Genomic DNA, 209,941 nt, shown 5'->3' with positions numbered 1-209,941 from the left:
GAATTTACTAAACGCATTCGATACGCGAGTCTGGAAAATATCTTCCTCAAAAACAGCTTCGACGAACGAGAGTCGTAAATTACGTGGGCCGTTTGCACGAGAGAAAAACTTTCCCATGTGCGCACGACCGGTCGCTACATCTTTCACAGATTGTTGACATTCATCAACTTTTCCATACTTTTATAAATGTGTACAATATATAATAAATATGTTCTATACATATACTATCACCATAGACGAGGTAAGTACACGAGTAGACCTTTCACCTTATGGACTTTCGCGGTCGAATCTGACTGCCATACCGACCTGAAAATTCGGAGCTGATTTTAGCGGCCTTTTCTCATGGATGGCGGTCAGTGACCGTCAGTTGAGAAACTTGTACCACAGACGAGGTATATGAATAGACCTTTCACCTAATGTAATTTTTCGGCCGGAGTTTCTGGGGTCCCGGGACCCCATTACCATTTTCGTATCACTCGCAACGTTATCAACAGATTTAGAAATTAACACAAGAGGAAGTGAGACGGAAAATAAAATTACATAAATTTTATTATTTTTTAACGGAATGAAAGCTGTATGGTCCAGAATTGAGCATCGATCGATTAATTTCATTGGAATAACCAATCGATCGAGATTATTTAAAGATTTCAAAATTATTAAAATACGTAAGGATCTCATTGATAAATACACCGCAAATCCTCTATTTTTTATTGTAAATTGTAATATATTATTTATTTAAAAACTAACTCGGCAAAAACGTATTTGCGACTCGAAATCAGTGTTATTAGACCGCACACCAGGACGAACAAGGTATGTGGAACTATAAGAAGAACGCAGCCATTAGCTCATATTATTTCCTATGTAATTAATAATTGTATTAATTACATACTAAATAATATGACCCAGGTCTCACCACGTGGAGGTTGCTGCGAGTGGAGACCCGAAGGGAGATAGATGGAATCAAAGTTCCATCGATCTCCCTTTTAGCTAAGCTTAGCTACCAAGTAATTATTTCGTTTAAAAAGGGATGAAGCTAAATTATGGGATACGCGACGCGATGCTGAACCGTGCAGCAGATCTTCGGATCGAATCAACACTGCCCTTGGTAGATTGATTCCTATTTCTAGCAATCGATCTATCATGGGTAGGCGACTAGATCTTTCGGACAAACTGGACGGCCGATCACATGTTTCGATCGATGAAACAGCGGTGATCGAAGCTAGGAACCAGAGAACGAGTCGAGAGAAGCTACTTGTTAAATAATTACTTGGAAATATTGGGAGACGCGTACGATAGGGACTTAAAATTAACGTCGAAGCTCAAGTATAGTCAAGTTGAAACTAAAATTCGGACGATAGAAGGAAACAAAGTTCCTTGGATGTACCAAGCAATTATTTGGTTAAAAAGAGGGACGAAGTTAATTTGAGGGGCACGCGAAGCGACGCGACGCGACGCTGAACCGTGCAGCGGATCCGAGGATCGAACCTACTGCCCTTGCTAACTAGATCTCTACAGGATAACGGACGGCTGCGACTCCGAATCTAAGGTCTCCATTGCTCCAACGCAACCCGCCGGGAGCCCGAAGGACCCGACTCAAGTTGTCTGACATAGAGAGAGTACCTCTGTTTCAGTGTCGACTTCCGCTGGAAGGTATGCGTTTCCGCAGGATACGGAAACTCCACACCTTCCAGCAGAGTACCATTTTCCCTGGATCGAGCTACCAAGGGAAGGCGGTTAGATCTGTCGGGCCAGCTACACGGCCGATCACATGTCTCAATCGATGAAACAGCGGTGACCGAAGCTAGGAACGAGGGAACGAGCGAGAGACACAATCTACTTATTGAATAATTGCTTGGTAGGACACGGAGACACGTATAATAAAGAAGGCTTCGACTTTAATTTTAATACTCGCGACGAAGCTTAAGACTAATCAACTCGGAATTAAAAGTCCCTCGGCGGGCGCGGCGTTCTCCCTCGGTGTCCTTGCGATTAATCCAAATTTAAACTGAAATCAAAACTAATATTTACATTAGTGAGACATGGTAGGAAATTTAATAAACACTTAAAAATAATCTATCACCTAGCTAAAGGGGCTAAACGTAAAAATAGAAATCTTATATTAATCAGTGCCATCGAAACAAATATGGCATATCCATCGACACCATGTTTTACGTATCAAACCGAACATTCTTCTAATGATCACTATCATCGAAACGAATACAGTATATACATCGACACAATGTAATACAACTCAAAACGACCATTCGTAACAACGATAGGAACTTGGATCGAGACACCAAATTGAATCAACACCAAACAATCAAACGGAATGGAAGAATCAAAGGAAGTACCTCCGCAGAATATTACGAGAATTCGAGCAAGAAGGTAAAAATAAAAATTCATGGAATCGTGTAGAAACGAATATAGTATATGATTGAAAACAATACTACATTATTATATCCTGCAATACTATACGTATCAAAGCATTCGCATAAATTCGACAAACAATGTAAAAGTAGAAACATAGAAAAGGAACATTCGTAATAACCAAATAAAATCAGATAGATAAATACAGTTGAATACACATCAAACAAACAAATAAAAATAATAAAATATAAATAAGTGGAGTGGACTTACTACTTGTTGTCAGTACATAGGGTAGTTACCATAAGGGCCAGCTGTAAAGTAAGAAAATATTCATATTATAGCAACATCAGTTAGATAAACAAGGCAAAATCAGTTCATTGAAGCAAAATTGGCATCAAATGATAGAATAGAAGAGGGGAGAGAATTTTTAAACAGTTCTTACCGTTGGTCATCACCGTCCGGCACTGGTCAGTAGTGGTCAGTAGTGGCAGGAACGCGAATCAGCACTGGTCAGTAGTGGTCAGTATTGGTCAGCCATGGTCAGCTGTGGTCAGCGCTGGCCAGTAGTGGTCAGCAACGGTCCCCGGTTCGCTTTTGGCTATTTGCCCACTCCCGAATTCGCGACGCGACTGAAGAAATCTTCGCAGTGACCCTGCTTATATGACTAAGGTGATGAAAGGGTGGGGAGACCAGTCAGAGCCAAAGTTGAAGATAACAGGTAAGACTGTCTCGTCTACAAAGAAACTATTTCGATTGGTCCCACCTCTTGACCATTTCTGGCTCTTCACTGGACCGCTGACCTTGATGTCCACCTCACTGTTGACCACCAGTGACCATAAACTAGTCATTGTTGATCATCGACCCATTAAAACCATTACGAAGATTAAAGCCTTCTTACGAGGATTCCCTTACAATTTGATGCATGATCTTTTTAACATTTTGTTCCATTTTGGAAGAGTGTATCTCGTTAATTTTTGTCTTTTTGTACGTCAGTTCGAACAATTGTCATACTGAGCGAAAAATTCGGAGGTGATTTCAGCGTCCTCTTCTCATGGATGGCGGTCAGTTGAGAAATTATTCACTGAATTAGTATTGATAGGCAAACAGCTGTAGTTTTGCGTAAATCCATGTGAGTTGGCTATGAAAGGGATTAAAATTCATTTCTAAATCTGTTGATAACGTTGCGAGTGACACGAAAATGGTAATGGGGTCCCGGGACCCCAGAGAAACGGGCCGAAAAAATACATTAGGTGAAAGGTCTACTCGTATACCTCGTCTGTGATATTACGAACCCGAGGGATGCCTCAGGTAAAAACCGCGGTTAGACTGATTTTAGCAAATTATTTACAACTTTAACTAGTCAAGGAATGCCGAATAATTCGTACTTTTCAACTCGTATGCATTTACATGCAACTAGCTGCTGCCTATCACACTAATTCAGTGAGTTTCTCAACTGACCGCCATCCAAGAGAAGAGGCCGCTAAAATCACCTCCGAATTTTCAGGTCGGTATGGCAGTCAGATTAGGCCGCGAAAGTCCATAAGGTGAAAGGTCTATTCATATATCTCGTCTGTGCTTGTACCGACCAGCGGCCATTGTTGCCGGCGGTCGACGCGCCATCTTACGTCAACTAGGTTAAGTTAGGTTAGTTGGTTTCTAGTCATAGGTTAGAGATTTTAGAATAAGTAGTTGGTAAGCCTAGATAATAAGACGCGCGCTTCGCGAAAAACAAAAGGAAGCGTTGTTCAATTATTCCTCGCGGTATCGTCGGTTAGCGAAAGACGGGTAGCACGGAAAAATAAAGAGTTTTATTCAGTGCAGCAGTTTGCATATTTATTCCTCCTGGAAGACAATGCAAACCACCACAAAACCAGTTGCAAGTTTAGCAGTTGGTATCCCTGGTGGGTATCAGACATGTATAAATATGGTGGATCACCGCGTATTGCGCCCCATTTTTCTCGAGTGTTTTTCTTCCTCGGACTGTGGTATACGGTTACGTTGAACTGGAGTTGCACGTGTTTAAATGTAAAATTAGAAATATAAGTTTTGTATTCAAATTAATTATGTGTAGTATTTGGTGTGACACAACCACGCTCTGCTACCAACGACCACGTGCTGTGCAGATCTCGCCAGTTAACAGAGATAAATAACAATATAATATAATTTTGTTTAACATAGAAACTTCTATTAATATTAATAACAGAATTTATGTTATAAACAAGAGATATTTCGGAACATTCCTATTTCTTGTTTTTGAATGTATGTACATACATATGTATAATATAATTTGGAATCGTCGAATCTTTTATTAAAAATGTTATTTCAGAATTAAAAAAATCGAATTTTTAATTAATAATGTTATTTCTAAATATTTAAATAAAATTGGCACAGTAAAAATATTAATCTAAAGTTAATTATTTCAGGAATCTGAAGACGGAAGAAGAAGCCATGATTAAAATAGAAAATAATTTAACAAATATACCTAAACAGGGGCGAGTAGCGTAAGGGTAGGCTAGGAGCGTGCGGCGTGCGAAATGAGAGAGAGAGCGAGTAGCGTAAGAGTAGGCTAAGAGCGTGCGGCGTGCGGAAGGAGAGAGAGGGGGAAAAGCGGCGGAGCGATGATGTAAGAGTAATGTAAGAGTAGGATAAGTTAGGTTAAGGAAGAGCTGTAAGTGTGAGGCGAGGAGGATGTGTAACCCTAAGGGGAAACAGTAAAATAAATCTATCTATCTATCTACCTAAACAGGGTTCTTTTGATATAAACAATGTCTTACAGTCTATTTACTTCTTCAGTTGAGTAGGTTAAGAGTAGCGTAAGAGTAGCGTAAGAGTAGCGTAAGAGTAGGCTAGTAGGCTAAGTAGGCTAAGAGCGAGCGGAATGAGAGAAAGGGGGAAAAGCGTGCGGAGCGGTAGTGCAAGAGTAGGAGATAAGTTAGGTTAAGGAAGGTTTGTAGAGAAGAGTGTAAGATAAGGAGTGCTTGTAACCCTAAGGGGAAGCAATAAAGTGATATTACACTTCTTCAGTTAATAACATTTTACAATGGTTTTATGTATTTTAACAACAAAAATAAATCAAATTCTAGTACCTCAGTTTTCTATATTTTTGTACTTCTTCGTTTATTATTTTATGTTAACTAGGATTATGCTAGCATAAGAATAAAACAGTTTTAATACCTGAACAGAAATTACTAATATTTCTGTTTTCGAATCTAAAAAAGATTGAAAATCTAAACACTTAAATAAAATTATTTAAAAATTGTAAAAAATATGCCACAAATATTGGTTCTTCCCCCTCTTTTTTAAGAAAAGCTACAAATATTCGAACCAGTAATAGAATAATTCAAACAATTCCAAATATCAAGATTGGATAATAATGAAAAAAATTAACAATATACCCAGAGTTACGACTTTAAAAAAAGAGACTAATAAAACATAAGCCTAATAGTTAATATTTTTATAATTATCTTACTTTTCAAACCAATTATTTCCCAAAAGTTTGAATGTTGGATTATTCTAATAATCGTAACCCTAACAGACGAACGTATGAACTAGCTATATTTACATTTTTAAGTAATCTAAATCTGTTAATATCGTCTAAACTGTAAATTCGTATAAAAAGAAAATTAAAATTCTAAAAAATTCTTACTTTTAGTTTCCATTCATCGTAATTAACTTTTAAATGGCGAATGGCCTTTCATCGAAATCGATTTATTACAGATAAGGCTGCCATCCACAGTATAGTCGGCAGAGATTTAGAGGATCCCGAGCTTGTTGAATGAGCCTTTCAACTTGGCCAGAAACGCTGGAAGCCAAACCTTCTTCTGTGCCTTGAAGCTTCTGTTCTATCCTTAATAGAGCCTTTTCTGCTGTTTTATTTGTCACTGTAGAACCTAAACAAAGTATTTTAATTAACACTATAGAATATTAGAAATTGTTTATTTTCCAAGATATGAAACTCTGCTTTTCGTTTTTTAAAATTTGTTTCGTTATATAATTTTGTGACGAGAATGCCATCAACTATCTATTTTCAGCCAAATCTAAATTAAAGTTTCCTTTAAGATTCCTAGAATTTTTATTTAACTAAAATAGTAAGTGGAGGCTGGAAATATAACTTGTGTATATGAATATGTTCTAATCTAATGGTTTCTCGACATATGTAGATAACTACTTTTTTTTTGTAGAGAATAATTATCTGGATTAATTAGTGTATTAAAAATTGTTTCCATTTAAAAAACAAAGGTGATCCTGTAAAAACTTTACGCTATCTCATGCAACCCTCGAAACTGTCCGAAACATTTTTCGATATTCTCAAAAACAACCAAGTCATACCAGGCAAGGAGTTGTATAGGGACACACACACACACTATTTATTATCTTTTTATCACAAATATTTCAAAATTAATATTTTACTAATATTTATGGCAAACGTAGGATTTTAGTAAATTTTCCAAGTGACTAAATAATTTTAAATTGTACTAGTAGAAATAATATATTTACATTGGTTGATTTCTAGTGATCCCACGGAATTCCCACATTGAATATTATGTGCTCTGGCCGGTGTGACGGTCCACGTGAACAATGGATCGTACAATAGTACTTGTAGAAGCGTTATAATTACTTGTTTTTGGTCTCTTAACACGTTTAAAGTCTTTTCACTGCAATGTCTCATTGTACCTTCGATACCGGACACACCCATCGCCGCTTCTATATTTTGTGTCAGTCGAAAGGGAATTGTTTCCGGTATAGGCAATACTTTTCCCTGCTCGAATGCTATACCTATTCAAATTAAATTTTTTCATTATTTTTATTGTATTACAAAAATAATTTCAACATTCTCACCCGAAATCTATTTAAATAAAATCATATAATTATTTCTATTTCATTAAAAATAATAATAATAATGAGTATCATTACCAAAGTCTATATGAATAACTTCAGCTGTTGATTGGTCGATTAAAATATTGTTTAGGTGTCTGTCGCCTAATCCTAGGATATATCCAGCCATAGACGTGGTTGCTATACTGTAAACAGATATAATTTATATATTTTACTTAAAGTAAAATATCTTATCTTTTATACGTAAAATGACACCAGGATTTAATTTATGAACAAAAATTTATAGGGTTTCATTTAAAAAGAATAGTGAAACTGTATTTTACAACTGCACTTGTGCATCTGCGAAAATGAGGTTGTAGTCGTGTAATAGAGCAGGTCAAACAGTGCAATATTTTCCTCCACAATTTTTTTCTAACTTCAACAAAGACAGAGTTATAACTTGCCCCACTTACTAGAACCGCCCTGTATAACTATAATTGTTTGGTAAAATAATTACCTGCGCGTGTAGGCTAATCTTCTTTCAAACCATGTTTCGGGCGACGGATACTTTTCGGTGAAGAAATGATGCATAACTGGGTGCAAATGAGTACAGCAATTGGTGAAGACTTTTAATTTCACTTCCGTTGATGATTTTTCTACAGCCTAGCGAAAATAAAATAATTAGCTACGGAAAATTGAAATTGCAATGCTTGTATTAAGAGAAATGTAAAATACACTGCACTATAAGGTATGACATTGCAATATTTATATTAGAATCTGTATTATTTTTATCATAATTTATTATATTAGTATTGTAGGGGTAGAAGTTGTCGAATGAGGATGCCCGAATCCGTTTTGATCTATTTGTTCAGAGGGTTTCTGAGACGTAAATTGTGGCCGAGAAGCCTGGTCGACAAAAGGTAACGCTCTGCGTAGGTGTCACCAAGTAGGGAGGTAGGAACTCGAAGACCTCAAGTGAGTACACATACACCACTGGATATTCCATAGTTGAGTCGTTCTCGTTCGGATTTTGTGAGATTGCATGATGTGTACCGACTGAGACTAAACTATTCGAATTTGTTCGAATGTTTTATTTATACTCAACAGGATACTATAAGAATATGGGAATATGGCGTCCCAGTATTTTTGCAGGAATACCTGAGGCTAGCGACAGATTGGGAAGTCAGCAGTCGTCGGTTGAGCGTCTCGAGTTTATGTATGTCAATATTATGTATCATCGGTGATGGTGTATATGTGTGTGTAAAATAAAAAGGTGGAATAAGTACGCATTGTGGCAAAAGGTTGTATTTAATAATGGAGAATACGTTTTAGACTAAAAACGGCAATTACTTATGACTCAACCCAATAATTCTATTTAAATAGAAACTTACTGCCAATTTCTCCCTGCAATAGCTTGCTGTGTAATCCCTCGGATAATATTTCTTTTGCAGCCCGCAAACACTATTCGAACCCGTTAATATAGTCATAATGGGAATTGTGTTATCGCACCACTCTAAAATTCCAGATCTCTGTGTTAGTGGTACAACCTGAAAAAAATTAATAAACAGTTAGGCGACCTTAAGCACATAATATACAATATTCAAATAACTGACTATATCTAAATTATAAGATAAATATTTTTTTTAAACGTCTTAGGTCAGCTAATACAAGCTTTGTGCTTGAAATTGTTTTGTTTTGAAGTTTGTAATCTTGTTGGTCGTATTTGAAAATATTTCTAAAGGTTTTTTAAGAAACAAATTATTTACACAAACATATGAAATTTGGAACAAATTGGTAGCTGTTTATTAGCTATCGTATGGCTCATCGCAAGTTAAACTTTATTTGCAATTAAAATTAATAATTGCTATTAAATAAATAATTATCAGCAAATTTTTGTATCCCATACACTAAAATCTGAAATATTTTAATTCGCGTTTATTTTCATCTCAAGATGCTTGGAAAAACTTGTGAATTGAATGGAAAAAAAAAGAAATTTGAAACCGAAAATTGATTTTATTTAATTACCTTGTAGGTCCTTATCATCAGTTTCCTACGTTTAGTTTCTTTGCAAGTTTTTAATAATATATTCATTACGTTAAAAACTTGTTGCATAACAGCATCCTGTCTTAAATCGTCTTTTCCCTGTACAAATATATATACATATATTTAATTAATTATAAATTCAATATTTGAATAAAAATGAATTTCTCATATCTATGAATATTATTATAAATAGTTGATATTTAACGATCAATTATTATGTGAAATTCAAACTAACCTTTATTAACTGATATCTTTCTATTCCATCCATACCGATGCAAATTAATTTTTTAGGTGAATTCATACCTCCAACAGTTTCATAAGTTTCTTTGTATTTGAAAATACTAATAATATCACTGTAATCTCCGGAAGGTTTCAAATCGGTAGTTAACGTTGGGACAAGTACATTTTCAAAATTTTTCACACTTAAAATCTCTTGGTTTTTAGGTATCTTCACTATAGATCCAGCTGTGCACAGACAAATTTCTTAGAAAATTATTTTGAATTATTAATATAATTTTAAACGTTTTATTTTATAATCGTGACTAATTTAAAATATTTAAAATTAATTTTTAGTATTTGAATTTCAGAAAACAGATTAAAATTTACTATGAAATTTTCGTTTCAACTTTTAAAAATTGTTTTATTAAGAACTCGATGAATATATTCAATCAGATTTCCACTTAAAAAATTATACTAAACTTACGTTTACTAGAAGAAGTTGCAAGATTGGCCAACATGACTAAAGAATGTGATAATTTATCCATTTTACAGACAATAGAATTTATATCAGACTTCATTAATTCCTGCAATAATTTTCTAGCTCCCAACACTCTTGGTTCCAAAGTCCTATTTTTCTTAACAACATTGTATTCGTAGTCACCATAAAGATTTTTCAAGGCTAATAAAACTGGTAAAGTATGATGTGGGTGTTCCAAGGCACAACGTTTCATAATCTCGTAAATTTTTTGAGAAAAATCGTCGAAAATATCATTCATGTGAGCAGCCAATTGTGGAGCTAAAGGAATGAATTTGAACGACGAAATTTTGTTGAAGTTTAGTTGCAACAAATTATTCACTTCCTTTTTATTAACATTGTCCAACCATAGAGTTACTATCCTGAATATTAATAGATTATAGTTCTCGCTCTGTTGAAGTACTATCAAATAATATCTGGAAAGAAACAATTCTTATTATAACAATGAGGAAAGAATATATTTTAATAAGAAATAAACTTTATACTGTTATATATAGAGTGAATTAATTAGAATTATTTTTGATTGTATTGTACTTCTATTTGTATTAAAAAACATTTTAAATGAATTTTATTGCATTGAGGGTGGTGGAATTAGAAGAGTATTATTAAAATTGAAATATCTTTGAAACTGTTAAGGATACTAAAAAATGGTTTCTACAAAAGTTGAATAGTTTCAGGGAATATATAACTTGATGTAAGAAAGATTTTCCTAAATACAGGGTGGTACTAAAAATGGTAATAAAAATATTTGCATTGCATGTGCCTAAATCTACTGTTTAGATCCCTTTTGTTTCCACAATTCTGCGTATACTTAATAAAATCTTACTTGAGTGCCAAGATTAGATAATTATCCTTTTCCTTTTCTATTCTTTCCAGCTCAGCAGCATCGTTTATATTCTGTCTCTGGTTCAAAATCAATGCCTTCCTCACATCCTTGTCTTTACTGACTGAATCTACGCTGATTCCTTCGCTCGAGTACAGAATACACTCTTTCAAAGTTTCGAATTGCGGAGATTTCATGTAAGAACATATTTGTTCAAACTGAGCGTCCGCAAACCGAGCTAATGCCACTTGTGTACCATGTAAATTCTTAACACTATCACTAGTTTCTTCTTCTATGGAAGTGCTAGTGTCTATAGACTTCAAATAATATTTCTTTATTACAGCCTGAGGGGAATACAAATAGATTCAACAATTTTTAAAATAAGAAACTTGTGCAATTCAATTTGTGTCACGCGATCTTTCTAATAGAGAGAAATTTGAACAATTGGAAAATTTGGAAGTGATCTTCCGATTGTAATCTGATTGTATATGCAACAATAAAATTACGTCCAATCACACTGGAATTGCGCTACAAAGCAATTGGACTGTAATTATAGCAATTGAATGTAATAATCTTGATAAATTTAATTAAATTACAAATTTTCCAAACTTTGAAACGTACAAATTGGTTCTATTTTTCGAAAATTATTTGTTAAATAAAAAAGTTTAGTCGTTAAAATTTGGATCATCTTATACATTTCAGAATTTTATAAAATTGAACGTAATTAGATTTATTATGATTAACACATTCTTCAAAAACTATTTAATAATCTAACAATTCTAATATAATTATGTATAGTTTGTTAAATTTAATATAAACCTCAGGATTCTCCGATTTCATTTCAGCCATCCAGTCTCCATAAACTCTTAAAACTTGGGCTCTTAAATTTTTGTTTAAATTCTCTTTGTTCATCAAATTTTTCAGAAGAAAACGGCCAATTTCCAAATCTTCTCTCACTCTAGCCAATAGTGATTCCTGATATAGTAATTGGTCTTCAATTTCAGATGGTAAATCTTTTTGTTTCGCTAACACAGCTTTAATTGAAAAAAAACAACAATTTATTATGTAACTTACATAATATAAATATTAAGATAATTGTACGGAAATTTTTATTTAAAATAGTAAGAAGATTGCAATGAAATTTTAATATTTATATCTAATTGTATGTATACCTAAAGAACGAGTAGCAATGTCCAAATTCTCCTTATCGACGGCCATTTTAGAAATTTCCAAATAAGCATCAAACATTGCATTTTTCAATTTTTCGTTATTGGTTATACGATACATAATTATTCTTTGAGTCAAAATGGGTTCCAAATACTGAAATTCTTTCAAATTAGTCGAATCTTGCTCCTGCCATTTTTTTAACAGCTTTTCATAGTCTTCTGGTTTACAAAAACTTAATTCTTCGATTTCTCGAATTAATTGCAGCTGCATTAATTTTTCGTAAATAGTTTTGCTGCTTTCTAAAAAATAAATAAATAATTATTGTTACTTAATAAATTTTAATAAAATATTTAATAAAAAATTTAATAAATTTTACCTAAACTAATGTTTTTTAGAGCTTTTATGACACTTATACGAGCATTTTCGAGTGCAATTTTTATTCCAATCTCATTTACTTCGTGGAAATATTTTAATGCTTGATAATGGTAAAACTGATAATCGAATTCTGTTATGATTGACTTGGATTCGCTTTTTAAGAATAGTGATTGATTTGTTTCGCATAAATTCCAATTGCTGAGCCGCCAGGCACACTCATACTGAATATTTTCGTCCATTTCTTCGGTCTCCTTCGATAAAAATGAGACGAAATTGCCGAGCAAGTATTGTAAACCTGATTTATACAATCCATTCGCCATTTCTGCAGACAAATAAACAATTATATTCCAAAATTATTATTATAAGTAAAAATAGAATTTTCTTCCTTTGTGTACGTAACATATGATTACTTAATTGTCTTCTCTTAATAAATTCTACAGAATCTAATACGTATTCATTAGAAATTTTGTGAAATTTCTTGTGTAGATTTTTTTATGAAATACAAAATAATGATTTGTTTTAAGAATCTTGATATTCGAATGTAAAATTTTGATTTTTAATTGTTAGGAAATATTCGAAAAAATTAATACATACAAACTGATGAGAAGAATGAAAAATTTTCAAAATTTAGATGTGTTACAACTGCCGAACTATTAAGTGTAGAGCTTAGAGAGCTATTAAGCGTACTATCTCAATAATTTTTTTTTTAATTAAATAATTGCATCGAATGGTGGAATAAAAATTGTGAAAATTTAAAAAAAGGGCACAGTTGCATTTTTTAAACGCATCGACGCACAAAAATGAATACAATTATACAGTGAAAATTAGATATACATATGCCCGAACTAATCTGCACCATAAATGCCCGGATGTTTCTTCTCACCACTAAGGGGAGATTCCCTACCACAATGCTCGCCAGCTAAGAAGGATCTCCTTTCCTCTTTTACGCGCCGTGTTTCCTACGTTTGATAGTAAATTTCTGTTTCTATAATTAGAATCGATCCATTTATTCCATAAACGCTCGATTCAAAGTCCCAATTTCCAGGTATACAGAATGTCTGGCCACCCCTGGGAAAAATTTTAATGGGAGATTCCAGAGGCCAAAATAAGACGAAAACAAGAATACCAATTTGTTGATGGAGGCGTCACTAAAAAGTTATTAGCATTTAAATTCAAAAATTTCAAATCCTTCTGGAAAAATTATTTTCGGTTGCGGGGGTCAATTACAATCATTTTTAATCATTACACATACCCCCGAAATCCTGCACATTTTCGAGAAAAAAATTCAGTACGGGCGGAACTTTAAACGTTAATAACTTTTTAATAAAGCCTCCATCAACAAATTGGTATTCTTGATTTTCGTCTTATTTTGGCCTCTAGGATCTCTTATTAAAATTTTTCCCAGGGGTGGCCGAACACCCTGTACATCCAACATTTACTGCATTCCGATTGTGCATCATTCGATATCATTAATTAATATCATTTCACCTTATAACATCTTTTTGAATTTTTATCGGTTTCAAATATATAGCTTGTTCTCCAGTCGAATGGGACACCCTTCCCCACAAAATATGCAAATTAATCCTTTTTCTGTGTACCTTTAATCACACTCATGTTCCCAAAAGACAGCTCTACGTCCTGTGCCAGTATCACTCTATTCCACTCGTGGCTCTGGACGTAATGCTGTATTCTAGTCGCATGATCTTGCAAATGGGACGTCCCGGTTCCATGAATCGCGTCGAAGTCTCCTATTTTCGTATAGGCATCCCTCAGTATGTTTTGAATCACTCTTCCTCGTTCCGGTTCCAATTCGTAAACGCAATCTACTTTTGAAACATTACTAAACTCGTTAGAGTCGCTCAAAATATTTTCGCAAGCCATTTCTGCATAAAGGATCGCAGTAAAAAACGCAGAACAATATTGTGCCGCTTTTGCAATGTACATATAGTTAAATTTTAAGTTAACATTATCAGGAACCTGTATCCTAACATAATTAACGACATTTAACATAGTTCTAACAATTTGGTGATCACAATTCTTAATTTTTCGCATTGTAGGTCCCGTAGTAAAATTAAAATGATAGTCGAAGAATCTATTTACACACAGACATATTTCGGAAGTATACTTAGAGTCTATATTAATCAATAAAAAAATAATTCTTGGCAAAATTATTTCACAGATATCAGTGCTTAATTTACAAACTGAAATTAAACTTTCTGAATAAAATCCTATAAAACATTCTAAAATTTTGCAACTTATCTTTATGATCCAATCAGAGTACAGACCATCAGACAAAATAGTCCAAACACTATTACATGGATTTAAAATGTCATTAACTTTCACATTTATATTAATCTTCTTAGGTTTTAAATTTGTCGCGATTGTGAAAGGTTTAATGTAGTAAGACGGCAATGTTACTTTGGGTTCGCCTAAATCGGATTTTAAGCAATTCGTGTACTTTGTGTCGGATAATCTGTGTCCCCAAAATGTCGTTAAAATAACATGAAAAGCATCCACACTGACTTTTTTAAGATCCACATCACTTTGATGCAAAAACTGAACAAGTTTTGTTACAACTTTGTAAGATAATATTCCTAACAAATCTGAAGTTTCTTTAGCATAACTTTTTTCTAAATAAAGTATCATGGAACTCAAATTGTTGGGGCCTAATTCTCCCAAGCATTTAGAAGCTTCCATAGAAATATTTGGATCTGAAGATGCTGTTAATCTGATTAATTTGCATATCAAACAATGCAAAGCACTGGAAACACAATCTTCAGAAAATCCCCGAAGCGATTCCAATTTTTCGTACAAAATTCTGAGCTCTCCTTTCCTTTTAGACAATTGCAAACGCAAGTTGGAAATGTCTTCTGCGCTGCAATTTATATTTTCATTCTCAGAAATGTTCAAAAAATGATGCACCTCTACTTCCAGGCTGCGAATCTTCGGTTCCTGCGAAGTTTCGAGTTTTTCATACAAAGTTCTTAGCTCTTCCACTTTGTGATTTATATTTTCGTTCTTTGAAGAATTTAAGAAACCAAGCACCTTATCTTTTAAGTTGCAAATCTTGGTTTCTCCGCAATGGATTGATAAAAGACCCAAAATTTTCAAAGTTATGGGTACTTTTCCTCCATTTATAATTGGAATAAGAGTAACAACAGCAAAGCTAACTATTCTCTTCATGTCTTCACTCCTGAACTTCGAAACTTGCTCAGTAAACTTATAAAAATATCCACAGGCAATCTCTAGAAGACAATCTTGCAATTTTATTATATGAAGCAGACTGTATCCAATTTCCTTGATCAAAAACGTGGACAAATCGTTAAAATATTCTTCTTTTAAATCTTCCATCATCAAATCACAGAAGAAAACGTATTGATAAAAGGATTTCATCCTATGTTCTGCAAATTTCTTCTTGTGAACGTCCTTAATCAAGTTAATTAATATGTTTTGGAGTATGTTAGGACAACTTTTTACCAGAACAAACTGTACAGAAGTTTCTTGCTCAAAGAAGTTTCGTTTCATATATTCCAAACAATCATGAACCTCTGATTTTTTTAAATGAGGGGGATCCGACATTACAAATGAAGTTTTTAGATTAAAAATTGCTTCAAAATTGTCCTCGTCGTGTAGACGGTGCACCAAATATATTAAAATGTCTTCGAATTTCTCGTTAAACAAGTTAGAAAACTTTTTCATTCGCAAAAATTCATCTTCATTCGAAATTAACTTTCGAAACATTTTGTTTGCTAACTTCTTCTGGGCACCATTTTCTTGGATGTTGTGCAATAGCCAGATTAGGATCTCTGGAAAGATATTTTCTATCATCTGTTCCAATGGCAAACTCACATAATTGCAGAAGGAACTTATACTTGAAATTTCGAACTTTTGGAATTTTATAAAAGCGAATTTTCGAGCATGAATTTTATAAAATTCGATTTCAGAGTTGGAAGGCGTTATTTTCCAGGGAAATGGCCGCGAAGAATAGCTGGAGTCAAACCAGTACGTTATTAGAAAGCTCAAATTCTCTTCGATTAGGATTTCATAACTTATTTTATCAACTATAGTGTTTAAAGATTTGGGAATTAATTCAATTTCTACGTTTTGATCTATAGTGAAGCGTAACATACTTAATAAAGCCCGACTTTGGAATGTCCCTGTGGCAGATAAAATGGCGGACAATACTAATAGTGAACTTGCTATAGCAGACTCCCTTTCGTCTACTATAATAGATTTATTTATTAATTTTTCTATTTCTAAAAACAGAGATTCTTTTAAAATTATTGGGATTCTGGGAGAAGAGAAAAATTCCTGCACGCATTTCAGTGTTTCCAACCTTACGATCACTAAGGGATTAGCTAGAGACGATAGTATAGCATCGATTATTGGCGATGGATTGTTTAATAATAAGAAATTTAAGCGAATTATTTTTGAAAGACATTTAGTAAATTCAACATGAATTTTAAAACAAAATTTTTTTTTTAATCCAAAGTTTAATTTAGAAATAACGGCCATTGTTTGGTCTGAATCATAGTTATGATCTATAGAATACCTAACAAAGTATGGTAGAATATTAAATAAATAAATAATCTTAGTTTCGTCTAAATAACGTTCATCACACAAAGTTAGAAAATTTTTTAAAAGAGTTTTCCCATGGTTTCTCCACAATTCTCCGCCATATTTGTTCAGAGACTCTAAAACTACGACGGCCATCTTGAAATCCACCGTTTTAGAAAGATCGTACATTTCTATTTTCAATAAATTTTCCATCAATTTTGTTTGGATCTCTAATTTTTCAATTTTCATACAACAGAAAAAGGCCAGAGCTTTGGCTGCCAGAATCTTAATCGCCCCATTATGGCAAAAATTGCACTCCTCGAACTCTCTGTCCGAGTACCTCCGTCTGTTTTGAAAGGATCCATGATCTATAACCGATCCACGAGTAGAAATATCATCTTCTATATTCATAAAACCAAATATCGTTTTCAACATTTCCAAGGTAGTGGAAGAAACTATTATTTCCATCACGTTTTCACTATAAGAGCTTTCGTATAGCACAGTTAAGACTCTTATCACACTCTGGAGATAGATATAATTGATCCTGGATGAATCTATACTCGCTAAAAGACTATAAACGATTTTTAAATAATTTTGTAGAGTTTCCAAGAGTAATAATTCCATGGTTTTTGGGATTATGTTCAATTTCTTCATTGTGGAGACTACTTTAGCTACTATAGTGATTTTCACTATCATAATATGTAAATCACTAGTATTTGATTGGTTCATTATGTCACACAAACTGGATGTTAGATAATTAATTATGTCTTGCATATATAATATACTTTCATTTCCGTTTTTATTTTCTTCTTTTGAATCTTCTTCCATTGATATATTAGTATTGTAAGATAATAGTAAGTAGCAATTTTCGATTTCTTCGTAAGATTCCATTTGTAGGTTTTTTAAACAATTGCAAAAATTATTAATATCTTCCATGTTGAACTTTATATGGTTTTGAGATCTTGATTTGGAGGAAATGCTGATTAATAATAAAGAAAACTCTTCGATCAGAATTTTAGTAGCCACTTTCTGCCAAGGGACGTCCAACGCCCATTTTAATAAACATAATCTAACAGAATTTGAGTTTATGCTTGGTGAACAGCTGTTTATGTTCACCATTGTGATGTTGGTTGGTAATGGAAGATATTCGCATAGAATTACCAGAGTTCGAATACTCATTACCGACCATTTGATCACGTTTGTGAGATAGAGCTTCAGTAGCAAGTTTGGATTTGTTATTTTGCTGTTTATTATGAAGAGCTGAGTCAATTTGTGGGTTGATTTCTCATTCTGGTTTACGTTTAAGGACCTGAAATAGATATTTTGACCTCAATTTGAAAATCAGGGAAAGACAAGGTTATCCTTCATGTAACCTCTGCTGTGTTTAGTTAGGAGAAATTTATTTGCATCAGATTATAATATTCCCTGAACCCATTCAACTTTAGTCAAAAACATATTTTTAAGTAGGTTGATTCAAATAGGACTCTGTATATGTAGGATGTCCTACGCAACAGGGACATGCTATATCTCTAAAACAGTTAGAGATATAAAAAAATGTCATAAAGTAAAACGAATGATGTATAAACTGAATGCAGTTAAACAGTCGATCCTGTCAAAAATTTTCATTTTCCAGGATTAACTAAAAATGTCCGTTTTGTACTATCCTCCTTTCGGGTTCATTTTTCTAATTGAATTTTAAACTTATTCTTTCATATTTCTGAATGTTTGTGTTTTATTGAAATCAAATAAAATAATATAATTAACAAACTTCTTACCTTAGTAATATATCCCAAATTTTGTCCCAATAAATGTTACAGCTTTCTACATCTGCAGTGGAAAACATTTTTTCATTCACTAATAATACTGCAGTCAATTCGTATATATTGTCCATAATAATTTCGTCTTTACAAGACAGCGTTAAGAGATCTACCAAAGTTTTCAAAAATGCAGTAAGGTCTTCCGATTTTAAACATTCTGGATATTGTTTAAGCAATACTGTTAATATCTGTATTATTGGCCAAGCTTCTACTGAATTATTGTCCACAATCATGTCCACTAATCTGTCTATTTTCATGGCGAATTTTCTTCGTTTCGCAGGTTGGATATAATCGCAATCGTCCAACGATCTTTTGCTAACAATTATGTTCGAATTTTGTAGCATTTGTTTGAAAACTAAAATAATCAGATATCATTATGATTAATAGTAAATAAAATTCGCACAATTTTAAATAAGACTGCTCTCATTAGGAATGTTACAAAATAACATATCATTAAATTATCAGAAATTTTTCGAATTTTTACACCAGTCCAATATGTTTAGTTTGGTAGTTACCAACGGCCAGCAATTTGCCACGAATTTTAAAATCGTTTGCTTAATATTTGTAAAATTTTGAAGAAAATTATATTGTCATTAGAAATTATATAAAATACAATTACCTTCGCTCGCAAGTTGAAGGAAACTCTTTGAAAGTACCTCCGCTTTAAGATCTTTCAAAACCATCAAATACATGCTCGTAAGTATCGTGTACCACTTCTCCCAATCATCAGCATAAGCTCCGTCACAAACATTATACAATCCTTTCGGATGATGAATCTTAATGAAAAGCAAGAACAATTTATATTTCTCCATCGAACTCTTCAGACTAATTATATTTGGCAAAACAGTTTCGCTAAACCGACATAATTTAGTTCTACATTCTGTTGCTATCACTCGACAAATTGTGTTTGCAAGTTTGTAAGCAGATTCTGCCAATATTTCCTCATTTACTTTCACATCAATAAAGACATTTTCTATAATTGGAGATAATTTATAATGTCAATATATGATCAAATAATAAAATTGACGGATCTAAAACTTGTTCTAGATATTCTTTTTCATACCTAAAAATAACAATGTTTCTTTTACTTGTGGAAGTAGATCCGAGTGCTGGCAACCATAGTATGAAATCATCTGCAAAGCTTCTAAGATGGTTCTTTTGTTTATAAAGGAAGACACGTTTTTATATAAATTTATACATATCTTCAACAATTCTGCCCACTGTTCTGGTAACATCTTTACCTGATACACTCTAAACGGAAGTATATAAGATACCAATATACCCATGTAAGTTTCATGATAGTATTCATACACTCTTGTTCCCAAAATTTGCAAGATTAATGGCATAACATCCTTACATTTCAATAATGGCACTTTATAACAGTTTGCACACTGAATTGTTTTTCTTACCAATGTACACATCTTTTGTCTTTCAATAATTGTTGCTTTATTTTTCATATCCTTATATGCCAGTCTATCAGTTTCCTTCAACAACAAGAAATCCACTATTGAATGACATAAAAAATAATAATTTTGAAGGATTCTTTAATCCTTTCATTGTCATGACCCTTTGCTTAGAATTTAAAATTAGTATCTTTAAAAATCTTAAACGAGGATGCTGGTAAAGTTTCTTTAGAGAAACGAAAGGATGCTGCAGTTGCAAAGCAAAGAGTTCCAAATAATACATTTCAATTCTACATTATTGACAATTTATACAAATTATAAAAGTTTAAAGGATTTATAGTTGAATATTTTGCTATACTAACATCGTATTATACATTCTATTAAATTTAAAACAATACATCTAAATTGCATAGTATTAAAAATTTTACGGATTTATAGTTGAATTCGAAACAAGTCAATGATATAATTCTTCGTTAAGAAATAAGAAATTTCTTTGCAAGAAAACTATAGAAAATTAGTTACAGCTGTGAAAAGATTAAAATTATTATACTTACATTCAACAATAATTTATGAACTGAATGCATAATGTATGACCAGTTTACAACACCCTGCACATTTTCTTCCATGTTTTTGCATATCTCATCTATGGCTTCCTGGTTTTCATACAATTCCAACAATTCCACAACACACTTCTGAAATAATTAATGTTAATTACAAATCTTTTCATAGAAAAATTATTAAATAATTAATTTAAGGAAATGATAATTATTAATTTTAATGATTCATTGAAACTTTATTTGAAATTATCGAAACGTAAAGTTTGATAATATTGTTTAAAAATAAGTTAAAATTAAGTAATATATTATTGAAAAGATTTTTCATTGTTAATTAGTATAAAAAATAAATTAAAATTAAATATACTATTATGAAAACATTGTTGTTTATAATAAGTCACGAACCCTTTTATCCGTAATTTTTTTACTAGTTGCATATTTCAATATCTCCTGTACTCGTTCCGAATATTTCGACATTTTAATTACAATTTGAAACGAACTATTTTTCAAGTAACAATCTTCTGCTAAAACTTCTTTCAAGAAAATTACTAGATTTATAGAACGATGTTTGGTTATTTTCAATATGGCAATTATGGCATAGAATAAAGTAATATCAGACTCTGTTCGTATTAAGGTCGGTGGTCGGTTTATATTGTTCTTTCGAACACGTTCCGTTGCCGAAGAATAAAGTTAGTAAAAAGAAAAAAGATATACATAATACCACAGCCGACTCTAGTTGTGGTATTATATTATAATATGGTCTAAAAGTTAAAATAATGTTAACATAATTTTCTTATTAGGAGAAAGAAAATAGATGTAAGTATAAGTTTTATTTCTCATTGTTTCAATATTAGTTTCATAAATGTGAAATTTTTCAACAAAGTAATGTATACGCAAAACTAACCTGTTTGTAATTTTAAATTCTAACTTATATATCTGGTTGGTATTATAATTAATATTTTATAGTCAAATGCAAAGAATTATATACAGACTATAATAACAAAAGTAAATATGAATTTTAAATATCACTCTTTATTTCATGAACTTTTGCTCGTAATTATTAACACGTTCGCTATGTACTTATTTAATAATCCAGTGCACTGTAAAAAATGTTACTAAATAATAGATATTGATTAATACAATGTTGGTATTCATTGTAATAAATCACTATGTACTGTAATTTCTTTTATTTTAAATTCAAAAAGTGAACAATTCACGAGTGTTTGTTCTGTGAAGTATACAACATAAACTATTATCCAGATATTCGACATTTGACTTTTGGTAAGTAATATTTAGTGTAAAAAGATATACTATTTCTGAAAACGTTTCATTGTATATTATTTTATCGGTGGAATATATTAATTAGGTTATGTGTCTTTGGTGTTTTGCAGATATTGATGTACTACACAACAATGTTGAGGATATTAAATTTATCTCAGAGATCCAATTTGTGCCCATTAAGATTGCAACAATATTTTAAACGTTATAATTTTCATTCGCAAACAAATACAACACTTAGAAACACAAAATATGAGATAAATTTAGTTCAAGACGAATTCAATAAATTTCAAAATGGACAAGTTATCCATGGCTTTATAGTGGAGAAAGTCGCAAAAGTAGATGAAATACATTTAACTGCAGTGCAGTTGACTCATTTGGGTAGCGGAGCACAATATTTACATTTAGCCAGAGACGATAGTAACAATGTCTTTTCAGTTGGATTTCGCACAACTCCAAAAGACTCCACAGGTTTACCTCACATTCTGGAACACATTACTCTTTGTGGTAGCGAAAGGTATCCATGCAGAGATCCATTTTTTAAAATGCTGAGAAGATCATTAGCTACCTTTATGAATGCTATGACAGGACCTGATTACACTATATATCCATTTTCTACGCAAAACTTAAAAGACTTTCAAAATTTGCAATCTGTATATTTGGATTCTGTGTTTAAACCAAATCTGCGAGAATTGGATTTTAAACAAGAGGGTTGGAGATTAGAACACGAAGATGTTAATGATAAAAATTCACCCATTATTTTTAAGGGAGTAGTGTTTAATGAAATGAAAGGCGTTTTCAATGAAAACCAAGCCATATTAGCTGAACGCGTACTGAACAGTATTTTACCGAGTCATACATATGCAGTAATTTCTGGAGGTGATCCTCTTGTTATCCCTAATCTGAGACATATGGATCTGGTCAATTTTCATCGAACTTATTATCATCCTTCTAACTGTCGATTTTATTCATATGGCAATTTTCCTTTAGAAGATCATTTAAAATTCATTAATGATCGATACTTGTTTCTAATGGATAAAATTGATACATCTTTGTCAGTAGTTCCTCCGGAGAAGCGTTGGGACAAACCAAGAAAGGAACATATTACATGTAGACCAGATCCTATGGCTGCAGATCCTACTCGACAAGGTACTATAGCTATTGGTCACTTGTGCAACGACATAATCAATATACAAAAAACGTTTGAAATGCATGTTTTATCTCAGCTACTTTTAAGAGGTCCAAATTCAGCATTTTATAAATCTTTAGTGGAATCAGATTTGGGAGTTGCTTTTGGTCCAACAACAGGTTATGATGCTCATTGTAAAGATACAATGTTTGTTATTAGTCTACTTGGTGTTAAACCAGAAAATTTTGAGAAGGTAGAACAAATATTTAATAAAACGGTTGAAAGAATTATTGAAAATGGCTTTGAGAAAGATCATATCGAAGCAGTTCTGCATAGTATCGAACTTCAAGTAAAACATCAAACTTCTAACTTTGGATTACAATTACTTTTCAATTTGACACCATTATGGAATCACGAAGGAGATCTTATACAGTCAATGAGAATTAATGAAGCAATTAGAAAATTTAGAAAAATAATGGACGAAAATCCTAAATACCTCCAAGAATTAGTGAAAACATACTTAATGGATAATACTCATAAATTAACATTAACAATGTTACCATCTGAACAATATGATTATGATAAAATGATTGCTGAACGTAAATTATTAGATTCAAAATTAAAACAACTTTCTGAATCAGAAGTAGACCAAATTTATGTAGATGGACAAATTTTACTTCAAGAGCAACAGAAAGAGGAAGATGTAAATGTTCTTCCTACTTTGAAAATGGAAGATATAAAACCAAACGTAGAGCGATATAATCTTACGGATTCAAAGGTTGTTGGTGTTCCATTACAAATAGCTCTTGAACCCACAAATAATGTTTGCTACTATCGGGGAATTCTCAATACACAAGATCTAAGCTCAGAATTAAAAATCTTGTTACCACTCTTTAATAGTATCGTTGCCAAAATGGGTACAAAAAGGTACGATTACAGAAATTTTGATCAGATGATACGATTAAAAACTGGAGGTTTAAATTTTATGAGTCATATTGTCGAACACAAAAGTAACTTATTACAATATGAAGAAGGAATACTAATAGAATCATACTGTTTAGATCATAATGTAACTGATATGTGGAAGCTGTGGTCAGAAGTGTTCAATAACGTTGACTTGTCTGATCTTCAGAGATTTGAAACACTTGTGAAAACAATTGCAGCAGATTTGGTAAATGGAATTGCGGATTCAGGGCATATATATGCAATGAGCAGTGCAGCTAGCTTAGTTTCGCCGATTACGAAGTTTAAGGAATCTATATCAGGTCTGCAATTTGTCTCAAGGATGAAGAAAATAGCACAAATGCAAGATTTAAGTTCCGTATTAAATCAAATGCAAACGATATCTGAACACGTTTTGAGTAAACAATATTTACGATCAGCAATAAATTTATCTGAAAACAACAAAGACAGCATGTTAAATAGTGTAAACGAATTTTACAAATCATTGAAAGGCACGTCTAACGTCGCGCATATATTTACACATGAAAAAAATATTGAAATGGGAGAGAATGCTATCCATTATGTATTACCATATACGGTAAATTATGTAGCAAAAGCAATTTTTACTGTTCCATACATAGATTCAGATTATGCACCTTTACAAGTACTTTCTAAGTTAATCACATCGGTTTATTTACATCCAGAGATTCGTGAAAAAGGTGGAGCTTATGGTGGTGGTGCAAGATTATCATCAGATGGAATGTTTATATTTTATTCTTATAGAGATCCTAATTCTACTCGTACGTTAGATTTGTTTGATAAAACATATGACTTTTTATTAAAGTATTCTTTGTCACAAAGTGATATTGATGAAGCAAAATTGGGAATATTTCAACGTCTTGATGCCCCGATTTCTCCAAGTAATCGCGGGATGATTAAATTTACACATAATGTGACAGATGATGATATTCAAGAACAAAGACAGCAATTAAAAGCCGTAACTAAAGACCAACTTATGCACGTTGCTAAAAAATATTTACAATCTGGTCAAACAGACGTTAGAGTAGGGCGTGCACTGATAGGGCCAGTTAATCACGATTTATTAAATAGGCACTCAGAAAACTGGATAATACAAAATCAAGAAGAGGAAACTCAAGCAAGGGCCGTCGAATAAATTTTTTGTTGAAATAAAAATTGGTATAATTATTTACTGTAATTAAAATTTGTGTTATGTACGTAATAAATTAATAAATGTAATTTTCATACAATAAATTTCATAAAAATTACAATTTTGTGAGTCATAGATATATAATGCCCAAATAGATTGTTTCTATAGTTAAAAAGTAAAAAGTTGATATTAAAGTATCGTTATTTTCTTTCAATTAGATGGCGTGTGTAAGTGAACGTGTACAAAATAAGTATTTCTCAGATGCCTTGAATTTATTTGCCGAAACACAGTGGCTTTATAACACTCCAGTCACAGATTTATTAACCAAGGGATTACTTGATTTTTTTCCAACAGACTGGTTGAATGTTTTGCAAATTTTAGAAATCCAAGAACTTAACAACATGGTTGTAAAGAAAACGACAAAGGTTGGTAGATAAATATAATTACTTATGTAATGTAAATTTGTTTTAATAATATATAGAATATTGTTTTATTTTTAGCCACAATGGCCAGAGACTTTAAAAGGTTTTGTTAAAAAATGTAAAAATTTGGATAGATTACCACTTATAAATACTGTATTGTCAACAACATTACCAAAGAATTTTCAAATAGGACTTAATGATAAAAAACAACATGAAATAATGCATTTGGCACATTTAGTGCATAAGCAATGCGCACCGCACGATATTAACGTTATTATTGATTTTGGTGCAGGTTTGGTAAGAAATATATATTTATATAAATTTATTATTTCTATTTTAACTTATTGTGCGTTTTTATTATAGGGATATGTTTGTCAATTATTATATCATTTGTATGGTTACAAAGTTCTGGGATTAGAAAGAAACCAAGCAAATGTAAATAAAGCTAGAGACAGACAAGTAAAAATGTATCCTGATTCATTAGAATATGTTAAATATAATTGCTGTGATTTAACATGTGACTCTGTTGAAATAATAGAGACTATTTTACGTACTGAATTCCAAGAAAATTCAAATGTTTGTTTAATTGGTTTGCATGCTTGTGGTGATCTTAGCATACATGCATCAAAAATATTTCTAAATATGAAAGCAGCACAGATTTTTATTATGATCTCTTGCTGTTATCATAAACTATCAATATCGAAAAGGATACAAATAAATGCATCGACCGAAAAACAATACTTTAATAACTTCCCGTTATCTGAGTGTCTTAAATCCGTAATTCTCAACACTGATTTTGATATTGGTCTCTTCTTAAGGCAACCGTTTTTACGATTAGCGTGCCAAGAACCAGCAGATAGATGGAATAACATGTCTGTTGAAACTCATAATCAACATTCTTTTTACGTTCTTGCAAGGGCAGTCCTTCAATTATATGCAACTGAAAGTGAGTATTTGTTTCTTTCTTTTTGGAAGTAATTATTTCACTTTGATTTATAAAGTAAAATAATATTTCAGATGGTTTCCTTCTCAAGAAATGTACTCGTAAAGGAACAAGAATATCACAGTGTTTAAATTTTGAAACTTACGTTAAAGATTCATTAAATAGATATATTTTACAACCGTTAAAAGACGAAAAAATCGAAGTACAAGGTAATATTATGTATTATAGTTACACATTTTTCTTCGCTATTTTTAAAATGTATTCTATTAATTTACAAAGTTATTAAAGAAGTTTTTTAAATATACGTACTATATACAATATAAGCAAATTCGATATTCAATATCTTAATGACATTAAGAACATCAAATTAATATTTTTTAGATATACAATCCGATCTTGATATACATGAGAAAAATATAATAGAACTGTGGAAAAGTCATTATAATAAACTAAAAGTTGTAGAAATTTATACCGCATTACAATTGATGTTACAATCAGCGGCAGAGTCACTTATCCTTCAAGATTGGTCATGTTGGATACACGAACAGGGTTTAGATGCTACAATTATTCCAGTTATGAACAAACAGTTATCTCCGCGGTCATATGCAATTGTATCTTGGAAACGATAATAAACATCGTAAAACTATTTTTTCAACGAGTATGTTTGTATAACTCATATTTTTATTTATATACCGTGTATGTATTTCTAGTCATTTGTTATCAATTTTAATAATAAGAATGCGAAGTAATAACCCGATAAATTACACGCAGAAAAAAATGAGTGGCAATAATTTTTACAAATCGAAGATACTTTAGTTGAATGGGAAACTCTTTTTTTAAATAGATATGGTCATATATATTATCTGTATGGATGAATTTGCGATGCTGCTTTTATATTAGTTTTGATTGTACTTGGCGCTTTACTAATTTGTCCCACTATAAATATAAAAAATATGTTTATTATAATTGTAAATATAAATTTGAATTGTAGAGTACTATTGTTACCATATAATTAAATAAATTGCAATAGGTATCTTACGAGATGGATTTCCAAGAGATCCTTGTCCTGGAGTTTGTTGCTGATTTCCAGGCCTACCTACCATCATTCCACTAGGTACAGAATTCACTCCGGATTGAACCATTTGAACAGAATCAGACTGCAATAAATAAAAATGTATAACAAAATCTACGTGCATTTAATTCAATAAATGTATATACATAGTGAAATTTACCTTTAAACCTTTACCCATACCTACAGCTGCTACGAGAGCATGAGTATCTGCTGTACTACTAGTTTGAGCTTGAGTTGCTCTAGATCCAGCTTCGCTTTCCCATTCTTCACGTGCTTTATTTGCTATATCCCATATATGACTGATTACTTTTGTGTATTGTGCAACTTGTTTCTGAAATGTATAAAGTTCATAGATATTTTAGAAAAACGAGACATTTGGTGTTCCACTCGCTAAATGGACCGATTACAAATTTTGCTCGTATATCGTAAACTATTGGAGGAAAGTTACTTTCAATAAATTATAATTATAAAACGTGTATAAACTTATACATAAGAACATGTATAAATGGTATTTTATGTAGCTATAAATTTAGTTTTTTCAATCAAACATCATATGAAAGTATAAATTCTTATAAAGAATTTATAAATAATATATTTGGTTATAATTTCCTCTAACAGTTTAATGTTAATTGGTAAAATATCTATTGCAAACCGTTAAATATGCTCATATAATTATAAACAAATTTATAATTTATAATATCAAATACAATAATATATATCAAGATAAAATGTACATTTTTTTAAACACATGACTGTAGAACATAAAATGTATCTTTATGGAATGTTGTTAAAATATCAAAATTACTTAATATGCAATCTGAAACTAGTTATTTCAATTTCAGTCCAAAGCGAATGGAACTAATAGAAGCTGAAAGCTAGCTGATAGTAGCTTACATTGCAGTCCTAGTTGTTGTTTAGTTAGCACATTAACAGAGAAATAGAACATCTTAAGTTATTCTTAAGCTTCTACAATTACACAATACAGACATATAATTGTATCTGTGTCTTCAAATATTCTTAAAAGTGAATTTGATGAAATTTTTATGTACTTAGATACATTATTATACAAGGAAAAATGAGATTTATGAAAAGTATTTCTTAGATAAATTTTGTTACGTATGTAGAAAATAAATAAGACATATTTTATCTTACATGTGAAGTCTCATAATTTAAATTCGCAGCCTTTGCTTCAAGCTGTATCATTTTTTGTTCAGCTTGAGGCTCCACTTTGGTTCGTAGATAATCTGGTACTAAATCATGAGCAAATGTAGAAATTCTACCTTCGGTTAATCGAAGCAGTTCTTCATCTTTTTCAGGGCATAATCGCAATGGTAGAACTGTTAAATTTCTTAAGTTTGGTGCTTTGTCGTGTCCAAGGATTTTTGATAAGCTAGTTAACTATAAAGTTTTATTTTAAATAAAATTAGTTACTATGATTTAAACAAATATTTATTTGATAAATGTAAGAATTTAAAAAATATTTAACGCGGGTATATCAAATACATTTTGGCCAATTTGTTCTTTGTCACCGTGTTGTGGACCATAGTTATACATTTAACACTAATTACTTAACACATAGGAATACATAATATACTCCAATGAGAATATGGGAGACCATGCGTTTGATATTCCTGATTTAATATTGATATTCTACTCAATTTGAATGATTATTTTTTATCACTATTTTATTTTGAATTAAAATAACAGAGTAAAATATTTGTTTTAATATTACTTACATGTCCTGAAATAAGGGCAAAGTTATCAAGGAAATTAGGCCAATTTAATGTTTCGTATTCATGTTCCAATTTGAATATCATTGCAGCTATAGCTGTTTTTAAGTCGTTTATTCTCATAATAATAGCCTCTAAGGCAGAATCCAATTGTTTTTCTTCCCTTTGCATATTAAATTTTGCTAAAATAAAAGGAAAATATTAAATTACAATACCGTTATATTTTGTCATTTCTTATTAAAATAATTTGTATAAATTATATACAAAATTGTATTAAAAATAATCCATTTGTATTAAACATACATTTATTTGGCCGAAAGTAAAATATTCACTATTCTGTATACAAATGTATACCAAAATTTTCAATCGTTATTTATTAACTGCTTTCATTGTAATAAATAAAATTGAAGAAAATGTCTATGCCAGATATGCCCAATTCACACATCCTTACACATTACAATTACATATCACTGATCCATAATGCTCAATGACACTACGCTGCATTCCGCTAGTACAATGAGTACAAATATGTATTCAGTGTTACCAGATGGCAGACCGGTGCTCAGAGGAAACTACCCCTCCACTTACCTACATTAATGTACAGCTATATGTATATAAGTTCCGATGTTTCGGGGATTCGAAAAAGAAGGTGAATGTGATCCTTTCCTTCTCGTTCTCGAAACAGCAGAAATTCAACTTGCGTCAATCAGCATCATGATTTCGAGTCTCGATTGCTTAGATATTTCTATTTTCCGATCTATGTATACATCATAGTACAGAATAGGTACAGAATAGATCTATTGTTTAATGGGACTTCGTGACACATGAACTATAATTTAATATACCAACCTCGTAAAATATTAGTATTTTTAGAGCAATTTTTTCATTTAAAAGGCGGTAGTTTTAGAAACTGTAGTTAATCGAATTACTGAAATTGATAAAGCTAGCTAACGTAGAACAGTCTTTCCTTACACGATGTACAGAGTTGCTATTATTAACAATTTTATTCGAGATTTAATGAAACTGTTTCAAATTTTCTGCCATTAGCTCGATGTTACTCGCGGCGAAGGACTTTCGTTCGAATTTATATACGTATATGGTGAAAAATTCATCACAAATAAACATATTTTATCGACTAGGCGATGAAAGACCACAGACGAGGTATACGAGCAGACCTTTCACCCAATATATGTATTTTTTAGCCCATTTTTCTGGGGCTCTAGAGCCCCATTACCATTTTCGTGTCACTCGCGACATTACCAACAGGTTATACAAATGAACACAAGAGGAAGTGAGACAAAAAATGAAATTACAGAAACATTTCTGGCCGCATATAATATTTTCGGTAAAGAATTTTTTATGAAAGGGCGTAGGATTTTTGGGGGTATGTGTATTCATTAAAAATGATTCTAATTGACCCCCGCAACCGAAAATAATTTTTCCAGAGCAATATGAAATTTTTTATTTTCATTGAAAAATTTCTGCACCTATCTCCTGTCGATTTTTCTTTAAAATTTGTTTTTCATTTTAATTATATTTGTTTGACACTCTACGGAAATGTTGTTTAATACTTTTTACTACGAGGTACACCTCGTCTATGGAAAGACATCGAAACATTTGATTTTTTCATAATTTTAATATTAATCTATGTTAATAAACAGTTGAACGATAACATAAATCATGTGTTTCATTCGAAATGCAAATATGACATCAATAAAACCGGTTTAAATAATAAAACTTTTTCCATAAGAAAAATTAAATTGCGATTCATGATTCCGTTTGCAAGTTTGATCTTAAGAATCGTGAATATTTTATATTTTTTGAGTTGATATTAACTGATCAGCGACCACGAATTTTCAAGTTTTCGCATTTTCATGAAATCATTATTTATACTAAAGAGATTTTTATTTATAATAGAACTAAAACATGGGAAATTATTACATATAAGACAGGACACATAGCGTTCACATTTAACATAACACCAGTGTATATTGTGTCACAACTGGGATACATAATATTACAATGGTGCATAATAAAATTCTATACATATTTTGTTCTATCTAAAGTAAATTATATTTTGAATGCTCTCTTTCACCATCATACTTCGCTTTGAATCAAAGCGTTTTCAAGATTTTTATTATCATCGAAATGATGCGATCGTGACAGGATGTAGGAAAAATTGCATAAAACAATAGGTACGTATGTTAACGTAAAAGTAAATATAATAGTATCAATCATCCCGCTCGCGTATGTACTTACTATAACTGCATTAAGTCGCTTCGATTCAAAGAGAACAGCTGGATCTGATATTTGCTTGCTGTTTTTTTAAAACAAGCACGAAACTAAATCTCTTAAAAGCATGAACCAACTCTTAATTTTATTTTTGTAACGTATATTATTAATAATAATAATTCATATAAACATTATTTCTATTTATTCCTTGTTAAAGTTTTTTTTAGCAAATTGCAAGGAGCGATGCCACGATTAAATTGCAAAGGAATTCATTACACGTGCCATTGGACACATTTACATGTTCCAAGTATGTTCGGTACTGCATCACATTTTTCATATCTTTTCAAATCGTGTTTTTTTTTTATATATACATAATGTATATAAGCGCGAGCAATATATATATTATACATATATAGTTTCCTCCTTTATAGACGTATCTTTGCACTAACTTCGCGTTTCTTTTTTTTTTTTTCTTACGAATATAGTGAAAATTTTACGTTCGGTATGTGACAGATTTATGTCACCTCGTACAGTGACCCTGCAGTATAATTAGTTTTTTTCCCCCTCGTTACTTTAAATAGTATATGATATCTAATTGTTTGAATATACTTAATAATATTTGTCGTAATATATTAATCTAGACTCCTACGGAGTGACGAACATTATCGCACACGAAAGTCCATTTGTCACATGCACCCGCGTTTATAAGTTTCTCATCGTCTTGTTCTTGTCTATTCAATAATTATGAATATCATACATAATCAATATAAGCTTGGTAATGCGGCAACCGGTAAGACGCAGTTGCGAATTTTTGTAGAGGAATTGAACGTACGTTTTGATGTCAAGTGCTCTTTTAAATACGTAGTATATTTAGGTAACTTAGCACGACAACGACGTCGCAGAACCAAGCTTACGATTTTATCTTGTCTTAAATGTAAATACGAAATACATGGCCTTACAAGACTGCTAGAGTCGTAACATTTTTTCTTTTGATATAGACAATAGACAAGCACTGTTAATTATTTTAAAATTAACTTTAAAAACCAAAAAAATTCGAAACAATAATTCGAGTACAGATAAACGCACTGAATTCCTATCGTTTGTCAATTTTTTCTTCCTATTTAAAATCCGGTGTAATAGTGGTATTCAATGCAGACGTCTCTTAAGCGAAATCAGCATAGTTATATTGCACTCAATTATAATAATTATGATTAAATGAAAAACAATAATTATTGCTAAAAACGGGCAATTGATGCAGAATTGGTATACGCATAAAATATAAATCTTTTTTTTAAAGTTAAACATAATTTTCACATTAAACTAAACTGCACGCCAATTGGGTAAAACATAAAAGTAAATATTTAAGTAATCTGAAAATTATGTGTTATTAAATATATAGTAGCTTTCTCAGTCCTATTTACATAGATTTTTTTTTTATGAAAATAATAAAACATTTTAATTTTTATCGTGTCCGATTTGTGTGTACTGAAAAACGAAATTTCTTATTTACAATAGTCCTCGCTTGTATACGATAATTTTTCACCCGCTTAAAGGCAACGATATTGATTCCGTTAATGTTTTTGTTTATTCAGAGTAAGCAACTCGATGACTAGCGCGACCGTCGTACAATTAACCAATTTTATTAATGCGTCTAAACACCACTGAAATATCGAATTCCTGAGAATTACAGAAAGTTGTTTAATTCTTAAAACATTGTAAGGTAACTAACTTCCTTGAAATTATATACAACCATGAAGGCAAATAGTCTTCAAATTTGGCATGAACTTGGTACAAAAGATAACAAAATATTTCTCCTATAGTTGATTGATGGAACATTTTTTTTAAAAGACTGGTATATTTAACGTTCGACAGATGTAAAGCAATTATCAAGGCTCATTGATACTTACAAAGTACTAAATCATTTTAAAATAAAAGTTTAATGTCAAGTTATTATTTATCGACAATAATTAATATTGTTTATAGTCTGAAAATTTGCGCTAGATTTGACCAAAGTATATAGCATTTATAAAATCAATAAAGTTACGTTTATTTTGATTTATTTTTAGCTGTAATAAATTTTTTTCTTTATTGTAAATGAAACCTTCAATGTTCATCAACACGGACAGTTACTGCTCATTCGTGAATTAAATAATGCAATAATTAAAATTCTACTGTACATTACAAAATCCTGTTTTCATATCATTATAAAATCTGAGATGGACGCTAACAACGAACGATGGCATACTGTACTCTTTTATTTAAAGACGCAATTAATGTATTTATCTGTATTCGAGTCATTTTCAATAAGAATTTCTCACAAATTATTCGCAAATAATTCGTCATCACTATCATCGTTATATAAATCTATTTTTATTCATTCGAATAAAATTATATACAACTATTTACATAGAATTATATACGACTATTTAAATGCTTTAACAAGAAACAAATGATTGCGACTATCTCGTTCGAATTGAACGCGAGACTAAAAATTATGATAAAACGTTACAAATTTACCGATAAACGAGACTAGCAGAAAAATAAAATAAAACAAATAAATTTAGATTAAAATCGAAACAAGTGAGAGTTTTATTCCAGTGAAATTAGATATATGCCTACATTTTTGTTTTTAATAGCTAAGGCTGAATTCTTGGTACACCACAGTTTTCATAAAATCACCATATTTGTACTATTGACTGTATGTATATGCGAGGCTAGGCCTCGGCTAGGGATGAAAGAAATACCGACCTTTGGGGGAAAAAAAGAATTGCCTTTTTCAGATGTACGGAAACGAGTGGAAATTCAGTTGCATACAAGCGAGAAACACTGTATTTTTAAAGTAAATGTATAGAATGATTCTAAAATCTGGAACAAATTATAGTTTTTTTTGTAAACATAAATACAAAAAGTTATACAGGGAAAAGTTTAATATCTTTCAATAGGGACTATTGTAACATGAAACATGTAACAAAAGTGTACAAATAAGTGCATGTGCATACAGTACTTGTATCGTTGCACTAAAATGAAAGATTACATTATATCAATTTTGTGTATATTTACTTGGACGAGAGTTACCAGTTTTTAGAATCACACTCTATAGAATAAGTGAATTCGTGTGTAGGAGCCTAGAAAAAAGGGCACGGACGATGAAATTTAAACTAAAAACCTTCGATTGTGATTGTTAACCGGCCGCTTTATCACTGTGTCGTCGATGATCCTTCGATATCCTGGTCTTTAGAGCTCCTTTTCTTGAATTGGAGAATCCGATCCCACGCGTATAATATCTTTCGCAAAAGATATTTCAGAACATATCAATTAGACACACTTAGTAAACGTGTACGCCTATCAACATATTCCGACTATAAAATTAGAAATACCACTCTGAATCTAACGAGATCACCTAATATTATAAAAGCGACAGCACAAAATGTAATTTAATGCAAAATTAACCACTGAACTACGGCGGTTGTAAATAATTGCTTCTGCGTTTAACGTTACAACTAATTTGAAAGGAACAACTTTCGTGAAACTCGAAGAAATAAACGATGTTTTATAAAACGATGCGTTCATTGTATAATTTGAATTAAAAATACATTTTGTACTTCAAGCAAACATTTTGATAAATTCTTCAAATTACGATCATACTATCCGGAATATATCGCACGTTATATATTACGCCAAATTCTGCCTTTTCCCACTGGGTAGATACGCTTATTTTGTTTTATAACGAAATTATTGTATAAAAGTAATACAGCGACATATTGCTACTACAATTAGCGTCTAATTGTAGTTTAATTAACAGCGAAATTTTCTGTGTGCCTATCACTGAATCGCATAAGTCCTGAGTTTGCATAGTAAGTGGAACGTGAAAACGTCGAATATGCTTCCTTCCATAAACAATCTACTAAAGGTATTATACAAAAAAAAAAAAAAAAAAGAAACAAAGAAATTCAAACTTTGGATGATACACTGCTATTATAACAGCGGTTACTGTTCAATGTTAAGTTCATATGAACTTCTTTGCACATAGCTACAGGCGAATATTGCGGCAAACGTTTTGAAACGAAGACAATGTTTGTAGTTACAACATTCACGATGATACTACTGCGATGCGATAACACTTCTTTTTTTTTTTAATCAACTTTCATGGCCATAGAAACCACAGGTCTTTAAAAACTGAATGACGCACTTTTATAATCAACAATACAAACGTTCATTATGTATACACTCACTTTTTCTTTCATCAAATGCTTTCACATCCTTTCTCTTGATTTGGTTTAGTAGGAGGTCAATACACCGGGTGGAGTAGGCACAACGACCGTGTGTTGTGGTACTACTGGAGGCGGCGCTGGCGGCGCCAATGGATGCCCGACCAAAACTGCCGCCGCCGGGATCGGCAGAACGCCAGACTGAGGAATGGCCGACGGTGTGCTAACTTGTGTCGGTGGTCCTTCGGCTGCATGCTTTCTCAAATGTCTCAACATATTGCCCTTCTCGACAAAAGTTTTCCCACAGTCCGGACAGCTGTGCGGTCGCTCGTCCGAATGCGATCGCCTGTGGGACACCAAGTGCCCTTTGCACATGAAGTCTTTCGGACAAAGATCACAACGGAATGGCCTCTCGGCATTGCTTCCTTTATTATGCGAACGCATGTGAAAAAGTAGATTGCCCTTTAGCGGGAAGCTTTTACCACATTCTGTACATACGAACGGACGTTCACCAGTATGGCATCGCATATGATTTACAAGATGTTCCTGTAACAAAATGAAACAAAAAAAAAATCTTGAAAATCGTTTTATCGCATCAATGTTATTTTTTTTTAATTTGATTAATTCCAAGATTTTGTTATTGCAATTAACTCTTCGACTGTGATGCTTTCTGATCCAGAACCAGAGTCTTTGTACTGATATCATTGAATTAACACGTTGACTGCCAACTTAGAACGACAAAATTGTTTACGAGACCAGAACTTTGATTTTAGACAATTGTAAACTACATAACTTAAAACTTATCATAGTACCAAGTAGAAGCCTATTAAAATTTATTTTCTTTAACATTTCAACTTGAGAATTAATTGTTTCTGTTCCACTGTTAAAAGTTCTGTCACCCATATATGGATGACGTGGCAGTCAAAGTGTTAAAGGCAACGATAATAGGAGTCATTTAGAATTAAAGTGACAAATCCTCAGGTTCTTTAGAATATAGAGCCTGTCTTTAGACTAACTTCTAATTTTCTCTTCATGTAAAAACGAATGGAATAAAAATTTCAGCGGATATATGATTTTAGAAGTATTTTCTAATAGAAAAGTTAGTAGTCAAAAGAATTACTGTTATATTAGAACTAACTAAAAATCTTATAATGTGGCAATGATATAAATTTTTAAAACCAACGTACCTTTCTTGTAAATGGCTTAGAACACACGTTACAACAGTGCGAGGAATCTCCGGTATGTTGTCGGAGATGATTATTGAGGTGTTCTTTCCTAGTGAACGTCCTCTGACAGAATTCACACCGGTGGGGTGATTCGCCGGTATGGATTCGGACATGATTCGTCAAATGCTCCTTACGAGTAAATGACTTGGAGCAGAAGTGGCATCGATGTGGCGATTCGCCTGTATGTTGACGCACGTGATTTGTCAAATGTTCCTTCCTCGTGAAGGATTTGGTGCAATACTGGCACTTGTGCGGTGACTCACCCGTGTGTTGTCTGACGTGGTTCACCAGGTGATCCTTCCGCGTAAATGCTTTTGGACAGTACTGACAACGGAAGGGCGTCTCTCCTGTACAGTTTACAACGAATTCCGATATTTACTGATTATTTACACAACGAATTATCTTGCACAAGGTTTTTATTGCAATGCTTAAATAAGGCATATATCGAACCATCCATTATGAAGTAAATTTTGTTTATAGGCTATGGCATAAGACAGTGGTTCTTAATTTGTGGCCAACGGACCCTAAGAGGAGGCCATAGATGGATTTGTGAAGATCCACGAACGTTTATTAAGAATTACGAAATATTTTTGTTACGTACATTACATTTTAAAATATTAATATAATCCTTTCGGTGCTTCAAAATAGCTACAGCTATAGCGATAAATCTGTTAATGTATATTTCATTAATTGAATATTATAAATGTAAGCCGTTCGAATACTTTTGCGTATGAGCGTATAGAAATTTTCAAACAATTATTAACTTTTGTCGATAAGTGTATGCTTTAAATCGTGTCGTGTTTGGTTTCATTTTAATCGGAATAGTTTCATTAGCACGTTACTAAAATTTGTATTAATAAAAATTTGGTAATAAAAGAGTTTTATGTTGACACTCAAAAACATTTATTTAAATAATGAGTGTTAAGAGGGGTCCACGGAAAAAAGAGTTAAGAACCACTGGTCTAAGAGATGATCTTAAAGTTATAACAGAATTTTTATCAAAAGCAAAAATAAAAATAAAAATACAGATTTTTACAACGTCCGTTTCATCAAATATAAAGTGGGAATATAAGGAACTAATTCGATATTGCCATCTTCGTACATTGCACGGGAGGAAAATTGGATTGTACAGCAACAAATTTACCGAAGATATAGATCAATATTTAAATGAAATTTTTAGTTTTTGTAACATTGCATTTTTAAAACGAGATTATATCATAAACTTTCTCACGGTCAAACTAAATAATATAATGGTACGCCACCTATGAGATTGAATGAAAATGAGAATGGAACTATATACAAGTTTTAAAAATGATAAGAAGTTCACTGAACGTCTTTGGAATGTAAACGTATTGTGAATGTTTATAGCGATAGGATTCTGAAACAGTTAATAAAAAGCATGTATGAGAGCGGTGTATGAGGCAGAACAGTAAATGTCTCTAGGGATTTAATGAAATGGGATAATAATGATTAGATAACTAATTGTTACGTAGACACAATGTGACTTTGTTATACACGCACAATAAACGGATTATTCCCGGTATCATTGTAAATGAACTTCCTGACATGTATGTATACATGATCGCATGTATACGTTTCGCATGCAAGTATTGCAACTCAGAGTTAAACATCCGTTAGAAGCAAAATCGAGGATTGCGTCCCGAAAGCAGGGACCGAAATCTTTCTAGAAATAACCTGTTATTAACTGTTATATAAAGGCTTCGACCAAAATAGTTATGGAAAACCAGAAATAATACTTTAACCGTTACGAGGGAAAAACAGTTTCAATAAATTACCGATCACGGTTCTACAATAATATCATATTGGTTCTGAAACAGTTCTGTCTGTCGGGAAAGGTTCTATATTGGCTACATGATAACATTGTTTGTAAACAGTTGAACGAAATGAGCATTAGGTTTGGTTCACGATTGTTTTTCCACAGTATCGGTACGTAAAAATGATACTCGCATAACAGACAAGGGAACCGATATTTCTGTAAAACTGTAACCACAATCGATATTTACTTGGAATCTTTTTCACTCGTAACAGGTATAATATCATTTATAGCTGTTTGGAGAACCGAAACCTTTGTTGTAACAGTTTTCAGTCCCCGCCCGAAAGCACAATTGAACGTGATTGATTCTTGGACGAACACGAGCGTTTTGGTGTGTGTTACATGACATTATGAAAGGTGACTCATCTCCCTAACGTGTTCCTTAACTAAATAATCTTCTAGCCATGGTATAACTACTCTTAGAGACAAATATTACAATCGGTTGTCCGTGAAGTGGACATCTGCCAACCGCTCTCACCTGTGTGTTGGCGGATGTGGTTAACAAGGTGTTCCTTTCTGGTGAACGATTTGGAGCAGAAGCCGCATCGGTGTGGAGACTCACCCGTGTGCTGGCGAACGTGGTTCAAAAGATGCTCCTTTCGCGTGAATGTCTTCGAGCAGAAATCACAGCGGTGCGGCGTCTCACCCGTGTGCCACATTATGTGGTTCGTGAAGTGCTCCTTTCTCGTAAAAGACTTACCTGCATTAGCAGCGTTAAACAGAACGAAAAACACCAATACTTCATTATACTGTAATACGAATGAAAAATATAAAACTGTCGTTTGAGTACATGTATGGGACGATTCCAAGACGATTAATTCGCCAATAAGAAATCTTTTTAAAAATGATCTTTTCCTTAATCAATTTACCTATAGTCAAAAATTATATTATCTTCTTTTATCCCCTTTTTACCAATGACGAATAATTTTTTACGCGTTAAAACATTTAAAATCTTAGAATGACCTGCTCGAATCTAAGATTTGAAACGGTATAATGCTTCTCCATCGTTATTGATTGACATGTGGTTTCAAGGATTCAGGAATAGTAATATAGTATTTCGTGAAAATACTGTGAAAATTTGGTAACCAGTATGTCGATGTATATTCGAGTCGTTATTAAAGCCAAAGACTGGTGGATCAAATATTAAGTTTACAAAAACTCAAGAGTTTATTGAAAATCAGTCGTGGTCCAAAACTGATTTTTATAAAAAAAATTTGTATCAATACGAATTTAATATTTTTCGTACGAAACCAAAGTGTTATGTATAATGCTACGTATTTTATATTTTTGCGTTCTATGCTCAAATATTGTGTATGTGTTCAGTTTTGCTCTTTTCTATAAAATAATTGCAATGTAAAATTCAGAAAGTAATTCTTTGATTGACGTAATTTGCGCGGACCCTACATTTTCATATGTCGCGGGCGATAGCAGTTAACGCGAGAATAACAATTACTTTATTTTGTGTATGCATTTTTACGATTAACGGTAGGAAAATTCTGCTTACGTATCTTTAGGTATGAAGTCTTCTTCTTGATATTTATTTTATAATACAACGACTTTGTTCGTTTTTTTTTTTTATAGCGATTTTGTTAACATATACGAAATAGAACTTCATTTGTAATCTGAATTGGTATTGGAAAAGTGAATCTGAAAACGTAAATCTAAGGGAACAAAGTGTTTATCTTAAATATGACAAATAATGTATAATTTATTATGTAAGTTGTAACAGTCTACACGGCGTATGTAAATTTAATTACCGAATAAAAACTATTAACACGCGATTTAAGCTGACGAGAGTTGTTAAATAACACGATGCTAATTTCAACTTATGTCTTATCATGTTTCGAAAAACGAGAGATGTTTTTTTCGGAATTTATTAGAGAGCTAAATGTGATTTTATAGAAGGAAAAATGAAACAAATGAAAAATCTTCCGTGATTTGTATTAGTTGAACGTGAATGTTAATTCTACGATTGATTACTATTTGTAAATGTTAATGGTGAAAATCAATGCCAAAAAACGACATTACTTGTGGAATGACCTAGCATAACCGCGGTTCGGTTGATTTTTGGTTGACAGAATGTTGTAAGTATAGATCACGTGTCACAAGACCACAGAATACCTATGTTTGAAAAGTGTCGTAAGTGCGGGACGACGTGAAACAAGGTACGCCTGTACTCACTAAAGAACATTCAATTAAATACAAACTATTAAAAGCAAAGAGCTATAATTTCAATATAATATGTCAATATCAATATAACAAAATAGCTAAATGGCGTAACAAACGTTTTCGAATAAATATTAAGTATTTGAATCCAATGTGCATGTATAACCCTATTTTACTCCAAATCGTATATTTTGCATTTTAAAAAAAATATGGAGCGAATAGAATAATATACTATTTAAAGTTTAAATTATCGCGACAATGATATAACAGTGTCAAACTAATACTGATTGTTGGTGTAAATTTCGAAAGTAAAACCATATCTTGTTTACATGAAAATAAAACGTATAGCAATATGTACCAACCGCTTATATTTACGAAATAGTAAGTCATGTCATCAAAGTTTGTGGTGGAGAGCAGATGCAGTATCCCGAAGGTGTACGAAACAGCAACAAACTTCCCGTCACAACAATAACCAAGAAAGAAATAATACACGCCGGCCAAAGACTCTGGCAATTCTAAGGTTAGAGAGGCGCTTTTATAAAGGAATGCGCGCGACCTGCGACAGGGGGTAGGCTAGTTACGATGCGCGATCAATTCTCACGAATTTTATTTCAGTTCCATAAACCTACAAACCGGCGTGCTTAAAGTACATTTGCAGTAACTTCGAGGCGCAAAACGCAATAAACAAACTCTATTTTTCGCCTGACGATAACAACTTGTACATTAAGCTCGATCATTTTACGCCATTACGATTTCAAATTTGTAAAAATCGTTTAAATAAAAATTAAACATTCCGTAATTGAAATAGTATGGTTTATTTACCACTGGTCAATAAACTGTTAGCAATAGGTTGTATTCTTTAGAATTAAACTGTCGTCCCATTTATTTTTGTATTATTGAGATAGGAAATAACAGGAAAAAGAATGAAATATTCGACTCTGATTTGAAAAATATAAGGTTTCGAGCGCAGTAAATTAAAGTATGCGTATGTTGAAACAGAACACATTTTTTTTTTAAATTTAATACGTAGAGATACGTAAAAAAAAAAATTTACTAACGAAATTAAGAATAAGTCATAGCCAACATGGAACATAAATCTTAATTTCATTACTAATTTTAATTTTGTATAACCACTAATGATTTTATGATATTCTGGAATCGTCCCATCATGTTTTATGTTTAAATTATTATATATCCTTTCATAGGTATACATAAATGCAGTTTTCTTTGTGGCTACAGATTTTTAGATCAGATCAAATGTTTTGATTTCTTTTGTTACATTATCAAATTTCAAAATCTATGTATGTAACAATTATACAGTTAGATAAATGCTTTGGGAATTACGACTAATGATTTTTAGCGAATCCAACAAATACTTGGACTTTTAAATTTAATACTTTGCACTGTTTTCTTTGAAGCAGTATGACAAGCTAAGTCGTAAATTCAGTTATACAACGTGCTTATTTAAATGTATTATGTGTGGCAGTTTGAATTCAAAATAAAATCTTTATGTATATTTCTTTTGTTTCTATAAACGTGGTATTAGATATTTGTTTAAAATATATTTCAAGATATAAATATAATTTGTATATAATTATGGAATGCATAAGATCTATGCATGTATGAAATTTGGTCAATGGATATATATAAAATAAAAAGCATTATTTTAATTTCGTTCTACAATCGCTTAATAACTTTCATCCCTATTTTTACCTCTATCCCTAGGATTGCACATAAATAATATATATGTATATATGTATACATATACATATATATATTTGTTAACACAATTGTATCTAAACGGCTCAATGGATTCCAATGAAACTTTATATTTAAGTTCTATGTACTTAACTCGAGATCTGATTGGAATTTTAGCAAAATTAATCCATGGATAATGGATTAGAAGGATACCTTGTGTAGTTTTTTGCTATATATATATTCGTTATTAATAAATTTTTTTTTAAATGTTTAGAATAAATCTTAGAAAAAATTAAATGAAACCTGATGAATTCATTGCATACAAAACCACATTAAGAACAATACACTATAAATATTGTAATTAAAATATATATATATACAATGAAGTTAACCTTGAGATCTCTTCATCTACAGGAAAACAAAATTTTAAACTGTCATAATACGTTTCTTTTTATACTGTACAACCTTTGTAAACAACATTTTTTTCTATGTCTAAAAAGGACAGAAACATCTCAGGTGAACGAAGATTTTGTCTAAATCTGTATAGTGCAGATATTATTTTTATGAGAAAATGTATTCATTAAGTATATTATATGTCATATTATGCAAATATGTAGAAACAGCGTGTCATAAACATAATACTTCACGCTAATGAAAAAAATGGACTACTTACCGCATATTTCACAACGAAATGGTGTATCATTGGTATGTGAACGCATATGGTTTGCAAGATGTTCTTTACGTGTGTACTTCTTGCCGCAGGCTTGACAATGATGAGGAGTTTCTCCTGTGTGCCACATAACATGGTTCATAAAGTGTTCTTTGCGGGTAAAACTCTTTTTGCAAATATCACATCGATGCGGTGTTTCACCCGTGTGTTTCCGAACATGATTTACCATATGTTCTTTTCTGGTAAATGTCTTTGAACAGTATTGACACCTAAGACACAATAAAAGAATCAAAACATTAAAATTGTAAAAATATTAAAATTCCTATAGCTGTTTCGTGAATTTAATAGGTATTCTTATTATTAGTACAAAGAGTCAATTTTCGTTGATCTACTTAACCGAAGAATATTATCCTAATTATCCTACATGAAACAAAATAGATGCATTTACCTATACGGTGTTTCTCCCGTGTGACAACGAGTATGATTATCCAAATGTTCTTTCCTCGCAAAGCTCTTTCCACATACTGTACAATTGTATGGTTTGTCGGTAGCGTGTCGTTTCATATGACGCTCTAATGAAGGCGCATTTGCAAATACATGAAAACACACTGTACATGTAAACATGGATCCACCCAAGTGACATTTACCATGGCGTGTTAAATCGTTCGCGTTCAAAAATGCTTTGCCGCATACCTGCACAGTTCAATGTATTCCACATGTAGTAAACGAAAATCGAATATACAAAAAATTATACGAAAACTACGATTTCTTACGTACCTGACAAGTAAACGGTTTTCTTTCTGTATGATATCGACGATGTACGATAAGCTGATAGCGAAATTGAAAGATTTTTCCACATATTTCACAAGCATGGCTGCCAACTGATACGGGTGACGCACTTGGTCCGGGCGTAGCTTCGCCGTCGCTCGATTTAATATCGAATTTATTTAATTGAACTTGTTGTACGATTGGCGTTCCATTCTGTATAGTGGTAACTGTTTGAGTAGGAACAGTACTTCCGACTAAGGTTGTACCAGCTGCTATTTCACTTTGTAACTTTCCAAATACTTCGTGATATGCCAAAAGCTGATTGATGTCCTCAACATTCACCTGAAAAATACAATACAGATTTTACAATTAAACATTGTACGTTATTGTGAGCGTGTCACGAAAAAATTAATAGAAAATTGAAAATGAATTGGAGTTTCTATTATATAAGATGCGCCACAGGGTGTCTCACGCAAATGGGAAAAGGTATTTTTATAAATATATTTTTAAAACGATTAGAGATACGAAAGACTGTTAAAATACTGCTCTATAACGTGTTATAATGTTGTTTACCTTATACATATTTTGCACCATTTCAACACCAAGAGTCTTTGCTAAGTCTTGCTCGTTTCCAGCACTGATTTTTACAACTGAACCATCGGCTGTCCTTACATCCATCATATGACCTCCTGGTTTTAAATCTGGCACTTGAAATCTATACAAACATTGTAATATCGTTTGTTACGTTATAAAAAATTATTATATTCAATATAGAAATAAACCATATAAACGTACTGTGTCATATTTAGTTGACGCAGCTCCTTTTCTTTTTCTGGTTTTTCCGAATTGCTCTGACTTCCACCTTCGGTCGAAGAATTCCCACTTATATTTACGCCAATTTGTTGTTGTTGCTGTTGTTGTTGCATAAGACTTTGTTGCAGATCTTGAGACGTTTGTAACTGAAGATCACATTGTACTTGACAGTGAACTTGATTGTCGCTACAACGTTCAGTTGTGCAACTACCACCTTCATCTTTTACTTTGTTATCATCTCTCTGTGCGTTTTGATTATGTGTAGTTGGTCCATTATTCTGAGCATTTTGATGATTTTGCATTTGATGGTGAGATTGCTGTTGTTGTTGTTGTTGAGGTTGCTGCTGCTGCTGCTGTGGCTGTTGTTGCTGCTGATGCAGCTGTTGCTGTTGTGCCTGCATTTGTTGTTGCATTTGTGCATGTGCTGCCTGTAAATGACTGACGCTGGCAGGTAAATGTGGTCCATCTAAATTAAGGCCTGGCAGAGAAACTGGAATCTGCTAAATAAAATATAAAAAAAAAAAATATTACAAAATACTTTTTTTCAAATAATGAATTATAATTTCAAAAATCAAATGACTAAAAACATTAAGAATTTTAATCAAACGCATTTTGCATTATATATATATATATATATATTTTTGTTTGTTCACTAACATACCGTAAACTGGATTACAAACATAATAATAGTAAAAATATTGTGTCAGTAATAAAATGTACACTACATATTTTATATAAATTACAGCAACTAACATACAATAATATGCAATGAAAAGAGAATATAAAATAATAAACAAACTTTAATTAAAGAAGCCATATTTCAAATTATAAACGTAACATTGCAAATACGTCCTACATATTTAGTACAATACATACTTTTCTACCTACTCACACTTACATTAACTTACATACAACTTAGTATGTTACCACAATCCCTGAAAAGAAGATTCTAATCTGGATCCTCTATAAGCTATACTCAATAACTAGACTTGCATACCTCTAAATAAACAAACCTGTGGATTTGGTTGTAAAGAACTATGATGACTGCTACTGCTAACTGAAGGTTGATGATGATGATGTGTAGGTGTTGACTGATGGTGCGAACTGGAAGTCAACGCCATTTCTTGATTCAATGAAGAGGCTGATTCTTTGGAAGATGCCTCTCCACCTCCACTACTCCTATGTGAGGAGTTGTGGTGGGAATGGTGATAGACTGAGACCTGAGGTAGCGGTCCAGGAAACAGATTGGTCAGGACCCAATATTTAGCTACCGAGGAGGCTAACGCTACGGCTGTACCTACACGCAGGTCCGCGGATGAATGGGGGGTACTCCCTACATTGCCAAGACTAGTTGTAGTAGCCAGACCACCTGGGTATGAAGGACGACCACTTTGACCCGCGTTTACATCCTACCAATATACATTCAAACATTTGTACAACATTGATAGGGCATGCAGCAGCATGCACCAGGCTCAATCCCAATTTACAAATGCGCTACTTTCCAGTTTTCCAATAAATTTGCATAACCAGTACCAATATCAAGATTCATTATGTACAAGAAACGTGTGCCAGCAAAATAAACCTTTGACCCCATTTGCAAAGCTATTGAAAATATATTTTAATGCTCAAAAATTATATATTATTTGTACTAACTATTTTTATACAACTCACTTGAATTTTATAAATATATTATGCATATTTGGAATCCATTATTCTTAATATACAAAAATATGTGCTTCTGTAAATATTTCATATTATGAGAAGTACAAGTAAATATAAAATATTCAAACGTAAACTAGTTTATTTGAAAAAGCCACAAGCAATTAAATTTACTTAGAAAGTACCATAATTTAAACACGAGTTTCATCATTTATATAAAATTTTGTTTTATACTGCAAAATGTGATTAAGTAAAATATTAAAATAATGTTAAATGAATAAAACTAAATTTGAAAAAATAACTGATACAAATTAATGTACCAAATTTCATAAATTACTAACGATTATAATAATAATGTTAACCTACCCTATGATATTTCAGGATTCTAATTTTAATATAATATATCAGTTACGCATTTGTGGCTTGGTAAATAGCCTGCTTCAAATGAAAATATTCTTACCTCTTGTTGTGCCTGCGTAGCCGCTGGCAATGCATGCTGCTCACTATTCATCTTTGTTCACTGGAGAATACTAACTAAATGTTCCTGATATATTTCGTTTCTCACCCTGCAAAACAAAAATTAATTCAACAATTACTAATTAATAATAATTTATTTTCTTATACAAAATACAATATTCCATATCATATTTATGTAAATCTTATGTTACTCATAAAATACTAACGATTATTAATAAACTATATGTTCTTTAAAAAAAAAAAAATAACATTACATATGATTAACAGAATAGCTACGTTGCCCTTTGACCTGTGGGAACAGGCTGGCAAAATAAATCCTACAATTTAACCTCGAAATCAATTAGTTTAACATCGATAGAAGAAACGATACTTCGAATATAACGAATTCAAACGAATTCGATAGGCATAAATTTATTATTATATAATGTTGATACGGTAGGTTGATATCGCAAAAAGAAATAATCGACATACTATAAAAATAAGAAAGTAGTTATTTTAACCTCGCAAATATTTAAGAGTTTTTTGTCGAGTGAGCGGGAAAAGGTGAGTCATCTGATACAATCGTTCAAAGATGATAAAGACAAATAGTGAAACACTAAAATGGTAGCGTACCAACGGTTTGTACAAGTACGCAGCTGTGTTCCCATATTTGCCAGGACTTGCCGCAGATCCCCCCGCACTTACGAGAGGATTCACGGGCACCATCTTCTGGTGTCTTAGGCATATGACGCGTCAATTATCGTGACTCGTAGAACGAGGACAAGAGGTCACAAAATGGAGGTTCCTCGGGATTCGGGGTAAGGGGTTTATAGAAACCGAACGAGAGAGCCAAAGCGATAATCGAAAGAGTTCGGAGGGTGGACTCACGTGGTGTACGGTGCCATCGGCGGTTCTGGCATCTCGCTTCGTCGGCCCTAGGCCGTCTTGTACACAGGGCGACACGCGTCCCGATGCAGGGGGGGACGCCTTTCGCCGCCTCTCGACGTCTCACCTCGCCATGGGTACCCACAAGCAAATCCCTGATAATGGCCACGCGCCCTCGCCCTCCACCTCCACAATATATTTGAAGCAAAGTCCGCGAAGCTTAGGAAACGGGGCTGCCAATTTTTACTCAGATGGATGCTAAACGGCGCAAGAATTTCACGAAAACGCTGGCAAGAGCCTACGTGCTCGCGGTTAACAGAAAATACGACGACTGTCATGGCGTCCCTCGCCCACCCCGCAGGAACTTACGCGCTAGCAGTATCATTTAGTCGGCCACCTTCTGATCACCTCCTATGCAGAAATCACTTAACGAATAAACTTGCCACAATGAAAAATGATTTCCTGCCGAAATTTTATGAAAATAAACCGTCCGATTTATAATACGAGAAAATGAAATATGTCAAGTGCTCTTTGTTATTTCATTCGGTATGCGCGCGCAACATCCGGCTGCGTGCGCCATTCGATCACTTCCTGTATCAAATCCCGCCAATTTGAAAACATATTGATATCAATGTACTTACATTTTTAGTCTACTAATTTCGTTTATGATTGGTTGAAATATATTCGAGGATTTCGATAGTTATAGTCAGAATTTATAAATTATAAATTGTTTTGTTTTTTATAATTATCACTACTACGTACTTTAGTTGAAATGAAAATTTAATCAAATGATATCTGATAATAGATTAGTTTTGTGTAGTAAAAATAAATATGTAAATACATATATTTATAATGTTATTTGTCGGAGGCAAGAAATCCTTTATTACAAGTTCATATTTAAGGAAAATGTACTATAAAGGAAAAGGGTTACAACAAAAATTAATTTTTAATTTTTACATAGACATATATTATATTTAACATTTTCTTAGATTTACTAATAAATTGTCAATATTTACATCAATTTGTACATACAACTGACCATTTTGGTCTTTATACATAGGATGAGACATATAAAGTGATTTATGTGATTACTTTTAAAATTCGAGGTCATATTTTAAAAATTATCCATGTAGAAAATCTTTAATTAATAAACAGATATCGTAATAATCAAACAATTATTTTTCATGTGTAAATGTTGAAAATATTTAAGTATTTAAAAATGGAAGCTATATTATCTTTTAATGTATATACATGAAAAAGTACCATGAAAAATTGTCAGCCACATCAGTTTTTGATTTTATTGAAAGATAAAATATATAACATAATTAAATTGTACAATTTGCACGTGTCCTCAAACTTTGAATACAATCCCATTGATTAATTTATAAAAATCGTCTCATATAATAACATACAAATATATTTGTATACATGTATTTTTCGTGCAAAGTGTTTTGAAATATTTTGTTTTGGTAGTGGTATGTTGGTACACCAATGAAGAGTACTTTCATGAAATGTTTAAAATTGTTTTTATAAATTCGTTTCAGATATTTATGATATGAAGATATGATTTTATAAATCATATTCTTAGATAATAGGAAATATTGACTAGTATAGTAAATTATACAATAGTAATTATTAATTATACATACGATAGAAATTAAATAAAAAAATATCAACATATAAACGTTTACAATTATTTGGTATCATTATAAATATATCTACTATAGATATGCACAAGAAACTTAAGGTTTTTTTTTTTGGATCCTATATTTTTTTTGTTTGTAAAATATAATATGATCGATTGTTGGACAGTGTTTCATGTTGGAATACTTATCAACGTATTGTCCCTACTTAAGAAAGAAAGTAGTTTGTACATTCTATCCTTTGTTCATGTGTCATTATACTGTACTTCTTTTAAAGAAATATAGGTTCTATAAAAAAAAAACTTATGTAATCTTGAAATCGAAAAAATTGGAACCTTAACTAAATATGATTTTTACCATATTATATGCTCCTTTCAATCAAATATACGTCTATCTTCAATATTTTTCCGTATTATTAAAAACAACAGAGATATTTAAAATTCCAGTCTTAGGTATCTCACCTTTTATATATATATATTTATAATATATACGTTGTTGAATATTTAAAAAAAAATAACGTTAAAATTATACATGTCTTTTTGAAAATTATAATTTTATGAAAATGACTGAAAATGTGATTTCATAAAAATACATTAGATACAAATAAGTTATTATAATAATATAAAGGTGCATTCAATTTGTAGGTACTAATTTTCAATACAATAGAATCTCCATTATCTGAATGTTCTACTATTTCTATTCAAACATTCTATTCTTTACATATTTTATTATCCGAACGGAACATATCCTCATATAATATCTCTTTTTTTTAAGAATATTCTTTTATTATGGTAAAAATTAACTTTGATCGTAATACAGTATGAAACTTGCAACGTATGTTTTAATTAAAATAACAACGTGTAGCGTTAACTACAGAAATACAACAAGAATTTTAAAAACATTGTAATATGTGTTGTAAGTACTATAAAACTAGTTATATAACGTGAACTTCTCTTTCCAGCCGTATCTTAGATACCAATTTTTCGTGTGAACTTCATCTCTGAAGACTAAATCAGCTACTCTAGACTAGAGTAGCGAATTCTACCGAAACTTTGTTTCCGATCTTATGTTGGCTTATTTTACACTATGTATCCCGAAAATCTGTAGACTTGAATTACACGTAATTTGGACTTGGGCTTAATAAAGAAAGTCTCTGAATCTCATGAACTTGGATGTAAACTTGCGAAACCTCGACTGAATTTTTGACAAGAAAAAAGGTCCTTTTATGGCACTTTCGATAAGTATCGCTACCTAATTAGAATTTTTTCAGATCTTATCAACAGGGTTTTATTGCCCTTCGTACCTGGCTAGCCAGAAATACGTTGCTTCTTCACATCCTACCCTTAACCTAAAATTATATCTACAGAAATATACTATCTCATGTTGCAGTAACAATATAAGACATTGGAGAAGATATGATTATTAGCATTAAAAATGTCTCTATAAATATCTTCAATGCATTTGTGCCTTGAGGATAAAAGACTTCAATTGTTCATAATGCAAAAAGAATGTAAAAGTATTTAGACGATTTAACAATCAAAAATATAGAATTCGTACATTTTAACAAATTTGTACGCGTATACGTATTACGAATGTGTTCCATTTGTTATTCGTATTTACATTATTCAAAAGAGAAACAAATAGAATGTTCAACGTTAGAAAAGTGAGCATTTTATTTTCTAAACGATCACATATCACTTATTATTCAGATAAAACAAATAATGGAGGTTCTTCTGTGTGCAGACTTTAGAATCCACAAAAACATTGACAACGAATTAAATATATACAAACTGTAAAATAGAAAAAGTATTTTTACAAGTAAATACTATAAAGAAATATTCATGTTATACATATTATAACATGTTATTTACAATTCTGTAGTGATTTCATCTTGTGGTCGAAAACCAAGTATTGTAAAGTCATCAATGAGGTATTCACGAACCCGTGACCAATCAGATAGAATAGTATAGTTAGCAGCCTCTGTAGTACTTTGAAATTCCCATTGTGGGTTTAATTCATGATCAAGCCCATTTCCTTCACACTCATCTATTGCACAAATTGGTTCTGTTAAAGTTGCACCGGTATTATAAGTATGATTGAAAGTTGAAATGGCAAGCTCTTGAAAATGTGTACTTGAAGGTTTCAGTTGTTTTTGGTTGTCATACACTAGCGGAGTTGTCTGTCCTATACTAGATCCATTTGGGCTAAGTTTCTCATTGTACGCTCCAGAACTGTTTTGCCCGAGGCTAGAACTTACAGGGCTGTCCTTTACATATCCAAGGCTGGAGCTTGCAGGACTGATACTTGACTTATCACTTGCTTGAAATGTTGTAAGTGGTACATTTGCTTGGAATGTAGTCAGATTAGTTGGAGTGGTTCTCAGCTCATATGGCTGAGGTGATTGTGTGATTGTTGTTTGCTGCGGTGAATTCATTTGAACGGATACTGTTGATTGTTGCAAGAATGTCACAAGCTGAGCCACCTTAAAGAGTAAAACAAATATTCGCTATAATATTTTCTTTGTTTAAATTCATATAAAACGTTGTATTTTTTATTGGTATATGCAACATTTCAACTTCTTTCATCTATATACACAGAAAAGTAACTACATTAATTATGCTTTCAACGTGTATCACTCACCAAAATGTTTTAAAGACTTGCATGAAAAAGAATTAAAATATAAAATATCAAGCTGTTTGAAATCAATTCTTTCTAAATCGATGTTTAAATAAATATTTAACTTACTTCAGGAGAACTGTGCCTCTTATAACGCCTCAAGAGTCTTTCTGCCCATGAAAAGAGTCTTTGCCAATCATCTGGAGGAACTGGTATTTCATCATCTCTTCTGTTAATAAGAACTAGTATCCTTGCCAAATCACGTAAAACTGGTCTGTAAATTGTATATATGTATTTAAAAAATTTATTAATTAAAATATTGTATTAAGTACATATATAAATAATTATACCTATATGCTTGTATTCCAACAGCACCATCCCCATTGTTTCCTGAATAATATAATTCTCTAACTTGTCTTCTAGTATCGTTGAGCATAGATAGAAATGTATTACCCTCTCCCCTAAGTGTTGCAAGGTGTTTTAAAAATTCTCTTCTCTCTGCACTAAAACACAAGTGAAAACACACTCTTTCTTTATAACTAATATTGTCAGTTTTATAAATTATAATTGTAATATATTAAAAATATACCTGTCTTCAAATTGCTGAATAAATTTAGCAGTTTTTTTCTTTTTTCTATGCACAATTATAGCTCCGCATAATATAATGAGGATACATATTGTTGCTCCAGAAACAACTCCTACCAAAATGGCTACCTGACTACCAGTGAATCCAAACATATATCCAGTTTCTTTGCAAATTCTGCCCATATATTCATCTCTAGTCGACCAATCTGCAATGTGACCTGGTGGACAAGTATCGACACAAGTTCCCTGATGTAAAAGTACTGCACATCTAGCACATGTACCATCTCTGCATCTCTTGCATCCTCCTTGCCCTTCGATACATTCTACAACTATAAAAAATGTACGTTTTACTTTTTTCTGCACAGAATAATTAAAAAAACATATACTTGCTAAGACTATAATAGAATTCTATAAATTACTATTCTGAGAACATATGTACTTTAATATTCCTCTTATGTACATATCTTAATTGTCTTTACACAGTTTCAAAAGCTCTTAACAGATTTATAATTATTGTACTAACTGTATATTTACCTTCTTTTTCTTTTTTTATCTATTCTTCTTAACCATTTAACTATTCTATTACAACTACTTCTAGTTAAAACTTTCTTTTTATTAAATGTTTCATAATTTTTCTTGCACAAACATTTTCTTCTGTACTTTTCATTTAAATACATACTTTTTTACTTTCTTATACAATTTAGTCCTTATTATTAATTTTAAATTATTATCCTTTCTTTAATTCTAAAAGTATCCTTGTGTTAAACAAGATTTAATGTATATTGAGGATTAGGAGACATTGTCTCTAGATGGAATTCATATTCAGTGGTCAGGATGTTTGAAAAAGGTTATTTTATTATCGGTAATAACATTGCTATCACAAAAATGTATTTCATGGATAAACAGAGAAATTGTTCTTACATAATGAACATTATTCAGGGATAATCTTTATAAATCTGAAATATTATTACATAGAAGTTGCATTAATAATATGCAGTACATATATCCAATGTACAATTTTTAAAAACAATTTGATTATAAACTATATTTATTCAATATATTTGTAAACATATCTAAACATACAAAGTTGCTATAGGTATTACAATTATTATTTAATGCCAATTGAAGCATAAATATACAGTTACTTATGTCTCTTATGTATGTCGACCAAATAGTACCATTTATGTAGCTTTATTACTTACATTAAGGCTTTTTTATACGAAACAAATGCAAGACATTACATGCGAAATTTATTTGATTTCATTTAAACGCATACGTTTCACGTGATCTGTTTTTCTTTTTAATTATTAATTATCGAGGTTAAGTAAAACGCCTGTCGCCTCTCCTTAAAGTAGATATGTTTCCAGGTCAACAAAACTGTGATAGCACTGTCTCAAATTATACATCAGTTCTATTCACAGCAGTTCTTGAGAGCAGAGCAATTCCGCTAGTTTCTCTCCGTTATAATAGTACACAAATAAAGTTTTAAAACTTTATGTAGATACATGTATATACTTCGTCATAAGTCGAGCTCATTGTCAAGAATGATATACACTGCTATACACTGAAAGGGACTGAAATATTTAATTAAATTTTAACATTGTTATATGCACAAATTCAAGTGACCGCTTTAAGTCGCATCCTCGACTGTCTACAACTGAGAATGACGTCACAAACTATGTTCTCTCTACCGATACCGCTAGATGCCTTCATGTTTGAAAGATAGACAGCAAGTTAGTACGAAGAAATGACAGAGTAACTGAACGGATATAGTGGGGGGTTGATCTTTCAATGGCCTTGAGTTGGTGAGATTAATTTTATTCCGATATAACATATTTGAAGGGTTCGCTGTAATAAGCAGCTCCACTTTTAACATATTGTTTTGTTATTGTATATCCTATTTAATTAATAAAACTGTGATGTTTCACTTCGCGTAAACAGGAGTTAACTTCAAACAATAAGTATACTCTTTCTGCAGCAGATCAGCAAATAATAAAAGGAAACAAATATTTAATTACGAAGTACATTTATACACGAGAGTGTTTATAATATTCGTCTAATGAAATCATTAAACTGAAGCATTCGATATAATATAATACGCATAACAAGAGATGGGTCTTAAGACTGCGTAAATGGAATTAGAAAATAATGCAACAATATATACCGTTTTTAGTGGATAACGATCGCTTTCGCTTGCGACCATTATACAGTAGCCAATTTAATTTAATTCTTCAAAGTAATAGAATTATTTTGTTTCACTTCCACAGTTTTTAATTCAATTAAAAGTATTTATAACAGAATTTTATTTCATGAATGCAATTTTTATTAAATCTAAAATAAGAATATTAAGCCAGTTAAAGTAACTTTATTCGTTCTTGGAAACACTTAATTAAAAAAATAAACTTTTCCTTTTAATAATTGCACGTTTCGTGTGTTTGCTAACACGCATTAGTACACTTTCGTTAGTAAGGAATATTCAATTTTAATCAAATGTAAATATAATATTACGTTTCGTAATTTTATGATCTTTAAGATTTCGTCGTAAAACAGTAATAGTCTGTTTCACATACCTACCACTTTGAACATAATTTTTGTTTTTTCACGCGTTTCCTACTTTCACAACGATTTTATGGCACTTAATTCTTGCGGCATCCATTTTTCTTTTTTCATTTTACCAACTGCAGAAAGGTACCAGGAACCATAGAAACAAACATTTCATTCCAAACTTCGAACATCGACACAATATCTATTTGTATCAAATTTCTATGAATTGTTGATGTTACTATATTTGAAATTTCAGAAGTCCCCTCGACTGACAAATTTTCTTTGTTTTCTATTAAATTACAAATTTTATCCTCGTCAATTTCAGAATATCGAACGGCAGGGACTTATGGGACGACCTAATACTTTGATCCACTGACTACGGTGGATTTCACTGTGACTGCCTCGTCGGTAAGGCCCTTGGCTGCTCGTATTTCTATCAATTCACTTGTTTCGGGAGCTGAAACGTGTAAACTTTGACACCTGCTCGAGTTTACGACCTCGCTATATCGTGGCCCGTACTATACATAGAAATTTTTTGACGATCACCGATGAATTAATTAAAGCAAAATCGTTGGATTGTTATCGAAACTCGTGTTAAGATATTTGTGGAAAAGGTGTTAACATAAAACCGTTAGTTTTACGTGTAACGTTGGATGCGTTACACTTACGGTGTAAATGCGCATGTGCGTCCACTAGTCATGAGCATCTGCTACCCATCCGGCTCTATTTACCAATTGTGCTCGTTAATTTCACGACACTCTGTTTCTTCGTGCTAATTGGACGCTTTAATAGATTTCCTACGGACCAAAATGTTCGAAAAAGAAACGAATTGTAACAGGATTGGACGCAAGAAGATGGCACTTGACGCTACCAAAATGTATTTTCGTATGCTATTCAACATTTCATACGAAGCCGTCAATTTGACGGATGTCAGGTTCCATATTTAAAATTGCAGAACGCGTAAATATTATTTTTTAACAACTTATATTGAATTTGTTTGATGCAATGGCACGAATACATATTCTAATTAAAAAAAAAATCGTGTTTTAAGGTAATCGTCAACATGAAAGGTATCAATAAATATACGTGCGATCAATGCTCGTAAATCTAGTGTTATGAACATACCATTAATGTATAATAATACGAGATTCATGTTATTTTCTATTTCTATAGTAGTAAACGTTAAACATTTTAATCCGTTCACATTCTGATCTGTGAGTACATAAAGAATATTAAAATGTATCATAACAAAACTTTTGTAGTGAAACCACTGCTCGCGATACTCCTTGACCTGTTTAACCGGCACAGCGAATAAAAGATAAAAAAAAGAGTCAATTTAATTAGTAGCGCGAAGAAATTTATTTTACATTTACCAATGTTCACATTTACCGATTTCGTCTTCTATTACGCACGAGTTTTGCTTTCGCAACGGAGTCGTTGCCTTTGCGGCTTATCGACCTCCCAACGTCCTTACAAGTAATTCTTAAAAGGACACTGTAATTCGAACATTTTCCAACAGGTTAACAGATAAGCAAGAATGGCTAAATGAATGAATAAATGTGGGGAAAAAAACCATCGGAAGAAAAGATTTTCTCCATACGATGAATTATCGATTATCATCCGATGTTTCAGAATTGTTTGATAAAACTAGAAAGATTCTACGTCCGGATACAGTTCGTTGAGCGTTAAAAGAAAGTGGTTGCAATGGTAGACTGCTTCGTAAAATGCTATACATAAATAAAGAAAATCGCAGAAGAAGATTGATATTTGTCAAGCACTTTGTTTCTAAAAATCAAATCAAACTGTTGGCCACTGTTACATTGCGTGAAATACTGTATTCAAAATATTCGATTGGTCTGTTAATCTTTATTTGTATAGCGTGGTCTGTGACGTACGATTTTCCAACTTTAACGAACGTGTTAAAAATATTGTCCACAAAGAAAGGCGAACATCTTAGAATATGAGCATCGTTGCAGCGTGTGCTGGTATGAATCCAGAAATTATAAAACGTGCACGTGACGTGGCGGTTCAAAGGCCTGCAACAGTGCAGCGATGATAATGGTCTACATTTAGAGTATCTATCATAACGTAATAATTATTATTCTACAATTATTCACGACCTCCCGTGATCTTGAACGCGTTGAAATTATTAAGACTTATCAAAATTTTCGTTCGATTCGAATAACGTTCTGTGCGCCTCGTTCTTAGCTTGCCCCAGTTTCTAGAATCAGTCCACGTACAGTATTCGTATCAAAAGGATCAAGATCCACCTCGTATCTCCCATTTATTCATTTGAGCTGACTTCTTGCTTTCTGCCATCGGTCTATGATATCTCAAGCCACGTTTCCACACGCGCAACGGACGCCACGGAACATAATTATGACGCCTTTTCGATGCGCGGTGCCTTTACGAGTGACTCTTTTTAAGTGCTTCAAGTGTGTTCAACGACGCGCGTAGTACACTCTGTAACACAACCCTGGGGCACACAGTACGTTTAGATTATTAAAATATCTACCACGTTGGGGCTGGATCGGACTTTTCTAGATATCGCTGTCGCGTTCTTGTATTACAGACTGCACTCTAAAACGCAGTCTAGGATCTAAGCTAGGAAACCCATATTGCTAAATGTCGAACCACGATTACGTTTCGCCGGCGTCAAGCGCATAAGTTACATACTATACTGTACCACCACATGAATGCATTGCATCATCGGTGCAAAACTTTTGTACGACGATCTTGGTGATCATTGGGCTCGTTTGATATAAAAGGGAAGAAAGCCGAGTCTTACACGTCCGTGTATCGCGTAATACAGTTACTGGTAATTAAATATTCATACCACAATTAAGCGGATCATTAATTTTTATTACATGATGTAATTACGAAGATTCTTACGTAGAAAACATTCAGGATTAAAGGAAAGGTATTCCTTAAAAAATTGCAAATATTACTTATTAAATTTAAAAATATTACTTACGACAAATAGACTGATGATATTGCCGTTAAAATTATTTATGTTTCGTAAACAAAATATAACTCAAGTCATTAAAATAGATGTAAATTATTAAAGCTTTCGTTTATATTATAATGCAATTAGTAGGAGTAATTTGTTACGTACACCAATTAGCAAAGTATTAAAATGTTCGATTCAGGCAACGGAATATAACAGTATTGATCTCGATATTTTCGAGATATTTTCAACGAAATATAAGTTTATAAAGGGCGAGTTTACGTACATTTTCAGGATAGATTACACTACCATTAATCGTTGATATTATAATTTATGCTGTTAACTAATGGAACGATGTATGAATATATGTATAGGAACATAGCGTGAAACTCGCTTTCCAGTATTCTGTCTGCATTCGCAGTGACGACTGGCAATACATTGGGAGAAAGTCCTGGTCACCTTTTACATTTCAAGCTACGAGTTCGTAGAACTACATTTTACGGTTTTTCTACTCGCGGAATGATCGGTATCTTTATATTTTAAGCAATTATCATTCCTAGCAAGAAATTTAAGTAGTTATGCAATTTGAATATACATCATAATTCCACGTCGGTAATAAATAGCTTGTGGAAACGAAATCTGATGCATAAAAAGTATATTAATTAAAAAAAGTTATTAATTTTAATATTAGGTAATTTACGTTATAAATATGTGTTGGGTTCTTTTTCAAAAGTTTACAGTAGAATACTCCGTTAAGCCATTTTCATAATAACCGGCACGCGCGTGCACGTATACTTGCAAAAAGTAAAAAATTGTTAAAAATAAAATTCGCTTTAAATATTATTAGGGAACCTAATTTTTGTTATATGTAATGCATCGATACACGGCATTCCTTGTTCAATCGATAAAAGAGAAATTGCCGTTTAACCACGTATGAGAACTTTCCACATACCCACGGTCAATTTAGTTATGTAGCACGGCAATCTGCATCAGTGACAAAGTAGGAACCGAGTTCTCTCCTAAACGTTTCCTTATTGCGGAATCCGTCCTCATTTCGCAAAGTGGAAGTTCGTCGGTCACCGTGTGACAATATAAATGTAAAGTGGGAGAAACTTAACAACGTCGTTGTTACGACTTTAAATAGAGCTGGTCGAAAAGGTATTCGTATTATTTGCACGATATCGTTAGAAAAATATTAAGCGTACGAATACTTTTTTCGAGCCACTGTAACACGTCATACTCGCTTTACAAATGTTCCAGAAAATTGTTCGATATATCAGTTCTGTAATTGCAAACAAAATTAATTGACACAATAGATATCTTTACATACAGGGTGTTCAGCCACCCCTGGGAAAAATTTTAATGGGGGATTCTAGAGGCCAAAATAAGACGAAAATCGAGAATACCAATTTGTTGATGGAGGCTTCGTTAAAAAGTTATTAACATTTAAAGTTCCGCCAGTACTGAATTTTTTTCTCGAAAATACGCAGGATTTCGGGGGTATGTCTATTCACCAAAAATGATTGTAATTGACCCCCCCAACCGAAAATAATTTTTCCAGAACGATTTGAAATTTTTTTTTTCGTCGAAAAAAGGCACCTAATTAGATTTTCAGTAAGGAATTTTTTTCTCGAAAGTGTGTAGGATTTCGGGGGTAATTGTAATGACCAAAAATGATTGTAATTGATCCCCACAGCTAATAATATTTTTTCCAGAACGATTTGAAATTTTTTTTTTCCGTCGAAAAATTTCACACCTCGAATTTTTTTCTCGAAACAGCGTAGGATTTCGAGGGTAATTGTAATGACCAAAAATGATTCTAATTAACCCCCGCAACCGAAAATAATTTTTCCAGAACGATTTGAAATTTTTTTTTCCGTCGAAAAATTTCACATCTTCTCGAATTTTTTTCTCGAAAGTGGATAGGATTTCGGAGATATGTGTATTCATTGAAAATGATTGTAATTGACCCCTGTAACCGAAAATAATTTTTCCAGAACGATTTGAAATTTTTGAATTTAATTGTTAATAACTTTTTAACGAAGCCTCCATCAACGAATTGGTATTCTTCATTTTCGTCTTATTTTGTCCTCTAGAATCGTCCATTAAAATTTTTCCCACAGGTGGCCGAACACCCTGTATATTAACTGGAAGACAGTTAAATAGAACGTAAGTTTAGACGAATAGAGGAATTAATTAGTTAACGATCTTATACAAGTGGCAAGCTTGGAGAATTAATTCGAATGATGAATATATAACAAAAGGAACATATAATGAGTATCTGGTACATAACAGAAACAGGGTTAAGCAACGGCTAAGATGCCAGTGCTCCGTTAGTACGCCACTTCTGATATGTACCAAGATTTTATACCCGTTATTGTCATTCGTATCTAATTTCTTATGGCCTTGAACTATTATCGTGGTATACAGTGGCGGGCATATACTCACGAACACTTCTTAACGTTAGTATCTCTCGTTGTAGAAACGATATTGTCAGTTGTTTGTTTGTATCAGTGAAATGTTCCTTACAGAAGAGTTTATTACATTCTAAAGAATAATCGAATAGTTCCTAGAAAAAGGGGTACGTTGCATTGCATAAATTTGAGACTATACTGATAAACGGTTTACTGTTCACTGCAGTAACTAAGAAGCAGTTGGTGCAACGTTACACCATTCTTTTATTTTAAAAAGTAAATTATAATCCACTAAGGAGAAAGTGATTTGTTAACTACGAATCACATTATGCTGACCACAATTCCACGATAAAATAAAATTCGAATATTCGTAACGTACGTCCTTTTTCCAGGGAGCTATTCAATTATTGAAATTATGGTCAGTATTATAAAAACACGGTTCACCGCAATGCGGTATTTTTCACGTAGCCGCACGAAACCTGCCCAATTATCGGGTCCATATTAATATAGGTATTATTTTTAATATTTGTATAATTGTCGAAAAACACAGAAATGGTCGGTTTCGAGTTACTTAATTTTTTGCCCATATCTGTTAGCTGTTCAATACGAACGATGTTAGCCAGTATCGTCGCTCGAGTTTCTCATATTTGTACAAATAAGTAACTGTACTTCGTAATTTACCCGTGATCCCGAAGCGACCGAGCGAATGGTCGGTGCACGAGAGCAACAGAGAAACTCGTACACCGAGAATTCGTTCTCTGAGAGAACCAGTCATTACGTAACTTTGTTAATGCCAGGACCTATCCTGCCGCCAGAAATATACAGTTATAACTCATGGATTCCGTGAAACGTAAGTAAACTGACTAAGAATGTGGAACCTCGAACAATATACGCGTTTGGAAGGTGGGACACACGCCGCCACGTGAAATGCACCGGTGACCTAGCAACGAAGTCCGCATAACAATGATATTGAATCTTGCCTCGCGATTTCGCAATCATATTTACGAATATTCGCGTTTTAAAAATATTCAAGAGATCGGAAACACGATCGAAAAATACAGGGTGTTCGGCTACCCCTGGAAAAAAATTTTAATGGGAAATTTTAAGGGCCAAAATAAGAATATCAATTTCTTGATTGAGGTTCCGTTAAAATTTTTCGGCGAAAAAACAATTCTTCAAATCGTTCTAAAAAAATTATTTTCGGTTGCGGGGGCCAATTACAATCATTTTGGGTCATTACAATTACCCCCGAAATCCTAAGCATTTTCGAGAAAAAAATTCGAGTGAGTGCTAAAATTTTTCGGCGAAATTGAAAAATTTCAAATCGTTCTAAAAAAATTATCTCTGGTTGCAGGGGTCAATTACAATCATTTTTTGTGAATAGACATATCCCCAAAATCCTAAGCATTTTCGAGAAAAAAAATCGAGTGTATTAAAATTTTTCGGCGAAATTGAAAAATTTCAAATCGTTCTAAAAAAATTATCTTTGGTTGCAGGGGCCAATTACAATCATTTTTGGTGAATAGACATATCCCCAAAATCCTAAGCATTTTCGAGAAAAAAAATCGAATGTGTTGAAATTTTTCGGCGAAATTGAAAAATTTCAAATCGTTCTAAAAAAATTATCTCTGGTTGCAAGGGTCAATTGCAATCATTTTTGGTCAATACACATACTCGCGAAATCCTACGGATTTTCGAGAAAAAAATGCTTTACCGAAAATATACCGTGTGGCCAGGAATGTTTCATGCGTATGCCTAAAAATCATAACTTCAGTACAGATTGGAGGATTTTAATATTTTAAAAGGCAAACAACGCATATTTAGGTGAAGAATATGTAGAAATTCCAAGACTATTCGAAAAGTTGTCACTGACATCCATTTGTGTTCCCAGTAAATGTAATTAAACAATGAAAAGAACCGTAAAATTGAGTAAACTTCGAGGAGACTAGAAACCGACACGGTAAGAAAACTATGCGGTCATGGAACCACTGCATATGCGCATTGAAAAACCGTTAACATTGTGTAAATCTCAAGGTTCATTTTCTTAAGACGCGAATCGTGCACATTTAAATGTCGTACCGTATATCTCGTATCTTCGATCGAGAACATATTTAGAAATAAATTTTTTTATCGAAATGTAAAAAATATTGACGTTTCTAAAAATAAAAATCATCGTACAGTTTCATATACATGATTGTTTTATTAAATTTTTAATTTATTAGTAAAATTTAACGGTTTTTCTCGATTAAATGGCAATTGAAATAATACAGAAATTTACTTATTACAATTACAATCTACTCTTGGGTGGATCTTTGTGTTAAAATTCTCTTCGCGGAAATCCAAGACCAATGTTATTTTATTTTATCGCACGAGTATTGTATTTCGAAACTGTTCTCATCGAATTAAAGTCCCTTATAGAAGGTAACGAGATAGCCGAGGATAAGAGGAACAGAAAATGACGAAGGAAGGGGCAGGAGAAGGATGCAGATGTTTCGCTGACGATGAGTTACCAGAGCCAAGGCGGAAGTTGTCAGACCGGATGCCGATAGTAAGATTGCCGTGTGCTTTATAAAAACATGTATTTGGACGATAAGGTTGCTGGGTCTCTTTAAAAATTTATGAAATTATACCTTATTACGTATTTAACTGCAAAATCATATTTAAAGGTACGAGCTTTCTTTTAATTAATTTACAGGATTATTACTTATTATCGTGCATATTATCATACCTAAAGTTAGTCATCGGTTCAGAAATAATGTTCGATGTGTTACGTAAACATACTAAAACATAAAATAGACTTTCTTTATTTAGAAAAGAATTCGAACGTTAAACAAGCTACGAAGTACTAAAACAAGCATCATCACAATCGATGTAAATCACAGTGGATATTTCGAACGATGAAAGTGATTTTACTCCAATAAGAATATAAGTTTGTTGTGACTGTGTAGTAGAGAGTGACGATAAATAATGTCGTTAAAAATGTTCACTATTAATAAAACATAATTGTTTTCTTTTTTTAATACTAGTTTATTAATTTTTTTACCGTGATAATTTTTAATTATAAATTGAGCTAGTATAACTGATTGTACTAAATAGTTTATACGCGATGTTAGATAACACCTTATTTTCCTTAATGAGAGATTAACAGGTCAATTTCGTATCATTTTCTTGTGTAATCGTTTGCGCGAATTATTGGAATAAGTTCCATTAGACGTAGTACGTCACATGTGATTTATGCATGACTGTGCAACGTTTCATTTCAGTCGAGTAGCCAGACAGTTCTTCAGCGAACGATTTTCTAACAGATGGATGGGTTCCTGCGGAACCTTTACCGCCTGACCTATTCATCCGGCACATTGAAATCTGTTCGACTTTTATTCCTGAAGCTATTTAAAAGCAATTGCTTATTCAAACGTTGCGTTCCTAAACAGACCGGTATTCCAAATATGCCGCGCTTCCTCTGCTTTCTGCGAGGTTTCGTACAATAGTTAAGTGTATGCGTAAAGAAGAAAAATCCAAGCCTGAAACCGGCGGAGTCGAGTGTGCGTAGAAAATGCGGGTCTCGTGCGGTACAAGTTGGTTTACTCTGCATTGGACACACGGATCAGGCTAGATTCGTAGAAGAAAACGGTACCTTGGAAAATCAAATGGGAGTTCGGCACGGAGACTACCGTTCCAACTTCCCTTTCTACTACCAGTTCTCTACACCGTACGCTACTCGAAAAAGTCTAGATTCCGCTTACCTACGGTGCCTTCGAGATTGTTGACGTGTACAGTAATGCATGGCTCGCGCCTCGCAGTAATACAATTTATGATCTGGACGTAGAAAGAATGGTGTTCTTTGAGATTAAAATTCACTTTAGGATGATCAAACAATTAAACCAAAGGTTCGAACAAAACTGTTGAAATTTTTAATTACTTAAAAATAATCTTTCTCCTTGTTTGTTAATTAAACGTAGAAAGAATGGTGTTCTTTGAAATTAAAATTCACTTTAGGATGATCAAACAATTAAACCAAAGGTTCGAACAAAACTGTTGAAATTTTTAATTATTTAAAAATAATCTTTCTCCTTGTTTGTTAATTAAATGAAAAACGCGATCACAATCTGCAGCGATGTTAGTAGAATTGTTGTGCATGTAAAGTCTGAGGCATCAATTATTCCGAGTAATGCTTGTACGAAACAATAACTATGAGAGAGAAACGGTACGATTCTCCTAATTAAAAAAGACTTGAGTAATCTTTTCATCTAAATGATAGCTATGGTACCATATTGAGCAAGTTGCTCACAGGATGCTACCGCTTATCGAACTATCTAGCGATGCGCTCGTAGCACGTGCATACGATAAAAGACTAAACGTATGGTGTTAACCCCGGACACGGCCGACGAATTATAAAGAGCATAATGTTCCAATAGGAAAATGAACTATAATATACGTGGACGAAATTTCCATAAGAACACTACTATCTCGAATAAGAATAGCAAGAATTTTGATAATAATATCAAAGAAATGCTAAGCAATAATAGAAAGCAGAGAACCAAGAGAAGTTTAGACGTAATTAAAAGTGATTACCATTCGGAGAAAAGTTTTTAATTGAATAAAACTTTCTTTGAAAGTTAGCGATTCAGAATGATGTGCCTGTGTTAAAACTGTTATTTTATTGTGTATAAAATAAAGAAAATAGAATAAAATACATAACTTGCTGTATACATACCGAGCAGTTCAACACTATAAAAGTGTTACGGTAGAAATTGCTAGTAATCTGGCTGGCATAAATACTAAGTACCTGCTTTCTACTTGTAACACGATATAAAAAGACGTTCTAAGGTATTCATGTGTGAGTTTCGCTTTCAACATAATCCTTAACAGCCACTACTATCTTAGAAATAAAGAAAAGGTAAAAACTAATGAATTTATGCAATCACAGACTTCTTATAAAGAAAGTATCGGAGCAATTAAACGCTTCCAACGAACATACGTTTAAAGATTTGCCATTGTTATTTACTTAAGCCATTTTTTAAATTTTTCGCGTCTTCCAAATAATATATCATTTACTATAATTTATTAAGTATATGTACCTCTCGAAGTTGAAGATATTGCTTGTACCGATTTACGTGTAAAATACTTTCTGTATGTGCCTTTCACCAAACCTCTGAGTTCATTTTTAAATGTCGTTTAACAAGTTTCATTAATTCATTCCAATATAAAATAGGATTCGTTTATATCGAAAATAAATAAGTATATAAATATTGTTTATTTTCGTTATATGCACGTATAAAATGAACAATAATTATGACACCTTTTTCAACAATTTCAAAATTTTTTTATTTTTCGGAACGTACGAAGAGTACCGTACGATACGTTGTATCTCTAAGTTCGACCATTTTCTTCTAGAAGATTTTATAGAAGCATTTCCATCCTAGAAGTAGTATACCTTTCCCTTGCATCTACGGTTATGCCCAGTGGTGATTTGTTCTGGTCAGGGCTGGTAGCGTTCTCTAACCTAGAGTAACTCACACACAATCGTGCCCCAACAACGCAAAAACGATTCTTGTCTCCTTTCACTTGCACAAACAAGCCGCAAACATCTACTTCATTTCATCCACCATGATTGGTCGCATAACTCGATTGTATAAAACTTTATTATTACCCCCCATCCGATAGAATAATTTTCGCACGTATCCTTACGTAATGTATAATCACATTTAGTTTTATTAGCGATATGTATTGTCTAACATTTTATCGTTGTCCTGTATTACATTAATTTCTGTAATCTACTTATTCACGTACGTATTAACTCGCCGTACTTTTCATATATTTACTCGTATTTTGATTTGTCAATATACGTAACAATAGTAAACTAATAACCATTCAATTTGAAAATATTGCTGATGAAAATAACTTAATCGCAAATACAATGTTTGATAAGTAAAACTGAACGCGTATTCGGTCACCGTAAAAAAATAAATATTTTCTTTTTCTAAAGAAATTATTAATAGGGTTATTTCTTTAAAAGATTATATATCTTCGTGTCAGAATCACTATACATATGAAATAAATGACTATTTTTCATTAATCTATCTTTTTACTGTTAAATATTTACGAATGTGTACTCGGAATATTAAAATTTAAAAATTCATAAATATTTATAAAAATTTTGCACAGAATGGTACATTTCATGTCATTATCTTCACTTTGTCTTATCCTTTTAAATATTAAGTATCGATTTCTCTTTTATACGTTCATCAACAAGCTGTATAATCCTAATTTTTAAAAAATACTAATCGTCGAAACTAAACTGCTTTGACAGTGTTTTTAAATGTCATATTTGTAGATATTATTCCTCAACAACTGATAGAAAAATCACTATTTAGTACAAGACTCGCGAAGGAAACACGGTTGACATCAAAAGAGGATTTCTGATATGATGCATGTGCAAACTGGCAAGCATTGTAGAACAATTAATTTTGTGTTGATGTTTTATACACGGTGACGAAATATTATTTCAAGTAGGTATTCATCTTTTACGGTTCGTAATATCGCACGATTAATCGTACGGAATAAATGTAAAAATAAAATCTTTACTTAAAAATCAATGGAGCACGTAATTTTAGAAAGAATAAATCTACAATTCAAAACTTTGTAAATTTGTTTACACGATACGATATTATTTTTATTTCTCCATTCATATGTTTATATCATTGTAAAAGTATAGCGTAATGACAATATAGCAATAGTAAACATACAGTTACCAGAAACTATTCGATTAATTAAAACTTATTAATCTGTATTTTATGAAAGGATTTGAACAAACATAAGAGCACCAAAAATAATAAAAGACAAAAGATAACATAGAGATTTAATAAATCGGATTAACCACGTGTGTTTAAAGTACAGGATACCATAACACAGTATAGTTCATTTTTATTACCTCGTAATTCGTTTTCAGCCCACGCATAATCCACAAGACAGGAGAAGAGTGCTGCACTAAACTTCACTACTGTTGATAAATTACCCATTTTGAGTCGACATAATTCCTATGCCCGCCGCAAAAGTCACAAAACTTCATGAAAAACTAAACCATCATTCAGTCACTTAATAACACACCCATCTCTCGCGACAGTCGGTAGCATACTGAAGAAACAAATTCTATTAGAAAGTGGGAAGGTGGAAGGTGTTTTCATTCCCCCAACCAGCGATGTGAAGATTAAAACCATTGATATATTGGAGATAAGATCCACAATGTTGCATACTTTACTTTGAATTTCAAGATGGCGCATCGAGCGCGATATAGTATAGGGATTTGTTGTGTTGTGTGAGTGTAACGTCCGCGTAGCGTACGTCTCCCCACTCTGGCCCTCGTCCCTATATTATGTATAGTCAGTTACCAGATTATAAATAACTAGACTTACAACATCACAAAACATTATAACTATTATGTTCATTCACTAGTAATTATTATATTCAATCGCTAGGTAACGATTGTTAGTCAGTTATTCATTGTGATAGACATGTCAATCGGAAGAAAAGAACCCGATTAATAGGCCGCGATCATTTGTGACTCTATTGTTATATACCCGAGCCGCGCAAGGGCTCCTCTTTTGAATAATAAACCAAAGTATCCAAATTTTAGTGGTGATTACTCAATTCGGCAATAGTATGTGCGTCAGAATTAAAATAGAGTCTTCAACACTTTCCCAGACAGTGGGTTAGTGAGCGTCGAAGCCCGTCTGGGAAAGTAGCAGCGAATTGTCGTACTTACAAAATTGAAATGCCTAAGAGAACCCGTCGTTCCGGTCGTCGTTGACAAAATTCGCCGTCGCGCGTTCCTTTTGAATCGGCCGGCACCCGCGGACACGCAATTACGCGGTGTTTAGGCTCCGCCAATGGAAATCGAGACTTCCGCCGCCAACGCGCAACGCCGCCTTGCCGCAGGAGAAACCACGCCACCACTTGGACGACTCATTGCAATAAAGATGCCACTCCAACGTCCTGACCGCGTCAACATTCTAGAGGGCGATTCACGACGACAGCGCTACGTGGAAATCTACCGCCAGATCGCGACGCCGCCTCCGGAGGAAAATCTAACCAAGTAAGTCTAAGGAAATCCTTTTTACCAATGCCGACGGAATCCCGACGTAACAAAGTGTGCATGATAATCATACGATTATGGTAACCCAATCTGTAGACCATACTCAGTATGAAAATATCAGCATCGTTGTTGTTAAAAACTAAAACATCGTTAATGGACAAAATAACTTATAAATGGTAATTCTTGTGATTTGTCGAATGACATTGGCGATTCTCAATTGGTAGACTGTGATGTTGACAATGTTGTTTCACCAATTGGATGCTTATTGCCATATATGCACCATGCTTCGCAACAGATCCAATGTCCTTCCCCTAATGTATATGCATAAGTAGCTTTGAGCAATATCATATTATTCGAGTAAACTGTTACGTCGGACGTTACAAAACTTTTAATTCTTACTAGATTTTTCCCCTAGATTCGTTCGGTTAAATTTTGATTTCAAAAAATCTGTTAAAATTAAATGCACTTTCAATTAAAGAGCAATAATTTAAGTTTTATATATTCAATAAATATTGAAAGTATTACAAAATTTTATTCGTTATAAAGCTGATTTACCTTTGAATTTTAAGTTTATTTTTAAGTTTTCCTTATTGCTTCCTTGTAAACTCTCCCGCCAAACATCTTTTGCATTCCTCAAATTAGGTAAATTTTATTCACGAATAATGTATAAAATTTTTAGATTCATTCGTAAACTAATTTACGTTTACATTGTACACGTAAATTAGAAATCATTAACGACTTTTTTAAATTGACACAATTAAACACAATTAAAATTTGTATTTATTATTCATGAATAAAAGATGCTCAACATTGCCCGCTACCGATACCTAAGTATAAAAATGTATACAATCTCGTCCGTTTTATTCTAAATATTTTACTCTTACATTTCATACATTAATAAGAAATACAAATTATTTCGGAAAATACCATACCTAAAATTATGTATCCGTGACATACTAAAAAAGCATTAGTCATTGGTATCGATGCAATATAAAAATACATTAGTTTGGTTATTGATTTATTGTATTTAAATATATTTACAAAGATTTTTATTACGCTGTATAACAAAACTTAAATGTGAACTAAAATAATGCCATATGTACTTCTATTAACGTAGATCAAAATGTTTGTCATGTGATCAAAATTTGCGTATTCTTTGTACTTTGTTAATGGAATCAAAGTTAGGGTAGGAGTACTGTAATTCTGTATTTTGTAAATTTATTACATGTACGTAATATTTAAAGGGCTATTTCGAAACTGTCCGTTATTCCGACTTGTGACATCATGATTTATTATTCATTATATTTATATTACACAAAGATGTATACGTAACTATATTATTGTATCGATTTTAAATACATTCCGCGAATTTTTTTTTTTATCGTTTCATAGTAGTAAGTAGAGTAAAACCGATATTTGTCCTACTACTTATTGATACTAAACCAGGTCACAAAAATTGCGTACATACATTTATAATCGACTTTGAGAAGGAATAAGGAAATAAAACAAAAAAAAAAAAATAAGAGAGAATTGAACAGAAAAGGAAGGGTAGATACACTATTTTTGTTGATTTTAATTCGCGATCATTACTACCGTACCTCTCTCACCACATATCACGATGCGACAATTTTATTTTACAGATCTATATTTTATACAAATTACTTAGGCATGATGATATTCAAGTTTCATTGCGCTTAATTATTTCGGTGCTTTAAATTATCTTTTCCGCAATTTACAAGCCAAATGCTTTCAGCATTTATACAAGACAGGTCGTGAAACGTTTTCTACGTCACTTTCAAAATTCGTTAAATATTAATAACCTATGCGTACAGAGAGGATTCTGAAATCTTCAACATTCTTTTGTATATAATATCTCGATTTTATTTCTCCACGAATGGACTAAGTATGTATACAGTACTAAAACGGCTTAATATAAAATTAAACTGTACATGGAGATGTGAGAAGTGCTCTATGTACGCAAAGTTAGAATGTAACATAAGAATATATTGGAATTATTCATCACACTATTCTGTCCAGAAATTTTTTGTATCACAAATATTAATATTACAATTACTCGCCTAAGATAGAATTTTGTTTCCCTTTCATACATAATTGTATATTATAAGCGTTTTGTTTACAATTCAATTTTTCTTATTATATCTAAGTAGTATTTTTTACTGTACTTGTTACTTGTTTTTACAAAGACTGCCCTTCACACAAGAATAGTGAGCCATGTCTCAAGGAGTTTAAGAAAAACTCAAATACGTTTACTTTTTATGTAAACCGCTTGTCGTCATACATTAAAACAGATATACTATGCTTCCCTAAATAAAATGCTTTTTTATGTTCTTCAAATTTTCTTTACAAGACATTTGTTAATATATATGCTATATATGTACAAATAATTATTTTCCCTTTGACAATTTAATTTTTGTATCTATATAATTAGTATTTAAAAATCATTATTTTTACTTTACTGTACTCCGTGTTCTAGGAAGAGTGATAATTATTTTTATCATATTTATTGATGTGTATTATGTATATTTCTTTGTTGTCTACTCAAATTAATGTTATGTACACTTTATTCTATATATTTTTATACAATTTTCCTGATATTTACTACTTCTCCCTGATACATTAAGAGAATCAATACTTATCATTGTTCTTACATTTGTTATTACAAAAACTTGCCTCTTTTACATTCTTACAAAATGTGATGAAAATGATAGTGACAGTAATGACGGCGCAGATGACTACAATAATATTAATATGAAAAAATTATATAAATCAGTAGCAATTACCATAAATTTTATAAGTAGCGATTAATTTAATCACTAAATCGTACAAGTACTATTAAATCTTAATTACTGGTTTCACACTCATAAATTATAGTAGACAGTGAAGTTATAATCGTTACACGCCAGAAAAGCAGAAGCTAATATTTATGGAACAAATGTACGTTCTCTTCTTGGAGTTGTTTATATTAATAACAATAATTACAAGTGTTACAAGTGTCCTCTTTAAGTAAACATGTGAGCCCGTTCTCTTTAGGTATGCAAATGATTTCAACACGTAATTATAAAAGACGAGGTGAAGAAATAAACAAAAATATTATATGAGCGAAATTCTATTTATTTACACCTATATCAGATTTATATGTCACAAATAATCTTCAAAAAACTATAATAGAAATAAGTATCATTACACTAAAATGTATTTTCGCGCAATAAAGAACACAACTACACATGCTTACTAAAATAGCATGATTTTTATAAACGGAAGAATGTCTTGTAGTATCATTGGAATTGTATAATAATATAATAGTCATTTTCTCACATAAGAACTTTGTTATTTACAGATGATTTCTTACATTCACAGGAGAACACTTGTCTATATGTTTCTTATTCACACTTCTTATGAAAAATGTTGATAGTGTTCAAACTCCAGCAATTTAATTGATTAATAATCCATCCCATTTTATATACATGCATATGATTCTTAACGGGAACTCTATGCTTTTTCATACTTTTGTCATATTCTGATTTTTTCTTCAAATTTTGGTACAATATGCCCTATATTTTATTCCGGCGTACATGATGTTTTAGGGGGAAATTTGTAACCTTTCAATGTTTCTTAAATATGAGTAAAAAAGCAAATACTTTTTTGATTAACATTGTTCCTCAGTAACGACTCGTCTATACTACAGATTTTAAATTAAAAAATCTTGCTTTTATATTAGGTCGAAAAGGCCACTGTTCAAGGCCACAGGCCAAGAAAATTAATTAAATTTAATTAACAAGAAGAACTTCCATTTCTTCATTTTCGTTTGTAATTCTTAAAGACAATAACAGCATTCGCGTTTGAACATCTTGTACATTGGAAGGTATTTCTGTCGAGCATATTGATATTTTGTGTATGCAAATTACCATATATCTGTTCTGACATTTATACTTTCACACTTCAAACACACTTATGCACCAAATGATGCAAAGCGTAATTTCAAAACGTCTCAAAACTGTTAAATGCTGAAAAATATAAATTAATCATCAGACTTAATTAGGTCTTCGACATCCATCAACAAAAATATTAATGACGCATAATAATGATCAATTTTATATTTTATCAACTTAAGCCATACCTTGTTAATTAATGCTACTTTCATTTATTAACAAATTTAAATGTCGTGTCTTATAAGATAGTACTCGTCATTCGATATTTCAAAGTTACAGCCGTACTTCGTGACATAGTAAATATAATTTATTTCATGCTATTCTTATAGACTCACCGAAGTTTCACGTAACTCGATGCAGATTGCACTTCGGTATATACTGATTAGTATCTAAGTGCCAACCTTTTGTTAGTGCACAAGGATAATGTGAAACTGCTTTGCAACCTCGTTTAACACAGCCAATATTTGCTCCTGTTAAACCACAAGAGTCACATATCGACTTCGCTGCATCCCACACTGCTTCTTGTAAACCTGTTACTCTGCCACCTGTATTAAAAATCACTTCTTTTAGAATCATTTAATGTTATGCATTTTAACCCCTTGACGCTGAGCTTCGTATCTTCTAAATTGTTCCACCAATTGTAAGTTATGAAAAATGTTTAGACATTTCTGATTCTCAAAGTGTTACTGACAACAGCAACAGGTAGCAAAAATCGTAATAGCAATTTTGTAACTGTTGTTGCCGTTATCGATATTGATAACAGTCTCTCATATTTAATAGTCGTCAAGAAGTTAATTTTGACAAAATTTTTTTATGACAATTATCAATATAGATAGTATTCTCGTTTATTATACCTGCCATATATACTCCAGCTGCCCAAACAGCACATTGTTCATGAAGCCACACTTCCCAACGTTGTTCTTCCCCCGGGAGTACAGTCATTCCCGTAAAAATGGCATTACTATTACTTTCAACGGAATTTCGTTTCTTTTTACCCATTTTTGCAGTGAACTGATCGGCTAGTCCAGCATACCGCAAACTTCTTTTGTTCTTACCACCTTTTTTTTGCTCTATAGTAATCTCTTGTTCATCGGCTGAAAGAATTCCATCTTCTAAACGTTCTTTACCAATTAAATAAGGTCCAAATAAATCACTTAAAACACCTGCTGGAACCTGTAATTTGAGAACAACACTGTTTATAAATGCTATTCATAGTTAATACTAATGATTCGTTTAAAAAATATATATATATAATACAAATGCTGAAAATGATTATAACGTACAGTGTAAGTTCCTGGTGCTATGTGAGGTCCAGCCAAATTAGGATGTGGTCGAGAAGGATCCCCAGGTATAACAGAATGAGGACCTTGTTTACAAAATACGCAAACCCATGTGGAATCTGTTGTATGTGCATCATAACGCGACGATAATGTTGAACTAAAGAGACCCGCTCTACTGACTTTACCTACATAAAATAATCAATTCAAATAATCAATAATTTTAAATTATTAAATATCTTAAATATGTATGCAAATTAAAGATTAAAACTACTTACCCCTATAGTCTAAATCGTTTTGATGACTGAGTCTCTTGCTTCTCCCTGCGCTACCATTTCCAACATTCTTTCGCTTTTCTTTACTTTTTTCCTCTTCCTCCTCCCTTGGTGCATTAACTACTTGAATGCTTAATGGACTGTCTCTTGGACCTTCAACATGAACTACCGGTCCGCGAGATCTAATAGAACTTGCATTTGAACCGGAATCATATGCCATTTCTCTTAATCCATCTATTTTTGTATTTTTTTTCGTTTTTTTTGAAACGTTTTGTTTTTTTGAACTTTTAGACATTTTCCTTTTTTTTACTTCCTTCTGAGGTATATCATTGCTTATAGTTCCGAAAATATTTTCGGAAGATCTTGATATTTTTCGTTTACCTCCTTGAACTTTGGCTTTCTTCCCCTTCTTCCCAGACAATTTTGCATCTACCGTGGATGAAACGTCAGTAGGGTTTACATTTTGTGAAACTTTCGTATGCAGAATATTATTTCCTAAATTTTCAGGTTTTGTCGTGCTTCCAGCTTGAAGCTCAGGCTCTGTAAGTTCTGTTTTTGATTCTTCCTTTTTGACATCTATCTCTGTCTCAACAATGCCAGCAAACATCTTCTCAAGTTCTGATTCAACTTCATTAAACGGATTTGTATTATTTACACCTTTTGGACTTGTTACTTTTGAAAATTCTGTAGCGTCGTCGCTAGATTTTCTCCGGACCCTTTGATTCGAAGGAGTTGAACTAGGAGGCGTACTTTCACTACTTCTCCGCCTTCTAATTGGTTGATTTTCTTCGCTTCTTTCTTCTATGCTTTCTTCTACTTTGTCAGGTATTCTCTGCTCCACCGAATCACTATTTTCTTCTAATTTTACAACTGAAGTTGCACTTGTTGCCTCCTCTGGTATTGGTTCACTCATTCTAGGTTCTGTTGGTTCCGTAGGCTCTAATTCCATATCCTCCACTTCCGTTTTGGAATCTTTACTAAGCCGTACAGGCTTCTCTAATTTTCGTTTTCTGCGTTGTTTAGTATTATCATTAGAATCGTCATTACTGAACGCTGGCGATACTACCTCGTCTTCTCTATTCGGGGATTTCGATTTTTGTCTATCCGGAGACATACTTTTAACACTCGATGTATCCTTTTCTTCTACTGGCATTACAATAACAGACCCAATATTTTCAGCACTGCCAAGTTTTTTATTGCCACCTTCTAATTTTTCTAAAAGAGAGTCAACACCCTTTTTACCTCTTTTTGGTAAATTTTTAGGTGACCTTACATTTGTTTCTTCAATCTTTCGATCTCGTTCTGAAGACGATTCTCTTTTTGGACTATCTGTTACATCTTTGTCCACTTTAGAGGTAAGATTTACAATAACAGGTAGAACATTTCTTGGCATTTGCGCAATAACACTTAATGTATCTTTACTTTTCATAACCTCAGGTTCTTTCTTGTCCGGAACTATCCTTTCGATTGTTACACTAGGTGGTAAATTTATAACTTTTTGCGTAAAATTATCTACATTGATTTCCTTAATCTTATCGTGAAGATTTGCGACACCTTTTAAATTGCTTTCAAAGTTTTTGACCGTTATTTTAGGTGTTATAACTTCTTTTGTCGAGAGTGAAACTGGCTCACTGACAGAATTAGGTGTTGGAACTGATGAACTAATTCCACTATCCGATGAAGTTTCTCCGTTCAAAGGTATCGGAGGAGAAATAATATTTCCATTTCTACTACTTTTATCTACGTTTCTTGCAGTCAAACTTATTGGAATATCTTGAGGTATTTGTGAGTAATTTTCAGGAATAATTTCAGACGTAGAAGATAAGTCTAACGTACTTTGCGAACCTGGTGAGTTTCTATACTGACTTTGATTCTGCCTATTATCTACCAGCATTTGTAAACTAAACAAAGGATTTCCTGGTGTGTTGGCTGGAGTAACAGTTTTTGAGGGGACAGTTGGAGTATGCCACGTTGGAGGTGCTTGAGTATGCGCAAGTTGAGGCGTAAGTTGTGATGTTATATGAGACGCCCTAGCTATAGATGGATGCGTATAAAATCCAGCTGAACTTAGGGCAGCACCCGACAGTGCTGTTGGATGAATATTCAAGCCTGAAACTGTTAAAACGAAAATTACTATTTATAAAATATGAGAATATATGTATATGATATCTGATACTTGAAAAATATTTGTAAATGAAAATTAGAAGTGATATTACCTTGACCTTGTGTCATTGTAAGATGATTCCAGACTGCCTGTGGTGGAGGTGTGCCAACCGGAGGTCGGCTATGACCTGGATACTGTCCTGACATTTCGAAATCCTCCCAATTACTTAATATTGGTTTGCAATCAGTTGCAAAATAGATGTTCTTTGACTTATTTGTATATTCCTCTGTAGAAGATTCGCTTTTAAAATTAATATCTTTAACACTCGGTGATAAATGTGTAAAAGAAAAGTCTGTATCTTGTTTCTCGCATAAAAGCAAAGTTTTACAGTTCAAGTATTTATCAAAAGTTTTAAATAATGTATTATCAATTTCTAAATCACGAGATGAACTTTCCAAATCTGAAAATTTTAATAAACCATAATCTATTTTCTTGCACTTTGTATAATAGCAGGTTTCTATGTTACAGGAATGATTTAATTGATTCAAGATGGCACTGTCCTTCAAAGATGCTTTTGTGCCTGAGAAATTGCACAGTTTTTTCTTATCTCTACTTTGTGTATTATAACAGTCTTTACTGTCTTCTAAGTTTCTTGATAAATTAAGTAGTTCTTCTTCAGAAGCACAAAGAAGGTTATAAGTATTTTTACACTGTTTCAATATGTTCGATAAAGCCTTGTGCTGTGCAATATTCCATGTATTGTTTAGGTGTTCCGACAAATAAAGATTTTTATCACGATAATCAATTTCTGTTTCCGTCTCGCACAAATTTTCACTGTTGTCTTTGCAAAACTGATAGATAGTTGTTGCTCTCTTAGTATTTGGTAAATTAATTGTTTTTACTTTGCTATTGTCACTCTGACAGGTACTATAACTTTCCTTGTGATTCTTAAACTCGTGTTTTGAAAATTCTGATAAGCAATTATTATCCGTTGCTCTCTGTGTATCAGAATTTGCTATTTTTCTGTTGTTTGTTGATTGTAAGAAGTTTGTAAATTGATTAACATATGTTGAGTTTGTGTCTGACACACCTATGATATTTTCCTCCTTCTGACATAAACCATGTATATCTGGCATACCACCATGTGCTACCAACTCTTGTATATAATCCCACTGCATGAAATTATTTGATAGCGCCCATTTTGGCGCAATTCCAAGTATGAATGGCCCTGTAATTGAAAATTTTAATAGGAAATTATGATTATAATTATAGGTATCTTATTTTATAATCAATGATTTGAAGTATGTTCAATATTTAATACCATTTGTTTTGAATAAAAGTTACTACTTGAAAAATGAAACAAATAAATAAGCTTATATTTATGTTATTAAGAAAACATTAACATTTATATAATTTTCTTCTTTATGACTAATGAGCGAAAGAGAATTCTAAAAGTTATGTTTACCATTGCTGGGAACAGTCCATGTGTTTTGACAAGTCACACCATAATGCAGATCTGGAATATCTATGGTTTGTTCACTAATATTTCGTATATTTTGACAAAATTGATGATTAATTGATAATTTATGTATGTCAGGGTTTTTAATTTTCCTTCCTTGTAATATGCTATTGTACGTGTTTCCAATTCCTGAAATTATTACAAAAACAATACGTAAAAAAATTTGAACAATTTGTTTGAAATAACACAATTGAGCACATGTTTCATTAATGTAAAAATAAAATATAATATGAAAATGATCAATTGATATCGCTAATAAACAAACATAAACATGCAAATACTATTATTACCAACTGTAAATATTAAAACTTATAAAGCTATAACACTTTATAAGCGCTAATACAAATAGAAAAAAATCATTTTTACAAAAAACAAGATTGTCTATAATGCTACATTATTTGATTCTAAATTAACGAAAACTAAATCATATTTTTCCTCCATTAAAATATTGATAGATAATTATTATGTTTCACAAAGCAGAAATCCTATTCAATTAAGATTTATAATATACATTGTTTACACTTTCATTATTGCAAACTATCGTAGAACTAAGCATTACATTGTCAATAATTTTTAAGTAATTGTATTTTATAGAGCATTAATATTATATTATAATACCAACTTGAAAAATTCATAAAAACTATTTGTGAAAGGAATAATCCTATTACTTTATCAACAATAGTATAATATTAGTACATAATTATAAGTACCCTTTCACATTGATTAAAGTCCAATAATGTATATAGAGCACCTAAAATACGAAACATTTGAGGATCTGTTAAAGAATATAAATATAATAAACAAAATTCACAAGTTTTGTCAGGGTGTCAACGTTGATACGTTTAGCAATTACTGACGTTGTTAACAAGACTAGATTTCCCCTTATTTTGAAAATTTGTCATCATAGATTTAAAGCGTCAATTCTTAAAGGATCTGTCAGAATAGCAGCGAAAAAAAATTCTAACGGTTTCCACAGAAGCACTATGTAAGAAATAACACTGTAGGTGTTTCATAGTCGATGTTACCCACGAGGGGAGCGATGAGCATGCGAGTGTAATACTGTGTGTCTCGATTTCCTCATCCAACAGCGTCGTAGCAGAACAGAGTTCGCGTGCTTTTTCGTAAATTCCGATGGCATGCAGTTTGCGTACAAGTACCGCACGGGAGCACGCATATACACGAAGAAAGGCACGTTAACAAACCCGCGCATGTACACCCGTAGAAAATACACACGGGTACGCGTATGCATACATACATCAATGACGTGTGTCGCGCGTGCACACGCCTATGCACGCTCAACGTGCAAACCGTGGAAAGAAGAAGACATCTAACCCTGTAAAACTGCACATACACACAAACGAAACAGCGAAGCAGGGATGTAGTTCCCGCACCTGGACACTATCATCGATAACGCGCGAGCCGCGTGTGCCGACACGCGGAACAACGTGCACCTATTCAAAAATTGCAAGTTACTCGCGGCAATCTCTATCTGACGCCTCAAATATCACACTCTCAACACACTCGGGCAATTTCAGTTTTCACTCCGGGCAACAGGATCTAGGATCGACAGATTGTATGTTGCGTGATGTAAACGCGTTGCATTGTACCGGCACGTATGCACGCACGTATGTCCCATGCACAATTCAGACACCGCACACAACACCAACACCCCGACAAGACACACGACACGGACATGGGTGCCTCTTTCTTTCACGTAAATCGATGGGCACACTCGATTTCACTGGGTTTTCCCGGTGGGCCCTTAATTGCGAAACATGCCACTGACGGTCACTATGGTTTAAACATAGTCGCGGGCTTATCACGGGATACGCACCTTCCGCACAAAGCCCTTGCCAGGGGCTGGCGAATTTACGATTTTTAGCCAAAAAATCGTCAGGGCATCAACCAAAGCAGAATTTCAACAATGGTGGCCGCTAGCGAGCGAACCGCATGCAATGCTGACACCTCACGGTGGCGGCGCGAATTACGTTTCTATCTTGCTCGCTTCAATATTAGTCTTTCTTGCTCATCTGTTCGCATTCGTACATTCTCCCTCGTACAGCCACGATCCTTTTTGATTAACAAACTACTACTTGCTACTTCTCTATACAGCAATTAAAATATTTAACTATTCCATTTTAATATAGAAACTTACTATTATACTTATAAAAATCTGTACAAACGTATAGTATTATAATTTGTGCACACGAAGTTGATCATACATTTCTACATAAGGGTTACATATACAGTCTCTTTGATAAGAGCGTGGACGTGATATTTTCGAAACTTGATACCTAATGAGAGGAAAATTGTGTTAGTTTAAACACTTGTAGTTTCCTTCGATATGCATTCACTCGTGTCCTTCAGTTTCAATTGTGTACATGCGACATACAGCCGTTTTCGAATATGCCGTATATGCTAAATGATTTGAAGCGGTCTTCTTGTGCTGTCATCCAAAACGGCTAAAAATGAGTGTTGAAAGTGCAACAAAATATATGCAGAAGTCTCGCGAATTTGTTAATAACTGGGTACAACGATATAAAAACAGTAGAAGAATGTCGATAACCTCCCTGATCGAGGATCAAAGAGGGCAACTACAGAAAAGCAAGACAAAGCGATCGTCCATCTCTTTCCCAAGAATCTGTCGCCTTCTTCGTGAAAAGGGCGAATTCTTTTAACAAGAAAAGGCGTAAATATTGGTATATTTTGACTATTCAACATCGCTTACAAGCAAATAATGTTGCATAGTGAATCACAATTGAAAACACGTCGAAAAAGAGACCAGCTTGGGCACACGAGAATCTTGACGTGTCGTGTTTAGCGACAAGTCTTTCTGAAAATGTTTTAATGTCTTTGTGTAATAAAATATAAACTTCGAAGAGAACGCAGTTTGTCACTCAAATCATTAAGTACAAAAATTCATAAGATATGGAGATCTTTTATCATCATATGCTGAAAAGTTGGTAGAAAGCATGCTTAAAGTTATCAAGAGATAATCGCTAATGGGGGGAGATTAGACCCATTGTTAAACAAAAGCGTATTAGATTTTGAAATATACTTGCGATTTGTACACAATTTTTTTACGAAGAAAATTATTTTTTTCTGATTTATCGCGTCCACGCTCTTATCAAACAGACTGTACTTATTCGGAATATCTACCTACGTTTGTTAAATCATGAATTACAACAATCATATTATTAGTCTGGTATTAAATGTATTTTATTTCATATACTATTTCAATGCTTGTAAAATTAGTATAATGAAAAGTATTTTAAAAAGTATAATTATAAAATTTTGTTGAAAATAAAATCTTCAAACATTCTGCGTGTACGCGTGTGTGTTTTGGAATTACAGTTACTATATATTTTCTTATTAACATATTAAAAACTAATTCAAAACTTATCGCAACTCCTAACATCGTCCACATTTGCGATTTTTAGCTGTAGGATTTCTTTTCATTAGAATTCTGCCCATATACTCGAGGCAATTATTTTAGGAATTTAACTTTTTATTGTTATTTAAGAAAACGGAATAATTTATTTCGAAGTTGCTATAAAATATACGAAAATTTTTAAGAACACAAGTTATGTGTTTGGTTATTAAACGTCTTTTGAAACCCGCGATACACACGCACAAATATATGTATATGCATATTTTTATTTTCTATGAACATGTATTATTGCTTCTACATTGATGCTCATCCTCGAATCTTCATAAATCTTTATAACGAATGTCATTATTAAATTTTAATTATGCATTAGATCACCACTATTCAATAGATGCGCACGATTTTTGTTCAAATTTAATGTTGTATTAAATTTACATAATTGATTGGTAGGAATTATGAAATTTACACGGCATCATAATATTTTTGTTTATTTGTAGTTCAACAATGATGTGAAATCAATATTTATACATTTTATATTATAATTCAATTATATATTTGTAATTTTTTCGAATTTACGTAAACTTATCGTCAACGTAAACAAACATTATAGTGACGCAACCCAACCAAACGACACTGGCCAACTACGTATCCCTAGGTACCTGTATACTTATTCGTGTGTATGCAACGGATTACAGTAAGTAGATGCCGAAGTAGGTATATTGCGTCACAGATGGCTTCTGCCAACAATATGGCGCCCATAAATGTCGTCTGCTCACTTTGACAGCTACATTTTTAATTAAAATATAAGAAATATCCTTTTTTTTCAAATAGTGGTAAAGAGTCTTCTTTAATTCTGTAATTTTATTTTTTATTGTGTTAATTGTACGAAACATTAACTAACCGAATATAAAATGTTATAAGGTGTATTAAAATATAATAACGTTGTCGTCTGCTTGACTGATAGCTGCGCAAGTTCAGTTATCAGCTCGAAAGTGGTGAATGATACAACATTCGGATGTGTGACAGTTCATGCGTAATAAGAACAATTGCTGTGGGAATAATAATTATAATGAAGACCATTACCGATTTTTAAAGAACATAATATACGTATTATGCCGTTTATTTCATTATTCATTTAAAAATGGAAGCGGAAGTTAGAGTTAATGATCGTTTGTCAAGTATTTTCAATCGCAATGCAGTTTGTTATGGATTTTGACGTGAATGACGTGTCAATGCATTGTCAATGTGAGATTCAAAGTCAAATTGAATTTCGTAACAATATAAGAGAAGTGTACGCAACATTAACGAATTCACATTTTTTATTCGACTGGCACAATGATTGTTTTATCGAATTTAATTTACAGCACAATATTATAGAAAAATTTACAACATTAGTTCCTGGGCATAATTAAGTATAAATACTTACATGTAAGGATGATGAATTTTGTGCCTAAGCAAATAAATCAAGGAGAGTTAAAAATTGAATAGTCATTCTAAATAGCACATTTACAATATGTATTATTTTCTTTTAGTCTAATTATTGCATACAAATTGTTCTATATGAAAGTGTTAAATTTATTAATATTTGAAGTGCAATTACTTATTAATATAATACTAAATGTATTTATTTAAACAAGAAATATGCTGATAATAAACTATTAACAAGATAAAATATTCTTTATGTTGACAAGATAAAATATCTTGTTTTATGATTCTAGTCCGCATTGTACAATAGAATATATGTATTAGAATTATTGGAAGAATTGCACATTGTTTCTGGGAAGACTGTAATACAGATATTTATTACAACCAAGAGTTTGTGCTATCAATAATCATACGCGATTAAAATGATCATTAGATATATTGTATATCATATTGAAAAAAAAGTGATTATAATTGTACAACAGACATCAAAATCACTTTGTAAATGTCTAACTCCTGATGTACTTTGTAGTAACATATATAAAACAGACCTACATTATTAATGTTTCCTATGTGGTATACTTTGCACAATTAACAATAAAATAATTTATTTATTCATACCAAATTACGTACTTATATTGTGTTCAAAGTATAAAATTACAAATATTACTATGGAGCAATGCGAAGAGAATGACATGTCTAACACAACAAATGCTGTTAAAGCAGAGATTTCTCCTAAAACAAAGCAAAAGAAAAAGTCTCTTTGTCGCATGCTAATGAATAAAAAAACCAAAGTTGGATGTTTGGAGACATCTCACAAAGATGGTAATTCAAACAAAAATTCTAAAATGGAAAATTCACAACATGGATCTCATACTAGTACAAAACTTTCATTGTGCTGTGCAATGACCGAACGCAGCAGGACACCACCGCAAAGTTTGACCGTCAGTAGATTATCCCCAACCACATTAAGTCGTACATCCGTCAAATCTGAAGTAGCTTCTGTTAATGGAAATTGTCAAACCAATGTATTAGTGGAAAAGGAAGAAATCTACACGTCAAGTGGTGCACGTAATGCTCAAGAAAATATGGAAAAGAATAGTATTTTTGTAGAGAAAGAACAACAACAAAGTACTTTTGTTGAAGGTAAGACAATTACATACTGTATTGAAAAATACAAAGTTTTTAATTATTTATCTGTGTCAATCAGAAACTATTTTTTACTAAATTAAATTAATGTATAACATAATCTAAAACATTGTAAAGTGATTTATTTTGTTCCTAAATTAAACATTAATTTGGGCAATTTAAATGTGAATTTCAATATATTTCATAAAAGATTATCTTCAATTTTCTTTACTAAATGATTGTTGCTATTCACTAAAGTAGTAAAAAATTTCTAGTGAGGATATAAACCTACTTGAAGTTCATTAAACTATATATAACTTTAAGTATTGCACTTATTACAATGTTTCCATTTTTGCTAATTGTGCAATCTGACTGAATGAGGTAGTGACCTTGTATATCCCCACTATGTCTTATTTCACATTAATGTAGAAAAGGAATTGCTTACATTGTATTTATGAGTAGAGGTGTAGGCTTTAATGATAGTCAGTTGAAGACCAATCTTTGACATATGAACGTGTTTCAAGTACTACTTTAGATAACACTCTTTAAAAAATGTCTAATTCTGATAATAAAATAAAGAGAACTTCTTTTCTCAATAAATTAATCCGATTATTCAAAAAAAAAAAAAGTGGCAAATTAACAGAGGAAACAACAAAAAATTTAAAGTTTGGAGAAGCTTCAGAAGAATGTACAGAGAATTTAAACATTAAAGTTCATAGCGACAGTTATTGCAGAAAGAGTATATCCCAACAAGAGGATATTAATGATGAATTTAATTTTGACAATATTAGAAACAGTAATCACGAAATTGATAAAAACTCATATGAGAAAAAATGTTGTGAAAAGATTAAAATTATATCTGATATAAACCGAAGTTCAAAGCACAAAAGTAGTAATTCTACTGATGACATACATGCAAATATCTCAGATTTTAAGACAGATAAAAAAACAGCAAGTCAAATAAATATTAACATGAATAAGGAAAAAGAAGAGTTTAGTTGTAGTTCAGATCGGAATTTAGATATGAAAGTTGCATTTTTGGCAAAGAATTTTAACATAGAAAATGTGTGTCAGTCGAATGATAATAATTCTACAAAATACTTAAATTCTCTCTCGAATATACCAAATTTAATTCCATATTCTAATATTACAAGTTGTCCATATAAAACACATAAATTTTTATTAAAAGAAATAAAAGTCATATCTCAAGAGAGTAGTGAAGATAGTGATTTTTCTGCAGACTTAACAGAAGATTTATTTGAGGAATCATCAGAAGATGAGAATGAACTTCTGATTGATTATGAAAAAAATGAAAAAAATGTCAAGGATGAATATTTTACAAAAGGAAAATATATCTCTTATTTCTTCTTGGAAATGGAACGGCAGTTTTACAATCCTCATGACGTTTATAGTATGGTTCAGTACCATGAATCTAATACTGAAAAACCAGGAAAAGAAGGTATAATAAATAAAGTATATCTGCTGCTTAAAGTTTCATTCTTGTGCTTCTTCAAATACTTTTCATTTTATTATTGTATAAATGTTACATTATTTCTTCTATTTGGCCACTTGTATAATATTGACAACTAAGATATAAATTCATTATATTAATGTTAAATCATTAGATAGCATTTCCTCTGTTACAAATGATTCGCACAATAAGTACTCTCAATTTATATATTATAAATAAAATTTATTTATATTTTCCCAAAAGTATTTCAAAATAATATTGGTACATGTATCTACAGAGTAAATCATGTAAACTGTTGTAAGCTGTCTTAATAATCGTTTCAACACTTAATTTAAGTTCTCTTTAATACAATAATGTTAATTGATAATTCCCAAAAATATAATTAATTAATGATATTTATGTTAATTTATATCATTGAAATAACTTCAGATGATTTATCAAGACATATACTTTACATGAATCATAGATATTCCTGCTACATTTTGAATAATTGTGTCAGAATCAAGAACACAATAAGAAGTAATTGAACCAATTTGGTTTCATTACAGATACATATTCTATTATCATTTATTGTTCTAATTTGTAATATTAAGTTCATTTCATCAAGACATTATATCGAAGGACATATGTATCATTCAAGTTTCACATTAGTGTCAACAAATTATATATTTTTTAATATAATTGTATAATACTTTGTTGTTTTAGGTGAAAATTCATCTTCTGGATCTACTTCACCAAGTGTTCCTGCATACTTAAGGCAAAGACTAATTCACAGACGGTCTGTGGATAATTTAGTAGCAAATTCGCCAACTAATTCTATGCGACATTCAAGTCCAGAGTCTATAAAAAGTGCACCTGTTCAACTTAAACCTCGTTCTACGTCTCATGATGCTTTGTCAAAAAAGAAAGAACGTCATCGATCTCAAACAACTGGAACATCTATGGACAGTTTAGCAAAACAGGCATTATTAGCTGCTCAAGTTCTTAATTTAATTCCTACACAAAAAGCACGAGAAAGGTATACAAATTTTAATAAAGCTGTAATTTTACAAAAAAATTAGTTATACCTATTAAGAAACGTTATACTTTTGCTGGTTTCTTACAGAAATTTTCTTCATGGAAGGATTGCTGCAAATTCATTGCTCGGGCCAGTAGAACTTGAGAAAGTATTACCAAATCGTGAACTGAAAATTTTTGTTGGTACATGGAACATGAATGGGCAAAGTCCACCAAAAGAATTAAATGATTTTATGTTACCTTCAGATATAGAAACTGTTCCAGACTTATTAGCAATTGGAACACAAGAATCATGTTCTGAACGAAACGAATGGGAAGCAGCATTACAAGAAACTCTTGGTCCTTCCCACGTACTATTGTTCAGTACTGGTTTAGGGACATTGCATCTTGCTCTGTTTTTAAGGAGAGATTTAATTTGGTTCTGTTCTATTGCCGAAGATGCTAATTTTTCAACTAGAACAGGAACTGCGTTTAGAACAAAAGGAGCAGTTGCCATAGCATTAATGTTATTTGGCACAAGTTTTCTCTTTGTTACAGCACATTTAACTGCGCACCAAGATAAAGTTAAAGAACGAGTAAATGATATTAAAAGAATAGTTAGAAATCTTGATCTTCCTAAAGATTTACCTACAAGACATAAAAGCAAAGGTATGGACAAAAAATTGTATTATCATCGCTATCATTATAAAATTATATATTATATAACAGATTTTATACTTCCAGATGTAACTCAAAACTTTGATTGCGTGTTCTGGTGTGGTGATTTAAATTTTCGTCTAGCTCAGCCAAGGGAAGAAGTTATCCAATGGGTTACAGATACATGTTTTCCTCAACAGTCACCAATAAATTTACATAAAGACCAATTACGAACAATTCTTAACGAAGGAGCCGTTTTACGTGGATTTGAAGAGGCATCAATTATGTTTCCTCCTACTTATAAATATGATCCAGGAACACAAAATTTTGATTCAAGTAGTAAACAGCGCACACCCGCATACACCGACAGGATTCTCTTTAAGGGAAAAGGACATTCAAGAGGATACATTCGAAGAGTTAGTCATGAAAGTACTAATTCACATAAAGATGGAATTATAGAATGTCTGGTATATGATTCTGTTCCAAGCATTTGTACTTCAGACCACAAACCTGTGTGGGGTGTTTTTAAAACAACCATAAGGCCTGGCATTGATACGTACGTATATACATATGCAACTTAAATATGATATTAAAATATATTATATGATTTTTAATAATTATTTATTATAGAATTCCTCTTGGTGGTGGTTTGTTTAACCGCGAGATATATTTGGAAGGTATAAAGAGACGAGCAGCTGCTATGGATGAATCCCATGGGACTTCGAAAGTATGTTCAATTCAATAAACGTAGATATAAATTTCGTCGGTGAAAAAAATGTCACATTGTCAAGTTTGTATAACACGAGTATTATATATTTATTTGTCCTAATTTTTTAATGCCAGAACGTGAGAACATAGCTATTGCAATTCTCACAACCAATATCACTTCTTTTTTGTATACTCTCTATACATATATAAAACATTTATAACTGTTCATAACTTTTTTACACAAATAACAAATACCGTTTTTCTAGTGCTGTTTATATAGCATGTTATTGTATAATATGCACTTTGTAATATCTAGTCAAGATAAAGATCTATGTAAACTGTTTATTCATGAAATTAGGAACTACAGTAGTAGGGTATAATAGTTAGGTGTACATGTTGAAATGAAAAGACGCTGACTTCTTTTGACACTTAAAACATATACAAAAGTTTGAATTGTACTCTAGAAGACATTGAATCTGTTGTGAGGTCATGGCGCATATGTAGCGTTAGGCTTCCGATTGGTGGAAGTACACTGAAAACATCACGTTCTACCACTTGGGAGTCACCAATGTCATTCCAGCAATTGGAAAATTTTACGCCCTGCGACAGATTCAATGTTTCCGTGTGTATATACCTACTGCTATTTCATAACTATGCTTTATACATTTTATGTATGCATAAATCATAATTCAGAAGAATGTTCAAAAAGTTTAGGGATATAAGCATTGCGTTAATTATATTTATTTGAAATATTCTTTATTCAAATTATTTCATTATAAATTTACACAATATTATAATGAAATAATTGATTAAATAATTCGACATTTATATTATAAATACTTATTTTATTTGTAAATACACATATAATTTATGTAAAGAAAATATGCAAGTTTCACGTCAAACTGCGTAAATGTAATACTGATTTTAAGATAATATCTGTCTATAGTGTGATATCTTATGGGTTGTCTTAATTATGATTTTATAATTTATAAGATGTTTAATTTATTTTGCAACTTTATTTATTGGGACCACCCACAGTGTTAAGCTAGAGAAAAATTTTATATTATTTAAAAAATAAATTCTATTATTAACTTTAAGCAGAATAAATTTTATTTTTCGTGTCACTAAAACTGCATAAATACGTACAATTTTCTTGTAAGTACTTCAAGAAGTTGATAATAAGTACTATATAAAGACAGTATTGTAATATTAACACATGTTAAAATATGTGACACATAGCTTCATAAATATTACTATTTAGTGTAATATTAAAGTAGTAACTTATAAATTATTTGAATAAGTAGTTCAATGAATCTTAACATGTTCACAGTCTAAGCTTATAAACATAGACCAACTTTTAGATAGATCATGCAGGCGATATTTATTGGCGTGAATTATGTATGATTTGTAGATTTTCAAATCAAATTTATCCTAGTTCACGTATAGATTATTGGTCATCTGAGACAAAATCGTACTGATTCGCATATGGTTCAGCAGACTGTGAACATGTTAAATACTATACATTGATATGGACTGATTGTCTATAACAAAATGATATAGAAACTATTGATGACTGCAATTAATGGCATTGTTTGCATTTATATACATACGTATTAAAAAACACGAGAAATGATTGTATCCTAAGCCATTTAATTATTTTTGTATGAAACAAATTAAATTGCAATTTTTTTTAATTTTCTTATTGTACGAAGTTTTGTTGAACATAGTACCTTATGCTATCTCAACTTTAAGTAAGAACAATTAAAATGCATTGAAACTTTTTAATCTGGTAATAATTACAAACAAAAGATGAAATATTTTTATCAAAATTTAAAACTTTTATTTGTAATTAAATGCAGATTAAAATGTTAAATTTTGAGAAAAATTTAATATAGCTTAAAGAATTAAAGCCGACTTATTATTTGCCTCACCATACACAGATGTAGGAATATATAATATTATATACATGGTGGTCTATTAGGGCAAACACACCTTAATACCATATTTTAAATAATAAGAAGTGTTGCTATCACAAATTGTATAACTTTAAAGTAGACATAATAAAATAAATACCATCAACTATGTCATACCTTTCTCAAAATCATATACTTTTTGTTGGCAACATTTATTATTTAATATAATAAGAAATTACAATGTTCTATTTCTAATAGATCACCTTGTATAAGTTTCTAAATCTATAAATGGGTTACTATTATAATGAAGTCTAAGATTTTGATGCTCAAAAGATCGTCACTATTTCCTATAAATTATACATAGTATAACAACAAATGTATTGTATAATTATTTTGTTGGAAAATTGAATATTTCTTTAAAATATTATATGGGTATTCAAATGTAATTATGTTTGTTTAGATATATACATCTATTAAAACCTTTAGACATTAATACATGACAGTTTAGCTTACTCTATTGTGCAAAAATGTCACAATATACAATGCCTAAAGCTAACTTTATATATGTTCATAATAATAACTTGATATTAAATAGGAAATAAGTTTTAAGTATAAAGCAATATATAGATAATTATGAACACATTAAGTATTAATATGTATTAACAAAATAAAACTTTGTTAAACAATATTCTATTACTGAAGTAATGTTTAATACATTTTAGTTTAAACAAGTCGCACGTGTGTTTTTTTAGAGCTCATAGAATGAATTGCGACATTTGCCATATTCAACATGTACTTTTCAAGCAATAGGTTAACATGGCAAAATGTATGAGAGACATATATAGTATGTGTTGATAACAGTTTACACTATGTTTCTGTTTTTCGTCCTTCGAAACTGAACGAGAGAGACGTACGATTATCAAAATTAGCTGTTTTTCCCACTACTTTTGCCAAATCAAAAATATCCAACACGTCTAAATGTTAGATACTAAAATAATTATTCATATACTGGAATCTTATTTACAATTAAATAAAAAATGTTTTTAATTTCGTTGAGATTGGTATAAAACTTAAAAATTATCAAGTTGAATGAAAGATTTAAAAACCTATTATTCCAAAGGATAATGAACGAAAATAATTATGGTCTTTATTAGAAACGTAAACATATATTCAAAATCTTTTTATTGCTTTAAAAAAGAAATGTTTCTAAATCCTATCCTTCTGGGTTGAATCTGATAGTTGAACTAATGAATATCGTTTTGTTTAGCAGATCCATTTGTCGTAATTAACAGTTCGATTACTATAACACTAAAGTTTATATGTCTTTCTATTTCATTGAATAACAATTATAATTCATAAGGTTTAATTTACTAAGTAATGTGATGGAAGTGGTTTCATGTATGTGGATACAATTGCCTTTATTTCTTTACTATTCATAGAAGGTTATAACAATGTAACGTAGCGTAACAATAAAGAAATCAGAATTCCACATTCCACATTTTTTATAAATTTATTTTTCTATATACATATAAGAAAAAGTATGTTCCTATTCCTGCGATTTTTATTCGTGTACAAAAGAAACTTTAATTTAGTTTATTCAGTCTCCCGTTCGATTAACGTTTGTTATGATGATCAACAAATTATAGGGGCACACGTTTGAATGTATTGGAATTAACATTTACAAATCTATATTTAATTATGGTTGGTTATATGTATGTCAAATAATTTTGGTTAGAATGTCAAGAGGCGAAACTCTTATTTAGTTTATATTATTATATGTCATAACATATAACAAATGATAATTGTTTACTAGCGTGATATTACATTATTAAAGAAGGAAATATTGCATTTTCTGCATAATAATAAAAAGTAGACTGATTGTAAATGCGAATATTTTAAATGAACAAATTTGGTTCAAGTTATTAAATTAATTAATTATTTTTGTTGGTAATTAAGAGGAAAATTATATGGAAAAATATATTTTCCAACCTAAAATGCATGTGTTACGACATACAATGTTGAAATTCGTTCGTATTTGTATGAACGAAACAAATGAATAGCATAATACAGACATCTATTGGTTGGTTTTCTAATTAATTTCTTTATTATACTTTATTTGCATTTCTTTATTGAAAAACTCATGTATTCGGTTTATAGAATACTTTAAGAAAAATGTAACGTTACTATTATTTACAAAATTAAAGCGCTGACATGTATTAACAGAACCCGCAAAGAGAGCATTGTTCTTAATTCATAACAATTTAAAAGACATGTGTATAAATTACTACAATTGTATCGCAATTCATACATAAAATATTATGATACATATTTAATTAATAATAATATATTCGTTGTATAATCTATTATAAATTTTAAATGTACTTTGTCCAGTGAGAAGGAAGTTCTGTAAACAAATCACGTATTTGCAACAGAATCTCATTGGTCCACAGTCTGTAACTCATTATTTGTGTTTTTTAATGTATTTTTATTTATATTATCTTATTCGATATCTCTACAAATATTTTCTTGTTGTCTCTTTCACTACAGAATTTTAATTTAATTATCATACATAAATAATATCTTGTATAATAGTTGTCGAATGTGCATCTATTTGAAGTACATTGCCCAACCATTTTGTTCTTGTGGCAAGTCGTTTATTTACACGAAATCCTTGCTATACGAAGCATATATGTGATTATGATTGATAGAATAAAATTGCAACATGCATTTGACCAATTGAAAGTTGAAGCATGTTGGTACTTTTTTTTTACATCTATTTAGAACCTAGAACAAATAAGATTTTCTGAGCTGAATATATACTTATAGAGATTTATGTTTTATATTTTATAATTGCTTATTTGTATGATTTGTATAATTACAATTATATATGAACGTATCAAAGATTTCAAACTTTATTTTGTATGCATTCCATATGTAAGTTTTTATATTTCCCGCGTCTGTGCAACAAAACATTTTACCGACTATGCCATCTGAAGTGTTACAACAATTTCATGGTCTGTAAGAATTGTATGCAGGACAGTTCAGACAGTTAAGCAGGCAGCAGAGTAGTGCGGTTTGTCGCCATTTTGTTTATTTTCGCGTAAGAGATCAGAGAGACGGTCATCCAAGCAGATCGTTCTGTCTTCGTCCGCGAAAACGTCAGCTGAGTGCATCTGTGATCACGTTAGAAACCTGGAAGAACTGGCAGAAAAACTCGTCTGCACGGGTGCCTGTTGGCAAAGATTGGAACAAATATTAAGAGTAAGACGTAACGGAGTCGAGGTTCGCAAGAAGTACGTAGGTTTCCCGATTAGTAGCGCGCCGGTCCCGCGGTGCGGAATCCGTTTCTCGGATCGGGCGAGAAAGAGCGAGGGAGCACAAGTTGAGAAGTGCAAGCAGGATAGTGCCACGAGAGTAAGAAAAGATACAACCGTTGCGACAAGAGAAAGAACAACGAAAGAATTACGAAAATATCGCACAAGGGTGGAATATATGCTGTGGGCGTCCCCCAAAAAAACGGGGGCACTTGATAGTTGCTGAAATTGGGCGCATCGCAAGCAAATATCAATCGTCATCGTGTGGTAAACCAACGTCGCTGTTAAGTCGTGGTGGTAGTGACGCGAACCTGGTTGCGATTGAAATCGGGCAGCCACAACAGAATTTGCTTCAGCAAAAGTCTTCCGTCCTCGACGAGAATAGTCAGTACATCGAACAACAACATATTTCTGCTCGAAATTCGTTTGTGGATATATCAATTAAATTACCATCGGAAGTAACCTCGACGGCGGAAGCCGCCTCCGAGGTACCCGGCGCAATCAAGACGACCATCAATATCGGCATTGCGATGAACCACGTTAACGACCAGAAAAACCTTAAACAGCTCGACCTGGCACCAGTTCAGTTCAATGAAATCGAAGAAATGGACACGCAAGAAGGTACGTTTCACCTTCACTGTTTGATTTCATTTCGTTTTATTTTTATTTTTACATTAGTTTCATTTGTTTTTATTTCTGCCTTGAAGGTTATAGAAATTATTTATAATTTTGTGACAATATATGATTGTTTTGTAATAAATTTTTGTTTGCATATAATAGTATTCTTCTCAAAACTTCAGTTTATTGTTTTGTTTTGTCTGTTTGATGTTTAATTGAATGCTTAAATGTTCAAAAAATTATGTTTATTGCAACCTTTGCTTGTAATAAATTATGCATATATTAGACATCTACGTACACAGAATAAAGCAAAAATCAATATATTACATTAATATGACTAAGAAAACCTAAAATTTTAAATAAATTAATATTTAATTATATTTTGTATGTATATTTATTTTTTATATAGTAATAATATTTAATATTTTAAAAATTTAAACAAAACTTTAATAAAATGTTTGATGTCTGGGCTTTTATTGAAATTGTATTGTGTGGAAATTTAAAAAATTAATAACAAGTTATATGCATAGGGTTACGTATAGTTCTTCATTTGATGAAAATATTCATTTGTCTTTTAATCATGTCAAAATGATTGCAATTTGACAACATTTATATAAATTACTATATGGATACTTTTATAAATTCTTTTTTTTCCCAAGATTATTGTTAAATACTCGATAAATTGTGCATTTTATACACACTATAGGTAATTACAAGCATTATAAGTATTTAACCTTAGATTAAAGTTAGAATATTTCTTTGATAGTAAACAAGAATTATAATATAGCAAATCTTAAGTATAGTTATGTTAATATTTTATTTGTTCAATGGAAAAATGTATATAAGATTTATATAATTTTATTTCCTCAAAACATTTACAAAATTTAGATGGTTTTTGTATTGAAGAAATAATTTGTTTCATACATGTAATTAAGAAGAAGAAACATATATTAACAAATATTTTGACTTTGTAGAAACACCAAATGATGGTGGAGGAGATGGCAATGATACTAGTCCTATGAATGGAGAATCGGAATTAGGTTGTATAGTCCAAGACCAAGAAATGCAGGAAGGTAAGACAAAAATGACTTTATGTCACTTTATTAAAATTATAACTCTATAATATTTATTTGTTCAGTGTAAACATTGTATAAAATATGTACAAAAAAATACAAAATTTTTATTCTGAATTCTTCGCAAAAATTTTGAATAATTTTCAACAATTGATATATGTATCGATATATACTCTTTTTATTTTGTCATTAATAATTTAAAAACTGCTGGCCAACATGTATATTGTCTCTTTAAAGTTTATTTAACTCTGCTACCTCAAAATTTTAAATAATAGATGGCATTTAAACTGTTATGAATGTCAGGAATTATAATAATTGTAAAAATTGTAAGGATTTCATTATTTAATTAAACCAATTTAAAACCATGACAGTATATTGGAATTCAAACTAGAGACTCATTTTCATTATGCTACCCTTTATTTGCATTTTTCATATTACATGTAGGTACATGACTAATACATTAAAAGTACAATATTTAAAACATTTATTATAATAACATTTTTATAAAGTTTTGTACTACATGCCTTATGGGTTTAGTATATTATTATGTATTAGTAATTCAAATATTTTTTAAAGAGATTTCAATGTAACCCTATTAAATTGAAATAAATTTTATATATAATGTTATTATATCGTTTATATGCTGCAATAGTTATATTATTTGAAATGTTAGTTTTTTCATTGTTGGTATAAAAAGAGATGTTCTTGTTGAATTTATGGCATGGAATGATGATATTATAATATTATTGTCTCAATTCAATATCTTGTTATACAAACTTGTTTTTGTAAGCTAATGATTTTCAAGTCATGCTATCATTGCAGTTTATCAATAATATGTTAATGATACTTTCATTTATAAATAGACGAAGCAAGATCGGAAGCAACATTTCGCTACACAGTAGAAAATGTTTCTAAAATGAAAGATACACAATTGTCGCCGCCATGTTACGTTCGCAATTTGCCATGGAAAATAATGATAATGCCAAGGTCAAGTCAAGCACAAGAAAGACCAGTTCAAAGATCGCTTGGTTTTTTTCTTCAATGTAACGGGGAAAGTGAATCAGCATCGTGGAGTTGTTATGCTGTTGCAGATCTTCGATTACTTTCTTGTAAGGAAGGACAGGAACCATTTAGCAGAAGTTAGTATACTGTAATATATATCAATAGTTTACTTAAATTAAACATTGTCACATTTTTCATTTAAACTTTAATCTAATTTCTTTCATGTTATGTTATAACACTTTGATAATATGATTATGTATCTTTATATGTATTAAAGTATATACATTCTTATTTTAGAGATTCAACACCTATTCTATAGTAAAGAGAATGATTGGGGATTCAGTCATTTTATGACATTGCAGGATGTCCTGGATCCTGATAAAGGTTTTATTAAAGATGATTCTATTACACTTGAGGTAGGTGATCTGTAATATTGTATAGAAAAACATGTGTTTACTTTTTATTTCATGAAAAGATTTAAGATTTTTACATTAATTAAATATTCTACGTTAACTGTTGATTTACACATTGAACTCGATTTATTCAATATGTAATGTAATTTCAGCTGATTTCCCAGTTTCTGTATAGTTTAAGTAAATCGTCTGAAATTGAAACATTAATTTTTCATTTATTATAAATATTTTTAGTAAATATTTATATACTTATGAATATTTTTTGAAATAGGTTCATGTGATGGCTGATGCTCCACATGGTGTCAGTTGGGATAGTAAAAAACATACGGGATTTGTAGGTTTAAAAAATCAAGGTGCTACATGTTACATGAATTCTTTGCTTCAAACTTTGTATTTTACCAATCAGGTAAGTTGAATATGTTAGGAGTTCAAAAATGTGTTGTATTGATAAATTAAGGAATTAAAGAGTTTGTTTGATTTAGTTAGGAAAGTTCAATTGTCAGTACAAGTATATTACATATATTGTACTATTTATTAAAAACAAAACATAATACAGATATGAAAATGTAAAAAAATCCCAAAATTGATAATGAATTTACACTATGTGGTATCTGGATTCTTTGTTTGTGACTACAATACAATTTTTTAAATATCTGTATTCTTGTTTTTAGTTACGCAAAGCAGTCTACAAAATGCCAACAGAAAGCGATGATTCTAGTAAGAGCGTTGCTTTGGCTTTACAAAGGGTCTTTCATGAATTACAATTTTCTGATAAGCCAGTAGGTACAAAAAAACTAACCAAAAGTTTTGGTTGGGAAACATTGGATTCTTTCATGCAGCATGATGTACAAGAATTTTTACGAGTGGTATGGAAGTAATATAATATATTGCTGATAATATTTTGATTGAATTTATATTTTTTTTACTAATAACTGCTTCAGCTTTTAGATAAGTTGGAAAGTAAAATGAAAGGAACATGTGTTGAGGGTACAGTACCGAAATTATTTGAGGGCAAAATGGTGTCATTTATTAAATGTAAAAATATTGATTACAAATCAACCAGAGTTGAAACTTTCTATGATATACAGTTAAATATAAAGGGCAAGAAAAATAGTAAGTATTCGTAATCACCGGCGAGTTCATGTAAACATTTCATGTTTATGATAATACGCATAATTCCGTACCACATAAAAATTATAATTTTTTTAGTTTATGAATCTTTTAATGACTATGTAAGCACTGAAAGTTTGGACGGTGATAATAAGTATGACGCGGGAGAACATGGATTACAGGAAGCAGAAAAAGGTGTTATCTTTTCATCATTTCCACCAGTTTTACATTTGCATTTAATGCGATTTCAATATGATCCAGTTACAGATTGTTCTGTCAAATTTAATGACAGGTAAGCAACGTAACATCGAAGTAGTATTTAATTATTGTACTGAATTTATTTATTTATATTTCGTTTTTAAAAAAATGTATCTTATATTCAATAAAGGTTTGAATTCTATGATAAAATAAGTCTTGGCAAATATTTACAAAATAAAGAAGCAACAAGTGCAGATTATACATTGCATGCAGTCTTAGTTCACAGTGGAGATAATCATGGTGGACATTATGTTGTATTTATCAATCCAGCGGGTGATGGAAAAGTATGTGGAACTTGCATTAATATTTTATATATATCTATTATTTAATTGTTTTGATTTTGAAGATTTATATATAGTTTTGAGTATTACATTTTGTAAAATATAAATGGTTGATGCATACATATGTCATTTATCACATACTTAATTTCGAAACAGTGGTGTAAATTCGACGATGATGTCGTCTCGAAGTGTACAAAGCAGGAAGCCATTGAACATAATTACGGTGGTCAAGATGAGGACATATCTATGGCTGTGAAACACTGTACGAACGCCTATATGTTGGTGTACATAAGGAATTCTGAGTTGGAAAACGTCTTGCAAGAAGTAAAGGAAGAGGATATACCTCAAGAGGTCAGAAACGTCCTTCAAAGAGAATTTTCCCAGGAGTTGAGCGACCTTGAACGTGACAAAGACACGACTGACTCGATTAAAGACTCACACACAGAGACTACGACTCTTCGTCCGTGCACGCAAAATTCTCGAAATCCAAATCTCTATATTCATGATTTTTAAGTAATAATAATCGTGCAAAGAGCTGGAAAGAGTTGTAAATCGTTTGCATTGTTCTTCGATAAAACTCTTCCCATTTCTTAAATACGTTTTAAGATAATTAACTCATAGCATATGAGGTCATCAAATTCATAACATATTATATCAAGTTAAATGCAAGGATGAAATGAGTTTAACAAGGTAGGAACGTATTTGAATAGATTCAATATTTTGGACATGTGAATTAATCAGAAAATAAGATCTACAAATTAAATTTAATAAATTAATATTTTTTTTAGCATCTATATATACATACACATATATTTCCAAATATTTGTTATAAAATTTCTCTTAATATTTTTTATGAACAGAAATTTATAGTGTTATCAGCTACAGGCTGTTATATCACCAAATGTTGATACTAAATACATTATGTCCATTTTCAGGTACGACATGTTGTATGTAATACTTCACATTTGATCATTTTTAAAGTGTTACGCGCGCATTACTTTGCTGAAATTCAATACACGCAATGAAAGATAAATGTATCATTTATATCGTATTAATATAAAATATTTAATGTAAAATTTTGCATCGCCGTTATATAAAATTTATATTACCAGTGAGATTTTTAATAATTCGTGTTATATAGAGATTTGTTTATTCCAGTAAAGATATTTTCGATTTTTTTACAGAGGATTTTTTGTATGGACGATTGAGTCGTGTAAAAATGAAATTTTTGTTGATTTTTTTAACTTATTTTTTTGTTACTCAAAAATTTTATATTGATATATTTATATTGATCATATATTTTATATATCTCAATATAAATATAATGTATATATATGTACATACATATATATATATATATATATATATATACATATATTAATTGACTGAAAGTTATACAGCTATAACTAATGTACGCGTTGCACTTCAGGTACTACAAAACTACAATCGGGTTGACATAGGATCTGATTATTAGGCTACTGTCATAATGAGCCTTAGAATCGTTTTGAAATGTTTATTGTAATAAATATTGTACAATATTATATCTAAAACGAATAATTGTATTGTAGTATTTTAAAGCTTTGGGTGAAGAATGCACAGACATATCGCAAATAGGTTGGAAATGTGTGAATAACTATATGAAGAATAAGGGCAGGAAAGACTTATTAGTTAACATAGTGAGATAATTATTAAAAATCTGATTTGAAGCAGTGAGTCTTAACTCATGAATAAATAACGTTGAGGGAAAAAAGAAAAAAATGAACAATAAGTAGGATTTATTAATAATGTCGGCTTCTTCCTTAATACGTCTTCTACAGTGTGTTTGTTATTTAATGAAGATCGTTCAGTAAGTGAGGTGAAATGTGATTTATATTATCAAAACCGTAATTTTCGTGAATTAATACTTTGACTCAACGTGGGTAACAAAGCTAGGATGTTAAACCTGATAAAAAGGTCTGAATCAATCAATCAAGTCGTTAATCATTAAATTTTGTCAATGTTAATAGTCAGTATGACCATCAACAGATGCTACCTATTTATTTGTTACATATTAATAAATAGAAAAAAACTCAATGCATCATCGACAGAGTGAATATTTCATAATAGCTATAAAGTACCTATAAATACTATACTAATATTTTAGACATAAAAGAAATGAAAAAGTATGGAATAAACTGTTGAGTACTAGAAACTTTCAAAGAATAGAATTTACATTAGTTAATTCGTAACCACTTTTAATTTTGATTTATTGAACATTTGCAGCTGTATTTTTGTTTAAAACATATCTATATAACAACAGTTCAAAGTGTAAGGCATCTCCACACTACTATGGTTATATATTACATTTTTATTATTATTTAGCATAAATGATGGTCATGTACTTAAAAAAGTACTTCTTACATGCAGGTATGATACTTTTGAATTTACAAATAATACTGATTGCTAGAATATTGTAATTCCTATTTAAAGAATATTCAAGAAAAAGATCTTTAGAGAAAGATTTATCTGTCATATAAATTCAAATGTAATTTATATCCAATTATAATGTAAAGGTTTTATGGAATTTGTAGTTATTGTTTAACAAGAATCGTTTATAAAAATATCATCCCTGTGTATAAAAGTAATAATCTTGTTTGCCAATGGAGTATATAAATTTCCGCAAAATTTATCTACAATAAATCTAAAGTACGGTGCATGAAATCATCATTCACGGCTGAATAATTTTCATTGTGTAATTGTTTGACTTAGTAGTCTGTATTGCGGCAGATGAACAAAATTAAAATTACGTAAATGAGAAACAAAAGTCATTCTTTTGATGTTTCGAATACTATCTGTTCTCGAATATCAAAAGCATGATACCAGCACACTGCTTTTCTAAAAGTTTAAATTTTAGAAGACAGATGAGGAAAAAAAAAATTACGAATGAGATGAATTTAGTATACATATGGATAATTTTAATTTTGTTGGTCTAGCTGGTGGAGAGGCTGCAAGAGGAGAAGAGGCTGGAACAAATAAGAAGAAAGGAAAGAACAGAAGCATACTTGTATATAACCGTCAACGTCCTTCTTGAGGATAACTTTGACGGTCACCAAGGAAATGACTTGTATGATCCAGAGCATGCTTTGTATCGTGTATTTCGCGTACGTAAGCAGTGTACCTTGCACGAGTTTCTCGAATTGCTGAGTGATAGCTTGGTAAGTGTAAACTGTTGACAAATTTCTCATCCTATTACACATGTTACTATATTGAAATTTTATGTTAATACCGATACATCCATATATTTCAAATTATGTAATGTTGAAATATTGGTGTGGCTTTATAATATGTGCTACTAGTTTGGTTATATACTATAATGTGATCATCTACAAGCACGGTAGGTGATTGAAAACACAATATTTATGAATGAATCAAGTGTTCTGTTTCAAATAATAAAATTGGTTTCATTTGAATGTCTAACGTAGTGGAATTTTTTCTACAGAAATATCCAGTAGAGAAAATTCGTTTATGGCCACTGAACGTACGTTCGAACCAGACCTGTAGACCGATGCCACTTGAACTAGAAATTGATCTGCAGAGATCCATTTATCAATGCTCAGAGAATCCAAATGTTTGGAACGTGTTTGTCGAACTTGTTCCTCCAGATTCAGATTTAAGAGCATTACCACCTTTCGATAAGGATACCGATGTTTTATTATTTTTTAAATTGTATGATCCTAATAACAAGAAAATTCATTATTGTGGCCATCATTATATGCCTGTCACATCTAAAGTCCGTAAGTTCCATTTAAAATAACTAGGAAGACGAAAGAAATTAGGTCAATTTATCTTAATCGAATTCTTTATTCTGTAGCATTGTGCAAAATGTTATTGATACTTGCATATTTTGTAATTGATGTTTTCTGTAATACTACTTATAGATCCTCTGGAAGTATTTATTGGTATAGAACGTGGTTATTAATTGTTAATATAAACTTTTCATTTTACAACAGTGAAGAATAATTGTTATGACGGTTTTGTGCAGAGGAACTTATACCAATTTTAAATGAAAGAGCTGGATTCCCGCCGGATACAGAATTAGTACTTTATGAAGAAATCAAACCGAACTTGGTAGAAAAGATAGATAACTTAGCAGAGCCATTAGAAAAAGTCCTGGAAGAATTAATGGATGGAGATATCATCGTTTTTCAAAAAGAAGGTGATAATCAAGTCTACGAACTTCCAACATGTAAAGAATATTTCAAGTAAGTTATAGAAATATTTACAAACATTCATTTTATTACAAAGAATAATATGAAAAGTTTTCTCGTATTTCAGGGACTTGTTCCATAGAGTAGAGGTAACATTTTTTGATAAAACAATTCCTAATGATCCAGGCTTTACAATGGAACTTTCATTGAGAATGACATACGATCAAATGGCAAAAGCTGTGGCACAAAGGGTTGGCACAGATCCATATCTTCTGCAGTTCTTTAAGTGTCAAAAGTAAGAACATGTAATCTGCATACGTATCAATATATAATATGTATAATGTTTATTTTATTATGGTTATAAATATTATCTTATTTGTAGTTACAAAGATTCACCTGGACATCCATTAAAATGTACATTCGAAGGTTCGCTTAAAGATTTGGTTTCTTTTGGTAAACCGAAAGCGAAGAAATTGTACTATCAGCAGCTCAGTATTAGAGTAAATGAGCTTGAAAACAAAAAGCAATTTAAATGTATATGGGTTGGTCCATCTCTTAAAGAAGAGAAGGAAATCATTCTTTATCCTAATAAAAATGGAACTGTGGCTACTTTGCTCGAAGAAGCTAAGAAACAAGTGGAATTGTCAGAAAATGGATCTGGAAAGTTGAGGATACTAGAGATCAATTGTAGTAAACTTTCGCCTGGACCAAAAGACGAAGTACCCCTAGATAACTTAAATACATCAGGCACAAAATTATACAGGATAGAAGAAGTTCCAAACGATGAGTTAAATTTAGCAGAAGATGAAATGTTGATTCCCGTTGCACACTTTCACAAGGATGTTTTCTCAACATTTGGTATTCCCTTTTTCTTTAAAATTAAGCATGTAAGTATAATTGAACATGTGATGAAATTGAAAAAAAATAAACACTTCAGTTTTCTAGTTCTAAATGTTTTGATCGATTGTGTGTTTACAGGGTGAACCTTTCCCAAAAATGAAGGAAAGATTATTGAAGAAATTAGGAGTACAAGAAAAAGAATTCGAAAAGGTAGGCATCTTAATCTAATTTTATTTGATATTTTATGAGAATTCATAAAAAAACTTTGAAGTTTAAGTTCGCGGTGGTGACAATGGGTAAACCTCACTTTATTATGGATTCGCCAGGATACATTGTTGATCTTGCTGACTTCCAGACTCATCCAAACCAGAGTAAGTGTATTTAAAAACACAACGTTTCGTTAGTTGAAGACAGTAGAAAATGTAGCACATATTCTTGTTAGTATAAATTTTAAATTGTCGCTGATGAAGAATAAATTTTGTAGTTTATCCACTTTTAAAAGCAGGCACATCGCCACAGAGGCCTTGGCTTGGTTTGGAACACGTCAACAAAGCGCCAAAGCGTTCTCGCATCAACTACCTCGAAAAGGCCATTAAAATTTACAATTAAATTTTCATCATACGAAGAGGAATAAAATTAGGCAGCCACTCATATAATTTATACAACTTTATAGTAAGAAAGCGACGTCTGACACAAAATGGAAATGCGTTTATGTTTTCGGTTCTTCAGCCAGGTTGTGCGCGGTTTTAATATTATGACATGTTAACGAAAGGTAAATCTATGCTTTGTATACGATGGATTAAGAGAGTGTAATGAACATGTAATGATACTTTGTGCATCATGGAACTTCTCCCTTTCGAATCGACAGGGATTTTACGTAGTGGCTGGATCGATGGTACTACGTCGATTTCACTGTGCATCAACAACGGATTAGAAACTTCTATCTGTGAAATCAATTTTTGTATTTATAACTATTTTGCCGCATTATGGCAATCGTTTAAAAAGTATTTTCGAAGACAGTGTTTTGAATGCATTCAATTCTATCAAGAGCAAGAATTTCTTTAAATACGTATTTCATTACGAATGTAATTATGGATTGCAACTGCAGAATGAAGAGAGCTCAAGTAAGGAAACAAAGAGGTATTTATAAATGTAGCATAATATTCATTTTATAGAAAGGCTCATTTTTTTCGAAATTTTGGTTATTTGATCCTGCCACGTAAAATCTTTGTGTTGATTTAATAAGATCCAAAGTGATGCCTATATATTGTTCTACATGATGTAATACTTAACGCTCACTATCAGAGAAGAATTGTCTACATATACCTGTTTTATATTATATTCAGGATGTTTGAAACGCAGACTTACAGTTAACCTGTAATCTTACATGCTGCACACTGTGGTATTTTTTACGAAAAAATAAATGTTAACATTTTGTTCATAACAGCTCATTTCTTATAATATGCATTTTTGTTTGTACATTAAAATATCGTTGTCGATCCTTAATTTAAAAGCAATCTAAACAAAGAATTGTTGTCCATTGTTATATCAAAATTTACTATAAAACACCAATTAGGGTGATTTATTAGTAAAATTTTCTGAATTGCCTTCCAAACACCCTGGAATTTTTTGCGTTTGAATATATTCTTTTCTGTGTGTGTTTTATACGCCTATTCCTATATATTTTACCGAGACTATAAAATTTTGCAAATATGTAACAGTAGACTAACATATTAATGAGGCAGAATTTTAATTTAAAAAGAAAAGAAAGCGTCGAGCATAGTAAATGTTTAACTCGTCGCGCATTGAATGTAAGTAACTATATTAAAAATACAGAGAGGTAAACTATTATTTAAAAAGGAAAATCATTTCACAATTTCATGTTTATCGTTATTTTAAGTTTGTCTTTTTATTGATTAATATTTTACAGTTCTTTTTTTTTTTTTTTTAATTCATTACATGTTTCAAATCTACTTCCGAATATTTTTCGCATGAAGACTTGCCACGATATTATACGAGATCTCCTATTATTTATGAATCGTACTTTATTCAGTGTTTCTCCTGCCTTAACTGTGATTAAAGTCTTTCTTCAAGACGTGTTTAAACTTCGTTGCTCTGAAATACCCAAGAGTGTTATTAAATATTTGAAGAAGATGAAGCAATTTATTCAATTTATTTAATAAATAAAGTTTGTTTGTTTTTCTGAGAGACTAGTTTGTTACGATTATTAAATGGAGCGAAGGTTCTAAAGTTTAAAGGAAAACTTAAAGTATATCAAGTTAACAAATTTAATTCAATTAAATTAGCTGTTAGTTTGTTAGGGTAATGAATTGCTGCAACTCGATTGAAATTATAACTTATATCAATATTAAGTATATAATTTAAAGAAGCATGTCAAATCTAGTTATTATAATGAGAAACAATTATCGTGTTTCGTGATGTTACATTTCTTGAGCGCATTCCAAGATTGGCGAATATTACTATAAATGAACAATACATACGAAACCTATGCGACGTGCAGTAATATATATGAAAGCTGGACATACTAGTTGTGAAGATGTGTTACAATAGTTTGTAAAAATCCAAATGTGATTGTACAGGTAGTTTGGCTACTTAACAATCATGATTTAAATGATATGCGTATTTAAAACATTATGTCATTGTACACCCAACTTATCACTAGTTACTTCTATTTTCAAAATTAATTTTAATATATTCTACAGTATCATGGATGATATTTTCTTTGTGAAGATATTTATGTAAAAAATAGAATTAATGGAAATTTACAGAGTTTAAGACACTCAAAGTACTAAGGTATTTTTTAAATACTGAAATTTAAAATTTTTTTAAACGATATTGAAATAATTGCGGATGTTCCTGACTACATTTTTATTAAAATGTAAAGACAAAACACCATAGACAGAAAATGTTTTCGTTAATTTACATATGAAAATGACAGCCTTTAATTGAAGGAAATCAAACTATCATACATGTTAACTTGGGAACTCTGGAAATATGGATTACATTTTGTAGTTCGTATATACATATATATATAAATTGTATACATATATTTCGTTACTACGTTCCTTGATGAATACCAATAATGATTATTATGATCTTGAAGTTGAAGCTATTATGGATACTTATGACGATATTAATAGTAACTGTGTATTTTTTGCACGAAAACATAAAAAGTTTATTGGAAGAGTCGTTTAAGTTATTGTACTATACTGCAAAATGAAAGTATCAGACTCATATGTAATAAATGATCCGCAAATGGGACGCACTTCTGATACATAATGCTTGTAATTAGTTCTAGCGCGTTTCTGTGTTTTTGTACAGCTAACTTTGTAGCAGCTGCTCAATTGCGATTGTAAATTTGAACTATAAGTTTTTAGTAGTTTTTTTCTATGCAAATAAACGCAAACTGCAATGCAGACATGCATCAAAGAAGTAATTGATAATAAAAAGAAAAGAACTAATATTTTATGATTTTGACTGATGTTTTGCTTGGCGCGAGCAATTTTATTTTATGTATTTGAATTCTCATTAATATGTATATTTTAATATTACGTTCTTAAAAGAAATCAAATAGATACTAGAATAATTAATAGAATAAATTTTTAAAGGTGAAATATGAAGGTATCAAGTTTATGGCAGTGATATTTTATAAACTTCATTAATCGATCATATTAAAATATTACAAAAAACTTAATATTTTATACCTGCAACATTTGAATAAGAATCTTATGCAAGACCTTATTCCTAAGTAAAAGTTTTGTATATAAATATTAAACGTAATTAAATCGGTTTTCTTCTTAAATAATACTAAAATTGTAAATATGTTGATAACATAACATTTAATATTTCCTTATAAAGTGATCGTCGAAATTATTTGTTATTTATTTTGTTCAGATTCGTTGTTATCGAGCAGTCTAACCGTATTTTGTTTATCAAAAGCTTTTTTTTTATGTGCAATGTTTAATAACACCTTGCCATTCATAAAACGTTTGTTAAACATAATGGAATATGAAAATAGTGATAACTTTAAAATGTTTAGATATTTTTTACAAATTCGTTTTTCATCAATTATGTAATATAACTTGATTTTGCAAAAGTTAATACCAACCATTTATAATGTTTAATTACGTAGCAGTGTATTAAACATCATTTATTATATGATGTATGATATATTATTATATAGTGCTCTGAAAGTTTTAGATCACCTGCAGTAAAATGAAACTACAATATTATCACAGACATCAACTACTATGTTTTTACATTTAAACAATATTCACAATAACTTCTGTTGAAGAACATTTTCATAGAGATGGTAATTATATGAAAAAGAATCAATGTTTTGTAAGATACACTTGTAGTCGCGATGCTATGCTATCATGTAATTTTTTAAATAAATTCACTAAAAATTGCCTCGATTGAAGTTTGAGTTGAAAAATTTCAATTAGCTTGTCTGCGTATTTTTTCGTTTTCTTTCTTTCCTCGTTTCAATTCAAATTTTTGTCTATCATGGTCTTGTAGTCGCTTATAAATTAACTGTTTGTTGAACAAGAATGTTGCTAAACGAAAAAAATAATTTCGATTTCAAAGGAATAAATTGCGTATTGAGAACAAATTTTGGTTAAACTTTATTTACAACTGTAATTATCTTATAGAAATCTTCATATATTAATATTAAAATTTTATTACGAGTAAAAAATAGAATCTTAGATTCAGCATTTTACTTTTAATTTAAAACTAATAATATACAGTCTCGTAATTATAATTTTACGATCTTATCGATATTTTTAAACTGTCATGCTGAAAAATATTAATTTAACAAATAATTAAGGAAATAATAATAATAATAATAATAAAACGTAATTATATTAAATATCAGTTATTTGTTAAGAAGTTATTATTGCCGAGTAAAGGAAATATGTTTGTCAAGTTTGCTTTTTACATTTTGTTTTGACCCCATGCCGTTCTGTAATCTTTTACCACGTATTGCTAAATATCGTATTCGTATCAAGAACTATATAAACAAAGTGTGATTAACATGTAATGGAAGACAGGCATTTGTAAAACGTGTGAAAATATTATTTTGCGTACTTTAATAATTCGATTATTCACAGATAACTTGTTAGTTGTTGTGACGATATCGAAGTTATTTTAAAGTATAGAATTAAAGTGTCATTTAATAAATAAATAAACTAAGTAAAAATTTTAATAAAGTAGTTAAAATACGTACATTTTTTTTTTTAATTGTAATGCCTAACTGTCGATGTACTTTGGCTTTATCTTTCTACAAGCTTGGTTATTCCTATGATAAAGAGTAGGCTGGATTTTAAGGAAAGGAAAAGAACGAGTTATGTTCAGTCGGAATTATTAAACGAAGAAGTGCAATCCAAGTTTAGTCTCCGAATTTTTCCATGTAATTATATCGATGGTAAAATACCAAGACGTACAGTACGTTCAACAGATTTTAAATTTTCCTCTAATGAATTTGTAACAAGAAACTCTGTTAGTAATACATCAATTTTTTAAACGATAATCTTTCCGATTATAACTAAAAATTGATTAAGTTACATTTCAAATTGTTTCGACGTTTTGGGGCCTATGACACAGTACAAAAAGCTGTTTAAGAAAACGATGTATATGAATGCAAGACTAATTTCAAGATTTTGTTATCACAGAAATAAAAGTTACATAAGATGGGATAAAATGCGCGATCAACAAGCAAGATCGTAATAAAGAATAAGTGAAATGTGGTTTCCTCAAATAAATATTTCAAGAATATTGAAACATTCATTTTTTTATTTATCAAACCATCCTTATATTTTAACGTAATTGTATGTACTTGGACTTAGAATTTTTTAAATAATTGTTTTGGTTTGCATATCCAATACTATTAATTCGTATTAGTCTTTCATTGAAGAGCAATAAACAAGAAACCCCCCCAGAGTTTCGAAAGGTCGTGATAAAAATGTCGACTGGTTTCGTTGGTTTGAAAAACGATAGACATAACAATTTGTACGTAACCGAAGAAAGTTGTACATATTGATCGTGAACTACTTTCGAAGCAGTGCTGTTACAATCAAAGCGTAAAATCTGTTACTGTTGTTCACTATTAGTAAAGGTATTGTAGTACATACTAAATTATACACTGAAGGCGTAAGGCACTAATAAATATCGTTCTTTAGAAATTTAAATAAAAACGTTAATATTTTTAACAACTCTATAAACGTTTATATTGATAAGTTGTTGAATTATGTAGTAGTAAAATATCGTAATAGGAAGTTCTATTAATAAGAAATTTCATTTGTTTATCGTAACAATTTACATTAAAAATGGCATTGACCGAAATGCCACAACATTTTAATTATAATTTCAGTTTTTATCTTTGTTGAAAATGATGTTAGTTTAGTTTAAAGTTACTTTACATTTAAGCATAACTTTAAATTAAATAATATTTGATAGTGTAATGTATAAAGTTTGATTCGTTAGTTACACATTTACTTATAGATCTGTTACACTAATTACGAGGAATAATGTATGCGTTTAAAAGATATAACGAACGCAATCATGCATTTTTGTTGTTCGTTTCATATTGACCCTCTAACATATTGTTTATTGGGTAGGCAAATATTTTTCAGTGTTACATATACAATGGATTATTAAATAAATTTAAATATTAAAAATTAATTCAATTTGATTTACTGTTAAAATATGCTTCAAATTAAACTTGAAAGTTACATGTATCACATATTCGTGCTTTGTAGCGGCGATGATTTAAAATTTTCGTTCTCGAAGATTGTTAGGTTAGGCAGCATGATTGAATGTATCGTTGAACACGTGATAAGACTGGATTTTTAGATAGTATTTTATAATATGTAACATTGCATTGCGCATTTAAAAAGTATCTACATGCACATGAATTAGGAAACGCTTCTCAATGATTCGGTGTTGGTCGAATTTAAATCAGCGCGGTTTTCAATTTGTTGAAAACCTGTTAACCACTCGAGCGCACCGTATAAAAGATAATGTTGTCCAAGGACAAATATCAGAAGTGTTTCGAATTTCAAATCGTAACGTACGCTTTACGGCCACCTGTTGCACACGCGAACTTGTAAGTGTCTTTATAACTTAATTTAATTAGTAAATTATGTTTGTACAAATCACAATCTTTATACGAATATTTTTTTATTATGTTTTCCAATCTAATGAACGACCTCAATAGTATTGCGTTATATCAATATTATTAAAACGTACCATTTTTTTTTCATTTAAATATTACAATTTATTAATCAAAGTACATATATAAATGAATAATAAAAACTCTTCGTAAACAAACTCTGTATCATGATACTATACATGGGGTCATCGGTTACAATTATTCGAACTTTGTGAAAATAATAAGTATAAATCGTTTCGTAATATCTCTGTCGGAGGAATGTATTATTTAAATAATAAAAAAATATATTGTATACGTAAATGTGTTTATTATTATTCGATGAAATAAACATATTTATTCAATAGAATAAATATTTTATATAAGTTTAAAAAGTGTTATCCCTTGTATAGAAAATGGTGAGCTTAATTCAAAAAAATCTTTGGGAGACAGACCCAGAACTTTTTGATTTGATGGAAAAAGAAAAAAAGAGACAAATATTTAGCCTTGAGATGATTGCTAGTGAAAATTTTACATCTCTTAGTGTACTTCAGTGTTTGAGTTCTTGTCTTCATAATAAATATAGCGAAGGTCTTCCTGGCCAAAGGTATGTTTTGTGTTGTTTATTATTTAGTATTTTTCAAGTATTGATACAGTTTTTAAAATAGCGTGTCTATTCCTATTTAGGTATTACGGAGGAAATGAATACATCGATGAAATTGAATTATTGGCACAGAAGCGTTCTTTAGAAGCATTCAATTTAAATCCAGAAGAATGGGGCTGTAATGTACAACCATACTCGGGCAGCCCAGCTAATTTTGCTGTATATACAGGTTTAATTGAACCTCATGGACGTATAATGGGACTGGATCTTCCCGACGGAGGGCATCTTACTCACGGTAATAAAAATATTATGAATTGTTATATTGTAATTTTATTAATTATTTTATGTGTTTTGCAGGTTTCTTTACAGCAAATAAAAAAATTTCTGCAACGTCAATATTTTTTGAATCAATGCCATATAAAGTTAATATTGAAACTGGTTTAATTGATTACGATAAATTAGCTGAAACATCAAGATTATTCAAGCCTAAAATTATAATAGCAGGTGTATCTTGCTACAGCAGATGTTTAGATTATAAGAAATTTAGAGAAATAGCAAATGAAAATAATGCTTACTTGTTTAGCGATATGGCTCATGTATCAGGATTGGTTGCCGCTGGATTGATTCCCAGTCCATTTGAATACAGTGATGTTGTATCAACTACTACTCATAAAACTTTAAGGTAATTGTTATTACGTATAGTATTAATAAAGAATCAATATAAATTAGATTATTAACAAAACAGTACTATCTTTTTATCTTTTTATTTTTTAATTACTAGGGGACCTCGAGCTGGTGTCATCTTCTTTCGTAAGGGAGTCAGAAGCGTTAAGAAAAATGGACAAAAAGTTATGTATGACATAGAAAATAAAATCAATCAGGCAGTCTTCCCAGGATTACAGGGCGGACCTCATAATCATGCAATCGCGGGGATTGCTACAACAATGAAACAAGCTAAATCACCAGAATTCCTTACATATCAAAAACAAATAGTGGCTAATGCAAAAAGGCTGTGTTCAAGTCTTCAAAAATGTGGCTATAAAATAAGTACTGGTGGTACTGACGTTCATATGTTATTAGTAGATTTACGGTCTACGGGTGTTACAGGAGCTAAAGCAGAAAAGATTTTGGAGAGTATTTCTATTGCCTGTAATAAAAATACAGTACCGGGCGATAAAAGTGCATTGAATCCTAGTGGCATCAGATTAGGTACACCAGCGTTAACTACTCGTGGTTTAGTCGAAGAAGATATTGATAAAGTTGTTGACTTTATACATAAAGGTATTATAATAATGGATTGTGGTATAAGTAAAAGAGTAAAAGTAATATTAAAAAAGTGTAATAAATATTTTAAATGTATTTCAGGTTTATTACTTTCCAAAGAAGTATCTGACATTTCTGGCCCTCAACTTGTTGATTATAATAGAGTACTGAATACAGATGCTCGTATAAAAGAAAAAGTTGCAGCTTTAAAAGAAGAAGTAGAAACTTTTTCCAAACAATTTGCTATGCCTGGTTATGATACATATTAAAGATATATTCAACATCTTATACAAATTTGGTGCGAAATATGTATTTATATAAGTACATAATATTTTTATAAATATAAATTACTTAAAAAATGTAAGTACTTAAGAAATTAAATATAAAACAATATATAACAACATTTTTTAAAAGTATTAGATTGTGGATTATAATGTTGTATTTCTGTAGATAGATATGTAGATAGCATACTTTTTTATACTAAAATCTAAAAATTTGTACTTGCATGCAGATGTATTCTATATGTATATGTGTGACAAATTTTTACTTCCAATTGTAGTTTATTTTTATAAATTACTATTAACAGAATATTAAAATTTTTTAAAAAATATAACTTGTATTATATAAACAACTATTTAAACTTTACGATGAGATTGGTGGAGAGGCTGAAGTGGGATATGAAGTAAAAGAAAATGGTTCCACCGAATCAAATAGACTTTAGGAAAGGAATGGTGACAATACATAACGTATGTATTAATCCTTTGCGAGTCTTTTTACTAGAGGTGCACGAGAACCCGAAATATCGGGAATCCGACCCGACCCGACCCGACCCGACTCGACTCGACTCGTCCTGACCATCGGGTTCTCGATATTTCAAGTTCTCGCACACCCATGGTAAAAAGACTTAGGCGGCTGTTTGCCGACACTCGTCCTCAAAGGGTTAAACTATCTAGTAATTAAGCAGGGATATAGAAGGGAAAAATGGGTGGAAGGTTAACAAAAATGTTAGGGGGTATATTGGATGATGAGGAGAAAGCATGGAATAGGGGAACAACGGATGAGATAGGATGACAAGGGTAATTGTGTGTATGAGAGAGAAAGAGAGGGAGAATGAGGACCAAAATTAAGAGATAAAGGGGAGGAGTAAGAAGGCGTGAATGGGGAGGAACATGAGGGGTGTATGAGTAGGTTAGTTAGTGAGTAGTAATAAGTATTGAGGATTAAGTAGTAGCAAGTATTAGGTATTAAATAGAAATAAATAAATAGAGGTGGAAGAGGAGGATTGGTTCTAAGAGGGATTATATATAGAAGGGCATACAAGCCCATGTAATCCTAAGGGGTAACTAATAAATAAATACATACATACATAGATATTTAAACTTTACTTCCTTTTTCCTACACTCTTACATATACGGAAAGGATTTGTAGTTACTCATAATTGAATTACCATATCTTTCTTTTTTAAATTCTATCTGTTATTGTATTATTTATCAACATTTCAATATTTTCATCGTTACTTGCGTCGTAGCAATTCTAAATAAAACATTAAATTAAATTGATTAATAATTATTAATTTCATATGTAACTATACCATACTATCATAACCCTACTCTTTTTTATGTAAAATTTTATATTTGTTTTATAATTGAAAATCATTAATCTAAAGCTAATCAATGTTTCAGTAAAATTTTAAATAAATCAATATGTAATGACACATTAATATCAATAATAATAAAGATTTAGCAACATATTAAAGTTTATAATTAACATGTAGACAATGATACCATGCATCCTGTTGCTAAGTAATGGAAATTGGTTTCAATTAGGAACATAATAACTGATAGAATTAAATAATGTTCATAGCACTTATTTAGTTTAATCTCCTTGATAAGTTAATTTTTAAAAGGTATAAATAATATACTTGTTTATGTAGTATAATTCGTCTTGTTAAAATAAATTTCAAATAAAAATTGTTCTATTATTATAGATAATATGAACCTTTTATTTGTACATTATTTTTCTTTGACTATTGGACTGTATAAAATATTTATATACTCCAAATACTTTACATTTGGATTTCCTCGATGCTTCATTGTGAAAAGCTTTTGGAGCAACAATGCGACCATATATATGTACTAACATCAGTACGATATGATCTTAGTAAATCAATCTTCTTACTTTTCTCTGATGTCTCCTTTTTAAATAATGTACGAAAAATTAAGCAATTTCGTAGTATTCTTACATACAGTGCAAAAAGTTTGAATTTTATAAATACAATTATATTCTTTTGAACAGAAATTTGTTTCTAATATGGAACTTAATCATACAAATTTTGACATTTTGAACATCCCATATTTATACAATATTTATTGCATCCATAAACTATGAAAAAATAAGCTTCTATACCCACAATGAAAGGATATTCTGTGTATACACAAGTACTTTTATAAGAATACATATACAATATATGTCTATATATGTATATACTTATTATAAATCTGTTTATAATTATATTGGTTCCATATCTTTTTTTATTCAATACACAGCAAAAGTATATTTTTCTTATTAATAGTACTAAAAAGTGCTTTGTTACAGAATCATGGCAATTAAATTTTTTAAATTAAATACGTAATCTCTTTTCCTACTGAAATTTTAAACAATATTAATATTTTTTATATTGATGTAGAGTTGAATAAATAAATATTTTACTTGTTGCTACATTTATCTATGCACTATTCGCTTGACCACATTTAATAATTTAGCAACAAGTAATATTATTAAGTACTCTGTTTTTGAAACTATAAGTATATATGTCAGGTTTATTTGTCACACGAATAAGTTTATATAAAATAAATCTTCGTTTTAGCAATTACACTCAATTACACGTTTGTTTTTAAATATATGTATGTTATATACGAATTGTAATTAATGCAAGGATTTTGTTCAAAGTTTAAGTTTAAGGAATCTGTTAAAAATAACGATGTTAAATAATTTTGTTCAAATACAGAATTAAAACAGACATCAGTGATGAAAAAAGAAGCTGGAAACTGTTACCTTTCTCGGATGCCTTCTGTTTTTTGAAGACCTTCGAAAATTGAGTTAGGGAATTGTTTGGAACTCGCACAACTTACAACTTTGAAAAATTCCTCTGGTAATGTATCCCGAATATTTTTATTTTAAATAATTTTATCTATACAATATATTTAAAAAAAATAATTTCAATGTACTATTCTTTTAAAAATTTGAAAGAATAGCATAATGTAATTTTTGAAAATATGTGAAACACACGCGTATAAGTTCATTGCTTACTTTCATCACTTTGCACAGTGACAGACAACCTTTAATCAGTCAAGTTCTTGTGCTGTGTACGAGGTTGAAGCTGTATTTCTTTGTTCATCGTCTGAGTCTTCGTCTTCGACGTCATTAAAAAAGGATTGTAAAAAAGAACTAAATAGCCCTTGCTTACGAGGTCGCGGAGATGGAATATTGAAAAATAACTGCCCTATTTTATCTAAGTATTGTCGATAACATGGGTCTCTGTTTAAAGATATTTGATATTGTTCACAAAGTACTGTGAACACAGCAAGTTTACCACTGAAAAATATTGATTATATACTATATATAATCCTCATAAATTAAAAGCTGCTATTTATAAAAATAAATAATTTGAACTTACCATTCAATTGTTTTCAATAAAAAAAATAAAAAGTTCAACAATGGAAGAATATATGGTGGGCCGCTATTTATTTTCGGATGCCGTGAAGTATAAGAATTGAAAACTTCCTGCGCAGCTGCTGTATTTTGTAAACAGAGATATCTGAAAAAATTTATACCATTTCAGGCTTTACATAATTTTTAACGAATATTACATTACTAAGTAGATTACTGTAGCGTATACTTACTGCAAAACTGCCTGGGCTATAAAAAGATCTACTTCATTCGTGTAACCACGTTGCTCATGAAGCTCAACAAGCATTGCAGCACATCCAGAACCATCTCTACTATATATGAAATGTTGTCTTGCCATTATGTAGTTTTTTTCTAAGAAAACAATCATTATGTACTCTTAGTTATAACTATATGTTCAAAGTTTCTCGTCCCCTTAGTCGATTACCTCTCCAAAATACTTGTGCTATTTTTTTATGTAAATCAGGGTGACCCGTCTTATATTCTGTATTCTTTATACTCCATCGTAGGGCAGATTGCACAAAAACATCTCTTTCGGGCGATAAAGGGCTCATTAAACTAAATAAGTTTATAATTTTTTCAAAATAGTTTTGAGAAGGTTCTGTTCCTGACTGTGTTAAGACACTTATAAATAAAATTCCTAGGTCAGCTCCGCTAACATACTGTAATGTAATTTATCAAATGATTTATTTTAATTTTATATGTACTTTTTGCACATATACATATACATGTATATACACATATGAATGCAAATTATCATATAATAAATTACTATGTGGCATTAACAAGTAATGTAAAACATATGATATAATTTATTAATATTTGTAATATATTACATACTTTCACTTATTGGAAAAAGGATTTGATGCATTACAAAATCTTGTCAATGGAAATAAATGCAAACTATAATGTGCATAACGATAACTAATAATAAACTTTAAATATAGACCATTTGAGAAGGAAGTTTGTAAATAACACTTGAAAATGAATAATATGACGTCAGTTTAAAGTACTTCCCTCGGTAATATATACTTAAAATTTCATAAAATTAAAAATGCTAAAATGCGTTACATACTTGTTCGTGTTTTAATAAAAGGGTTGAACCATTATACAGTAATTCTAAAAGTTCCGAATACTTTTTCTGTCCAAGATATCTAAAAGAAGAGGTTAAGCAGGTAATATCGACGAATACACTAGAATAACTATTTGACGATGTTGATTAAGTGGTCTCACCTAAAATACAAAGTTCTATACATTTGATGAGCCTCATAATAATTTTCCGAATTTATGGACGCTTCTAATTTTGCTAAAACTCGCTGAACACCGTGATTGTACCGCGAGGCCATGTTTACGATCTTTGGAATATTTCTTTTTTCTGCTTTTGTAATTGGCACTATTGTTTTATAAGCAATTTAAATTTGAATCTTTCTCGAAGTTGAATTTTAACACGCATTGATGTAAGAGGATATTAACGTACAAAATGCCACACTTTGTAAGAAATACTATTAGCATATACGAATCATCATCAATTCAGACGATTACGTTATTTGCGGCATTTATAAATACACAAAATTTATTTATAATAAGGAAGTTAAATTAATGAAATACACATACATATTCGAAACTGAAAACATACAATCAACAAACTATACAAAATGTCAAATGTGTGTTCTGGGTACATATATTAATTACATATTCGGAAATGTCTCTATAGCGGGCGAAACGGGTTAACTCGTCACGAAAATTTAAATATCACACTCATACAGGAAGAATTGTCATTCTATATAATTTTCACCCTCACTACGAAGACATACTTTTCGATGTTTCTTCGATTACGGTAACAAATAACTTTATCTTTTTGCTTTCATCTCGTTCGCATTATTTTTGCCATATGAAGTAAAATAAAAATTCATCTTTTGAATAATGACATTTTGAAGAGAATTTATATTTATTTATAAAGCTCTATCTTTAATTTTGTCATTATATTTATATTTGAAATAAATGAAACATTAACATTTAATGTAAGCAAGTCCCTTATACACATATACATCGGAAAGTAAAAACGCTGGGACAGTCGATACTCGAAATCATATACCAATTGACGTCGAATTTCGGCTGATGGAAGAGCAAGAAGGAAAGGCTCACACTCGCCTTCTTTCTCGATTTCCCAAAGTTGCGCCAAGTGCCGAGCTCATGTACACACGGCCCATGCGGTAGCACACATATGCTGCTTTCCCCACTACTCCGTTAGGCACTAAGGAAGTTCGTCGTTACTAGTATCGTCGTCAATGCATTCAATTATGTATATCAAATCTGGTCACACTGCACAAAGTCCATAAAGTGTAAGGTCTAGTCGTATATTTGGTCTGTGAATATAGACTTATCATTTAATTTATTTTCATGTCGCATGCGAAATTACTAATTCGATCGAGATTCGATCACAGAAAAATTAATTTTATTATCGACAGAATTATGAATAGGAATATACTAATTGCATTTTTCTGTCAATTCGAGTTAAACCGTGGATTCGAAAATATAACTCATGTAAAAACTATTAAATGCATTCGTCATGTCTTTAAATGCAATTCCACCATTGATAGCAAATTATGGTGGTGCTGTAGTTATGTTTCGCAGTGTACGTTCTACTCATTCCTGTTTACCCTTGTGTGCAGCACGACTTCTTGTCATCAAATGTATTATAGATAATTATACAAAATTGATGTACTATTGGAATGTTATTACAAATATTTTTAAATTTAGCTAGGTCGTATTAAAATTATATTATGAAATGTCTATTTTTTGTTGATTTGTTGAGAGACGTTCAAAAGCTGGTAGGGGATATCAATTGTAAAAAGCAATATTGATAAATGCGCAAAGTGGCGTCGCGTAAGCGCCGAAATGCCGCTGTGCCGTAGGTCGTAGATGTATTCATACGCGACGGACGGATACGCTAAAAATTGTGAAGGCGATGCGCCCCTGGCGGTCAGCGACGCAAACAATCGTTGCGGAAATAATTATCGCGATTTATGTTATTTGTAAATGTGAGAAGAATCATTAATGAGGGTGTGCCAAGTAGCGGCGATTAGGGTGATAAACGGGCCTTGTAACGTTCCCGGTCACACTTCGAGTGAGTGAAAATTGTGCTCGGTACGGGGTGAGTGTCCAAAACGTTCATTCCCCCCGCTTTAAAAGGGGGGCGGTGGCTCGCATCAGTGTTTTTTTATCGTTTCTTTAGACGTCTTCATCCCGAAAATAACAATGGCCGGAGGATTCGAATATGCATGGATTTTTAAAATGCCAAGCTTGCTACCCTGGCAACCTACATGCATTTTCCTGACCCTTTCTTATTACATGTGTCAATTAGCATCGGTACGGCTACTGTACATCTTAATTTTTTTTTTTTGAATTATTTTTGTGTGAGTTAATTACTCAGATAATAAAATTTTTTTCTTATTTCGATCGCCATAAAATTATATTAGTTTTCTACATATTGATACAATTACATTATACCTAACCGTTTATTAATTTTTAATCTTATTTTCCGTCGATGAATGGTACTTTTTAATTTTCTTAATTTTAGAGATTACAGTTTTTTGTGTGCGTAAAAAGTTTTAAAGTAGATGGTTCCATTTGTACAGAATGGACTTGGCAGAAACTATGAAAAACATTGTTGCCAAAGGTATGCAAACCGAAATGGGACCACCAGGCGGAGGTTCTGGTTATCCTGGTACGCCAAGTAGTGCTGGTTATGTTACTGAGAAGATGTATATGTTATTACAAGCCTATCTTCAAAATAAAGGTTGGAATGCAAGCATAGAACTTCTGCAATGTTTTTCCGAATTCAAGGATGCGTCTATGATCCCAAGTGCTGCTTATTTGCAGTAAGAATGCACTGTTTTACATTTATGTATAAAAAATATATTTTAATTTGTCATGAAGTACATAGTTTTTGTGTATAAAATTTTCTGTTCTTTAATATACATATTTTAATGTATAAATAGAATGATGGCATCTAGAATAGCATTGGACACTCAGGGGAGGCTAGTGCTTAGAGAGAATGGGAAAATAATATTGCCCTATGAACATTTTGCAAATGCTGTGATGTTGAAGCACATGAATGGTCCACATGGTCTACATTTAGGCTTAGAAGGCACGGTTAGGGCTGTTATGGAATCATACACAATTGGACGAGAATGTTTTGGTATGGAGAAAGAATTTATAATTGAGGTGGTGCAAAATTGTCCAAATCCTGCTTGTCGTTACTACAAAAATCAATTGGAATTAACCCAAAAAATGGGACATATGGCGCCAACTTATATTCAAGATAGCGAAACAACAGCCTCCCTTCTACGTAGTAGCTTTCCTCATAATACTGATTTTCAAGCAGTAAGCATAAGTGCATTGATATTAATTTATACTCATTTTTGGTTTTCCTTTACAAGTATCTAAATTAATTATACGTTTTATTTACATTATAGAGTTTAAGTGGTGCTAATCCAAATACTCATATGGGTGGAGGATCTACAGCAGATTTATCAGAAATTAGAAATGCTGGAAACCAAATGAATCTTCAACGTCCTCCAAGCCGTCCATCATTAAATATACCACATCGGCCTGTGTCACAAGAAAAGAAAGTAACAACTGGGAAGCAGCATTATGAATCTTTAGTACCTACTATTTCAATGTCTGATCATAAATTAACAGATTTTTTAAGAACAAATTTGGATAATTTGGACAATCTCGGCGGGCTTGGTTTAGGGAACTTACAAGGAATAGGAAATGCAAATAAAGATCTGTTAGCATTACATAATGGAGCTTGGCCATTGGAAAATGAAAAAGGATCTCGCTCGTCTTCAAATTCAGAAGGTTTTTTAAAGATTGCATAATCTTTTCGGTACAAAATTGAATTTATGTATAATGATGAAATTTTATTATTTTGTAGGTGGACAAGAGAAGATAGTGAGGGCTTTTGCAGAGGTCATGAAGAATATGGCAAGGATGAAGGCTTGTGTACGTCCTGCAATGTGCAAACCATATGGAAAGCAATCAGAAGCTTTGCAGAAAAGTAATAAAATACTTCATTTATTATCATCCGTTTTTTAATAATTTATTTAAAGTGTCATTTGAGAAATTGAGCCGTAGTATACGTATACGTGACGAATTTTGTTGGTTATGCACATGCTTTGTATGTCCTACGTTCAGAGTGGATTACAAATTATGGACAATCGATTGGGGGGGGAGGGGTTGGGGGGGATTCTACATGTAACAATAAGTTGAAAAGAAAAAATACAATTGTTTCGAAAAATTAAAACCAATAACATGGTTGTCAATTCATAAAACACAGAATCTTACAAGCAGTGTCGATCTGTTACTTTGATCATTACTAAGGATTACCACGTTCTCTTTTCAAGAAGAGGTTAGTTTTCGAATATTTTAATCGTGACAAAATGATTAACATCATTTTATTCAAATTTGTTTTAATAAATTTTTAACAATATGGTTAATTTTAAATGATATGCTTTTTCATATAAAAATTTTATTTACCAGGGCACATGGTTCTTTCATTTATTAATATATACTTTAAAAGAGTTTTTATGTTTCTAGTCAATTTGACAAATTAAACCAATTGCTGTTCTGAAAAGTCTAACAATTATATTTTTCAAATGTTATTATTGATAAATTTACAACATATAGAAATAATAAGTTGTTTATTTTTTTTTTAAATTTTATTATATCGTATTATGTATAGATGTCAATTTCTGTTATAAATTAATTACATTTTGCATAATATCATATTGACACGTAATGTTGTTAAATATTAAATACTATTTTAACAATTATTTAGCGTTTCTCTTATCTTTCTTCGTTAGTGAAAACACTGAAATGCATGTCCATTTTGTTACAGCGCTAGTGGATACCATACAGCTTGTGCAGTCATTAAGAAGTTTCCTGCCACCTCCACATATTCCTGTATCAAGCTGGAAAAATGAAGATAAACATCGATTAGATCATACGGGTACTCCTTATCTCCCATCATTGTAAGTATTTCTTATGGTTTATATTTTAAGTATACCCTCGTTACATGACTAGAGATATCAAATAAAGAGTTATAATTTTTATGCAGAAAGACTGGAGGTTTAGAAGAGTTGTGCGAACAACGCAAGTTAGACTAAACAATGTCTTCGCTTTCTAAGTGTTAGACCAGGTTTTGTCTTTGCGCTCTATGATGTTCTAGTCATGTGGTGTTTATGGGTTAGACGGGTGTTTTGTATTTAAACAACCCGAAGGATTGCTCAAATGTTGTTGGCGTTTAGGACCTCAGAATACTAAGAGACAAAATGAGTCATGCGTGGACTGTGATAAACGTGGGTAGTGAAAAAATTTATATATAGTCAATCGAAACTCACACCGTTATTTCAGATTTAAAACAAGCTTTATCTTTTTGCTATGATTTTTTCTCAAATCTTTACAATCTGCCTATGGGGCTTACTTAGCAATAGCGGTCAGATAATTTTTAAGTATCTGCCACGCAACAAATAATTAGCTTACTATACGTATTATAAAACAGCATTTATATTTTATTATTATATATTGATTTAATAACTCACCATTTGTGTTCTAATGATTACCTGATTAATAATGTATTATAAAGTTTCTTTATGAGTTATATAGATAAATTTTATGAGTGTGCTGAAAGTTTGAATGGAGTATAAAGACTAAATTGGTCTTCTATAAAAGTTTGAAATGTTTGGTAATTAAATATTACTGTGGATATTTTAAATATGGAGGCGTAAGGAATCATAATTGTTATCATTTGACCTCGCACTATATAATTTTTTAATATTCTTCTAACGTTTATTACATAACTGATATATCGTTTTGATTTAAATGACCAAAGTCATAGCAAAGTTGCCTAGTTGAAGTAAATATTCAATTTGTATGTTTATATATATATGTATAGTTTTCTTTAAAATTACATTGAATGCATTATTGTTTATTTACGAGAATAAGTCAAGCATATATTGTTGTTATGTCTAGTATTATTCGCAATCAAGAGTGAAAAGTGTTAGAATTTGCAATAATTTATAAGCTCCATGGGCAGTGACATGCGGTGTGCACGTGAAAAAAAAAAAAAATAAATCATTGGACAATTTATAGATATTTTTCAAGAGCATGTTACAAGAACAAGTTACATTATTAGAAAAAGTTTTAAAGTGTGATTCGCACTGACGCTCAAAATTTTCCCTGTGCACTAATATTACTTAAAAGCGATATTACCTCTGCGAACCGCGAAATTCGCGATAAAATATTGTGTAATCTCGATCGATATCCCTCGATGGAATGCATTTTATTTTGATTGTAGAAGTAAAGTCGTTTTAAACTCGATTGTTATACGCATATCTGCGATGGTGAAATGTTTCCTTCTTGCTCGATAATATCAAATTACGGATTATACGTTTCTGAATATAAACAATAAATTTGTGTATCGAGTGCGTGGAAAAAGGTATGAATGCGTGGATCTTGTTTGTACGCGGATTCGATGAACATAAAGTTTCGGCTATGAAATAGCAAAATTTTATATGGACACGTACGAATGCCTACGTATGTTTGTGTATAAATATCTTTTTACAGGCTGTTGACAAACAAATGTTTAGGACTTTGGAAATACTTAGTTACAGACTAAATTTAGTAAGAAATCCTTGATCAACGCAGGTTGAAACAAATTAATTAGGCACAGTTAGTGATTTGCGGTTTCCGTGGTAATCGTCATTTTTTTTGTTTCTCTTCAAGTTAGATAACATTATGAATGAATTCACGTTACAATTTGTAATGAACGGAAGAGAGCAAATTAATTGCATGCAAGATTATTTCTCAGCCTGCATTGATCAAGTATTTTTTACTTGGTATAGTGTAAGTAATATGTTCTCTCGGTTCTAATATATGTCTTCTCAACAACCTGTCTAGATGTGTCTGTTATAAACGCATGTATATTTATTTACAATATCTACAAAAAAAATGTGTCGATCGATTGTTAACAGGACTCAGATTTTCACACCGGTTTCATTCATACTCGTGAACGTGTCATTGCCAAACGGAAAATATCGTGTTTCGCTTTTATTTTTTGTTTTAATACTCATATTTTAATTAACATACATATATGTAAGTGGGCATATTTTGTACAGTACCTTAAATTGAAAAAATCGAATCTGTAGGTACTGGAGACGATAACAAGCTTTCAAGATCACTTGCATATATTTCCATAAATTTGAAAATACAATGCGTTTATTAGTACTAGTTAGTTCTATAATCGAGGCATTTAAGAAAAAAAAAGTTGCAATATTATTACGAATTAAATTCTCAAAATTCGTTGAAGTTATAAAAAGTAAACTAGTTGTACGTTAACTGGAAATTTGATTATACTGGACTTTAACGAACGGGGGCAGACAATTTTTAGTTATCCAAATTTGGCATTTGAAATTTTATAAATTGCTCGAAATCATTTTCTTGAAGCGTTAAAAATCACAGAAATTTGAGTCCTGTATAGCCCATGTTTTTGTTATTTAATATATCTTAATATAAGGCTACTGCAATATCTAAGTAATTCGACAATTACTACCTGTTACACACCAAAGTGTATTTACAACAACTAAATGGACTTATTTCTTCTAGTAGCTATATAAAACTAATGCAAACGTATTATCGTTTGTCTTGCTGTCGGAGTATCGACATAACTAAGCATATCCATGATTAAACCGCAGCGTGCAACGTGTTTTGCTCAACCTGATCACTTAAAATATTTTTGTTACTTTGATGGTATATGAAAACATCTAGGACGGTATTTGTTTGTTTCGAAGGGGCAAAAGATATAACGAATAATAGTTTATCGTTAAGGTAATTTTTTGTTTTTTTTTTTTTTCTTACCATGCAAATGTTAATTTTGTTTTGTTTAAGTGTATCTTGAGATCAGCGGTACGCATAATTAAATAAGTAAAGCTTGATATTGAAAAATGCGTCGTTCTATGATCTATATGATCTTGGAAATGTCACATTTCGCCCTTTCGAGACAAACCGGTAGCTACATCAGGCACTTACCTGCGCCGCAAATACTGCAATGAAGATATTTTCTGTGACCAAGTTAGATGAAATACATTCTACATGCCGAACGAAGTTGAGGTTAGCGCGGAAACAAAGTCTGACGAGGGTACAAAAAAAATCAAGTATCGAGGAGAATTAAACAATAGATGTGTGATGTAAGATCGCACGTGAACCGTTTCAGAACACGTTTCCGAGTTTTTATTGCTCTCGCGCCATATTTATACCATAGACCGTGTACAAGTTTCTGCACCGACTTTGACAGTAAGATCGTTGTAAAATGCGCACCGTCGTTTGTTCATTCGTCGTTTACAAATGGACAATTAATGATACGATACACACCAATGCTACCGCTGTATCTGCACATTAAGCTCGTTGTCGCTTGCCAGTATTGCTCTTCTGTATTCTTGCATAATTCTGATTCATGACAGCAATCAATTAAAATGTTTTTACAAGTGTGACTTGCCTGCGTCGAACATTTCCGATCACGTCCAGTTCGTTCGTGCACGTTGCCACCTACCACGGCTCTCCGTGTCCGTCCACTCGGAGGCGGAATAACGCGAGGTGTCCTAAAAGTTTCTGGCGTGTGAGATTTTCGAAACGCTCCCGATCGGTAATTCGCAGGATTGTGTACTAACGGGCTGTGCCTCTAAAACGAAAACCACGTCGTCGAGAAAATAATACGCCTGGCCGAGATCGCCCTCGCAAAGGTAAGGCAGCTTGCTCCACACGAGGCACCTTAAGCCCAACGGCGCGAAAACTCGGTCGACCAGGCTGGCGATCTGACCTTCCAAACCGTTCCCTTTCACCGGCAAATATTCCGACGGTTTGTGATCGTCCCTTGCCCCGCACTCGACGTAAGGGCAGAACGGAAGTACCAGCGCCACGACGAGACGTCCACCGGGAGCCAGGGATGTTCTCAGACGTCTCAGTAGAGTGTTCGGTCTGTCGCATCTGTCCAATAAATTTAGACAGAGTATGGCGCTGAAAGGGCCGGTTTCGTGCCACTTTTCCACGTCGAGCACCCTAAAACATTACGTAAATATGTAGCTTTTTTTTTTATAACAGTGCTCGATCAAGAGATAAAGAGTGACATTAACACTTTGACGGCCGCTGTCACGTATACGTTTGTTGAGGTTAGAATTCCTTATAATAATATTCCTGGCATCTTCGTGTATCTCACTTTGGTGTATAATATCAGTGGTGATACGCGTGATACGCGCGGCCATTAAAGTGTTAAGTCAATCAAGAGGTAAGAGGTAAAAACCTGAAATAAAGCGTACTTTTGCGACTTTTAAGTAAGAGGATAATAATATTCAAGAATGTTGAACAAAAAAATTTTCTCTTGCTCTATATTAGTATAGATGGAGTCCATACGTAGGGGATCTTAATTTTAACATTATTTATTGACAAATGATTGCCCCATTTTTTGTACAAAATTGAACATTTTACTTCAAATGCTCGCCAATCGCACAGAAATTAATGTTTCATAAATCCCCTACGTATTTCTTCAGCTATACTCATGCAGATTAAGAGAAAATTTTTTATTTTTTTCCAGATACAAAGGGTATAGTCGAAAACCTGTCGAATGACCCATCGTTCGTTCAATTCGGCTGTACCCTTTACGTTAGTTACACTGAGTGCCGCAGAGAATGGCGCCAGCGTCGTCATTTTGCACTATTTTTGAATAAATATATTTTTTTTAACACTTAACGACATGGTTAATAACATTCTTGAATATTATTATCGATTTACTTTTCCATCCATCCAAAAAAAAAAAAATACGCTTTATTTCAGGTTTTTACAGTGGTCTTACCCGTTAAAAGTATTTTTAGAAAGATAATATGAAAAATACGAGAAGTACAATTTTTTATATTGTACATTTTAGTTTCTTTTTTCTTCTTGCATTCCAGAGAACACGTAAATATTTACGTACAGACTGGAGTAATCAGTTGACGTAAATTTCCTTGATATTTTATTTATACGTTGCAGATTTTCATTCGCGATCAAGTTACGCGCGACAAAACATGTTTAGAGGGGTTCAGGCTCGTTTGAGAAAGACCAAACGGATTTCTATAAAATGTTACGAGCGCCCCGTACCCCTGCAGAGACTTATTTAAAATTCGAGCAATTCGAGCAAAGCAACCGGGGTCTGTCCGTATCGATGGGGAGACAGCCGGGGTGTAAAACCACCGTAAACTTCTACTCCAATCAATTCGGCGCAATAAACTTGTTACTAGTGCACCACGGGGCATTACAAACCAGCGTGTACCATTAACAATAAGAGCATCGTTACGCTTACCCCTAATTTTCGGATGACAGTGAAATTAAGCAGCCTGGTAATTTCAAAACAAGTATCGATCATTTTGGTTGCATTTTCTTAAGTTATACTGTTCCGAATGTTTTGTAAATTTTGACAAAATTAACGATCTTATAAAATGTTTTCCAACTTCTGATAAGTCGATTATATTAATTTTAAAAAATTTCAAATTCGTGTTTATAGTATACTTAAAAAAAAAAAATTCTACAAAGGACACTTTTTCGTTTCAGTGTCGGAATGAGAATGCAATCGTAAATGGATACGAGTAACTCTTTGTTTGTCGTTTTAATTTCGTATTGCAAGGTGGAACGAAGCTTACGTAAATTTCCTTTTGGTCAGAGCCCATCTCATCGGTGGCGATATTTCTGTGGCGTAAACTTTTTCAAAGAGATGTGCAACGTGAGCGGTTGTGGCACCGTCGCCCGCCCCCAAGTCCACCAAGGAATACCATGGTCCTTGGAAGCCACTCGCGTCCATCAGCTTTTGAAACTGTTCACAAGAAAAGACGTGCATGGAACCACGACCCAGCAGCCTGTAAAAATTGTTTCATTACGTTTGAACTTAAATCACAACCGCCTTCTACGTTTTACCTCATGCAGGGATGTTAATACAAAAAAAAGTATCAATCCACAAATTGATTTCATTTAACACGATTAGCTTTCAAACTGCAACCCTCTCAAGTGTTTCACTCAAAGACATTGCGATACCGTTAGCGTGTCAGGGATGTTGCACAGACATTCGTACACTTTGTCAACGTGTTCTGTGGTCCAATTAGAAAAATGTCATATAAACGATCATAAATTTTCAACAAAGTATTTATGGTTCTGCGTTTATACGACATTTTCGTTTTATTTTTAGCTAGAGAACACGCCTACAAAATTTGTACGGAAATCAGTGCTACATCCTGTATAATGTATAAACGTGTCTCAACAGAAAATATCTGAGCGATTTAAATTTGTTTAAACAGACATATTTATGAGTTTTGTGCTTCTTGAAAAATTTGTTATGCTCGTACCAGATTACTTAATATTTTGGAAATTATTTACGTGAAACCGTCGTACTTTCGATGCGACTTTTGTATATTATTTTAAACGCTATTTTTAATGGCAACGTTAGGAAACGTGAATGTGAGGTACACTCGATCATGTTATCTTACATAGAATTTAAGTACAGCAGAACCTTAAATGTACGAACCTTCGTGATCCAAATCTTCTACCATCGGAGTGCTCTACTGTGCGTAAAGAATATACACTTATAGAGGACCCGTATTCTTACCGAAACATTCTTTAAAATACATGTATTACTATAAACATAGTTGGTTCATCGAGCAGTACATACTATCTTACAGATTAAGTGAATTTTGTGTACGATTCTAGGCTAACGAGTAAAAAATTGGGTCGGAACCCAGAAGCTACCCTTCGTGGAAAGAAGATTCTCGCGCATGGTGGGATCGAAGAGGAGTAATTCGTTGTGAACTGCTGAAGCGTAACGCGACAGTTACAGCAGTGCTGCGCGTTGAACGATTACAGACCAGGGAACAAGGAAAATTGCAACGGAATCGAGCAGTGCTCGTCGTTGCACGGAAAGGGCCCAGCAAGCTCCATTAGACTGCCGAAAGGGGTCTGCGCAGAGAAAAAAAGGTAACGAACCACTGCGTTAACTCGTTAAATCATTCGAAGGCAAGGTCGACCGCTACAAAGGAGTGAATCGAATAAGTCAATGCAACGGTAACGCATATTTCAACATCTCATTGCGAGAGTCGACGAAACATTCATGATCGATGAACGGCAGGCTGTGTATACATAGAAATCGAACGTCTGACAGGTTTAGCCGGCAGAATTCGATGATGCCGCGCGGAGGGAATCTGTTTGGCCGATGGCGGGCTTGACGAGGAAAAAGGGCGGGTTCATTTGAAAATACCAGTGCCACCGCGACGCGGCGGACGGCCGCGGCGATCCATCAATGCCGCGGAACGCGGCATTTTGATCGTGAATTCGGTTACCCCCGGCGTTATAAATAAGGCGATGGTGGTCCCGTGGTCCCCTTCTACGGGGAGACCCACCTCGAGTTTTCTCCCTCCCTTTCTCTGCGTTCGACCATAGCCGGTGCCATCAATTAACGAGCACCTCCTGGCCTCCATTGAATAATAAATAAAAATAAAAAAAAATAAAAATAAAAAAGAGACAGAGAAGAGGAAGGAAAGAAAACGAACAAGAAGAGAGATACCAGGGGACAAGAGAGCGAAGTGAAGAAGCAGAGGAGGACCGACGCGGGCGGGGGGGACACGAGGAGAAGGGGAGGGGAACGCGGGGACCGCGGTCGCCGCATTTTTCGTAGCATCTTTCAGTTTCTGTACTTTGTTCTTTCTCCTTTCGATGGTTCCTTGACGATTCTTTCTCTTTCGCGTTTTCCTTTTCTTTTGCCTTTTTCTGCTCACCATCCCGCTTTTGTTTCCTGTTCCTTCTGCCCCCCCCCGCCCTCTTTCACCCTCCATCTTCCGTGTCTCTCTTTCTCCGGTTTGTTTACTCTGTCGTTCTTTGTGCTTGTTTCCATTGTCAGTCTCCATCACCATCGTCGCGGCCTCTACACGGGTCTTCTTGTTGCCGGCGGAGACGACGAGCGAGAGGGGAAGAACGAAAGGAATGGAAAGGGAAGAGGACCGAAGGAGAAAATGAAGGAGTAGGGGGAGAAAGGGAGGAGTTGAACGGGGAGATACACATACGATATACACGCGTGCGGCTCACAAATCAGGCTTGCGGATCGTAGCGGCTTCGTCGGCGGCGCGAGCGACAATTAATTCACCGCTTTTGCTCTCGGCTTCTCTTCTTGGGCCCCATTGTGTGTACGTACTCGTTCCTCCCCCTTCCATCGGTCCCAATGTTTCTCCCCTTCGGAATCGTTCCGGGCCCATCGGTGCTTCCAACGTCGCCCTGTTTTATCGAGCGATTCCGATCCCTCTTCGCCTTCCTTCTTTTTGCCTTCCACGACTTCGTCGGGGGCCCCGTACCTTCTAAAGCCGCGTCTTTAATTTCGACCCCGGCGTCACGCGGTCTAGAGAACTCCGATGCGCGCGGGTCCAGTGTTGCCAGCTTTAAAAAGCCGATCGTGCAATAACCGTGGCGTTACACGCATTTCAACCGGGGAGATAACTTATCAAACGTGTATTCTGTACGCGTCGCGACAAATGTGTTACGACTTGACTAGCCGTGTCTACGGTAAACATGAAACGTGCTATTTGCATTTTACGCAGTTGTTACAATAAACAGGTCAAAATGTACTCGGAATCCGCTGGTCAAAGGTCAACAATGAAGAAGCGATCTCGGTTCTCTGTACCAGTGTATCTCAAACTGGGGTCTGCGAATTGTAAGAAAATAAACGTTAATTATACGTACGTTAAAAAAATATTCTTAACCGTGTCTTTCGAACGAATGTTTCAGACCGTTATCTTTAGAACACGAGCTCGATAGATATTTGCAAAACGTCGTTAGTGTTTCCAGTAACGCAAACCGATCGTGGAGTTTAGTGGTATGGGATAAAGTTATAGTATCGAATAACTAGTCGAAGGGGAAAGTATTTTCAGCTCCTGGCATCGTAAGTGACTGCAAGGTGTCTCGAGCGTTGGCAGTCGGCGCGGATAGAACGGTACGGGGGTATAAATCCGATAAGAATCTTTTTCCAGCAATTCGGTCGATTATTTACAATTCCAGCCACCCACCCGCTCGGTCCAGGCGGTGGTTCAATTTTTGTCTACCGACAGACGGCGCTGGTACAGCCGACCACGGGGCTCACAGCTTTTATCGGTGGGGGCCTCTCGCGGTCGCTCGTAAAATACCTCGAAGGGCGAGCGCGTAGTGTTAAAGAGGCGCTCGAAGGACCGTTTACCTAATAATAGCAATAATATGTAAATGCGATGCGTATCAAGCCGCCATCTAAAGAATCCACCCTGCTTCGGGCCTATTGTTTGCAAATCCCCGTTTCAACCGTGCTGCTCTCTGCCGGATTACCGCGGAGCTCTCGATACACCTATTCCCCTCTTTTTCTCTTTCACATTCTTCCTTTGATTTCTCTTTCTCTTTCTCTTTCTCTCGATAGCCGTCCCGCAAATAATCGAAGGTAACCTGGCATTACAAAAACACACCTAATGACATCAACACGGAACGCGTCTGAGCTTTCTGGGTCCTTGTTTTCTAGTTCCGATTCCGATACTTTGAAAAACTGGAAACTACGTTGGACCAAATCGTCAGACACACCGCTACGACTGTCACTATGCACTTGACAAAGAAGTTTCTAGAGCATACATCAGGATGTAAACAAACAGAAGGTACGAAAGAAACATTAACCAATAATATGAGATTTTTTAATTAAAATTGTAAGATATTGCTACGAGTTATATTCGCGTGTATTATTGTGTAAATCTTCAATATTAACTCCGTTATATAGAATATATAACCACATATACCACGTGACAAATCATTAAACTTGGAAGTAAACGAAGATTATTTAAAACAAATTTCACTTAAAACGAATACGAAATTCTCAAAATTCCGAAGAGAAGAAGAGATTGGGAAGACCAACAACTTTTTCAAGAAACAAGAGAGCAGTTTTAAAGAAGTGCATTGGAAAGCGCCATTTTACGAGAACCAACACAAACATGGCCTACGCCATTATGATTCTGGACCCGTCAATTATTAACGACGATAGTTTATGTCCTTGCAGCGTACAGATTACCATACAGAGGACAAAGAAAGAGAATACATTTTTGTATTTCTGAAATTCGTCGAAGTTAAAACGAACGCTATCAAATTCCACACGTGGTAAAATCTGTGAGTGGCTTTACGCTTATGGTATCCGGTTTTCAATGCGTTAATACAGTTACGTCGCGAAAATAACAAGCACGTATTTATAGATTCAAACTTTGATTTAGCATAAACCGCTTTAAAAGGTACATCGACGCGGTACAATTATAATTTGATTGAATCTCGTCACGCTCGAGATTCCTCGCGTTCTGAATGCCATTACATATTCACGTCGTTACATCCGTACGAGTGTAACTCTGTAATACAACGTGGGACTTTTCGGAGTACACCCTGAATGGATTAATGAACCGAGTGACATGGGATCTGATTGGAGCAACGCTTAAGGAATCTATCCAGTCATCTTTACCTTCGTTTGCCGTTCTGAACGAGCAACGTGGTATCCTGACCTTTCTCTTCCTTTTTTCCTACGTCATCTTTCTTTCCCCCTTCCCGGGACGCGTTCGAAATCTTTCGTTGCCCGCGATCGTTTTTCGAACTCAGAAAATCATCCCTCACTGTTCACCTAAACCCCAGCAAAAGTGGCATTAATTAATTATGAGAATCAATTTGCGCTTCGTAGTATCGTTTGATGGAATAAGAACTACACAATAGGAAACTTTTTAACTTTTCAAACTTATATAAAATCATTGACTTCCACTCGAATTGATGTTTATAACAAACGTATAGGCAGTGGTTACATTCAGTTTAATTGCCTCGTTGCACACAACTCGAAAAATCGTATCGTTTATGGGATAAACCAAATAGCATTGCGTGGCACGTAAAGCAAGATACCAACAGATTAATGGTAGAAATTAATAAAAATGAGGAGAATTACTCGTTTTGCGTTTCTATAGCGGGGTTGGATTACTTTGTCTAGTATTACGTGTTTGCTACAAGTTCGAATACTAATGTTTACTACAATTACGGTGATTTATCTTTAACATACTCACGAAGTTCAGTTCGATCGTTACTTATTATCTAATCACGGAAACGACCAACGTATAGAACAGTGAACAACGACAGAGGCATCCCCACGTTATGCTTAAAATCTTCGAATTCGATTCGGTCAATTCTATAGATATTACTCTCCTTGGTTGTACTCAATCAATGTCTGCCAGCCTGAAAAATTTATTTTGAATTGGTAAGAAGCAAGGAGGTCATGGGAGCTTGAAAATTTTTGCGGATAATACGCGAACTTTCTTGGAAGAAATCTTCCTATACGATTACAAATTCTAATCGATCGCGGAACTTTTAATTTCAGTAAACATTCACAGTGAAAATAAATATTGAAAATTTCTACGGTTTTCTTAGGTTCCACGGTCAAGGAACCATTGTTTTATGTAACATGGTAACAATGTGCAACTATATCGGTTCTCGGGCAAAAATGAATTTGACATGTTCGCTGTATAGATTCCGCGTACGAGGCTGCAGTCGATTCGGTCGGTTCCATCGTCATCAGGGAGTACGAAAAAGAAGAATACTCTAAAAAGTCCGAAGACTATGCGAAAGAAAGCGGTCGAGGAAGCGGGGAGGTCTTTCGTTTCGATATCATCGGTCCTCATCCTCCGCCGGGTTCCCTTTCCTTTTCTTTCTTCTGGCACGATTATACAATCGACGCTTTAGGTCCGCGTACGAGGAGCACGGAGGAAGAGAAAGAAATACGTACACAAACGAAGAGGGAACGACACGCTCGACGCAGCGTGCGCGCAGCTATAGTGTGCGTCCGTAGCGACAATGTAAAGAATTCTCGGACTCGTTCGGTCGTTTCCGTCGACGGTCGTGTATTTCTACGCGGCGGTGGGGGAACGCGAGCTTATTTCACGAGAAGTCCCCGCCGGAGTGGGGGGACATCGATATGGTGGGGAATCCAAGGTGGAGAAAAAGAGAGAGAGAGCGAGGGGAAAGAGGGAACGACGGTGTCTCGAGGAAGGAAAACGAGGGGAGCGAAAATGGAGGAGACAGAGAGGAACGTAACGTCTATTTAACATTCCCCCCTGCCCGTGCGACGACTTCTCGTTAGCCGGCTTTTCTCTCCTCCGAGCGTTCCCTCGGCACCGGTGTATCGAGAGCGCGAGTATGAGAGATTGGAGAAGTTCCGAGGGGATGCGAGAAGGAAGAGAAAACGAAGAGAAGAGGGGAAGGCAGAGACGTAGCACGGAGCTGGGGGGATGCTGGGTAGGCGTGGACCACGGACCACCCTGTCCACGATTTCTGGAGGGGAGGCCACGCCATCTGTCCAGGCGGCGGCGGGAGGACGGGGAGAAAGGGTGAATAGGAGTATCCGCGGCTAGTAATTATTATTATATACGTCGGAGTTTTGCAAATGCTGTCCTCCGACCGGAGGGGAAGGGGGGGGGGAGGAGAACGAGAAAGACGGGGGTGGGTGGCGAGCAGAGCACGAGTGCCTGTTATTTCGCCCGGTTTCGTTGGGAGTTAAGCGGGGTAAAGGCTCGTCGCGCGGGAGGGATGGGGAGGGATTCTTAAACGGGATCGTTATGCGAGTCTTTCGCATACTCTCTTTTCCTTCTCCCGGCTCGCTCTCATCCCCTTCGATTTTCTTGTTCTCCACCCATTTCGTCTCCTTTCATCCCTCTCCTTTATCAGACTCGAAACCCCTTCTTCAGCCCCCCTCCTCCACCCCGGATACGCGCCCATCTCTCTTTCTCGCGCGCGCGCGCGCGCTTTCCTCGCGTCGGTGATGTTAGTACGTCACGACTCGACGAGTGTCGCGTGTATTGCGCGTGAGCGTGTCCGGAGCGCCGTGGATCACGTCTCGCATATATCCGTTCGAACCAATTCAACCTCACCGCCACCCCCTAGGTCCGCGGGTTTCCGAAGGGCGCGACCGAAGTAATCGCGACGCTCTTCCTTTTCTCTTGTTTCCACGCGTCGGTCTTTAGAGGGTTCGATGCACAGCGAAGAACAAAAGTATATTGTCACTGTCAAGAGTAAGAAAACCGACCCGCTATACTTGGCGGGTCGAGAACCATAGTGGTGCAAGTTCAAATCCCCCAAATTCGAGTTAACAGGGGATTTGAAACCTTTAAACTGTCCTCTATTTATCATCAAAACCAATTTACTTGTAAATTCATACTTTGCCGAGAAATGGCGAAACTTTCGTTTGTGGCTAAACAAAATTAGCATAGCATTTGGAACCATAATGGTGCTAGTCTTACATATTGTATTATACGTTATATTATTCATTATTAAATTTTCACTAATATGTTTCCGAAATTTCACTCCAGAATTTAAACATTATACAATTATTTTCACAAAGATATTTTTTAACACTTTTCTACACTTTTAAATGTGTTTTTGTAACGTTAATATTTATCTGGAATCATTTCAATTGACGATTGCAAAATATTATTTTATGCGAAATAGCTAAAATGTGACTTGCACCACTATGTCTCTCAACCCTGCGTTTTCGAAACGGTGGAATAAGTTCATCTCGATGGTTATTTCACTCCAGAATTTAAACATCCTTCAATTTTTATATAGAGTTATTTTTTAACGCGTTTCTGAGCTCGTAGAGGTGTTTTTGTAACTTTAATATGTGACTGGATTTTAAACCCTGGCTCTCAACCCGCCATTCGTTCTTTGTTATAGTTTGGCAATTTCCAGTTGCGACGTAAGGTATTAGTCTTCTAATTTCGGTAGAGCTTTAGGAACTTTGTTCGAATACTCGACGTGATCGTCACGGGAGGTTATGGGAGCTGGATGAAAGCACAAAGTGGACTATTCGCGAGGGAAATACACACTTTTATAACTCTTTTCTCCTCGACACCCACCTACGGGCTGCAATAAATCCTTCTTTTCCTTCAAGACGTTTCTGAATTTTAGACACCTTAAATACCGCGATTCAAACGCGATTGCTAAGTTATCGCGTCCTAAACAACAAAAAGTTAGACGAACCACTATTTCGCTAGAAGAATGTATGTATAGATCATACAAACTAATAAAATAGAAGTTCAGCTATTAAAAGGGACTGCAAACAGTAATTTCGAAAATTTTAGATTTAGAAGAACTTGTAAAACTGATTTCATAACAAATTTACGTATCATTAGTATTTTTTATTCGATTTAAATGTATAAATCTCCGGGGGGAATGTTCTCCTCGTAACAATTACTCGAAACATAAAAAGACGCGAATAACGCACGAACGCGTGTACCTTTTCTTCGATTTCAGTTTCCTTCGATCGCCGTGTATAAGGTCAATGTATCTTCCCCCACCGGAACCTTTCATTTTATCGACTGTAACGTATACATAATAAGTTACACATCCTCTCCGAAATGCAAGTTCTTCCCGAACGTGTTCAATGTATACAATGAACGTAACACACCTTTCCTTGGTATAACTCTCGCGATCGAATGCGATACGTAGATATCGGTGGCGCTGCAACTCGAATGCAACCGAATGCATTATGCACGGAGAGCACGGAGTCGTTAATCTAAAGATAAAATATCGCGTAAAATATTACCATCGGCGGAGCACGAGTAATTTTTATCAGTTCAACGGCGCTCGAAAACAAACATAATACATAAAACGATTCGCGTATTTAACTCAATTACGCTGATCATTTTCAGTATCGATAGATCTTTTTGGCTCTTCCTAAAATGCGTACAATCATCTCAAGATCAGTTTCTTAAATGGAAGTCTACAGTTTCTTTTCAGATTTTAGAAAGGAAAGGATCATTTGAGACGAATAATTCAACGTTGTTTTGCAGCAGTTTTCTGCAATTTGTATTATCAATATTTGACGATAAGCGTCGAAAACAATCAAAACGATCGACGATTAAATTAATCCGTCATACATGACGGGTCCATAGAACGCGATATGCGAATACTCGGGAAAAACATACTGTTTACATACGAATTTCGTTCTCACCTCGATCAGCCGTTTAATACTAGATTTACGGAAGTTGTCAATTTGACGGATGTTTGATTCCATATTTAAAATTGCAGAATGCGTAAATATTATTTTTTAACAATTTATACATATTCTAATTAAAAAAAAAATCGTATTGTAAGGTAACCGTCAACACGAGAGGTATCAATAAATATAGGTGTGATCGATGGCGGTAAATCTAGTGTTAATGTTCCCGTTTCTAAAGTTGAATTTGTCTACGTTCCACGGTAACGATACCGCGTGTGCTCGTAAGGTTTTCTCGCGTTGCTGGCATATATTTACAGAACAAGTGGTCTTCTAGAAATTTCGTCCGGCGTAATAAGCGCGCGACGACCTTTCGTTCCGCCGCGTTAGCGAATCTTTTGATCGTTGGCGATACGCGGAGGTGTCGATGGCGCTGCGGCTCGAATGCACCGGCATGCATTATGTGCACGTAAGTGAGTATATAGCAAGAGACAGAGGGCAGTCTAGCGAGTTCAGAGTCGAGCTGCGCGCGCGGTTCCGTGTAACTCGTTGGGTATCGAGGTACGTGGAATCGGCGAGGGCTCTCGCGTTCGTTAGTCGAATATCTGCATGGAAGCGAGGAGATCGCGCCAGGCGCGATCGGTTTTTATTCCGGCGCTAAAGGCCACCTCTAATTGGTGGCCGGGTTCATATCGTTCGATTTATGCGACGCTGGCCCGAGTTACCCGCTACTCTACGAACAACTATGACGTGCATGTGTAATTCGTAGAGTTAAGAAGGGGAAAAAGGAGACGACGAGGGGGTGGAGAAGGAGTTAAAAGAGTAGAAAGGAGGGGAATAACTGGAGTAAGGAACAGGAGACAGGTAGAAGAAGGAAATAGAGAATTGAAAAATTAAAAAAATAGAAGATAAATGGTGTTACTACGAAGCACCCCCAAAAAATAGAAAATAGAAATAGAAATAGAAATAGTAATTCGTAGAGTCACGACGAGACGCGGCCATTCTTACGTACGGGCGATGTTGTGATCCCTCGGGGAAATACCGGTTTATACCGATATACATATACGAGGAGGATGCGTTCGTCACGCTGTACAACCGATACCGACACGGTATCGCAAACAGACGCGATTTAGAAGCGAAAGTGTCCAATTTTTTACCATGATCATTTTACTTCAGGTGTTCGTTAACTTTACGAATCCTTGAGAATCTTTGAAACATTCGTTATCCCTAGAAATTGTTTAAATAGGTTAATTTTTACTCGAAAACTCGACGTTTCTATTCCTCTTGGAAATCTGTTTATACAGTTCATATTTCTCCCTCTAACGATATTACGATGATTTCATTTTGTACCTTGTGAATCTTGCACAGGAAGGTAGACACTTTATTTTGGTATAGAAACAACTGATAAAAATCTATTATAATTTTAAGTACGGTTAATCAAAAAGAATCAACTTATATGTATTTTATACTTTATGTTATTTATACCGTATGAATCTTGCACAGGAAGGTAGACACTTTATTTTGGTATAGAAACAACTGATAAAAATCTATTATAATTTTAAATACGGATAATCGAAAAGAATCAACTTATATGTATTTTATACTTCATGTTATTTATACCGTATGAATCTTGCACAGGAAGGTAGACACTTTATTTTGGTATAGAAACAACTGATCAAAATTTATTATAATTTTAAATACGGGTAATCAGAATGAATCAACTTTATGTATTTTATGCTTTATGTTATTTATACCGTATGAATCTTGCACAGGAAGGTAGACACTTTATTTTGGTATAGAAACAACTGATAAAAATTTATTATAATTTTAAATACGGATAATCGAAAAGAATCAACTTTATGTATTTTTGACCGTAAGTGGTAGTCGAGAAATTATGTCGAAGCGAACAGTAATCGGTGAGTGCGTTAATTTTTGGGTTGAAAAGGGTGGTAGCGCGCTCGACCAGTCATTGTAATAGCCAGATTTGGTACTCTACGACTACTTTTTCTTTCCTACATTCTAAGAAAAGCGGCTCGACACGATATCGGACCCTCAAAAGGCTACGACCGCTTCTTTTTTACGCGATCTTCGAAGTAGGCAACTCAGGGACGTTTTAACGTTGACATTCTGCAAACGTTGTGAGACGCGTATTCGTACAGGATGTACGTTTAATAATCGGTAACAGAAGCGATTAGCGTTTTATGAGAAGGTATCGATCTTAAAGTTGCCGTGTTATTAAATATTCGCGAAGGTATTATTGTCATCGGGTTACAATTCGAACGGAAAATTGCAAGTTAGTTATTCGCGGCTAAATGCATTATGTAGTTCGGTCTCGTACAGGTGTTCCACCATTGTTTCCGTCCATCGCGTGCATCCCTAAGGGTGCATTTTAAAAATCCTTATTCTAATCGTGATTCAATCGGTTCTTACCTTTTTACGAGTCTGATGTTTCCCATGGAACGTAGTTAATATGAAAGTAACAAGGGTCATTACTACCCCACGAGTAGAGTAGCGTCCATTAGTGTTCCGCGGGACAATGTCCACGAATCTTGACTTACCGACAGACGTGTACATAAAAAGGCGTTGAACTTGTGGTATCGATCGGTTATTATTTAATTTCATCGGTAAACGAAATCGTTAAACATATGGCGAGTCTTACGTTCGCAAGATTGCCAGAGACGAGCTTTTGCTTAAATCGTACCCCCTGAGGAACCTTTGCTATTGCGGGTTAAGGATTTTTAAACGTTGAGAAGTAGTGAAAAGTTTGTTACTCGACAGTTCGAGTGTTGTTAATTCCACATCGTTCAGAACTGTTAATTATGCTTAGTGTTGCAACGCAAACCATAAATGCAGGGTTTCACAGCAGTAGGAAGTGGTATATCTAGAATATCCTAAACATACCACGGGGAGTCCTGTGCAGATTTCGCGCCAAAATACTTCGATCGATGGTAGTTGTAACGGAGACTTGAAGGGGGGAAAAACACATCAAAACACGCAGGATTCATCACTCTTGTAAGTGTAAATAGAGCAAACAAATAAAACACAAATGTCAACGTTTTCTTCGCAAATCAAGCCAACTATCACTTTCAACGTTATCACTTACACTTACAAGGGACGGTTATCGAAGTGTCCGATGGCCGATTTTGTTCTCCTCGAAATACATCGTTGATCGTTAAAATCTAAGGGGCACGAATCGTTTTATCCGGGCCCAATCTCAAATATAAGGGACGAAACAGCCCTTCGAAAGCTGCGTGAGACGAATAGGATACACCCCTTTCATCGGTTTGGGGACGTTTCGAGTTTCCTCATTGAGCATGCGCATCTCGCGAAAGGATTAATGAGTAATTAGTACAGCGCAAACGCGTGACTGTACCAATCGGGGATAGCTTCGATATACAGAAACGCCCATATTTCTAATTACGTTACGTCTAATAACGAGGGGGGCCTGCTGGTACATCTTCCTACGGACAAACATTATTCATCCTCTATAAAAACAATGAAGATACAAATATTTATCGAAACTAATAACAGTCGAAACGTTAGTTCGTTTAGTTTGATTTCACTAACATTTGCACGGTTAAAAAGATGAAATATGAGATTTGATTAGAGATGAAACTTAATTCTTCTAGTGGCTCACCTGACGCTTCTTTAGTCGAAACGCTATTGATAAGTATTTACGTAGATACGTTAATTCGTAATATCATTATCGAATTTCAAAATCTCTTTTGGCTGTCTCGTCGAGTGTGGTCTTAAGATATTTGTATTTGTAAAGATTTACTTCGTCTCTTCGAACTGATTTTCATCGAAGAGAAGTTTTAGATAAACTTGGCCATTACTTATATGTTTTGTGCAGCAGCACAATGTCACACCAACTTAATTTTGGGGGGAACTGTTTGGGGGGATATGTTTGAAACCCCCAATATGATGTATCCGCCAGATGAAGTCTTCGGTCTGTTTGTTCGTGTTCTGTGCTCTTCTCAGTGTTGGTTTGATATTTTGACTCAATCTGCTCCCTGGGCCAAGGTCGCCCAAAAAGCTAACCTCGCCATGGGCGTACCCAAGGCCATGGAAGGCAGCATCGGTCTTAGTTTGTTCATAAATTGCCAATATACTGGCCAATCATTTTGGCGGCGAAGTTGATCGATAGGAGGAGGCACGTAACGGTGGTTTTTAATAATTTTCCCTCGTCTGGGTTTTTCCGCGAGGGGGCTACGGGCCCCTGGGTCAGCGCTTGGTGCCCAGATGTTTCGCGCGGTACCTGAGTCCGGTCATAAAACATCTGGCATCGATCGTCGATGTTATTACAGGTAGTAAAGTCATAGAGCAACTAGATTTCGAGGACCACGCAGATTTTAAGTGAATTTACTAATTAAATAGCCACCTTAGGGGCACTAAGGAGGGGGGAGGTGAGCAAAAACCTTGATTATTTATGAAAGGTGTGACTCTATATCCGCTGGCTTTATGAATTTACTATTACGCTGCAACATTATACTCATAATCTCAGAGCCTTTCAATAATACTTATAAACGTTAAGGAACATTTTAGTTTACCAATGATTTTTGGCTTATCAAGTAGTAATAGTTTACTCATCGAATATTATTCTCTCAGTGATCTATACGTGTTTTAATATAAGTAAGCGTCCGCGTAAGTGGGTCACGTTTCTTAATTCGCGAGAATACCCTTTCCCAATCTTTCCACGTACTTTTCTCAGCGAGCAACTTTCCTTTCCACGGTCCAACCCCCCGGGCTATTTTAACTCTTCCTCTTCCGTATCGTTTTCGTTCCTTTCTCCGCAGCATCCTGCGATTGGTCAATAATTATCATTAGCGCGTTTGCGCGCCCGGACCGCGCACTCCGGCTTTCCTTCCGATTGGCAACCCTCTCTGTAATTAATCCCGGGGCGCAGGCGCGAATTCTCGCGTCTAATGGAAAAGCGTGTGGGCGCCGCCTCGTCGACCTCTTGAAAACGATTTCTGGCTTTCTCTCTGTGCCCGAGCTATGACCACTAATTATAACCGAGGGGCGGCGCCCGAGGGTTTAACGTACACCACCCACCCTCGGCGAAACCACCCTTCTCCGAGTTTGCGCCCTGGTAATTGCTCATTAACCCTTTCCCCCGAAGCAACGCCAACTCGGAAAATGGTTCTCCATTCTTTCACTTTTTAAATAGCACGACTTTACAAAGATCAGGGATACAAAAGTAATGCCTAATTACGCGCAAACTTAATGTAATTTTAATCGTTTTTGTCCATTGATGCACCTAAAAAAAAATGCAACTGCATCTCTTTTTTTTTTAAACATAACTCCACAATTTTTATTACGCTATTTTATACAGAATTCGAGCAATTTATAGAACTGCTTTCTGTAAAACTAGACGCAACTCTTGCAAAATGTGTACACTGTTATGGAAATCTTACGTTTAGCGTCACAATCGACGGACCCTGTTATCATCTTAACAACATGCCTGTCCTTTTGCCTTGCTACGGTTAACGACCACGAGGTAGGAGAAAAGAAAAGGGAAGGGGAGCCTTGGGTCTGAGCCTTCTAGGCAATGTAACGAGTCCTGCTTTAGACGTCGAGATATTTCGGATCGAACGTGGCGCGCGATAACAGGGACAGATCGAGTGCTTGTGAGAAAGCTAAAGCGTAAAGGTCGAGCGTATCCCTCTGTCGGAGAGCGCGGGAGGCGCTACACCTCTTCGAAATTGGTCGTACGTTCAATTTCAACTTGTAAATCCAACCGACAAGCAATTACGAAATGATTGATCTTTGGCCAACGTGAAAACGAAGTGGAATGTAACGGGTGTGCTTCCAGGCGATATAAAATACGCTAATTATAGCATCCGCGAGCCTTATTTATTTTTATTGTAAACGTTCCGGCCGTTGGTTCCCAGTCCATTCCCAAGGCACAGATGTCCATTCGCTCGTTTCTATTAATCATTTCACGCGTTGCACGAAATCTTATTAAATAACGAGCAACGGTTTCACGATATTTTTCATTAATATTCACGTTCGAAATAGTAGGTGCCTTTAAGAAAATTCAATTTGTCGTACAACGTGAACGCGTGTTGGTGAAATTAATATATTTATGAAAATACTGTTTCATTTACATGATTATTATCTTCGATGAAATTAGTATTAAAGCCACGTGTTAGTCTATTCGTCTCTGTTAATTATTACATACGTATAATTTCTTCACGGTAACATATTTTTCACGAATGTTTACGGAAAAAATGCCTTTTCGGCTAGCTGTAATTAGGAAAATCTTGGATCTCTGATTTCTGTTCACTCGTTGAAGTCGTATTTATCTTACAACGCCCGTAAACACGCGCGACCTTGTCCAGAAATCGAAGGATCAGTTTATCCTTCAGTCTAGTACAACGCAGCGAATCGTACGATCAGTGATTTCGAAACAGTTCCGAGCAGCGCGTCTCCAATTCATATCGTTACAGTAATTATTTTCCATTTTCAAATTTCGTCGAGTCACACATCGGTGGATACATCAAATGGATCCGATAACCATCGCCAATCTGGACATCGTACGAGAAACGAAGTTAGGTATCTGGTCACCCTACGGGAGTTCGGGTTATGTGGACAGAGGGGAGGTCGAAGAGGAGGCAAGAAGATAACAGGTGGCACACGGAACTAAACAGCCCCCTTCCTCGATCGTCTTCCTCTAACAGGTACTCACGGTCGTTTTAAAGTTCCGTACATGGTAGGGCCCGGCACAAAAACTGGCTACTGGATTCCGTCTAACTTTGGAGCCAGAAAGATCTCCATCTTCTTGTCTGACTTTGTTGTCCCCGACGCGAAAACGTACACCTCTCTTATCGATTCGTTTATTTTCACTTCTCGAAGTGCAATAGCGGCGTTTCTAATTCCTAGATTTAGCTCTTTGCCTCTGATTGTGTGTTAGATGCTCGCGAGATCGTAGATTGCGTAGATTTCAGAGAAGATCGGTGGATGTTTATTGGAATTATACAGGGTGGTCCACGCAATTTTTACAGGTTATAACTCCGTTATTATTGCATTCCCGAAAAAATGCCAAAGCAAAAAGATAAATGGTTCGAAGAGCACTACTTTAGATGCGGCAGTGCATGTGCAATTAACAATTGCATCATTTCTTTAAATAGAAATGCATATTTTTTTTTTATACAGATCGATTCTTTTGTTCATTCTACGTAAAAAATAATTAGGGTACCATGGTCAAGAAATTATTAGATCTCGAGATATTTTCAAAAAATATCTTTATCGAAGAAGATGCTCAAACGCTTCTCCATTACATTCTAAACACTTCTGATAACGGTTTTTTTATTGTTTGCATAACTGCGTTTAAATTATCTGCAGTTATTCTCAGATTCTCTACAGAATCTATGGAATTTGAATAAATTCTATCTTTCAAATAATCCCACAGAAAAAAGTCAAGGGGACTTAAATCAGGTGAACGGGCTGGCCAACGTATCGATGTATTTGTTGCGATAACGTTATTGCAAAACTTATTTTTTAGAAAGTTTCTGTTACGATAACAATATTGAAAGGGTGTTTACCTCTACAACATAGTCATGAAGTGTTCGTGTATCTTCTTCGATAAAGACATTTTTTGAAAATATCTCGAGATCTAATAATTTTTTGGCCATGGTACCCTAATCATTTTTTACGTAGAATGAACAAAAGAATCGATTTGTGTAAAAAAAAAATATGCATTTCTATTTAAAGAAATGATGCAATTGTTAATTGCACATGCACTGCTGCATCTAAAGAAAATTTTAAGGCCTACAGATGTAGTGCTCTTCGAACCATTTATCTGTTTCCTTTGGCATTTTTTCGGAAATGCAATAATAACGGAGTTATGACTTGTAACAATTTCGTGGACCACCCTGTATAGTTATAATTCCGTTCAAAATCTAGTTATCGGTCCTATTAGAAGGCAAACGGTACGTTCAAAAAGTGGAGTTCTAAAAATGATATTAAATATTATTGCCTGCGTATTGAAAGAACACCCCCATAGGAGGTAACTTATAGCGCAGAAATACGGTAGCCAGGGGGAAACTTTTGAACGGTAGTGTACATTCAAATGTTCCGAGAGAATAATAGGATTAGAGCAGAGGCAGTGACAGGCGGACTATAATTATTCCGTGTTTCGCGGAGCAAACAGGCTCTAACAACCGAATTTGGATCGAGATACTATCAAAGAACCGTGGAAATAACAGAAACTTGTGGTTAGAGGAGAACATTTCCGGCCGACAATTAGAAGTAATAACCATTCGACGGCGACCAATCATTGTTAATTGACGTCAGGAGCTGCGAAAGGATTCGTACGTGGACACCTGCCCATTTGTCGAAAATTGCGCGCAATTTGCCCCGAAAATAAAATCAGGATGGCGTGGAGTATTCGAAAAGGCCACGTCGAGACCCTTGTCGAGGAGTCAAGAGCGGATGCACGCTTCGAGCGGCTGATTTTCTTTCGTCTCTTCTTTTTGCTCCTCTCTTTTTCTTTCGTTCGTTTTTTATCGCGTCCCGTCTCTTTCCCTCGCGGTGGACCGACGGAGGACATCTCGCCGCTAATTATGATTAATTTGTGAGATGAGCGAACGGGCCTCGAAGCCAGGAGCTACCAAGACGTAGGGGATCGGCCATAAGGGAATGTAATGAATATTCTCAGCGGGAGTGTGTCGTAACGTCACGTGAACGTCATCCAGGTGACTTCTTCGTTGTTCTTCCCATCCTAGTTTAGACCGTTCCTTTCCACAGAAAATTTGTCGCGAATATTGTATAATAAAGCTTCAGACGCCGGTTTCTGATCGCTGTTTGACTCGAAGCGAGTCATCGCGTTACGTTTAGCCGTCTGTGCAATTATGTTTCGCGTTCGTTTGAAATTTTGATCAATTTATAATACGCGTGTTTGTTTGTTTGTTTGTTTTTTTTTGGTTGATCGAAACGACGAAGATAATCGTTTCCGATGATTGATCGTGTCAAAGCACACGCACATCCGATATTATCGAATTAGGCTACCGTAAGTTACTGAACGTTGCGCCGATCGATACCTATCGTTCGATACAGGAAACAGTTTATCATCGAACGGCGGAGTGGTTTAATCACGCGTGTCTTGAGGACACACGCGATGACTAAGATAAATAGAAGACCGTTGGTAATCGTCTAAATTCTATTTATGTCGCTTATCGATATTAGTACGGATTCGTGGTGCACGTTTTGTGTGCTTGGTAATAGTTACGAATTAGGGAAATAAAATCATGTTTGGTTATTCAAATGCACTTCTTGATTAGTCGTGGCGAAATGATTACAAAGTAGATAACTAGGAGATTGCACTATGAAAGATAGTAATTTGTCAATAATGGAGTGAGTGATATTAGAACCGATTTCTTCTAATTTTAAATGGGAACATACTTTTAGTAGGAGATTTGATAAATTATTATAGCATTTTACCATCATAGTAATTCGAGACTCGGGAATGTAGCAATATATCACGCTCTGTTCCTAAAATAACGGAATAAAATCCGAGATTGTAAAAGTTAAGAGATTAAAAATGACCAGAATTATCTGATATCGTTGAATTACTATTTGGATGGACGAAGATTATCTGAGTATTTCACGGCACACAGCCAACCGATAAGGCGATGCAATTTGGAACGTAGAGTATTATATACCCTTAGTTACTCTTTCGCTCTGCATTGCAAATAGTTTCTGCTTCAATCTAAGTTGAAATTGAGAATTTTGTTTGTACGCTGCTGGAAGGTTTCTTCTAGCTACAAGTCAGAGGTAATCAGGTACCGTCTTAGTTACAACATTTTATTTTCAATATGTCCGACAGCTAATTTAATTACACATTTGAATGACAATAAAATTGTTGAAATAATTGGCAAAGTACTCAGAGTGTGAAATAACACGTGTGTAATACGAATATACAGTTATCTCTCGACTTACGTTGTTAATTCGTTCTAAAGATTTCCACTTTAATCGAATTGTGTGTATACGATGTATTATAAGAAGCAAGATTACTAGAAAGATTAGAAGTACTTGAAATCTTAAGCCGCGTCCCCACTGGGTCGGCATTTGCCGTTCGGCACGGCCGATCGGCAAAAGCCGAGAATTGCGTCTACACTGCGTCCGCATCTGTCATCTAGCACGGCCGATCGGCACCCTAAGTACTTCTCGGCAAAGCCAAACACTGCATCGTCTTGGATAGCATGGCTTGAAAAGCCGAACGGCATGCCGACGAGTCGATCGGCACGATGTCGGTAACCATCAAAAGAGATCGTGCCAAGACACGAGAGCACGAAAGTTTCATGTCAATTTCGTTCCAAAACCATCATCGAGATACAAAGATACAGGAACTTTAAACATTAATAACTTTTTAACAAAGCCTCCATCAACAAATTGGTATTCTTTCGCGATCGAACGGAAAATTTCACAGCGCGACGATTGCTACCTCCAGTTCTGAAAGGCCCAGGCAGGGCCATAAAGCCCCGTCTTGTAACCAAATATGGTCATAGGCGAAAGATTTTTTCCTCGTGCCCATATTTTTGCATAGTCGATAGCCTTTCGTTCCATTCAACGACGGAATTTTCCGCAACCCCCACTAACTGTTCATCCCCTGCACTAGTCGACGAAGTCAGTGTTCCGTTTGATTAGCTCAGGTTTTTACGCTTTTTTATGTTGCCAGATGTGGAACCGTTACTTCGTCGCGAAAGTCCTCGAATATTCCGCATCTGGCAAATTTTGTTGTAAAATAATTTAGTGCTTTGTCGAAACGAAAGCGCTAGGCCCGAGTTGACCAGCGAAGGGCTATATTGTTCCGCGGGTGGTACGGTCTTCAAGGCCAAACGTCGCACAGTGTGACAAGTATATGGGAGTTCGGGACAAAATTAATAACTCCTAAACTATTCAATTTTCGACTTAAGGCCTCTATACTTTTTTTAAGAGGATACAAAGATGCATCGATTTATGACCAAAAAAATACAATTTTACAAAAAAAATTAAGGTGATCTTAACAAGTAATAAGTAACAATAACAGTAACAAGTTTCTTAACGGCAATGAAAAGATTAATTGTTTTTACACCCACATACCCCTCCATTCATACACCCACATACCCCTCCACTCATACACCCCCATACACCTCCATTCATACACCCACATACACCTCCACTCATACACCCACATACACCTCCATTCATACACCCACATACCCCTCCACTCATACACCCACATACACCTCCATTCATACACCCGCATACACCTCCACTCATACACCTGCACAAAATATAGAACATAATTTTGACACTTCATAAATATAGGATAGAATCTAGTAAAATAAATTATGTATTGTATTGTAAATAATAGTAATAAATCTAATATAAAAAATAGGATTAATTATTTAATATTATAACTAACGTGATCCAGCAATACTTACTTTTATATAATCTTGAAGTACATCAATGAGAGCTTCACATACTTTTGGAATGATTTTTGAAATTGTTTGTTTTGAAATTTTAAATAAGTACATAAGGGAGTGATATGAATCCCCTGTTGCCAAAAATCGTAATGTCACACCAAGACGCACTTTTGCAGGGATTGCTTCCCTAAAATTTGTGTCCTTCGCAGCAATTTTTGACCCGATTAAATTTAGCAATTGTTCAAATTCAGTAGAGGACATGCGGAAAAAATTTTTAAAGCCACCGTTACACCTGTATTCCAGATTGATTGCGTTTACGTCGTCCAAAATTAAATCTTTCATCATATCACTGGCACTATATATTCTTCTGCTACGTAAACTCGGACGCATCCAAAATCTTCGTTTTTTAGGCATTTTTTTTGCATTTGCTATTACTATAACTGCAGCAGCACCAGTTATTATTTCGTCGTCACTGTACATTTTTTGTGTACTGAAATGGCTTTTCCGCGGTGCATAGCAGTGGCACGGCCGTGCCGCCTTGTGCCGCCTTTTGCCGAACGCTGTGCCGATCGGCAGTGCCGATCGGCAAATGCCGAGCCGTGCCGACCCAGTGGGGACGCAGCTTTAGAAGCGCCTCCAATCTGAACAATATTCTATTCATCGTACGATGTCCACTTCGGAAAAGGAGTAATTTTTATCCGAAACATTTTTTGTATCGGTTTCAAAGATACTTGGATTGATTGAGATTGGACATTCTAATATTAAACAAAGATAGTAAAACTTATTTCACGTTATTACCTTATTATATCGGTAATATGATCGCTGTTGCGTTGCGATTATACATAAATTCATAGAGCCAACGAACGTAGCTTCGATCCTTTACCGGCGAGTTCCCGTTAGTCGATGGTGATCAGTTTCTTCTAACCGATCGCAAGTCTTTAACACGTTAAATACAGCGATCGTTTTTCATTTCAAATCAAATACGTTTTCAAATTAATCAATTCGTGTGCTCGTTCAGGTAACACAACTGTTATCAAATTGAAAATTAGTTAACACTCTATCGACCGGTACCGATTGACTCCAGGCTGTACAGGGTCTTCGGTCACCACTGGGAAAAATTTTAATGGGAGATTCTAGAGGCCAAAATAAGACGAAAATCAAGAATATTAATTTCTTGATTGAGGCTTCCATAAAAAGTTATTAAAAAATTTCGTATCATTCTGAAAAAATTATTTTTGGTTGCAAGGGTCAATTGCAATCATTTTTGGTCAATAGACACACCCTCGAAATCCTACGCATTTTCGAGAAAAAAATTCAGCAAGTGGCACAAATTTTTCGGCGAAATAAAAAATTTCGAATCATTCTGAAAAAATTATTTTTGTCTGCGGGGGGCCATTGCAAACATTTTTGGTCGATAGACATACCCTCGAAATCCTACGCATTTTCCAGAAAAAAATTCAGGAAGGCGGACAAATTTTTCGGCGAAAAAAAAAATTTCGAATCATTCTGAAAAAATTATTTTTGTCTGCGGGGATCAATTGCAATCATTTTTGGTCGATAGACATACCCCCGAAATCCCACGCATTTTCGAGAAAAAAATTCGAGTAGGTGGACAAAGTCGGCAAAATTAAAAAACTTAAAATCGTTCCAAAAAAAATTATTATTGTCTGCGGGGGTCAATTGCAATTATTTTTGGTCGATAGACATATCCTCGAAATCCTATGCATTTTCGAGAAAAAAATTCAGGAAGGGGGACAAATTTTACGGCGAAAAAAAAAAATTCGAATCATTCTGAAAAAATTATTTTTAGTTGCAGGAGTCAATTACAATCATATTTAGTGAATACACATACCCCCGAAATCCTACGCATTTTCGAGAAAAAAATTCGAGTAGGTGGACAAAGTCGGCAAAATTAAAATATTTCAAATCGTTCTAAAAAAATTATTTTTGTCTGCGGGGGTAAATTGCAATCATTTTTGGTCGATAGACATACCCTCGAAATCCTACGCATTTTCCAGAAAAAAATTCAGGAAGGCGGACAAATTTTTCGGCGAAAAAAAAAATTTCGAATCATTCTGAAAAAATTATTTTTGTCTGCGGGGGTCAATTACAATCATTTTTGGTTAATAGACATACGCCCGAAATCCTACGCATTTTCGAGAAAAAAATTCGAGTAGGTGGACAAAGTCGGCAAAATTAAAAAATTTCAAATCGTTCTGAAAAAATTATTTTTGTCTGCGGGGGTAAATTGCAATCATTTTTGGTCGATAGATATACCCTCGAAATCCTACGCATTTTCTAGAAAAAAATTCAGGAATGGTGACAAATTTTTCGGCGAAAAAAAAAATTTCGAATCATTCTGAAAAAATTATTTTTGTCTGCGGGGATCAATTGCAATCATTTTTGGTCGATAGACATACCCCCGAATTCCTACGCACTTTCGAGAAAAAAATTCTTTACCGAAAATATACCGTGTAGCCAGAAATTTGATGCGTGTGTTTAACAAAATCGTAGATTTCTGGACAGATTGAAGGGTTTAAATGATTCAAAATGCAAACAATGTGTATCAATGGAGCTCCAGAGCCCCAGAAAAGCGTCCTAGTACCATAATGCTCATTTGGATATGAAATCAAACCATCGCGTCTACGTTTCACAGTCTCCCACCTTTCGTCGCGTTAATTCTGAGTTTGCTGTATCCACGCACGTTCGGCGTGACCGTAATGCTTTTCACGCCAATCTCGTCTCGCTGTTACGCATATTTTACTTATATTTACGGCATCGCGGATAATATTAACCGTCTCGACGGATTGACTTTTACGGAGGTCGGCGCGCCCCGCGCCGATACGTTCCGTTCCCGTTTACGATCGATAAAACAGTTTCGAGAAAATCCATATTTTACCATGAATTTATCCTCCCGCCGGCAGGATCCGAAACGTCCGGGCTCTTAATGCGTTAATTGCTCAATCCGGCTGACAAGAAGCCACGGAGAAACTTCTACATCATTCTAATTCATGAAGCGGCCGCGGAGCTGTTCCGCCTAGTAGCACGGATAGCCGTGCTGGATTTTAATAAACGGTTCCCCGGTCAATCCTATATACACACCCGAAGCTGCGGAGGTGTTTCGCCTGGTAGCTGTCAGGACGACGCAGTCGGGGAGAGGTTAATCACCCGCGTTGGATTTTAATAAACGGTTCGGGGGGCAAACAAAGCTGGTCATCAATAACCATTCCTCTCTCCCTCTCTCTCTTTCTCTCTTTCTTTCGCATTATCTCCGTCTCTGTTCCGAAGGGGCCCACCTCACGAGCCGGCCGGGCAACGCCACGGCCATGCCAGGGCCTTTGCCACCAGCTTGTCGAGCTTCATCGGACAGCGAGATAGGCGGAGATCGTATCTGCGCGGTTATTAATTAACCGGCGAGAAGGGAAAGCCTCCTTTCATCACCTCGCGAACGATCTGCCTTCGGTTGGCCTCGGCCTTGCCCTAGCAAGTATAGACAACTTGTATAGGGTTTTCCAACAAGACCGATACGACTTTCAATTGTCATACCAGCCGCATTTGTTATTCGCTTGCTCCGGGTCACGTGACACACGTATCCAGTAGTGGTTTACAAGCCATCGTGGAGAGTTAGTCACTCACGGTGAAAATCGTACAAATCGTGTCGCAACAAGTACTGAGTACAATTATAGGATACAGAATTTTGTCGAAAATAGATTGCTAATCGATAGCTCGATACTTAGTAATTGCTCGTATTCAGAATGAAAAATCAAACTTATTCTTTATTAAATGAAAAAAGAAACAATAACATTATTATGTGCCAAATCATCCTCGTGTTCAGCATATTTATACAGTAAAATACAAATCTAATACGAAAAATTAGTTTAATACTTAGTAACTTTTCTAGAAAACTTGGTTCAATGTTTTCCCACGTTGGCCGTATTGCTGCTTTTAATTGATCTTTCCTTGATTTTTCACGCTTATTCACTTGTAATTTTAATTCACTCTAAATGATATTTAAATCAGGTGATCGAGCCTGTGTGTGAATGATTTTAGGGCAGTTGTACACCAGCCATTCTTGAACAATCTTTGGATTGAACAATCCATGTTTCGGGTGATTATCGCCGTAAAACATGAATGAGTCTGATAATTCTAGTCTATGTGCACTATCTTTCAAATAAGTGTTCAAAATATTTAAATAACACCACTTATCCATATTTCCGTCAAATTATTCTCGACCAAATTCCCTATCTTCTTCGACGAAGTCGCAAAAATGACCGAATTGCTTAACCCTTCGTTGATCGTGCACTCGTCGCTTTAATTTTGGTTGACATCTTGCTAACAGGTGGGAGTACTACATCGTCGTTATCCCAAAATGCTAGCAATTTCCGTCCAACGAAAATTACGCGCGCGACGATTTGATGGATGGCGTTTCCCATTTGGAATTATTAGACTCGGGACAAATTAAGTGTCGAGCTAAAATATTTTCCCCATTATTCGACGAATATATTATAGATTCACGCTACGATCTAATGCAGATCGTTTTATACTTCAAATATGAAGATATATCGCGGGTTGTAACTAGAGGAACTCTATCGTCGGGAGTAATTTTGCGCAATCTACCGTAGCGAAACTCGTCGCATCAATTTACTGATCAGCAAGAAATATCGCGGCTGATAACTGGTTCACTAGTTTGGCGTTAATGAAGGAACTAGAAGAAAAGAAATTGTCTGACGCCAGGGACGATGGTCGACATCAATATGACAGCGACAGACAGCTGGTTTTCTTAAAAATCAAACATTATTCGCAACTTTGCGTTTTCCCTTTTGCTCGTTTGGTTGAAATTAAATCTCTTTTAGAAAGAATGTAACAAGTTTGTTAAAATATTTTATTTCGAACAGTTTAGAAAATACAAATGCATCGTATAGTCGAGAATCAGAAGGGTTGAGATTAACTTTATAGTTTGCTTATTGCAACGAACGGTTTCAAAGCAACGTATTTTCACAAGTACGAAGTTTGTATCCCGCGTGCGTCTATGATATTGAATTAAAATTGAACCGAGCAAGGGATGTGATGTAATGGTTGAAGGGAGAAAAGAATGGGGGGAATTAATGGCGAATAAATTTCGTGATTTTTAGGAGATTGTGCAGCTTGGTACTCACCCATTTATGGACGTGCGGCTAATGAACCAGGACAAAGCAGATCTTGCCAAGGAATGCCACGCTTGCAATGGTATCGAATCCGATCTCTCGGCGGATTTCATTAGGAAGATTTCGGCAGTTTTGTCAGGTTGGTCACGCTGAGGACCTGCTCCGAGGGGAATCCATAAACGGACCAAATCCTCGCGGATTTTGGTACTGTTTACTCTGTACCACTGCAACAAGAAGCAGAGGGAACGTATTAAAAATTTCTCCATGAAACGTGAGTAACATCGACGATACAATGCATCGGTGAGTTTTTTTACATCATGAAATGTACTGCTTATTATCAGGTCATCCCATAAGTTCGTGCTGTTCGATATTCCGAACTTGACGAGGACAAAATGTATAATTTAATAGAAAACAAACAAAATTTCTCAGTTCAGGGGGTTTCTAAAATTTCAAACATATTAACGTCAGCGATTCGTACTTTGAAACAAATACATATTGTATCGAAGCTCGAAATTTGGATTCCACACTGGCTTACGCAACGAAATTTTCTTGATCGTACTTGAGCCCGATTGCATGAATATTTTTGTTAGCATATAAGAAATAAAATACAACAGTCTCCAGGTTTATTACTGGGCAAACAATTTGAAAATGTCGATGGTTTAATAAAAAGCGTTGAACTACATTTTAATAAAAAATTAAACAAATTTTGTAACAACGAGAAGAGATTCACTGTTTTTCATAAAATTCTGTTATATATTTAAAATATTGCTTTAAGTATAGGACAAAACTCGGCACGAACATATGGGACTACCTAATAAATGAGAAAAATACATAGTATTTACAACAATTATTACATACGAAAAAGAAAATATTTCGTCATTTTTAATAGGCTCTCTTAACAGAATTAATGTCAAGTTTCTATGTATGATGTTTGGGATTCGCATAATTTGAGTTTGAAATTCTCTTTCGAATATTTGAAGTGGATCATTGAATTATTTTACGAACGAAGATAGATAGATTGTTTATAATAATATGCCCAAGGTAGGTTTACATCTCAAGAAGATCACGTTGTGTGTATCGTAGGATTGGAGATAATCAAATTATTAATTAGAAGGATTTATTCCAATTGGAGCAACGAAGGACAAATATTTAAAAAAAAACGGATAAACGTAGCCAATAGTATCAGATCTGTTCAAATTTTATACCAAAGTTTAACCAAAGTTTCAGTCAACTATTGCAATAATATCATTTGTTTTGATTATGATTAAAAAAAAAACCGGTATTAGGAGAACTCCCTTTATATGCCAGCAAAGTCATGGAGGCCATTACCCGATATGCTGTTCCATATACTTCATGAATCAATACAAAATTTACAATTTTTAACCCTTTGCACTCCGAATTATATTTCAATCTTGTTACCAGCTGCTCCCAATGCTTTTAAGCGTTTTATTTGAAATTTACGTTGATTAAAAATTATTGTATTTTGTAATTTTCAAGTGTATATCTCTTTGGTTTGGACTTGAAAAAATGTCGAGTCACATTCGACGTAGGAGTGCAGAGGGTTAATAAAAAACCAGTGTTTTCTATGAAAATTACTTCTTGCGTGAATTTTGGAATACCCTTTATTCGTATCTCTGGTGTTGAAACTTTATTGCACAGTGTATTATTTTAATTAACGTTTATTAATAACCAATAGTATTTAATTTAACTAACGAGAATGTACTAACTGTAACACGTGTCATACCGCTTTGTCCTTCTCGTTAGTTAAATTAAACACTATATATTAGTTATTAATAAACGTTAATTAAAATAATACACTGTGCAATAAAGTTTCAACATCTGGAACAAGGCGTCGATTGCTGAAAGAAACGACCCAATGGCGAGACGACAAGAATCGTATCGCATTCGCGAGGCTCCTTGTGGGTGTATCGCGCATTATGAGATATCCAGTACACTTTTTCCCTCTGTTCCAACATATATCCGCTTTGGACGGATTAATTTTCGATCATAACATCGTAACGCGAAAGAATCGCTGCGTGGCAAATGATTGTTGACGTTACGATAGGATAAGACATCCTTCGCGTGTCCGCAATCCACGGACGGCTGAATAAATGCTCGGCGTCTGCGCAGAAACCCCGAAGACCCCTCGGTACGCGTCCCGCGAATATTTTCAATTTCGCAGGCAATCACGACATGCATAACGACCGGCCAGACCGCGGCCGCGGTGTCCGTAAATTTCGCGACGGGTTAATGCGTTAAAATAACAGCCGCGGCGTTACGATTCATTAACATCCCGCAAGGTGTCCCGGGCAAAAAGCGTTTCTCGCTTCATTATCGAAGGCGCGTATCGCGACATTAACGATATTCCGCCGGGGTGCGAGGCGGTTTCGGCGCGGAACCGCAAAACAGTCGGAGAAGCAATTACGTTGACCGGTCTCCGCTGGACCGACCCAGGGTCCACCCGTCGCCGGGTACACGACAGATATCCGATTTCATCGTCAGCTTCCGAGAATGAGAACCAATTACGCGGCCCCGGGGGCATTAAAGAATCGATCTAATTTGCGCGCGGTGGTGGCTCTTAATGGCGAGAGCCGACCGATGAAATTATACGAAAATGTAATCAACGCGCTTTTTGTCTCGTTTCGCTCCAAGGGCAGGGGCGTAATTAGGAATGCTTTTGCGCCTCGCGACGGGAGACACTTGTTGCTCTCACTCCCTCCCTATTTTCTCCCTCTGGCCCCCGTGACTTCGCTCCCCTTCCTTTTTCCTCGACCGGCGCGAACCTAACGTTTTCCTCTTTTTTCCCCCCGCAGCTCTCCCCCCCCCCCCCTGCCCCCTCTTTATTCTTCGCCCCGTGTCCCTTTCAGGCTCACGAGTCGCAAGAGAGAGAGAGAGAGAGAGAGAGAGAGAGAGAGAGAGAGAGAGAGAGAGAGAGAGAGAGAGAGAGAGAGAGAGTGAGAGCTCGAAAAAAAACGATGAGAACAACCGAGGAACGAAAAAAAGGGGGGTGGGGGGAAGGGGAGGGAGTCGAGAGATGGAAGGACCCGGCCACAGAAGGTGAGTAATTAACGCCGTGTTGCCCAGGTGCGCGGCCCTAAGAAGTCGTTTATGGATTGCTCGGCAGCCACACCATACGCGGCCATCAATTAGATTCTCTAATTAAAACAGTCCCTCCTCGGCCCCGGGGAATTAACTCCGGCGAACCTCTGTAATATTCTGTCGACTCTGTCATCGTCGGACGGGGCGCCCGGGCTGCGCGATTTTTTAAATCGCCACGGAACCGATACAATGTACCAAGGAGACGGCGCGAGAATAGACTGCAATAAAAACGTAATTACCGGAGGTTCTCTCTTTGCTCCACGTGCTTCATTAACTTTTGCTCGGGATTGCGTGTACTTGCCCTCGCGAAATTGTGATTTAAACCACGACCCTCGCTAATCGACGGCTTCTTTTTAACCGGAGTCGAGCATCTCCGTTCTGTGTTATTCTGTAAATGGTCGTGGAATTCATTCACGCCAAACACAACGAAACTCCGCTTTTTGGTCCATCGTTCGAAACAAGTGAATTCGATCGGTAATCGAGGTCAGGATTTAATAATTCTTTAGCCGCACCACCTCTCTTACGTACGAGTTTAATCGAAATTTGAGGCTAGCGTTTCATAACAGTTCTTCAGCTGCATCTCGTTTCTTACATATTTAGTTCTCTCTTACGTGCTCGTTCGTTCTCATTTCACGTGCCTCGCGTAAATAAAATGAAAATAAAATACGCACGAAGTGATAATGGTGTTCCATTTATAAACACACGAACACAACCAATACAGTGATCGTGAAAAAATTATATCGTACGGGTTGATGAAACGCGCCGCGCCATTCCCAGAAGAAATTGTGCTACCTATGTCGATTTTCGTTTCTTGGAAAGATATCGTCAGAGAATTTTGAAAGTCAGCTAAGAAAACTTGTAATTTCACTGTACGACGTATAGTGTTATATAATAACTATATACAGCTTCTAAACGTCATCTCGAGCTCTTATCCTACGAACGATGACGAACGCAACTACCCTTGGGAACCATCGAATCTATCGTCGCTCGGAAGAGTTCGTAAAGAATCGATATAAAGGATACCAAACTATTGTGTGCAATGGACGTGTTTGATTCTTGGGAAGTATAAAGACGCGCGACAATAATTCCAGCTGCATCTGGTAACGTAACGAATCCTGAAGGTCGATTATTATTCGAACGAACTCCTGACGACCTTTCGCGGCCGACTGAATTGGAACAGTGACAGAGAAGAAGGGAGCCGAAGGGATATGAAAATCAGCGAGCCGGTAGGCGAGAAGGGAGGAAGAAAGGGGGGGGGAACCATACAATTTTAATTATGGCTGCCAGCATGCATCACTAATTGCAGGTAGCCGGGCTTCCCCCCTCCGTCATCACACTTTGATTCGACTTTTTCTCAACTTTTTCTCAGCGAATTACAAATGGCTACCGACGTGGTCGTGCGCTGCCGGACAGCATTCCTCTTTGCGTCATTAGTGGCGACTTTCTGTGGCGCTGCGCAGCGCCAGAGGGAGACGGAATGAATCAGGTAAAGGGGAAGAGAAGAGAATCAGATTCGCACACCTTCCGTGTAGTCCACAGCACGCACCAATCGCCTTCTGACTCGGATAACAAGTAGCCAACTCGGAAATCACAGTCATCTAAATCAACGTCTCGCAACGCACCGACAAACAACAGAAAGACTCGATCTTTCTACAAATGGAGTCCCATCTCTTCTTTTTCTTTTGTTTCTTTCTTTCGTTGTCGCTAACAAAAGCCAAATACTCTCAATATACGAGCCATTCATTCTGAAAGCGGTGTAACTTCATTTATCATTGTTTCGTGATATAAAACCTTTCGGCCGGTTTCAATAGACCGAAAAATATTAATAACCGCTAATCGGTCGGATGTGTGTTTTTGGCGATCGTTGGCAACCACGTTCACGAGGCGTTTAACGAATACAGATCGTAATCTTCCCTTCAACACGTGGAAGCAGGCAATCGGTTGTGTCTTCTTTATAAAAATCTTCGCTTTCGAGAAAATCGAGTTTAAAAGTGTTCGAGTTGGACATCAGTATAAGTAGAAACAGTGAGCAATGAACAGACGCCGCCAACCAAATCGTATTTAGCCACGAGTAAAATTGTTTAAAAACATCAAACTATCATTGATCAAATAAGTTCCACATAACATTAGCATTGTTGAATATATTTCTAGAGAAACACGAACGGGCTTGTTACACGATCTAATATATTACTTTTCTTTCCCAAGCGTGGAAGTCAAAGTATTGTAAAATAAGCGTTTTCTTTTCTTTTAACATCTTATATGAAAATAGCTACAGCGTATTGCAATCACCGGGTGATGGTTATCGCCGCCTCTCGAGCTGCCGGATTAACGAAAGTCGGAAACGTCTCTCTTTTCGCGCAAACGAGCTGATATTCTAGGCGCGGCGAGCTTCGTTAGCCGATCGTCGATCTCGATGAAAAACTCTTCACGGTTAGTTACACCGACGCTTTCTGTACACCGCTGCTTTTCCAATCAACCGTTGCCGCCCGAATTGCTCACGGCGTGATCCTTCCGAAAAGGGATACTACCCTTATCCTACACTTATACCTTCGTTTCACCTTCTCCAGCTGCACCCAGTATCTTTTACGAGAACCCTTCTTCCAACTTTTAAAGAAGAATCGAACGATCGGGTACCGTGTAAAATAAAATGTAGTCGCTTTCGAAAGGCGGACTCGGGGTCACTTCTAACCCACGGTAAACTTCGTCGAACGTGAAACGTAATTTCGTTTTATAATTGCAAGTAGGGTTTTATCTCTGGTTTTACACAGGTAGATTAAAACGTTGAAAGAAAAATGGCGGAAAATGATCGTTGAAATTAATCCCGGTGGCGTTTGTTGCGCGATCGTTAGCGAAATCACGCGATAAGTCCAGAAACGTGTAAAGATGGCGTCGATTCCCGTCCACGGCGCCAATATAACGCCCGTTGGCTCGCGCCCGCCACCGCCGCCGCCTGCAGCAATAACATAATGGCACAGGAAGAGAATGCGTTTGACTCGCGATCCAACACGCCCGAGGAATCCGAAGAGCTCCACGTACGAGCGGCCAAACATCCCTAGTATTCCTCGCTGAAAGCATAAACTGCTCGACGGCGTTGTTTATTGTTCACAGTTTACGCCAGGTTTACGCGTGCTTCGGGGTCCCTCTCGATCCGTGAATACGAGAGATTTCCAGAAAAAGGAACCCGACGAGGGCGAAAGAAATGAACCGACGAGAGAGGAGAAATCCGAGATCCCGCGATTCGATCTTCGCTTGGCAGAGCTCCATTTTATTCGACGAATTCTGTACATCGAAAGGGGAAACAATCCTCCGGTGTGATATAATTGCCGTTTCGGGGGGACAATAGACGGGCGTCGGTCTCGATGATGGCGATCGATACGCGCAACGTTCGCGTTTTTTCTAAAAACAAATTTTGTAGCATTTCAATTATAGCGTTTCAACGATGAAATCGTAAATATCGTAGCTTCGACGATGCACACGGTTATACGACTGTGTTTACGTTTCGCAAGTTTCCCTATATTCTGTAGTCTGCCGTTTTAAGGGAGCGTATAACCATTTCGTACGAATTGCGCCGTGCACAAGTTTCCGCGCAATGATCAACCGCCATAAGCCGGAATTATGACGTGAAGCCACATTTTTAGTGGCAAAGATAGGACAACGGGTCCTGTATTTACTTCTGTTAGCCACGAAAGGGAAAATAGTCACTGACCCCAGCGATTCGAAACGAATCGGTAGACATAGGTGTACCTAAGCAAAACCGATATCATCTTTTCGACTCCCTTTTCCCCGATGCACAGGTACGATCGATCATGCGTGAATACGCCTGAAAGAGCACTCTCTTGTTACGTGCGTCCCTGGATTTACGTCGTGCGCCTGAGGAATGTTTCGAGAACGAGCCGATAACGATCTGTGTCCGTCCCGCGGTTTCGTTATCCGATCCGTATAGCCGTGCAAAATAACTTGCAAATTACGATGTGTGCGGCTCGACCGTCCCATCTCTCCCCGTTCCGGACGTTTTTTCAACGGGATTTCCATCGTTTTCCACGGCCTTATGACAGGCCTTCCATTCCCCCCATCGATCGGTCGCGTCCGCGGAGACGATAGTCCTCCCCGAACGATAATATTTTTTCTCGTCCTCGTGGAACGGAGAGCCGCGAGTTGTTGATACTTTTTGAAACCACTGCGATATCGCGATGCTTTGTCCCGGCGACGATAAGTGCAGGCTGCGCCTGAAAATTGTCTACGTACCCTTATTAACGTATTTATAGACGCGAAGGATAACACCTTTCGCGCCGCAATCTTATTTTCGAAACTGTTGTTTCGAGTTACGCGCGTTACGGAAGTGTAAGGGAGACTGGGGTCAACGAGCGACAATTATAAATCATTTTTGGTGAATAGACATACCCCCAAAATTCTATGCACTTTTGAGAAAAAAATTGAAGTGGGTGCTTTTTTCGGAGAAATTAAAAAATTTCAAATCGTTCCAAAAAAATTATTATTGGATCCAGGGGTCAATTACAATCATTTTTGGTCGATACGCATACCCCCAAAATCCTACGCACTTTCGAGAAAAAAATTCGAGTAGGTGCTTTTCTCGAAGAAATTAAAAAGTTTCAAATCGTTATAAAAAAATTATTTTTGTTTCCAGAGGTCAATTACAACCATTTGTGGTCGATAGACATACCCTCGAAATCCTACGCGTTTTCAAGAAAAAAATTCAGGAAGTGGGACAAATTTTTCGGCGAAAAAAAAATTTCGAATCATTCTGAAAAAATTATGTTTGGTTGCGGGGGTGAATTACAATCATTTTTTGGTGAATACACATATTCCTGAAATCCTACGCGCTTTCGAGAAAAAAATTCAGAAAGGTGAACCAAAAGTCGGTAAAATTAAAAAATTTCAAATCATTCTGGAAAAATTATTTTTGGTAGCAGGGGTCAATTACAACCATTTTTGGTCGATAGACATACCCTCGAAATCCTACGCGTTTTCAAGAAAAAAATTCAGGAAGGGGGACAAACTTTTCGGCAAAAAAAAAAATTTCGAATCATTCTAAAAATATTATGTTTGTTTCCAGGGGTCAATTATAATCATTTTTGGTCCATATGCATACCCCTGAAATCCTACGCACTTTCGAGAAAAAAATTCGAGTAGATGCTTTTCTTGTAAAAATTAAAAAGTTTCAAATCGTTCTAAAAAAATTACTTTTGGTTCCAGGGGTCAATTACAATCATTTTTGGTCGATACGCATACCCACGAAATCCTACGCGTTTTCGAGAAAAAAATTCAGGAAGGTGAACAAATTTTTCAAAAATTTCAAATCATTCTGGAAAAATTATTTTCGGTTGTGGGGGTCGATTACAATCATTTTTGGTGAATAGACACACTCTCGAAATCCTACGCACTTTCGAGAAAAAAATTGCACGATATACCAGCTTCTAATTAGACACAACAATCAACTGATTTTTTTAACTGTGAGAGAACATGGCGAAACTTAATCATTGTTTGTCCTATCCTACAATTATTTATGTGTTTCACACTTTAAAAATATCGTTACTATTCGATACTAGGTACCGTCTGGTTTTAGGGGAACTCCTAATAACTTGAGTATTATTTGGCACAATTAGGTACCACTTTCATACAACAATCGTTATTCTAAGCGTAATACTTTTTGACTTATTGTGTTCCAAAGTGAAAGTTTCACTATTGATCCCGATCTCCCCCATACGAACGAATAAAAAGTTTCTTTACATCGTCTTTGCACATCGAATTTGCACAAATTGTATTTAGTATATTTTTGCACGTTTTCGCGACGAAAAGTGACGCGAGCCAGAAGTAAATGGCAAAAATGGGAGACGTCGAGGAACGTTAGCGAACGTAATGAAATCTTTCATTTCACCGACTCGTCTTTGAAGCTTTTTTCGGCCCGCGAGTTTCAAATCAGCCGTCTGGTCCGTTCCTCGCATCGACACTCGCGTCGCATACGTAAGAAGTTCGGCGACAAAGCGTATCGTCCGCGGGCAGAAGAATCCGTCCGGGATCGTGCTCGTCTCTGGAACCGGTATTCCGCGTACGAATAAAGACATAAATACGACTGTTCGGGGATCGAGCGGATGCAGAGAGAGTCCAGAAATCAGTTTTTTTTTTGCGACGCGACCGGTCCACCGCGCATGTGTACGCGCGCATACGCCACGCGCGATTATATGAATTGATAAACAGAGATCCGCCGGCCATCTGGATTTATCGTGGATCCGACAAGATCATCCTTGGCGATTCCGGCCGTGGAAGCGCCGTGAAAGATTCTAGATTTCGTTGCTGGACCATAAACGCGAGCCGTATCATCCGCCCCCTCTTTCCTCAAACAATTCCGTGTGCTCGTCGCGCGAACGATAACGGTCTCTGCTTTTTTTATTTTTTATATTCACCGCGTGGCATAATGGGAGTATCGTGGCACGATATTATTTACATTGTCATTTAGTCTCAACCATGCGTGTCACGTGCTGTTGCTAGCCACCGGGCACTCGATGCGTATATTTATCGTACGCCAGATTTATCTCGAGGCAGGTTTCAAAGTCTATAAATCGCGAACCGACAACATATCCACTTATTTATTTTGTATTACGTAACTCCGTGTTTTCCTAAACTTTTTCGACCTTGTACTCCGTTACTGAACGATATATCGCAAATCCTCGAATTCCACGCGATTTCAATGACGCGTGCGCAATGAAAGGGTCGCAAAAAGCGGCAGAGTGTTAGATAAAAATCGCGATCTCGGTTTCTTATTTCGTTCGTTCCCTTCGTTAACGGTAAAAGAAAAATTCTATTTGATACGGCGAAAGCAAATCATCATTAATCGTTGAAGTCAACTGCAATCAGGACGTCGTTCCCTATAACTCCCCTCCCTCCACCCGGTTGGAGGTAATAAACATTACTATCACGAGAATTGCTATTATTATTACGGGCCTGCGCGAGATACGCGTCGTTGGACGCGTTTCGCCATCTCCGTGCTTACCCACCGGCTGACTCGACGCCTGGCTCTGGACGCGCGAGGATCGACGACAATGCCAACGACCACGGGGCGGGCGAGTTAAGATTCCTAAGAAACGGGAACACACGCGGCGGCGTAAAAGCCAGGGGACGTAAGAAAAAGATGCAAACGTCCCTCGGTGGCGTAGATATCTTTGTCGCGTAGCCAGCCGTCTCTCGTTCTACCCCTCAGGAGCCTCATCCATCAGTCACTTAATATTTTAAAGCAGCGCCATCCGCGACTCCCCTCTTTCCGCTTTCTTTTTTCACCCCCCTCGGTTGTCTCTCTCCGTCGTCGGGATATCGACGGTACACCAGCCTTTTAAAAACCTTGAAACACCACCGGGTCGACGCATCCACGCCACTCTGTCTGAGAGTAAAGTTTTCAGACTGCTCAGGGATATTAGACGCTGGCAGCCCCCAGAAACATAGCGTGCCATCGGGCGTGCAAGGAACGGGGGTGGGTGGGAGGGGGCGAACGAGTGACGTCTAGCGTCGATTTCGGTCGCTGAGGGGGTAGGTGGAAATCTCGCGAGGGCGTCCCTCCTCACGAATTTCAAATTTCTCGTTTCACGCGACCGAATGGGATTCTTCTCTTTTCCTGCGGGCACCTGCTCGAGTACGCGGCTCAGCCAGCCTTCCGAATCGATTTGCTCTCTGTCGCGGGCGAAACGTTCTTGCAAACACCGATAAAAGCTTCTTACTTCCGCCAGTAGGCCTTGCCCGCGGACGGGGATGTTGTCCTTTTCCACGCGTCGTATTGTATTTTCCACTATTCCTGGGCCATTTTTATTTGGTTGGTGCGTATCAAATGCCGGGATTTTTAAGTGAATATTATAAAACTGCACATCTTTCTTCGAAAGCTGTCTATTTAATTAAATTATGCTCCATTTGCTTCGATACACTTTTCGACGAGATTTTAATGCATGGATGACTGTCTTAAAGAAATTCTGATCTTTAGAAACAGTAAACTCTGATACGGAATTTTTCAGGCTGTCTTCATTTTCATACCGTTTAGCCCGTAAAAACTGCTCTAAATGTTTAAAAAGTGAAAGTAGGTTGGCGAAAGATTCGGTGAATAAGCTGGGTGTTGCAAAATTTCATATTTCGATTCATTTAATTTCGCAATTAACGAGCGATGGGCGTATAATTTTCAATTTTTCATGCATTTCATCAATGCAATGGCAGTACTTTTCGACTGTAATTGTCTCCCCAGTTCGAAGGAACGAGTAGCGAATTACTCCAGTCACATTCCACCAAACTGTTATTAAAATTTTCCGTGGATGAAGCGATGGCTATCGAGCCACCGAGCACACCTTTTCCTATTGTCGTAAAGAACCCATTTTTCATCACATCCGATCGAAAAATTGCACTCGATGAAATCGGGTTAGCAATGATGAGCATACGTTCAACCGATTCAGCTTACTTCATCACTCATCCATTTTATTCACCTTGTTAATTTCAGAAAGGTGTCGCGATATTGTTGTATGGTCAAAATTTTCATTCTGTTAGCAAGTTCCCTTGTAAGTACAGTTGGATTCGTTTCCACCAATGCTTTCGAAGCATCATTTTTCGCAGACGTTTTGGATCTTCCACGCGGTTCATTTTTGTAGGGAGAAATCACCAGACCGAAAATTTTCAAACCATCACTCCACTTTTCGATTATTACCAAGTTTATACTCATATAAAAAAATTACACGAATATCGACAGAATTCATATCGGTATAAAATTCGAAACAAATAACAAAAGGGACTTTCGAGAAAATCTTTGTTGAAATGTGACTCTGGCAATGGAGGGTACGATTATAAACGAGGTTATGCCAAAAACAAAAGCATAACGAAAACAGGGAGACAAAAACCGACATTTCATATGTACCAATCTAATAGAGACGCCTATTTTTCGATTAGAATAGAAGTTTGCACCTTTCATGAGAATGTGATCTTAACACTTTGACGGCCGCTGTCACGTATACGTGACTTCGTGAGCTAGCAGACGTTGGCCACTGTCACGCGTACGTGATCTACTGTATCAGCCACCATTTCATCATACAATCAACTTATTACGTTTGTTACATTTATAATTCCTTATAATAATATTCCTAGCATCTTCGTGTATCTCACTTTGGTCTACAATATCAGTGGTGACGAACAACGGTCTTCGCGTGATACGTACGGCCATTAACATTAGATTTACGATTTTTCTTTTAATTAGAATATGTATTCATGCCAGTGCATCAATCAAATTTGACATAAGTTGTTAAAAAATAATATTTACGTGTTCTGCAATTTTAAATATGGAATCAGACACCCGTCAAATTGACGGTTTCCGTAAATCTACGTATACGTGTTAAAGTGTTAAATACGTACGTTTAATAAATAATAATTAAATTCCGTCTCGGTTTTTTTGGTTCGTTCGAAGCATCGGGAGAGCAATTTTGAAGCACGAATTCGAAACGCGGAACGCGAGACGCTTTTGACGTTAATGCATCGCGTACGGCTCACGAGATATCTCATGCTAGCGAACTATACGTCGAGAACGGTTCGCGAGATACCACGATTTTGCACTTCGTTATAATCGCGTACTGATGGTGCGCTAAATTTAGAGTAACTCGGTCCGGTTGTTACATTGTTAACGTAACAGGGTATTAGAAAGATCTGTTGGGTCGGGCGAAAAGTCTTCTCGTTTCGTCGAACGTAATTCAAACTATACGTGTAATACTAAATAGCAAAAAATAATCAATATTCATATCTCATCAATACAACTAGGTAAAATTAAAAGAAAAAATATTTCAAATACTATTTGTAAAATAGCCTAAACTATTTTACTTGAAATATCAAATAAGTTTTATAAAGTTGTATGCAAAAAAATGTAACATTTTTAAGTGTGTAGCGGCCATTGTGTTACCATTATGTCCTTTCCATTCATACCATGACATAAAATGGCCGCTACAAGTGCAACTAATATCACAAAAAAGGCAGCACTTGATTTTTCTTTGAACCATCAAAAAATTTCAAGTTAATTAAACACATAACGTCTTTTACGGTCAAAGGGTTGAACGGCCAATAACTGTTCACCTCCGTAACAAAAGAATAGCGAAACAAATATGCGTGGAAAAAGTCAGAAATGTGGACAAAGACTGCCTGTTGGCGCGCGAAAAAATGGCGGTCATTAGTGGCGAGTTGGGCGAGCAGAGATAGGCCAACGTGTTAACACTTTGACTGCCACGTCACCCATATATGGGCGACAGGATTTACCATTATGATACTAGAAAAATTCATTCTCAAGTTAAGACGTTAAGGGAAATAAATTTGAATAGAATTTGTGAATTTTAACAAGGTTACGGAAATAAGTACCGAAACAAATCTTAGGTTATGTAGCTTGCAATGGTCTAAAATCAAAATTTTACTTGCGCGGAATGTTACACGGTTTTCATCTGGCAGTGAACGTGTTAATAAAGTACTCGTACAAAGTCATGAATTCTGCGGACGAGGTCGGAGACCTAACCTAATTACTTCGTGTACAATTATGGCCGTCTGAAGTTTGGCGGTGAGTTCTAAAAGTCGTATTAAAAAGCAACCGTAGAGCGTAATTATAAATAGGATGAACTTGCGGTTTACGTGTAGGACTAAGAACGTGGACAGTACTCGAAGTGGCTTCGAAGATGTTTCAGGAATATCGAGGACGTAATTGTCCCGTAATTACCGAGCACGGTCTTGACTCTTGAGTAGCATCGTTCGAGGAAAGAGGTTTTAGTCAGTGGTTGGCCTTGTGCGGTAATTGTACTAATTATTATTGCCCCTTCCCCTCCGTGACCGCTTCCTCTACAAGCAACCCAATTACTCTGCTGGCCCGTGCGGCGCACTTGGCGTTTGTGCTGACCAGATTTCAAAAACTTAATTCACGGAGAGAAACTTTTCGACTCGGTGTTATAATTAAATACGATCAAAGTTGACGCAGAACGGGCCGCCGACGAAATACAAAAACAACGTGTGGCTTGGCTGCACTCAAAATTCTATTATCTTATCTGACTCATAGAGTAATCCAGTTTCCAGTACGGGCACAATTCGGTGGCACGTGTTCATTACGCGAAACGATAATCGAGGACTTTTATTTTTATTGCCATTAGGATGCATCGTTTTATAGGAAATCGTTACACGGTGGAAAATTTTTATGTTCTTGTCGTTACAGTGTTTCACGAACGAAGAAAGAAAAATAATACACAATTATGAGGTTCGTGGAAGTACCCTACTGTATCTACGATCCTGAAACCACTGACGTGACCTCAGGCGGCGATACGAAGAACGGATAAGCGCGGTTTAGGTCCAGACGTGCAGAACCGAACGAGAAACGTAACCTAGTTACATTTTACGCACCTGAGTTTTGTCGTATGCCTCGAGTTGCTCGTCCGCCTTTTGCTTGTCGTACAGTATTCTGGCAAGGCTTCCGTGCGGTCGATAATTTCTTACGCCTCTACTCGTGGGTGCATCCTGATTGACAGCGGAACGGGTCACCACATTCCTAACATCGCAGGTACACCTTGGAATAGACGCATCCGGAGCCGCCATGCCCACAAGGAGCACGTTAATGACTGTTAGACAGCGTACACGCATGTCATGAATCTCGGCACCGTAATCTCGCGATCAACACATCGCTGTACGAACAAGAAAAATACGAAAGATGACGCAGTTCACGTAAACACGTTTAGCACGTGGCCATATTGGCAACAGTGGCGGCACCTGGTGCGTCGCAACCGAACCGTCTTTCCCATAGCGTCACGGTCGACGATGCAGGAATATTCCAGCTAAACGGTTCGTACACGTTACGCTTTCTTGGACGAGACCACGGTACGAGAAGTATCGAGTTCCCGTACGATCTATAACGCGTCGTATGGAAAGCTCACACGCGTTACGATTCCCGATTCGAAACGACAACGTTTCTTACGTACGTTTGAATAAGAATAAAATCAATAATACGCGTGAGAACGCTACTTATCGACGTCTTGCACGTAGCGACAAAGCAACGCGCCAAAAGGTTTAATGGTTGAGAACGTCGCGAGCAAATGTACGATCTCGTTCGATCGTGCGTGTCATTGCTATCATATTCCACTTTTTCAGGTCGCGCGGTTCAATTTGCTCGCGACCTTGATTCGAGTCTCATCCGAGAGGAGCTCGAAAGAGATATTGAATAGAAGGAAGAGAGAAGAAACGATCGACTCGTTGAAAAGTGAAACAAAGATAACGAATGGATAGATCGAGAGTGAGAATGCTAGCGCGAAGGAAAAGAGACAGGGACGCGTTCTCGTTCGTTAATGAAAGAGATAGAGTGATAAGGTTAAAAAACGTGTCGAGGTGAATCGCGGAATATCGACGTAATTCTTGTCAGTAGACACAGTTATTCAAGCTCTTGCTTATCACGAATCGCTATTCCTAACCAACAAAATTGGGCAAAATTTATTCACGAACCAATAGAAATTTTCGATTTATTTTTAAGCCAGCCTCGTGCGTCAAAAATCATCACGCGACAATCAAAGTTTTAAGGGAAGTAAATCTATTATAGTTAGATCCGTAGGTACACCTTCGGGTACCTTTTTATCGCGGTTTCACCCTAAACGATGTTACAGACGCGGATAAAACTTTTCCGTGAAATAAATATGACTGTAGGAAAGTTTCTGGAACACCTAAGTGTACCGATGAATATTTTAAATATCATATTGATGCAGCACGCTACCTCCTCCCTTATGCTCTCCCCAGTGAGGACTGATAATTCATTAATTTATGATAAGCTAGCCTCTCGTCTACGACCCACACCCTTCTCTCCTCACCCCATAAATCATTTTCGCCTCTGACGTTAATTGCACGCCGCCCCTCGTTACCGGGAGAAATGAGATTTTTTTTAATTGGCAAATTTTTCACCGTCGCTGACACTATGACACCCTCTCCTCAGACTTCCGTATGCCTTTCCATTCATTTCGAAATCGTTCAAGGTAGAAAAATGCATTTTGCGTAACTCGCGACGTGGCATTTTTTTCCCTTTATTTTTCCAACAGTTGTATCAAACAAACATATTTATTTCTTTCTTTTGTCCTATACAAGGTGTACGGCCACCCTCGGGAAAAATTTTAATGAGAGATTCTAGGGGTAAAAATAACACGAAAATCAAGAATACCAATTTGTTCATGGAGGTTTCGTTAAAAAGTTATTAACATTTAAAGTTCCGTTTGTAAGTAACACTCAAAAAACTGTGAGGCTGTCGATACGTCACTGAGTAGAGTTTCTCATGCTGAATGAGCACCACTATTACGCGCACGCAGCTGTGCGCAGATTGCCGTTTTACAGGCGGAACTTTAAACGTTAATAACTTTTTAACGAAGCCTCTATCAACAAATTGGTATTCTTGATTTTCGTCTTATTTTGGTCCCTGGAATCTCCCATTAAAATTTTACCCAGGGTATATTGAATGTCAACTAGAAACTTGACCCTTAAGTGGATTATTGGGGCTGCTGTAAATAAATTTGTAAATTTATGTAATCCTCCATTAGTTTATCATTTTTTAAACGCTATAAAGGAAAGTTACTTTCCATTTAATAATTTGAGAGACCACTTAAGGGTTGAACGTTAATTTCTACATAATTCTCTAAGTACATACTGTCGAACGCCTATTTTCGATAATTTTACTAGAAAGTTTAATTAAAAAATTTCAAGCGTAACGAAGCAAGCAATATCCTCGTTCTTCGGTAAACGATGTAGTTGTCAAATTTCCACGAGATAATTTCTTTCGAGTTCGCTAAAGGGTGGTCTGAAAATAATAGTTCACAATGGCGGCTGGCCTCCCTTTAATTAATCGGGGTTTCGTCCACGCGGGACGAGGAAAGTATTTTGAATCCTGAAAGGTGGAAGAAGAATGTGACCGCGGTGAGTTGTGTGAGTTCTAACTTGTCCACGACCTGTTTGGACTCTGGCTGTCACTTAAAGCTTAAACATGTGGTGCACGTGTCCCCCTTACAAAGCATGGCGTGCCACTGCCTCGTGGTACATTCCACTGATTCGAATCCCTAATCTTTCCTCGGGGTATACAGAAGCTTCGCATACGCGAAGCACTTAAGAAGCTGGGGGCTTTAAAGCGACGAAATCGTATTGTACTTTTTACTCGAAGAAGCGGGGATAGTGATCGTGTCGTAGATTGTGCCTGTCCTGCTCCGCGATACGTAATTAAAATACATGAATTTTTGTAGATACGATGCTATCCTTGCAAAGATGTTTGCTCGATAACAGCATCTTGTAGCTATTTGTTCAACTACGTTCCTTTCGTCTTGTGTATCTTGAGATCTTCATGCAAATTCATATTTTTGTTAATAAAATTAATGAAATTGGAGTTTTGTAGAGGGTTGTCTCAACCCCTAGATATAATAACTCGTACCTTATTTTAAGTATTCCTTATATTCTTGCATATTAACTGAATTCTGTAGTTTTTTGAAAATTAAAATTTCCCATAAATGCATAAACATCCGCAGTCTAGTAATTAACGTTTTCTCAAAACACGTGTTTATCTGTTCTTTAGCGCAACTCGAATGGTAGAAATTTTCTTAAATCTTTTCCTCTTTCAACGTGGACGTTCTCGGATTATTGCACGGTGGCGATCGCTCGGACGCGGGAATCTTAAGCGACAGGGGTAAACGAAAATCGTTTTTTCCACGGGGAAGTATCGTTTGAAAGAGAGGAGATTTCGGTGTTCCGGGCGCAGAAGAGCCTTAACTCGATAAGTCCCCTCGGTACCTGAAGTGAGCTCATAATCGTGAACAAAGCGCGCAACCGCTTATTACAAGCGAGGGCATTGTAAATTTGTAGAGGAGGAGCAGAGAGGGCCGGAGAACCGGGGAACCGCGAGGAGGACGAAAAGAGCGAAGGCGGTGAACGGAGAAGAGAAGTAGAAAGGAAAGTGGCCGAGAGGGAGGCTGTGAGAGGAGTCGAAAGGACAAAGCAGCGCAAAACGTGCCCCTCAGCCATCCGAAAGTTCTCGTTCTGCGTTGGAAATTTATCGTTCGACGGGCAAGAGGAACGGTAACAAGGCGAACGGGACGGTTTCTACACTGTTGCGATCGACGAATCCAGATTTGACTGAAAGCCGGTGTTTAAAATAATAAGGACATTTTTTTCAAGGTGCACGGCAATTAACGGCACCGGGGTGGGAAGCATTAATTAGCCCCGACAGAGGTGCAAACCGTTATTAACGAAACTCGTACGTCGGCGCACGCATGCGCGGACGCACGCACGCACGCACACTCGAGCAACCAGATGAATTATCGCGGCCGTAATTACGTAGCTGAAACCCGTGGTTTGTATGTGTGTGCGCGCGCAATCGTGCTATCGGGCGAAATTCTAAAAGCGGCAAAACGGGTTAAATTCCACGCGGCCCTCGAGAAATAATTTAATTACACCCGGGTAACGATAATTGCTGGAACGATAATTCGACGTTAACCCGCGACCAGGTACCCGGTACCCCGTGCGTTACTTGTGCCGCCACTTTCTTATTTCGCGCGCAAAACTTGTTACCAACGTTACCGCGTTTCAATTATCCATGGAACGAGAAGTCGCGATCGCGTGCAAATTGTTGGCCGGTCGTTGCGACTATCTACAAAATGAGACCGAAAATCACCGTGGATTTAAAGAATCGATCTTTCCTTTCGTGGCGGAATTCTTTTGCTCGACTTGGAAACATTTTTGAAAATTGTTCGAGAATGGTTACTGTACAATAGTCTGCATACATCACAAAGTCCTGACCTCCGTCCCATTGAACACCTATGGGATGAGGTGGAAAGAAAATTGAGATTACATCGAAAGAAAGATTGAAACAGAAGATTATTGGCGCATGGTAGTATACATATAGTCTTAGGGCTGTAATAACAGCAAAAGGTCTAACTAATGTTGCTATGAAATAATGTTAAATGTAAATCCAACAAAGTCTCTCCAACTCGTATTATGTATTATTTGATTTCAATTACATTTTTACAAGTTATTCTCACATATTTCCTATACGCGATATATACGACAGTTTCAGAATATTTACTGCGTTGTACGGTTTATGTAAATTTCAATTAGGAATATGTAATTGTTCGAATACTTTCATGAAACTGTGCAGACGATTTACCGTGATTATTTTGGTCATTGACACGAGGGTTGAATAAAAACATACGGTGCATCTTAGCGTTAAAGAATTATGCTTGGCGTATCGACACACGTTCGCCACCGGACTTGTTTACGACAAGTCGAAGGCAACCCTTTCGGGTTAAAGGATCTATTAGAAACGATTAAACTCGTCTATGCGCCGCCTTAAATCAGAAACGACACTAATACGCCTCTCAGTTTCTCTTTCTCTCTGTTCCGTTTCGCCCCTCCTGCCTAGAAGCCCAGGTCCGGCTGTCTGATTACAGGGGAACGCTGAAAGAAGATCCACGCACCGATCCCTGCTGTTTCTCTCTTCCGGCTCGTTCTTCTTATCCCTCGTAACAATAATTACCAACACATTCGTGCCGCGCACCGAAGAACGATGACGGGAACGAGGTATCTAAAAGGTGAGGTCGACGAGGTGGTGGTGGTGAGGGTTCACACGTGGAGTGATGTATGCCCCGTGTGCGGCAGGATGCGTAAGACAGGGAGCCTATATACGTCTTACGTACCCCGAGGCATCCAAAGTCGAGCCCTCGCTGGCTTCTGTCATATGTATATGCATCCACGTGGCTGGACGACGCCTCTGCCTGGCCATCAACGACTGAATTATTCGATACAAAAACAACAAACGACCGTTCTTTATTCGAAAAACGAACGCACGATGTCGTCGTCCACCCTCTTATAACAGGGTCAATTCGTTATGTCTTGGGTCGCAACTTGGAAGCGATAGAAACCAGAGAAACGCATCTCAAAACATAGAAAATCACACGAAAGCGGTAAAAAGAAAATAAGAAGAAAAATAAATTCAGTTCAAGTATTTTTAATGATTTGAAATTTGACGTCACTGCCCACCATCCTGCAACAGGGTTAATTCGTTATGTCTTGCGTCGAAACTTGGAAGCAATAGAAACCAGAGAAACGCATCTCAAACCATAGAAAATCACACGAAAGCGGAGATGTTCAGTGAGATATATTTACGTGCATAAGAAGAAAAATAAATTCAGTGCAAGTATTTTCAATGATTTGAAATTTGACGTCACCGTCCACCCTCTTATAACAGGGTTAATTCGTTATGTCTTGGGTCGCATCTTGGAAGCAATATAAATCAGAGAAACGCATCTCGAAGCATAGAAATTCACACGAAAGCGGAGATGTTCAGTGAGATATATTTTCGTGCATAAGAAGAAAAATAAATTCATTTCAGGTATTTTTAATAATTTGAAATTTGACGTCACCGTCCACCCTCCTGTAACAGGGTTAATTCGTTACGTTTCGTGTCGAAATTTGGAAGCAATTTAAACCAGAGGAATGCATCTCAAATCATAGAAAATCACACGAAAGCGGAGATGTTCAGTTAGATATATCTACGTGCACAAAATGCAAAAAAATGAATTTATTTCAAGTATTTTTAACGATTTGAAAATTGACGTTATCAATATTTCAAACATTTGTTTTTCCAATAGCCGTAACATCATCTTTCGAAAGACTTAACGCGGGATGGTTCGCTAGAACGACTTAATTACATCTATAACAATCATACTTTGCTCCTATCGCGCAGGTTTCTCTACCGCGAAGTATCTTTCACTTAATTGATGCATTCTGGCGTTGCCTGCCCACCTTCGAGATTGCATGTTAATTACGTCCGCGGAGCCGCGCGTTCAAAATCGCTTTCATAAAATGCTGATATGCATAAAATTCAAGCGTGCATACTAACGAGAGGACAGGTAGCTCGAAAAGTTGATCGCGTAGTCGGTGCATGCTGATTTTGCCGATGTGGCGTTGCATAATTTCTCGTCCGCGATTCATAAAAAAGATCTTTAAAACTTTGTTGAAAATTAGCAGTCGTTACCAGTCGCGGATAATCGATCGCATTTACTTATATGGGGGACACGTGACGTGTTCCGCGCTGATTTTGACGAGGCTAAATTAATCGTTTTTGTTAAACGCGATCGAAAAATCTCCCCATCTATAAAATTTCGAAAGAGATTAAAATGCTTTGGCAACGCCAGATGCTTAAGACGAGTAGCAGAATTTTTTAGTATAAATAATTGATTGTAAACTATTTCTAGGTAAGAGTACTACCCGTCGAAGTGATAATGACAGACTACAGGACTGCAAAAATGGCAGACATTGCAACGCTGTTCCTACAAGACACCTGTACACGAAATAGATGTGTGGATTCGGTGATCGAGGGGTTAAGTAACGTCGAAGATTAATAGTTTTTTATTAAATTTTCAGGTTCGAGCGAAGTAAGACGCTTTGGTCGATCACCGTGCGCAAAATAATGATGTTTTTCTGTACGCGCGCAGCCAGTGGCGTAAGAAAAAGTTTTGGGGAATCGTGGCGTGTATAAAGCATCGAGGCGCTAACCGATGCCAGACGTAGGTACTCGTTCGTCTTCGGGGACGGAGAGATCAGGGTCGTTAACACTGGTTCGCGGCGGGTACATCGACGTCCGACGGGGGTCGTCACTTTCTTTTTTCAATTCTACATACGTACCGACGGATATACACATTGATTGCATTTTTACGTCCGTACCGGGTAATAATGCTAATTTGGTAAGTAGAAATGGGCATCAGCGGGCGGTCAAGCAGACCATGGAACACACGGTAGCATGGGCAGCGCTAATGCCCCGTTTTTGTCCTTCTCCCTCCACGGTGCACCTCCTCGTCCTTCGTTCTTCACCTTCTTGATCCGCCACCACCATCTTCTCCACCTCCTTTCGCCCCGTCCTCCTTCGCAGCCACCTCGTCGTTCTTCGTCAGACAGGCCGCCAGCTACGGCGGTAGGCGACATAATGACGACCAGACCTCAAACCTCAAACTCTTAACTGAATCATGAGTCCTCTGGTCGTCCGCGCCCGTCCGGCTGACTTCCACTGGCGCAGCTTCTCTCGATTTACCTCGCGGTGATCCCTCTCCGGGGCGATGTCGGCTCGTTTCGTCTTTTTCCATCCGACGACTCACAGGCCCGACGTTTCCGTCGTATTGAATCGCAAACACCCAGCAAAAGAAGGCGGTACCCGCGATAAAGCTGCGCGGAGATTGCGTTTTTCTACGAACGAAACGAGACAAAGCAACTTTCTTCCCTGATTACCGGGTTTTAAGGGACTTTTCCACTCCGGACCAACGGGGGTCCGGCTTTTTCCGAGAAGGACCGAACGGTACGAATTTTACGAGGTCGAGAAATAACATCGAGGAAATTATTTACTAAGATTTTCGAGAAAATCAATTTCAATGTCCACGTTAGGACATTTGGTGAAAAGTAATACATATAGAATTTTTAAACGATTGGACGACGATACGTGTCTTTTTTATATAATCATACAAATTGAGAAGAATGTTGTTTTAGTTAATCTTGAATATACACTAAAAATTCGTTTCGTATCGTAGATTTCATCGAAAATGGCATTGTCGTAACAGCCCTACATTTAATGCGTTTCCCAGGCAGTGGATGCCGGGGTAGGCCATCGAAAACTTTCCGAAAACCTTTATAATGGTTCCGATAAAAAGAACCCCTACGGGACACATATGCTACAGTGGTTTTTCTTTCAAACCACAAGTCCGTTCAATCTCCTATTTGATTCCAGCGACAGGTAATCAATAACTGTGCGATTGGCGCGCATCAGGTCGGCTCGGTACGCTATTCTTTTTAATGCCAAATATGCTTCATTTCACCCACCTTGCTGTTCACCATTTTTGCATAAAAAATACAATCCAATCGTTTACAAATATTTGACGGAGAAACAACTTCATAAAAAATTATTCTTGGACTACTTTTTCCATCCTTTGCCTCGTAATTCTACGATTAACTATTAACTGGAACAAACTTTATCAAAAAGAAAGAATATTATATTCACTTTTATTACTCACGTCTTTATAATGGGAAACCCTTGTTATTCTGTTCTTTTCTCTTTTTCAAACTCGTATTCAGACAACCAACTCATCAAAATTATTTATACAACGCGAAGTAACATGAATATCGGTAATGACAAATTTTGTAATGGTTTACGACATATTTATTCAATTTCAATACAGTCCATGATTTTTTTATTAGTATTTGTCCACTTTCGTAACATTCGTCACAAGTACAGTAAATAATATTTTTTTTGCGTTGTAAAATTCTGACTGTTAGTTAAATATTTTTCCAGTAACAGAAGTCTAATGTAAAAGTTTAACGCTGAAACCTTTGCCTCGAAAAGAGGACCGTTAAAACAAATTCAAGCTGTTTTGACGAAGATGGTTTCCTAATGGCAGTCACGTAGAGTTCTTTCTCGGACCGAAATGTCGAACTCGACGGGGCTAGAGAGCTCCCTATCACGCTGTAACTATTACTGCTTAGGGGTTTTAAAAGGGGGTTCAAAGGACATTATGTCGACGACCGAGGAAAGGGACGAAGGTCTCCAAAGTTAGCAGCGCGAAACTAACTACGGTGCCAAAAAAATACCGTGTCGTTGGTTTCTTTTAGCTCCACGAACATAAAACGACGATAAATTGTTCTTCGAGATTTAACCCTCAAGTGGATTATTGAAGCCCTCCGCAAGTTTAAAATAATAATTTAATATATATTAATGTAATTATTTAAAAATTTAGGGGTAGTTCCTTAACGGAGATACTTAAGGTTTTAAATCATTAAAAAAATATATCTTATACCTTCTACGCGTTTTTTCATTACAAAAATTGAGAAGTATAGTAGTTTATAATTTGTATGATGGAGATTTTAATTAGACTCAACAATCAACTGATTTTTTTAGCTGTGTTTTTTAGCTTGTTTACGCGAAACTTGATCATTGTTTATTCTATCCCTACTACTACATAACGTTTCATACTTTAACCCTTTGCACTCCTATGTCATCATACACTTGAAAATTACAAAATACAGCAGTAGTGTAAATGAAACAGATATTTAATTGAATTTGTTTGTTCCTCTAATTGTTTAAATTGTCCTATTTTTTAGTTAACGTAAACTTCAAATAAAACACTTGAAAGCGTTGGGTGGTCTGGTAACAAAATTGAAATATAAATCGGAGTGCAAAGGGTTAAAGATAAGGAACTCCCACTAATCCTCCATTAGTTCATTGTTTTTTAAATGTTTTAAAGTTGATTTCCATTTACCAATTTGATAAGAATCAACATTAACCCCCTAACGTTCATGCCCGAGTCTGACTGCTTTGAAAAACAATATTTGTTGGAGTATTTAGTTCACAGAGATCTATGCCACAAATAATTGTCTATATTTCGAATACAATATCGACACACTTGGCTAATAATACTCGACTAATGGCGGTCTTTACACACGTGTAGTTAGAGACTGAGTGGGCTCGCCCAAACATACCTCGTTGCAATACAGAACAAAAAAAAACATACGTACATTCCGACGTGAAATGTCGCGATTTCGGTGCTAATTCATCGATAAACTAGTTTTCTATATAATATCCAACAATATTTGTTTAATCCAACGGTTTAAGGGATGATAATACTTGTTTTCCTTCAAATTATTAAATCCGAATAAAGAAAACTGATCATTGTTGGTTAACTCGAAAAATATGAGCGTTAAGGGGTTAAGTAGAATAATTCAGTTGAAACTGGGAGTCCACTTAAGGGTTGAAGATGCAAATATCGAATAGAAATTCCTCGCCAAGGAGCATTAGATCGATTGAATTTTCTTTGTATCGGTTCGTTAAATGCGTTATGAATTTTCGATGCGTGTAAAGCCGAGCAAGAAGGCCCGTGACGTTCTGTACTTTTGTACGCGTCGATCGAAAACGTCTGGCTCGTAGTGTGGATCTGTCGTCAGCTGGCACATCGTTTTCTTAACGCGGTGGAAGAAGCAGCCGAAAAAGAGGAAAAAGACCGTCGATCGGACCATGACGACGCGCATACCATCCTCGATATATGCCTTATACGTGGAAGGGACGAGGGAATTTTCGTAACCTCGCGAGTATCGCGGGGAATAATGACGGCCGTAGCGCGGGACTTCGCCGACTCTCTTAGGAGATGAAGCCTCGCGAGGAAGACGAAGATGGATACGGAAGAAAGTGGCGGCCAAAAGCGTAGGGGCGAACGTAACGGAAGAGGGAAGAGCAGGGCGGAGCATTCTGAGGTTTGAAGAGGCGCGAGTGATGAGTGAGTAATTTTGATAAAACGAGGGAGAACGGGCAGTAGCAGAAACGAAGAAAAAACTTAATGGCAAAGTATGGGTTAATTTCTGCAAGGGGGATCGTCTAAAGCTGTAATTTCACATGAAGAAACTCCCGGAGTCGGATTCCTGGTAATAACGCGTTAATCTCGGCGCATAAATATTGATCCTGGCCGCGGATCAGGACCGTGAATTGTATGGAAATCGAATACGTCCGTGGAATCCCGTCGAATTTCGTACGTCGGGACCGTCGACGCGTCGGTTCGCGCGCGGACCGTATTTTCGCCTTGATTTTATAAAAGAGGACACCGGGAGTCGGCGACGAGGCCGCAGGAAAAGAAAGCGCGACGACATTAATCGCGAGACATGAATGAAAGGATAAAGGAGAGATAAATTCTAGAATTTTAACCATCGGTTCGGCGCGAACTAGTGGAACACGAGGGGAGGGGGAGGGGGAATAAAGGACCGAAGGGAGGACGAAGGGGATCGAGGGAGAATCCTCGGTTATCGGGGAGGGGAAAAAATATAATGGTGGTTGGCATAGAGGGGGATATATCATCGATGGATATCGAGTAGGCGAGTTGGTACGTGAGATAATAAGGCGTGCTCGGGCATGCCGATGGAAACCGCACGCGGCATTATTCAAATTGAATCTGGTAAGAGTTATTATTGGCGGGCAAGTCAGTCCGAGTTGGCTCATTCCGCGGGCGCATTTGCGAATACAAGGAGGAAAAGAGGAGCTGTAGGAGTCAGGTAGAAGTAGGCGGAGGTGGAGGAACCGATGGAGGAGGAAGGACGAGAGAGGTGGCGATAGCGGAGTCGGAGGTGGGTAGGACGGAGGGAACGACCTCGCCATCACGACCTCGGAGTATGATCCGCTGCAGTATCGCCCGATGACCCTGGTGTCATTACACCTCACTTTGGACGTCATTACGTTAATGTCCATCTTCTTTTCCTCTTCTTCATCTTCAGGCCCCCCCCCCCCCGATACCTTTCGTTTTTCTGCCCGCCACACCTTCGTCGAAGGATACTTGACACAGTTTGTGTTTCGATCCTTGAACAGTCGATGCCCTTGCCCGGGTCCCAGCCTTCCTCGAACGACGTGTAAGGCCGTTCTGATTGGTACTTAACCTTCGGGTCTCTTTATTTTTTACTTTTTTTTTCTCGTTACCAGCTGGTCATTCCTGTTTCCATTGTGTTCCATTCTGAGGCACTCGGAGCCACGCATCGCGAGATTTTTAACGAGTCCGCTATCTTCGGTCGCAAAGGAACGCTCGTGCACAGGTATTTTTGGCGCGACGGTGCTAAAACCTATCGACACCGAGGCGCGCGTTAAAATTATTCATACGTTCGATAGCATTAAATTATAAAAATACAGCTCACCGGACAATCGAGGCGTAAAAACTTAAATTTCGGTTTTATATACAAAATAAACATTTCTGTTCTCGTATTTTTACCACGTTTTGAAGTTTCGAGTTGTCGAAAAGTACGTGTATAGTCCATACCTATACCGAAATAACGTTAGTAATACGAATTTAATTTAAAAGTCCATGAGAGTGTTCAGTTTTGCTCCTTACGGTGGATCAAGGGTTTCGTAGGCCTCGAACCCTTCTAAAGTGTTCGACGTTTCGAGCAAGGAATACGTAAACGTTCGTATTCACGGGAGAGAAAATGTTCACGGGGGTTGACCGAGACTCAGCAGGTGTCCTTTCCTGTTTCGAAACAAGTGATCCTCTGAGTTGGAACCGACAGACACGCTTCAGAATCGTATGAATTAATGCACTTGTTACGTAATCGCACGAGCTTGAATAATTGCGAATACTTCTGTTTCTGACGTGAAATGTGAACCTACTACAAACAATACTCCACGAGATAATGTGATAATGTTCTGTTGACACCTCGTGACTAAGATATATTCATTCGCGCCTAAGCAATCAATAAGAGACAATGGGCCAACGTTTATAAAGTCGCGTTGCTAACTGAATACGGTGAGAAAAATTTTGTTGTCGTTCCCTGTGTTCTTTTTCCATGCGTTTATAATAAGCATAACGTAGACATTCCCCGTTGTGGTACTATTTTAAACCTTACAATGTGTCATTGGGAAGCTCTCACGGTGAATCACCGTATAAAAACACCTTTAACACGTTCCGTGTCGCGTCTACCACCGTTGGCCCACGGTGATCCATCCACTTAGATGTCATAAAATATTTTATGATATCATCGGTTACCGAATAATTACGGTGCATAAAGTAGTTATCACGTAATTTACCATTGGAGGTACATGCAACGTAGCAATCAAGCTCGCGGGACTGTGTTATATACAGATACGAAAGCAACGAGCAAGGAGGCAAATTGTCGAGGGTAGAGCAACGTCGCGCTTCTTGTTATAAAGGAAGTGTTAAAAGTCTAGGGTAATCAATTGCTAAAAAATTCGAGGAAGCCAGTCGCAAAATTTTATAACGACTATTCCGATCGACCCTCTTTCCGTACACCTTACTTTATACATATTGCTATACGTATAAACGATTAAGATACAATTGTTTTATATAATATTTTTATACGTTTTTAAAGTCATGTTGATTCTAGTATCAAAGAAGTATCAGAAAAGAATTTCGAAAGCTACGTGGTTAGTTGCATTCTTGATAGAAAACTACCCTTAAGGGGAGAGTCTTAAGTAACAATGTTTTTAATAGTAAAATTCTTAGTTGTTGAAAAAAACCAAGCAAAAAAAAGATATCGACACCCTCCTCTTTTTCACCCAAACATACACAAACATTTGTTGCCTATTTAATGAGATCTATCGAGAAGAGATCTGCTCGAAAGTTGTTTAGATGGTCTTTTTGTCTTCGGAGTCGTGTATCTTCGACAATTTTGCATTCTTTAAGGAGAATTTTAGTTTATACTGCATGTAGTACTATTATGAACAAAATGTCGTTCGACTTTTTATTCAAGATCAAAGGAAAAAAATGCTAAACTGCGCATAAGGAATAACATTTATAATTTCATTCAAAGTCGATAAAACGTAACGAAAAAAATATATTTGTATCTTGAAAGACTAAAGAATATACATGGAAAGTGATGAAAAGTTTTATCAAGGTCTTTTATTATAAAAAAAATTTGCAAATATCACTGTTCGTTTTAGCATTTAACTGACTCTCTCCTTAAGAACGAGTGGGGCACGGAACGTGTCCGAAACGGATTCGAAGTTGTCGATTTGGAAGTTCGAAGGCCCCCCGTTCGTATTCGAAACAAGACGAGCTGTTAACGAGGCACGGTCGCCACCCGAATTCCCATCTGCAGGAGATTCCACCCTCGTCCACCTTCCGTTTCTCCGGTTCGCCTACGATCCTCCGTTCTCCCCCTCCTTGCATCTTATTCCATGTTTCTTGTTGTTGCCCGGGCATCTTGGCGAGGTGTTTGGACCGCAGACCACACCGAGTCACGCACGGTAATAACCCTCCGCGAGGGTGAATACGGTTACCGTCGGGTTAAAGCCCCACGAGTTTCGTCCTGGCCGCTATACTTCGTGTTTTTACGGTTCATAATTCAGCCGAGTGTATTTCAAACGCCTGCCAATGCGGGACGGTAACGTCGATGCGCTCGGTCCTTCGTTCCTTGCCCCGTACGCGCCGTGGACTCGCGCAACCCCGCATTACGAGGCGTCATCTTCGGCCCCGAAGAGATTTAAGGTCGTCGTACGCGACGCGAAAACTCGTCACCCACGATTGCCCGGTTATTTATGCACTACGCCGGTACCGGACGTTCGGAAATTAGTTACGAGCTCTGAACGAATTGTGCGGTTCGGACGGCTGTTTACAACCGTCGGGAATATGTCGCATGCCGGACAATGAGGGTCGGCCGTAATGAAATATACTTTAAGGGGCAGTAAATCTCGGAAGAACAGTTTGTTGTGTAAGAAAAGAATCGACCGCCCAATTCGCGATACACCACCGGTGAGGCAGGTACTGGCCGAAGATTACGCTTGTTTCGCGCCAATTTGCTCTACGTTCAAACACAGAAATACCCCCACGGTGTTCAAATCAATTTTTTGAAATTTTTAACGCTTTTACCTTTAAATTCATTTTGCAACGTCTCTTTTGAGACTCTTTAAATTTCTATCGAATTGTTTTCTATTTATTTTGAGACGAATTAAATTTCTATTTGCAACTCGCGCGGATCGATCGACACGGGACACCCTGTATTGCTGTAAGGCACCATTAAATAAATCATCGACTTCGACGGCTACAGCAAACGAACCGGTGACGACAGACGCCGTGTACGGAGAGCAGCCCGTGTCAGAATCAGCAAAGTGCAAATCTGCAAGTCAGGCATGTCCGTGTCAGAGACGCGCGTGAGCGTTAAGGAGTTAATACTATAATTTGGATTATATTTATTTAGAAAAGAATCCGACGTTCGTTCAACGTTTCCACGAATATTTGTCGATACGTTGTCAGCAAATTATAAAACATTGTTCTAAAAGCGTGAAATAGTCGAAGATCGCCGCCCATGCGTTATTACGAACGTTTCGCGATGAAGTTGCACGAGAATTGGATTCGCGTCGGAAAAGGTGAATAGCTAATATATCAATTACCGCGGCGTTACATGATTATTAAACGTACGGTACGAAAAAACGTTTCAATTACTTGTGACGACGCGTACGTAACAGTTCGCCTCGCCGTTTCAATTTGAAATCTGCACGTTTTGTGATTCGTTACAGTCGTGTCTATCGGTGTTTGAGTTCTGGCTTGACTAGTCAGTCAAGCATGATAGTCAATTTATTGTTTCGGAACGTAAGCGTACGAACGCTCACAGGCGATGTACGGCTTGCTCCTCGCGCTGGTTCGGTGTGCTTGAATATTCCTCCGCGGCTCACAATGTATGCACGCTGTACATATATACAATGGATGCCTGGGAGGTGTTACGGCATAACTCCGTCATAATATCTGCGGCGGCCGTGATCGTCCAAAGAAAATTATATTCAGATGAGACGGAAATCAATTCCACGATGGAATCACCGAGCCTTCGATTAGAACCGAGGCAGAAACGGGAAATACAACGGGAAGTGGATTAAATCCTAACGGATGTTTCCTTTTTCAGTATCGTACATTCGACGCGGTCTCTGTCGTTCAAAATCGTTCTGATTTAGGGAATCGGTGTTCGACTCGACGTCGGGATTATTGGCACGCCTTTTGTGTGTTTCGAGGTGTCGAGGATTCCAAAAAAGAAATTCCAAGGTAGCGCTATCTTCCGTCCTGGCTTCTCCTTCCTTAATTTTTGCGTTCCCCTTCGTTCTTATTCCACCGATCTCTCTTATCCTCCTTGCGTTCCTTTCCTCGGAGCAGCTTCGTGGCGCGCCACTTAATTGGCGATAAAACCTTGCGGCCTCGTAAAAAAATCTCGCCTACCCCCACATTGTATTAATTAGGGCCCTTATAATGCCTTAAATAAGGCGCAGCTTAGTTATGGGTTGGCCGAGGCGAGTTGCGCCGTGTTATCTTGCTGGTTACCTCCCCACCGTGGCCATCTTTCTTCCTCTTTCTTTCCCCGTGTATGTCCGAGATACCTGAACGACCAATTATCAGCCATAATATCATCGAAGCCCGCTGGGCTCGGATTAATCGTATCCGGTTTTCTATCTAACGGAAAAAGGCGCCGCGAATGAATTTTTCGTCGACGCGAGAAACAACGTACGACCGGTGTAATAAAACGCGCCAGTTCGCGTCTCGACGCGAATTTTCATCTCCCTTTTTGCACGTATTATTTTTTATAGCGTTCCGCGGAAGACAGAGGAACAGGAAAGGGAAACGGTTTTAAATACCCGACGATCATTCAGCATTTTATTACAAGGTCCGCGCAGCGAATGCTCCCCGTAATAATAGTCCGCTTAGCGGAACGATTGCAACGAATACCGAGTTTCGAACGCCGCGGCCGGAATCGGAATTACGAAAATTAAATAAAGGGACCGACGCGATACCTCTTTAAACAGCTATGATTTAATATTCCCGAATCACGGCGCTACGGATATTCGTCGCCCCGGGCGTTCAGTTTGATTGTACGTTCCTTAAATTTTTCAACGTTGGAAATCAGCGTTCGAACCGTTTGCCAGCGTCGTGCACGTTTTGGTTTAATTTTAGTGAAACTATAGACGCGTCTGAACGGATAGAATCGATTCTGTTCGATCCATCGTCGACCCAAACTTCGTTTAATTTCGATGAATAGGATTCGTGGTAATAAATAGAAATGTCTTCGTTGCTCCTGTAATCGTCGTTTTCATCGTCACTATCATTATCCTTCGATCTTCGATCCTTCAATGCCCAAAACCAAGTACCAGATTTCATTCCGTATGGGTTTGGCCTAGCATACAACTTTGTAATTTATTACTAATTACCAACAATACCATGAGAAAATAAAATAACCTCTTCACACGATAAAGTACTTACTCGAATATTGTTGAAAGTGTTGGACTTCCAAAACAATCGAAAATTAGATCAGACCTTCTAAAAACACATGCAACAGAGTAATCTCGTTGCTAATTTTGTTGCTGACATAATGCACATCAAACTTTGTTGTTTTAAAAATAATAGTACTCGATTTTCTCCGTATTTCTCCAATATATAGTATCCACTTGCAGTTTCTTGTCCAAGGCCTCCGAAACAATAAATTTTGATAATAAATTTGAATAATCTGAACGTGTCAAGCAGTCGTGTATCCCTTCGCGATGATTTGCACGTGTATCTATTTACCCCGGATTAAGACCGCTGGCGTGTATAATCTATTCGAATGGGTTGACAAACACGACGGTCGATATGTCCATCGCGTCGAATAGATGGAGGAAAAGTAAGTTGGTACGCGTGACGAGTTAGGGGTCTAACCCTCTCGATTCCTGGGCGTTAACGGCACGCGCTTGGGTGGGACTGGGACCGAGGACTTATCGGGGCCCGGACTCCTTCGGTTCGATTCTTATCTGGTACGACGCCGCATATAATTACAATTAAAAGAGATCGTCGTCGATAAGGAAGAGGACCTCCGTCCACCTTCCTTCTTAGCCGCGCATCCTCCCTTTCTATCGCCTGTTACGGTCCAGTCGATGCACCCACCTATATGGTTAAGGGTAAGGCCAGGGGAGGGCGGATCACGGGCGGAGGGAAGAATGGTGGCATAATATCCGCTTGAACTTAAGTTATATTCCTCCTCGTGCAGCCGAGATATCGGTGCGGAGGTGGAGTTCGGTTCGAGGGTATGCTAATTCCGGCCTCGGGCCACCACGCAGCCCTTAATAGCCAGCTGAGCAGCTCTTATGCCGGCAACTAGCGCTCGTATATACAGACAGGGACGAAGAGTATCTCGTAGTTATAGAGGTCTTCGGAGTCGATGGTACCGTCGGCGAGAATCACCGGTTTTTCGGAATGTTAATGTCCTGGTAGAGGCGCCCCTACGAACTCATGCCGACGATTAGCGCTCGTACGTGTAATTGGGATAATGCGTTGACTCTCCTATTACTTATTTTCCAGGTATTCGGGGTCTTTTTATCGTATTTAAGTGAGGGAGTTTAAGTGGCCGTCTTCGATTACCTTCGGGGGTTATATACGCCGTGGCGCGTACACCGTGATTGCAGTGCTCTCCGATTTTGAAGAAGTTTATTAGACGCCGTCACTTTGTATCCTTTAAACGACGGTGAATCTACATACCGCGCGGTACGCCGGACGATACTTTGTGATTTTCAGAAAGCATTCCGTTTGCTAACCCCTCGTTTTCTACCTTCAGGAAATTTCACCCCTCGCTCGATGCTCGAAGGGGTTATAATTTTCACTCGTAACGTCTCGAAATTCGGCGATATTTACCGATTAATGCAGATTCGGTATTGCCGGATCACGCTGAAGTTTCGAGAAGAAACGAATAGAAGAATCTCGGGGTAGAATCGTAAAACACGATGGAGACGATATACCAGAATTTATTGCAAACGAATACTTCTGTCCAGCAACTTAATGCGTCCTGATACGTACTAGTAAATACGTATTTCCCGTACAAATACATTTGTTCCGCGCCGTGTATATTTAGCGTTACGCAAGGAAATTTTGCTCCATATTTTCCACTCATTCTTACGGCGAGGAATCGCCTGGTTTTACTACCCTTCCCCAACCCCCAGTCTTCTGTGCGCGCTAGAAAATACGAGAGCGTCGTTGAATGTCCCTCTTGATCCGGCACTTGTCCGAAAGCTGTCTACCCGGTTGACCAGAATTTCGGGGGTGGATCGACGCGTTCCCGTGCCCACCCTCTGTGTTTTCTCTTTGGTCGTTGGACGGTACGCGCGGCACCGCGGTCGCGTTCGATCGTTATTTATCGACTAATTCGTCTCCATTTGGAAGAAACATCTGCCGTTTTCGAACGAGCCCTTTTGCACCGCGAGCAAACGACGAGGGCCCACGGCGAATAATTCTTAGAGAGAACGGTCCGACGCCAGCCAACGATTCCTACCTCATAGGCAGATAATCGCCTTTGATTTCTCTCTTCGATTCCTGCTACCCCCTCCTCCCTCCCTCCCTCCCTCTACCCTCCCCTTTCCTCCCACTTTGCCCGTACCTCGCCCTTCATTTCCTTCTACTCGAGTCCGCGCGATCGGAGATCACTCCCTTCTTATATAATTACCTTATTTCCGAATAATTGGCCAATTTATACTTGAGTCCCAGCTGAAAACAATCCACCTATCTCGCTCTCGCTCGGTCTCCGTCGGTCTCTCTCGATCTTTCTCGATCTTTCTCCCCGGATCGTACACGGTGTGCCCCATAGGGCCCCGTAGAGCAGTTATTTTATGTATATGGGAGTGTGATTAGATCAGGCCTTGCGTCGGTGTGTGGGTATGATAATTCTGCCCGTAGGGCTTCGTGGGGCAGTCTCCACCCACGCCACGCACACACCACACGGTGCATCTAGGTCTTCCGTCCTGGTCCCGCTCCCTGGTCGCCTCCAAGCCCTCTCTTTCCCACCCTTGTCCGGCGCGACTGTTCCTCCGGCCGACGTCCCTCCTTTTCTGTCCTTCGATTCTGCAATTCTACGTTCTACCGTGCGGCTAACATTGTAATCATCCACGTACCTTGCATTTTTACGCTGTAACCGTGCCGTGGTCGTTTCGGCTCATTTGAATTCGCGCCCCTGCGAACTAGTATTAGGGATCACGAAGGTGCCGCATCATTTCTTCGAGGCTCGGGCTATCTAGGACCGCAATATTCGTGGCTCGATCGTGGTCAGTGGAAACGGTCGTCTTCGTTCGATTTTCTCGCGTTAAAATAAATCCAGAAATCAAGAGCCACTCTCGTTAACGTCGAAACAGCGTGCTTCGAGGTTTATTAGAAAATTATTGATACGACTTTTCGCGGAGACACGATCGTAGATTTATCTATCAAGGACAACCCCTTCGACACGTATTTCTGATTTCCTATTCCACGCTTCGTAGCAGATCGGATTCAATCTCTTTAACGCGCTCGAAGTCTCGCGTCTTAGCAATCTTGATTACGAATCTGTCGAATCATCCTCGTCGGGCTCGAATTCTTGAATGAATGCTTGTCTTGTTACTGCTGGTGACGCATTGAAAATAACTAGTGGGGTTAATACATTAATGACTGTTCGAAATGCGAGCGGACGTTTAATCAACGCGAGTATATTTTTATTTGTATTTAGAGACGCCCTCGAATTATAGATTAAATTACTCGATCTCAGTTTAGTCGTTGGGTAAAATGCCAATTGTTTTGTAGCGCAATAAGTTTGTAAACTAAAGTAGGCGAGATTAATTTTCGAGTAATGCCAAACACAGAGAATACGATGCTTCTTTATTTTAAACAGTCGCTACAAATTATTTTTTAATGTTCTTTGCATATTTTTTATTACATTTTTAGCAAATTTGAAAGACGCGTCTCTTTATTAACACGTTGACTGCCAGTCTAAAATCCTAAAATTGTTTACGGGACCAAAACTTTCATTTTAGGCAATTGTAAACCACACAACTTAAAAGTTGTCGTAGTAGTTGCTTTCGTAACCTCATTAAAATTTACGAAGCCTATTAAAATTTATTTTCTTTAACATTTCAACTTGTGAATTCATTATTACAGTTCTACTGTTAAAAGTTCTGTGACGTGGCAGTCAAAGTGTTAAACACAAATGACAACTAGAACGATTTATCCGTTTTTCTTGTAGTTCTGTTGATGGACCAGGAATAGTACTTTCTTCAACAGCACTTTATGATACGCTTTACTGTCTTACTCTCGTATATTTGAGATTGATAGATAAAATAATTAAATACATTTTATGGAGGATTGCATAGATTTTCAAATAATTACATCGACATATATTAAACAATATTAGTTTAAACTTGCGAAGGGCACCAATGATCCACTTAAGGGTTAAAATTTTGCTAGGGTTAGGGTTCGATCGTGGCGAACGATTCGAAGAGAAGTCGTAAGTTTGAAATGCCCAATGACCATCGCGTCACGAAGAAAGTATCCCCGTTGGCGCGTTGACTCTTGGCTCTCTGACCGATCTACGTCCGGATGGCGAGAGACACCCGGGTCCCACGTTACAGTTTTGCTACTTCCTACTTGGCGAGAGGTCCGTGGAGAGTCGAATAAGACAGAGACGGGGAGAGGCCAGGGCGAACGAAGCCCGAGGAAGACCGTGTCCGAGAAGTGGGGGGTGAAAAAGCAGGACCGATCGAACCGAGAGGCAGCGAGTGTAGCAATTAACCCGATGCTTACGAGGATAATTAGCGAAGGATCGAACGAGGCAGCTGGCCAGCGGAGGAATCGGGACTTATCCTCGCCTCTCGCTCTTCATCCCTCTCTCCCCGTCGTACTTGCATTTACCTACGTAATTATCGTTATGATGATTATGACTGTGCTTATGGTCGAAAACTGGCAACAGCTTCGACTTGTTGGGAAACTCGTTGCTGGCCTTAAGGGACTTCTTCCACTGTAAACTGTCAAGAAATTCGATTTTTTCCCCACTTTCTTGAAGGATGTAGTCTTAGAAATATATGTGCTAAAGCATATCATCGAATTACTAAAATTAACGAAGGTATACTTACGTTTAAATGTGTTTGTCTTAAAACTATCTTCTCTGACTTGGCTTCCATGATATCTCAAGATTTCATTCAAATTCTGCGTGTATCTTCAGTACATGTGTCGCTATAGCTTGTATTACAACGAAGTCAAAATCATTATTCTATCTATTTGCTTTTTTAGCCTGTTAAAGTTGAAAACAAGAAAGAAATCGATAGTTCAACTTCAAAATGCTGACATTTTTTTAATGATCAATTTTTTTCATTTTAGTTATCAATTTTTTATACAAAAATTTTCCATTTTGTTGACTTAGACAAACAGAACGACTGGAATCGTGGAAGCCATTAGAACACTCTTTCTGTACTCTGTACTGCCACTAATTTTGACTATTTCTCGTTATAAAAATTTGCGAATATTACTGAAAGAGCAATAAATACATCTACGAAACGTAGATGCAAGAAGTTGCACAGTTTTTTTGAAAAAAAATAGCAAAAAGAAACACGATTTACGGTAGAAGATCCCCTCAACCTTTCGGTTCCCATAGTCACCAACAGGTACCATCTTTTATTTGGTACGCGACGTAAAAAAGTTGGGAGCTCGCAGGATCTATCGCATAAGCTATTCGAGTGCCGAGTGAATTTTTCATGCCTTTTGATTCGCGCTGAACGTCCCCCGAGCGTTCGGGTTTATCCTTCGGCGTTTGTTCGAATTATTATATCGATACTGGAAGCATTCGATATTTCTATTACTATTTTACAATATTTTCAATGATGCTAGTGTTGTTCAAACGATTAGAAGGGAAGACGAAGCGGCGGGGATGTTGCATCGCGGCGAGCGCGGGAAAATGAAGCCACGCGTCCAGATGAGCGTGGAACCGCGGGGGGAAGAAAGCTCGAGGCGATAGAAAAGTAATGCAGATCGAAACACGAGGGATTGGTAATTGCCGCGGACCGGTCGTTAGATGACTATAGAGCCGGGTGAAAGTTCAGTTAATTCGATTAGAATCGCCCTCGTGTATATCCGCGGTCAGGATTCGCCGTGAGCGACTCTCCATCACGGATCTGTTTTACGTTCGGATTATGAGGGCCTCGCTCGACTAATCTCCTACCTCGAGGTCGTGCTTCGTTTTATCGGGCTTTCTGATGTTGATGGCTTTCTTCGATTCGCACATTTTTCGTACCACGGTGCGCAGATTTTTACGTACGTACCACTAGGATGGGAGAAAACGGCTAAAATTCAATATTGCAAAAAGAAGAAAATAGAGGGTCTTGTATGTACAGCCGTGACTTTATCGTATACCATTTGCATTATTTTCCGTATAAAAGGTATACGACGAGATTATCGAAAACTCGATACTTGGAGAGATATTTCATTATTCGAGAATACTACAGCAAGTACTCGAACGAATCTCGATCGTAGTCTAAATATTCTCGTTCCCTGATACTTCCGTAGATATTACTCGAATCGAGAAGGTTACTGTTCCAGCCCAAAAATTCTTACGTTGTGTTTTGACGTTTACTCGTAAGATATCCTTCTCTTTTACGTTAAAAAATTTTTCAATTTTCATTGGATAGAAGATAAAACGCTCTTGAAAACGAATTTTGTTCCAAGTCGATACCGTAGTTAGTTCTAGAGAAAACGACTACTTAAGAAAAAGTGCTGACTAGAAATTACGCAAACGTCCTGTATTTAAATTCACTTTCAGTTAAATAAAATATTTATTGCTGAAACTATTTTGGGTATGTAGCGTTAAAGTAAGTGTCAAAATAAACATAGAAGATGAGATAAATTATAATAGGTGATATGGTCATCGGATAGGGGATGAAATGTCCTTTAAAATGAGCGTTTGTACAAGGTGATAGCGTTATTAGTTCCGGAGATATAGCGATTTTAATTTCAAGTTGATGCGGTGGCTAGTTTCGGAGATAGGGTTTGTTTACGTTTCACGAGTTCATTGACCTCGCGCGCGCGCGACAATAGTAAACAGTGCGTAGTAAATTCTTGGAAATACTACCCCGAAAACTAGGTCACTCGGTCACGACTCACGTGCAACAAAGAGGTCCAACGTCAGACGGAGACAGAGATAGTCAAATTAAGAAAAACACCGTTTTACATAAATTACGATATCTCGAAAACGGAAAGTCCGATCGACATAATTCAGGAAGCATTTCAAAGGGGAAGGTTTACCGCTTCCAACGATGGCTCAGTTATGGACAAAACACTAGTAGCTTCGGAACTGCACGCTTCTAAATTTTAACTATTTTGATACAAAATAAAAAAAATACCCTTTTACATAAATTACGATATCTCGAAAACTGAAAGTCCGATCGACATAATTCAAAAAGCATTTCAAAGGGGAAGGTTTATCGCTTCCAACGGTGGCTCAGTTATGGAGAAAACACTAGTAACTTCGGAATTGTACGCTTCTAAAGTTTAACTATTTTGATACGCGTTGTAAAACTGTTCTAAGGCAGTGGAAACTGAAGATTCTCTCCTTTTGTCTTTGCTATTTACATCGAAAGCTAACCAGAATTTGATACCAAATTTTGTCCAGTACAAATATAAACCATTCAACTGGTCAGATGACTGGTCGTGATAGGCAAGACAGACAACATATTTTTCTCAGAAAACAAACAACAAGAATAGAAGTGAATATTGTAAAATTCATTGTACGTATATTATAAGAAATGTCGTGAAGTTAAATGGAGCTAAAATAATATTGTGTACGATACTAGGGGACACCTAATAATCTGTTCAAATTCTATACCATAGTTTAACCAAATTTTCAGTTAACTATTATAATAATATTGTTTGTTTCATTGGTTTATATTCATTTCTGATACTGTTAAGTTATAAATAAAACAGTATAGAAGGTATAAAATATTATACTTTTTTAATGTATTGAAAAAAACCTTAAGTATCCGGAACTAGGGGAACTCCCCCTACTCGAACGAATCTCCATCGTATTCTAAATATACTTGTTTCCTGATATTTCCCAAATCATAGATATTACTTGAATCGAGAAAGTTACTGTTCCAGCCCGAAAATTCCTACTTTCAGTAGCCCAAGACAAACACGTTTAAAGCTTTTACTACGGTACTCGATTGCAACTTCGTTATTTTAACGAAGAAAAAGCATTTTACTCGAAGAAAAAAGAATAACCTCTGAAACTACTTTTGCACCGATATATTCATGAAGGATCCTGATTTCTTGTCGCAATTCCCAAACGGTTCTAATACCTACAGGTGGGAAGGGTCTCTCCTAAATGGAATACTCGCTAGGTGTAACGCAAGGATAATGTTTGATCGAGTGTGGGTGGTATCGGAAGCGCGAAGAAGAAAGAGTGGTTTTAATGCAGGCGCAAACATTCGACTAACGGGCATTGCAGGCATGCAGCCGTTCCCTGCACGGGGTGTAGCTTGAGGAGAGGCGGAGGGGGGGGGGCGGATGGATGGCAGTAGCTCTGAGAGATGACGAAGGAGCCTTGGGCGCGGGGTGGTTCCCCGGATCGATGTGTGTGCCCCCGCCTTCCACAGAGAGTCACCCGTCTTTTCTTTCTCCTACTGCTCTCGTCGCTCCTGGGGGGTAGTTATACAAATTTCCAAGGGTGCCTGTCTACTCTCTTCGTTTCCCTCGTTCCGACGAACCTCCTTTTCCTTGGCTCTCCACCGACCTCCACCCTGCACCGGGCACCTCTCACGCTAGCTCCTGAGTTTCCATAGCAACCCGGGGGCGGGTCTTTGCATATTATACTCTGTGTGTGACAAGCCGACTCGTTATGTATGCCCGTGTAGGTGTGGAGGTGTACCCGACTACCGTGTCGGTAAGTGCGTGCGTGTTCGTCCGCGTCGGTGCGTTTAAGCGAACGGGAAACCACGCGTTTGTATGTGTACGTTCGCTCGTCTGCGATCGTGGCGGGTTCTGCAAAGGAATCGGGCGAAGGTGTGAGCAGAGGCAGATGAGGAATTGTCACCTCCGACGGGACTGGAGGAAGGGTGGAGGAAGTGGAAGAGGCGAGGGACCGTAAGGCGGAGAGAAAACCGAAGAGAGATAGATAGGGAGAGTGAGAGAGAGGGGGACAGAGAGGAAGTAAGAGAAGAAACGCGAATCGGGGTGGGGGTGCGCGGCTATGCCGGTTCTTTGTACTTTGCAGGGTTGCTGCAATCTCCCATACCCCACGGCAGCCTCTACCTCGCGGAGTGAACTCACCCCATGCCGGAGAATCTTCCACCCCCGTAAAGCTGGAAATTCTACGAATCTTGGTATCTTATATGGAGAAACGAGAGCGACGGAAACCCGACGCGCTGTGATTTTTACCGGCCTCCCGCTCTGTCGGGGAACCGCGGCGAGATTCCCCGGGGGTGGCTTTGATTTTTCGAAAGGAATCGGAAGTGACGGTTACGTGGGACGCGTTGGAGGATAGCGCGGCGCTTCGCGGGCACGATTTCAATTTGAAGGACGCGCGGGAGGGGGGGGCTGCGTGTGCTCCGCGGATGCGGTCGAAGGAGTAACTGGCAGCGATAGGGGTGGGTTTTCGTGTCCGACAATACGGGTTTCCGGGGGCTCGCGAAGCGTCGGGTCTCTCGCAGGGTGACATGTTTTTCTGGCAGCCAAGGGGTGCGAGCCCCTAATTATAAAATAAAAAAAATCAATATCTTACCCTAGCCCGGGCGAGGGCACAAAAAAATAGGGTGACTCCCCCGTCTTCTCGTCATTTCCACTACTGATTCTCATCCCACGAATCCGTCCCCGCGTCTTTCAGTCGTTGCTCCCTGGTTGTTTCGGCCGCGGAGCAGATTCTGCCCTTACCGTTGCTCTTTCCTTCTCTCTCTGTTCCCTCGTCGGGGTGCAGTCGAAAGCGGACGCGAGACGGAGAGAGAGGGACATCGAACAGGAGGCACCGAGTGCACGCAGATACGGAGTTCGGAAGTGGTGTAAGGAGGGCGACGGTATAGCGGATAACGGAAGAAACTGCACGACTTTATTTCGTTGCGCTTATTGCGTTTCCTGAATTTTTATACGCCGCATGCGGCCCATACTTATGGACTTTTAATACCTAGCTGGCACGTGCCACGCGCTCGCAACTTCGATATCTATCGCGAATAAAGATGCGGAAGTAGTTTGAGGAGTAACGCGATGTTCGGGTCGGTATCGTGCACGATTTTCTGCAGTTCTTCTCGTTAGATTTTCGTGGAGAATTTATCGATAGAATACATTTTAGTTTGCGATATAAGTATTACGTAAGAGAGGGTGTATACAAAACGTACGTTTCATCCCTTTGGACTGGATTTCGAACGCCACTCTAGTTTTCTTTATTGAGTACAATTGTTGGGTGATTCGTTTTGTATTTTCATTTTTGACACCCAGTCACCATTTACTAGACTGTAGATACCGTTATGAGAAGGTGTGAAAGAAGTATATCGCGCAGAGCGGGCATGTGCAATTCCACGTCTGATTATGTATGGTGGGTTGAGAGCTATAGTGGTGTAAGTCGAAATTCTTCGTTCAAATTCTTTCAATTTTTATATACAGACATTTTGTAACACGTTTCTGAGCTTGTAGAAGTGTTTTTTTAATGTGTCTGGATTTTTTTAAAACAACGAACGCAAAACATCATTTTACGTAGAATAGCTAAAATGTGACTTGCACCACTGTGACTCTCAACTCGTCATATATTAACTTTTTGATTACTAAAAGCACCTATGGGTGCTCAGTCAATCAGTTGACTGTGTGCGTGTAACACCCATGAGTGTTCAACGTGTGTGTTGCTCGAAGCGTGAAAAAGTTTTCCGTACACGACTTGTGCTTGCGTTAAGATTGACCCTAGTCAAAGGGTGAATTGTGTCTTTTCTACATTACTTAATCTACATAATAAATATATTTAGGAGTGAAACCAAGTTTTCTTAAACAAATCGTAAACATCTGTTATTATATAGGGCATTAACAATGCAAAACTATGTATTAATTAACGAATCAAGGGGTCCAAAGGGAGCGTAGAATATTTTCGCGAATAAAACACCGTTAAAAATGTAGTTTCCCCGTTTATGACGGATCTATTTTTATCGCTGGTACCGTACGTTTGCACGTACCCGATTCGAAAACAGTCGACTGGATAACGTAACACAGAAGACAGACCTTCCACCAAGGTCGATTTCACATGAAACGAAATTGCCTAGAGTAGCCGGCGGCGGCGGCGGCGGTGGTAGTCAATCAATAGGTACATAAATATCATCTCGCGTCGGGATGTTCACGTGCGTGGACTCTGTACGCGTGTGTTGTACTAAATCGCGTCCGTGGCGAACTTTCCACGGTTCCGTTAAGCGACGGCGAGGGTGGCGATGCCACGGCACATCGATTCCAAGGATTCACCGGCGTCGTTTTTGTCTCGCGCGGCGACACATTCAAATAAGTAAGACCATCCTTTCGTCTCCCCTCCCCCTCGGGGCCCAGCTCTTCGTGCCACCCAACCCTGGGACCTTGCGTTGCCACCCCTCGGTCGTAAGGTCCTTCTTTCGTTTTCTTCGCCCGCACCCTCCCCCCCCCCTGCCCCCTCCCACTCGCCCGCCCCCCTCCTCCTCGCACCAGCGTTTTCCACCCCAACCTCAGGTCGACCGGAGGGATGGGTCGCGACGAGATTAAAAGAAGAATCAATAGCGCCTCTCACCCCACACCATCGTTGTGCCCCTCGCTTCCACGAAGGTGGGTGCCTCCTCTTGCCCTCGAGCACCCAACCCCCGCAACCTCAAAGGCCCTTGCCATATATTGAAATGCTCTAAGAGAGGACTGCCTCGGAACCACCCCACCCTCCAACCTCTCCTGCAACAGCCACCACCTATGTGGGTAGCCGTGAGAGGGGTGACCACCCTTTCACCCTCTGCCCGGCCTCCACGTACACGCTACGCTCTACTCCTACGAATCCTTCTGGACAAACACTGCGCGAGTCGCGTTTCTTTCTCCCTTCGTTTCTTGCCCTTACTCGCGTCCCCTCTCTGCCACTCTTCCTTGACATAGCTTTCGCGAGTACTGTTCCTGCTTCTATTCCTCTCTGTCTCGCCCGCCGCCGCCGCCCATCTATCCATCTTTCGTCGTTCCCCCGCGCGCTGGGAAAAAGATTTGTCGCGAGCTATCCTCGTCCCTTCCTTTCTTAGCGAGCAACCTTTCACGAAAGTCACTCCGTAGGAAGAGGAGGAACGGCGACGGTTGCTCGCGGAACTCCCGAGACCAGAAGAATTGTCAATTTCTCTCTCCTCTTTTCCTTTCTCTTGCATAGTAAGATGAGGAGATCCTTCGCGAATGATTTTAGCGGGAAATAGCGCCGAAGGGTCTTTGAACCTCCTTTGAATCTCCGGCCAGCGACGAAAGCACGGTCCAAGGCAACACCACGTGAAATCGCCTCAAAGATAGGCTGACTGGGGCCGAGGTGGACATTGGAAATGCTATTTTACAAATTGCTTTCGTACGAGGGGCAGAGGGGCGACTGTTTTCCATGCTTAGAGGCGTCCAGTTAAACTCACACTTTTCTAATTAAATGTTTTGTATAAATAAAAGAGATAACTGAGTGCTCCGCGAGAGGGTAGCAGATTATCTATACCAATAATAACAAAAAACATGATAAAATCAGTTACGAAGGAGCTCGAGCCCGGAGTAACGTCACGCGAAATCCTTCGTGGCTGGCTGGCTTTCGTCCAGAACCTATTTCCGAAATTGCTATTTGTGTTTGCGTACGATGATTACGTTAATGCAGTTTGTCTTAATGATTCGATGAAAAAACCGTTTGCTTTACACGCGCGTCTGTTTTGGTAATAACAAGTTACTTTCTGTACACGCAGCGAGTGGTTCGTCGGTGTATCGATAACGATGATCGATGTACTATCGATTACGTCCAGATACACGTGCCTCGAAAAATATAATTCATAATAGATTGCATAACCGATGAGTAGGCCTCTTCCCTTTAAATACACCGTCCAATCTACGGATCGCTGTATACTTGAATTACGAAAAATTTCTCGCAGGTAATTTGATACGTTAATAACACGCGTAAGATGATAACTTTAATTTCACGTTGCTGGTGAATAGGTGGCGATTGAAAATTTTATCGAATTACGGCGTGATTGAATATGTCGATGAATTTGCAATTCCTAATGGCCGTGGAAATTCATTCGAAGTCGATTTGAGGTAAATTCTTTAACTACTCTTCTCGGGAAGAATGCAATTATCGCGGCGGAGGGGCCCCTCCTTTCGCGGGAATCAGATAAAGCACATTTTTCTACGAGACTCGTTTTTCTTTCTTAGTCTCTACGTCCGCCCCTTTGAATTCGGTACCGCGGAAATTGCCGTCTACATTTTGCGGCCCGGCTCTGACAAGGTGAATATTTTAGCGGCACCCTGTACGTTGTTGGTTCCCACATATATATGCATGCACACGTACACAGGTTGAAGATACTCTTCGGTCAACATCGTCGAAAAATGTATTAAAGGCAAACACATGCATTCTAAGGAGGTTGGGCTCCTCCTCCCTCCAGCATCCCCCTTATTTCCTTCGTTTTTGGTCCCAGCGACATACATCTACGTTTTCATGCGAGCCAGGAGGTACTTTTGCCAATCCCCGTCCTGTCGTGCTTTCTTCCACACATACGCGATCGTGCTATCTAACGTGCGCGCGTGGTTACGTTCGATGATGGAGTATTGTCCCCGGGAGACAAGAATATTTCGATATTATCTTCTATTACCATTTTACTGTGCAATTCTAATTATAGTCTACCAAAGGAGACACCCAGGGAGTCGTAAATGGCAATATCGTTCGTTTCTCGGTCAAGAATCAGGTGTCTCCGCATATTCTGATTAACAATATCGATTATTGTCGTGATTGAAATTTATTTATCCATCTGGGAAATTATAGGTGAAAAATGTGACTGATAACTAGACTGCGGATGTTTATGCATTTATGGGAAATTTTAATCCTCAAAAAACTACAGAATGCATTTAATATGCAAAAATATAAGAAATACTTAAAGTAAGATATGAATTATTATATTTAGGGGTTAAGACAGCTCTCTGCGAAGCTTCCGTTTCATTAATTCTATTAAGAAAAATGTGAATTTGCATAGAGATCCGCAGTCTACTGATAACTAATACTAATGGCAAATAATTATTACTATTAATGCATATTGCGACAACATTTTTAAAATATATAAATATTAATTACCATCATCTTCCACCCATACGAATATTGCTATATCATGATTTCTATCGATCGTAATTTTTAATAATTTTCATTGGGCAGTAGTCGAAGTATATAATTTTATTCTGATTAATTTTATTTCAATGTCATCATGTATTGTAATTATTCCAGAAATTTCTATATCATTTATAATATATTATTCTGTTTAATTGTATATGATTTTTATTTTCTCACTTGCTTCTATAATTGTAAGAAAGGAATATTGTATTTCTGAAATGGATTTCGGTTTAGTTATTACGTCGATCGAAGAACATTTGTAATAATAGATTTTCTTCGATTCTGACTCTATTTTCGTTTCTGTTCGTCTCTGAAATTTGTATGGTCCGGCAGGTACAGGTAGAGTACTTCGTTCGAAGACTTCTATTTTCACGTTGTTTCAATTCTTGCGATATTTTTATTGTGATATTACGAGATTTGTAACGTGATATCTTATTTAATACTGTCTGATATAATAAAATTTTTATTTCTTTATGTTTCTATATTAGATTTCTTACTTTTTAAGTGCTTTAACTTTGGATTAAGTTAGAATTATGGCCATGGTGTACGAATGTCTGTGTAATCTGCCCAGCAATTACATATTATGAATATAGCTTCTTTTTCATTGAACCATGGTTTCTCCTGGTAGCACGATTACCGAGGAAAATGGTTCCTCGCTGGAAGGTGTGGAGTTTCCGTTTCCCGCGGAAACGCATACCTTCCGGCGGAAGTTCTTGTCTCAGACACTCTCTCTTCGTCAGACATCCTAGATCGGGTCCTTTTGGCTCCTGGTAGGGTATGTTGGAGAAATGGAGACCAGTTTCAGGGGTACGAATTCATTTTTTCATAGACTCGACTTGTGGCGCTGCGGTTAGGAACTCGTGAGACTCTTAGGAGGACAGAAAAGGAAAGGGCGCGTTTCTTCTGGGTCTGCTAGTGGACTCATCAGTAAGGCTTTCTAGCAGGCCCTGTCTTACACGACTGGGACATTGAGAAATTTTTTTTTTTTGCTATTTTTCATAATTAGTCGCAGTACCTGGGGGCTGGAGCCCTATAATCTGCATTTAGAATAAGTGTTAGTGCCTGGGTATATTTATGTTAGTGTAGGGTTGCGGTATTTTTTGTGTTCGGGCTCGAGGGAAAACTTTCAAAAACCTCGTTTTCATGCATCATGCGATGAGTATGGTGGTGGGGGTTGTTAGTTTAGAATGAGTCTGGGTGTTTTTATTCGCGATATTGAGAAGTTGTTTGAGCAATCGAGGGGTCGGTCGAGCGCTTGTGAGAGCGCGATCCCTCTAGCGGCGAGCATGGGAGGCGACTCGATCCTAGAACCTGCTGCACGATTCAGAATCGCGTATTTCCTGATTTCGCCTCGTAAAATAATTGCTTGGCAGAACCGAACTGGTAGATCGAAGTAACCTTGATTACTTCTACCTCCTGAGTTTAGTAATCTATAAGAATGTAAAGGAACTTGGATTTCTTCTTCTTCTTCTTCTTCTACTTTTTTTTCGGTGCGATACTGGCACTATCGGCTTCGTAGTAACACCATTTATCTTCTATTTTTAATTTTTAAATTCTCTATTTTCACTTGGATTTCATCTATCTCCCTTTGGGTCTCCCGGTCGCAGCAACCTCCTCGTGGTGAGACCTGGTAATCGACGTTACTCGCGACTAACGATTTCCCATAAAATCCTTAGTCTCGGGTACCATCGAGCTAATGGCTGCGAATTTTTAGTCTCCATTTCGTACGAAATTCCGAAAACGCCAAATGATGGCTTAAAAATATTCCAGTTCGAATAAAAGATCGAGCAGGCACCTAACGATCCATCTTTCCAAACACTAACGCAAGTAGAAAGTACCAGCAATGGGCGGACAGAATTTTCAAACACTATTTTCACTGTCAATTTCGATTCCCTCTCGCACAGAATAGATTAACGTAATTATTAAATTCTACCGTAGCAGTAAATAATAATTTTCAAAATCGTTTATAGAAACGAAACAAGAAAATTTCTATTTCAAAAAATGGTTCGCGAAGGAAGATATACATCGTTATCTAGGATAGTATTTCAAAAGTGGTCCGATTCTACCACAGTTTATTACGCGTTCCAGAGTTGAAAGGCGTTTGCATTCTCCGTCCTGGACGAGGTTTGCGAGCTTTCAAAATTTGCGGTGCTTTGACGATCGCAAATAAACATCGTTTCCTCGCGACGTGTCGCCGTGGAATTTGTATTAATTGCGCGGAGAACGTGCGGCGTGGTTGGTCTCCGAAGGGAAGGCCAGCGGTAGGAGTTATGTGGCGCAACGAGTTATTATTTACTTATTAGACGCCTGGCGAACACGGCGCCCACTGAGGGGGTGTGAAAATGAACTAAGGCCAGCCCGGTAGAAATTAAAAACGTGACTCTACCGCGCGGGTAGCTTCATCGCACGGCTAACGAGAAGATACGACCCGCTGGTAAACGTATATATGTATAGGTATAACAGTCTTATGTGCCACAACACCTGAAGACGTACCGCTTCTTGTACAGGGTGATTCTAATCACTGGACCTACAGCGTTCTTTCAAACAACAAAAGAAATCACAACACAAAACTTTATGTCGTCTAATAACCTTTTTCGTAACATGTAAGAAAATGTTTATAATCAAACGCGTTAAAGTATTCTAGTTTTCGATGATCTCGTTTTAAAAAGATTTATATGAAAAAATTAGATAGTTCCATTTTGAGAAAAGTGCAATTAAATTCTAGAGGAAAAATTGTATCGATAGAGTGGTTATTTATACATCGATTCAGACATTAGAATCGCCCTGTATACTGGGTGCTCCTTCCAGGAATGTCGCTAAAACGAGAAAGACAGCAGTTGTTCTTATTTCTCTACAAATTATCGTCTTTCGTGTTATTTAAGAGAATACGAAACTCGTTCGCCTTTTCGTCTCGTTTTGTGTCTTTGTTTATAAATCAATCGGTTGAATGTGTAGGTACGAAGACATTCTTGCTCGTTAGAAATTAAATGAAAATATGAATCGAATGATAGCATTGTACGATAGTTTATTCTAGAATTCTTAATTTTCGTTTTATTTTGGCTCGTGGAATAGCTCTGTAAAATAGTCCCTGACGAAATTCTAGGTGAGATAGGAAGTATACGTTTTGGCAGAAATTGTCTCGAACCTAGGGTCGCTGTCCTAGTAACTAGATATCAAGGTACGTAATGGTAAAGAAATACTCGATGCGATTGAGTGGGAAATGGAAAGGATAAAAGGAAAACTGTGTAGGTGGATGCGTTTCTGCCTTCCTCCAGTTCAAAGGTATCTTTGGTAAAGCTTCTCACCATTTTCTACGGTTCCGTGGGCTGTTTTGTACTCTGCCCACTCACAACCTTGCTACAAATGCATTTTAAACGTACTATTGCAACGAAACACGAAACAGTAATAACTAGACTGCGGATGTTTATGCATTTATGGGAAATTTTAATTTTCAAAAAGCTACAGAATTTAGTTAATATGGAAGAATATAAGAAATACTTCAAGTAAGGTACAAATTATTATATCTAGGGGTTGAGACAACCCTCTACAAAGCTCCAATTTCATTAATTTTATTAATAAAAATATGAATTTGCATGAAAATCCGCAGTCTAGTAATAACATAGGGTTTGGATTCCACATAATATACATAATTGCAAAATTGTCATCTGCTCGCAGATTGAAAAGTCTAATACCTACGAGTAATGGAACTTACGTTCCTTGTTTGCAAATACATTTATAAAATTCGTTTTTCGATCGACTACAATTTATTTCTGTTCATTTTTCCAACATATAAAGTCTTTACTGCGTGCTGGTTTAAAACTAAACTCATTTAGAATATTCGAAACTACGATGCCTTGAAATTTTCAAACGGTTTAATGTTGTTTAATGGAAAACATTCTGACGTAGATAATTGTGCAATGAATTTTAATTGTGTGTATTGATAATCATAAATATATTTTATTGATACAGACGTGGTACGTACATCGAGCAGTTGAACGAAATTAGTCACCAATTGATTTTAATAAGATGTGCGAGTAGCTGAAGTTCTATTACAAAGCGAAGCGAGAAAGAGAACGCGAAGGCAGTAGAGGAGAAGGGAATTTTCACTATATTATTTATCTCAGTAACTATGAATTAGACTTTAAGTTTTGCATACACGTTTGAGAAAAGAAAGAAATATCGTGGCTTTGAATTTATTTTCAATACTTACTTCGCAGGGAATTGCTTTCGAAACGAAGTCGTCGTGGTCAAATTTGCGAGTCGGTCATATTTCAGCAATTTTGCGGAAGACCATCGGTGGTTCGAAGTTAGCATTCGAGACGACACGCTGTCGTAAAGGCGCATTGGGGTGTTCCTCCAACGGGGTGATCGGGATCGTGGATATGGAGATAGCGGCGAAGGAGGTGAAGGATGCTTTTCCATCCTTGCCAGCTTCCCAAAGGTTACGAATGACGAGGGTGGCTCGCATATATTTAACGTGCCGCTTTTATTTCGATACGACGGGGATCCAATCCCCCTCTAAACCTAAGTTGCAAGCTCTTCTCGTCTCCCGTGCGGGCTGTTCCTCGAAAATCCTCGTTGATCCATCGTGAATACGTCCCAATTTTCCTTGTTTATTCGCCCAGTGATTTACTTATACACGTACGAAATTTTTCATCGAGAACGCGTCAGAGATCGAAAGAGGCCGTGATTTATCCTTTGGAGGCTCCTGCATCCGTTCGAAGGTCCCAAAGTATATCAAAAGGACTCTGTTTCGAGTAGACAAGATTTTTTTGTATAGAGAGCAATATGCTTTAAACGAAATTATATTAATTATTTGACACAAACAGTATCAACTATTAAACTCACATATTAATTATGTGTATTACACGTTTATAAATTTTTGTGGATATTTCAAAATTGTCTCGAAATTGCTAGTCGTTTGTATTAAAATTGATTTCAACTAGAGTACCGTGTTATGAATGGCAAATTGTTCATGGCTGCCCAAATCATTATCATCATATATTAGTAATGATTAATCTATCTAGTACTGTGAATGTTTATGTGAGCAGTTAATTAATATTAAGTCTTGTTAAGTTTATATTAACGTATTCAGAATGAAATTCAATAGTATTGCTGTCTTCACAAAAATTATAATAGGACCATTTATTATGATACATTTATTTATGATTTAGTATTTTATCGAGTATAATTATTTATAGGTTATTTAATAAGCTCCCCAAATTGTCAATTTTTAGCGAAAATAAGTTTAACGATCTTTTAGCGAGATTTACAGGAGTAATACAGTAGTTTAAAGTTATCGTTGTTTGAATCAGTTCGCGTTTAGTTTGATATTTTTAGTAAATTAAAGAAAGGGTTCCCATTATAGAACACAAGGTATTGAAGCTTCATACTTACGAGAATCCCTTTCAAGTGACAGATGCGCCCTTCGAAGTGATTTCGACGACTGAACGATCGATGGAATACCCGATGAACGGTCTCGAACGAAAACGCAACGGAAAGTATGAACACGCGTATCTTTTCTGAGGATATCAATGAAGACACAGAAGTATCGATTTTTCTGATAAACTAGCGTTTAATAGAATACGTCGAAGTTTAGTACACTTTAGTTTTTGTTGTTGAGACTGAGAAAACCAAACGAGCATCAACAATTTGGGACGCAGGGGCAGAAAGGAGCGGGACGGGGGCGCGAGGGGGAGGAAGGGAAGTGAAAAAATTGGTTTCAGAAACAGGGTTCCGATAATTGCGTTTCTTTTTTCTTTTTTTTTTCTTTTTGAATCCCGGGAGGCGAGAGACGGCTCGAAAGTCGCGCGAATTTATGATTCCTCGTTCTCGTCGTGCCCACGATGGGTTCGATCGTATCGATTCGCGACTGGAGACTGTCACCGCGATTGTTCGAATGGAAGTTCATAATAACGTCATTGAAAAATTGCATCCCGAGTGATCGTGGTACGGGCGTTACCTGTGTCGCGTGATAACGCGACATCGGTCGCCTAAACGGTCGTGTTTCGCGTCTCTATGCAAATTGGCAGGTGAGCTAATATTGGAACTCGGAAATGGAATGCTCCGCGAACCGGAAATAAAATGAAATCTGGTATAATAGAATGGATATCCGCTCCCGACGACTCGTTCACCCGCGATAACGCGCGTCCCGATTGCTGAACGAATTTTCGAAAATGTCGCGAGATCGTCGCGTTCACTTTTTGCCGTTCCCTCCCCTCTTTCCCGTCCTCCCACCCTGATTTTTTTTTTTCGTCGCTCACCTCCCTTGCGATCAAACCGACGCAGCCTCGCGTTCGTTCGAAGCACAGTCTCTCCCTTCTAGCGAAACACAGCCGACTGTTCGGAGGAGCTGTCGCTTCGTTATTCGCCAGGATATCGTCCACCATGATGAAACAAAGTTCGCGACAAGACGAGGAGTACGATGATTACCTAACGATGTAAATGAATTCTTCGTAGAATAAGCGATGATATGTTATTTTTCTTACCGAAGGAAACATTTATTATTCTCAGACATTCTTCATCCGTGTTTAGTAAAAATTCCTTATCAAAGTCTCCGGGGTTTGTCTTAAAAGTAAGAAGAAATCGAACAGAACGGCTCGCAGATAGGACGAAGATTTTCATCGACGTGAAAGGGCATCGAGCGTTGCCGGTTGATTTTACGAGAAGCGCATTTCACCAATTAGGGGAGAATGGTACTTGAATCAGTCAGCGGATTACCGAAACCTTGGATGAAATTATAAACGTGGGGGTGGGTTGGTGGGTGGGGTGAGCAGGGAGCAGGATCAAAACGAGGTACTCGGATGTTTTCAGAGAAAGATATTCTTTGTTTTTCGTTTTCTTTTGTTTTTTTTTTTTTTTTTTGTTAGTTTTCTTTTGGCAAAGCCTTCTAGAGTAACGTGAACACGGTGTTATCCTAGGAGGCATTGTCCTTGGACGACGCGTTAGGAACCAAATGTTTTTTTTTTTTTTTTTTTTCTTTGTTTGCTCGATCGTTCGTACGTTTTCTTATTTTTTGTTCTCTTTCTTTTTCCTCGCATTCTTCTTCTTCTTCTCCCCTCTTCGCCTTTTGTCACGTCGTCCCACTTAACTTTTGCTTTCCCAATCTTAACGATTTTCCTGGCACAACGTGAGATTAACGCTCGCTTCGGCGGACGGCCGCTTTACAACATCGACACTCTGGCGGAACGCCAGAAACTAGAGACCCTTTTTTGTCTAACGTTTCTTTTTTTTTTTCTTTTTTGTTAAACGCGGCTAGTGAAAAAACTCGGATGCCCTGCTTATTTTCTAGACAAAGAGGAGTCTTGGTACCCGTGCGGGCTGGTACAAAACAGTCCAGTGTATCCAGCCCGTAAGAGTACGCCGGAGGAAATTCACGCGCGAATTTCGTTCTTTTTTTCTTTTTTTTGCGTGTGCGCGTACACGCCATCGTTAGAATGTGTTTACACGAGAGGAAAAGGGATTTATGTATATGGGAAAATATGTCGCATTCTTTTTTCTTTTTATCTCTTTAAGGAAGGAACTGGGGAGAGGGGAATCTTCTTTTAGTTTCATAGACTAGATCTATATAATCGTATCGTATGTATATATATATATATGTATATATATATATATCCAATAATATATATATAATATCATTATATCCCTTTTCATCATTTATATTTAGTGGTATAATTACTCGCTTAGATATGAAACCTAATAGGAACATGATTGCACCGCACCCATTTGCCGTACGATGTTGGTGCCCGTTTGCAGCTCCCTCGCCATTCTTAAATTCCTATTTACTCTTTCACTACTCTTTATAGGAATAGCGCACGTAAATATGTGCATCACTGTATGCTCGCGTATATTTATATACGTATACAGGTACAGCCATCCTTCCATGGCAAGTGTATATGCGTGTGTGCGTGTACGGGTGTATGCGTGTACGTGTATGCGTGTGGATTTGTTGGGTGTACGGTGTCAGAGTGTGTCGATACGTTTTCTCGCGCTTGCATATCTCTCTCTCGTCTTCTTCGTTTTCACTTCGCTTGCTTCATTTTTTTTTTCTTTTTTTTTTACTTTTGTTCGTCGATTTTTCTTTTCTCTATTATAAAATCTAGATGCGCGCGGGAACACGGAACCCTGTTCACGCGCGCATAACACGTATGGCACCATAAATATATATTTTGTACACAAGGGCGAGCGTAGACGGACGAGATGATCAAGAAAGAACGTTTTGATGTCTCTATCTCTCTCGTTGGTATTCGGTTTCTTTTTCCGGTTTTATAGTATTCTGTATTTTGCATATCGTTTCACTTTTTCTGTTTCGTTACTTTTGCCCGTTTTTTTCGCGGTTCTGTACATCCCCGTAGGCGCGACGCGATAGAGAGATGGATCTTCCGACGCGCGTTGAAACGTTTACCCAAAGCGAGGAAACGGCAACGAAGGAAAAAGGGAGAGGGGGTGGGGGGGTGGAAACATCGCGACGCGTGGCATCAATGAAAGCACAAAAGGGAAGAAAGAAAACGGTGAAAAAAATGTTGAATTACGCGGCACGTCTTTCTTACGCATCTCAGGTGTGATTACGAAATGACGCGTGGCTCGCGCGCCCTTCTATTTCATTTGTTTCCTCTTTTTTTTTTTTAAATTTATCTTTTCGTCGGTCTCTCTTGCGTTTATCGGAGCCGTCGGTATCGTTTCGTTCCTCGTCGAGGTCTCCCCGCGCCTCCGCGTTTTACAAAAAAAGGGCCAGGCGCGAGGCGCGAGGAGAAACGTTGTCGCATCGAGTGCCCCGCGACACGACGCTCGTCAAAAAAATCTGTCTCGCGATGCGGGGGTGTATGCACGGCGCCAACATCGTCGGGGTTCTTGAGCCGGCGTTTTGGGTACCCAGCGTCCCCGGCGGCGTTCAATGGCCGCCGTTAGGATCACGGGGCCCCATAGTGAGTACATATAAGATATACACATGGCAATCTCTCACAAGAATTAGTCGCTATCGTTATCAATTAGTATCTGTTATTAATTAATAGTCAATGAAAAGTCGCTCGAACAAATTTACAATTCAATCGGCAATAATGTAAACCGCAATAATAATGATAATATTAATAATTATAATAATTAATAGTCATAATGTAATAATAATAATAATAATAAACACCCGTCGTTTATCGCAATAATAATAATGATGATCGCAATAGTAATCTATTGTAATAGTAACAGAAGCAACCGATCGGGTCAATAATAAATACTCGCGTTTAACACATTTTGTAGAAACTCAACGAGATTAGAAAACTGAAAAACTTCCACGCCGTTTCTCGTCCCTTCTCTCGTCTCTCTCTCGAGGAATCGTGTCGGTTGTTTCTTTACGTTTATCCATCGGTGAAGTGTTTCCCAACTTCCTGCATGACCCTGTAAGAACGCCTCGTCGATTCTATTTTATTTTATTTTATTTTTCTAGAAAACAAATTTTCGATCGTTGAAAAATTTTTATCGCGGTGATTCACGTTGGCAACGAAACGTTACGGGAACCGGTAGAGAGCGACACGATTCGCCCCCGATCGACGAGAGAAACGGAACGCGGCGTCGCGCTAATTCTCGCAACATAATAAATAGTTTTCGCATTTTTCATTGCATCTGTCTCTTAGTCACTCCTTAAATTATCCGCACACACTTATCACTCATTCATTGTTGATTTTAGGAACAGCTAGTAGCGAGGTTCGGTTACTCTATCACGCAATCTCCCGTACTCGAAACTCAAAACGCCAAAACCGACCAAGTTTTGCGTACACGCGCACGTACGTTGCCGCGTTTTGAGAATTCACGCGCGTATGCGATATATCGACTCGAGATGGTTCTCTCGAAGTTCAATGTATATGTCCCGTGCGTGTGTCTGTGTAATTGTGTACGCGTATGGTCACGTGTCTCTGTATGTGTGTGTGTGTGTGTCGCGTATACGTGTTCGTTACACGACTGGTGTTCCGCGTTGAATTCAGTTGCGCGTCCGTCGATTTCTCACTGATCCTCGTGCGCAGACCGCACGACGACGAATCAATTACAAAAATTAATCAATCGGTGTATACATATACGTGTGTTTCTGTGTGTATAGGTGTGTTCGTGTACGTGTACAATTAAAAGGAACACGATATTGATTCTTTGTGCGCCAAAGTGCATACCTTTTCTTAGAATGTACGTTAGAAGGAACGCATCGTCCTACGAAAGTCGCGCCTCGTGCTATTATATAACATTAGTGATATTAGTTAAGATCGACGAGACAGTGAAACCTACAGCATCTCGGGGGGGAGGGACCGCTACGATCTATATTCGATTACTCTACAAAGTTTAATTAGCCCGTGATCACCAGATAATAACAATTGTCCATATTTTGCGAGGTATCGGTTACAAAGGTATGTTCGATTCGATGCTCTGAACACGATCAAAAAAAGGATCGCCGCGGAGCAACGCGATTAATCGGGAATTTCCAAAATTTCCATCGATCGTTGTCACGTGTAAGATGTGTATCGATATCTTCGTGTCTGTGTGCCCGCGCGTGTGTGCCTTGTGTATGTTCCGTGTACGTGTTCGCGCGCGTGTGTGTGTGTGTGTGTATTGTATTCTCTTTAGTTTAGTTCAACGCTGTAACGTTTTACATAGATAATAATAAATACATGACCACATATATGTAAATATAATGTTGTAATCTATAATAATAATAATAATAATAATAATAGATAATAGATAATAATAATAATAATTCAAATATAATATTAATAATTGCCGTTATCAACGTTACATTAGAAAAAAGCATCTTTTGCAGACAGGAACCTCGAGTTGCTTAGTACCTTAGAAATAGTTATTACATCGTGTTTCGTTCGACTTGACGACCACTACGTTTGCACCTGCTTTTCACCTTTCGTCACCTCCTCCGCCCCCCCACACGCCAACGTTGTTACCCTTGCCCTCTCTCTTCTTAATTTACTTTCCGGACCGAATCGATCTGCTCGTTACTCTGTCCTTTACGCCTTTGCTCCGCCATCGCTATTTTTTTTTTTCTTTCTCGCTCTCCCCCTCTGGACGTACAAACGTTTCCGTTGCGTGGTTTCGTGAATTCATAACGCGACCTTTAACGTGTCTACGGAATACGGTGGCATTTCCGGCATCTCTCATGCGCGAC

At 35.8% G+C, this 209,941-nt stretch overlaps 13 protein-coding genes across 39 annotated transcripts; 6 read left to right on the top strand and 7 right to left on the bottom strand.

Moving 5' to 3' along the window:
- Positions 1 to 5,661: 5,661 nt before the first annotated feature.
- LOC122401923 (serine-protein kinase ATM) lies at positions 5,662 to 21,200 on the bottom strand. Of its 3 annotated transcripts, XM_043404346.1 has the most exons (18): positions 21,081 to 21,200; positions 20,676 to 20,813; positions 19,782 to 20,202; positions 19,338 to 19,691; positions 18,677 to 19,073; positions 13,943 to 18,210; positions 12,346 to 12,666; positions 11,975 to 12,268; positions 11,622 to 11,836; positions 10,806 to 11,146; positions 9,929 to 10,395; positions 9,461 to 9,690; positions 9,208 to 9,324; positions 8,574 to 8,729; positions 7,700 to 7,845; positions 7,282 to 7,388; positions 6,865 to 7,143; positions 5,662 to 6,257 (listed from the first exon to the last, which is right to left on the bottom strand). In XM_043404346.1, exons 1-18 carry the CDS (start codon positions 21,150 to 21,152, stop codon positions 6,079 to 6,081), a joined length of 8,502 nt encoding a protein of 2,833 aa, XP_043260281.1. In that variant the 5' UTR covers positions 21,153 to 21,200; the 3' UTR covers positions 5,662 to 6,078. The 3 variants fall into 3 exon arrangements, with proteins under 3 accessions (XP_043260281.1, XP_043260282.1, XP_043260283.1); XM_043404347.1 differs by lacking the exons at positions 20,676 to 20,813; positions 21,081 to 21,200 and having other exon boundaries at positions 19,338 to 19,494; positions 19,782 to 19,892; XM_043404348.1 differs by lacking the exons at positions 19,338 to 19,691; positions 19,782 to 20,202; positions 20,676 to 20,813; positions 21,081 to 21,200 and having other exon boundaries at positions 18,677 to 18,728; positions 18,832 to 19,004.
- A 623-nt stretch (positions 21,201 to 21,823) lies between these two features.
- On the top strand, positions 21,824 to 25,522 carry LOC122401930 (presequence protease, mitochondrial). Its single transcript, XM_043404366.1, has 3 exons — positions 21,824 to 21,956; positions 22,067 to 25,221; positions 25,411 to 25,522. The coding sequence occupies exon 2, from the start codon at positions 22,073 to 22,075 to the stop codon at positions 25,196 to 25,198; it is 3,126 nt and encodes a 1,041-aa protein (XP_043260301.1). The 5' UTR covers positions 21,824 to 21,956; positions 22,067 to 22,072; the 3' UTR covers positions 25,199 to 25,221; positions 25,411 to 25,522.
- Positions 25,523 to 25,593: 71 nt separating this feature from the next.
- LOC122401953 (protein RRNAD1-like) lies at positions 25,594 to 27,186 on the top strand. Its single transcript, XM_043404420.1, has 5 exons — positions 25,594 to 25,617; positions 25,693 to 25,911; positions 25,978 to 26,560; positions 26,632 to 26,766; positions 26,939 to 27,186. Exons 1-5 carry the CDS (start codon positions 25,594 to 25,596, stop codon positions 27,184 to 27,186), a joined length of 1,209 nt encoding a protein of 402 aa, XP_043260355.1.
- A 1-nt stretch (position 27,187) lies between these two features.
- Positions 27,188 to 29,858, bottom strand: LOC122401947 (mediator of RNA polymerase II transcription subunit 8). Of its 2 annotated transcripts, XM_043404414.1 has the most exons (7): positions 29,663 to 29,858; positions 29,366 to 29,541; positions 28,782 to 29,027; positions 28,524 to 28,532; positions 27,790 to 27,960; positions 27,597 to 27,714; positions 27,188 to 27,493 (listed from the first exon to the last, which is right to left on the bottom strand). In XM_043404414.1, the coding sequence occupies exons 2-7, from the start codon at positions 29,528 to 29,530 to the stop codon at positions 27,417 to 27,419; spliced, it is 786 nt and encodes a 261-aa protein (XP_043260349.1). In that variant the 5' UTR covers positions 29,531 to 29,541; positions 29,663 to 29,858; the 3' UTR covers positions 27,188 to 27,416. The 2 variants fall into 2 exon arrangements, with proteins under 2 accessions (XP_043260349.1, XP_043260350.1); XM_043404415.1 differs by lacking the exon at positions 28,524 to 28,532.
- Positions 29,859 to 32,012: 2,154 nt separating this feature from the next.
- LOC122401931 (zinc finger protein 271-like) lies at positions 32,013 to 48,558 on the bottom strand. Of its 6 annotated transcripts, none has more exons than XM_043404372.1 (12): positions 47,978 to 48,557; positions 47,094 to 47,199; positions 45,988 to 46,383; positions 44,957 to 45,474; positions 44,735 to 44,876; positions 44,171 to 44,503; positions 43,842 to 44,086; positions 43,397 to 43,662; positions 39,338 to 39,559; positions 37,289 to 37,372; positions 36,987 to 37,204; positions 32,013 to 36,345 (listed from the first exon to the last, which is right to left on the bottom strand). In XM_043404372.1, the coding sequence occupies exons 2-12, from the start codon at positions 47,142 to 47,144 to the stop codon at positions 35,869 to 35,871; spliced, it is 2,952 nt and encodes a 983-aa protein (XP_043260307.1). In that variant the 5' UTR covers positions 47,145 to 47,199; positions 47,978 to 48,557; the 3' UTR covers positions 32,013 to 35,868. The 6 variants fall into 6 exon arrangements, with proteins under 6 accessions (XP_043260307.1, XP_043260303.1, XP_043260306.1 ...); XM_043404368.1 differs by having other exon boundaries at positions 32,013 to 34,875; positions 35,824 to 36,345; positions 36,987 to 37,372; positions 47,978 to 48,556; XM_043404371.1 differs by having other exon boundaries at positions 36,987 to 37,372; positions 45,988 to 46,194; positions 46,276 to 46,383; positions 47,978 to 48,556.
- Positions 48,559 to 50,249: 1,691 nt separating this feature from the next.
- Positions 50,250 to 67,827, bottom strand: LOC122401940. 4 transcript variants are annotated; one of them, XM_043404401.1, is made up of 5 exons: positions 67,655 to 67,827; positions 52,823 to 53,147; positions 52,584 to 52,736; positions 52,363 to 52,507; positions 50,250 to 52,099 (listed from the first exon to the last, which is right to left on the bottom strand). In XM_043404401.1, exons 1-5 carry the CDS (start codon positions 67,740 to 67,742, stop codon positions 51,485 to 51,487), a joined length of 1,326 nt encoding a protein of 441 aa, XP_043260336.1. In that variant the 5' UTR covers positions 67,743 to 67,827; the 3' UTR covers positions 50,250 to 51,484. The 4 variants fall into 4 exon arrangements, with proteins under 4 accessions (XP_043260336.1, XP_043260338.1, XP_043260337.1 ...); XM_043404403.1 differs by lacking the exon at positions 67,655 to 67,827 and adding an exon at positions 55,393 to 55,520; XM_043404402.1 differs by lacking the exon at positions 67,655 to 67,827 and adding an exon at positions 55,389 to 55,485.
- Positions 67,828 to 69,953: 2,126 nt separating this feature from the next.
- Positions 69,954 to 79,857, bottom strand: LOC122401927 (uncharacterized protein CG5098). 6 transcript variants are annotated; one of them, XM_043404359.1, is made up of 9 exons: positions 78,970 to 79,846; positions 77,887 to 78,069; positions 77,512 to 77,649; positions 76,534 to 76,707; positions 74,321 to 76,432; positions 74,049 to 74,230; positions 73,620 to 73,938; positions 73,101 to 73,310; positions 69,954 to 72,840 (listed from the first exon to the last, which is right to left on the bottom strand). In XM_043404359.1, the coding sequence occupies exons 1-8, from the start codon at positions 79,187 to 79,189 to the stop codon at positions 73,108 to 73,110; spliced, it is 3,531 nt and encodes a 1,176-aa protein (XP_043260294.1). In that variant the 5' UTR covers positions 79,190 to 79,846; the 3' UTR covers positions 69,954 to 72,840; positions 73,101 to 73,107. The 6 variants fall into 6 exon arrangements, with proteins under 6 accessions (XP_043260294.1, XP_043260291.1, XP_043260292.1 ...); XM_043404356.1 differs by adding an exon at positions 78,651 to 78,691 and having other exon boundaries at positions 76,534 to 77,649; positions 79,196 to 79,846; XM_043404357.1 differs by having other exon boundaries at positions 76,534 to 77,649; positions 79,775 to 79,857.
- A 3,129-nt stretch (positions 79,858 to 82,986) lies between these two features.
- Positions 82,987 to 88,352, top strand: LOC122401935 (inositol polyphosphate 5-phosphatase E). Of its 3 annotated transcripts, XM_043404387.1 has the most exons (6): positions 82,987 to 83,896; positions 85,119 to 85,337; positions 86,055 to 86,367; positions 86,455 to 87,014; positions 87,090 to 87,558; positions 87,633 to 88,352. In XM_043404387.1, the coding sequence occupies exons 1-6, from the start codon at positions 83,422 to 83,424 to the stop codon at positions 87,745 to 87,747; spliced, it is 2,151 nt and encodes a 716-aa protein (XP_043260322.1). In that variant the 5' UTR covers positions 82,987 to 83,421; the 3' UTR covers positions 87,748 to 88,352. The 3 variants fall into 3 exon arrangements, with proteins under 3 accessions (XP_043260322.1, XP_043260323.1, XP_043260321.1); XM_043404388.1 differs by lacking the exon at positions 85,119 to 85,337; XM_043404386.1 differs by lacking the exon at positions 82,987 to 83,896 and having other exon boundaries at positions 84,255 to 85,337.
- A 4,702-nt stretch (positions 88,353 to 93,054) lies between these two features.
- LOC122401929 (ubiquitin carboxyl-terminal hydrolase 7) lies at positions 93,055 to 104,556 on the top strand. Of its 6 annotated transcripts, XR_006259479.1 has the most exons (19): positions 93,328 to 93,558; positions 94,530 to 94,628; positions 95,492 to 95,767; positions 95,928 to 96,046; positions 96,315 to 96,449; positions 96,715 to 96,909; positions 96,985 to 97,156; positions 97,253 to 97,445; positions 97,542 to 97,695; positions 97,849 to 98,043; positions 100,665 to 100,886; positions 101,171 to 101,465; positions 101,714 to 101,933; positions 102,007 to 102,174; positions 102,262 to 102,766; positions 102,858 to 102,929; positions 102,991 to 103,090; positions 103,204 to 103,491; positions 103,588 to 104,556. XR_006259479.1 is itself a non-coding variant. In XM_043404365.1 (18 exons), the coding sequence occupies exons 1-18, from the start codon at positions 93,468 to 93,470 to the stop codon at positions 103,326 to 103,328; spliced, it is 3,336 nt and encodes a 1,111-aa protein (XP_043260300.1). In that variant the 5' UTR covers positions 93,055 to 93,467; the 3' UTR covers positions 103,329 to 104,556. The 6 variants fall into 6 exon arrangements, 5 of the variants coding, with proteins under 5 accessions (XP_043260300.1, XP_043260299.1, XP_043260298.1 ...); XM_043404365.1 differs by having other exon boundaries at positions 93,055 to 93,558; positions 103,204 to 104,556; XM_043404364.1 differs by having other exon boundaries at positions 102,997 to 103,090; positions 103,225 to 104,556.
- Positions 104,557 to 108,759: 4,203 nt separating this feature from the next.
- On the top strand, positions 108,760 to 112,305 carry LOC122401938 (serine hydroxymethyltransferase). Of its 2 annotated transcripts, XM_043404396.1 has the most exons (7): positions 108,760 to 108,855; positions 109,659 to 109,845; positions 110,301 to 110,494; positions 110,575 to 110,786; positions 110,849 to 111,173; positions 111,273 to 111,772; positions 111,857 to 112,305. In XM_043404396.1, exons 2-7 carry the CDS (start codon positions 109,672 to 109,674, stop codon positions 112,021 to 112,023), a joined length of 1,572 nt encoding a protein of 523 aa, XP_043260331.1. In that variant the 5' UTR covers positions 108,760 to 108,855; positions 109,659 to 109,671; the 3' UTR covers positions 112,024 to 112,305. The 2 variants fall into 2 exon arrangements, with proteins under 2 accessions (XP_043260331.1, XP_043260330.1); XM_043404395.1 differs by lacking the exon at positions 108,760 to 108,855 and having other exon boundaries at positions 109,449 to 109,845; positions 111,857 to 112,304.
- A 1,318-nt stretch (positions 112,306 to 113,623) lies between these two features.
- LOC122401950 (Golgi to ER traffic protein 4 homolog) lies at positions 113,624 to 116,815 on the bottom strand. The gene is made up of 6 exons (XM_043404418.1): positions 116,675 to 116,815; positions 116,517 to 116,595; positions 115,869 to 116,103; positions 115,657 to 115,795; positions 115,431 to 115,571; positions 113,624 to 115,348 (listed from the first exon to the last, which is right to left on the bottom strand). The coding sequence occupies exons 1-6, from the start codon at positions 116,785 to 116,787 to the stop codon at positions 115,099 to 115,101; spliced, it is 957 nt and encodes a 318-aa protein (XP_043260353.1). The 5' UTR covers positions 116,788 to 116,815; the 3' UTR covers positions 113,624 to 115,098.
- A 1,644-nt stretch (positions 116,816 to 118,459) lies between these two features.
- LOC122401941 lies at positions 118,460 to 122,143 on the top strand. 2 transcript variants are annotated; one of them, XM_043404405.1, is made up of 7 exons: positions 118,460 to 118,595; positions 119,080 to 119,322; positions 119,443 to 119,827; positions 119,920 to 120,307; positions 120,384 to 120,506; positions 121,347 to 121,479; positions 121,566 to 122,143. In XM_043404405.1, the coding sequence occupies exons 2-7, from the start codon at positions 119,081 to 119,083 to the stop codon at positions 121,612 to 121,614; spliced, it is 1,320 nt and encodes a 439-aa protein (XP_043260340.1). In that variant the 5' UTR covers positions 118,460 to 118,595; position 119,080; the 3' UTR covers positions 121,615 to 122,143. The 2 variants fall into 2 exon arrangements, with proteins under 2 accessions (XP_043260340.1, XP_043260341.1); XM_043404406.1 differs by having other exon boundaries at positions 118,464 to 118,810.
- LOC122401945 (protein-L-histidine N-pros-methyltransferase) lies at positions 121,298 to 167,912 on the bottom strand. Of its 2 annotated transcripts, XR_006259481.1 has the most exons (6): positions 167,575 to 167,912; positions 153,091 to 153,302; positions 127,174 to 127,386; positions 125,173 to 125,560; positions 124,535 to 125,103; positions 121,298 to 121,419 (listed from the first exon to the last, which is right to left on the bottom strand). XR_006259481.1 is itself a non-coding variant. In XM_043404411.1 (5 exons), exons 1-5 carry the CDS (start codon positions 167,809 to 167,811, stop codon positions 125,020 to 125,022), a joined length of 1,134 nt encoding a protein of 377 aa, XP_043260346.1. In that variant the 5' UTR covers positions 167,812 to 167,912; the 3' UTR covers positions 124,431 to 125,019. The 2 variants fall into 2 exon arrangements, 1 of the variants encoding a protein (XP_043260346.1); XM_043404411.1 differs by lacking the exon at positions 121,298 to 121,419 and having other exon boundaries at positions 124,431 to 125,103.
- Positions 167,913 to 209,941: the final 42,029 nt, after the last annotated feature.

This window comes from Colletes gigas, unplaced genomic scaffold (genome assembly GCF_013123115.1).
Source record: "Colletes gigas isolate AHSC1104 unplaced genomic scaffold, ASM1312311v1 Colletes_gigas_Sc00030, whole genome shotgun sequence".
In the NCBI taxonomy this organism is placed as follows: domain Eukaryota; kingdom Metazoa; phylum Arthropoda; class Insecta; order Hymenoptera; family Colletidae; genus Colletes; species Colletes gigas.
The sequence above is the reverse complement of the archived record's forward strand: the minus strand, read 5'-3'. Positions and strand labels throughout refer to the sequence as shown.

Excerpts from the sequence above, each read along its gene's own strand:
- LOC122401923 (XM_043404346.1), bottom strand. The coding sequence starts at position 21,152 with ATGTCGAAATATTCGGAACGAGTACAGGAGATATTGAAATATGCAACT. Across the intron at positions 12,269-12,345 it reads TCTAAAAAACATTAGTTTAG|AAAGCAGCAAAACTATTTAC; the intron begins GTAAAATTTATT and ends TTTATTTTTTAG. Across the intron at positions 9,691-9,928 it reads TGCAACTTCTTCTAGTAAAC|CTGGATCTATAGTGAAGATA; the intron begins GTAAGTTTAGTA and ends GTCTGTGCACAG.
- LOC122401953 (XM_043404420.1), top strand. The coding sequence starts at position 25,594 with ATGGTTGTAAAGAAAACGACAAAG. Across the intron at positions 26,561-26,631 it reads TCAATTATATGCAACTGAAA|ATGGTTTCCTTCTCAAGAAA; the intron begins GTGAGTATTTGT and ends ATAATATTTCAG. Across the intron at positions 26,767-26,938 it reads CGAAAAAATCGAAGTACAAG|ATATACAATCCGATCTTGAT; the intron begins GTAATATTATGT and ends AATATTTTTTAG.
- LOC122401935 (XM_043404386.1), top strand. The coding sequence starts at position 84,431 with ATGTCTAATTCTGATAATAAAATAAAGAGAACTTCTTTTCTCAATAAA. Across the intron at positions 85,338-86,054 it reads TGAAAAACCAGGAAAAGAAG|GTGAAAATTCATCTTCTGGA; the intron begins GTATAATAAATA and ends TTGTTGTTTTAG. Across the intron at positions 86,368-86,454 it reads ACACAAAAAGCACGAGAAAG|AAATTTTCTTCATGGAAGGA; the intron begins GTATACAAATTT and ends GGTTTCTTACAG.
- LOC122401927 (XM_043404354.1), bottom strand. The coding sequence starts at position 79,189 with ATGCATACGCGTACCCGTGTGTATTTTCTACGGGTGTACATGCGCGGG. Across the intron at positions 77,650-77,886 it reads ATGGACTGTTCCCAGCAATG|GGCCATTCATACTTGGAATT; the intron begins GTAAACATAACT and ends TTTCAATTACAG. Across the intron at positions 76,433-76,533 it reads TACAATGACACAAGGTCAAG|TTTCAGGCTTGAATATTCAT; the intron begins GTAATATCACTT and ends TCGTTTTAACAG.
- LOC122401930 (XM_043404366.1), top strand. The coding sequence starts at position 22,073 with ATGTACTACACAACAATGTTGAGGATATTAAATTTATCTCAGAGATCC.
- LOC122401938 (XM_043404396.1), top strand. The coding sequence starts at position 109,672 with ATGATTCGGTGTTGGTCGAATTTAAATCAGCGCGGTTTTCAATTTGTT. Across the intron at positions 111,174-111,272 it reads ACTACTCATAAAACTTTAAG|GGGACCTCGAGCTGGTGTCA; the intron begins GTAATTGTTATT and ends TTTAATTACTAG. Across the intron at positions 111,773-111,856 it reads TGTTGACTTTATACATAAAG|GTTTATTACTTTCCAAAGAA; the intron begins GTATTATAATAA and ends AATGTATTTCAG.
- LOC122401947 (XM_043404414.1), bottom strand. The coding sequence starts at position 29,530 with ATGCAAAGGGAAGAAAAACAATTGGATTCTGCCTTAGAGGCTATTATT. Across the intron at positions 29,028-29,365 it reads TTGCCCTTATTTCAGGACAT|TTAACTAGCTTATCAAAAAT; the intron begins GTAAGTAATATT and ends AAAACTTTATAG. Across the intron at positions 27,494-27,596 it reads ATCTCTTGGAAATCCATCTC|TGGGACAAATTAGTAAAGCG; the intron begins GTAAGATACCTA and ends TTATATTTATAG.
- LOC122401950 (XM_043404418.1), bottom strand. The coding sequence starts at position 116,787 with ATGGCCTCGCGGTACAATCACGGTGTTCAGCGAGTTTTAGCAAAATTA. Across the intron at positions 115,572-115,656 it reads ATAGCCCAGGCAGTTTTGCA|ATATCTCTGTTTACAAAATA; the intron begins GTAAGTATACGC and ends AAATTTTTTCAG. Across the intron at positions 115,349-115,430 it reads TTATTGAAAACAATTGAATG|TGGTAAACTTGCTGTGTTCA; the intron begins GTAAGTTCAAAT and ends AATATTTTTCAG.
- LOC122401941 (XM_043404405.1), top strand. The coding sequence starts at position 119,081 with ATGGACTTGGCAGAAACTATGAAAAACATTGTTGCCAAAGGTATGCAA. Across the intron at positions 120,308-120,383 it reads CTCGTCTTCAAATTCAGAAG|GTGGACAAGAGAAGATAGTG; the intron begins GTTTTTTAAAGA and ends ATTATTTTGTAG. Across the intron at positions 120,507-121,346 it reads ATCAGAAGCTTTGCAGAAAA|CGCTAGTGGATACCATACAG; the intron begins GTAATAAAATAC and ends ATTTTGTTACAG.
- LOC122401945 (XM_043404411.1), bottom strand. The coding sequence starts at position 167,811 with ATGCGTGTACGCTGTCTAACAGTCATTAACGTGCTCCTTGTGGGCATG. Across the intron at positions 153,303-167,574 it reads AGGCATACGACAAAACTCAG|TGGTACAGAGTAAACAGTAC; the intron begins GTGCGTAAAATG and ends TTCTTGTTGCAG. Across the intron at positions 125,561-127,173 it reads CTGACCAAAAGGAAATTTAC|GGTGCTCGACGTGGAAAAGT; the intron begins GTAAGCTTCGTT and ends GTAATGTTTTAG.
- LOC122401931 (XM_043404367.1), bottom strand. The coding sequence starts at position 47,144 with ATGAATAGTGAGCAGCATGCATTGCCAGCGGCTACGCAGGCACAACAA. Across the intron at positions 45,475-45,987 it reads CTTTACAACCAAATCCACAG|CAGATTCCAGTTTCTCTGCC; the intron begins GTTTGTTTATTT and ends TATTTTATTTAG. Across the intron at positions 44,087-44,170 it reads GAAAACCGTTTACTTGTCAG|GTATGCGGCAAAGCATTTTT; the intron begins GTACGTAAGAAA and ends TGAACTGTGCAG.
- LOC122401940 (XM_043404401.1), bottom strand. The coding sequence starts at position 67,742 with ATGGGTAATTTATCAACAGTAGTGAAGTTTAGTGCAGCACTCTTCTCC. Across the intron at positions 52,737-52,822 it reads ATTCAGCAATTTGAAGACAG|TGCAGAGAGAAGAGAATTTT; the intron begins GTATATTTTTAA and ends CTTGTGTTTTAG. Across the intron at positions 52,100-52,362 it reads AGAGGCACAGTTCTCCTGAA|GTGGCTCAGCTTGTGACATT; the intron begins GTAAGTTAAATA and ends TTACTCTTTAAG.
- LOC122401929 (XM_043404365.1), top strand. The coding sequence starts at position 93,468 with ATGAACCACGTTAACGACCAGAAAAACCTTAAACAGCTCGACCTGGCA. Across the intron at positions 101,934-102,006 it reads ACATGTAAAGAATATTTCAA|GGACTTGTTCCATAGAGTAG; the intron begins GTAAGTTATAGA and ends CTCGTATTTCAG. Across the intron at positions 102,930-102,990 it reads AAGAAAAAGAATTCGAAAAG|TTTAAGTTCGCGGTGGTGAC; the intron begins GTAGGCATCTTA and ends AAAACTTTGAAG.